The 288,358-nt window shown below is 44.5% G+C and overlaps 8 protein-coding genes across 11 annotated transcripts; 4 read left to right on the top strand and 4 right to left on the bottom strand.

Annotated features, from left to right (window-relative positions):
• The first annotated feature begins 72,478 nt into the window (after positions 1-72,478).
• On the top strand, positions 72,479-78,358 carry GJB5 (gap junction protein beta 5). Its single transcript, XM_072610100.1, has 2 exons — positions 72,479-72,665; positions 76,515-78,358. The coding sequence occupies exon 2, from the start codon at positions 76,539-76,541 to the stop codon at positions 77,325-77,327; it is 789 nt and encodes a 262-aa protein (XP_072466201.1). The 5' UTR covers positions 72,479-72,665; positions 76,515-76,538; the 3' UTR covers positions 77,328-78,358.
• A 1,360-nt stretch (positions 78,359-79,718) lies between these two features.
• On the top strand, positions 79,719-85,290 carry GJB4 (gap junction protein beta 4). Its single transcript, XM_072610099.1, has 2 exons — positions 79,719-79,951; positions 81,718-85,290. The coding sequence occupies exon 2, from the start codon at positions 81,770-81,772 to the stop codon at positions 82,565-82,567; it is 798 nt and encodes a 265-aa protein (XP_072466200.1). The 5' UTR covers positions 79,719-79,951; positions 81,718-81,769; the 3' UTR covers positions 82,568-85,290.
• A 22,044-nt stretch (positions 85,291-107,334) lies between these two features.
• Positions 107,335-112,171, top strand: GJB3 (gap junction protein beta 3). The gene is made up of 2 exons (XM_072610098.1): positions 107,335-107,412; positions 110,308-112,171. Exon 2 carries the CDS (start codon positions 110,339-110,341, stop codon positions 111,158-111,160), a length of 822 nt encoding a protein of 273 aa, XP_072466199.1. The 5' UTR covers positions 107,335-107,412; positions 110,308-110,338; the 3' UTR covers positions 111,161-112,171.
• Positions 112,172-121,655: 9,484 nt separating this feature from the next.
• Positions 121,656-125,163, top strand: GJA4 (gap junction protein alpha 4). Of its 2 annotated transcripts, none has more exons than XM_072610096.1 (2): positions 121,656-121,968; positions 123,152-125,163. In XM_072610096.1, exon 2 carries the CDS (start codon positions 123,167-123,169, stop codon positions 124,229-124,231), a length of 1,065 nt encoding a protein of 354 aa, XP_072466197.1. In that variant the 5' UTR covers positions 121,656-121,968; positions 123,152-123,166; the 3' UTR covers positions 124,232-125,163. The 2 variants fall into 2 exon arrangements, with proteins under 2 accessions (XP_072466197.1, XP_072466198.1); XM_072610097.1 differs by having other exon boundaries at positions 121,657-121,787.
• A 41,605-nt stretch (positions 125,164-166,768) lies between these two features.
• On the bottom strand, positions 166,769-171,980 carry SMIM12 (small integral membrane protein 12). 2 transcript variants are annotated; one of them, XM_072610095.1, is made up of 2 exons: positions 171,870-171,980; positions 166,769-167,893 (listed from the first exon to the last, which is right to left on the bottom strand). In XM_072610095.1, exon 2 carries the CDS (start codon positions 167,886-167,888, stop codon positions 167,610-167,612), a length of 279 nt encoding a protein of 92 aa, XP_072466196.1. In that variant the 5' UTR covers positions 167,889-167,893; positions 171,870-171,980; the 3' UTR covers positions 166,769-167,609. The 2 variants fall into 2 exon arrangements, with proteins under 2 accessions (XP_072466196.1, XP_072466195.1); XM_072610094.1 differs by having other exon boundaries at positions 171,754-171,875.
• A 1,567-nt stretch (positions 171,981-173,547) lies between these two features.
• DLGAP3 (DLG associated protein 3) lies at positions 173,548-252,148 on the bottom strand. Its single transcript, XM_072610093.1, has 12 exons — positions 251,859-252,148; positions 225,091-225,177; positions 217,584-218,780; positions 194,544-194,749; positions 194,267-194,339; positions 191,954-192,179; positions 190,889-191,220; positions 187,775-187,860; positions 184,283-184,773; positions 179,826-179,917; positions 179,344-179,487; positions 173,548-174,571 (listed from the first exon to the last, which is right to left on the bottom strand). Exons 3-12 carry the CDS (start codon positions 218,718-218,720, stop codon positions 174,353-174,355), a joined length of 3,006 nt encoding a protein of 1,001 aa, XP_072466194.1. The 5' UTR covers positions 218,721-218,780; positions 225,091-225,177; positions 251,859-252,148; the 3' UTR covers positions 173,548-174,352.
• Positions 252,149-256,258: 4,110 nt separating this feature from the next.
• On the bottom strand, positions 256,259-260,410 carry LOC140508625 (platelet-activating factor receptor-like). The gene is made up of 2 exons (XM_072616521.1): positions 260,200-260,410; positions 256,259-257,552 (listed from the first exon to the last, which is right to left on the bottom strand). Exon 2 carries the CDS (start codon positions 257,525-257,527, stop codon positions 256,505-256,507), a length of 1,023 nt encoding a protein of 340 aa, XP_072472622.1. The 5' UTR covers positions 257,528-257,552; positions 260,200-260,410; the 3' UTR covers positions 256,259-256,504.
• A 2,297-nt stretch (positions 260,411-262,707) lies between these two features.
• On the bottom strand, positions 262,708-282,838 carry TMEM35B (transmembrane protein 35B). 2 transcript variants are annotated; one of them, XM_072610092.1, is made up of 3 exons: positions 282,665-282,838; positions 266,828-267,005; positions 262,708-263,036 (listed from the first exon to the last, which is right to left on the bottom strand). In XM_072610092.1, exons 1-3 carry the CDS (start codon positions 282,773-282,775, stop codon positions 262,924-262,926), a joined length of 402 nt encoding a protein of 133 aa, XP_072466193.1. In that variant the 5' UTR covers positions 282,776-282,838; the 3' UTR covers positions 262,708-262,923. The 2 variants fall into 2 exon arrangements, with proteins under 2 accessions (XP_072466193.1, XP_072466192.1); XM_072610091.1 differs by having other exon boundaries at positions 266,828-267,008; positions 282,665-282,837.
• Positions 282,839-288,358: the final 5,520 nt, after the last annotated feature.

Here is a 288,358-nt window from a genome sequence, read left to right as displayed (position 1 = left end):
AAGTGTGAGGTTCTGCATTTAGGTTCAGAAAAATCAATGACTAGATGGGAAAGGTATAGAGGGGAAAAAAAACCGGAGGACTTTGGTGGACTGCAAACTCAATACGTGCCAACAGTGTGACTATGGCTGCCAAAAAGGCTCACGTAATTTTAGACTGAATTAATCAAGAAATAGTTCCCAGAATTAGAAAAGTGAGTCCTTTTGTCCTCCTCTGCCCTGATCAGGCCATATCTTATGCTCAGTTCTGGGAGCCTCATTTTAAGGAGTAAATCAACTTATCTAGAGCTTGTCCAGAGGAGAGGACAAATGTGATGGGGAGGCATTTGACCCTGAGGATCAGTGGAAGGAATTGGCAGGAAGAACATTGGCTTGAGAGTCAGAGAACTGTGTTTGAATTTTACCTCTACTATTTACTACCTGTGCAATCTTGGACAAATCACTTAGCCTCCTCATTCCTCAGTTTCCTCTTCTGTAAAATGGAAGGGGCTGAACTAAGGGTCATCTGAGCCACCTCTAGATCTAAGATCCTATGATTCTGGAGAAAAGAAAAGATGGTTATTATGATGGCTATCTTTGCACATCTAGCTGTACATACCTTAACTGAGGATATGTTCCACTGCTCTGTCCCTGACCTTCTCTCTTTCTGTTCTTATCTCTCTGTCTCTGTCTCTCCCTATCTCCATCTGCCTCTTCCTCTGTCTCTCTCTCTTTCTGTCTGTCTGTTTCTCTCTTTCTGTCCTCTATCTCTGTCTCTCTGTTTCTTTGTCTCTGTCTCTGTCTCTCTTCTTCCCTTTCTCCCTCCTTCCCTCCCTCCCTCTCCTCCTCAGTTGGATTCAATTACCATCCTATCCCCATCATTTCACTGAAAATGACTACCAGATTATAACCTGACCTTTCCTTCCTACCCTACTTCAGGGCCCCATCAGTCCTCACCTGGACTATTTCAATGGCCTCTTGTTTAGACTTCCTGCCTTTTTAGGTTTCTCCTCATTTCAGTATATCCATCATACAATTACTAAAGCAGTCGTCCTAAAAGTCCAGGTCTGACCACGTTACTCTCTCATTCAGTAAACTCCAGTAGTTCCCAATGACCTATAGACTTAAGTACAAATTCCTCTCTTTGTCATCTACAGATTTTCTCAATCTGGCTGTCATCCTTTCCAGATTTATTCCATTGTATTCTCCTTCACATGCTCTAATATGCAACCAAACTGAACTTTTTGCTGTCTCTCATGCACAATGACCCACACTGATCCCATGCCTGGAATACATTCTCTCTTTACCTCTTCACCTCGCCTCTTAGAAGCCTCAGATTTCCTCAGAGATCAACTCAAATGTCTCCTCTACATGAGGCCTTCTCTGATCACTCACTTACAAATGTTTCCCTTCTCCCAAAGTACTTTGCATTTATTTTTGTACATATTCCCTACATATATGATCACTCTAAGCCAGTCATTAATTGTAGCTTGGGCAGGGACCTATTGTTGTCCAACTTATGGCCTTCAGAGTGCACTGGGTTAAAAGTTTTGAGAATGACAAGGAAGGAAGGAAAAAAGGAAGGAAAGAGGAAAGGCCATCTAACCAATAAACCCCAAAGTAAGGGGAGACGGAGAGAGAAGGGAAAGGATGAGCTGGGTTACCCTTAGAAAAGGCCAAGATCTCCCATTGCATCCTAGGCCATCTCCAATCATTCTGATGAATATCTGGTCACTGGACCCAGATGGCTCAGGAGGAGAAAGTGACACTGGTGACCTGCACAGCCCTCCCTCACTCAAAACAAAGTCAAGTGTAAGTCATGTCATTATTTCTCTGATGTCAGGGTCTTCTTATAAAATGAAGGACAAACACAGCAACAGCAACAGCAGCAGCAACAGCATTGTCTCCCATGGACTATAAGCTCTTTAAGGGCAGGAATTAATTCATTTTGATCTGTGAATGGTCATCTCCTTATACAATGCCTGATATATGATAGGAATCAAATAATCAATTCAACAAGCATTTATTAACACTTACTGTGTTCCTAACCCTATTCCAGGACCACAACGAGAATATAAAGAAAAGTCAAGACATGGTTCCTGCCCTCCGAAAGAATTTATTAAGCACCTATTGTTTACTTAGTATTGTGTTGACCTCTAGAAACTCTCCCCCACAAATGGGTTCTTTACCCCTACATTCCTATAACTTAACATAAATGTTAGTTAACTGATTATATTCTAGATAAGGAAGATATCTAATAATTAGAATTACATGAAGACAGAACAGGCTGCCTGATAAGGTAATAACTTCACTATGACTAGAATAGTTCAAGAGGAGGATAAATGAGCCTCTGTTAAAATATGGTAGTGAAGATTCTTGGACTATGTGAGAGATCTAAATAAATGACCTCTAAGGTCCCTTCCAACTCTTAAATAACAGGTTTCTAGTGCTCCCTTTTCTAATTGAAAGGGAGTCACTCCTTCCTCTTGAAGAAGGGAACTTCTCCATGCTCAGTTGAGATCACCCACTATCTTTTACTGATCATTTTAAAGATAATGGTCCCCTTAGTAACCATCAGTCTCAGAATAAAATACCTCTGCCCTATGATATAGACTGGATTATCTGCCAGCCTGAAGTTATACAATTCCAACCTAATTTAGTAAACACATTAGTCAAAATATTCAGAAATTTATCTGCATTCCTATGGATAGTCCAGAGGAAGTGTAGACTCTTGTTTTTCCATATCAGGGTTGAATGAATTAATGAGTGAGTGAAAAAGCATTTTATTAAGCCTGACTATGTGCCAGGTACTATGCTAAGCACTGAGGATTCAAGAATTTTAAAAAGAGACAGTTCCTACTCTCAAGGATATTCCATTTTAATAGTGGAACACAATACAGGAGTGTTATGACTGGGAAGAGTAGTTTTGGGGGGAAATAAAAAATTGAAGGCCACCAGCTATGGTAGGTCAATAGTGACATGGCCAGGGACAAAATGTGAAATTGAAGTATAGTTTAGTATCTAGGCCCAGACAGTATCTATAGTGGACTAAGAGGGTTAGTGGGCACATAATTACTAATCAGCTGGGTTGGGCCCTAGGAATAGAGCTTTTAAAATGAGTGGATTAACATCTCCAAGGTAGAGAAGCCTTAGGGTTGGGCATATCAGAGCTGAGAAGCTGAAGGACTGGTTGACTCATATTATATATTGTATTTTATTATATAAGGCCATAGGATTTTGAGCTGTAATAACCTTCAAGGTCACATAAAAATAAAGATAATAACAGTAGTATTCCCTTCCTGCTGAAATTGTTCTGAGTAAAGTGTTACAGACGCAGTTAAAGTGCTTTAGAAATTGGGGTAAATGTCAGTCCCAAGTCTTCTTTTTACAGTTTGTAGAATCATAGAATTAGAACTGGGAGGGACTTCTGAGGACATCTAATCCAACCCTATCATTTTATAGATGAGGAAACTGAGGCCCAGAGAAGCTAAGTCCTGTGCCCAAGATCACATGGGTAAAGCATCAGAGGCAGGGACCATCTCCAGATCCCCACTGACTCTAAGCCCCAAGCTCTTTCCATTTTCCCCCCACTACTTCTCCTACAAGCACATAACCACGGCATTCTAAAATGGAAGAAAACGAAAGCTTTATCCAGTCTAACACCTTCATTTCACATGTGGGTGAATGTAGACTGGGAGAGGTAAGGTCCCCTGCCCAAGATCAAACAGTATATCAGCTTCAACATGTCTGATCTTGCTTGCAACAGAAGGGTTGGTTTGGTCTTCAGGCAGTTTGGCATAATGGACAGAATCTTGAAATTGGGTTCGAAACCTACTCCAATACTATTTGGGAGATTTTGTCAAAAGTTAAGCAAGTCATTTAACTTCTTTGAGTCTTACTATCCTCATAGATAAAATAGGAATACTAATATCCATGGTCTACCTCACAAAGTATCTGGGAGGCTCAAATGTAAAGCACTTGGAAAACTTTGAAGTGCTATATGAATTAAATGTCAATTATCAATATTATCAGTTGAAAGTGAGTTTCCTGGAAACCTTGTCTAAGTATGAGACAAGGAAAAGTAATTAAGGAGATTAACCCCTCCACAAACCTTGTAGGATGCCCATCCTGAGTACCCTTGCCGACCAGGTGCCCTCCATATTTCTGCTCCAATGTGCCCAATAATCCAAGGACCATGGTCAACCAACAGGGCTTGCCCCATCTTACTAATGAAACTCTCCCATCAACTCCATCTTTTTCAGTTCTAGTGTCATTATTGTCCATATCTTCATCACCTTCATTATTTCATTTCTCTACTCAAAATCCTTCTATGGGTGGTGGGGTAGGAAGAGAATAAGTATTTATGAAGCACCAACTATGTCCAGAAATTATGCCAAGTGCTTTTTACAAATATCTCATTTTATCTTCACATCAACTCTAGGAGTTAGATGCTATTATCTATCCTGACTTTACAGTTGGCAAAACTAAGGTAGACAAAGATTAAGTGATTTGCCCAGGGCTGAACTTCCTGAGTCCAGCCCATACCATATCCACTGTAATACCTAATTCCACATGGTGCTGAGAAATATGTATATTCTTTTGCATTCCCATTTAGAAGATACCATAAGCCATTTAGTTCTAATTTCTCCAGCAATTCATTCAGTTCTCTATTTTCTCTTTTATTTGTCTTTGTGTTAGAATTACGCAAAACCGAAAGGACATTGGAATCTCCTGTTACTATTGTGTTACTGTCTATGTATTCTTGTAGTTCAGTTCATATTTCCTTTGTGAATTTAGATGTTCATACATTTGGAGCATATAAGTTTAATATTGAAATGATTCCTTTTACCATAATGTGATTTCTTGTTTATCCCCTTTTGTGTTTTGAATTTTTTTTTGCTTTGTCTGACAGCATAATTACAGTTCTTGCCTCCTTCACATAAAGAACAAAATACAAAGTCTATGACAACCTGGCACTCAAGGCCCCTGACAGTTTAGCCCCCAACTACCTCTCCAGCTTCATCATCTCTTACTATTCCCCTACATGTGCCCTGTACTCCAGCTAAACTAGACATTTTGCCAAGTGATGAGACAACTTGCTGTGCTTGGACTCAATACATGGTTGTGGATGAGGGTCAGTCTGGGGCCATATTTGGTAGGTCAAGCCTGAAGGACTGACTTAAAGGATTGGAACTGTGTATCTTAGTTGCTTCAAACTTAAAAATTTCTTAATTCACAGGCGTTCACAGCACATTAAACCTGGAAGGGACCTTAGAGATCATTTAATAATAGAATCATATATTTAGAACTGGAAAGAACTTTATCAGTGAGCTAGTCCAAGCTTCTCATTTGACAGACAAAGAAACTGAAAGCCAAGATCACATGTGACACAAGATCCAAGTGGCAAAGATGAAATTGAACCCAGTTCCTTTGACTCCAATTCAACCACAGTCATTCCACCACATCTAGTCAACCTCCTCACATTCAGAAAACAAGGAAACTGAGGCCCAGAGAGGAGGTCATGACTTACCCAAGGTCATTAAGCCCTGTGCCCAACTCAGTGCCATATGGAGCTAGATATTCAATCTTATTTTGTTGTTTTGTTTGTTTGCTCTGGCCTTGTGATTCTATCACACAGGAAATTCCTGGTGTAGCAACTCCCTTCAGTGATGCAGGTTAGAATCTCCTCTGTCTTAAAGAGAGTCTAGGGACACACTGAGAGGTTAAGTGATTTGCCCACGATCATACTAACAGTATGTGTCCAAAGTAAGGCTTAAAACCAGGTGGTTCAGTGGGTAGACCACCTGGAGAAAGGAAGACCTGAGTTCAATCCAGGCTCAGATACATACTAGCTCTATGACCCTGGGCAAGTCACTTGACCTGTTTGCCTTATCTTCTTCATTTGTAAGATGGAGATAATAAAAGCAACTACCTCTCAGGGTTGTTGTGAGATAATAACTATAAAGTGCTTAACATAGGGCCTGGCAAATAGTAAGTGCTATAAAAATGTGAGCTATTATTATGACACAACACTCACTCTGACGTTCAATTATGTCATTCTATTGATAGCTCTGACGGTGATAATTGTGCTTCAGTTTGTTCCAGTAACAGAAAGCTGGGAGGACTCCACCTAGGACATCCTTATTTCTCTTCTTGCCCTGATGACTCTTAGGATCCCTCTTAAGATCACAAATTTATAGAGAGAAAGGGCCTTATCAGTCATCTGATACAATCCCCCCATTTTACAAAGGAAAAAACTAAGGCCCAGGGTGGTTAAGTGACTTGGCTAAAGTCACACAGATCCTAAGTTGAACCCAAACTCATATTCAGTATCCAATCCACTACACCAAATTGATAATCTTGAATATGTGTACTCATTATTTTTTGCAAGGACAAAGCATGAGAAGCCACACACACACACACACACACACACACACACACACACACATACACATGCCTTTGTGTGTACCCAGGAAATCATTTTCCCCCTCTTAATGCAGTCATTTTTCTCAGGCCCTGACAAGTGATCCTCCAGCCCTCAGACAGGGAGCACACTCTGTTAGGTTTCTAATTGATAATATCCCACCACTGATGTGCGCCTGTCAGCACCTCGTGCAACTGTATGAGAACAGGTTTCACACTCCTTGTCTGAAACAATTTTTTACAGATAAGCCCAGATTAAGCAGGAACAGCAACAGAATTCAGAATGTACAGGGCCCAGGCAGATCAAAGCCATTGCAAGCTAAGTAGGGTAAAACCTGGTCCAGGACAGGAGTCATAACTAGGAATTTGTATGTCCAAGGCAAATGCAGCTGGACATAGGAAGACCTAGGAAGAGTCCTAGTGACACTGAACCATAATAAGGAAATTAAGGATCCAGAATATTTCCCCACTCACCCACATACACACCCCAGGTATAGAAAAACTAACCTACAGTAGGGGAAGACCTTATGATCCTACTTTTATCAATTTTCCCTGAGACTTCCTGAGGCTGCTTATCCCAAGTATCCCCCATGAAAGGTGTGGCTGGGTTACCTAAGCCAAGTGGCATGATTTGGCAGTACATAAATGTCATCTAGGTAACATAGAGGTACACGACCCAGAGACATCTGCATGGATTCCACTTGAGCCTGCCAAGTGACTTCCAAGAACTATTTCCAAGTCTATTCCTGTTGGGTACAGCATTTCCAGAAGAAAAGGCAGCCTAAGACCTAGTAGCATGACCTTGAATCCCCAAACTCTGGAGAAAGATGTTAAGTGCGTGGGAAGTATAAGGGTAAAGGAAGGAGAGCCTCAGAAGAGGGATACCATAGGAATGGGACCTTGGGGTAAGGAAGGAGAGATGAGCACAATGAACAAGGAAGAACTAGCATAGGAACAATGAGGTTCATGACCATCAAACCAAAGGACCATCCCAGGGAGGAAATGTGTCCATCAGAAATCTATGCCCTCTGGCAAAGCAATGATTGCCTCACCCTTATTACATCTGTGCCTAGGACCAGAAGAAGCCTTGGGCTCTTTAGCAGTGAGTGAAACCTAGCTCTGACCATTTGCGTTGAAGATCCACACACTCTCAATCAGTGAGCATAGCTTCACGTAGAAGGTGAGCCGGGCACTGAAGCACACCATGACCATCCTCAACACAGATTGATGTTAGTGAATGAAGACCATGTTCCTAGTCCAGGGTTTGCTCTGAGAGAGACAACAGAAAAAGGAGAGACAACAGAGTACTGGAAACAAGAGTCAACGTTTATTTTGTATAGTACTTTGAGGTTTACAAAGCAATTTACATACATTATCTCATTAGATCCTCAAAACTCTGTGTTATAATTTTGAGTCTAGACCTATAACGTCACTGGAATAGCAAGCTCCCGGTAAGGAAACTCCTACCAATACAGACAAGCACCTACTCTGTATTTTATGGTCTTTAAGCATCATCTGGGGCATTGAGAAGCTAAGTAGCATGTCCAGGATCATCATGGTCAGGATGCGTCAGAAGCAGGATTTGAACCAAGGTCCCCCTGACTCCCCACCAGGTTCTCTATCCTTTACCTTCACTGTTCTGTTCTGCTTGTTGAGGGCAGTAACACAAGCATTATCATCTATATTTTAATGCTAAAACTGGGTCACTGTGAGAGATGGTCTCATGGTTAGATATCGTCAGAGCAGGGACTTGGAATGGTCCTGCTTTCCCCTCTAGCCCAGTGTACTCTCCATTACACCAGGATGCTGAGATGACTGCCCCTAAAAGAGTTCAGTTTCCACTGGGGCAACAGGATTCATCTTCACGAGTAGGGCACAGTTTGGGGACAGCTAAGGAGTGTGGTGCTGAATGCAATGGAATTTAATCCAACAAATATTATTAAATGCCTGGTAGTGCCTCCTTGGCTCTATGTTGGGGCCAAAGAAAGGAAGAGAAGAAACATTTCTATAGTATCCATTAAGTGCCAGCCACTGTGTCAAGTGCTTAGGGATTCAAAGATAGAGGTATAGAAGACGTTGAGTACCTTCTAATGTCCTGAAATAAATAAATGGATAAGCAATTCTATGTGCAAAGCACTATGCTAAAAGTGAAGGATCCAAGTAGAAAAGTTGTTCTTAAGTCATTTCCAACCCTGCATGACCCCATTTGGGCAAAGATATTGGAGAGGTTTGCCATTTCCTTCCCCAGTTCATTTTACAGATGAGAAAATTGAGGCAAAGCAAGTATGAGTGACTTACCCAGGGTCACACAGCTAGCATCTGAGGCCAGATTTGAACTTGGTGAGACAAGTCTTCCTGACTCCAGGCCTGGCACTCTAATTCATTGAGCCAACTAACTGTTAGAAAACTAATACAGGCCTTTCTCTCTAGGAACTCACATTCTGATAAGAGGGAGACAATACATACAGGGACATTTTAAGGACAAGGCAGATGAAAAAGTCCAGTGTCCTTAAGGTGCAGAAGCAAAGACATTTGGTAATGGATCTTCTGTCATGTAATTTCCTTTGATAAAACCATACCTATTTCTGATGTGGAACCATTTGACAGAGTCAAGTGCTTGGGTAGTAAGTTTTCTTTTCCAGATCTTCAGTAGCTGCAGCTCCTAAAAAGACAGGAGCACCAGGTTGTATTGCCACAATGATGCTTCTTTTGATGATGGCTGAGGTCACCAGACTGGGAGAAGAGTCAGTGGTTTGAAGGGTGTTGCTGTTCCCAGGTTCTTGGGCTAACCTGTGCCTCAGTGGCAGTAGATGTTGAGGTGGACACAGGGGGTGAATCATCACCTCAGTGATTAGCTATGGGAACCAGGTGGGGAAGCATGGCACCATTATTCTAAGGGCTCTTGAGTTCAAGGTCTTGAGCTATCTTCACCAGAGTTTGAAGGGAACTGATAGCAAAGATTTGATCCAGCTGGGGCCCTTATTGAGGTGCTTACATTGATATATTTTAAATTAAATGTCTACCCAGTCAACAAGCATTCATTTTCTCTCCCTCCCATCTTCTCCCCAACTGAAACAAAACAAGACCCTTATAAGAGATATTCATCAATCTCAAATCCTTCTCTCTGAGTGTGCTAGGGAATCGTTTTCCCCTCAGACCCTGTATAGCTGACTTGCAACAAAACCCCTAGTTTAGGTTAGAAAAGTTAAACTGCTATCACATGTTGCAAGACAAAGTTGAGGGAGAGGAAGGAGGAACCTGGTGATCACTGCGTCTGCTTTTGAGCAAAGACCACAATTTGGTTGTGAAAAAAAAAGAATACTTGGGATCCTAGGAATGTAGATATAGAGATTCAAAGATAGACATGGAAAAGGATCTTGGAAGTCAACTAGTACAAACCCCTCATTTTAAAAAAGAAGATGAGACCAAGATAGAGGAAGACACAGGCCCACAGTCAAGTGGGTAATTTAAGAGTATGCCCAAGACTAGACAACCAACTGACATTTAGAGTTTGGAAAACAATTTCTATTATCTCGTTTGAGCCTTGCAGCAGCCCTATAAGATAGGGACAAACAGTACCCTTATGCCTCTTCTACAGATGAGGAAACTGAGGCTCAGATAGGTCAAGTGACTTACCCATGGTCAGTATCAGCAGGGAGATATGAACCCAGATCTTCAGGATTCGAAGGCGAAGACTCCATACCCTTTATCACATTGCCACTCGTAAGTCTCAGAAGACTCCGAGATTACTAAGCTGGAATGACTCAAAGATTCATGAGGTCACAGGCCACCTGAGCCAAACGCCACCTCTTACAGGTAAGCAAACTTAGAGCTGAAAGAGTATTAGAGATCACTGAGCCTTATCTCCACATTACAGATAAGACAACAAAAGCCCCAGAAGGTTGTCAGAGGGCAAATGGCCCATCTTATAACTATACAGAAGATCCTTCTATACTATCCCTAACAAGCGGCCCCCCCAGTTCAACTTGTATGTTATTTTTTGGCCCTGCTTTCTTCAGTCTTCATGTACATTTTCCCAAATGTCTTTAAACTCTGTATATTTTTTGTTCCTTTATGCACAACAATATTCTGTTGCATTCATATATCACAATTTGTTCAGCTATCCCCTAGTTGTTGAGCGAATAGCTTGCTTCCAATTTTTTCGCTATTACAAGTGGTGCTGCTATGCATATTTTCCTACAGATAGGTCTTTTCTTCCTGTCAATCACCTCCTCTGAGCATAAAACTCAAATCTGCCTCAATGCATAATTTTTATTTTGTAATTACAGATTGTTTTCAAAGATGGACCAATCCACAGCTCTCCCAGCAGTGAGTTGGCACTCCTGTTTTCACATAGCCCATGATGGGCATTTTCAGACACAAGTCTGGCCATGCCTAGCGCTGTCTACTCTCACCAGACTCCACCTGCTCCACCTAATTCTGCTAGCCAACCTTGCCTGATTCACCTTGTTCGTATTACAGAAGGTCTGGGAAAAACTGTGACCAGCTATGCACTGGCCTCTCTCTGGGGCTTCCTGACTCACAGGGTTTCAGTGGAGTCTCCTGGAATCTTCTGAGATTCCCTGGTAGTATTTCATCATATCCTAACAAATACTTGGGCTTTTTCTTCTGTCCAGATACCAAGAAGAAGGGATCTGGGAAAGCACCAAGATGTACCACTACCTCTTCAATGAAAACCAAGGTCTCTCTATTCAAGTTTTTTTTCCCCACTTTCCAATTCCATTTTCCAATCCCTGGGAAGCAATTTGATCTCCCCACCCCCTAGCAGTCCCAGTCTCTGCACCCCCACCTCTTCATTCATAAAGGGTCCTTTTTACCCAGGACTCTCTCCCAGTGGTTGGCTAGGCTGAGACTGAGGACTTTGAGAAAATGCTAAGTTGGGGCATAGTAGGGCCTTTCTATCATCAGGACATCCTCACACAGATTGGATTCCTATCCCTTCTGTTTAATTGTATCAAAGATCTCAAGCTAGAAGGAACTTCAAAGATCAACTAGGCCAGCCCCCTAATTTTACAGATGAGGAAACTGAGGCCTAGAAAGCTCAGATGACTGACTCTAGGTCACATGGGTAGCACCAGAGGTAGATTTGACTCTGACTTCAGAGGCAGTGCTCTTTCCACTGGCCTTTCTTCTACTCACCAGTAAGTTCTGTTCTCTAGGGAAGCTGCCAAGGTGCAATGAGAACAGCACTGGATTTGGAGTCAGAGGACCTAGGTTTGAGCGTAGCCCTACTCCATGCTATCTAGGTAACCCTGGGCAAGTCCCTCTCCCTCTCTGGGCCTCAGTTTCCTCATCTTTAAAAAGAGGTTATAAGAAATGATGAAGGGAAATAGTTTCAGAGAAACATGGGAAGACTTGTATGAACTGATGCAGAATGATGTAAGCAGAACTAGGAGAACGGTTCATACAATTACAATAATATTGTAAAGATACAACTTTGAAAGTCTTAGAAACTCTGATTAACACCAAGACCAACCATGATTCCAGAAGACTCGTGATTAAATAGGGTGCCCACCTCCTGATAGAAAGCTGATAAACTTAGTGCATGCAGATGGTAGCATACCTTTGGGACAGAAATTGATTTTGCTCAATTATAGGAGTTTGGAATAGGAGTTTTCTTGTTCATGCTTTCTCAGTGGAAGGGGGGAGGTTGGGAGAAAAAGATCTCCATGAAAATAACTTTTCATTAAAAAATAAAACAAAAGTTGGACTAGAATTCAGGAATTATTTATTATAGCTATATGTCAATAGAAATTAGTTCCCTTCTTATCTTTTGTATTTTGTGCATCTAAAAACATGATTCCAAGAAGGGATCCATAGGCTTCACCAGGCTACCAAAGGTGTACATGACCCAAAAGAGGTGAAGAACCCCTAGACCGGACAACCACTAAGGTCCCTTCCAGTTGTAAATCCTATGATCTTGGAACATCTCTCCCCATAGGCTTCACCAGGCTACCAAAGGTGTACATGACCCAAAAGAGGTAAAGAACCCCTAGACTGGACAACCACTAAGGTCCCTTCCAGCTATAAATCCTATGATCTTGGAACATCTCTGCCCAGAGCAGTGTTTGGAGTCTGACCTCTGTTCAGTTGGCAGTTTGGACTTTCAACTGCTTCTCGCTTCAGTTGGGTTCAAGCAGATGTTAAAGTGGATTATTATTTCCAGAGGCTATGCTGGCTGCTCAGAAGGCAGCTGGGAATCATCATGTAATTGACTACTGGCCAAGGATTAATCCACAAAATGGACCCTCTCCTTATCCAGATAATCAAGAGCTTTCTCCCTATATAAGCCTAAAAGAGACAGATGCTAACATGCACAATTCCAAAAGTTCCAAGAACACCCTTCCCCTCAAGCTAACTGTGGGATCAGGAATTCTTGGTGGGATGAGGAGGGAAGGGGATCATAGGGTTTATACCTAAAGACCCTAGGGTCAGCTAGTCCAACCCTTTCTTTGTATGAATGATTAATCTGAGACCCAAAGGGGGAAAGTAATTTGTCACACAAGTAGTAGGTGGCAGAACCAGGATCTGAACCTGGGTTCAAATCTGACCCCAAATTCGGCATTCTTGAATCTACACTACATTGTTTCCTCTCCTTTTCTCCTCCCCATATGAGGCTCCCCATGCCTCCTGTGAAGTAGGTTAGTAGTATGAACCCAACCCCATAGCCTTACTCTGGGAACACAGTCATATGGGTCAGAAGCTTGGAATCTCTAGGAAGGAGAGATGGGATATAAGCAAAGGAGATACTGGTCATCTATGATCCATCCCCACCCCAGTCTCTATTTCCTTCTTCAGCCTCCTCCTAAGTCTCAGTCCCTGGAAGGCAGGGGGTCTCCAGTGTGGGAGATTCTTTAATCTAAAGGTTTCCTCCATCTCCCCACTGGGCATCCATATGTTTTTTCCTGCCTTGTGCATTTCCTGAATATGCAGAAATGGAGAAGAGTAGATGGATAAGAATGGATAAGAACTGAAAACTGGGACTTCATGCCTTAGTTCCCTCCATCCCACCACCTCAGTACCAAGCCCTGCCTCTTTGGAGCCTATAAAAGCTGGCACTGCCAGCCCAGGGCCTCTGCCTCCCAGAAAAGTTAGAAGAGAGATGGGGAAGAGGAACATCAGTCTGTGATCTATCTAAAGAAAGGGGCATGAGATTTAACTCCAGGTCTCCTGACCTGACAGGGCCAGAAGGAAAATAAGTTTTCCCTTTTACTTAAAGTCTCTGAAAGCCCTAACACAATCCATCAATCGCAAGTCCCGCACCCTTCCTCGACCTTTTGTTCAAAGAGAATGAAGTTTCTCGCTCCAGTTTTCTTGGATTTGGCCGTGGCTAGAATACAGAAACAGAGAGAACCAGAGCCCGCCCCTGCAGGGTCCTCAGGCAGACTCCACACCTGGTGGAGCGAAGGAGTTAATGCAGCCTTTTCTGGAGCTTACACAGGTGAGAGATCAGAGAAAACTAAAGAGAGGGAGGAGGCAGTGAATGGGATTTGGTCCAAAGAGCACTGGATTGTGGAGTCCAGATGGATGAAGAGAGATAAAAATCTCACTATACTCTGCCCTGATCAAAACACATCTGGGTTCTTCCATCCAGTTGTGAACACCACATTTTAGGAAGGACGTTGACACTGACTTTGGCAATTAATGTTGATAATGACTCTGAGTGAAAGATTCTGGGTTCAAATCTCTCCCCAGTCACTGACTACTTGTATGACCTTGGACAAGTCAATTAACCTTAAGGGCAGGGACTGTCTTGTGCCTGTTTTTGTATCCCCAACACTTAACCCAGTACCTGGCACATAGTAGGCACTTAATAAATATTGATCAATTGATTAATAGACTTAACCACCCTGGGCATGTTTCCTGCTCTGTAAAATGAGCCAGGTGACCACTGAGATCCCTTCCAACTCTGGATCCATGATCCTATTACCAGCGGAAGCACATCCCAAAGAGGGTGACGTAGGACAATAAGAAGGCAAGAGAGCAATGTCCTGTAAGGCTTGGATGGGCAATCGTAATAGCAAACATTTACAGAGCATTTGAAAATTTGCAAAGCACTCTGAACATCTCATTCGATCCTCATGACAACCCAGGGAGGTAGTTGCTATTATTATCCCCATTTTACAGATGGGGAAGCTGAGGCAGCCAGAGGTAAAAATGATTTGCCCAGTGTCACACAGCTAGTAAGTGTCTGAAGCTGGATTTGAACTCATCTTTCTGACTCTGGTCTCAGCACTCTATCATACACTTGCACTCACCTATGCATGTTTAGCTCAGCGAAGAGTTAACAAGGAAGGAATAAGATATCACTCTGTGGCATAGTAGAAAGAGTGCTGGATTGAAAGGACCTGACTTCAAATCCTGCTTCTGCCACTTACTACTTGTGTGATTTGGGTAATTTACTTTCCCTCTCTCCTGCTCCATCAAGAGAAGGCATTTGCCTAAGGTCCCTTGTGGTTCTACATCCATGATGCTATGATCTATTTTCAGACAGAGGCAGCATCAAGAAACCTCATTGTTACCAGCCCCCTGAGACACAAGTCGTTACCTTACTTCAACAGAGCTTTTGATCAGGACACTTCCTTTGCAACAGCAGATGAGGGAGACTTCCCAGGACTCCAGGGTTCCAGAGCAATGCTTTTGGTGTTCTCCAGTGGACTGATAGAGCACCTTTGGAGGATCTCAGAAGCTATTAACCTATTTACCATCCACGCCAAGGGAGTTGCATCATGTCCAAAGGCATCTACTCAGTAGGATACAGGAAGAAAGAGATTAAACGAAGACAGTTTATGGTATTTTGTAGTCAATTCTGAAAAATCCTTTGGTTTTAATTTGTGAAGGATTGTCACAAAGAAGAAAGATTAAACTTATTCTGCTTGGCCCCAGAGGGCAGAACTGGAATCAGGAGGTTGATGTGTTGATGTTCAGGGAACCAGATTATGACTTTATTAAAATAAATATTTCCTAACAGTCAAGAGACATCAATAGAATAAGCTGCCTCCAAATGTAAGGGCTCTCTGCCATTTCCAGTGTGCCAGACCAGCTTACCTGCTGGCCCACCCTGTAAACATCTTATCCTCCTCCTCCATGCCTTTGTCCAGACCCCATAGTGGGACAGAGAGTGCTACCCAAAGCCCTCCCCAGATGCTGCCCCCACTAGCCATTCAGGCTCTCCCCACCCCCCAAAAAAGATAGCTCTTTATTTATCCTGGATTCATTTTGTATCAACTTAGCTGTGTCTCTATTGGTTCAATAGAATATAAGTTCTCTGAGGACAGGGACTGGATTTTCTTTTTTTGTCTTTATAGGTCCCAGTACATCACAAAGAGAACACTTCACAACTGCCACTTGAATAAATGAAGCTGAAAGAATGATCACTTGCCTCGGATATTTTAGGGAGGATTCATGTTTCCAGGAGGGCTTGGATTCCATGTCCCCTGAAGCCCTTTGCCACCTGGCCCCCTCCTGCCTTTCTGATGTTCTTACCTTTGACTTCCCTCCACATACTGAATGACCCAGCAACAGCACTGGTCTCCTTGCTATTTCTCCATCCTCAGACTCTGGGACTTTTCTTTTTTTTATTAAATCACTTTTAAATAATGTTTTCTGTCTTTTATAAAAATCATTGTTTTCCCTGATATCCCTCCCCCTTTCCCAGAAAGCCATTCCATCTAACAAATGAAGACATCCTTTTTTTTAACAAAGACATTCTATATAACAAATGAAGACATCCTATATAATAAAAAAGATGTTCTATTTAATAAAGACAAATAAGAAAAAGAATTTAAAAATCAGCAGAATTGATCAATACATTGAAAAAGTCCAGAAATATGTGCGATGTGCAAAACCTATGCACCTCCCACCTCCACAAAGGAGGTGGAACCTTGGAGTCCTGCAAAGTCTCCCTCATTTGCTGTTGCAAAGGAAGTATCCTGATCAAAAGCTCTGTCGAAGTAAGGTAATGACTCGTGTCTCAGGGGGCTGGTAACAATGAGGCTTCTTGATGCTGCCTCTGCGTTCAAGTCAAGCTTGATCTTTATAATTTTGCAACTTGCCCTTTTGGTTTGTTTTTGCATGTGCGGTTGTTCTCTCCACTTACATTGTTCAAGTCATTTGTATATATTCTTTTCTAGGCTCTGCTTACTTCACTCTGCATCAGTTCATGTAGATCTTTCCATGTTTCCCTGCATTTATCACACATTTCATTTCTGACAGCACAGTAATATTCCATTACATTCACATGGCACAATGAAGGCTCATCTTCCTGAGTTCAAATCCAACCTCAGACACTTACTAGCTATGTGATTCCGGGCAAGTCATTTAATCTTGTTTGCCTCAGTTTCCTCATCTGTCAAATGAGCTGAAGAATGAAACAGCAAACCATTCTAGTATCTTTGCCAAGAAAATTCCAAATGGAGTCACAAAGAGTTAAACATGACCAAAAACGACTGAATAGCAAAATCCATGTGTATTTACTTTGTTTCCAGTTCTTTGCCATCACAAAAAGTGTCATTATAAACATTTTGGTGTATATGTGGGCTTATCAATGGCTTTCTCAGGGTATAAACACAGTAATGACATTCTACGCCTTTCCACTGGTTGCCTACCCCCTCTTCCCCCTTCCCCCACATCTTCCTCCTCCCCTCCCACCCTGTGCCTGGAATGCTCTCCTTCCTTGTCTCTGCTTCCTGCCATCCTTATCATGTTTCAGATCTCAATTCAGATCCCAGCTTCTGCAAGAGGCCTTTCCCAGGCCACCTCAGTCCTAGTGCCCTCCATCTGAGATCATCTCCACTTCATCCCGTATGTATCTTTTCTATACGCAGGTGCTTGCTTGTTCTCTCTCTCGCATTAAAATGTGAGCTGCTCAGAGTTGATTTTTGCTGTTGATTTTTTTTCCCTTTCTTTGTATCCCCAGTACATAGCATATAGTAGGTGCTTAATAAATGCTTGTTGACTGACTGACCCTGAGGTCCCTTCCAGCTCTAGGGATGATCAAATACTTGTCTACATGACATGACACAATTATTTTGATTCCATTTTTTATGAAATCCACTGAATTGGTCAAATGTTTGGGTGTTATCCAGATAATAAGCACTGAGAGGTCAACAGAAATATGGATCCTGAGAGAACAAAACAAATAAAGACAGAGAGAGAAAGACAGAGACACAGAGGCAAAAGCAAAGAAGAGACATTGAGCCAGCGGGAGACAGAGAAGATCCATGGAGGCTGACATGAATCAAGACATTGAGATAAAAAGAGAAGAAGATAGAGATAGAGGGAGAAACTAAGAAAGACCGCTATGGAAAGAGACACCCACACACAGAAATTCTGGGGAAGGTCAAGTTGGGGGATAAGGCCTGGAGAACAGAACTGGGAAGGAGGGTAAGTGAATGGAGGGAGGTAGAGGGAAGGACAAACTGGGCTGAAAGCAAGGTCTGATTAGCCAGGGTCCTGCTCCCAGCCAGTGCCCAACACAACATGCAAAAATCCCTGTTTCCTTGGAAACCAGTTCTGGGGCCTGCCCGGCAGGCCAAGGAGAGCTAGTGTAATCAGACCCCCAAGGCGAGGGGAATAAGCTGTCCTGGGGTTCGCAGCCAAATTGCCTGCCTGCCTGCCTTCTTGTTTAAATTGGTAATTTCCCACCTCCTCCTTCCCTTCCTGAAATTTGCTGCCCAGAAGAATCCTTGCCCAAATGCTCTCCTATTTGGAAGCATCAGACACCAAGTCCAAGTCTGATCTGTCCTCTCCACCCCCACCCCAGGCCTGAGAGTGTCCAGTGGCTTGGGGCACTGTGGGAAAGAAAGGTCTTTTTGCTCTTTTTTCCTTCCCTCCCCCCTTTTCTCCCTGCAGTTGGGGGAACATTGCAGGTGGCTTCTGACTAACTAAGGACAGAGACCAGGATCATACAAAAAGTGTCAGCCTATGCAGAGGATTTGGGTGAGCAAAGGCTTCAGGCTCACACCGGCTTCATGCATTTTCACTGGCAGTCCCCATGCCTAGACTATTCTCCCTCTTCACCTCCACCTCCTGGCTCCCTTCTATTGAAGCTAAAACCCCACCTGGTGCAAGAAGCCTTACCTAATCCCCGTTCATGCTGGTGTCCTCTGAGAGTCTCCCCTTGTGTACCTCTTGTTTGTACATAGCTGTTTCCCCTTTGGATTGTGAGTTCCTTGAGTTCAAGGGCCTACCTTCTTAGCATCCTTACTGCTTAGTCTAGTGCCTGACATATAGTAGGTGCTTAATAAATGCTTATGACTTGGAAGAGAATAAGCATTTATTAAGGGTCTACTAGTCCCAGGCACTGTGTGAGGCACCTCACAATAGAGAATTGTCAAGGTCTGAACTCTTGTAGATGATAGGAAGAAGCCTCAGTCATAGGTTCTTATACCTGGAAGGGGTCTTAGAGGTCATTTTACCCAACTCTCTCTTTTTATAGATGAGGAAACTGAGACCCAGAGAGGTGAAGGGACTTACCCTCTGTCCTATTCTGTGTCAAAGATGGAATTTGAACCTCTAACCCCAGAGCCTTGGTTCTTCCCACTCTACTACACAGTGGTGGATAATCTATTGAATAGATAGATAAGTTTGCTGACTCTGCTGGCTAGGAAGAGTCTCTCTGGGCAGGCTGGGCCAGGAGGGAGGCCACTGTTACAGAAGAGAATGATGCCCTCCTCCAGCTGACTCTGACGTTTTCTCAGTCTCCTGATTCCACCACCCCCTCATTTCACAATCAGTCCTTGCCTCTGATCTTCTGTGAAAAACAACCCTTGCCCCAGTGTGACTGCTTCATGCCCAGTCAGGACCAAGTTCTTTCTTAGGGAAACATACATACATCCACAAGTATATAAGCAGCAGGACCCTCACACCAACAGACTTAAATGTATGCCTACACAGCCAGTGACAGACATTTAGTAGGGAGAGTGATTTCCCTTGGCATCAAATTCCAGGTTTTGTGACTTTTTATGAGTCCCTTCCCTACTCTTGGCCTCAGTTTCCCCATCTGTTTAATAAGGATGTTAGTCTCCAACGTCCTAAAGTGTAACAGAAAGATTTGGAGCCAGTGGCTCCAGCTCTGAACCCCAGCTCTGCTTATTTACCAGCTAGTAACCCTGAGCAAGCTTCTTTTTCTCTCTCAGGACTTCAATTTCCCCACAGACAAAATAACAGAAACGGTTTGAGCTTCTTGAGGGCAGGGACCACATCTGACCACTGCTACAATCTCTCCTGTATTGCCATCAGCCTATGTTAACCCTAAATACTCTCCTTGTTTTTGCTTAGCTCACCCAAAACAGGTAGTGGGGGGGAATGGTATTGTTTGCAACTAAGGAAAAAGGAAACAAACATTTATTAAGCATCTACTTATGTGCCCAGCAGTGTGCTAAGTACTTTTTACAAATATAGCATTTGATCCTCACAATAACCCTGAGAACAAGCTATAATCACCCCTGTTTTAAAGCTAAGGAAACTAAGGTTGGTAGAGGTTAAGTAACTTGCCCAAGGTCACACAGCTAGTAGGGGTCTGAGGCCAGATTTTAATTCAGGTCTGATGTCCTAGTGCTCTATCCACTGAGTCACCTAACCACCAAGGGAAAGAAGATAAAATAAATAGAATACAGATGTAATGCAACATAGGGTAGTAAAGGGAGTATTGGATTTATAGTTATAAGACTTAAAACTCAGTTTCCTCCTCTGTAAAATGACTCAGTTTGAAACTCATCTCTGCTACTTCATAGCTGTGTGATGCTGGAAAAGTCCCTTGACCTCTCTGTAAAATGTGGGAGGTAGACTAAATGATCTAGCTAATCCCTTTAAGTTCTAAGTCTATGATACTAAGATACCTTGAATTAATAAGATTCCAGGGCCTACAGTGCTTGAGAAAAAATACTTCAGAGTCTATGGGGAATTGAGGCAAAAATCTGACCTTGGGGCAAGTCGTTCTGAGTCTCATTTTCCTCATCTGTAAAATTAGGTATTTAACTAAATGATCTCTAAGGTCCCTTCCAGCTCTAAACCCTGTGTTGCTAATCCAGATATAAACAAGAAAGGAATGGATCAAAACCAGCAACAGCTTTGGGCTCATTAATGCGGCACCATGAAGCAGAGAAAAAGATGAAGGGTCAACTAAGCCCAGCAAAGGTTTGAAGGCAGGCGACTCCCCACTGGACTCAGGGCCAAGAACAATGAACTTGCCTTATGTTTTGGCAGGCTCTCTTCATGAGATCTCCAGTCCCCCATCCTTCCAAGACTTTGTCTTTGCAGGTTCATAGAGCATCCAGAAGATGCCAGTTTCTCACTGTTGTGTCAGCTAGGCCAACACACCCCAAGGACAATTCTCTTTTTGAGGGGGCACTAAAGCCAGTGGAACCCAGCTGGTGGCCAGAAGTGGCAGAGGAAGGCTTTTCACAGCTTCTCCTGGAGATATTTCCACAGGCTTTAGTGTGCTCCCTCATATATAAAACCACCCAAGAAAGCTGAATAGTTCAGATAACAACTCTATGGGACAACCATACACAAGGAGCATCAAGAGAGGAAGAGTCACTCTGTCCCCTTACTCAATTCCCCCTTCCTATTTTGAGAGTCTGAGCAGGTAGGTGCTAACATCAACTCTCCCTCCTGAAAGAGACATAACCATTCATTCCTATTTGCTGGTTGAATGGAAGCTGAATCATCTTCTGCCATATCAGGACCCTGGACAGCAGGTCAACATCATTCGCCATGTGTTACTCCATTTTAAAAGAGCTCACCATAATGGAAACAAAGTCCAGGACTCGTAGATCCCTAGTTCTGTCTCTTTGGAGTTTGTGGGTTGAGGAAAAGATGAACTATGAACTCTTGACACATGATCTGTCCTGAAAAAAGGGGGATGCTTAATAAAAATTTCTTACGGAGGTAGTGGCAGAGCTAGGGTTAGAATCCATATATCTTGTCAATCAATTCTCTGTGTTGTTGAATCTGCCCCATGCAGAATACAAACCTAATGGGTAATGTTGACTCTGTTCTAATTCTCTCCCACCTCATCCTAACCCCAGTTCCAATCCTAGGCAAGCAGCAAGGGAGATAAAATATCAAAAGCGCTAAAAGTTTAGGGGTGGGATTAAAGGGAGGGTCATATTCTAGAGGGGCTTGGAAGGGACTCTCCTAGTCTAGGAGAGTCATTCATTCAATCTACTACTAAATAAGTACCTACTCTGGTATAAGTCCCAGGTACTAGAGGAGATAGAGGGATCAATATGACAGGATTCTTTGGTTCCTCTTGGGTCTCACATTCTAGCAGAAGGTATGATATAGATACAAATATGCCATACTATACAATAACCACAATGCATAAAATAAGAGCATGAGACAAGAAAAGAGCTCTGTGAACATAACACCTGGCTGTGGCAGCCCTTAGCTGTTACCTGTTGTTTTTCCCTTTCATTTTCTTTCTGTTAGGTGCCAAGGAAGAACACAATTGAGAAAAAGGAAAGTGATCTGATAATGCAAAAACAAAACACAAATTGGAAGGTCACAGAAAGTCACAAACTCCAGGAATTTAAAAGGGAAGGGCCAATTTTGTGTATGTGTGTGTGTGTGTGTGTCTTGCTCTACCAGTGGGCATGATTGGGAGCTGGCAGAGTACAAGCTGCTGCTGTGGCCCTGGCAGCCCAGTAGATAGGGATGCCAGAGAAATATGTAGAGATGAGTAGGAGAAGATGCCAACACAGCACCTGACCAAGAGCCCCTCTAACAACCAGGCTATGGGATATCCAACAGGGTGTGGTACAGCTGCCAAATAGAAGAGTATTGGTGAACCCACAAAGAAGTTCAAGTGTTAGTCACTACAGATCCAATTCCATGGTAGGGGATGATAGTGACTCAACTCCCACCATTACAGTTGAGACCAAAATGCCTGAGGGGTGATCTCCTACTGATATGGTCTTGAGGACATCTTCCCAAATGCAGACAGGGTGGGATGGGGACAGGGAAATAGGATTTTAGACTCCTCAGGGGAGGTTTAGGGTTGACCTTATTTGCTTTGTTTTCCTTGCATTAAAGAGTCCAGAAAGGAGGAAAGAGGAGGAAAAGGAGGAGGAGGAGGAGTGCATCTGGAGAAGATAATGAATTCTATTTTGGACATGTTTGGACATTTCAGATGCTGATGGGACATGTGAAAATATTCTGTGGCAGTTGGTGATACAAGTACTGGTGTTCAGGAGAAAGACTAGAACTGGATTTGGAATTCATCTGCATAGAAACAATCATTGAAGTCATGGGAGAAGAGATTCCTCAGAAGTGAAAGTATAAAGAGAAAAAAGGGCCCAGGACAGATCTTTGCAGGATGCCCACAATTAGATAACAATTGTTATTGTCGTTGTTCAGTCATTTCAAATGTGTCCAATTCTTCATGACCCCATTTGGGCTTTTCTTGGCAGAGATACTGGAATGGTTTGCCCATTTCCTTCTCCAGCTCACTTTACAGATGAAGAAACTGAGGCAAACATGGTTAAGTGACTTGTCCAGGGTCATACAGCTAGTCAGTATCTAAAGCTGGATTGAAATTCAGAAAGATGAGTCTTTCTGACTCCAGGCCCAGAATTCTATCCACTGTACCACATAGTTAGCATTTAAATAGCACTTTAAGATTTGAAAAGCATTTTATAAATATTATCTCATTTTATCCTCACTACAACTCCTGGATATTGGTGCTATTATTATCCCCATTTTACAAACAAGGAAACTGAGACAAATAGTGGTTCAGTGACTTGCCTGTGGTCACACAGCTATTAAGTGTCTGAGACTGAACTCATGTTCAGGTCTCTCTAACTCCAAGTCCAGCACCATACACTGTACACTTGCTGCTTCTAGATGTCAAGAAAGGAATGATGATTCAGCAAAGCATGTAGAAAGAAAGGCAGAAAAGGAAAAGAGAGAGAAGAGAGATGAAAAGAGAGAGAAAGAGAGAGAGAGAGAAGGGAAGACAGAGTTTCCAATAAGAGGGGGTGGTTGACAGTGTCAGAAGGTGTAGAGAGGCCAAAGTAATATGAGAACTAAGGAGAGGACTTCAAATTTAGGATTTAAAAGACAGCTGGTAGTCTCAGAGAGAACAGCTTCAGGTAAGTGATGGAATCAGAAGCCAGGTTTCAAGAAGTGAGAAAGCAAAAGGCCTTTTGTAGGAAACTGGCCATGAAAGAAAAGGAGGGGAAATAGACTATGATAGCTTGAGGGGACAATAGGCAAAGTGAAGATAGTGATTAGGTTTTTTTAAGAATGGGGGGAGTCTTGGGCATGTTTGAAGGCACCAAGGAAGAAGTCAGTGGATTAGGAGAGGTTTAAAATTTGGAAGCACAAGTAGAATGGTTGGCATTGGCAAGGAGAAGGGCCAACTCTGCAATGGAGCAAAAGAAGAAAAGATGGGGGATGAGGTTGAGGTGATTTTAAATGTAGAATTGAGGAAGAGAGGGAGATGGCAACCAAGGGCCTCAATGTTTTCAAGAAGAAGTGATGACCTCTTCTGACAGGGAGCAGAAAGGAGGTGGTATAGTAAGCTAGAGGAGAAGAGAGAAGAAGGGAAGGGAGAAGAGGGAAAGGGAAGGGAAGGGAAGGGAAGGGAAGGGAAGGGAAGGGAAGGGAAGGGAAGGGAAGGGAAGGGAAGGGAAGGGAAGGGAAGGGAAGGGAAGGGAAGGGAAGGGAAGGGAAGGGAAGGGAAGGGAAGGGAAAGGAGGGCAGTTTTCTCATTGGTAAAAGGGGATAATAATAGCACCTACCTCCCAAGACTGTGATGAAGATAAAATGAGATATGTGTAAAGTGCTTTGCAAACCTTAAAAACACTATATAAATGCTAGCTGTTGTCATTTAAAATGTTAAATTTTGAAAGTAGAAAAATCAGCCAGAATTGGAATGGTGACCTGGAAGAACAGAAGTGGAGTGACTAGAGATTGTGGGGTGAGGCACAGGGTGAAATGGAAGAACTGGTGGTTATGATTAAATAGAGGAATTTCAGTTATGAATTGCGAAGTTGGAACATGATTATATTAAAAATATAGCATCCCCTTGGGGGGCACTGCCCCAACTTGTACACACAACCAAGGGTTGAATCCCCAGAGAAGAAGTTGCTACGTAGGTTCTAAGGTAACCCTTTGGGTCTGCACAATGTAGCTCATAAGCCCCCACCAGTGCACTTCCCACAAACAATTATCCAGTATATTCCATCCACTCATAACAGAAGCAAGAATGGCAAGAATAGTGGGTACAAAACATCCCTCCCCATAAACCTGAGGCACACTTTTCCTGTAAACACATACAGAGGGAGAGTGGGCTCAAACTCGAGTACAATAGTAATGAAATCCATGTGTATCCCACACATATGACAAACACAACCTACAATTCCTTGTACCACAGATCCCAGAAGCACTACAAATTGTAGAATCCTCATACAGTTCCCCTTGGATAAAGCATCTTTGCTGGTTGGATTGTTCAGGTAGGTTTCAGGGTCCTCTTCTCTCCATAGCATACTCTTCTCTGCTTCCAGCAGTCATGCTGTTTGAGCTGTTTCTTCCCTCAGGTGACTGTATCTCTGTATTTGCTTCTGTTTGGAGTGTGTGTCTCTTCTTTCCATTGAATTCAGCTATCAAGTGGATAGGTAGGTGGTGCAGTAGATAGAGTGCCAAGCCTAGAGTCAGGAAGACTCATCTCTCTGAATTTAAATCTGGCCTCAGACACTTCCTAGCTGTGTGACCCTGAGCAAGTCACTTAACCTTGTTTGCCTCAGTTTCCTCAAATGAGATGGAGAAGGAAATAGCAAACCACTCCAATATCTCTGCTAATAAAACCCCAAATGGGATCACAAAAAGTTGGAAACAACTGAACAACCACCACAACAGCAACGCTGACCAAGTAGGACTGGTGAAGGGAACTGATCAAGTGCCTTTCAATGATAAATGGCCAAGGAAAGAAAAAAGAAAAAAAATCCCTCCCTCTTCTCCCCCCTCAGGTATCTTATTGCACTTGGAGACAGGAAGGCTTGGGTTCAGACACTTACTAGCTATGTGACCCTGATTAATCCCCATCTGCCTCAGTTTCCTCATCTGTAAAATGGAGATAATAATGACTCCTACTTCTGAGGGTTGTTGTAAGGAGGAAGTGAGATATTTGTAAAGCACTGTGCAAAACTTACGGTACTATATCAAGGCTAACTATTGTGATTATTACTATAACTACTGCTGCTATTACTGTTACTATTACTACTACTACTACTAGTACCACCATCACTCCCACTCCCACTCCACCTTTGCTGCTGCTGCTACTAGAACCAGGGATGCAGTACCATCTGAGGAAAGCCAGATTTCTATGATTTCAAGGAGATGGAAGGAGTCTGTTAAACACACACACACACACACACACACACACACAGGCACACATGGGCACACAATGAAAGAAGAAGTTAGAGTCACAGTCCTGGAAGGGATAGAGCTGACATGAATGGGTATGAGGGAGTAGGGAATGGTCAACAGGACAGAAGGGAGCTTTGACCCAAGCAGCCTATGACTCAGAATCCCAAGAATTCTATGTGGAGCCACAGGGCAGTAAGATGTCACACTCATCCTAGTAGAATCCTTAATATTGATTTGATCATTATTCCCTGAACAAGAGGGGGTTACATAAAAAAAAAGTAAATATGCAGAAAGGAAAAAATGCAAAAAGCTAGTGTATACAGAGTGACGCACAAAAACATACATAAAAAAACAGTAAAGTGAACATACATACCCATGAACTCTGGAGCATGGCTATCTGTGGCTCTGTGTTTTCAGTTGTACATGTCTTAATGAATATATGGTTTTTTCCATGTCTGTGACATGTTTCTGTACATCTATGTCTGTACATCTATGTGTTTTTCTGTATCATATTTACCAAATGAAACATAAAATCATATAAAAATATATCTACAAATGCCACAAATACATAGTCATGCACATACAAGAACACATAGTCTTGTTCCAGAGTCAAAGGCTTATTCCCTTTTCATACTAAATGGTTCAATATCTTCATGGTTACTCACTGTCAAAAATCTCCAGTCTGTTATTTAAGGCCCTGAATCATCTGGCCCTACTTTTATTTCCCATTTTTCCTATTGTGTTCTAGGCAAACAAGTTTTTGCATGGCTCCCTGAACATATTCACATGTTCCTACCTCCATATCTTTGCTTATGCTGTATTACCGCCCTCCCCTTCTCTGCTAATCTAAATCCTTCCTATGTCTTACTTCCTCTAGGAAGTTCCCCCATCATCTCATTACATAACAACCCCTCCAAATAGCACCTATATTCTGTGCCCCCCAGTTGGGCCTTGATACTATTAGTCATATTTTCACATATTCCTATCTCATCTGCCCAAATAGACCATGAGCACCCATATGGGCACAGTTAGTTCTTATCATTATCTTTCAGACAGAGTCAAGCACAATTGTGTTCATCCTTCATTGCTGAAGAAGACCATGCCATCAGAGAAATGATGATATAACTTCACGTGACTTTGTTTTGAGTGAGGGAGGGCTGTGCAGATCCCCAGCCTCATTTCTCCTCCAGTCATCTGAATCCAGTGACCAGATATTCATCAGGATGACTGGAGGTGACCCAGGATGCACTGGGAGACCTTGGGCCCTTTAGGCCAAGGTCTTTGCAGGTACTCACCTAGGGTGAGGCAACTCCCATTCATTGAATAGGCTTGTTGAAGAAGTAGCCAGGGCATGGCCCCTTTAATGAGGCAAAGAAAAGAAAGACATCAGGCTGGGTGGGAAACAGCAACAGTTACTATTGATAATCAGTCTAAAGCTAGGAGTGGAGGGGCGGAGCCAAGATGGCGAAGTAGAAAGACACACATACACTAGCTCCGAACCCACAGCCCATAAAATATCTGTAAAAAAGAACTACCAACAAATTCTGGAGAAGCAGAAGCCACAGAACAACAGAGTGGACGAGATTTCTGTTCCAGAGAGCCTGAAAACCTCTCGCAAATGTCCTTCACGCTGCCGACCCGGAGCCCAGCCCAGCCCTGTGTTGGCCGCGTGGCACCGAGAGGAGCAGATCCGAGCAGGCTTCAGGGATGGAATCTCCAGCAGCCACGCAGGTCCCTCCACCCACAGGTGACAAGGGTCGGTGAGAGGGTCTCTTTGGCAGGTCGAGAGGGGAGTGGGGTGCCCCCATAACTCAGGCCCCCTTGGGAGGCAGCAGCAGAGGTGGGAGCAGACAAGGGCTCCCCAAGTAGGCAGGAGCCCGGATCCATTGTTGAAGGTCTCTGCATAAACCCCTTGAGGGAACTGAGCCTGTGAGGTGGCCCTGCCCCCACCTGAGCACCTGAACTTAATCTCACACTGAATAGCAGCCCTGCCCCTGCCCAAAGCCCTGAGGCTGGGAAGCAGCATCTGAATCTCAGACCCCAAGCACTGGCTGGGAGGATGTGGAGGCGAAGTGGGTGTGAAGAGAATACTCAGAAGTCAAGTCACTGGCTGGGAAAATGCCCAGAAAAGGGAAAAAAATAAGACTATAGAAGGTTACTTTCTTGGTGAACAGGTATTTCCTCCCTTCCTTTCTGATGAGGAAGAACAATGCTTACCATCAGGGAAAGACACAGAAGTCAAGGCTTCTGTATCCCAGCCCACCCAATGGGCTCAGGCCATGGAAGAGCTCAAAAAGGATTTTGAAAATCAAGTTACAGAGGTGGAGGAAAAACTGGGAAGAGAAATGAGAGAGATGAAAGAAAAGCATGAAAAGCAGGTCAACACCTTGCTAAAGGAGACCCAAAAACATGCTGAAGAAAATAACACCTTGAAAAATAGGCTAACTCAATTGGCAAAAGAGGTTCAAAAAGCCAATGAGGAGAAGAATGCTTTCAAAAGCAAAATTAGCAAATGGAAAAGGAGGTTCAAAAGCTCACTGAAGAAAATAGTTCTTTCAAAATTAGAATGGAACAGATGGAGGTTAATGACTTTGTGAGAAACCAAGAAATCACAAAACAAAACCAAAAGAATGAAAAAATGGAAGATAATGTGAAATATCTAATTGGAAAAACAACTGACCTGGAAAATAGATTCAGGAGAGACAATTTAAAAATGATGGGACTACCTGAAAGCCATGATCAAAAAGAGCCTAGACATCATCTTTCATGAAATTATCAAGGAAAACTGCCCTGAGATTCTAGAACCAGATGGCAAAATAAATATTCAAGGAATCCACAGAACACTGCCTGAAAGAGATCCAAAAAGAGAAACTCCTAGGAACATTGTGGCCAAATTCCAGAGTTCCCAGGTCAAGGAGAAAATATTGCAAGCAGCTAGAAAGAAACAATTCAAGTACTGTGGAAATACAATCAGGATAACACAAGATCTAGCAGCTTCCACATTAAGGGATCGAAGGGCATGGAATAGGATATTCCAGAAGTCAAAGGAACTAGGACTAAAACCAAGAATCACCTACCCAGCAAAACTGAGTATAATACTTCAGGGGAAAAATTGGTCTTTCAAAGAAATAGAGGACTTTCAAGCATTCTTGATGAAAAGACCAGAGCTGAGAAGAAAATTTGACTTTCAAACACAAGAATCAAGAGAAGCATGAAAATGTGAACAGCAAAGAGAAGTCATAAGGGACTTACTAAAGTTGAACTGTTTACATTCCTACATGGAAAGACAATATTTGTAACTCTTGAAACTTTTCAGTATCTGGGTACTGGGTGGGATTACACACACACACATGCACACACGCACACACACATAGAGACAGAGTGCACAGAGTGAATTGAAGAGGATGGGCTCATATCTTAAAAAAATGAAATTAAGCAGTGAAAGAGAAATATATTGGGAGGAGAAAGGGAGAAATGGAATGGGGCAAATTATCTCTCATAAAAAAGGCAAGCAAAAGACTTTTTTAAAAAGACTTTTTTAGTTTGGGGAAAAAGAGGGGAGGTGAGAGAAAAACATGAAGTTTACTCTCATCACATTCAACTAAAGGAAGGAATAAAATACACACTCATTTTGGTATGAAAACCTATCTTACAATACAGGAAAGTGGGGGAGAAGGGGATAAGCAGGGTGCGGGGGATGATGGAAGGGAGGGCATGTGGAGGAGGGAGCAATTTGAGGTCAACACTCATGGGGAGGGACAGGATCAAAAGAGAGAATAGAAGTAATGGGGGGCAGGATAGGATGGAGGGAAATATAGTTAGTCTTATACAACACGACCATTATGGAAGTCATTTGCAAAACTACACAGATTTGGCCTATATTGAATTGCTTGCCTTCCAAAGGGAAGGGGTGGGGAGGGAGGGAGGAAAAGAAGTTGGAACTCAAAGTTTTAGGAACAACTGTCGAGTATTGTTCTTACCACTAGGAAATAAGAAATACAGGTAAAGGGGTATAGATAGTTATTTGGCCCTACAAGACAAAAGAGAAGATGGAGACAAAGGCAGAGAGAGATGATAGAAGAGAGAGCAGATTGGTGATAGGGGCAATTAGAATGCTTGGTGTTTTGGGGTGGGGGGAGGGGACAAAAGTGGAGAAAATTTGGAACCCAAAATTTTGTAAAAATGAATGTTAAAAGTTAAATAAATAAATAAAGCTAGGAGTGTTCCTTAGGCAGGGGTCACACACACACACTCACATGCATGCACACTGTTCAGGACAAATTGACGTAGGCCTCTTAAAAAAAAAGATATTAAAACTCGGATGATAAAAAGTAGATTTGAATAATCAAAAAAGCTTTGTTATCCTAGTCTAGTTCTTTCCCCTCTTCGGGGCATCAGTTTCACCATCTTTAAAATGAGTGGAGTTAGATACCCTATCTAACTATCTAATCCTTCTAGCTCTAAATCTATTAACCTATTGCCATATGACTTTAGGAAGGTCCCATCTTTGGGTCTCAGTTTTCTCATCTCTAAAATTAGAGGATGGAACTCAATGACATCTAACTACACACTTACCACTCAACTTTAGATTCACAAGGAGGACTAGATTCAACATGGGATATTTGGATGATAAGCACAACTCGTATGGAACAAATCCCCACCCCAGCTCAGTTGAGGTCATCTAAATTCACATTGCGCTCTGCTAGCACACCAGCTCAGGAAAACATATTTTTAAATAAAATATTTAATTTGTATTAAAACAATTAGTAAAGGAACAGCAAAACAGTCTAAGCACAGACACTGTGAGTAGGTGGATGTAGGAAAAACTCTCTCTTCCATGGCTCATGCTCTAGTGTGGGAAGGGTATGGCAAATGTCTCTTGCGTGACTAAGCCAATGGTTCAGAAGATCAATTCATGACTGTCTGGATCTCTGCTCACAATGTCTGGCACTTTCCACCATCTTAGTTATCACAAGAGGTCCTTTCTCTTAGTCTCAGCATCATGCAGCTGGTGTCAGAGGTTGCTTCCCAAGATGCTCTGCTCTTGTCACTTTCTCTATACCAGGCATTACTATGACCACCAGGTACATGCCCTTTCTTCTTCATCAAAGTCTTCATTGTCCTCCTAATATGATCATCCTTTAATGAGCTCCTGGGCACTTCAGTTAGGCCCATCCTTGAGGCCTGGAGTTTAATAGGAAATATAATCCTTTAAGGCATGCACCTCTTCCATTTTAATATGTAAGTTTTTGTTTAGTGCAAAGTTGATTATGTGTGTATGTATTAGGGGTTTAATTTCACTTTTTCCATTTGTCAGGAGTGAAGAGGGAGATAAAGACACACTGGACAGGGCACATATCTGTTCCCCATCAGGCCTAGGGCAAGAGTAAAGTACTAATGACACCCAAGTTCAAAGGCTGCCATGATTTTATCACTGAGAGAAGAAATACCAGAGAAGAAATACTGAACCCAATCTCACTCACCTATCTGGCTAGCTTCTGTCCCTGCCAACAGAGTAAGGACAGCTCTGCGAGGTCTTTCCCCAATGCGAAAGCCACAGTTCTATGTAAGGGAGACATTAAATACCTATAAATTCCTTGTTGAGTGAGGGCCCTATCTAGAGGCAGGGGGATGGACTGTATGACTTCTACAGCACCCCACAATGATAAAAATGTGTGATTCTATAAGGTTTTGCTTCTTCTTCTCTTCACTCCTTCAGTCAAGCAAAGCCATTACTCTTCTGGGGGTGCCCTGACCTCCAAGTAAGTCTTCAATCTCATTAAAGTTCACATTTTTCCCCTTTGTCTAATTATTGCTAATTGGAGGAAAAATTGTTCAGCAAAGCAGATGTCAGCTCCTTAGCTCTGGTGTCCTAGCAACCCAGCCATGGGACCAAGGGGAGCCACCCCAGCAGTCTCAGCATAGCAGTGAATTCCAGTGAAAGGGTGGGAAATAGTAGATTCATCTACCAAGGAGTCCTTATGCCCTGGCATTCCCCCCTTCCCTTTCACCCCTGCACCGCTCTACAATCTCCCCTCTCCCAGCCAGTCCAGTCAAAATGGTCCCCACCACCACAGGCTCTGTCTGAAAAATAAGCCCAGCCTTTCTGGGAATCGCAAGGTATCTCAGAAATAGATTTCCAATTTTCCAGCCACCTGCTTGGCTGAAAGATATTCCTCAGTTTGTAATTACTTTTCAGACACTTAACTAGAGTCGAGTTTCTAGGGCAACTTGATGCATCTTGTAATGGGCTTATTGGTAAATCTCTCCTTCCTGCTCAGGTCTCCAGTCTGGAGCAGGCCAAATGAGTGTGTCTTCAGGGGCAGCCTGGCCCAAGATTACCTAGGCCAAAACATCTCCCTAGTGGGGTTAGCCATGGGAAGGATGCCAGTAGAATCAGGGTGGAGTCCCTCAGAGCAGTCTTACTGTCAATTATGCAATCCGAGGCTTGAATCACTCAATTCTTTGCTTCTCTGTTTCCCTATTGTTAAAAAAAAATGAGAATCATAGAAGTCAAAAATTATAAGAATCAGCCATTCTGGAGAGTATTTTAGAACTATGCCCAAAGGGCAGTCAAACTGTGCATACCCTTTGATCCAGCAATACCACTGCTAGGTCTGTATCCCAAAGAGATCATACAAAAGAGTGGGGGAAGGACCTACATGTACAAAAATATTTATAGCAGCTCTTTTTTTGTGGTGGTAAAGAATTGGAAATTGAGGGTATGCAACGGCTGAACAAGTTAGGACATAGGATTGGAATACTATTGTGCTATAAGAAATGATGAGCAGGTGGACTTCAGAAAAACCTGGAAATACTTACATGAATTGATACTGAGTGAAGTGAGCAGAACCAGGAGAACTCTGTACACAGTGACAGCCACATTGTGTGATGATCAACTATGACAGACGTCGCTCCTTTTAGCGATACAATGCTCCAAGACAATTCCAAAAGATTCAGGATGGAAAATGTTATCCATATCCAGAGAAAGAACGATGGAGTCTGAATGCAGACTAAAGCAGACAATTTTCACTTTTTTGTTTCTTTTTTTGTGGTTTTTCCCTTTTGTTCTGATTTTTCTTTCACAACATGACTAATGTTTAACAGGATTGCACATGTGTAACCTTTATCAGATTGGTAGCTGTCTTGGAGAGGAGGAAGGGGAGGTAAAGAGGGAGAAAAATCTGGAACTCAAAATCTTATGAAAAATGAATGTTGATGACTAATATGAAATACGTTTAATATGATTATAAATGTATAGCCAATATCAGATTGCATGCCATCTTGGGGAGGGAGGGGCAGAAAATTTAGAATTCAAAATTTTATGTAATGAATGCTGAAAATGAAAAACAAATAAAAAGCAAAAAAAGCAGTAAGCACCAAAAGATGAATATTGAAAACTTTCTTTATATATAATTTAAAAAAAATAAAATGTCATCAAAAAAGGAATTATGAGGATCTTCAAAGATTATTTCATCTAACTCCCTACTAATGACATCAAGTAGTGGCCATCCAGTCACGCTTCTAAAAACAGGGAACACACTATCTTTTAAGGTGTGTGTGTTTGTCTTTCGTTGCCAAAGAAGACCATGCCATCAGAGAAATGATGACATGACTTGCACCTGACTTTATTTAGAGTGAGGGAGGGCCGTGCAGGTCATCAGCCTCACTTCTCCTCCAGAGCCATCTGAATCCAGTGACCAGATATTTATCAGGATGACTGGAGATGACCCAGGATGAGGCAGTTGGCGTTAAGTGACTTGCCCAAGGTCACACAGCTAGTGAGTGTCAAATGTCTGAGGTGAGATTTGAACTCAGGTCCTCCTGAGTCCTGCACTGGTGCTCTATCCACTGCACCACCTAGCTTCCCCATTTTTTAAGGTAACCCTGCAATCTAAGATATAATTAGCTTTTGTGACTGCCATATCATATGGTCAGCTCACACTGAGTGTGCACCACTCAGACCTCTGGGATTTTAATCACATGAACTGTTGTCTAGCCAGGTCTGCCCTACTTATAATTCAACTCAAGAAATATTTATTGAGGGCATTTTACGTGACCAGCCCCAAGAGAAAATACAAACAAGAACAAACTACAGTTTCTTTCTTCAAAGGTGTGATCTCCATGAAACATGACATATTCTTTGGATTGTCGAATGTCAGAAATGGAAGTCAACGTAGAAACCATCCAGTCCAAATCCTCATTGGAAGGACTGGAAAACTAGAGTCCAGACAGGAGATGAAACTCGTCCAAGGTCACATAGGAAACAATTAGAGAATGATCAAAAACAAGGCAAGATCAAGTAGAAGTAGCAATAAATGCTGTAGAAGGTCAGAGGACAGAGAGAGACAGACAGACAGAGACAGAGACAGAAGGAGACAGAGACAGAGACACAGAGAGACACAGAGACAGAGAGAGAGACAGAGAGAGAGGGAGGGGAGAATTTTCTTGTCATCCTCTTCAGAAATGGCCTCTTTCTCTCCCACTCCCAACAGAATGAGGAGAAGGAATTGATATAGTCCTCACCCCTTACTTCTTCTTCTGGATGTTTCCTCTTCCACCATCATTCAGCTACTTCTCCCCTCTGAAGTTCATACAATTCAAATATATCGCCATACCCAATACACATACTACAATAGCCAACCTCCCTCTTTCCTTAATGAGTTCAGCTCTTGACACACAACCTTCCAACACAACACAATAACCCATCCTTGGTAACTTCAGTATTCATGTTGATGACCCTCTTGATGTCTTCCCAGTTCATCAGCCTCAATTTCCCTTGATTTTCATCTCTACCATGCCTCAGCCACCCACAGGAGTGGTCACATCCTTGGATTTTATTACCACCCAAAATTGTTCCATTTCCATGATCCAAAACCCTAACATGACCCCTGTCTCAAGAAATGTTATCACATCAAATAATGTCTCCTCATAATCTCCTGTCCTTGTATTGCCTCTCCTACTGCCTCATTCCTCCTAAATTTTCTCTTTATTTTTCACTGTGGCCTCCAAGCCCTCCATTCCTCTATTGTCTCAATTCATCATTTCTTTCTAGCCTCATTTTCTTCCCAGACTTCATGAAAAAATGTGCTTTCTTTGCAGAGATGGGAGACTATGGGTGTAGAATATTTCATACACCATCAAACTCAGTTTACGTTAGTTTGGCTGAGCTGCTTTTTTTTGCTGAGTTGGTTCATTGAATACCAGAGAAGGACATATATGTGCATATGTATTATATATATATATATGTATATATATATATAAAGATGATGTAAAAACAAAAGATGTCAATAAAAATTTTAAAAACAAATAATCTCTGAAAATAGTTCAAATGCCACTTCCTTTTCGAAGCTTTCCCTGATTTCTCCAACTAGGAGTATTCTTTCCCTCTTCAGAACTCCCTAAATCATTTTGCCTTGCTCTTTCCTTTGCTCCTATCACTCCATACTTTGTATTATATTATTTTTATAAGAACTCCTTAGGGATAGAGATCATTTCATTTTTTATTAATCTCTCCCCAAAGCTTTGTATGTGGGAGGTACCCAATACATGGTCATTGAATTGAATTCATTGAGTTGAATTGAATCTTCAAGAAAGTATGGATGACCATTTGTCAGCTATATTTTAGTTGGAATCCTTTTTCAGACACAGATTGAACTAAATGACCGTTGAGGTCCCTTTCAACTCCAAAATTATCCAGTTCTGTGAATCTATGTGAGCTGAGATGGTCAGAGAAGGCTTTAGGTAAGTGGGGCTAGAGCAACAAAGGAATGATAGAATAGTCCTGTGGTTGACTAGGCAGGCAGGTCTTCAGGTCCCAGCTGGGAGGGAAGAGGTGATCACTCTAGTGAAACATCCCACAAAAGGCCATTCTTTTGGCTGTCTGTTCTCTTTCTTCCCAAAGGGCTAGAGAAGGGCCCTGGGCAGATGGTGCTACCTAATGCTGAACAATCAATTCTCATCTTATGGAGGAGGATCCTGTCTGGTACTCCTTGGAAGGTGGGCTGTGGAGATCGGGGGCTGCATCCATGAGCAATGCTTGATCAGCAGAGAACACACGATGGGAGCCTCCAGTGCAAGGGGACCTTGATAGTGGCCCTGCTCAACCTCTGCAGAGGGAGTAGAGACCATCTCTGGTCTGGCCTCTTCATTTACCACCTGGAGTTCCTCCTTCTCTCTACCAGCTGTACAAGGAGCATTCTGGCTACCACCAGACAGCCCCTGCCTCTTCCTTACAGAAACTGGAATGTATTAACTTTAGTCAGACTACTGTGATCCAGGAATCACTCTGTCATATCCATGAAGGACACACCACTAACCTTTCCTCAGTGCCCCAGACTCAACCATCACTTTGGCTTGAATTTCTCCTTTTGTCTCCCTAACTGTCCTTTTCTGTCTCTGTCTCCAACTGAATCTTCTTCCTTATCCTTGAGTCTGTCTCCTTTCCTCTTTGGGTGTCTTCCTTACTACTCACCTCTACCATCCTATTTCTTGGAACTCTCTTTTTTCTTTCTGTCCCATCATTCTGAAAGACAGAAACTGAGACCCACCTAACTATGGAAAGAAGGAAAGGAAGGAAGGGAGGGAGGGTGGAAGGAAGGAAGGGGAAGGAGGAATGAAGGAAAGGGAGGGATAAAGGAAGGGAGGAAGGAAGGAAGGAAGGAAGGAAGGAAGGAAGGAAGGAAGGAAGGAAGGAAGGAAGGAAGGGGATGGAGGAATGAGGGAAGAAAGAAAAGGGAAGGATAAAGGAAGGAAGGGAGGGAGGGAGGAAGAGAGAAAGGGAGGAAAGAAGGAAGGAAGAGAAGGAGGAAGGGAGGAGAGAAGTATTTATTAATTTTCTCCTATGAACCAGGCACTGTGCTAAGAACTTTATAAATATTATCTCATTTAACATTCACAACAACCACAGGATGTAGGTGATAGTATTATCCCTATTTTATAGTTGAGGAAAGTCAGGCACAGATGTTAAATGACTTGCCCAGAATCCCACAGCTAGTAAGTCTCTGAGGACAGATTTGAAGCCAGGTTTTCCTGAGGGAAGGACCCCAACACACCAAGGGACTATCTCTGTCTTTCATTTCTTCTCCTCCAAAGCTGCTTGAACAACCAAGCTCAAAGTGCCAGTTCAATGGATCTAGGTCAGAATCAATCTGGAGGCAGGTCTCTAGTGACAAGGATCAGTCCTTACCTATGACCTGCTCAGCATTCCTATCAATGACTTGATTGGATATCTCCAACTAGAAAGATATCCAACAGGTACCTCAAATCCAATATGTCCAAACTACAGTACATTATCATCTCCCCAAATCCTCCTGTCCTCTACACTCTTCTATTTCTGTTAAGGGCACCACAATCCTTCCTGTCTCCAAGTTCACAACCTTAGAGTCAGCCTCAACTCTCCCCTCTCCCCTACCCTCCATTGCCAATCAGTTACCAAGTCATCACCTCTATGTCTGGAACACCTCTTCCAACCAGCACCTTCTCCCCTGCCACATGTCCTCTACCCTGATTTAGGCTCTTGTCCCTCTCTTTTCTGGACTATTGCAACAGCAACCTAATGGGGGCCTTACTTTCCATTCTGTCTGTTCTCCAGACAGTCCATCCCCCTGCACAGCTGCCAAAATAATCTTCCTAAACCAAAGGCTGACACATCACTCTCCCGGTCTAGAAATTCCAGTGGTTCTCAATTGCTTCTAGGCTGAAATGCATCTCCTGATCCTGACATTTCAAGCCCTTCATTATTTGTACCAGCCTACTTTCCCAGGCTTATTGTACATGACTCCCCTTCACGTACTCTGCCTTTCAGCCAAATTGACTTACTGGTTGCTCCTCACACTAGGCATCCCATTTGCCACCTAAGTGTCTTTGCAAAGTTTGTCCCCCCATTTCTGGAGAGCTCTCCTTCTTCGCTTCATCCTCTTAAAATAGCTTCATTTAAAACCTAGTGTATTGTCCCCATCCCATAGGAAACCTTTCTTGATTACCCCCCAGTAGTCAGTGCTCCTTCTCTACTCAAACTATCTGTATATCTGCCTGGCACACAGTAAGTACTTAATAAACGCTTGCTCAGTGACTGACTTGCCAACTGACAATCAATTGTTAAGTGCCTGACTCTTCATATGTTGTATATTCCCAGTAGAAAATAAATTTTTGAAGGCAGTGATTCTTTTTGTTTTGTCTCTGTATCCCCAGCCCCTCGGACAGCACCCTGCCTGTACAGGGCCTGTGCATGATGCTTTAAAAGTGGATTGGATTGGATTGGATGAAGGCAGACTTATCAGGATTGATGAGCCCAGTACAAGACTGCAGTGTGATGAGGCAGCCAAAAAAAAGTCTCACTCAATATTAAACTGTTCAAAGAGGAACAGTGCCCAGAACTAGGAAAGTGCTCATCTCATTGTCCTCTGCTCTGGTCACACTACACCTAGAGCATTGTGTTTAGTTCTAGGCACTAGACTTTAAGGAAGGACAGTGATGAGACAGAAGAGTACTTGGAGGAGGGCCACCAAGATGCTGAGAAACCATGAGACAGGAGAAAATCTAGGCTGGAATTCCAGCACTTCCCATTGATTAGCTCTGTGGCCCTGGGCAGGTCACTGAAACACTTGATGCCTCAGTTTACTGATCTGAAAAATGGAGGTAATAACACTTGTACTACTTCACAAGGTTGTTTCTAGGATAGAAACCTTAAAGCACTATCTAAGTGAGTTGTTGGTATTATTATTGAAGAAACAGGGGTGGAAATGGAGTTTTTCACCAGGAGTCTTAAAAGACACCCAGAAGGCTGCCAAGTGGAAGAGGCCTTAGGCTCTAGAGGCCAGAATCAGGACCACTGCAGGGGCTGTAAGAGGGAGGCAGATTTCAGCACAAGATAAGGAAAAGCTTCTGGGCCATCAGGGCTGTCCAAAAGCAACATGGGGTCATCACAGAAAGTCTTCAAAAGGGGGTTGAATGGATGACCATCTGTCAGGAAAGCCAGAGAGGGCCTTCCTCATCATCATTACTATCATCACAAGACTTGAAAATGAAAGGGATAAGAGAGATTCCTTTGCTGGGAGGAAAGTTGTGCTTCTTGGTGACTAACACCTCTTCCAGCCCTGAGGGGCTGTGCTCAGTGAATTCCCCAGTGCATACAAAAGTCTTTCTCACTCCAGTCTACTTCAGCAACATCCACGCTTACTGACATTCGCATCCTGAAGTGGAGGCAGCCACTTTTAAGGAGATGAAAAGGAAAGGGCTTAGAGGAGCTGACTTAGAAGGGCTCACAATCTCCATGTGGACAGACCATGTCAATAGGACTTGAGACTGCAGCAGAGTATTGGAAAGAGCCTGAGTTCAAACCCCAACTGCCATGCTAACTTTTTGAATGACCTTGGGCAAGTCACAACTTCTCTGGGCCTCAATAAAAGGGGGAGATTCAACAAGATGATTTCTAAGGTCCCTTCCCAGCTCTGATCTGCAGGAATTCCACAGGGAGAATAGAGCCATAGAGGGAGTGAAGAGGATATTCATCTTTTCCTTAAAAAAAAAATAATGATCTGAAAAGACTAACTGTCAAACTCCCCTGTAGTAAATAGAGTGGGGTGGGGGTCAGCCTCCTAGTAACTTGCCATAGGGCTCTGTCCTTAACTATGTCCTGCTCAGCATTCCTTGCAATGACTTATTCAGTCATTTTTCAGTCATATCCAACTCTTCATGACCGCATTTGGGATATTTTTGGCAAAGATACTGGAGTGGTTTGCTATTTCCTTCTCCAGCTTCTTTTACAGATGAGGAAACTGAGGCAAACAGGGTTAAGTGACTTGCCATGAGTCATACAGCTAGTAAATGTCTGAGGCCAAATTTGAACTGAGGTCTTCCTGACTCTAGGGCCTGGCTCTATCCATTGTGCCACCTTAGTTTTCCATCTTGCTTCCTGTCCATAACAGCATTCCTACCAGTGACTAGATGAGCACTGTTTTGGGCACTAAAAAGGGAGAACTCACACATATATACACACAGAGAGACTCACACAGAGAGACACAGACATGGGTACATGGTGAACTTCACATTCACATGCAGCCTTACACACACACACACACGCACACAGAGTGAATCACATACAGACAGTGAGCCTCATGTACACAGTGAAATGAACAATGATATATAATCACATATAGTGAGCCCCAGACACACACTGGCAGATGGTGAGAAATATACAGATACATACATATATGCACACACACACACACACACACAGTTAGATGTGTGCACACAGAGACACATAGGCAATAAGCCCCAGACACCCAGAAGGCACAGAGAAGGAGCCCATGCAGGCCCACAGTGAGCCATGCACAGAGGTACACAGTCATAGCTCCCGGTATTACCTGACCAGAAAAAGGAAGGACCAGGGGATGGGACACTCTGAAACCTGTGGCATCCCTGCACCAACCATCTTCTCTGCTGGCCCTCAGTTAGTCCAAAGTGCTCCAGTGTGGGCGAAAGTCCATAAAGGCAAAATAAATCAACCACTATACTTGGAGTCAGAAAAGCTGGGTTCCAATCCTGGCTCACACACTTAGACTCTACCCAGGAGCATGATGGAGTCTGGTCTAAAGGAGATAAGGTGGTGGGAATTGAAGAACGTCTGGAATTCCTCTTAAAATAGAGGCTTTGGAAAGAGTTCTTTGCCCCCCCTCCCACAAGTCCTTCTATCAGAGGGGCCATCAGAGAGTCCAGAGGCGACTGATGAAGCGTGAGTGCTGAGGAGTGACCAACAGGATGTCATTTAACCTGTCTAAACCTCAGGTTCCTTCATCCATCAAAAAAGGATAAAAATAGAAGCATCCTTAGGGGGTTGTCATAAGGATTTAGAAAGTGCTTTGCAAAGCTTTAAGCCCTATATTAGAGGTATCCATTATTATTGCTGTTGCTGCTGTTGCTGCTGCTGCTGCTACTACTACTACTACTACTACTACTACTACTACTACTACTACTACTACTACTACTATTACTTCTACTGTTTCAAGAGGGACCATGGCATATTATACAGAGAAGTGGCCGCAAAGCCATGAAGACTTCAGTTCAAGTCGCTATATCTTGACTGTAACACTTGATAAGACTTAACCTCCAACTGCTCTGGACAGCTCCCTATCTATGAGCTACAGAGAAGGTGCTGGCCTGCATTGGTAAAGGAAGATTCTTCACCTGGGAGTTCCCTATGCCAATGAAGTCAGAGGTCCTTTCCTTCTCCCTATCCTGATGCCTTACTCTTCCCCCTCCCTCACTGTGCCCTATCCATCCCTAAATCATCCCTTTGCCCCAGTTCTTCCTAGCAGAATCTGTTCCAGCAGAATTGCTTCATTTCGGACTGGGATCCTTCACATCCTGAGGAACGTCCTCACCAAACTCATCATTCTGAGAGCCTGCATCAGTCTCAGCACCCACACTTCATCAGTAGCCTCTGGACCCTCTGGTGGCCCCTCTGATGGAAGGACTGGGCAGGGAAGACAAAGAATTCTTCTCAAAGCCTTCATTTAAAGAGGGCTCCCAGGCACTCTCCATTTCCCACCACCTTATCTCTGTTAGATAGGACTCCATCACTCTCCTAGTAAGGGCTCCTTCCCCCGCCCCCACCACCCCATCTTTTCAGCTCCCTATTGTATATTTTCTAGCCTCATTAAATTGTAAACTTCTCCTCAAGGGGAAGGGCTATCCTTTTTCCCATTTGTATCCCCAGCACTGGAAAGGGATGACAGAGCGCTGAGTTTGGAATCAGGACAACTCATCTTCCTGAGTTCAAAGCTGGCCTCAGATACTTATTAGGTGGGTGACCCTGGGTAAGTCACTTTACCCTGTTTGCCTCAGACAAACCACTCCACTCCAGCCAAGGGAGGAAGCAGTTTAGGTCTTGGAGTTGGAAATCAGTCCAGCTCCCTGCATAGCTATCCCTTCAGCCTCTGTGGTGATGTAAGCCTTGGAATTTCATTTACTTAGAAACAAAGGACAAAACTGAGATGTGAACCTAAGTATTTCAGACTTCCAGACCTCCCACCTACCCCCTCCTCCTCTGCACTTGGATTTAATGATTGATTTTTGGAAAAAGACCAACATTTTCCAATCATCTTCTTCTGGGGGTTGGGAGAGAAAAGGGCCAGGCGTTGTTCACTTCCCCAGCAACCTGGGATTTGCACCCAAGAGTCTGACTGGAGCTGAGTGCCCAAGGCATGTGGGCAGGTCCCCTACAGTCATGCATCAGAACAAGTGGTCACTGTCCTGGGGAAAATTCCAAGCAATTTCCTTGTTCCACCAGCCTCTCCTCATCATCCAGTCCCCAACCTCAAAGACCCTGCTGAGTTCTTTGCAAGGACCCACTGAATCATTTCCATTCTGCCTTTTCAGAATCAATTAGAAGTCCAGTAGATGGGGAGTATAGGAGAAGAAAGGTATCCCAGTCAGGCATTCATTTGTGAACTAATGGAGATAGACACAGATCTCATCACAGGGAGTTTTCCCTCTGCCTTCCCCCCACCCCCCCCCCCCCCCACACACACAGAGCCTCTTCATCTCTCCTTCCCCTCCCACCCCAGGCCTTGGACTGGGTTTCCCGTTAGTCCTGCAGTGGAAATTGCTTCAATCCTCTCATCTCGGTCCGGCTCTCTCTCAGGCTTCCCTAATGGAGCCCATTTGTAGAAATGCCTTTAGCTCTCCACAGGACCAAGCTGAGAAAGAGCTCACTACGGGTGATTGATTCCCTCTTCCCTTTCCTTACCACCACCCCCTCCCAGGCTGAAATGAAGAACCACCATCCCCCTACACACACTTTGTCACAATAATTACAGTTCAATTTTCTATAGCAGTTTAAGATTTACAAAGCACTTATCTCAAAAAACAGCATGGGAGTGAAGTCAGTCAAATACTATTACTCCCATTTTACAGATGAGGAAACTGAGGCTTAGAAAAGGAAAGCAACTTTCTTAAAGTCACATAGCTAGTAAGTGTCCAGGTGAGTCAACAAGGTAGTCTTCAAGTCCTAGTTTACTAACTCTTAAATCCAAGAGGTTTTTTTTAGAGAGACCTAACATAGGTGGAGGTGGACTGGGACATAGGTGCTCAAACCCAAGTTTACTAATTCTTAAATTCAAGAGTCTTTTTTTAGAGAGACCTAACATAAGTGGAGGTGGGCTGAGACATGAGGTCCCTGAAATTTCCAAATCAGAGGTCAAAACTAGAAGAGTATCCAGAACCAGGGAGCAGAAGGTCATACAGAAAGGAAAAGATCAGAACTAGGAAAAAAAATGCATGTTTCTTACTTCCCAGCCTCTCTTACTCTTAGAGGAACAACCACAAGGGTTTTACATATGAGAAACATCTGGGAACTTGCTGAGATCCAGAATCACAAGGAGGAAAAGTGACCAGAGCTTTGTCCCAAAGAATCAACCTCCAAGGGACAAAGAGGGAAGCCCTCCTCCCTTCCCTGACAGTGCTTTTCCTCAACAGGCTTTGCTCCCTTTACACACTATGAAGTTCCTGCCTTCCTCAGACTCCACCCTCTCTCTGCCCTGGGAAGTGGAGGAGTTGCCCTGTGGGACTGCACTGCCACAGGATAAACTCTTCTACAACCTACCATTCTCCTATCCTTTTCCTCCTGGTGATTGCCTAGTGCAACTACAGGAGCAATTCATCAATCAGCTAGCAGGTAGAAAGCTCCTACTCTGTGCCAGGCACTGTCCTAGGTACTAAGGAGATACAAAGACATTTTGGAAGTCCTTAGAGGAGCCTATTACTTATTACTATTAAGGAAACCACATGAGCATAAATGTGTGTGTGTGTGTGTGTGTATGTGTGTGTGAAAAATGCTCAGAGAATTGCTGAAGATTTGAGGGACGGGACATGGAAAAGTCTTCTCTTGAGCCCCACTTCCTAATCACCACCCTTGCCTTTTGAGCATCTCAAACCGGAAATTCTGTAGGCATCTCAAATTCAACATGACCAAAACAACTCATTACCTTTCTCTAACAAACCCTCTGCTCTTCCTAACTTCCCTATTACAATCCAGAGCACCATCATTCCTCCAGTCACCTCCAAACTTCCTTGATCTCACTCATCCCATATCACCAACCTGTAGCCAAGTAGTGCTGTTTCTCCCTTCACAGTCTATCTTCTGTTGGGCAAATCAATTAATCTTAAAGTGCTCTAGGCAAATCAGTAATTTACATAAAAGGTGTCAACCTGAATAGGCAGTGAATGAAATGAAATGAAATCAAAGATTCAGTCCCTATCCCTATTCTCCACTCCATCACTGCCCTAGTTCATACCCTCATTACCTTTTACCTGGACCATTGGAATAGCCTCCTAGCTGGTCTCACTGCCTCAAATTTCTCTCCACTCCAATCCATCTTCCACTCAACTGCCAAAGTGATTTTCCCTAAAACAGTTCTAATCATGGTATTCTCCTACTCAAAATCCTCCTGTGGCTCCCTCTTACCTCCAAGATCAAATTGAAAGCATTAGGCATTTAAAGCTCTTTACCACTTACCCCCTTCTCACCTATCCAGTCCTTTTACAATTTACTCCCCTCATAAGAAATGATGAGCATGCAGATTTCAGAAAAACCTGGAAAGACTTCCATGAACTGATGCTGAGTGAAGTGAGCAGAACCAGGAGAACAGTGTACACAGTAACAGTAACATTGTGCAATGACCAACTCTGACAGACTTAGCTCCTCTCAGCAATAGAATGATCTAAGACAATTTCAAAAGACTTGTGATAGAAAATATTATTCAGAGGGTGGAGCCAAGATGGCAGAGTAGAAAGACACACATATGCCGGCTCTCCCCACATAGCCCATAAAATGCCTGTAGAGAGGGACTCTCAACAAATTTTGGAGCAGCAGAAGTGGAGAACAACAGAGTGGAGGAGCTTTCCAGCCCAGGGTGACCTGAAAGGCCCACAGGAAACGTCTGTTGCACTGGACATGGAGCGGAATCCAGCCAAGCCTTAGCAGTGCAGCACTCAGCTCAAGAACAGCCCTCAGGGGTAGAATCTCCAGTCACAGCAGCAGCAGTTGGCAGATCCCTCAACCCACAGGCACCAAAGGTCAGTGACAGGGTTTTCTCAGCTTGCTGGGAAGGGAGAAGGGCCTTCCATAGCTCTAGCCTTAGGCAGAGGCCACAGAGGCCACATCAGGCAGGAGTTCCCACAGCAGCCCCTACAGCAGCCCCCATCTATTGTTGGATCGTAAAACCCCTGGGGGCACTGAGGAGCTGATTATTACCTCAGCCCTGTGTAGATACCCTGAGGGAGCTGATCTTTATCTCACATTGAATGGTGGCAGAACTGGAGGCCAGGTGGCTGTGGAAAGGAAACTCTGCTAAGATTCTGGGAACAAAAATCTCTCCATGCTCCCAGACCAGTGTACACGCTTGATTGTGCCACCTTGGAGGAACTGAGATCTTACAGATTCCCAGAGTATACTCTACTCCTGACAAAGGAACCAAAAGTCAAGTAACTGGTTGGGAAAATGTCCAAAAAAGGGAAAAAATAAGACTATAGAAGGTTACTTTCTTGGTGAACAGATATCTTCTCCCATCCTTTCAGATGAGGAAGAACAATGCTTACCATCAGGGAAAGATACAAAAGGCAAGGCTTTTGTATCCCAAACATCCAAAATAAATATTCAGTGGGCTCAGGTCATGGAAGAGCTCAAAAAGGATTTTGAAAATCAGGTTGGAGAGGTGGAGGAAAAATTGGGAAGAGAAATGAGAGAGATGCAAGAAAAGTATGAAAATGCTAAAGGAGACCCAAAAATATGCTGAAGAAAATAACACCTTGAAAAATAGGCTAAATCAATTGGCAAAAGAGGTTCAAAAAGTCAATGAGGAGAAGAATGCTTTAAAAAACACAATTAGCCAAATGAAAAAGGAGGTTCAAAAGCTCACTGAAGAAAAGTTTTTTTAAAAATTAGAATGGAACAGATGGAGGCTAGTGACTTTATGAGAAACCAAGAAATCGTAAAACAAAACCAAAAGAATGAAAAATGGAAGATAATGTGAAATATCTCATTGGAAAAACAGCTGACCTGGAAAATAGATCCAGGAGAGATAATTTTAAAATTATGGGATTACCTGAAAGCCATGATCAAAAAAAGTGCCTAGACATCATCTTTCATAAAATTATCAAGGAAAACTGCCCTGAGATTCTAGAACCAGGGGGCAAAATAAATATTGAAAGAATCCACCAATCACCTCCTGAAAGAGATCCAAAAAGAGAAACTCCTAGGAACATTGTGGCAAAATTCCAGAGTTCCCAGGTCAAGGAGAAAATATTGCAAGCAGCTAGAAAGAAATAATTCAAGTATTGTGGAAATACAATCAAGATAACACAAGATCTAGCAGCTTATACATTAAGGAATCGAAAGGCATGGAATAAGATATTCCAGAAGTCAAAGGAACTAGGAGTAAAACCAAGAATCACCTACCCAGCAAAACTGAGTATAATACTTCAGGGGAAAAAATGGTCTTTCAATGAAAGAGGACTTTCAAGCATTCTTGATGAAAAGACCAGTGCTGAAAAGAAAATTTGACTTTCAAACACAAGAATCAAGAGAAGCATGAAAAGGTAAACAGCAAAGAGAAATCATAAGAGACTTACCAAAGTTGAACTGTTTATATTCCTACATGGAAAGACAATATTTGTAACTCTTGACAAAAGAGAAGATGGAGATAAGGGAAGGGAGGGATGTTAGAAGGGAGGGCAGATTGGTGATAGGGGTAATTAGAATCTTTGGCGTTTTGAGGTGGGGGGAGGGGAGAAATGAGGAGAAAATTTGGAATCCAAAATTTTGTGGAAATGAATGTTGAAACTTTAATTAATTGATTAAATTTAAATACAAAAAAAAAAAGAAAATATTATTCACATCCAGAGAAAGAACTATGGAGTCTGAATGCAGAACAAAACATACTATTTTCACTTTTTTTGTTTTTTCTTTTTGTTCTGATTCCTCTTTCACAACATGACTAACGTGGAAATATGTTTAACATGATTATATTTATATAGCCTATATCAGATTACCTGATATCTTGGAGAGGGTGAGGGAAGGATGGGAGGAAGAAAATTTTGGAACTCAAAATCTTACACAAAAGAATGTTGAAAACTATCTTTACATGTAATTTGGGGGAAAAATACTATCAAGTTAAAAAAATTTATTCCCCTTCCCATACTGAGCTGAGAACTGAAGCTCTCATCCTTCACACAGGGCAGAGCCTTCTTCTCCACCAATAAGGAAAGAGTCCCCCACCAAGTAATAACATCAGTGCTCAGCTTAGGAACTAACATATAGTGAATGTTTAATACCTGCTTGTTCCCTGACTGACCAACAGCAGACAGGATCAGGACTAGGACTAGGAAAGGCTTCATATGAAAGGAAGAGCTTGAAAGTTACAAGGTAGAGATCAGGAGGACATATATGCCAAGCAAGATGGAATGTGTTGTTCAAGGAACAGCAAAGTGGCCACTTTGGCTGAGCTGTGAGGTGGAGGAGGGATAGTAATGTATAAGAATTTGGGAGGTGAGGGTGGTGGGGTTTGAGTCATGTCCAACATCTTGAGCTCATTTGGGGTTTTCTTGACAAAAATACTGTAGTGCATTGCCATTTTCCAGATCCTTTTACAGATGAGAAAACTGAGGCAAACAGAGTTAAGTGACTTGCCCAGGATCACACAGCAAGTAAACATCTGAGGCTAGATTTGAACACATGAAGATGAGTCTCCTGATTCCAATGCCAGTGCTCTATCCACTTCACCAAGAAGATTAGATAGGGGGAACTTGGCTTTGTGTCCCTCTTTTTCTCTTTTGACTTCTTCCAGGGGCTGCCCATTACAGCAGGACTGCTCCCAACTGGGTGGGTCATCTTCTGAGGACCCAAGAACTCTCATCTCCCGCTGAGATCTCATCTCCCATCACACTGCCACCCTGTTGCCCAAAGTACCAGAAATCTAACTACAGTTCTGTAACTACTTAAAGCAGCACCAGCTAGAGGATTCAATCCCTGTTGTTCCCGGGCCTCTCTGCCCCCATCTCCAAGGGCATCTTCATCCCCCTCAAAGGCCCATCCTTCAAACCCCTATGCAGAATTCACTATCTCTTCTGCAGAATTCTCTGGCTTGAGGGACAAAAGAGGAGCAAGGGGAGAAAGGGGAGCCCTGAGCTGTTGGCAGAACCTCTGCCCTGAGAGATGCCCCTTCTCAGGTCTAGACTGCTATGACTCTCTAGTCCTCCCCAAATGCACCTTCTTGCAGAGCTCCACCTTCCATGAGTGCCCTGGCCTCCAGCCTTCCTCCCCTCCAGTTGTATGAGCCACTGTAGCTCCTGGCCTATTTGGAACAAAATTTCAGATCTGTCTAGGCCCTTGGTGAACTCTGTTTACTGCACAGTGTTCACAATTTACATTTTTCTCCTTTTACTTTCTCTAGGGAGCCCTTGGGCTCTGCTCTGGCCTTTATATTTCCAGCCTGCTCAGTAGGGTTTACATTAATCTGCACCGGATAACTTGTAATTGCTCTTCAGCCTTTCCCTTTGGCAAGAATGCTTCCAATAAACCAGCGACTCCCTGAGGGCAGGGCTATGTCTCTCTCACCCCAGAGAAGGACCTTCCCAGTCTTCATGCACCTTGGGGATGGAGGGAGGTGGAGTAGAATTTGACTCTGACCAGATCCTAGATCTTGACTCCTGAAGACCATGACGAGCAAGGAGAGAGAAGGCAAGAAGCAGAGAGGATGCACCACTGGGCTGAGGGGGAAGGAGCTGGATTAACTCTGGAACAAATTCATTTGCCATTTTAGAAAAAGTCATAAAATCAATACTGTCTGGCAGGTACTTTTCCTTTGGAAATTTCATCAGCATCTTAGGCTTCCTTCCTGCCATCTCCCTCCGTTCCACTCTCCCTCCGGCTTCTCCCCCAATCCCATAGCCCCCATCCTCCAACTCCCTACCACCATATCTGCAGAGGAGACCCTGAGCCTTTCATTACCAATGAGAGAGGAGTTTAGAGGATGGGGGAAGGGGGAAAAGGAGCTTGAATGAGTAGAGGGGCGGAAAGCTTCAGGGTAGAGTTTGGAGATTGGAGCTATGGGGTGTTGAAGGGAAGGGGGATTAGAAAAGTGCTAAATATGGGGGATTAGGAGGTAGGGAGCAGGTGAAATACTCAGATGCCTAGCCCTGGGAAGCATCTGGTCTAGAAGATTGTAGAAGGAAGGGAGTGACTGCCTGCTCTAGACTGGGATGAGAGTCACCTGGCACTAAGTGATGGGGGAGGAGGGGTTGTTTGGTTTTTTACCAACACTCCCCCATGCATGCATACACATGTAAACCAGCAATAAACAAGCATTTATTAAGCACTTACTATGTGCTAGGCACTGGGGATATAAACACAAAGAATGAAACAATCATTATCACGTGTATGCAACATCACAATAGTGTGTGCAGACACACATATAGTCACGCCCCAGGGGAGACACATATTCAACTCAGTCCCATGGTCTCTGTCCACCTCCCTTACCAAAGTCTGATTTTCTCAGCCTGATATTCAAGGCCCTCTATAACCTGGTTCTACCCAGCCCTCTCCCATCTTATCTCCCATTCTGCTCCTTGTTTCTATGCTCTCAACAAATCCCTCTTCCCTCCCCTACCCCAGTTTTCTCCTCTACACCCCCACCTCACTCCTCAGACTCTCCTCTATGCCCCTGTGAGCAGGAAGGGGATTGGCTAGCCTGAAGGGCTCAGGACTGGGAGCAGAAACCACAGCTATTGATCTACACAATTGATTAGGCCATGATCTGGGCAGCAAACAGCAGTGATGATAAGGCCACTGAAGGCCTCCCTTCCAGGGCAGCCTCTGGGGAATCGATGTTGTTCTTGGCACCTCCCTCTGCTGCAAACACCCTGCCCTTTCCACTACCATGGAGATCCTAAAGCATCCTGCAATCATTTCCTGAGGTCTGGCCTGAGGTCTGGAGCCCTAAGTCATGATGAGACCTCCAGTCTCTAGTCCAAGACTGAACTGACCAAGGCAGGCCCTCTTATTTCCAAGGCTCATCTATCCTGGACCCCCAGCTTCACTGAATGAATTTCTCCAACTAATGTTCTATTGCCTTCCTCCCACACTTTAAGATTTATAAAGCACTTTCTTAAGCCTAGATTCTGGCCTTATTCATTTATTCATTCAATAAACATTTATTGAGTGACCTCTGCCCACAGAATATAATGCTAGGTACTGAAAAAGATAGGAAATTTAGTTAACACACAGTCCCTGACCTCATGAATAAATGAAAAAGCATTTATTAAGGGCTTACTATGTGCCAAGCACCGTGCTAAGCCCTGGGGGATGCAAATAGAAAAGGTTAAGTAGTCTGTGCTCTAAGAAGCCATCCTCTAAATGGAAGAGATAACACTTCTAAGAAACCTCAGCTTCAAGGAGGCTGGAAAAGTGGGGAAGGTTTAAAGACATAGCAGAGGGGTAGATGGGAAAACTCAGAGGCCAATGGGCCTAATGACAATACCAAGTCTACAAGAAATGAGGGCAGATGCCAAAGCCTGGGGGATGCTAGGAGCAATTCCAGGGGAGATGATAACTGGAAAGAACAGAAACTCCCCTTTGATGACTCCCATCTCATCCAAACCTTAATTCAATACAACTCAATAAACATTTGTTAAGTGCCTAGCATGTGCAGGGCATTAAGTTAAGCCTTAAAAACAAAAAAGAAAAAAGAAAAAGATAATCACTGCCCTCCTGGAGTTTATAATCTAATGGGGGAAGCAATATACAAATATATACAAAGAAAGTTATATACAGGATAAATTTTATTGTCCAGTTGTGTCCAACTCTTCATGACGCAGGGATCATAGCAAACCATGCCCTTCTATCCTTCACTATCTCCCAAAGTCTCTCCAATTTCATGTTTGTTGTTTCCTTGACACTATCTATCCATCTGATTCTCTGACATCCCCTTTTCTTTTTGCCTTCAAAAATTCCCAATATCAAGCCCTTTTCCAATGAGCCCTGTCTTCTCATTATGTGACCAAAGCATTTAAGTGTCAGCTTCAGTATTAGATCTCCCAGTGAATAGCCTGAATTAATTTCTTTAACTATTGACTGATTTGACCTCCTTGCTGTCCAAAAAGGAAATAATTAACAGAGGTAAGGCATTGGTATTAAGAGGGATTGGGGAAAGCTTCCTATAGAAAGGTAGGATTTTAGTTGGGACTTAAAGGAAGCCAGAGAAGTCAGTAGTGGGAATAGAGGAGAGAGAAAGCATTCTAGACATGAAGGAGAGGTAGAGAGAATGTCTGGAGCCAAGAGATGGAGTATCTTGTTCAAGGAACATCCAGGAGAACAGTGTCACTGGATCAGAGTCCTATATGTCATGGAATGAGGTGGAAGATGACTGGAAAGGTAGGAGGGGTCTAGATTATGAAGAACTTTGAATGTCAAAGGGAGCATTTTATATTTGGTTTCGGAGGCAAGAGGAAGCCACTGGAGTTTATTAAGTGATGATGGGGGAAGGGGTGGAAGTGATATGGTCAGACCTGTGCTTTAGGAGAATCACTTTAGTGGCTAATGGAAGACAGATTGGATCAGGGAGAGACTTGAGGCAGGCAGACTCACCAGCAGGTTATTGCAGTAGTCCAGGTGTAAGGGGATGAGGACCTACCTTAGAACAGTAGCAGTGTGAGAGGAGAGAAAGGGACATATTTGAGAGATGCTGCAAAGGTAAAATTGACAGACCTTGTTAACAGCTTGGATATGGGGGAGAGGGGTGAGAGAGAATGAGGAATCCAGGGTGACACCTGAGTTGTCAGCCTGAGGGATTGGGAGGATAGTGTACTCTTCAGTAATGGGAAAGGTAGGAGGAAGGCAGGGTTTGGGGAAAAGATAATGAGTTATGTTTTGGATTTGTTGAGCTTTAAGATGTCACTTGGATATCCAGTTCAAGATGTCTGAAATGCAGTTGGAAATGTGAGATTGGAGGTCAGCAGAGCCTATGGGGCAGGAAAGGTAGAGTTGAGAATCATCAGCATAGTGGTGATGATAATTCAGTCCATGGGAGCTCATGAGATCACCAAGTGAAATAATTTAGAGGGAGAAGAAAAGAGGACCCAGAACAGAACCCTGGGACACCCATGGTTAGAGGGTGTGTCCCAGAGGAAGATCCAGCAAAGGAGACAGAGAAGGAGCGGTCAGATATGTTGGAGAACCAGGAGAGAGGGTGTCCTGAAAACCTAGAGAGAAGAGAAAATCAAGGAGGAAAGAGAGATCAACAGTCTCAAAGGCTGCAGAAGGGTCAAGGAGAATGAAGATTGAGATCATTTCTTTTCTGTCTCCTTTGCTGGATTCTCCCCTGGATCATATCTTCTAACCCTGGATTTCCTTCAGGTTCTCTTATTGGGAGATAAAGTGCTGGCCCAGGACAACCTGAGTTCAAATCCAGCTTAAGATGCTTGCTGAGATAAGAAGACCTCAGACGGACATGCCAGCACCTCATGCATTCCATCTCCTGCTAAGCACCCTCAGAAAAGGCAGCTAAGGGATGGGACCAGGAGTCTTCCATCTGCCCCAAAGCAACCACTTCCATATGTACCTGCACTTCTTGCTGCCGGCCCAATCTCCCAACTGGGATGTGGAAAGCCTCGGGTGAAAATAAGAGCCACCCTCCCCCTTTGACTTCAGGTCTCCCATCTCCTGCTACACCTGTCCTTTGAGGACTGAGGAATGGCACCCTTCCACTCATCAATGAACATTCTCACACCTTATCATCCTTCACATCCCAGTGACTCTCAACTCCTGTAGATCATATCCAAACCCCAGTCCACATCCCTTACCACCTGATTCTTCATTCCCATCCTCCTCAACCCTCCTACCCCAAAGCTTCAGCTTAATCCCACCCAGCACTAGCACTGTGACCTCTAGAATCCCTGTTCTATAGGCAATAAGCTTCCCTTCATCTTAAATCTTTTCCTCTCCCCCTCCTTCCATCTACTAACTCTTACTGAAACTTGGCTTCCCTCTGGAAGCCCCCCTGACTATCCTTTGCAATACTGGCAACACCTTTACTGATTCTCCTTAGGTCACTGGTAGAAAGGGGGGCATTGGAATACTCCTTGCTTCCTATTGCCACTTCCAAGCCCTCCCCTTCTTCTATCACTCAAAAACCTCTCCTTCTTTGACATGTTATTCATACCTACCACACAATCAAAATCCTGGTAGCTGTTGTCTACAGGCCCCCAGGTCACTCCCCTTCTTTCCTCAATGAGTTCAGGACTTGGCTCACAATTTTTCTCATTTCTCCAACCCCTGCCCTCATACTAGAGGACTCCAACATATATATTGATTCTCCCTCAAATACCTTAAACACTTAGCTTCTCAATCCATTCACCTTCCCTGAGCTATTCTTCCACTCTATCTCAGTCACACACAAGAGAGTCTACCCTTACTGTTGCCATCACCCACAAATGTACCATCTCTATGTTCAATAATTCTGAAATCTCCTAATCCAATCGTCATCTATTGGCTTTTTCCCTTGTCCTCTGCCTTCACTTACAAAACCCTACTCTTTGTTGCACTGTTAACTCCAATCCCTTGAGCACTCAAACCTCTCTCAAGTCATCTCCCCTGTACTAACCTCTCTTCCTTCTTCTCCCTATCTTGACTTCTTGGTGAACCAATTCAACTCTGCACTATCCTTCTCTCTTGAATCCCCATGTCCCTTATCATTGATTATGCCCAACGAAGTCTCAGCCTTGTATCACTTCCATCATTCATTGGCACTATACAATCCTATATACATTCTGCTGAATGAAGGTAGAGAAAAATCACACAACCATTCTGACTGGGTCTGCTACAGATTTATGTCCACAACTTCATCTGGGCCCTCACTGCAATCCTACTCTACCTCCCTTAGCAGCTCAATTCACAGAGGCTCTTCCAAACCTTTTCATCCTTCCTCAAACCTCTCATGGCTTCCTCTCCCTCCATTCCATCAGCTGAGAGCCATGCCTCATATTTTAGAGGGGGAAAAAATTGAGGTCATTCACCGTGAGTTCCCTCTTTTCCCCTCTTCCGCTTCTCCTATCACTCAGATAACTTCTGCCATTTCTACCATTCTCTTTTCCTTCACCCCTGTCTCACACAATAAAGTGACCCTACTCCTTACTAAGACTAAGCCAGCTTTACTTGTTCAAGCAATCCCATCCCAACCTATCTTCGCCAACAGATTGCTCACTCTGTCACTCTTTCACCAATTTTCAGTCTCTTCCTGTTTACTGGCTCATTTTCTATTGCCTATAAGAATATCCATGTCTCCCGTGCTGAGGGAAAATCCCTCCCTTGAGCCCTCCATCCCCACTATCATCCTATATCTTTCCTGCCATCTTCAATAGGTGCCTCCACTTTCTCTCCTCTCACTCTCTTCTTAACCCCTTATGATCGGGCTTCTGACCTCATCATTCCAACAAAACTGTTCTCTCCAAAGTTACTAATGATCTTTTAGTAGTCAAATCCATTAGCCTTTTCTCAAACTGTTTTCTCCTTGACCTCTCTACAGCCTTTGAAACTGTTGATCACTCGTTCTTGATACTCTCTTTTCTCTAGGTCTCCAGGACATCATTCTCTCCTACATATCCGATCATTTCTTCTCTGTCACCTTTGCTGGATCCTCCCCTGGATCACACCCTCTAACCATGTGTTTCCTTCAGGGTTCTTTCTGTTCTGAGTTCTCTTTTTTCTCCCTCTATATTACATTATTTGGTGATCTCGTAAGCTCCTATGGATTTAATTATCATCATAATGATGATTCTCAACTCTACCTTACCTGCCCCAAACTCTGCTGCCCTCCAATCTTGCTTCTCCAACTGCCTTTCCGACACCTTGAATCGGATGTCCAGTAGACATATTATGATCAATATGTGAAGCCAAGGAGCTCAAAATTCATTATCTTTTCCCTTAAACTCTCCCCTTCTCCTAACCTCCCTATTACTATAGAGGCAACACCATCTGTCCCTCAGGCTTCCAAACTATAAGTCATCCTGGATTCCTCATTATCTCTCAACCCCTCCCCCATATCTAAGCTGTTGCCAAAGCCTGTCAACTTCACCTTTGCAACATCTCTCAAATACACCCCCTTCTTTCCTCACTCTAGTGCAGATCCTGATCACCTCACAGCTATCCTAATAGACTGCTGGTGGGTCTGCCCGTCTCAAGTCTTTCTCTACTCCAATTCAGTCTCTATTCAGCCACTAATGTGACTCTTCCTAAAGTTTGGGTCTGATAATGTCACCCCCCTCCACTCAGTTAACTCCAATGACTTCCTCTTACTCCAAGGACTAATTAGAAAATTCTGTCTGTCATTCAAAGCCCTTCCTAATCCAGCCCCTTTCTACCTTTCCAGGCATCTTACTTACATTCCCCAACCCATACTCTTCTGTCCAGTGACACTGGTCTCCTGGTTCTTCCATGAACAAGACACTTCTTCTCTTAGCTCCAGCTTCCCCCCCACCCCTGCCTGAAATGCTCTCCCTCCTCTCCTCCCACTACTGACTTTAATAAAATCTCACCTTCTACAGGAAGCCTTCCACAACTCCTCTTAATTTCATGCCTTTCTTTTGTTAATTATCTACAGTTTATCCTGTGTATAATTTACTTTGAATATTTTGTTTGTATATGGTCTCTGTATTAGATTATAAGCTCCTTGAGGGCAAGGACTGTCTTTGATCTCTTTTTGTATTTTCCGAGATTAGCATAGTGCCTTGCACATAGTAGGTGCTTAATAAATTTTTATTGATTAATTGTTTACTGGCTGTATAACACTGAGCAAGTACTTACCCTCTGTCTACTTCAATTTATCCAACTATAAAATGAGGATCATAGCACCTCACACCCAGGGTTATTGTAAAGATCAAATGCAATAATATTTATAAAGTGATCAACACAAAGTCTGACACATAGTATACACTTAATAAATGCTCATTCCCTTCCTTTCTTCCATTCCACTGTGAGCAATCAAGTGGCTAGGATGAGTTCTGTTATGGACCATGATCAGGAGGGAAAGATAAAGAGGAAAGAGTGTCTGTCACAGGTAGAGGGGAAATGGAGGAGGGGAAAAGGATGGAAGAAAGAAGAGTCTACTGTCTAGTAAATACAAATAATTATAATATATCTTACAGCAGGGGTTCATTAGTGGGGGCTCTAACTACATGCTGTTGCTTAAGGTTTCAAGTCATAGAACATGACAGTCTCAAAGTATTGAAAAATAAAGATAGAGAGACACAAAGAGTTGTTTAGGAGAGTTCGCTGGAGTCAGCGATGGCATCAAAGAAATGTACGAGTAAGGAAGACGCATGATCACATGGCAAAAACAAAGGGTAACCATTGGACAGCCCACATATTGCAGTGGATGTCAAGAGAGAGCAAGAAGGAGTCCAGCACATTGAGTGGAATACCTAAGGGAGTCAAAAATAAGAATCACACAGGATGGATGGACATGAATGGGTTGCCAACCCAATTACAGGGGAAATACAGGGAAAATCTTTGAGATCGAAGGCCCATTTGAATAACCAACTAAAGATAACCATATGAGGTCCAAGGAGAAAATCAGTATCAACTAGAGGGTCAAGGAAGGCTTCCCTGAAGAGAGTAGCATTTGAGCAGGATTTTAAAGGATGGGCAATAATTCAATAGTAAAAAAAGGGGAGAGGAGGCATCTTAGGGAACATTGTGAGCAAAAGCATAGAGACAGTAGACTTCATGGTACATTAGGCAACAGAGAAGGGGCATGAGATAGAAGCCTTGAACAATAGGACAGTGGTGAACAATCTGGGCCTTGAATAACAGGCAAAGCAACCAAGGATAGGTCAAAGGAGAGCAAAGCCCCCTATACTTTTTGGTCTGTATTTCCCAGGACTTTGCTAATTCTGTGTCTCTGAAGTACTTGGGACCATGAGTTTATCCAATGGCAGAGCTCTGAAGAATGTCACTGAAATGAAAAACAGGGCACCTTAATTTTCTCATCTGTAGAATGAGAGCAGAAAAACAGGGCAACCAGGAAAATTTCAAGACCAATACCATCCAGCAGGGCGTTCCCATAGAACTAGAGGAGGAGGGTACCTGACAAAGCTGTATCTACTTCAGCTCATCACTTCATCTCTACAGGAGGAAATGGAGATGCCCCAGGCTGATTGAGGAAAGGAGACATAAGGACCCATGAAGATCAGGAAATCATAACAAAGTCTTAACTGAGTATAGGCAAATATTAAACTACATATTCAGACACAGGAGTCATGGAAGGAGTTAGCTAGAAGGAGACAAAGAAAAATAATAGGACAGATAATAATGACTCCAACTAGTATAGCAAAAAACATTTGATTCAGCAAAGCTAAGTATAAGGACAGCTTTGAAGGATGTCCTCCAATGAGGTATCTCTCATTTGCACATTAAGATCACATAAGAATCTTTTACAGTGGTAGCTATTTTGTTCAATGATCCTTCTACCTTACATTAGAATGTAAGTTCATTGTAAGGGGAGTTCATTTCATTCTTTGTATTTATATCCCTACTATATAGCATTGTACCTGGCACATGGTAGGTGCTTAGTAAATATTAGATTGTTTGATTGTTTTGATATTTGTCACAAAGTCTATCCCACAAAATCCAAATGAAAGAAAAATTCCAAGTAGATCATGAGGCTCTCCAGAGGGTCCTCTTTGTGGATAACATGGTCTTAGCATTGCATTCTGAAACAAAAGGAATCAGCCTAACAATCCACACAAGAGAAACAAAGTGGATGAAAAATGTTTATTGTCCAGGCTGGAGAATTAGGCAGCTCATTGAATTGGACCGTCAGTACCTATATCTTGGACAGACATTGCAGATGACCCACATGTAGGTTCAGCTCAGAACAAGATGAGAAGAATAGGCGAGATTCCATTTGAGCAATAAGATAGTTCCACCAAAGCCCAGGGTTTTTTTTTTAACAACAATCTTCTCCCAATAATGTTCTTTCTCTGTGAAGGATAGAATTCCAAGAGCTCTGGAGAATAAGTATCAGAGGTGACTCAAAGGACAGCAACAACAACAAAGAATGTGATGAGTGCAAAAGTGCCACCATTCTATAATTCTAATGATTTGCATGATGAGTGGCATAAAAGACATCCCCAGAGATCTATGTGACTGGAAAACAGTCTTGGGTCATAGATTTGAGATAGAAAGGACCTCAGGGTTCATCCAGTCCAACCTCCAACCATCAAGTTTCCTCAAGGAAAATGAGACACAGACAAGTTAGGTAACTTGTTCAAGGTCACACAAATAGGAGATGGGCTGATTCTGGTTTGAATTCTAGGAATAACACTACTCAGAATACTACTACACTGGTATTCACTAAATATTTTAAAGTCTAGCAAAAGGTCATCAGAATTTTCAGTGATCTTTTGTGGAGGATTTATGGAAAGTAATAGATGAGAATCACACAGAAGAGAAAGGTGATGATCTACCAGTCTAGGCTATGCCTGTAGAGAAGGACCCAGGGTGGTCTTCCTTCTGCTCCTGGCCTTGTTCCTGGTTCCTGGACTTCCAAACCATGCTATCTCATCCTAAAACTTCCCTCAATGTCTGGAGTCTTCAAGCCCTAGAACATCCAACTACTCTTAGGACCTTCTCAATCTGGAACCTCCCTCTTTGAGGCCCACCTCCTTCTCCCACTGGAGCTTCCATTGTGTAGAACACCCCAGACCCATCTTCATTCCCCTCCCAGCTGGACTTACAAACCATGCTTCCCACCAGGTACCTTCTGTCCATCCCCCAGCACACGCACACACACACACACCCCACACACGCACACGCACACTGTTTTCAATTCCCTTTTGTGTGTTATCTTCCCCATTAGAATGTAAGCTCCTTGTGGATAAGAATTATATTGCTTTTTCTTTCATTTACAACCTTAGCAATTAGCACAGGGCCTAGGACACAGGAAATACTATTAATAAATGCTCTTTTCCTTCCTTCCTTGCACACAGGAGGGCACCAATCTGTGAAACTAGAGAAGTTTACAGCTTTCAGAGGCCCTCCCATCTATTTCCTCTAATTGATCCATCCAATAACTTTACAAGGGAAGAGTTATTATCACCATCGCCCCCACTTCACAGATTCAAAAACTGAGGTACAGGAGAGGGAAGCTACTTAATCAAAGCCACCCCATTAGTAAGTAGCAAAGCCAGGTTTGGAGTGAGAGTCTTTCAGTTCCCCAAATCTTCAGTCCTAGAAACACTCCTCGGCAGCCAGCAGGTGGCCAAGCCCAGCCACTCCCCCTAATCCCCTCCCACTTCTTCCTACCAATTTGGGGGACTCTCAGATATTCTAGGCCGGAGGACTTACCTGCAGAGACCTCACTTGCTCTTCTGATTCTTGCCTCACTGCCACATCTTTCACTGCCTCCTCACCCTTCGCATCCAGATCCAGTTTCTCACAAAATCTAGCTAAATACAGAATAGAAAGATAGCTTGGGGACAACTCAAGGCGGGCCCCCAGAGGACAAAGGGCCCTAGGGGAAGCTGGATGTGGACAGAGCTGGGCCCAGGCTAAGACTGGAGAGGGATGCTTGCCACAGGTTCTGTTGCCATTAGGGATGGGGGAGAGTCAAAATCCACCATGGCCTGAGCCTCCAAGGTCTCCAGCTTTGGGGTACGGGGCTGGCCAATTTGGGGATGTTGGGTATCGCCTTACAGACAGGCCTCTGCATTTCCTCCCTAAAGAGAGAACCAAGGGGTTGCCAGCATCCCCAAACTCCCATTTCTGCCTAGTTTTAGCTATTTTCCAAGCCCTGCCCAGTGAGGTGCCCACCTCCCCGCACACCTCTGATGCCACCTAGTGTCTCCTTTTCAGCCAACTTTCCTCTATGAACTTCCAATTACTGTGTCTTTGAATAAGAAATCACCTTTGTTGATGGGGCTATGGTGATTGGGACAATGATTAAGGTAAGGGGACCTGGGTTTGAGTCCCCATCTCTGCCAATGACAAATATGTTCTTTTTCCTCTCTGGGATTGGTTTGCCTCATCTGTAAAATGAGAGGGCTAAGCGATATAAATGGCCTCTAAGAACTCTTCCATCTATAATCTAATCAGATGCTCCTGCTGAAGAGATGGTGCCCTGACTGTTGTTTGGGACTTGTCTTAGAAAGGATGGAAATGTCATTTAGCAGACAGAGAAGGTCCCATGGCTTGCTGATGGCAGTCACACCCTCTGACCTAAGTATTCCTGGGGACAGAGCCCTGGTTGTAGTGGGGGGATATAAGGAAAAGAAAAAGCTAAACAGGGCAGATAAGACTGAGTCTTCATCTCAGGAAGCCCCCATCGTGGGGGATAGACCAGGCCATATTGCTTGGACAGAAACAGATGGAAAAATAAGAATAAACAATAATATTAGTTCTAATTTGTAAAGCAATTTATGTACATTATCTCATTGGATCAACTGAATTCTGTGCCCTAAGGAAATGAGGGTGGGGAGCGCATGAGCCAGACCAGATGGTAAAATCTTAGCCCATCTCTCTCTGAGGCTGTCTTTGTGTCTGTCGCTTCCCTAGACCTTACATCTTTCTCCGTCTCCAAGTGCGTCTCTCTTGTTTCTGTCCTTGAATGTCTCTCTGCCATGTCTCTCAGTGTATCTCTGCTTCTGTCCTTTAATGTCTCTCAGTGTATCTGTTTCTCTCCTTTAATGTCTCTTTGTCATGTTTCTCTGTATGTCTCCCTGTATTTGTCCCTCAGTGTGATTCTGTCCCCTCAGTATGTGTTTCTGTCTCCACCACGTAATATTTGCCCCTTCTCTGTCCTTCAGTGTAGGTCTCTCTGTCTCTGACTTTCCACTCTTGCGTTAGTCTCTCTCTGATACAATTCATTAAATTACCTGCCCTAGTGACCTATCAGAAAGGGGGCTCAGGAGTTAATGACTAAGATGAGTGGCTTTAACGAGAAATCCTCCCAGGAGCAACCCGGCAGTTTCAGCCTCTACAGGCCATTGACCTGTGGCACCTCCCCTGCCTTCACAGGGAGGAAGGAGACCAGCTCCTCCAGAAGTCACCTAATCTATCCTGCCGCTTCCAAACAAGCACTGTCTTGGACTGTTCGGTGCCTCTGGTGAACAGAATAGAGCCCTGCACTTGGAATCCCAAAGTTCTGTGTTCCAAGTCTACCTCTAACACCTGCTATTTCAGGCAAGTCACATACCTCCCTAAACCTTAATTTTCTCATCTGTAGAATGAGAGGCTTGGGCTAGATGGTCTCTGAGGGACTTTCCAGGCCTAATTCTATGATCCTATGAAGCTACTTACATCCCTTGAGCTTGTTATCTCATCTGTAAAATGGTACCTGTAATACCCTTGGTGGGGTTATGAGGTTCAAAGTGCTTTGTTAATCTTGAAATATTATATTAATATAAATCATTATTATTATCAAAGGTCACTTGGAAAAACTATTCCATAGTTCCTCTGGCTCCCTCTGATGACCTCGGCATCTAGGATCTAATCTAAGTCTTACTTAAAGCTAAACGGCCCAGTGGATAGAGCACTAGGCCTGCAGTCAAGAAGACCACGTTCAAGTCTGGCCTTAGATACAGATCTAGCTGTGTGCCTCTGAGCAAGTCTCTTAAGTTAGGTTTGCCTCAGTTTCATCAACTGTAAAATGGGGATGATAATAGTACCTACCTGCCAGGGTTGTTGTGAGGATCAAATGAAATAATATATGTAAAAAGCAATTAGTACAGTGGTAGACAGGTGGTAAACACTATGGAAATGCTGTTTTTTAGTCATGTCCAACTCTTCGTGACTCTATCTGGAGTTTTCTTGGCAAAGATGCTGCAGTGGTTTGTCATTTCCTTCTCCAGCTAGTTTTACAGATGAGGAAACTGAGGCAAAAAATGTTAAGTGAGAGTTAGCAAGTGTCTGAGGTCACATCTGAACACAGGGAAATGAGTCTTCTTGATTCCAGGTCTGGCACCCCATCCATTCTGCCACCTAGCTGCCTTATATAAATGTTAGCTATTATTAATATGTCAGCTTCTTACTCCTACCCATATATTGACCCTGCCTAGTCTGGCATGTCATTTTGTAATGAAACAGAGACAAATAATAATTGCCTAAATGGCCTCTTAGACCCCAGTCTCCCGTCTATGTCTTGATCCATCTGGCACAGACTACCAGAGCTATATTCTAAAAGCATAGGTCTAACTATGGTACCTCTCCTGGTCAAAGACCTCCAGTGGCTCCCTATTTCCTAGATGATAAAATACAAACTCCTTATCCAGGCATTCATGGTCCTCCACAATATATCACAGTCTCACATTTCTAGCCTTCCCAGTCTTTCCTACACTCCAGCCATACTAGGTTTTTCTTTCTCTGATTTATTGGGAAGTAATGTGATTTAGCAAAGATCCTGCTGGCCTTGGAGCCAAAAGAACCTATTTTTAGTTCTAAGTGGCAATAATTACTGGTGTAAGTTTAAGCAGGTCATTTTCCTCTGCGTCAGCCTCAGTTTCCCCATCTACAAAGAGGGAATAATTATACTTATACCACCTGTCTCATCAGTAAGGAAACAGATTGCTGTGTAGAATAAAATGGAAATGTTAGCCTGATACTTAAGGACCTCCACAATCCGGCTTCAGCCTACCTTTTTGGTTTTATTTCACATTAGACCTTTCCACATACAACTTCCTAGATGATCTGTTGCCTGGACTCAACATTCCAGGCTCATTTTCTTCCTTCAAGGCTCAACTCAAGTGCCACTACTTGGCAAGTACAAAGACTTCCCATATCTTCCTCAACCTAAGTAGTTATAAAGTAGGCTTCCTTGGAAAGTGACTGAGGCTGGAGATCCAAGTTATCATTTGGGTGAGGGCAGTAAGTAGAGAAGTGGGAAACCTCCAAAGGGGACCCCAGCCTGTCTTTCAAGAGGCACTATCCAACATAAGGACTACATCTATGTACAAGTTAAAGCTACTCCCCTGGCCCCTCGGTAGAAAATAACCTGTTTGAAAGTAGTTGTATATCATTTCTCTTTCATTTTTCCATCCCCAGTGCCTAGCACAGTGCCTTGTACCTCATAGTCACTTAACAAACAGTTGTTGCATTAAATTGAGAAGGCTGTTATTGCTATCCCCATAAGGTGGTCTGGGATGTCCTTTCTTTCCCCTGAAATCCTCCCCATCAGTGGAGGGGAAAGGTAGTTTTCCTGGTACCCCCAGAAAGACTTCCCTTTCAAAAGGGGTGGGGAAAGAAAGGACAATACCCCAACCTGAGAGGGCTGAGGTATTATCTAACAGTCAATAGATAGAGCTATGCCTTCCTGAAAAGGGACATGAAGAATTATTCTTGGAGTCATAGATATGGGAAATAAAAGGGGAGAGAGAGAATAAGCATTTCTATAGTGCCTACTATGTGCCAGGCTCTTTTTACAAATGTTATCTCATTCGATTCTCACAACAATCCAGGGATTCCCATTTTATAGCTGAGAAAACTGAGGTAAGCAAAGGTTAAATGGCTTCACCTAAGAGTCTGAGGCCAGATTTGAACCAAGATCTTCAAGACTCCTCTGTGCTCCCTGGCTGCCTCATACAAAGGAACTCAGAAAGCATCTAGTTAAATCCCCTTATGAGGAAGCAGATCCAAAAAAGGAAAGGGACTTATCTAAGATCACACAACTAGAAAGCATCAGAGCTAGATCTTCTGAGCCCAAGTCCAGGGTTCTTTCTACTATGCAAGCCTAACATTATGAACCAAGGATCTGAGGCATTCTGCCTGCTCCCTTCTCCACTAAGGGCCCCAAGGAACTCAGTGCCCAGGCCCATGGTCTAATCCAAGTTCATTCTCAGGATACCCCAGCCTCTAATAAATGGGGCACTTGGCTCTCTTTTCTCAGACTCTTTGGTTCATTAGATTCCTACATGGATATCCCACCAGGCTCAGATTATTTAAGGCTTAGGTTTGGACTCATATCTGGGGTCTCCCCAAAGGTCTGACATTTGAGTATTTTGTATTTTATCTTGGTTCTGAACTGAACAAACCCTCCTGGTCCAAGTCTTCTGGTTAAAAAAAAAAAATTGGCGCTCTTTTTGGTGGCCATCTTCTCCAAGACAACTGGAGCTGGGGTCTCCTGTGCTTTCTGCTAGTCGACTCTGACTTGTTGGGACTCAAGATTCTCAGATCCAAAAGGTTTCCTCCGAGTCTGAACACATCTACTTTAAAAACAATGCTACATTACCTACCCAGGAAAGGAAATACAATATGGAAAAGGTAGCCTGGGCCCCTGAGTTGAGTTGATGTTCTACATGGGAACAGAGTGGGGTGGAAAGAAAGAACACAGTCCCTCCCTCCAGCTCCTGCACAAGGGGAGGGGGGAGGGAGAAGGGAACAAGCTTTTATTAAGGGCTTACCATGTTCCAAGCGCTGTGCAACACACTTTGCCAATATTATTCCATTTGCTCCTCACAACAATCCCAGGAGGTAGGTGCTATTATTATACCCTCTCAATCTAATGTAACAGCTGTTTGTTAAATGACTATGAGGTACAAGGCACTGTGCTAGTATATAATATATATATATTCTATATATATATGTATATATATTATTCTCTAGATGAAGAAACTGAAACATACAGAGCTTAAGTGACTTCTCACAGCTAGCAAATGTCAGAGGCTGAATTTGAACTTGGGTCTTCCTGACTCCAATGCTCTGTCCGCTACTAGCTGCCCCCAAGAGATCTTCAAACAGAATATACTACTTGCCACAGCAGAGAGAAGAAAAATAAATAAATAAATTCAGAAGTTGTCTCCCTTTCTAAAAGGCCTACTGAGTCAGCAGCCCATACCCTTTAGCACTGAACCACCAAAAGGCTGGAAGCAGCCAGGGCATTTGTTCTCTCCAGCTCATCCTAATGCAGTCATCCAGGCCCTGGAGTCCTGGAGAGTTTCCAAAGGAGCTAGGGCTATGCACCCTGGGATGTCCTCTATAGGCCAATTCAATCTCTTCTACATTTGCAAGGGTCAACTCATACCCACCCCATCCCCAGCCTAGCTCTCCAATTGTCAAATTTTCAATATGAGCATCAACCTCAGAAATTGGCAAATATTACAAATCAGGGCTTGATTTATTGTTTTGTTAATTGCCTAGATTTAAGATAGTGATGGAGAAAAAATGTTACTCAAAAGTAAACTTAAAAATGTGTCCTGCTTTTCAGGGAGTTGGTTGTTGAACATTTACCAGCATACCCTTGCTTGCCTCCCTCTGTGGCCAGGAAATCTGTAGCCTCCTTCTATTGATGTGGGTTCAGTGAACCAAAATTCAATTCCAAGAGTTATCAGAAGTGCAAAGGTCCCTAGACACACCTTATCAAAGTGTTCATGGAGTGAATGACTCTAACCATTCTGCCAGCTGAACAGAGAAAGGCAAAGGGGGAAGCCTGTCATGTTGATGGACCAGGCACCAAAGCCCCTGTTATAGACCTGGCTGAACTAAGGTCACTTAATCTATCTGGACCTATGGGTCCAGATGAGAAGAGTCAGGCTGCCATCTACTGTCCATGAGGATAGAGACTGTCTCCCAACTCCCTGCATGTAGGCTCTGATTCCTGCTTTGAATCCTTGATCCTAGTTCTTAACACCCTATTACCAACTCCCAGGTCACTTTCTCTGCTTCCAACTCCATGCTCCCAATTCCCAGCCTCCTGATCCCATCATCCCATTCTCACATCCATTCTCCCTATTCCTAGATCCATGCTCCCTGTTCTCTGCTCCCAACAGCCCCTAGTGTTGGGGAAGGTGTGGCCATGATTTGGTATGAGTAAAGGAAGAACCAACGTACGTTGGGCATGAAGCCAGTCTTTTCCTTGCCCAATTCTTGGGCATGAAGCCAATACTGTCCTCTAGAATTTTGCCAGAGATCAAAGTCAGGCACATTAGCTTGAGGTTTGGAGACTCCACATTCTTCATTTAAAAAAAGGAAAAAAAAAATTCCAGCAATGGGCCTCACCCAGTCCAGTCACACCTTTCTCATTCTCTGCAATCCTTCAAGGATGAATGACAATCCACCAGTCTTTCAGCCAAATGCAGTTCTCTGAGACTGATGACTTGAACTCATTGAAGGCAGCCAGCAACTCTTATTTTTTCAGTAATTTCAGATTTCAGCTCCCTGGTCATCATTCTGTCCAATCCATCCCAAACCCCAAAATCATGATCATAGAAGGTAAAATGGAAGGAAAATAAGACCTAAGTCTTATGGAAAGAATACTCTCTCTAGATTTATAGAAAATGGGCCCCAATCTTGCCTCTGGTGATTACTGCCTACTTTTCCTCATCTGTAAAATCAGAGACTTGGATCATTTGTCCTCTGAGGTTCCTTCCAGCTCAGAATCCATGATTCTATGACAACTGTCATCCTTCCAGTCACTCTGGGAGTGGTCCTAGCTCCCTTCTCTCATCCTTCTCTCTCCCAACAGAGATAGAAGGGGGAAAATGTCTTTTCAGTAGTCCTAGCATCCCCTACAAGCACCAGTCGGTTCTGAGCTTGAGCGCTGGACACTATTCTTACAGGACCATACCATGCTTTTTTGTGCATCTTTTTTTTTTACTTTTCCTTATTCCATCTGCTGCACAAGTTTGTTTTAAGAGCCCCAGTTTAACAAAGACACCTCTGTCCTTCAACACAGCCATATGGTCACATTGTCACTTTTGGAACTGGAATCAGAAAGATCTGAGTTCAAATCCTGCTGCAGACACTTCTTTGTGCGACCCTGGGTAAATCTCCTAAACTCTCTTAGAATCAGTTTTCTCATCTGTAAAGCAGGAATAATAAGAGCACCTGACAGGATTGTTGTGAAAATCAAATGAGATGTAAATGTAAAGCACTTTTTGTTGTTATCAGATTGTGAGCTCCTTGAGGGTAGAGAGACTGTCTTTTGTCTCTGTCTCCAGAGCTTAGCATAGTGCCTTGCACCTAGTAGGAGTTTAATAAATGCTTATTCATTGACTTTACAGATTGGCTTTGCAAACCTTAACCTGCTATAAAAATTGTATATATTACTATTATCAGGATCTACCACTTTAAATCGGGCAGCTAGGTAGTATAGTAAATAAAACACTCAAGCCCAGAGTCAAGAAGATGGGAGTTCAAATCCAGCCTCCAACACTTCCTTGCTATGTAACTGCAGGTGAGTCACTTAACCTTGTTTGCCTCCACTTCCTCAAATGTAAAATGAGTTGGAGAAGGAAACTGCAAAACACTAGTGCCTTTGCCAAGAAAACTCAAAAAATGGGGTCACAAAGAGTCAGACACAACTGAATAACAACAAACCATTTTGAATGCAATATAAGTCAAAAAAGATTTATTGAATAAAAAGATGATTTTTTTGAAAGTCACATGATGTGATAGGGAGATAGTTGACCTAGCATTTAGAAAGATCAGTTTTCAGATCATACTTCTCATACAGACTAACCATATGACCATGGGCAAGTAATGTTCCCATGTCCTGGGCAATTGTCCAAGGTGAAAAATTAGAGAAGCTTCTGATCTTCACTGAAAGCTAAAGTTCCTCACCAAGAGTTACCTACAAAGAAGAAATCACAGGTTCCTTCAATAAATAAATAAAGCCATGTGTTAAGTACCTGCTACATACAAGGGTAGGGGAGATACAAAGAGAAAAACAATTCCCATCCTCAGGGATCCTATGTTCTGCTTGGGGGATACCACAGGGACATAGACACAGGAGAATAAGTAGGCTATAAGCTAGGAAGATGTCGACCTGAAAGTTTGGTTAAAGAGGCAAACAGGCTAGGTGATATGTATTTATATTCCTGATTCCCTTGAAGCTAGCAGACACATGATCATGGAGCCAAAACTTAGATTTGGACTGTCTGATAAAAGAAGAAGCCTTAAATACATTTTTAGAACAATCCCAACACAAGGTGTCTGTGTCACTCAAATTTACAATCTCCATATATATTTAACCATAGTATGAGAAAGGAATTCTCTTAATTAAATAGATGGTAAATACAATAAGAGAAGAGAGTTGACAAAGTGTCAATTGAAATTTCAATCCAGGATATCTGTGTTTTCTTTACCATTAACATGCCATAACATAGTATGTTTATGAACATATATTCATAAAATATTAAGATAAGAGAAATCCCACTATTCAAGATGATGTCTCAGGTTAAGGAAGCTTGTCCTTGGTAGTCATTAATAGAAGAATGCCCTGGTCATCTCCCTCTGGCCTTGTTGACACAGGAAGAGGCATATTTTGAGTTTACTCAGAGAGCGAAGAAGAAATCTCTGTTAGACTGACAGGGGCTTCTTGTGGTTGATTAGTTCAGGCTCCAAATGATATTAAATGATTATCAAAGAGAAGGGGGCAAAGGAGGGGTCAGACACAATGCTCTAGGAATGTTTAGGGGGGTAGAAAGTACAAACAGGTGTGTGAGAGGATGAGAATCAGGAAAGGCTTCATGGAAGAGGTGGTACCTGAACTAAGTAAACTTTAAAAAAAAAAAAAAGGAATTTGAAAGGCTGATATAAGAAGGGTCCATATTCCAGGCATGAGAGACTGCTTTGCAAGTGCAGGTCAGCAAGTCAAATCTGGGACCAACTAGAGTAAAGCGAACTGGAGCCTAGAATGGGTAAAGCAATGTAATATGAAATAAAATGAAATATAATACGCTAAAGAAGCAGATTGGAGCCAGACTGTAGAGGGCCTTCCAAAATCCAGGGCAAGGAATTTACATTATATCCTAGAGACAATAGGTACTGAAGATTTCTAAGTAGGGGAGCATTATGATCCAATGTGTATCTTAGAAAAATAATTTTGGTGATTGTGTGGAGGATGGATTAGAGAAGAGAGAAACTGAAGACAAGAGAGGAAATCAAGAGACAATTACAATAGTACAGTGAGTGAGGACAAGGACCTGAACTAGAGAGGGTGACTGTATGAATATAGAAAAGGGGATTAATGGGAGAGATATGGAGCTAGAATGAACAGGACTGAGCAACTGATTGGATATGGGAGGGATGAGAGAAAGGGAAAAGTCAAGGATGACTCCAAATGTGTAGACTTGAGCAGCTGGAAGGATGCTCATGCCCTCCCCAGAAATAAGTTTGTAGGAGAAGGAGGTTTAGGAGGGAAGCTGAGTAAGGCTAGATATGTACATCTGAGGGTCATTCCTCTCTTTTCTCAGAAACTGGCATTCATGATGGGAGGAGTTGGTACCATTCGCCTCCCCTTCCTGGTTTTGGGGGGAAGCAGCCCCAGGTAATTTGGATTATGTGGCCTAGCTGTCCCTGAGATAAAGAGATAATCAGAGAGGGAGGGTATTCCCTCAAATCCCAAGACCTAGTTGGGAGAGGGGATGTCCACACAAGCAGCACCAAAAAGCTGAAGCAGAGAAGCATGCACAATGATTCAGCATAAATATCATTGGATTGAAGACCTCTTGCACTGTGCCAAAGCCCCATAAGAGGGGCTGCAGGGACCAGGTACAAAAAAAGACTTAAAATAATGTGCGATTAGCATTTCTGAAGTGATCTAAAACATTCTCAGAGAGTTGTGACCCTAGAGAGGTGACTACTACCTCAAGTTCTAGAAGTAACCCTATGAGGCTGGAATTCAGACACCATCACTCACAAGCCCTCTCCGGTGTATTTATCATTAACAGTTGGCCTGTAGACCTAGCTACCTATTAGAAAAGGCATTTACTAAGATGTTTTAACAAGAACAGTTGGCAGAAAACGTTGTCCCAAAAAGCCTAAGGTACATTCTCCCACAAGTATCGATAGTACCCATGGAAAGATGGGGTTCAAACTGATCAAGTGAGTCAAATGCCAGCACTTCTCTCTACCATGATGGTTCATAATCCCTGAAACCACCTTCCTCAGGTGGTTGTCTTTCCACATCTGTGTCTGTCCTTGTGTATCTCTACTCCCAGCAAGATACATTGTCTCCTACTGCTCCAATGTCCCCAAAAATATAATCAATGGAAGGGGAGGAAGGGGAAGCCCAGAAAAATCACTCTCTCTCAAGGACCTGGTTCTTCCTCCACTCCTGTCTCCAGTTCTCCCACCGAACTCTAAGTTTTCCAACTTCTAAAATGACTTACTCTTTTTATACATAGGCCTAAGATAGCATCCTCTCAGCCAATTACAAGATATTTCCTTCTGTAGCATTATTTCCCTTTATCCAATGGCCAAAGTCAACAATGAGTGAATAAACAGTTATTATGCACCTACTATGTTCCAGGCATGTACCAACCCTGTGGATATAAAGAAAGGTAAAATTTATCCACACATTGTGGTAGAGTTGTAAGAGAATTTCTCAATACCTGTTTTACACTTTGTGATTATATTAATTGAGGTAGGGAGTGAACCCTTTTTATGACACTGGGTACTAAAAGAAGTGAAGGATGTGGCTATGATTGTCAAGAGATAGATAGCAGGTTTCATCAGGAGTCCCCTGGTAAAGTGGTGGCCCATGGCATCGATGAAAACGCTTAAGTCTTACAAAGTCGCTTGTCTTAACAATGTTGTTGTTCTAGGGCAAATTCTTCTCCTGATTCTGTTCAGATCACTCTGTATCAGTTCATACAAGTCTTCCTGAATTTCTCTGAAACTTTCTTTCACTGTTTCCTACTGTGCAATTCCGTTAAGTTCATAATTAGTCATTCCCTGTAACTTTTCCAGTCTTCCTATATCTTAAACTCATCCCCCCATGAATTCTTCAGTCCCAGGACACTGGCCCCATTGTTGCTCCTCAAACTAGACCCTCCATCTCTGGGCTCTGGGTATCTTCACTGGCTGTCCCCCAGGGACTGGTACACTCTCCCTCCTCAGCTCAGTTTCCTGGCTTGCCTGGATTCCTTCAAGTCTCAGCTCAAATCCTTCCTTCTACAAAGGCTTTTTCCCACCTCACTCTCTTTATTTAGACTGCCTTCTCTCTATTGATTCTTTTCAACTTATCCTGCATTTAGTTTGTTTGTACATAATTATTTGTATGTTGTCTCCCCTTAGACTGTTAACTCCTTGAAAGTCAAAGCCTTCTTGTAACATTTCTTTATATCCCTAGTGCTTAGTGCAAAGCCTGGCAAATAGTAGAAGCTTAAGAAATATTCATGGACTGACTGACAACGCATAGACACCTCCTTAGTTTCCGGTTCTTTTTGCCACTACAAAAACAAGGTACAAAAAATATGACTCTTTAATCACTCTGACTTAGTAATGGCATCACTGGATCAAAGAGCATGCCCATGTTAGTAACTTTGGGAGAATATTTCCAAATACAAAGACTATACCAATTCACAGCTCCACCAACAGAGCATTAGCTGGACTGTTGTCCTACAGCACCTCCACCGTAAGTCACTTTCCCTTTTTGTCAACTTTACCAATCAGATGATATAAGATAGAATCTCAGAATCATTGTCAATGCTCTTTGAAGGACCATTGACAATGAAAGACGCACCTCAGGTCTAGAGAAGGGCAAATATTGTCCTTTTTTTGTGAGACAATTGCGGTTATATGACTTGCCCAGGGTCACATAGCTAGTAAGCGGCAAGCGTCTGAGGCTGGGTTTGAACTCAGATCCTTCTGACTCCAGGGCTGGTGCTCCGTGCACTGCACCACCTAGCTGCCCTCTGTCCCATTTAAAAAAAAAAAAGGAAAGAGAGTGGTATCTGTAAACTATAGACCCGTAAACTAGATTTCTGCTCCCAGAAAAATTCTAAAATTCTATTATTATTAAAGGGAGGGTTAGTGAGCACCTGGGGGGGAGGGGAAGCAATGATCAGAAAGCATATCAGAAATGTAGAATTGTCAAAAATAGGTCACACCCACTAGCTTCATTTCCTTTTTCCTTTCTTTTTTTTTTTTTTTTTTGGATTGGACCTATGGTTTCACTGGGGAGGAGAAGACAGGGAGGGGAGGAGCAGTAGAAAATTCCCATCATCTATTTCTACCATAATTCTAGTCCAGGCCTCACTCCTCTTGGAGCCTGGAGAAAAGAGTACTCAGCCTCACAGTATTTCAGAGCCTGTTTGCCCTTCTCCCCAGTTCTAACTAGTACTCCCAAGCTCTCCTCCTGTCTCCAGAAGTAGTCCAGGCTTCAGACTATCCATGATGTCTGTAAGTCAAATTTAGGCAACCCACATAGACACGTATACCTTACATGGGCCTACTTACTCATCTTACACTGAAATGTGGCCCTGGAATTCGGCACAATCTTCCAGGTATGATCTGACCCTGGCACTGTCATCTCCCTCATTCCCGACACTATCCCTCCATATTACTATAGAATTAAATTTTTTTTTTTACTGCTGATTCTCATATTATGTTTGTCATCCACTAAGACCCTCAGATCTTTTTCCCTTGAGCTACCATTTATCTGAGTATTCCCTAGAATAGTGGGGAAAAGAACATCTGGTTGTCCCACTTCCAGCTCTAGGCTGCTAACCCAACTACCACCTTCCATCCCCTAGTTTTGAAATCTGACAGGCAACAGAGACCTGACTCTATGGCCCAGGCCTCTATTTGTCCTCAGTGGTATTCTCCTCTGGCTGCCTAGGCACCATAGGTCCTAGTCCCAAAGCAAGAGAGCAGACTCAGCTAAGGTTAAGGCTAAGACAAAAGCCAGCAGCCAATGAAAAGCACAGCAATCTGAAGGGCCCCACCTCTGACACAGGCACACCTAAGCAGTCTTCTCTTTCCTAGGGAAAATGATTTCTCCTTAACCGGAGATGAGTTTTAGCTACACTTTCTTTGGCCAGCTGTGGGGAAATCAGCCCCTTGGGGATCCCTGGTGAAGGAGGAGTCCAGCAGACCAGCCCACCAGGTAAGTCAGTCCCTCTCCCCTAGCTCCCAGGTCCCCAGCTCTCCAGATCCAGATGTAAGATTCTCTGGACACCTAGCAAATAGATAATTTCAGGGACTGGTATAAAGGACAGAGAAAAGAAAGGGATCATCTAATTCAAGACCAACCCGATCACTGGAGAAATAGGTCCAGAGGCTCTTGATCAGATTTACCGGCGCTGGAGTCACAAGCCCTGTGAGGGGGTAGCTGGCAGATGATACCACCTACATGGAGTATCTCTGAGACCAAAACAGCTCAAAAAGAGCCCCTGCTGAAATATACACTCCACCACCCCCTCCCCAAAAGCTGCGGAGTCAGCCCCTTCTCTGTCCCCATGGAGAGGATGAGTGGAGACGTGAGTGACCTGCTATGTGGCAACTGGAATCCAGATGCCAGAGTTGGGTGGGACCTGCTCTGCTGGCTCAGTCTGGGCCTGCCCGGTGGAGCCTCTCGCCTAGTAGAGGCTGTAGACTGTTCTACTCTAGGAAGCTTGGCTTCACTGACCTGGGAACCCTTCAGGCATGAGAGGGAATGGAGAGCCAAAGGTAGAGCAGGGCCTCCCAGGGTGTCCCTTAAGGAACCGCAGAAGGAGTGTTTCCTCTCTCTTGTTTTCCCCCCAAAACCCTTTAAACAACCAAACTAACAGAACTTGGGGTAGAAAACACTCTCCTCTTAATTCATAATAATGGCTGATTTATATAACATTTTAAGGGTTGCAAAAAAAAACTTTACCTCTGTTCTTTCATTTGATTGTCACAACACTCCTAGGAAGTAGGTAGATGCTACTGTTATCCCATTTTACAGATGAGGAAACTGAGATTCATCAAGGTTTTAAGGGACTCATCCAGGGTTCAGGCAGGTCTGAGGCAGGATTCAAACTCAGGTCTGCTTAACAAAGTGCCACATTCATTCCTCAAATCAAAGATTGGCCCCCAACCCAGCTCTTAACTGAGCTGTTGCTCCCTCCTGGGAGACAAGACAATTCAGAATGCTCAGCTTCACCTTTTACCTCTGTTCCTTTGGTTCCAGGGGTGGGGAACCTGTGGCCTCAAGGCTGATTGGATTCAAAGGACTACACTTGAGGACCTGGAGGGCCTTGAGATCTAGAGGCCTTGAGGTTCCCCACCCATGGACCATCCAAGAAGACTTCTTGGCAGAAAGGACCTTCAGACACAATTCAACTCAGCAAACATCTATTTAGTAACCCAAGACCCTGCTCGGGAGAAAGTATAAAGTTTAGAAAAGACTTGATCACCATCCCCCTCCCTTTCCCACCCAAGGATATTTTATTTTAGGGTGGGTATGGGTAATAATAATTGATACCTACATAGTTCATTAAAGTTTACACTTTATTTTCACCCTGGAACCTCCCAAGAGGCAGTTAATTAAACCCTTGTCACAATAGCTGAAGAAACAGTCTCAGAAAGGCTGAGATTAGCTTAGGGACTCATGGCTAATAAGTGACAGAGTCAATATTTGGACCCCTATCTTCCTGTCTCTGGGATGAGAGCTCTAGCCTCCACATCACGCGACCCAATAGTAAATGGGAACATCCCGATGCTGGGACAAAATTTCAAGCTGGAAAAAATTGAAGTTTAGTCAAGACCCCCTCATTCTACAGCTGAGGAAACTGTGCCCCAGAAAAGCAACATATGAGAGTGGAAAAAATCATGGCATTTCAATTCTTCAGTGAACACGTGTGAAGCACCTACAATGTACAAAGCCCTATATTGAGATATCAAGAGGTGGTTCAATGGATAGAATACCCTTGGATTGAGGAAGACCTGAGTTCAAATTTGACCTTAGACAATTAGTAGCTGTGTCACCTTAGGCAAATCACTTAACCCCTGTCTACCTCAGTCTCCTCATCTATAAAATGAGCTGGAGAAGCCAAGAAATTCCCAAATGGGGTCATGAAGTGTCAGAATACCCTCTCAAGGCTGACTCAAGGATCAAATGAAATGATATTTTTAAAGCCTCTTACATGCCTAAAAGTGCTATATAAATTGCAGCCATTATCATTACAAAGATAAAAAAAATAGTCCCTGCCTTTAGGAAGCTTACAATGTAGTGGGAAGAGATATGACTCTCACACAGTTACGTAATATACAAAGTAATTTCAAGATAAAGTCAGTCATCACTAGTAACAGGAGAACCAAAAAGGGTTTCATGTAGGAGACAGCACCTGAGTGTTTTGAAGGAAGCTAGGGATTCCACAAGACAATAAGGAGGAAATGAATTCCAAGCCAAATGTCTGTGTTGGATCTGACCTTCCCTTCTGTAGAATGGGGATGATAATAATACCTTCAGTGCCTACTTCTCCACTTCTCCCATGGGTTGTTATGTGGGAAGTACTCTGTAAGTCATAAAGGGCTGCATAAATGGTCATTATTATTTAATGATCTGCCCTAGGTGACTCAAGTCCTCTAGAAGAGAGTGGGAGTCTAATTGGAGCCCTCTAATTGGAAACTCTTTTCACTAATATATCTTGGGTGCCCTGCTGGCACCCAAGACGGTCGTTGTTATTTAGTGATTTCAGTCCTGTTCAACTCTTCGTGACCCCATTTGGGGTTTTCTTGGCAAAAAAACTGGAGTGGTTTGCCATTTGCTTCTCCAGCTCATTTTATAGATGAGGAAACTGAGGCAAATCAGGTGAAGTGATTTGCCCAAAGTTACATGACTAGTATGTATCTGAGGCCAGATTTGAACTCAGGAAGATTAGTCTTTTGGACTCCAAACCTAGTGCTCTATCCACTTCACCACCTAGCTCTCTTGTGGGTAATAATAATAACTCTCATCTCCATAGCAATTTAGAATTTATAAAGATTTGTGATTTGCCTCACTATGAGGTAGGTAGTGCAACTTTCCACTTTTCAGATGAGGAAACAGAGGCTGAGACAGAGGAAAGAGAAATCTGGTGAGTTTTCCATGCCTATTGAAAAGAATCCTCATTTGAGGATTATAGACCTTAGAAGGCACCTAGTCCAACCCCTTCATTTTACAGAGGAGGAAACCGAGGTCCAGAAAGGAAAATCAGCCAAGAAGTAAATGACAGAGTCAGAATTTGAACCCAGGTCCCCTTAATGTTAAATTCCAGGCTCTTTCTACTATGTAACATTTCCATCAATAGGCTTTGTTAAGCCCTTGACCACACCTAGTACCTGACTCTAGACTGGACTATGTAATGAGTAGAGCAGTCTGAGCCAGAGTAAGCTTCTGTATGTGAACTGCAAATATACTTCAACTTTACACAACAGTTAAGTTCCTTAATCATACTTTGAATTTCTATAAACAGTCATTGTAAAAGTAATAAAATTAATTACTTGAAGAAACCACATAGTAATTATTTTGAAGTGAACAATCATATTTTCCCCCATTTCTCTTTATCAGAATTTTCATTATTTGGGTTTGCTTTATTTAAGTAAGATCTACCTGTATGGGGTATCCCCTCCCTTTCCTGGGGTCTTGCCCAGGGAAGATTCCTCTCCTAGAATTGACTACACTCTGTCAGGTATCTAATTAAAGGACTAACAGCTCCCATTAATTTGGGGATTCAAGATTGCAAAGCATTTTCACCACAACTACCCGATGAAGTAAGCAATAGGAATATTATTATACCCATTTTACAGATAAGGAAGCAAGGCTCAAAGAGAGCAAATAAATGTTAGAGCCGACTCCTAGTCCCATGCCTTACCCCGTCACCGAGCTGCCACTCTTGCCCCCTTCCAAAAAGAACAGACAATTCCCTCCAAGTACCTGACCTGGACACCCAACCCCTGCTTGACCCAACCCATGCCCTCCCTGGTCAACTCCCATCTTGTTCCCCTGCAGCGGCAGCCGAGTTACTGAGGCACAATGAACTGGGGAATCTTTGAGGGGCTGCTGAGCGGGGTCAACAAGTATTCTACAGCTTTTGGCCGCATCTGGCTGTCCCTGGTCTTCATCTTCCGTGTGCTGGTCTACCTGGTGACTGCTGAGAAGGTGTGGAGTGATGACCACAAGGACTTCGATTGCAACACGCGCCAGCCGGGCTGCTCCAACGTGTGCTACGACCAATTCTTCCCCGTCTCCCACGTCCGCCTGTGGGCCCTGCAGCTCATCCTGGTCACTTGCCCCTCGCTGCTGGTCATCATGCATGTGGCCTACCGGGAGGTCCGGGAGCGGAAACACCTGGAGAAGGTGGGTGAAGGCGGCGGGCGCCTCTACCCAAACCCAGGCAAGAAGCGCGGAGGCCTCTGGTGGACCTACGTCTGCAGCTTGGTCTTCAAGGCCAGCGTGGACTCGGCATTCCTGTACGTGTTCTACTGCTTCTATCGAAACTACATGCTCCCGCATGTGGTCCTCTGCAGTGAGGACCCCTGCCCCCATACCGTGGACTGCTTCATCTCTAAGCCCACGGAGAAGAACATTTTCACACTCTTCATGGTGTCCACCTCCATCATCTGTATCTTACTCAGCTTGGTAGAACTGGGTTACTTGATCAGCAAGAGGTGCTGGGAGTGCCGGAGGAAAGGGAGAAGGGACAGCAAGAAGGACCTGCTGTCTGGGGGTGACCTCATCTTCCTGGGCACAGACCCCAAGCCACCCCTTCTGCCCTTTTCTCCTGATTCCCTCCGAGACCAGGTGAAGAAGACCATGGTATAAAAAGCTGCCTGGACAAGAAAGTCACACGCCCTGGTGGAGCATCATGCAGCTCTGGGCACTGAGTGAAGACCATGGACCAGTCTGGTGTGGACCCAATGTTCCCTGCGTGGGTGCCATAAATTCCTTTGGGTCGGGACACTCTCATTAGTTCATCTAGAAAGGCTACATTTAGTCCCTTCAGTAAAGGAGGCATCTCAGATGGGGGAAGGATGAGCGACCTGGGCAATGATGATATTCTGCTAGCCTTTCCATCATGAAGTCCTTTGGGTGGGGCGGGGAATGAGTCAAACCCCCATCCCACTGCAGCGTTAGCCTACGGTGTTACATCCAAAGGAAAATAGAGTAATTGGCCTCACCTTTTCTTGCCATTATGGGACAAGACACAGGCACCATCAACTGCTCCCACAGCTTTCACAGTCACACATCTCTTCACCCTATATCCCCGTGAAACAAAGCCGCACCAAAGCTTCCTCAATTGTAACCAGAAAGGAGGAAGTCGGACTCGAGTCTGGCCACAATCCAGCTAGAGTCATTCCCTTCCGTCTCCCAAAATTCCTTTTCTCCAGCGGTGTGGAGCAGATGCCTCAGTGCTCTGCCCTTCCCACTCCCACTCCACCACCCCCACCCCCCCAAGCTTCACCTGCCCTGGGGACAATTAGTGCCCTATCCTACCCTGCAGGTACTGACTGTTCTAGTGAATCATTGAATATCAGAGCAGTAAGGGACCTGAAAGGTAATGGAGCCCAACCCTAGTCTATAACGTTTCTCGAATCCTCCAATTCCTCCACCCCCACATGTACCCCACTGACCTCCAGAAGCCTGGTTACTGTCAGGGTGGGAAGATGAACCTCCTCAGACTGCGGTGCTCCAGGGTTCCCCAGTCATGGTGTTAGTTTCCTAGTGATGAACTCTCTGCTTTTCCTCCTTCCTAATAAATAAACCGTTTGAATTTGGAACTCAATTTTTTTAAAGTTAATTTTTGTTTACATGTATCTGAGAAAAACAAAATAAAAATTAAATTTTAAAAAATAAAATAAAATACTGGTTGGTAGCTGGATGCACTGATTCACTGAGATGTGTTTGAAGGGAAAGAATGAGGCGTTGGGTTGACTTGGAGGAATGAGGCAGTAGAAACATATAAGCAAGCCCTATCTCAAGCTCCCTCCCAGGAAGGAAAGGAGGACTGAGTTGGAATATGGAGGTCCCAATTGGATTCTACTAACACAATTCCAGAATTAAAGAGTCAGAAGGCTCTTTTGAGACCACCTGATCTAAACCCCTCATTTTAGGAATGAGCAAAATGACACTCAGATCTGAGAAGAGACTTGACCAAGGGAACTCAGCATGATAGCTTCAGAGTCAAGACCAGAATCCAGGTCTTTTGACTCCATATCACTACGTAACTGTAACCTTTCCTCATACACCCTCCAACTCTTCCCTGAGCCTTCCAGCATTCTGACTGAGAGGATAGTCTTCTTCAGTCTCTCCCTACTACAACAAGAGTTCACTCCTCTCATCTTGCTCAGCCCCTAATCCCCTTTCAAAACATCAAGACCGAAGTGGGTCCGAAAATATAGTTTAGGAACCAGTCAAAAAAGGGTAAAAGTATTCTTGTCACCGTGTTATGAAGGATGCCAAGTTGTGAGACCCTGGGGACTCTGGTCTCCTCACAGGATACACTAGATTAAATCTAGACTAATTTTCATGTGAAACACCTCCAGAACCACCATCTTGGCTGCAAGAGAGAGCAGTGCTCTATATTATGTCTGGTGACTTGCTCAAGGTCACCCAGATCACAAATAACACATGGAAGATTTAAACCCAGGTCCCTAGAATCCAGAGCAGTGCTCTTTCTACTCTACCATAATGCCTCCCACTTCTAAATGCATGCTCCCTGTAGCTAAAATGCAGTCCCAATATCCAGGTTCCATCCCAGCCCCAGTTCCCAGATTTCCCCTCTGCAAGGAAAATCTGTGAACTTCAATGACAATGACAATATAATCACAAAGTACTTTCCACTAGGCAGTCTGGTAAGGAAAGTGTTAATATCTCTATAAGATTGATGAGGAGGAAACTGAGGTTCTGAGATTTGCCCAAGGTCACACAACTTAATGCACATTCTAACTGCTGAACAATGGGAGAAGACGTGGGCTCTTGGAATACAGACACATGGCAGAGATCTTGTTGGAGTGACTTGAATTCCCCTCTACTGGTAGAAGCACTTCCCTACCCTGAGGGCTAAGGCAGAATCTAAAGTTAACCGAAACTGATAGAAAACCCCTGCACCCCTGGAGGCCCATTGCATTGGAAAGTCCCCGCCCCTACCTGCCTACCTGACAGCCTTGGGAGCAGGAGCGGAGCACAGTAAAGCCCCAGTGTTTGCTCTGTCTCTGTGCCCATACTACCTGCCCATCCACCCACTTGCCCGACAAGGTGTCTTGGCTCATTGGTCCTGGCTGCTCCGCCCAGTGGGTGATGTGCCTGAGTGGGACAAAAGCTTGAGGGAGGCCCTTGGGCAGAGACAGGAGACCTCAAGGGTGGTTCTCACTCCAGCTACAGCTCCGGGTTTGGGCTCCGACTCTTCCGGAAATGGGCCAGAGGACAGTCTGCTGGGCCCAGGAGAGGTGAGACAGCCCAATGTGGGGAGGACAGACACAGAAGCCAAGGCCAGGGGTGGGGGAAGGATTGGGACTAAGGACTGGCAATAAGGAAGAGGGAGTCATCTAGGAGGAGTGACAATATGAGGATGGGGATGGAACTAGAGAAGGAGGATATAGTCCAGGATAAACGGAGTAAAAGAGTCTCAGAGCTTGGGTTTGGACCACCAGAGGTCCGGAAGGTGCCTGACAAACACAGGAGATTAGCCCATTTAGAGAGAGAGCAAAGGAACTGGGTCTCAGGCCTTCCTCAAACATGCTTTCCATCTTTTGGGCAGAGGTCACCTTGGCACCCACCTTCAGCTCCTGTGGTTCACTCCTTCCCCATCGTCTGACAATTCTGGAGATGGGATGAGGAGAAAAGAGAGCCTTGATTTCAGAACAAGGACCTATATGTGGATCTAGGCCCTGAGCATAATTCTTGCCAAGACAATGAGGAAAACTAGCCAGATTCATCACAAATTCATAGTATTTAGAGTTGGAGGGGATCTTTAAAATAATCTAGTTTAATCCCTTCATTTTGTACCTGAGATAACTAACATCTAAAGGGGGTGAGGTGATTTGCCCCAAGGCAAATCACACCAGAAGGAAATACTAGGCACAAGGGAGGATCTTGAGAAAAAATAAAGTCATAGGAAGAGAAATGGAGGAGAGCTGCTTATCTCAAGGATGGCCCCACCTCAGCAGCAATTCCAGAGTCTAGTTCCCCCACCCAGGATCATTGCTGTCATTCAATCATATGACTCTTTGTGACCCCATTTAGGATTTTCTTGGCAAAGATACTGCCATTTCCTTCTCCAACTCATTTTATAGATAAGGAAACTGAGACAAAGTGACTTAGACGCAGCTGGTCACACAGCTAGTAAGTTTTGATTTGAACTCCAGGCCCTGCATTCTATCTACTGTGCTACTTAGCTGCCTAGAAAATGAAAAGGAGAAGAGTCATGGAAAATCCAGAAGTCCCTTCCTTTTGGCCTGGGATGCACTAGGGGATTGTTGGGAGTGGAAGAGAAAGCAGTTTATTCTCTTTGTTCATGTTCTTTGGGTCATACGGATGTTCTTAATTGTTCTATAAGAATAACCCTTGGCCAGTGTGCTGAAGCCTATAGATCCCTTCTCAGAATCATCAGTTATTATTGTTGTTGTTTCAAATTCAGAATTCAAAGAAATATTAAATGTTATTTAGAGGTTAGTGGAAAATTAGGATGTCATTTTTTTCCATCCAAGTTCTTAAGTACCAGGATATGTATCCAGGGACCCCAAGTTAAGAACTCTTAGACCAATGTGAGTCTGCGTGCCTAGAGTCCTTAAAAGAAAGGCAGTGGTATGGGAGTTAATCACTGGGGATGGAGGGGAGGGAGGAGATGTTAGGGGAGCAAGAACTGATTGTAAAAATTTATTAAATTTCTTAAACATCTATGAAAAAGAAAGACCTTGCCCTCGAGGAACTTATAATCTAATAGAGGAGACAATACACAAAAAGGAAGCTGAATGAGGAAAGGGGAAGAGGGGGAAGGAATTGTCATACAAAGGGTGTAAAGGTGACTGGAATTTCCCTGCCTTTGTTCAGCCCCAAAACAGGGAACATATATTCTTACTGTCTTTCTTTGTCAGTTGAGTGGGCTAAGAGGTTGAGATATAAGATATGTTTATTATCCCTGCATTTAAATCATCCAGGATATCCCAATGATTTAGGAGTAGATGGGACTAAAGTATGGCTACTTCCACGTTAGGTGATTCAAGGGACAAACATCTCCTGCAGCCTGTGTCGGTGACTTGGACAGCATGAACTGGGCATTCCTCCAGGGGCTCCTGAGTGGGGTTAACAAGTATTCAACCATTCTTGGCCGAGTCTGGCTGTCAGTGGTATTGATATTTCGAGTACTGGTGTATGTAGTAGCAGCAGAGGAAGTGTGGGACGATGACCACAAAGATTTCGACTGCAATACTCGACAGCCAGGTTGTGCCAATGTCTGCTATGACCACACCTTCCCCGTCTCTCATGTCCGCTTGTGGGCCCTGCAGCTGATCCTGGTCACATGCCCCTCGCTGCTTGTGGTCATGCATGTGGCCTATCGAGAGGAGCGGGAGCGAAGGCACCGCCTGAAGCACGGTCCCCAGGCCACACCCCTCTATGGCAACCCAGGAAAGAAGCGAGGAGGCCTCTGGTGGACCTACCTCCTGAGCTTGATTTTCAAGGCTGGTGTGGATGCTGGATTCCTGTACATCTTCCATCGCATCTATAAGAATTATGACATGCCCCGTGTGGTGCACTGCTCTGTGGACCCCTGCCCCAATGTGGTAGATTGCTTCATTTCCCGGCCCACGGAGAAGAAGGTCTTTTCCTACTTCATGGTGACCACGGCTGTTATCTGCATCCTGCTCAATCTGGGGGAGGTAATCTACCTGCTCTGTAAGAGATGCCAGGAACTCCTAGGTCCACAGAACTCTAAACATCAGCAGCATAGGAGGCGTGGCCACCATGGCCCCTTGAGGTCTTTGCAGGATGCCTGTCCCCCTTATGCTCCCTCCCAGGCTTTGCAACAAGGTGACTCCTCCAGGGAGGTCACATTGCCTTGCTGAAGTCTCTCATTTCAAGAAAGAACAGAAAAAAAAAAAGACAGTCATAGAAAAGTTCTGGTTCTGGAATTAGAAAAACTGAGTTCCATGCCTTAGTGACTTTGGGCAAGTCCCTTCCCTAGTCCTAAATTTTATCATCTGTATGATGAGAAGGTTGGACTAGATTATATCTAAGGTTCCTTCCATCTCCAGATCTATGATCCTAAGATGTGATATTGACAGCATTACAAGTATCATGTCAGGCAGGGATGGATGGGTGGATGAGACACAGTCATTACCCCTTCCTCTCCAGTCAGCTTGGTTAGAATTCCCTCACCTGAGGAAATGTGATTGTAAGTGAGCAGCAGACCCTTAGGAGGAGTAGGTAGGGTAAAGACAAATCTGCCACCATCAACGGAGCTCATCCAGTAACCAAAAAATTCAGCTTCTATGTCCCCTTCCCCTTGGAAACTCTTCCTTCCATGTGTCCCATGGGAGAAGCTAATGGGGGATGGGGGGTCACCATGAGGAAGTGAAGACTTATTCAGGGGCAGCAACCTCATGTGTATGCACACCTACAAAAGGAGAAAATTCTGAATAAAAGCATTTTATAAAGAACTTGGCGAACAGTCCTGGCCTTGGAAACAAAATCAATAATACTCAAAGTAATTCACTCCTACACTCTAAGCCTGCAACTTTGAGACTACATATGGCCCTCTAAGTCTTCAAGTGTGGCCCTTTGACTGAACCCAAACTTTACAAAACAAATCCTTCTATTAAGGGGGCAAACTCTAGGGATGCTCTAGGGGGTAAAGTCCTGGGAATGTGGGATAGAGGGAAGGAGGCAAGACAAGGTGAAAATAACTTCCTACAATTAAAGTTGTCCACTTCTGGAAAGGGCTGCCTTGGGAAGCAATGGGGTTCCCCCACAATCATACACTGGGTATCTTCAAGCAGAAACTCGATTGACAACTGCTTGCTGAGAAAGGGGCCCCTATACAGGGTCATTTTGGACAAGATTGCCTCTGAGGTCCTTCCAGCTCTGAGCTGTGATGAGAGAAATGTTGTCCCTTTTCTACTTGAGTTTTGAAGAGAGTCTGGATGAAGTCATGGCCTTGAGATGGCCAAGTCAAGACTCCTCTTTGGACCAAGATGTGCCTCTCTCAGGCCAGCAAAGGACAGCGAAGGTTGAGGATATCCCATCAGTTAGGGGACTGGTCCCAAATGGCTCTCTGGGCTTTGGCCAGAGAGAGTTTGAAGAGGAGAAAATCTGAGAAGGAAAGACAGACAGACAGACGGACACCCACAACTACCGCCCATTCCCTCTGCTAATCTCACTATCCATCACAGGTTGGGACTTGCCTCACTGCAGATGACTTAGCTTTGAGTATGGAAAGGGGCACTTGGGGAGAGACAGAGATGGAAGGAGAGGGAAGGGGAGGGAGAGAAGCAGATCACACCCTGAGAACAGAGAACCATGGCTCCCCTGTAGTTGGTTATTTGTTAGTTTTCTTCAGTGGGAATTGGGTGTAAAAGGAAATGGCAAGGAAAGAGGAATAAGGATAGAGTTCTCAAAAGAAAAAATGAAAACGGAAGGAATCTTGACCAAATAGGACAACATGGAAAGTTACATAGTGGATTTACTATATAATTTAAAAGAACAGCAAGCTCTACATAATAGAAATGAGCTGCTTATGTATAGTCTCTCCTTCCATTCTACAATATGTGAAAATACTCATTTTATTTGGTTGTTAAATTCAGAATTATTTAAAAATAAAATGGAGATTTTAAAGATCTTTTTGTCCAAAAACAGTTGTACTGGGGTGAGATGAAGGGGAGAGAGGAGTGAAAGGGGCCTAGGGAAAGGCAGTTTGTGGGATACATCAGTGTCATCAGACATCTAATGACTTGTCCACATACCTCAAACAGTTAGCACCGCTGGGCCCTGGCCCAAGAAACCCCTTCTGGACAAAATCTCACAATTGGAATGGACTTCAGAGGACATCTAGTTCAATTTATACCTAAAAAAGAATCCCCACCCCACACAATCCCCAATAAATGGTCAGTCATTAAAGATCTCATGTGACAGAGAACTCACTACTTCATTCCACTTATAAAAAGCTCTACAATTTGGAACTGTGCCCAAAGGGCTACAAAAATGTGCATACCCTTTGACCCAGTAATACCACTTCTAGGGCTATATCCCAAACAGATCATAAAAATGGGAAGAGATTCCACATGTACAAACATATTTATAGTAGCCCAAGAACTGGAAATCAAGGGAATGCCCATCAATTGGGGAATGGCTGAACAAGTTGTGGTATATGAATGTAATGGAATGCTATTGCGCTATAAGAAATGATGAACAGGCAGATTTCAGAAAATCCTAGAAAGACTTATATGAACTGATGCTGAATGAAATGAGCAGAACCGGGAGAACATTATACATAGTAACAGTCACAGTGTGTGAGGACTGTTTCTGATAGACTTAGCCCTTCACAGCATTGCAAGGACCTAAAACATTCCCAAAGGACTCTTGATGCAAAATGCCATCCACATACAGAGAAAGAACTATGGAATTGGAAAGTGGAATGAAGCAGAATATTTTCTCTTGTGTTATGTTTTGTTTTGTAGTTTTTTCTCATGGTTTCTCCCATTCGTGTTAATTCTTCTATGCAATAGGACTAATGTGAAAATGTATTTAATAGGAATGTATGTGTAGAACCTATATAAAATTATATGTTGTCTCAGGGAGGGGGGGGGGAGGGAGGGGGAGGAAAGGAGGAAGGAGGGAGGGGAAAAAAATCTAAATTATATGGAAGTGATTGTAGAACATTGAAAACAAATAAAATAATAATAAAAAATGAAGATATTAAGACTTCTACAACCATTTACTGAGGTTATTAAACAAGTGCTTTGCATCCCTCAAAAAAAAAAAGATTGCATGCTATCTCGGAGAGGGAGGGGAAAGGAAGGAAGTGGAGAGGGAAGGGGAGAAAATTTAAGACTTATGGAAGTGATTGTTGGAAACTGAAAAGAAATAAATTAATTAAATTTAAAAAAAAAGAAAAAGGGAAAAAAAGCTTTAATACTTGTCCCTTAAAATTTCTTTGAATCTTTACCACCACCACCATACCCTTCTCCCGTAATTATAACAATATCAGCAACTCACATTTATAATGTTTTACAATTTATAAAGGGCCATCCTTGAAAACAACTGGCAAGGCAGGTAGTACAAGTAAGTAGTAGTATCCCCGTTTTACATATGATGAAACTGAGGCACTGAGAATCCAAGTGACTTGCCCATGGACATTCCTGGGGTGAGAGTCATTGGGCCTCTCATTAAAGAAGGGAGTGACAGTCCCTATCCTATACCTTTTCACCCCACTTAAGAAGCTGGGGGTTGCCTCCACTGGAATACTGGACTCATCTCCTCCTGGCCTTATAGACAGTAAGGAGTCATTTGGACCAATTCCCATAAACACACACACACACACACGCACACACACACGTACACTTAGAGATACAGGGAAGATGCTTTCTTTTATTTAAAAAGAAAACAATTTTATTGATGTATTTTGTCTTTAGGTCAGTTAAATTTTCCCCAGCATCCTTCCCTTTTCCCTTCTTAAAGAGCCATCTTTTATAACAAATAATTTTTTAAAAAAGGAAGAAAAGGTAGGGAGAGGGAAAATCAGCATCCCACCTCTGCAAAGGAATGGCAGAAGCATCTTCTCCGATCTCATCAGGGGCCACCCTTGTGGTTTGTAACCTGCAAACTTCTTTCATTGTGGTACAATAGTTGTTCTGTCCATTTGCAATGCTGTCATCATCTTCTGTAGTTTTCTGGGCTCCATTTATTTTCCTGCAGCAATTCACATAAATCTTTCCCTGCTTTTCTGTGTCCACATATCATTACATGTTTCCTTTAAGCTTAAGGGCACTTTTCAAAGGTTATCTGCCCCTCCTGAGTGAGGCACCAGGCTTAGCTACTCCCTTTTTGACCCAAACTTCCCACTTTGACCCAAGAGGGCCCTGAGGCACAGAGGAAAGACTTTAGCTCTGCCTAGCATCTTCTTTCTGTCTGAAAATATCCCCAGGAATCCCAAGCATCCAGGATGATTAGAGGGGGGCCAGGCTCTCTGTCCCGGCCAAGGAGACGGAGCCTCAGAGCTCAAAACACATGTTCAACCTTCCTCCCCCATACAGCTGCAGATGGCTGGCTCAGGCAGCTGCCTCAATTTCACACCCACTGATTACAAGCACACCTACCCCTAGATGACTTCTTGAATCAGGCCTCCGGTATAAGACACACCTGAGCCCCTGCAGAGGGTGTGGCCAGGGCTGACATCCCCAGTTATGCTGGGACCAAGGCTGAGAAATGATTACTATCTTACTGAGAGACAGACAAACACCAGTCCCTGTCATTCAAACACATGGGACCACAGAAAAAGAAGTCCCTAAATGAACCATTAGGACTGATTGATCTTTATAGGCTTCCTGGAGGAGAAGAAACATTCCTCTATAGATTCTGAGACTACAGACCCAAAATGACAGGACTCAGCCATGGATTCTCCCCCAAGAGTGGATCCTTTGTGGGTTATCTGTAGTGGCTCCACCTCCTTTAAGATGATGTAAAAGCGGGGTGAAGTCAGGGACATGAAGCTTGACCTAAGCCAAACTTTTGGGGTGGATCGATCCTCTGCCCCTGACCCACCTGGTTTCCTTTCTAAACCAAACACAAATGACTTTGGACCATCCACTCCTCGGTCTTGTCCATATACTGGCCCCCTATGCCTCCACCAATAACTGAGGGCTGCCCACATTTGTGGGCAGGGGGAGGGAACCTTTCTGACCACTACCTAAGCTCTTCCTGCCCTGCACATGTTCACCATCACCCCTTAATTTTACTGTCCTTCATTTTCAAAGAGGATCAATTACCAGGGAGGGGGAAGACAGGGAGGATAGATGAGGGGGTAAACCAGGCATGGTGGATAGTAGGGGGATAGAATCAGAGGGTCTTCCTGCCAAGGCATGTTCTTTCAATTAACCCCTACATAGAGGAACGTCCCCTCTCTGGGCCTCAGTTTCTTATTTCAATTTCATTTGATTCAAAAAGCACTTCCTAAACACTTTCTACATTTAAGACACTGCTTGGCATTGGAAATACAAAGCCAGAAACAAACAAAATAGACCATTGCTTATTCTATTGGGCTGATACAAATGGAAAGATAAGTAACTTCAAGATGAGGGGGCTGAATACTCACTAAGGGGATTAGATTATCAGTCTGTAGGAAGTGGACCATCAACTGAACCTAGAAGGATGGTGTGAATTCTAAAAAGGAGAGGTGAAGGGGAGGTGTGGTCCAGAGAGGACCCATTGGCCTGTGCAAAGATGCCAATGCAGCAGATGGGATGCCCAGGTCCATGAGTGGCCAGAAGATCAGCCTGGCTAAAATACACAGTGTATCAATAAATGGCAGAGAGGAGCAGTAAGTCTGGAGAGGTATTATGAAGGGCCTTAATTACCAGGTTGAGGGATTTCTGTTTGAGCCTATTTAGGCAGCTATGGATTAGGTAAGGGAGAAATCAGAAGCAGAGAGACCAATTAGAAAGCTGTTGCAAAAGTCCAAACAAGAGATGATAGAGGACTTGATGGTCCTGGAAGAAATAAGATTACAGGATCATCCATTTAGGTCTACAAGGGACTTCCCAGGATTATCTAGGCCAACCTCTTCACTTTACAAAAGAAGAAACTGAGGCCACAAGAGGCTAAGTGACTTGCCTGAGGTCATATGGATAGTAATCAATAATCCATAAATGATTATTAAGTGTCTTCATGCTAAGTGCTGGTGATACAAGAAGAAGCAAAAGATAGTCCCTGACCTGAAGGAACTTATATGTAAGACAGAGCCAGGGTTTGGACTTGACTGCACCATGCTGCTTCTCATCAGAAATACAGGAGGTATTGGAGGTACCTCTACAACATGATCTTGCAGTTGAATGGATGGGGTATGGAACTTGAAGGAGAGTGAAGTGTTGAGGATACTCTCACATCTCAAATTCAGGTCACTGAAAGGATGTGTGGAAACAAGGCAGATGGGAGGACTGCCAGGTTTCAGGAAGATAATGAGTTCCATTTTGAACACATTGAAAAATATAAAATGAGATGTTAGACTGAATGGTCTCTAAGTTCACTAGCTCCAAATCTCTCCTACCACCTCTCTACCCCTAAGGCACAGCTGGGTTCACCAGCGCCCACAGTTTCACACATGGGATCAAGGAACTGAGAAATCAGTTATCCCCACCCACCTGCCTACCCAATACTAGAGGTCCACATCTGAACATTCCTTTCCAGGGGACTGAAGGGAGTTCAGACAGGTAGGAGGAAGACCAAGAGAGGAAGTGGGAGTCACTGAGGAAGAGAATATGCTGGTGGTAAATGTTAAGAAAGGTCAAGGAAGATGGAGACTGAAAAAAAACCATTCCAATTTAGTGATTAAGAGGTGACCTTTGAGTGAGCAGTTTCAGGAGAGTGGCAGAAGCAGCAGTCAAAATGCAAGGGGTGGAAGGGATGACCAAGTACCAAGAAAATGAAGGCAGTGAAGGGTAGAATGGTCTCGAAACAGGAGCTAGGAGAGAACTGAGACCCTTCATATACATCAGAGAAGGAGCCAGTAGGTAGAGATTGAAGGGGTGTGTGTGTGTGTGTGTGTGTGTGTGTGTGTGTGTGTGTGTGTGTGTGTGTGTGTGTGTGTGTGTGTGTGTGTGTGTGTGACAGACAGAGACAGAGAGGGACAGAGACAGACAGAGAGAAAGAACGCTGGGGTAGAGAGACAAAGAGAGAAAGATACAAACAGACAGACAGAAGTAGATTATAAATTCCAGGAGACTGGAGGGCACAGGATCAAAGGCAGCAGTAGAGGAACAAGGGAAGGGGCACCCTTACTCACCTAGACTGGAGTAAAGAGGAGAGGATGGGTGAAATGCAGACTTTTTGAAGACTAGAAATGGGTAAATAAGAGAGTTCACAATGTGTAACCCAAATCTTCCTAGTAAAAGAGAAAAGGTTACCTACTAAAAGCAGACCAGGGCTGGAGAGGGAGAAGAAACCAGGTGTGGTCGTATAAGCCTTTAATCCCTGCCTTGGGGAAACTAGGGCTGGTGGATGGCTTGAGTCTGAGCGCTCTGAGTAGCAATGAGCTAAAGCAGTCAATCCAGTGTTCACACTAACTCTGGCCCTGATATTGTGAGCCCCCAAAAACGGGGGCACCAGGCTACCTAAAGAAAGACAAACCAGCTCTGACTGGAAAGAGCTCAAAGCTCCCATGCTGATCAAAAGTGAGATCAGCCTGTGAGTGGCCACAGTACTTATGGACCGGACAAGATGGGAAGACCCAGTCACAATTACTTTTTTATTTGAAAAATAAAAGATGGGACAGGAGAGGGGTTGGAGACTTGGGGAGGAGAGAAGAAAATCCACAACAGTCACTAATAGAAGTAGGGTTGGGAGTCCATCAGAGACAAATAAAAGAATTGCCCTCCATAGGCGATGGCACAGTTGTAATGGACCCAGTCAGCATGCTTTTGTGACTTCCAGCAGAGGACAATGACTTCCTTGGGCATCAGAGAAGGTGAATGTAGAAAATAACCCAAGGCTTCTGAACAGCAGATGATCAGACCAAGAGGTCTGAGGGTGGAAAGCAATGATGCCGTTGAACTGCTTGACCATGGGTCAAAATGATGAAGGGGAGGAAATGAGACAAATCCCAGGAAGAGGAGTAGGGAAACATAGAATAAACAAGAAGTGGAGGTCATTTTGACAATGAAAAGCAGGTTTAGGAGGAGTGAGGCAGTGTGAGAGGCAATGGTAGAAAGGCAGGAGATTGTGATCAGAGAGAAAAATATCAGAGTTCTGGATCATAAAGGTGGAACAGTTTTGGGTGATAATGAGGTCCAAGGTGTGTCCACCCCTGTAGGTGGCTGAGGTAGATTGGAGATAGATCTCACTGGAGTTTAGGAACATGATGAACTGAGATGCCATTGCATTAGAAGGACCTTCCTGATGATTCCAGATGATTCTGAATATGGGTTGTTTCACTGTTTTTCTTTGTATCCCCACTGTCTAGCACTGTGAATGGCACATAGAGAATGTGCTCAAGAAATGCATGTTGACTGGTTAATGGGTTGATTGACTGGAAGGGTCATCTACATGAATTTTAAAGTCATTCAGGATTAATTGGGTTCTGACAGCAGAAGGACAAGTGTACAAGGGATTCAAGGATGAAAGACAAAGACTTGTTGACCTACTTAACTATTGGCTCAAGTATGAAGGGGGAAAAGTGAATCCAGAAGAGGGCTGATGAGCTGGGAAAACAGGAAAGAATGAAGAATCAAGGGTCTTTATTGACAACATGGCCTTTGAAATAAGCAAAGATGTGGGCAGGGATTGGGGAGGGGTGGAAGATGGCAATCCTGGCACTGAATTCATTGAGAATAATAGTGATCTGAATACCAATAGATGACAGAATCTGGCCACAGGGATATAGTTGGGATGATGGTCAGAGAGCATGAATTGTAAAGGAGAAGAGGCTCTGCCTTAACATCAGAAGACCTAAGTTAAAAACCTCGCTCTGCCACATACTACCTCTATGACCTTAGGCAAGTCCTTAACCTTAAAATTCCTGGGCCTCAGTTTCCTCAATTGTAAAAAAAAAAATGAGGGGGTTGGGCTAAATGACTTCTAAGGCTGCCTCCAGCTTCAGACCTACAACTCTCTGATAGTGGCTGAGGAAGAACCAGGTAGTGGTGATGGAGAACAAAATTAGGAGTAAGCCAACACCCCAGGACAGACAAAAGGAAAAGGAAGAGCAAATGGCCAGCACAGAGACAGTGACAAGGAACGAAGGTCCTTCAAGTAGAGAAAGTCAGATTTCCCTGAGAACTAGAAGGTAGAAGGAGTGTCAGAAAAAGAAATGTAAGATGGAGGAGGGCTACCATATGTTCCTAAGACAAGCCAAAGATCAAGACTAGAGCTGAGTTGATGGCATTTAGGAGGTGGGGTAGGGTGTAGTTTTCCTTCTTCAAAGACAGATTTTCTGAATCACAGGAATTAGATGAACAGGAGGGAGAGATTTACTTTTCCCAGAGTAAAGGATGAGGAGGGGAGAACCACAATGTAAGAAGGTAAACCAGCCCAGGGTTCCTATTAGAATGCTGGTGTGAAGGGGCCTCTGAAAATCATGGGATCATGCATTTAGAGCTGGAAGGGGCTTCAGAAGGGGATCCAATCTTTGTTTCTACATTTTTCCTGCTATCTTTTGTTTTCCCATCATCTCTGTTTCCAAATGCATCATTCCCCCTCTCCTACCCAGCAAGTCATCACTTGTAACAAAGAAGGAAGAAAAGTGGGGAGGGTGCAGTTCAACAAAACTAAATAATACATCTAACAGATCCAGTAGAATATGAAATGTTCAACACCCATAGACCCTGACTGATGAAAAAAAAGGATGGGAGGTGCATGTTCTCATCTTTTCTTCAGAGATATGTTTTCAACCCTCTTGTTTTATAGAAAAAAGAAACTGAGTCCAGATAGAGGAAGTAATTGTCCAAGGGCACACAGTAGTAAGTAGCCCAGCCAAGATTCAAATACAGATTCTGCTATTCCAAATCAGTCAGTCAGTCAATAAGCATTTATTAAATTCTTCCTCTGCTTAGGAACTGTGTGAAGCACCAAGGAGGCAAATATAATGGGGATTGGCACATGCTCAGAATACTTCTGACAGCATCTACCCTTTTGGAAGGGACTAGGCACCCCAGGTCAGCCATTATGATGATTAAAGAAAGTGCTTTGAAGAGACATTAGAGCACTTGTAGACATTCTGTAACTGATTTTGGTTGTCTGACAACATGGAGAATGGCAGTCCCTTTGTTTGGTTGCAAAACTAGAATTGATCTTGTCTTCAAAAGTCAGACAATGCTTGGCTCCTCTCAATTGGTAGATCTCTGATCTTGGGTCCACTCTTTTGCTGATGGCAACCAATTAGAGATGATGTTGTAAGCGGCCCTCCCTTGAGGTGAACATTAGCCCAATGGATATGGGCCATGGCATTTCTGTTTTTGTTTTAGATGAAAAAATTGGATACTCCATCTTTGTGAGTTTCAAAATGTCAGGAGAGTGAGCTATCTGGTCACCTGGGACTCCTGGAGTTTAAATCTATGCCAGGTTTTGCCTGGCCAACATCAATTTGGATACAAACTTGGTGGAACCAGTGCTATGTAGGGACTAAGCTAAGTTTCAGCCCCCTCTCTTCAAAGACCAAGATGGTATAAGGGGTGAATGTGTCTGAGATACTCAGGAGAAATACTTGTACTTTTGATATTGCTATATCGAGGAAGTAAATATCCTTTGTTAAAAGCTTAACTCCAACAACAGTAATGATAATCTAACATTTATATAATTATGTGCTAGGCACCGTGCTAAGCATTTCACAATTATAATCAGTGCTAAATGGTTAAATGGAAGAAGGACGCTAGTTGTTGTTGGCTAACAGAAGGGAGAACATAATCAGTGGGGACTCAAGCATTAGAAGAAATTTACTCCAAACTTTCAGTGTCACCCTGATACCCTGAGGGGGCAATGTATGACCTGATTTTCATGGGAATGAGGAGTGAACCCTTATAGTCCAAGAGACTTTCAGGTTAAAGAGATGGTTTTTTAAATAGGAAAGAAGAGGGGTGCTAGCAGTATTAGACTTCAGATTATAATACAAAATAGTAACCATTGAAACAAGTTGGTTAACAGAAAAGTAGGTCAATAGAACGGATTATGTATACTACATAGAGAAGAAATGGAACACTGTAGCCCAGGATCTTATAGACAAAAAGACCCCAGCTACCAGACGAAGGACTCACTATTTGGGGGGGGGGGGGAGGGAAGTGCTGAGAAAACCGGAAAACAGGCTAACAGAAATTAAGTAATACAGAGACCAAAACATCTTACACTATATATCAAGATAGGATCCAAATGGATGCATAACATAGACATAAAGGGTGACATTATAAGCAAACTGGAGGAACAAGAAAGAAATTATCTTTAAGGTACTATAATTAAGGAAAGAGTTCATGACAGAACAGAATAGAAATCATAGAAGATAAAATGAATCATTTTAATTATGTAAATTTCTAAAATTTTTGCACAAACAAAACCAATGCAACTATGATTAGAAAGGAAACAGTTAACTGGAAAAAAATCTTTGCAGCAAGTTTCTCTAACAAAGTTTTCATTTCCAAGACATATTAAAGAACTGACACAAATTTATAAGAACAAAAGCTGTCCCCCATTAAATAGATAAATGATCAAAACATGTGCACAGAAAATTTTCAAAGAAAGAAAGCTAAGCTATCAACAAACATATTAAAAATGCTAATCACTAATAATAATGCAAATTACTAGTAATTAGAGAAATGCATATTAAAGCATTTCTGACATTCCATCTCAGGACCATCAGATTAGCAAAGATGATAAAAAGGGATAATAACAAATGTTTGAAGGGCTGAGGGAAAACAAATGCATTAATGTACTGCTGGTGGAACTGAGAATTGATATGGCCATTCTAGAAAGCAATCTGGAACTATGCCCCAAAATTCACTCACCTGTGTGACCCAGGGATACCACCATGAGGCCTATATTCCTTGAAGATCAAAGAAAAAAGCAAATGACTCACTTGTACAACATTATTAAATGAAGTTCTTTCTTCAGTATCAAAGCCCTGGAAACTAAGGGGTGTCCATCTATTGGGAAATGGCTAAACAAATTAAAGTATAAGAACATCACAGAATATTATTATACCTTAAGAAAGGATGAAATGGATGATTTCACAGAAATCATGAATGAACTGATGCAGAACGAAGTAAGCAGAAACAGGGAAACAATTTACCGTATACAATAACAAAAGCATTGTGAAGCAAATATTGAAAGACTTGAGGACTCTGATGAATGCAACGGTCAACTCTATACAGTTCTAGAGGACCAGTGATGAAACATACTACCCACCTCTTGACTCAAGATGCAGAAGGAAGGAAGGAAGGAAGGAAGAAGGAAGGAAGGAAGGAAGGAAGGAAGGAAGGAAGGAAGGAAGGAAGGAAGGAAGGAAGGAAGGAAGGAAGGAAGGAAGGGAGGGAGGGAGGGAGGGAGGAAGAAAGGAAGGAAGGGAGGGAGGGAGGAAGAAAGGAAGGAAGGGAGGGAGGGAGGGAAGGAGGAAGGAAGGAAGGAAAGAGGGTCAAATTATTTAATGCACAGAAGAAATTGATGGAAGGCCAGAAAGAATCACAGATGAGCAGGATGGCTTTGAAAGCTACAGATTATATGTTTACATTTAAAAAGAAAAGAGGTTACACAAAATACAATAGAGAGCATGTGGTTTCACATACAATTTTTTTTATCTGTTCTACTGCATATACGGAAATATCCATCTTATTTGGTGTTTCTTAAGTTCAGAATGAATTTTTTTAAGTAATAAAGAAATAGACCACAAAAGGAAGCAATTTTTTAAGTTAACTAACGGGAGACAGAAGCTTAGGTGTTTATGTGGGCAAAAGCTTTTATTTATAAAGCAGTGAGGGACTGCTCTTAATTCATTCACTCTGATTTAACACACTGCACCATCCCCATCCCAATGACCAGAGGATGACTTCTTGAACTTTGAAAGTTCGAAAGACCTAATGCTGTCTCCTTTTGCCTCAAGTGCATATACTTCATGTTATAGCCAGACAGCCATACCCCATGACAATGCAAATTCTACATGCACGAAGAGATTTACATGTGGGAACCTTAACATGTAACCAAAATAAACTTACATGAGGACCCTTCAGTGTTACCCCTAGAATCCCATGGGAAGCAGTAGTAGCCATCATCTGAGGCTCTGGCCCACCCATGGAAGGGAGACTTGAAGAAGTAGCTTGGTTAAGTCAGAGTCCCCCCTACTTTCCCTCAGGGTCAAAGGATCTGTCTCTCCTCTTCACCCCTAGATACTGTGAGTAACTGGAAGTGGGGTTGGGAAAACTTAGCTGAAAGTTGTAGTACTGAGTCATAGCTTCCAAACATTGGCCCCTGTCCCAGGCCAGGGTCAGCCTAGCCCCAAGTTCTACCTTTAGGTCAGGAATTGCACCCTTAGCTTGAGGCCAAGTCTTTCCTCATGCTTTACTTCTGTTTTTCCTTTAAAGACAAGCTTTCCCTGGCTATGGTCAAGTAAGCCTGAGCCGGAGGGGGCCCTGAGTCATGATAGACTCATGGCTTAGTCTATGTCTGGCTCTTCTTCTATCCCTGTTCCACCCAAGGGAAACACACTCCCTTGTTGGAGACACACAAGGAGATGTGATCTCACACAAAAGGAATTTCCTCAACCTGAATAAGGAAATGTGGTCCCATACTCAAGGACTCCCCCAGGCTAAAGGGGGGGGCTTGGCCCCAGACTTGGGGATCCCCTAGTCTGAAGGAATTTGGGGCATGTATATGAAATTATTTAAGACCTTTGAACTACAGTATTTCAGGTTTAGGGTCATATACCCACCTCTCACTCATAAAACTCTAATCCCTGTATCCCACATTTATATCTAGTCTCTAAAGTGACTCAGAAGCTCTAGGAAAGGGACTTGCTTCTAAAGCCACAGCTTTAACTAATATAGCTTGGGTTTTGTGCCAGGTATCGTGCATGGGGCCACAATGCCTCCTTTTAGCTAGTCTTCCATCTTGGAGAAGAGAGAGAAAGAAATCCCCAGCACTTGGGTCTATAGCAGGAAAATGAGCAGGCAGGGATGGGTCGCTAAAACAGACTACTTCTCTAGACAAAGTTCAGTACAGGTAAATGGGTAGATTAGCCTTTAACCAACCCGAAGGCGAGGAGTAGGTGAAGGTTTGATCCCCTGGGCTGTTTTCCATCCTTTCTGGGACTTTTCCTCTCTAGGGAATCAATCAACAAATATTGAAGAAACACCTGTTCCGGGCATTGAGATAAGCCCTGAGGAGACTGAGACAAAGCCAAGCAGTTCCTGATGTCTAGGAGTCTTTATTCTATCAGGGAAGAAAGCTTGAATGTACAAGTAGATACAAACTGAATATAAATGCAAAATCATTTGGGGAAGCAGGGCACTGGCAGGCCACTGAGGGGATCAAGAAGGGTGCCAGGCAAGCAGTTGATAGAGCTTGAAATGAAGGCATCTTAAAGGAAGTAAGAGATTGTATGAGGCAGAGGGGGGAAAGGAGGGCATTCCAGGCATCAGGGACTGCCATTGCAAAGGCACAGAGATGGGAGAGGTGCATGAGTTACTGCAAGGTCAGTTGGGCTATACAATTGTGTGCTTGAATGGGCCTAGGAAGGTAAATTGGGAAGGGGAATACTTCTCTGGATCTCTCTTTGAAGAAAGAGCATCCTAGGGCCCCCACAGCCTCCCCAAATGAATTTGCCTCAGCTTCCAGAAGTCCTGGTTATGGCTCTGTCTACAGCAGAGTACATTATGTGGGTGAAGTCATTCTTTCCATATGGACATGCAGGTGGGAGGTAAGGAAGACAAGTATGTGCACATCTGCCGCAAGACAGATCTGTCTGTACATTTGTAGGTAAACATGCAGGTGTCTGTCTTTATCTCACACCTGGATTTCACCTACATATGATTGTATTTTCCAGGGAATGTCTGTGTTCAAGAATATTTGCATGTAGTAATTGGCATCTAGGTGACCTAGTGAATAGAGCACTGGACTTGAGTTCAAATCTGGTCTCAGGCATTAGATATCTGTGCAGTTCTGAGGAAATCATCTCTTCCTCATCTATAAAATGGGGATAATCAAAATGCTTACCTTACAGGGGTCATTAGGAGGATTAAATTGAGATAATAAAGTCCTTTGCAAGCTTTTAAACACTATATAAACTCTACCTATTATCCTTATTGGAAAAGGATAGGGCCAAACCATGGGATCCCTGGGGGTTCAGGCAGTCTCCCCTTGAGTAACTGAAACTACACTAATTAAGAAGCATTTGCTTGATGCACAGTGGCCTGGGAATATAAATGTTTCATTTCCAAAAATTCTCCTTCCTCTCTCCCTGACTCATCTGGGTCTCAGGCACTTGCACCTGTCTGCTTCATCCTTACTTTCCTCACCCTGGTCTCCTAAGTCTAAAGAGAAGAAATTCTATGAAGGCTGAGAAGATGAGCTCAGCTTGTTGATGGAGAGTCACAAAGCCCAATACTGTGTCCGGGTGGGGTTGTAGGACGCTTCTGCAGTAGAGTCAGGCTCCAGGACTCTGTTCTGAGAAGGAAGGAGTCATGAGTAATCCCCAGGGCCACACAATTCACCCTTTTCAGGCCAGGGTCCCCACAAGCTCTCAGAGGATGTCCCCATTCTACAACCAGAGATGCCCCAGCCTCACCATCATTCTGCCAGCTGTTTCCTACTATCTCTGAGCTCCTCCAAAAACAGATGAGAGTTTTCAAAAGACTTTCACTAGCAACAAGCTTACAGAGAATTCTACCCTCTCTCGAGCAGTGCTAGGGACACAGGGGGTCATTTAGAATGTTGAGTAGCTGTAGATATCCTGTGCCTACATTTTTTTTTTTGCTATTGTCACATCCGTTAGAATGTAAGTTCCTTGAAGGCAGAGGCTGTGTTTGCCTTTCTTTGTATCCCATAGTGCCTACCTCCAAGTATGCACTTAATTTTAAAAAGCTTGTTGACTAACATTTGGATAGGACAACCATGTAGCAATGGGTGCCAAGATGCCTCATATTTCATTGGAATCAAAAAAATACTGCTTTATTATGGTGTTGAGGGGACATAGGTTGGAGCATTTGTGGGAATGGGTCTATGCCCTTTCCCTTCCAGGGAGCTACATAGGCTCTGACCCCTTGCTAAAGGACATGTTATATTTACTCTTCTGTATATGTACATACTGTATCCCCCAAGTAGATTTTCCTCCTTGAGGGAAAGGACAATTTTGTTACTGTCTTTCTATCTCTAGAACCTGGTACCTTTCGCTTAATAATATGTGAATTGACTTGTGTTGAATATTATTGAATACAACAGGCCTGGACAGCTTCTTTAAACCTCATGTCTTGGCAGAGCCAGGATCTGGGCCCAGTGGTGCCAAGAGACAGTTCTCTACTGTGCTGGAAACTACCCTGAAGACACCGCTCCCTCCTGGGAAAGAACCACACCCAGCGCTTGCCCATACTCCAAAAACAGAATTTGTTTGATAAGAAAAGCAAAACAACTTTTCAAATTCTAGGGAGTACTCTTCCTCCAGGTCCTGAAACCTGGGGGGCAGAGGCTGACTCAACCCACCCCCTCAGCCTGCCCCTGGTTCTGTGTCTCCTGGGGCATGTCTGGGATTTTCCTTTGACTTCCTCACCTTTCTGCCCATCCGTCCCTGGTTCTGTTGCTGCTCAGTCATGTCCAACTCTCTGTGACCCCATTTGGAATTCTCCACAGTCTCTGATTTACGCATTTGTAACCTCAAACACAGAACCCTATGCTGGGTAGGAGTGGACTGCTGAGAAGAAGGGGAAAGACAATTCTGGGCTCACTGAGGTTCTCAAGGCTTCCAGAACTTCCAGATTTCTAGGCACAAGGTATGTTTCCCTCAAGAAAAGAGAGGATAGAAATAACTTTGTGTAGACCTTCCTCCTTCTCCCCTCTCTGGTTGAGGGACTTGGACTTGGCCTCAGAGGATCCCTCATACATCCCAGCCCCCCAGAGAGTCCTCAGGCTAAAGATAACAGTCCCTGACTTCTGGGAGCCCCCAATGTGAGGGGGAGACCCTGCTCCACCCTTGGGGAGTCTTTGTCTTAGGGGATCGGATCCCAGGTCACAAGATAATGTTTGTGTGGGTGTTGAGATACTCCTCAAAGGTGTGTGATAATGGGAGGATGCCCTTGCAGCCAAGGGTGGGACCCTGCAAAGTGAGGTCAGGATGTGGGGGTGGGCCTTCCTTCTTAGAACAGATCCACACCCAGAAGAAGGCTGTGGGGAATGGGAGGGAGAGAGAAGAAGGAGATGACCTCTAGGTGCTCCCTGCTTCTAGGTCTATCTTGGGTCTAGGCTCTAGTCTTCCCAAGGCCTCCTCAGTGCTCTCCTACCCTAAGAGCCACTCAGCTCCCTCCTGCCCCATTCTGGATCTGTGGGGGATGGGGGGAGGTGTGAAGATCGGGGTACTTCTTCCTGAGGAGTCCTGAGGGCTACTAAGATTATGGGACAGGTGGACTTCCACATCCCCTGAGGGGCTGTGCCTCAGTCCTTCCCCAGGGAAGTTCCATTCTTGACTTGGGAATGAGATAAGAAAGGAATGGGGCCCTGGGCTGGGAAAAAATTCTAGGATCCCCCAGGTTCTCAGACCTCCCAGAGGGTTTCAACTCCCAAACACAAATATTTTTGCTCAGCTTGAGCCTTCTGCATTCTGTCCACCTCCGGAAGCCCTTGTCAAGTCAGGTGGTGGTTGTTTGTTGTCTGTCCTTCCATTCTCAAAGAGGATCATGAGAATGCCTGGACCCCCAGGGATCCCATAATCTGGCCCTATCCTTTTCCAATAAAGGTAATAGCTAGAGTTTATATAGTGTTTAAAAGTTTGCAAGGGATCTTATTATCAGGAAAGTGATGCCATGACTTCCTTGCAAGTGAATTGGATTTGAATGAGGATGGGCTGTGAAAAGTCAAGTCAAATCAAGAAGCACTTTTTTAAGGGCTTAACACTATATGGCATTATGCTAAGCATTAGGGATACAAAGAGAGGGGGAAAAAATAGTCCCTACCCTAAGGGAGCTAACATTTGAATGTTAGGTCAGACTCACACTTCAAATTCCTGGAGTCGGAAGGGGTCTCTCCCTCCTTCCATCTAAGTTCCAGCTACATTGGTCTACTTGCTACTGTGCGCGCGCACACACACACACACACACACACACACACACACCACCGCATCTCCAGACTCCATGCTTTTGCACCACTGTGCCCCAAAACTGGACATTCTCCCTCTTAATCTCTGCCTCCTGGCATTCCCAGTCTCCTTCAAGACTCAACTCAAATCCTACTTTTCCCAAACCCTCCCACTACTAATACCTTCCCTCTGAAAATGCCTTCCCCTTACTCTCTATGTATTTAGCATATACCTAATTAAAATGTGAGTTCCTTAAAGACAGGAACTGTTTCTGCCTTTCTTAGCACAGCACCTCATTCTTAGAGTCTAATAAATATTGGTTGGCTGACAAAGGACCTTCTTTCATGCTGACTCCTGGAGATGCTGAGCTGATGTCTCCATGCCTCATTGGGGGGCATTTAGCCTGGACAACAACTTCTCCAACTTTGACATTTTGGGGAGCCCCTGATTTTGCTGCCATAGGTACTCCCTGCACCCCCTGAATGTCTTTGTAGCTAGTTTTACTGTGGTTGAAAAATCCATCTTGCTGCGGCCGCTTTGAATTTGGCTCAGCTGGTCCTGTAGAACAGGTGTGGAGTCTCAACAGACAGTCCATCCTTTTCCAAGACTTTCCAGTTTGCCTGGAACTTTACCTGCCAATACTTGCCTTGGAAAGTCAGGGTCACCACCCTGAGATGCCAAGGCTCCAGAAAAGGAATTCAGGGGATGCTGGGAGATGAGATCGACACCACACTTCTTTTGTAGTGTTTATTATGCACAGAAATACAAAGTTGAGATAAGGAACAGCCTTTGCCTTCATGAAGCTCCAGAGATAACATGCAAATAAACACAACTACAAAAGACATTGTATTTTCAAGAAGCACTTTGTAAATACTTAGTTCATATCAGGCATGGTGCTGTGTACTTGGAAGACAAAAGAAAAAATAATCCCTGACCTCAAGAAGTCTACATTCTACTGTGGAGAGTGGGAGGGGTGGGGTAGAGAAGAGTCTAGGTAGGAGGAAGGGAACAGCATTCCATTGATAAATACATTTTTATAAGCATTTATTAAGTACCTACTATGTGTCAGGCACTGATAAGCACTTTAGACATATTTGATCTTCATAACAACCCTATATACTATTATATTATTATATATTATATATTATATAATATATATGTATAAAATTAACCCCATTTTACAGTTAAGGAACTAAACAATAATAGTTGAGAAAACTGAAGTAAGCAGAGGTTAAGTGACTTACCCAAGGTCACACAGATTTGTTGCTTTTGGTCAGTCGTTTCAGTCCTGTTTTACTCTTCGTGATCCCATTTGGAGCTTTCTTGGCAAAGATTCTGGAGTGGTTTGCCATTTCCTTCTCCAGCTTATTTTCTAAATAAGGAAACTGAGGCAAACAGTTTAAGTGATACACAACTGGGAAGTGTCTGAAGTTGGATTTGAACTCAGGTCTTCCTGACTCTAGGCCTAGGACTCTAGTCACTGTACCACCTAGTTGCCTCACTATTTTTTATTTTTCTCTTATTATTATTTGAATCTGTGATTCCATTGATGTGGGAATTCCAAGTGAGAAAACTCTATCAGTCAGAGGGGCAAATATATATATCACTACATATATAGTGCAATATATATCTATCTATATATATATATATCACTATATATATAGTGCAATATATAGGGGCAATATATATCTCTATTTTGGATGGTGGAAACTAGCGCCTTTAGGAATCAGGAACAGACTCTTGTAGGACGCCTTTAAGGGATCAAAGGATTCCTGCAGGAGGAGGTGATAAGAGAAAGTATTCCAGGTTTTGCTGGAGTAGGAAGAGGGGTAGATGTCTTGTTAGCCCCTTTGTTTTCTAAGAGGACCAATAACATCACTGGATGATGTCTTGACTTGCACATGAATTGGATTTCACTGAGGTACAAGCTGCACTAAGTCATCAGCCTCTATCTCCCAGAGTCATCGAAGTCCAATGACAAAAGTCAGGATGCCTAGCAATGACCCAGGATGCATCTTCCATGTCTGACCAAGCTGTAACAGCTCCACAGACCCTGTTTCAGCAGACTTCCTAGCTGCTGGAACAAATTGTTCTCGTCTGCCTATTTCACCAGGGGAACCCCACCCCCAACTCACTGATAGGTTTGAGGCCCATCTGTTACCCTCAACCTGGCTTCAGTAAAGGCACAGAGATGGGAGGTTGAAAAGTGGGTTAGACTGAAACAAAACTAAGTACAATGTGAGGTCTGAGGGAGAAGGCTGCCACAGCCCAGAGGGATCACCGCTAAAAGTTTCCTGGAGGAGTTGCCTTTGAAAAATGGCTAGGATGTCCCCCAAGTTGCTGTATTTTTGCCTACCCTCCTGAACCCCCTGAAGATCCTCAAGCCACAGAGAACAAGGGACACTTCAATTTACAATCAGCAGAATGGTGTTTTGGGGGATGAGATTTCCTGAGGATCCCAACCAGGTCCCATCCCACTGCTATTAGGCATAAGCCTAGTGCAAAGGGGTAGGGGAACCTCTGAGAAGAAAAAATCCTTCCCTCCCACACTCCTGCCCTTCAGCATTACACCAAATATGGGAGATGCAGGTGGTTCCCACCCTGCCAGACAGGATGTAGTCCAGGATTTCAGGACCTGAATCTTCCCAGCCCACAGGCAGCCCACACAGCTTTTCCATTTGTTGGCATTTCATCTGTTTAACGGCTCCAGATTATTGGGGGGGAGGGGGGGAATCCTGGCCTTTGTTATACTACATTTAATTACTACCCTTCTCCCTCCCAAAATCTCTAATTCACTGCCAAAAGAATAGAAAAATATATTCTAGAAAGGAAAATAAACACATTGGAGGAACATGGTCAAATAGTTGGAGAGCTGCCATGCGGAAGAATGATTTGATTTGTTCTGTTTAACCCCAGAGGGGCTGTGTTCAAATTCTGCTTCTGACACTTACTTGTATAACCTTGGGCAAACCATTCTGGAAAATGATTTGGAATATGTCCCAATAGTCACTAACCTGTGCATAAGCTTTGACCCAATGACAGCACTACTAGGTCTATACCTCCAAAGAAAAGAAAAGAATATCTATGTACAAAAATATTTATATTAGCTCTTTTTGCAGTAGCAGAAACCTGGAAACTACAGGGATGCCCATCCATTAGGGAATGGCTGAACAAATTAAGGAATGCTATTTTCCTATAAGCAATGACAAATGAGGTGGTTTCAGAGAAACCTGGGAAGACTTGTACAAACAGATGCAGAGTAAAGTGAGAAGAACCAGATGAACAATTCATATACTAGTAACCCTATTGTAAAACCTACTTTGAAATGTTAAAGAATGCTGACCAGCATATCGAGCAGCCAAGATTTCAGAAAACTCATGAGAAAGAGGATTCTCTAAACGGAGAAGCAACTGACTCAACACGCACAATGAAATATATTTTTGAATACTGACAATGTGGGAATTTATTTGCTTGTCTATTTTGTAGATCTGTCTTTTGTTTACTTATATATTTGTTACAAGGGATCTTGTTCGTGTTCTTTTTCTTTATTTCAGTAGGAGGAGGAAGAGATTAAATCTTGGATAAGTCATTTCTCTCCAGGTCTCAGTTTCCTCATCCAGAAAATGAAGGAGTTAGACTAAGGGGTCCCTTCCAGTTTATGGAAGTCTATGACTGATGCTATCAACCAGAAACAATGGATAAAAATCAAAGAGAGGCAGATTTTGGCTCAATTTGAGGAAAAACTTCTCAATAAGGAGAGCTGTTAGAAACTGGAAAAGACTTATATGAACTGGTACAGAGTAAGGTCAGCAGAACGATGATGATACATGAAAAGGAAAAAACATTAAAGGCCTTCAAAACTCTTCTCAATGCAGTGATGGTTCATGATTTCAAGACACAGAATGCAGCATGCCTCCCAGCCCTCAGCAGAGTTGGTGAGAGAAAGACAGAAGGAGACATATATATCCAGGCATGACCAACGTGCTGATGTGTTTTGTTCCAGCATTTTTATTTGTTATAAGAAGAGGGTAACAAAGACATAGGTGAGACAGGAATCAATCAATCAATCAATTAATTAAGCTAGTATTTATATAGAACTTCAAGGAATGCACAGTACTTAACATATCATCTCATTTGATACCCACAATAACCCTGTGAGCTAGGGGTTATCATTGTCCCAACATGCCAAACTGAGGCATAAAAGGTTAAGTGACTTGCCCAGAACTATCTAGCAAACAAGTATCTGAGGCAAGATAGAAAAAGGAAAGAAAGAGAAAAGGAGAGAGAGAAAGGAAGGAAGGAAGGAAGGAAGGAAGGAAGGAAGGAAGGAAGGAAGGAAGGAAGGAAGGAAGGAAGGAAGGGAGGGAGGGAGGGAGGGAGGGAGGGAGGGAGGTAAAGAAGGAAGGAAGGAAGGAAAATCAATAAAGCATTTTTCATAATAAAAAAATTAAAATGTCCTCCAGTGAAATGGGCTGCCTCTGGAGGGTAGGTTATAAATTCTTAGACACTTGGTGGTCTTCAGAGAAAAGCTGAATGGCTGTGTATTAGGGCTACTAAAAAAAATTCTTGTCCAAAAGAGAACAAACTTGGGCTAGATGCTTTGTGAGGCCCCCTCTCACTCTGAGATTTGGGGGCTTGAGAGCCTTGTGGAGCTAGTCCGCAGTCAGGATTGATGAGAAGGAAAGGCCAGATGGGGTAAACAGTGTAGGCTGGAGGTCCGGGCTTCTGGGTTATACTCTCAATTCTGCCCACCTCAGCCCCACGCCTTCCCTCCGTGGCTGTGGAGCTCAGCATCTCCCCAGGCAGAGGAGTGAAATCCTCCATGGAATGGGAGCGGCTGGGGCCTCTAAGCAGTGCCAAGTAGTAAGTTTGGGTGAGGCATTTTTCCAAGATAACAGGGAAAGCAGAGGGAGGGGAGCATAGATAAGCTGTTCCGAGTACTTACCTCCCTCTCCCTCCCAGGTCCCAGCTTGATAAGAGAGGGTCTAAGACCACCACAAAGTCCTCTCTCCCAAGCATCTATGGTAAGAGACCTCAGGCTGGCCTGTGCCTGGGATAGGGAGAAAGGCCTTCCCCAGGAACCAACAAGCCTTACTGGGGGATGGGGTGGGAATGTCAGAAGTGGGGGTCTATTGTCCCAGAGATGGAAGCAGCAAGAGTGCCAGGCCCTGACATTGGGCCCAGGATAGAGATGCTTTGGGATAGAGAGAAGTTACCCAGGTGTAATTATTAGCTATAATCCTCTGTAATTACTTTAATTCTGGCTCATAACTGACCTGGAGCCAGAACAATGACCTCTAGAGAAGAAAAGCCTGTTCAGTGTCCAAGACTCAGACACCCCTAACTGCCTCTCCCAGGAAAGGACCTAACTTGGGCACAGGTAATCCTCCGTGACCACGAGAATGCCTTTCCCAAGCCAGGTCAAGCATCATCTTTCCCATTCACTCCCTCTGAGCCTTGGGACCCTGAAGGGGGCCAACCACAACTCCTTAGAGGAAAAAGGTAGGGCTGGAGCCCTGCCCTACCCCACCCTCCATTAAGCCAACTGAACTGTGACTAAACTCAAGTCCAGGCAGGGGGCTCCTTCTAGAAAAATGCCTCAGCTTGCAACCTTTGAACCTCACAATCTCAAGTAGGTGGAGAATTGGATGGGTTATGAACTACTTCTATAAGGCTGAGATCTCTGAGAGGGAAACAGTAGTGATATTGCCCAGGGAGGTCATTGGAGAACCAGGGAGGCCAGATTGCCAGACAAGGTGCAGACATAGACAGGAGGAAAGATGCAGAAAGCAAGCTTTATCATACCAGATATCAGGCCACCTGGAAAGACCGGGTTGGACCCTGAAAGAGGGAGTGGAAAACCCAAGAGAAGACCTCTCGGATCTGATCCCTGAGAGGCTGACTGGAGACCCCTGAGAGAGGACGTAGGGAACTACTGAGGGAGGGTCTGGAATAAAGTGCCTGAAGCCCCTGGGATGGGTTGGCTCAGGTGGAGGGGAAGAGACAGTAAGTACCAAAACTAGCACCTGAAAAAGTGATCAGTTCAAGTCAGGGACCTTGGCTTCCCATCCAGCCTCAAAAGCTTCCGAGTTATATGATGGTGGACATCATTTTAATTGAGTCCTCATCTGGAAAATGGGGATGATCATGTTGCACTAGTGGTCTCAAAGCGCTGTGGTGAAGAAAGCCTTTGCAAACCAGGAAATGCTTTATGAATGTGCATAACTAAGGCAAGCAGGGTAAAAGGAATGCAAGGGCCATCTCCCTCCTGGCAGTAGAAAAGTGAAGGACTGAGGTTGTAGAATGCTGCATCCATTGTCAGACATCACTTGAGTGTCTGCTGGGTTTGATCTTGTTTATTATAGGGGTGGGGAACCTTCGTCCTCGAGTGACCTCTAGGTCCTCAAGTGTGACCCTTTGACTCAAAGGGACCTAGAGGGCCACATGTGACCCTCAAGGATACAGGTTCCTCACGCCTGGTTTATTTCAGGGGACAGCTCGTTGGTTTGGGGGGAATTAGATCACGTGACTGTGACCTAAATCCAAAAAGTATCAGGAATTTCTTTTTTCCTTTTTAGGGGCTAGAGGTCTAAGCTGGGTATGTCTCAATGTCCTGGGGAGGGAGAAAGAGGACTCAAACATTCATTCCTAGACAGTAGAGAGATGACCCCAGGTGGGGCTTCCTTACTTGGAAACTCCCTCCCCATTATCTGTATCCCCAAGTTGTGAGGGTCCCAGCCTGGGTTACCCCTCATGCCCATTGGCTTGTTGCTACCTTGGGCTGGCCCATTACATGCCTCCCAACTGGGCAGGGAAGATCAACTCCGCCTGGAGGAGGAGGGTTCAAGCATGCTGAAAGAGAGAGGAAGGTGGGCGGGGAGTGAGTGCTTGCCTAAGTCAATCTCTCACTTGCCTCCCTGCAGGGTTTGGAAGACGAGGAGCCAGTGGGTAAGTGCTTCCTTTGGGATCAAGGGGGTTAGAGGCATTGGTTGGGGAGCAGCCACCAGATGAGACCGATGGGGCAAGAACACTGTCCCTGACCCTTCTTTTCCCCCTCTAAAAACAAGTGGCCTAATTAGAAGATGGTTTCTGGGCTAAGGAGATCCTAGTCTCCCAGTCCCTTGGGCAAGTGTGAGCAGAAACCTTAGAGGACTCAGAGAGTCAAGGGTCTGGGGCCAGTTCTCCTTTGCTTTTCAGTCCTTTTGGGAACCAGCAGGTCTCCATGTTTCAGACTGCAGGGGAAAGGGATGGGATTAGGGATGGGGATGAGAATGAGGTTGAGAATGAGGTTGGAAATGGGGTTGGGGATGTGGACAGGGAGTGGGTTGGGGGGATGGGAGGGGGATGGGAATAGAGATGGGAATGGGGATGCGCGTGAGCATGGGGATGGGCACGGGGCCGCGAGTGGGAAGAAAGGGGGAAGTGGTGTGAGCAAGGAAGATGGGAGGAAAGACAGGAAGAAAGCAAGAAGAAGGAAAAGTGCCCCTCCAAAAAACCCAGAGAAGTGCTATAGGATTCAGGCTCCTTGAAGAAAGGGGAGTACTAATCCCCAAACTCTCAAGTAGATGGTAGGGCATGTGCTGTGAGTCAGAGGTGCCATGCTTGGGGCTGGGGCTGAACTGGAGCCCCTTCACAGAGCTCGGTGCCCTGTCCCATACCTAATTAGGATCCTGGTAAGTAAGTCCAGGACTTGGTCTGTCGGACAATCCCGTCCCTTAGATGTTAGCCAAAGCTCCGCGATCTCCGTACCACCCACCACTCCTGTTCACAACAGCTCAGCCAAAGGAGTCAGGAGCCCAGAACCTGCTCCTCCAGTCCTCCGCAGGGGTTGTACGTAACCTTACTCTGCACCTCCTCTCCCCAACCTCCCGCCTTCAACTTGAGAGAAGGTAAACCCCGCCTGCTCCCCGCCCACTCCCCCGCCCTCAGTCCCGCCAAAAAATTCCTTCCCGATGAATGTGGCCTCGCAGTGATTCAGTGCTGCGGCTTTTCAAAGGTGGATAGGGGTGGTAGTAAGGGCAGTCTGCAGAAGTCAGGAAGGTGGCAGGGGCTACTGAGGAGACCCCATTTTCAGGGACAGCCCCGTGGGGCCAAACCAGACCAGCAAGGAATGAGGGACCATGAAATAAGTGTATGATCATAATAGATGCAGAACCAGCCCCATTCACTTTAGCTCTCAATGACTTACTCAAGTTCACACGGGAAGTGATAAGCAGAATTGGGGATCATGTAGTGACTCTCCCTCTGACCCACCCTTCTCCTAACAGATCTCCTTTCAAGGTGTGCTGCTGGTAGGGTGATGGGAAGTGCTAATGAATATCATAGATGTAGAGGGAAAAGGGATCTCAGAGGCATTTTACAAAAGAGGAAACTGAGTCCCAAAGAGGTGAAGTCCAACCCAGGGCATGTGTCAGAGCCAGTTTTTGATCAGGTTATTTGCTGCCAAAGCCAATGTTCTTTCCATTGTGCCATGTTCTGACGGAGTCACATCTCACAATTAAATCTCAAGAAGGGCTAAGAGCCTCTGACCAATGGGACCACGTGCAGGAAATGAAACTTGAGTGCCATGTGGTCAAAGAGCACATACCTGGGGCCAGGGAGGAAGTAGCGGGGATGTGAAGGAAGAGTGCAGAGCTGCCTAAAGGAGAGGAGGGACTGGGAAAAGAGTAGGGTCTGAAGAAACCTTGACATGCTTCAGGGCAAAAGAAGAGGGTGGCTCTCCCACCTCACCATCTCAGTCCCTCAGGCTCCTAGGAGGAAGGGTTTTAAAAAACAAATCCTCAAAGGGGATTTGTTCTGTTGGAAGTCTTTCTCAAGTTGCTATTACCAAAGGATCCCAGGATCATAGATCTAAAGCTGGGAGTGATCTTAGAAGCCATCGTGTCCAACCCCTTCATTTTACAGATGAGGAGACTGAGGCCTGTTGTGGTTAAGTGTCTTGCTCAAAGTTGGGCAGAGCCAGGCACAGCCAGGATTCAAACCCTAGGCCTCTAATCCCAAAGCCAGTATTCTTTCCCCTGTCCCATAATGCCTGCCAGTTTCCCCTGCTGGTGCCACCTCACATACCCCCACACAGTCCACATCCTACATCCCATGTGACACATTTCACCACACACACCTCAGCCCCACCCACACAACACTACACACTGCACCTCATACATGACAAACCACACAGTGCTCAACTGAACCCAGTCACACATGAAACAACACACTACACTCTCTAGGCACATACCACCCACCCACACATACATATGCATCTTTTCAGGAAAAGCAGTTTCAGGATGTCCCACAGGTGAACCCTCACAAGCATGCATACACAGGTGCATGCAGATTCACAAGCATACACCCAGATATATAAACGCACTGGTTCTTGGACACATGATAGGGGTAACACAAGGACATCCATTCACCCAGACACAAACATCCTTGGATACTCAACCATTAGGATGGTGACTTTGCACAGCCCTCCCTCCCTTTAATCCAATTCATTGGCAAGTCATGGCATCATCTTCTTGAGATCTTGGTCCCCTTCCATAAGGGAGGACAACCCACACAACTCTCAGTGCATTGGGTGAGTGCCTTGTCACATGGAACCCTATAGTCCTGGATCATTTTCTGTCCCTATCAACCCCACAGCTTCCAGCCAGAGAAAATGAGTAAAGGCTTTCCTAGGTGGGAGCCTATGGTGAGGCTTCAGAAATCCAGAACCCTCCAAGCTCATGCCCTGAGGCCATACCAAGTCCTTCCCCACCCACCCACCCAATCCCTGAAGGAAAAGCGGGCACTTAGGTTTCCCTGCACAGTCCCACCTTGAACCTCTCTTGTCCTTGACCCTCCTCACAGGTGGGCCCAGCGCCCCCACAGCCCATGAGCCATGGACTGGAAGACTCTGCAGGCGCTCCTAAGTGGGGTCAACAAGTACTCCACAGCTTTCGGCCGTATCTGGCTCTCCGTGGTCTTCGTCTTCCGAGTGTTGGTGTACGTGGTAGCGGCGGAGCGCGTGTGGGGAGATGAGCAGAAGGACTTCGACTGCAACACGCGCCAGCCGGGCTGCACCAACGTCTGCTACGACCATTTCTTTCCCATTTCCAACATCCGCCTGTGGGCCCTGCAGCTCATATTCGTCACTTGCCCCTCGCTGCTGGTCATCATGCACGTAGCCTACCGGGAGGAGCGAGAGCGGCGACATCGAGAGAAACACGGGGACAAATGTGCTCGGCTCTACGACAACGCCGGCAAGAAGCATGGCGGTCTCTGGTGGACCTACCTGCTAAGCCTCTTCTTCAAGTTCATCGTGGAGATCGTCTTCCTCTACATTCTGCATACACTGTGGTATGGCTTCTCCTTCCCCCGCCTGGTGCAGTGTGCTGGGGTGAGCCCCTGCCCCAACACAGTGGACTGCTACATCGCCAGGCCCACGGAGAAGATGGTCTTCACCTACTTCATGGTGGGCGCCTCGGCCATATGCATCATCCTGACCATCTGTGAGATTTGTTACCTTATCTGTCAGAGGATATCGAGAAGCATCCGCAGAGTCAAGCGTAAGGGAGCCACTCTGCACTCCCCCTCCTCCAGCAGGGCATCCACCTGCCGCTGCCACCACCTGCTCCCAACCCATGGGGGTGAGGAGGGCATGAGCCCAAGCAAGGGGGCAGAGGCACTTCGGGCATCCGCCCCCAACCTGACTCTCATCTGACCTGAGGATGGAGTGAGGCAAGGAGCCTGGGACAGCTTGGGATGGCTGGAAAATGCTGAGCAGGTTAAAGTCAACCCATCTTCATGATTCCCATAGCTCTTATTCCTCTGGCCCCAGGGGCTGGAAGAGTCAACATGAGAGAATGAGGGTGGAGGCCAGGGCTTGGGGAACATTCACCGAGCTGAAGGTGAAGTGGATCCTCTTTGGGAAATAGTCCTACTCTGGAGGCCTCAAGGAAGATCAATGGGAGGAGAGTGGGCTGGTGGCTAGAGCAGGGAGGATGGTTATTGTATCTAGTAGTTTTACCCAGTTCCACCTCTAACCCCATACCCTACAGCTGGGGACTGGGGCAGGACAGATTAAGAAAGGCTATAGAACCAGATCAGAGTAATCATCTAGTCTCCATAAGTAGAGCTAAATTCTATTGGTGGTGTTCAGGGGGCCTGGTTGCCAGTCCTGTGGCTCCCCCAAGGAGGCGACAGGAAGAAGTTTGCAAAGATGGGCCATTCTCCCAAACCAAAGATCACAGGACCATCATCAAAGAGCTCAGATCAGCCCACAGGTTTGCAGGTAATGTCAGCAGGCTTCAAGGACAGAAGTGACATTAGGCAAACCATACCAAAGAGGATCCAGTAAGAATACTTTGCCAGTATCCAGGGGCTCAGGCTATAGACGCTCCCTCCAAGTCCAGTCTGGTTCACTTCCACCCTTGCCCTCCAGAGAAATTCATGTTGAAGAGACATGCTTCCTTTCTTCTGCCCCCAACCTGTGGAAGAAACTTCTAAGTTCTGGGCCATTGAGGATTTTGTTCTCAGGTCCAACAAAGGAATTCCCATTCTGAAGCCTGGGGCCAGACTTACTAGGAATGCAGGTTTAAGAAACTGATTCACCCTTCCATCCTCCCTGAACCAAGGTTGAATGCCTGAAGCCCACTGGATATCCATAGGTGAGAATGGAAAGAAGGAGTTGATCCCCTCCTGGAATCCAATAAAGTCCTGTTTTTTTCTATGATCATGAGGACACTGGGTTTCTCCAATCCTCCCGGGCAGGAAGACCTTGGAAATTTTGAGAAGGAGGGATAAGGATGTAAGAATGGGGTACAGGGATAGGGGATGAGGGGTTGGGAATGTGGGATGAGCAGATAGGACTGAGGGGGAAAGAGACAGTGGGAATGAAGGATGTGGGGATGGGAGCTTTGGGAAAAGGGGACATAAAGATGAGTACATATTATTATGAGAACAACAGACTTATAAGGATGGGGAACATGGAAATGTGAGAATGGGAGAATGAAAGAAAAGAGGGAATGTTGATTGTGAGAATGAGGCTATATTAACAATAGCTGACATTTAAATAATACCTTAAGGTTTTCAAAGATATTGTAGTACATTATCTCATTTGCTATAAATTCTAGCACTTATACAGTGTTTTAAACTCTTTATAAATATCATCTCATTTTATCCTCGCAACAACCCTGGGAGGCAAGTGGTATCATTATCCCTATTTTATAGATCAGAGAACTGAGGCAGAAGTGAAGTGGCTTTCCCCTTGGGTTATACTTGAACTCAAGTCTTCCTAACTCCAAGTCCAAGATTGTATCCAGCGTACCACCTATAAGTTACTTCCATGGGAGGATCCAAGAAGATATGGGAATAAAGTCTGAGGGGCAGTGGGAATGAGGGCTGTGAGGATAGGGAATGTGGAACAAGCCAATTACCAATTCTGATTCTCTTAGTTGTCCAGGAGAGGGCACCATGATCAAAGTTCTATGTCTATAAGCTTCCAAATAAATCCACAGTATACAACTGGGAGAATATGGGGAAACCATTATGCAAAAGTAGACACATTCAGCCTGACAACTTTATGCCCACAGACTCACCCAGAGACACAATCCAGTAAACACCAACAACCTCACCACCACATACACACTCACAGGCAAAGACACTCAATCACATACATAGTTCATTTAATTAAATAACTGCCACTCTGAATCCCAGGCCTAGGAGGAAAAATATTAGAGCTAAGGAGATCTCTTAAAAATCTTCCAGTCCCTCATTAAACTGATAAGGAAACTGAGACCCAGAGCTGCCCATCAAATGTTGACGGATGGATAGATGGATAGATAGTTGGATAGATAGTTGAATAGATAGGTGATGGATGGATGGATGGATGGATGGATGGATGGATGGATGGATGGACGGACAGATAGATATGGATGTGAATTAGATGTTGAAAGAGCACAGGATATAGAACAGAAGACATTGCTTCATCATGGCCTTACTCTCTGTGTGTTACTGGGGAAACCCCTGACCTCTCTGGTTCCCAGTTTCATAGAATCACAGCATCCTAGCATTGGGAGGACTTCATGTCCATTAGTCCAACTGACATCTGAAAAGGGCCACCCTTTCTGACTGCCCAACAAGTGTCTATCCAGCCCTTTCATTAAAAGGTCCAAAGAGGGAGAACTGACTATTTAACAAAGCAGCCTGCTGCACCCTCAGGTCAAGACTCCATTTGCCTCTTTGCCACTTTTGCTCATTGACCTGGAATCTGTCCTCTGAGAACAATCAATCAAATCTGATCCCTCCTCCACCTTACCATCCTACGGATACTTGGCAGACAGTTCTCACCTCCTTCCTGAGCCTTCTCTTCTCCAGGCTAAACATTCCCATTTCCTTCAGTGGATCATCCCATATCCACCAGGCTTGTTGCCATTCTCTGGGTCTCTCCACTTCATAGTTATAAATTGTAAAATGTGGCGATCAGAATTGATCTCTGCTCCAGGTGTGGCCTGACCTAGGTGGTATATAACAGGATTATTCTTTACTCCTTACTGAGAGGCTTCTCAATACCCTTAGTTATCTAAAAAAAAGGGCCTTTGAAGTCCTTTCAGCTCCGGATCCTACAAGCCTTGATCCAATGGAGAGATTTCTTTATAATGAGGCAAACAGGATAGGGACTGAAGCTGTATAGTCACTGACATAAAGATCTCCCAGATAATGGTACTCCCTGTACCAATGTAGATCACCCCCTTCTCTGCAGCTTTCAGAGAGTCACCCAGAGCTCTGAGAGGATAAGGGATTTGGCCAGGGCCCCATAGCTTGTGTCTATCAGAGGATGGACTTCAACCCAGGTCTTCCTGGCTCTAAGGTCAGTTCTCTAACCATTACACCACACTGTCTCTCATCACAGGGAGTCCAACCAGCACAAAAATCCTTACATAAAAACCCAAAGTCCCCTACCACCCTCCTCCCTCTGCACTGCCCCTTGCTGTCAGGTACACAACCAGGCATGCACAGGGAAGCCCAATGACAGTGTCTCTTTCCAGCACATCTTCAATCACACCCTTTTCTTACATAGGGTGACACCCCAGGCATCTCACAGACGCATGGAGTCTCTCTCTTCATATTCATATCCCCTCTGTCATGCTGACTCACATGCTCTGTCACACCAGACCTCTCCCTCGCTTTGACTCATGCAGTATCCATTCATCCCCTCTCTCAGGAAAGCTAATCCTCTCTGCTCCCTTAACCGTGGGAATTCAGCCCAAGCCTCTGGCTTTTCCCTTTAGAACCCTGAAGCCTAAAGTACAGGGGGCTCTAGAAGAGAGAGGGTGAGACCTGTATGCAAATTCTTCTGCAATCAAGGAATCCCAGGATCCCTCTATAGGATCAGATGTGCTGCCATATCTTGAGGAAGAATCAAAAGGGGGACAGCCTCCATGAGACGCAGCTCAGGGACCAAACCTGCAACCAAAACAGCTCAGATGCCAGTCATTCAAGAAACATTTATTAAGCACCTACTATGTACCTGATTTGTACACCTCAATACACAATCATTTTTTCATGTTAGATATTGTTCTAAGCACAGAGGATATAAAGAAAAACAAAATATAGACCCCAGTCTCAAGGAGTTCACAATCTAACAGGGGAGATGACATGCAAACAACTATGTGCAAACAAGTTAAATAGGAAATTGTTTGCTGTTCATCTTTTGTTCTTGAAGAGGAGGGTGATGTCTTGACTTGGGAGTGAACTGGATTGAGGTGACTCAGGGCTGTGCAAAGTCATCAGCCCCACTCTCTCCTCCAGAGTCATCCAGTGGCAAGATATAGGTCAGGATGACTGGAGATGGCCCCTGACGCAGTGGGGAAACCTTGGTCTTTTTAAGCTAAGGTCTTTCCCAGGTCTCTGTTTATCTAAGGCAACACCCATTCAGTGATTAAAGCTTGGATAAGAATTGAGTTAAAAGATGGTCTATTTTGCTTTCACAAAAGAAATATTCAACAAAGGGATAGTATTAGAATTCATGGAGTTTGGGAAAGGGTTCCCATAGAAGGTGAGATTTTAACTGGGACTTGAAAGCATCCAGGAGGCAGAGAAGGGTATAAAGTCTCCTTGAGCGTAAAGGCCATTTTTCTATTTCTGTCTTTGTCCCACAGCACCTAGTACACAGTCTGACACCCTCCTTCATTAGTATAGTAAACTTGTACTATGGAAACTCCCTCTACTAATCAGAGAAATACCTTCTTAGCAACTTAGATTTAAAGGGTCCCTTGGAACTCAGGGAAGTTAGGTTACTTGTTCAGATCAGTATATGTCACAGGTGAGATTTGAATCCAGGTCTTCCTGTCTCAGAGAACAACAGAATGTCTCCACTAAGCCAGGCTGTCTAGCACTTAGTAGGTGGTTAATAGAGTTTGTTAATTTTGTTGAATTAAATATCCAAAAAGGCTGAGATTTTAGAAAACTGCTATAAAAGTTCCACTTAGCTATCATCATCAGTAACATTTACATAACACCTTAAAGCTTGCAAAGTACCTTGTATTCATTATTTCATTGGAGCCTGTAAGGTAAGGCCAGGTTCACACAATTAGTGTCTGAAACATGATTTGAACTCAGGTTTTCTTGACTTCTAAATCTATTCTGTTATAATAGGTGCTTAATAAATGTTTGGAGGCACTAGGGGTAATTCCAGTGAGTAGTGTTCTTAGGCCCTTGGTTCAACTTCTGCCTCCAACAATTGCTAGATACATGATCATGAATAAGCCACTAATTGCCTCTGTTCCTCAGGTGTCCCATCTGTAAAATGGAAACATCAGTAGCATCTACCTCACACGATGGGTGTTAGGCTCAAACAAGATTGTATATGTAGAGCACCTTGCAAACTTTAAAGCCTATATCAGCATCAGCTGTTATTATTTATTAAAAAGATACTTTGCTCTACAACGGATTCATAGACTAGGAAAACCAAGAAGGGAATTTAGGCCCCTCATTGTACACAGCAAGAACCTTGAGACCCAGAAAGATGAAGGGAATTGCCTGAGGGTTAAACAGGGAGTCAGCCAGGACAAAAACCCAGGTGTCCCGACTCCTGGCACTGAGGTCCTTCAGATATAGACACAGCTAGGATGCTTCTGCCCTTACCTTGTCCCTCCCCAAACTCTCCCCTCTTCCTGTCTTCGCCAAGGGCACCACCATCCTTCTAATCTACCAACTCAGCACCAAGTTGTAACCTCATCATTGTCCTGGACTTCTCTGCTCACTCCACAAACCCACACAAGCACCAGGTCTTGCTGTTTCTGCCTTTAGAGAGTTCCTTGCATCGCCACATCACCTTCACTCCACTCACTTAGAAACCCTCACCTCTTCTAACTTGATTACAAAGGCTCCATCCCATTGGAGCTCCCTGCCTCAAGTCTTTTGCCACTTCAGTCCACTCTATGTGCTGATGTCAAATTCATTTTCTTCAAATACATACCTAACCACATGACTCTCCTATTCAATCAACTCCAGCTACTCCTTTTGTGCCTTTAGAATCAAAAACAAACCCTCTACCCTCCTGACCCCGACCTATCTTTTCCAGTCTCATTGGACATTGCTCCCCCTCCCATACTCTTCAATCGAACCAAAGTGGTCTAGTCTCTATTCCTCATACTCAACACTCCATCATCTCCCATCTCCACACCTTTGTATTGGCCCCATGCCTGGAAGGTGCTACCTCTTTACCTCAACCTCAGAGTGCCTATCTTTCTTTAATATTCCCATTAGATTGTTAATTCCTTGAGAATTGTCTTTTCCCTCCTTTTGTATCCCCCAACACTTAACACACGGTGCCTGGCACATAGTAGGTGTTTAATAAATGTTCATTGATTGATTAATTGATAAGAAACAGCTCAGACACCATCTTCTGCCTAAAGTTTTTTTTTATTCCCCCTGAAACTATTCCCCACAAACTACCTTTTATTTAACTACTTTGTATATGTTTATGTTTATTTGCATTATACTTATGCTGTATATATAAATATGTGTGTGTGAATTTTATAAGCACTTTTCTCCCCCACTAGAATGTTAGCTCCTTACAAGGATGAATTGTTTCCTTCTTTATTTCCCCAGTACCTAGTACAGTGTTTGGCCCCTGGCAGGCACTTAATAAATTATTATTGATTGATTGATACAGTCTATAAACATTTGACTTATGTATAATTTTTCAGAAACCATGAACTGCATAATGGGAAGGGGTCACAGATGAGCAGTACTGAAGGGATTAGGGTCATAGACCCAAAACTGGAAAGAATGATGGTGAGAAACTGTCTCAACCCACCTCTTCATTTTATGTTTTTATTTTATTTTTAATTAAATTTTATTTTATTTTCAGATCTGTCTTCTCCCCCTTCCATGGTCTCCACCCACTCCTGAACAAAGCAAGAAAAACAAAACCTCTGTTACAAATTTGTACATTCAAGAAAACAAATAACCACCTTGGCCTCATGAAAAGATAGAGAGATAGATAGATAGATAGATAGATAGATAGATAGATAGATAGATAGATAGATAGATAGATGGATGGATGGATGGATGGATGGATGGATGGATGGATGGATGGATGGATGGATGGATGGATGGAGAGAGAGAAAGAAAGAGAAAGAAAGAAGGGAAGGAAGGAGGAAGAAAGGAGGGAACGAAGGAAGGAAGGAAGAGGAAAGAATAGAATAGAATACTGGCAGATCAACAGACAGACAGATAGAAAGAACAGACGTTTAGGCAGACAGACAGACAGATAATACGTCTCAGTCTGTACTCTGAGTCCATCATCCCCCTCTCAGGACAACCTCCTCCTTTCACAAATGAGAAAACTGAAGCTTAGTTAAAAATGACAAAAAGCCAGGATCTAAATCCAGGTCCTCTGACTCCCAAGCCAGTGTATTTTCCATTGATAAAATGAGATTTTTGTAAAACATTTTGCTAACTTTAAAGCCCTATATAAGTGCTAGTTACCATCGTTATTATTACCACTTTGCCTCCCCTTAGTTCACTGCCTGCAGTGGCATTTAGGGTTAGGGTTCCTTCCAAGTCCTTTTACCTCACTTTTACCTCAGTTTCCCTATGGTTAAAATGAGGGAGTTGCCCCAGATGAGGAGGATGCTTTAAACTGCACGTAGCGACTGCCTTGTTCAAGGCCTGCATCTTTCTTCAGTTCCTTGCCATAATAAATGGTAATTAGCAGATACTGAACTACCCTGCAGAAGATGTTGAGAAGGCCTGAGGATATTGAGGTCTATGGAGTAGGTCCCATGGTCCCCTGGGTTGGTGTGTTTATGTGTCTGTGTAGCCCCAAGGAGCCCTAACAATCCCCACTTGACCCCCAACTTACAGTTCACTCATTTTTCAGCTGTGTCCAACTCTGCATGACCCCCTCTGGGGGTTTTCCTGGCAAAGATACTGGAATGCGCTGTCGTTTTCTTTTCCAGATCACTTTACAGATGAGGAATATGAAGCAAACAGGGTTAAATGACATGCCCAGGGTCACACAACTAGTCCATGTCTGAGGCCAGCTTTGAACTCCAGGCCCAGCACTCTATCCACTGTGCTACCTAGCTGCCCTTCCCAACTTTCAGAATGGGTCCTAAAGATAAGATTCCCACAGATTTGCTCTGCTCAGTCCCAGGGGCCAGTTACAGAGAGGAGGGTGGAAGTAACAGAGAGGCAGATTTGTGAGGAAAGTCTTCCTAATGGTTAGAGATATCTAAAAGCTGTATGGACTACCTCCAGAGGGGAGTGGGGGGAATCCTCTTCACTGGAGGTCTTCAAGCAGTGGCTAGATGGACAGTGGTGATACAGCAGGGTTCAAATCACACCTCTGATACTTTGGGCAAATCCCTTATCTTCCCTGGGCCTCAGTTTCCTCGCCTAGAAAATGAAGGGGTTAGACCAGATGGCCTCTGAGGCGGCTTTTTTATTTAATATATTTTCTTTTTCCCTCAATTACATGTTAAAACAATTTTTTAAACATTTTTTAAAGTTTTGAGTTCCAAACTCTAAGGAGTCTTCTAGCTCTATACCAAAAGCCCTGAAGTAAAATTCCATTCTGGATTCCAAGCATTTGTTGAGCATGCTCAAGTGGGGCTTCATTTTGGTCAGGAGTTGAACTAGATGTCTACATGTCCTAGGGTACTTCTGAAATTCTGTGATTCTCAGGCATTCACAGCTCACCTCCTAAACTGGTTTCCCACCCTTTTCCCAACCCTGCTCTCCCACCAGCATCCCCAGGGAGAGCAGCTGTGTGGGGACAAACGTCATCCCCTCTTCGACCCCGAGTAAGGAGCAGATGGGATCTTTGAGAGTCCCCCAGGGAGGGACAAGGAGGAAGGGGTTATAGGGGAGGAGGGAAGGCTGTGAAGCTGAGGAACTGCCTGCCACATTCTCAGGCCCCTAGGGGTCACTGAAGTAGGTGCCTCCACTTAGTCCTACACCAAGGTCGGGGGGGAAAGTCCTGAAGGCTCTTTTTGTAGAGAGGTTTCCCACCATCCCTGCTCCCCACCCTACCTCCAGGCTCCCTCTTGCTTCTGGGTTAAAAATAGAAACTCCTAGACTGGCATTTAAAGCCCTCCACAATCTGGATCCAACTTCTATTTCCTGTCTTACTTTCCCATTTCACCTCTCTGGGCCCAAATTTGCCTAGCTGCTTAATCCACCAGAATTGGCCTTCTATTTTCCATCTCTGAGTCTTTGCATGGGCTGTCTCCTCACCCAGAATGCACTCCTTCCTCACCCTGTCTCTGAAGTTTTTGCTTCCTTCAAGTCTCAATTCAGGAGCCATCTCCTACAAGAAACCCTTCTTGATCCTGCCAATTTTTAATGCTCTCTCCTCCTAAAATTGCTTTGTATTTACTCCTCTGGGTATGTGCTATGCCTTCACAACCCGACAAGATAGCACTGTCTTCATTTTTGTCTTATACATAGTACGAGGCTTAATTGATGCTTGTTGAACTAAATTGAGTGAACCAGAAAGTTATGAAAGAGATCTTAGAGATCACTTACACCAGTCCCCTTATTTTACAGATGAGGAAACTGAGGCACAGACAGGGAAACTAACTTTTCCAAATTGACATAGCCAGTTAGTGGCTGAACCAGGACTAGACTATGCTCCTTGAGAGGAGGGACTGTCACTTTTCTTTGAATCTCCAGAACTTCACACAATGCTTGGCACATAGTAGGTACTTAATAAATGCTTGCTGACTGAGTGACTGACTCCAGGTCTCCTGACTGTCATCTACAACTATACCACCAGTTTATCAAGGGCATCCTTGTGGAGGGCAGGGTTTGGCGTCATTACTCCCAGTTTCCATAGATTCTCAGGGCTTTTTTAAGTACTCAACAGGAGACAACAACCCTCAGCTTCTGCTGCTTTGGAGGAGGGAAAGAGAGGGAGCAATGGAGGGAGAGAGAGAGAGAGAGAGAGAGAGAGAGAGAGAGAGAGAGAGAGAGAGAGAGAGAGAAAGGGAGGCCAGGCCAGGCCAGGCGGAGAAGGGAGGGAAGGAAGAAAGGCTCCATGTTTACAGGTTCTCTATTTAGAAAATGAATACATGGTCACATCCACGGAAAGAACCTCTCTATGGAACCAGGAGTTACCTGGATCTATCTATGCTCTCCCCTCTAGGTATCCCAAAACTTACCAACCCAGTTCCCTTTTAAAACCATCAGGGGGATTCACCTGCAAACTAGGGGAGGATCCAGGACTAAGAAAGCTGCCTGAGGGTGTTTCCTCCCAGGGACATCTGGAAGTCTAACAGGAGAGAAGCAAGCTTGTTTGACTTTAGCAATAGGAATGAAGCTCTAAAAGTGGGATTTTAGACTGAACCAGAGGAACCTGCCCTGATTCAGCAGTGTCACTGGAACCTCTATCCTCCATATCTCCTAAAGTTTCTATCCCCTTCCTTCCCACTACTCTCACCCCATCACCATGGATCCTCTCCATCACCATCTTCTTATAAACACAGTCACACACACACACACACACACACACACACACACACACACACACACACACACACACACACACACACACACACACACACACACACACACACACACACACACACACACACACACACACACACACACCCCTATCTCTTTAAAGAGCTCAGCCTATTGGGCCCCTGGCCCCCCCCTCCATTTCCTTCTCCCCGCCTTCCCCGCTATTATTAAGCTCAGGACGGTTGCCAGCTCCGTCCTGCAGGACTCGGGCTCAACTCCCTTGGAGGGGCCATTGGGGCCACCTCTCCCAGACGCCTTGCTTCCTTCTCCACGTGTCACGCCCTTTCCCACAGCCTCTAGCACGGCTGAGTCAGGTGAGGGGCTGGACAGCACCACCGCTGGGGGCCGATACAGCCTGAGGCAGGCTTCCGGGACGGAGGAAGACAGTTCTGTGCTAAGCCTGGGGAGGAGAAGGCTGGGGAGTAGAATTGTTCCCTAAGTACAGGCAGGGTCCTTGGCCTTCAATTCCTGTTCACCTGCCCCTCAACCCTCAAGGTAGGACCTGCTACCATTTCTTCCCCAACTCCCTGGCCCTCTGCTGCCCTTGCTCTCTTCTGCACCTGGGTAATGAAAGGGATGGAGTGGGTAGGTGCCACCTGAGATGACAGCCTGGGGCTCCTAGCCCACCCCTAAGGAGAACAACAGCCCAAGAGTTAGGAGTGATCCTTACAACTTCCTTCCCTTTTGGGGCTGGGTTCCCCAGCTCCTCCTAGGGGTGCCCTTTTCTCTCAGATGAAGATCTGAAAAACAGCTCCCTTTGTACAGAAAGAGGTTTCAGTTCTGGGGGATCAGCTCTGATGAGAGTTCTAGCAACCTAGGTGTCCCAATCTGAGTTATTTCGTTGCTCAGAAGTGGTACCACTTTCTCCATATTTAGCACAGAATACCCTCCCTTCACACTGATCCCAAGATGATGTGAGGGAAGAGTCAGCTTTCAACCAAACTGGGCTAGGTGCTGTTACCCCACCCTGTGTACCCTGAAGTAGAGGAGAGCAAAGCCAGTGTCATTACAGAGGATGGAAATTCTGATTAGGAAACTCCCTTTGTTTTCCCCAGTCTACTAGAGCTGAGCTGACACAGATTCTAGAGAAGTGGGCCCAGTCAACATGGGGCCCTTCTCTGGGGAAGTACAGGGACCTGAGCCCCTGGACCCTCTGTTCAGGAGTGAACTTACTGAGGATGGCTCCCCTTGGTTGAATAGTTAAGGGGAGCCCCTGGGTGAAGGAACTGAGAAACAGCTTCTTGAAGAATTGTGGGAAAGAAAAGGAACCAGTTAATTTCAGCTCTGCTTATTCCTTCCCTGCTTTGAGCTGGCCGACAGCTGTGTGCCCCCTAGGTGCCCCCTAGCTGGTGTGCCCCCAGGTGACTTCCCTATCTCTCTCCCCTATACACACAAAACTGCTCTGACCTTAGGAAAGTTAAGAACCGGGAATCAGCTTGGCATAAAAGAGACTTACCCTCCAGTTCACCGATAGTTAAAAAGGCAGGAGTGAGGAGCCCTAGAATCTCTAAAAAGGGTGATTTCATCCTGTGACCCCCATCCCAGATCCAGCTGAGTCCTGGTTACACAGTTTCTTCCCCTGATCTCCTGGCCCTGGTGGGTAGGAAAGGCCTTGGAGGGGGCTCTTTCCCCTGTGCCCCTGTCCCTTCTCCAACTCTCTCTCTTTCTTCTCATGCAGAAAGTCCGTGGAGCAATGGGTGACTGGGGCTTCCTGGAAAAGCTGCTAGACCAAGTCCAGGAGCATTCCACCGTGGTAGGCAAGATCTGGCTGACAGTGTTGTTCATCTTCCGGATCCTCATTTTGGGACTGGCGGGTGAGTCTGTCTGGGGAGATGAGCAGTCAGACTTTGAGTGTAACACAGCTCAACCAGGCTGCACCAATGTGTGCTATGATCAGGCCTTCCCCATCTCCCACATCCGCTACTGGGTCCTGCAGTTTCTCTTTGTCAGCACACCCACACTGGTTTACCTGGGTCATGTCATCTACTTATCCCGGAGAGAAGAGCGGCTACGGCAGAAAGAGAGTGAGCTGCGGGCACTACAGACCAAGGACCCTCGGGTAGAGCAGGCACTAGCCACTGTGGAGCGGCAGATGGCAAAGATCTCTGTAGCAGAAGATGGGCACCTGCGCATCCGGGGAGCGCTGATGGGCACCTATGTAGCCAGTGTGCTCTGTAAGAGCCTGCTGGAGGCAGGCTTCCTCTATGGGCAATGGCGCTTATATGGCTGGATGATGCAGCCCGTGTATGTATGCCGACGCCCCCCCTGCCCACACTTTGTGGATTGCTTTGTGTCCCGCCCCACAGAAAAGACCATCTTCATCATCTTCATGCTGGTCGTGGGGCTGATCTCCCTAGTGCTCAACCTGCTGGAGTTGGCACATCTCTGCTTCCGGTGTATGGGGCACAAGCTGAGGGCAGGGCAGGCCAGGGCCCGGCCAAGGGCCTTCTCTGCTGCGCTGGGGGATGGGGCTGGTAGTTCTGGAGACCCCTATTCAGATCGGATGTTCTTCTACCTCCCCATGAACGAGACCCCCACATCGCCTTCATGCCCTTCCTACAACAAGTTGTCCAGTGAACAGAACTGGACTAACTTGAATACAGAAGAGAGCCTAGCCCCTCAGAAGCGGAGCATATTGCCTGGGCCAGGGCCCTTGCTGACTCACTCTGAGGGCCCCTACCTGGCCCAGCCTCCCCAGACTGGGGACAACCCCTCGAGTCGCCCTAGTAGCTCAGCTTCCAAGAAACAGTATGTGTAGGGGCCCCAAGTCTTAACCCCCACCACCATAAACTCTAAGTAGAACTCTACTTTTCAGGGAGGGATGGTGGGGAGATGTTTCTTAGTCTCTTGTTTTGAAGCTGCCTCCCTCCCAAATGGCATGTGAGTGAATCCTCCCACTGTAGAGGGAGTGATCTAGTCCTGAATGTGGAGGCTGACATTTCTTCAGGCTGCAGAGCCTGTCTGCTCTTGGACCTCTGGCCTCCCTAGGCAGCAAAGAGACCCCTAGCTGAGTAGTAGGTGATCTCAGATCATGGCTCATTGACTGTTCCTGGGACCAACAGAACTTTATCCTATCCTGGAAAGGCCAACAGTGTTGACAGTACTGAGCCTATATAGACCCAGTTGTGGAAGCCCAATGGGTCAGATTTCCCAGATCATGTCTTTCTCTCCACTTTACCCCCATCTTGTTTCATTTTGTCCATCCTGGAGGTATTGGGTGGAGGAAGGGGCGGCTGCACAGAAAATAGTACTCATATATCCCATGCTATCATGGGGGCAAGGGGGTGAGGGAAGAGTATTGTATCCCTTCAGGACTGAGGGTTCTTGATGTAAAAGTCCAAGGGAACAGGACTCCCAAGTCACATTCCTCTCTGAGTCCCCTAAGCCTTGGTGGATAAGCTCCCAGGTCTCCACCCTGGACTCAGGTTTTAAAATACCCTTGGAAGAAGAGGGGTTGGTTTATGCTGTGCTATATTGGCCTCACCCACATACACATATTGGAGCCACTGGGCCCTCGTCAAAAGCTGTGACTCCCTTGTCTGTATCCTCATTTAGGATTGAGTTAGTTATCTCCTCACTCCACCCTGGAGAGAAGGAACTAACCCAGGGCTGGGAAAAGCGGGGTTGGAACCTTTTCCCCACTAATGTTCAGTTTTTTGTTCTTCTAAAATAAATGGGACTTGAACATGAGTTGCAGCCTGTGTGACTTCATCTTAATAGTGTAGACAGAAGGGGGGAGGGGAGAGGGGATGGGGAGAGGGAGGGAGAACATCCTTCACTGCCTCCTTCCTCTTTCTACCTGGTAACCCCAGGGGTTGGTTACCTCCCTCAAGGCTTTGTCCTAATAACTCTTCCTTCTTCTTTGAGCATCTCATCCATTCCTACAGCCTCAACCCTTTCTTTCAGATGACTCCTAAATCTATTTTGATCACACACACACACACACACACACACACACACACACACACACCCAGGAAGGGAGTTCCCTCATGGCTGTGACTTTCTGAAACCTTCTGGCTTTTGAATGGGCCACACTACAGGATCATAAGAATGGGGAGAGAAGGAGGAGACCAGGACCATTGCTGCCCTTATAAGCTAAGCCTGGACATCTTCCTTCCCTTTATCTCATCTGAAATAGTGGTTTTTTTAAAAGAAACTTTAAAAGTTTGGGATTAAAGACTGAATCTGTGACTTGATACAGGGAATTCTGGTGAGAAAACTCCCTCTACCAATGTGTGTCAGCACATTCTCATCAATTTAGTCTTAGTTACCTAGAGCACTAACCCACTGCCCAGGTAGGTGACTTGCCCAGGATCATATAGCCAGCATGTAGGAAAAGGAGATTTTGAGCCCAGGTCTTCCTGCAAATAAGGAATGAGCCCAAAAGAAATGAATTGCTTCCTGGGTTCTAACTTTAAAATGACCCTCATCTCACTATAGAGAATAACACAGTTTTCCAGTAAGCAGCCCTTCTCCCTGACCCCAACTGCAAAGCCGTTACTATGATTCCTTGGGACAACCTTGGGTGGGATTTCCACTATTGCCTTCAACACCCACTCAGTGGTTTTCCCAAAGCTGGTGCCCTTCCCTGAACCAAATCATTAAGTTCTGTCATCAGAGGCTTCTCAAAACAGCATTAGTACTGAGTTCCTGGGTGATGAGTTAGCCCCCAGATGTATCCATCTTGCACTCATACGTCCCAGTGATGGGACAATGAATGATCTCCAGCAACACTGAGCAAATAGACTTTCCCCACACACTCCCTTACTACCAGAATTATTATCGTAATGCACACCTCTATGACCCCCCACCTTGCTAAAAACAAACAAAAACAAAAACCTTTCAGAAGCTCCCAAGTGACTACGATAGAGCTGAACGAACCTTTTTACATCATGGACTTAACCTTAAGCAGTTTGGTGAAGTCCCTGATCCCCTTCTCAGAATAATATTTTTAAATACATAAATAAAATATATAGGATTACAAAGGAAACCAATTGTGTTAAAATATAATTACCAAAAATATTTTTTTAAAACAGGTTCACAGATCCCAGGTTAAAAAACCCCTCAAATGATCTCTTAAGTCCCTTAAAAGTCTGAAGAAGACCTGTCAGTCTACAGATAGGTAAAAAAAGGAAACAGTAAATAGTAATACTAAATAATAAAAAGTACTTATATAATGCTTTAAGGCTTGCAAAGTATTTTAAAAATATCTCATTTTATCAGCAAATAATATTCATTTCATCTTTCGTGGTAGAGTTCAGATAGAAACAGTACCAAGAAAAGTCTATCCTGATGCTGTTCAGATTTAATGCTCTTTAGACTTAATGGTAATGGATAAAATAAAATAACTGCTTTTTATTTTTATTATCAATAATAATAGCTAGTTTTTGTATGATACTTCAAGGTTTGCAAAACAGTTTTATATATGTTACTTCTTTTAATGCTCACAACAGTCCTCCAAGGTAGAGGTATTATTATTTCCATTTTATGGATGAGGAAACTGAGGCTGAGGGAGTTAAGTGACTTGCCCAGCGTCACACAACTGGTAAGTGTCAGAGGGAGAATTAGAACTCAGGTAGGCTCACTAAAAACTTCTTCAGAACAATTCTAGTAACAAACTGCTAGCATAGCAGAGATGACACACATCTCATCCTATTCCCACACTGGTTTTACTTCTTTTACTAAATCTCCATTTTTAGAAAGCTTTTCACTACACATAACTTGGAGATTAGGAGTATTGGGTATGGTGACATCTATTAAAAATATTCTTCTTAAAGTTTTCTAGGATCAACGTCAGTCATATCAAGCCATTTGTGGGTAACACTTTTTTTCTGTGAAAGTGCTCTGGCTTTAGTAAAATTTATTCATTGACTTTTCGAGGATATTTTGAGGGGTTTTTTTGTATTTACAATTCATAGTTATAATTTGCATTTTTATAGTTATATTAATTTATTATATATAATTTATAATAAAATTTATTATTCATATTTATAATTCAAATATATAATATATATTTATAAATATAATTTATAAATCATGTTTATAATTTATAATTCAAGGATTTGTTGCTTGTTAATTTCTGAAAGACAGCAAACTTCTGACGTATAACTCTAGCCACCAGGTTGTGTGTTGCTAAGTATCTAGTGGGCAGTAAATGTTTTCAACCTGGGGTGATACACTGCACCATTTCTACCATTTCCTTGTATAATCATCCTCACATTGTTCACTAAATCCACGCTCTTCAAGGATAATCCTTCTGTAACTTCTGATATTAAAGAGCTGATCCTGAATTACTATCATAAACTCTTCCACTTCGAGGAGCAGATCTGTGTAACTCAGTTATTTGAGACTTGTTTATTAACACATCATTGACTGAGTTCATTTGAATTTTGCACATGGAAGGCCTTTTAAATTCCACTATCATCATCATCATCATGCTTATTAAAAATAATGATAATCTTATTATAATTTTCATCTTATTCAATGGTATTCACATAGAAACAGTCTTGGGATATCACTATCCTTTTTATATTTTAACGTTCTGCAGGTTATTGTGGTAAACGAGTGCCTTTTGTAGTTAAATAGAAGTATGAGAATAGAGGTGGCACAGTGGGTAGAGAATCAGGCCTGAAGTGAGGAAGGCTCATCTTTCTGAATTCAAATCTGACCTCAGACACTTACTAAAATAACTATGTGACTCTGAACAAGTCACTTCACTCTGTTGGTCTCAGTTCCTCATCTTTAAAATGAGCTAGAGAAGGAAATGGCAAATCATTCTAGTATCTTTACCAAGTTAATCCCAAATGGTGTCACAAAGAGGTGGACATGACTGAAAAATAACTGAACATAATGATAGACCCTAATACTCATCTTCTGTAGGTGGGCTCACTGAAAGCATCCTTGTTATAACCCTAATAGTAAACACATAATAGGGATGACATAGTTGTCATCCTTTCTACATGATTTCAATTTCTTCTGCTAAATCTCTATATTTTCAAAGCTTTAAATTCTCTGTAGCTTAGAAATTGTGAGTATTTGTATGGCAGCATCTATTAAAAACCATTGTTCTTAAGTGTGTATGGCTTAATGTTATACCCAGGCAATCAAGGGCAATAGTCCACATTAATAGACTAGTTCTAGTTCAATTTATTGATTGAGTTCTCTAAGATACTTTTGAGTTTGGTATATTTAGTATGGGAATATTTTAGTTGCCATTCCATGAAAGATAGAAATGCTTCATATAAAGTATTTAAATGCACAACTGATCTTCATTTGGAGGGATGACTTGTTCTCATCTTTTTGGTGTAAATATGAGATATCTAAGGGTCAGAATATGTCTGAGGGGAAGTTAGTAAAATGTTCTACTAGTAATTCAGTGAACCAGTTTACCCAATAATTAGGGATCTTATCTGGCCACCCAGCTTCCCAATCTTGCAGAGAAACAGGAGTTCCACTCACTTCCCTTGACATAATTGTTCTGGCACTCATGTTAATGATATACATGCTTTCTGTTTGTTGGTTTTTTTTTTTTATTTGATCCAACTGGTGTTTTCATTGTATTGGACTTTCAACTGTAGAGATCACCACATCCTCTAAAGGTATCTGGATGCTGGAACGCTTGCTTCTTGTATCCCAGAGACTCATGATGACATGGAAGCTGAGTGACTTGTAGAGACTGGAGCGTGTGTCAATATCCTGTAACCTGTCTCATTCATGTAACCACATGGTGGGGAGAATGGTCTTGGGCTGGGGACTCAAAAAAGACATGTCAGCATCACTACCCTCTTCTAAGGCACAGTGTTCCTGGGGGAGCTCAGTGATCAGTGAAGGGAGTGGAGCCTATGAATATTATGAGCTTGAAAGGTCCAGAGGGTCCCTCAGTATCCCATCATTCCAGAGTGTGGGTTTCACAACCAGCTCAGCATCAGTTCCTGAGGAGTAAGGATCAGCTTTTGGGACTGACCTTTGGGGCCTCAGTCCCATGATAGCTGAGATGTAGGCTCCCAGTAGTTGTGCTGCATCTGAAAATGAACTTGGTGGGATCGATGCTTTGTAGGAACTGAGCTAAGTTTCAAGCTTACTCCACCAAAGACAGAGGGAGAGTAAGGGACCATATGCCCTTGAGGTGGCAGAGAGGGAAAATGTTTGTATGTTTAATCTTGCTATATCTTTGAAGTAAATATTCCTTTGTAAAAACCATTACAATGTTTAGTGGTTAAATGGAATTTCTGGTGGGGGCTCAATCTGAAGGTATTAGAAAAAAAGAGGTGCCCAAACTCCGAAGGACTCAGGGTACACTAGAATCCTAAAGAGAAGATTTAACATCCTAGCCCTAAGAAAGTGGGGCCAGATAATACATAAAACATAAGGCAACTAGGTGGTCTCACAGTAGATGAAGTACTGAACCAGGAGTCTCTAAGACCACCATTGGAATCCTATCTCAGATACTTACTAGCTATGTAACCCTGGGCAAATCATTCATCTCCTGACTCAGTTTCTTCAACTGTAAGACAGGAATAATAATAGCTATGTCACTTGCTTCAAACACAGGTGGCAGGCGGAGCTAGGTGGCTCAGTGGATAGTCAAGTCTGGGGTCAGGAAGATCTGAGTTAAAAAGCCAACTTCAGACACTTTCTAGCTGCATGACCCTGAGCAAGTCACTTAACCCTGTTTGCCTCAGTTTCCTCACCTGTAAAATGAGCTGGAGAAAGAAATGGAAAACCACTCTAGTACCTTTGCCAAGAAAACTCCTTACAGGGTCACAAAGAACTGGACATGAACAACTCTTGCTTCACAAGCAGTCTCTGCCTTGGAAAATAATGAGAAAACTCTGGCCTATTCTCACTCTCCAGATCATTTTGCTCCAAGCTCCATGAAAACCCCACCTCTTTCCGTCTGCAACTGTACTCATTGAATTCCATTCAATACAACAAATGTGTATTATGTACACCTATTATGTACTAGGCACTATGCTAGTAACTTGGGATAAAAATGGAGATGTACAACAAGGAGTACCCAGATAAGTAGGTACAATGCAGTTTGGGTTGGAAGAGAACCCTTTCCACTGGGGAATGAAGGGAGACTTCCTCGAGGAGCCCATAACTGATCTGAGCCTTGAAAGGACAAGGAATCTGAGGGGCAGAGATTAGAAGCAATTGTATTCTAGGCAAGGGAGGAGGCATGTTGAGTTCCCAGAACAGCAGTAGTCCAGTTTGGCTAGAAAGTTGGTTGAGGGGGAGGAGGGGAATTTCCAGAAATAACTGTGATATAAAAACAAAAAGCAGCAAACTTATTTTTTAAAGAAACAGAAAAAGAATAATGTGAAATAGTGCATGAAAGGTATAGCATGTTGGAACCAGATGATGGGGAGTTTTACATGCCAAGCTTAGGAGATCATATTTTATCCTCAAAGCAATAGGGAGCCACTGAAGGATTTTGTATGGGAGAATAAAATGGTCAGACTGTGTCTTAAGAAAATCATTTTGGCAGCTGTGTAAAGCATAGCTTGGAGATGGGAGAGACAAGACAGGGACACCAACTAAGAAGTTAATATGGCCATTTCTACTGGAGAGATAATGAGGGAATGAGCTTGGATAGTGGCTGTATAAGTTAAAAGTAGGGGACAGACTTGAGAGAAGCTGAGAAAGTAGAATCACAAAGCCGTGGACATCTTAGAAACAGATAATGAAAGTGAGAAAGAAGGGAGAGTCGAGGATGACTCCATGGTCATGAACTGGATGACTGGGATGATTGTGGTACCCTGATCAGAAATAGGGATGATCAGAGAAGGGAAGAATTTGCCCATTCAAAGAGTGCCTAATTAAGGAAGCTGGGTTCTGCTATTTCTTATGGTCATGACTTGAGCAAGTCACTTAACCTCCCATGGCCTCAGTTTCCCTATCTAGAAAATAAGAAAGTTGGACTAGAAGACATCTAAACCTGAAGGAAAGATGATCAGTTCCATGTTGAGTTGGAGGTGCCAATGAGAAATCATGAAGTGCAGTAGTGATAACTACTGTTATCACTGTTATGTGTTCAAAGAGGGATGAGTGCTGGATAGAGATCTGAGAGTTAACTGAATCGATACATCCTCATAGGATCATACATTCAGAGCTGAAAAGCTCAGCTCCTTCAATTTACAAAGGCCCAAGGAGGTTAAGTCACTTGCCCAGGGTCACACAACTAGTAAATGGCAGAATTCAAATGCAGGTCTTCCTGATATAGAGAAAAAAACAACCTTGCTTTCAGAATGTACTGTTCAATTAAACCATCCCCATTCTTCTGTTCACTAAATAACAAAACCTGTCTGAATTGCCTCCCTTTCTGCTGACAGCTAAATAACAAAATCTGACTCAACTACGCCTTGGCTGAATACACAAACCCTTGCTGTACACGAAGGCTGAACCCAACCTGCACTTGAGGACATTCCAGACCAACTTTCCTGTAGGAGCAGATTGTATTCCACTGGCATATTTAAATGCTTTAGAAAGCTACTGATTGGTTGTATTCTCTGAGTGGTCTGAGAAAACTTCATAAGCCAAATATGTACAATAGGAAGTTGAAGCTGCTGCTAGCCAACAGTCTTCCTTAGTATGTTTATACATTTCTCTTCCTTTCAGTTTGGCTACTGACTTTATTTGACCTTTAGAACTTTGGAATCAATTGCATGACATGAGAGATGCTGGCACAGAACTGCCCAGAATGGAGCACCCATATCACAAAAGGTGCTGTACTATATGAACAAAGCAGAATTGTTTCCAAAGAAAGATGAGATGTGCAAATTTAGAGACATCTCCATTCCAAATGTTCACATGGACATGTGCCCAGTCCATGGTGGAGCCTTCTGAGCTCCTCCTATTGGTCTGATTAACCATAGTCAGACACACTGTACCTTGAATCCAAACTCGTGATGTCAAAGAATGACCAGCCATTTGGACCTGCTGTTGGGTGAGATTCTCCCTGGGTTCTCAAGGAACCCACATTGACAAATTCGCTAAACATTGACTCCCAAGTCCATACATCAACTGCCTCTAAGGTGAATATTATTCAATTGATAATTGAACCACTGGAAATTGGTGAGCTCACCAAGAAGAGATAATGTAAAGAAATAAGAGTAGAGGGTCCAGGATAGAGTCTTGAGGGACACTCATGCTTCAGTATGGAAGAGGATGGATAACCCAAGAAAGGAGATTGAGAAGAAGTGAGGCAGTGAGAACAAGGACCAAGAGAGACTAGAGTCACTGAAACAAAGGCATGGAATGTCCAGTAGAAGAGGGTGGTCAACAGTGTCAGGTGCTACAAAGAAGTTAAGGAAGATGAGGGCTAAGAACAGATTATGGGATTTAGCAGTAAAGAGGTCACTGGTGACCTGTGAGTGCAGATCAGAAGGATAATGGGCATCTAAGTGGTGCAGTGAGTGCAGATCAGAAGGATGATGGGCATCTAGGTAATGCAGTGGATAGAGTATTGGATTCATCTTCTAGAGTTTAAACCTGGCCTCAGACATTTACTGGCTGTGTGACCCTGGATAAGTCATTTAACCCTCTTTGTCTCAGTTTCCTCATATATAAAATGAGCTAGAGAAGGAAATGGCAAACTGCTCCAGTATCTTTCCCATGAAAACTACAAACAGGGTTCCATAGAGACAGACATAATTGAACAACACCAGAAAAATAGTAGAGTTGAAAGCTAGACAGTGAGTGGAGGTAGTGAGGCAGCAGAGGCAAAGAGTGAAGACTTTCTAGGAGTTTTCAGTAAAAAAGGAGTCAAGATATAAGACCAATTCAGCTCAACAAGCATTAATTAAGTGCCTACTATATGCCAGATACTGAGTTAGGAACTGGAGACACAAAAGGAAAAAAAAAAGGAAAAAAAAATATCAAAAGACATGGATTCTCCTGGGAGATCAGAATTGTACTTAAGAAATTTTTCACCTGTGGCCAAAGCAGTTTGGGGCTGTTTTGCTTTGTTTCTTGAGGGAAAAAGGAACAATGGGACCTCAGGTGCACTTGGGCTAAGAGTATAGAGGTCTCGACCTTCACTTCTCAGGGTTAGAGGAGAAGGTAAGACCCAAGAGAAAGATGCCTTAGGTGACAGAATTGAGGGCATGGTACCCCATTCCAGGACTCCCTTCTCCCCGCAACTCCTGTGGTAATGAAGAACAGGCCTCATCTTCCATAATCAGCCCAGTAGGAAGGACAGGTGTGGGACTGTCATTCACCACAAGGACTAAAGAACCCCTCCGAGGGAAAAAGCAAACCCCCTCCCTTCCATCACATTAGAATCCAGGCAAAGCTCCATTTGTCCTGACTATAGAAGAAAATAGCTTTAGGAGGTATCAGGGTCAAGTAAAGGTTACATATGTGTTTTAAGGATAGGTAATGTAAAATAAAAATAAAATGAAAAATAATATCATGTATATTTGTAGACAGCAGAGGAGGAGACTGAAGGTCCCGGTCTCTCTAGAGAGACTCTAAGTATAGTATCTTCATCCCCTTCAGCCTGGCAGGGGATGAATTAGAGATTTCAGGCTCAGGTAGTTCATCTAGCTCACAGGTCATCTGACTCAACATGCTCATTTAACAGAAAATAATAAATAAAGCTCAGAGAAGTCAAATAGCTTGCCCACAGTCACCCAGGTGGTAATTGGCAGAGCTAGGATCTGACAGAGGTCCTTTGTTGTAACCCCTGCCTCTTTCCACAGCACCAAACTGATGTCAGGAATCTTATCAGTCAAGAAGATAAACCATCCCTTAGAACAGGTGTTCCAACCTGGGGTCTGTCACCTTGTTCAATTCTTTGATAACTGTATTTCCATAATTTTTTCCCTTATAACCCTATGAGGACTTTTTTCTTCATTTAACATTATGCCAAAAAAGGATCCATAACCTTCTTTAGAGATGTCTATGATACACAAAAAAAGTTTAAGAGCCCCTGCCTCAAAAGGAACAATTTTAAGAGTGACACCCTCTTCTCCACATTATGTTGATTTCAAACAGTGTTCTGCCATCAACCGTGATGTTTGATAACCCTTCCCTTAAATTATAGGAGTGCTTCCTAAGCCCTGGCTGCAGGAGGAGTCTCTGACTCCTTCAGTTTCCCTCTCTATGTCCTGTTGAATCAAATGAGATCATATTTTAAAATATGACTATAAAAATAAATATTCCTGGCATCCAACAGGTGCTTAATAAATGGTTTTTCCCCTTCCATTGTTCTCTATTCATTAGCTCTTCCAAACTCTTCTCTTTCCCACAGCTATCCATCCTGGTCCTATTCCTGATTTAACCTGGACTTTAAAACCCTGTCTCCCACAAGAGGTATCTTCATTCCACTCCCCTTTTCCATTTCCCATTTGTATGTTGTCTTTGCCCATTAAAATGTAAGCTCCTTGAAGGCAGGAGACTGTCTTTCTTTTTACCAGTATGCCAGCCCTTGGCATGGTGCCTGGTACCTAATAAGTGCTTAGCAAATAAATGACTGTTTCCTTCCTGCTGCCCTCGTCTGGGGTGCCCCAGATCACAGATGTACAACTGAAAGGGACCTTAGATCAGAGGACCCAAATCAGAGACCACAGATGTAGAGCTGAAAGGGACATTAGAGGTTCTCTAATTCAACCCTCTCTTTTTACATATGAAGAAACAGAAACCTAGAAGGGTTAAGAGACTTGACCAAGGCCATACAAGTGGTAAGTGTCAGAAACAGAATTTGAACTTGGGTCCTGGCCCTCCAAACCAGCACTTTTTCCTGTCTGCCCATCTGCCTTCTCCAGAAGGCCCTTTCCCAGGAGGAAACTTGGTACAATGGAAGAAGGAATAGGCTCCAGTTTGGCCTCTGGTACAGCCTTGAACCAGTGTAGAGAAATCTAAGCTTTTGGAAGGCAGAGTCTGGTTTTTTACTTTCTTTGTATTCCCATCACACAGTAATCACTTAATAAAATGCTCATTGACTATCTTGTTCAGAATCACTGTTCTGCTACTTATTAGTTATGTGACCTTAGAGAATGTCTTTAGGACTCAGTTTCTTCATCTATAAAATGAAAGGGTTGACTGAGATAAACCTTGAAGGTCCTGTCCAGCTACAAATCTATGCTCTTATGATCTATCCCAATCCAGGCCTCAATGTGTTCCTCTGTTAAAATAAAGGGGTGGAGATTTCCAGCTCTAAATGCTGTGACCTATTTAAAGAGTAGACAGATACCCCCAAACCAAGAAAATGTATCATTTATCTCAAACATCTAAATGTTCCTAATTTTTTTTGTGTCCTGGACCCCTGATGAAGCTTGTGGACCCTTTCTCAGAATCTCAGTTTTAAATACATACAATAAAATACACAGGATTAAAAGAAAACCAAAGGGTAGTAAAAATAAAGATGTAATTTTTTCCCACCCAATTTAACGATTGTCTTATCCACAATCTCCTTGTGTTAGTCTGTAGACCCCAGGTTAAGAATCCCTGCTCTAAAGCTTGCTGTGAGAAAGAATCAACTAGTGCCTCAACCAGGGAGCCAGGGAGAAGCTTCTATTCCCTTTCCCCAAGAGTCTCCATCCGTCCTCCAAAGCCCCTGATCACCTCCCTGAGTTCTGCTGGCTCAGCCTGCCCTGGCTGCCGGCATGTCCAGGGCCATATCCTGCTTGTGCTATTTTCCTTGGCACAGATGGGGGGCAGGGGAGCCCAGTAAGGTGGAAAACAAGGGATGGGGGGGCAACGTTGCACCCCTCCAGCAAATAGCCTGTGTTATTAGGGCCAGACCCAGACTCACCAACCTCCCTTCCCCACCCCCAGCAACATTGTTCTCTTGTTATGACAGGGGGGTGGGCCTCAACTGTGGCCCGCCATCCCCAGAGATTTCCTCCCTGTACCCTGCTTAGACAGCTGGAGGAAACAGGCCGGCTCCGGCTCCTGCTCCAACAACAACAGTCATGTCAGCCTGGCTTGAGCACCACAGGACCTGCCAGAGAATCTAGAGAGTCCCAGGCCCATCTAACCCTCAGCAAAACATGTTTGCTGTTTTCCTAGGAGGAGGGGGACCCCTCTACCAATCCTGAGTAAACACCCAGAGCTGCTGATAAGAACAGACCAGAACAAGCAACCTGTCTGCTCTGAGGCACCCCAGATCCAACCCTGGCCACAAAGGCAGGGCAAGGGGTGAGACAGACCTCAGTGCTCACCCAAGCCAGTCTGTCAATGTTCTACTTCTAAAGCCTGGCTACTGATCTGCTCCCCTCATTCTCCACTTCCCCTCCCTGCTTTGGAATCATATTAGAATCTGCTGAAGGAACATAGTCTACCTGGAGAAGGCTGGGAGCGGGGAGGGGGAGAGAAAGGGAAGAGCAAAGATATGGTAGCTATCTTATTAGGAGGGCTAGCCATTGGCAGAAGGAGCAAAATTGTTCTGTTTGACCCCAGAAGGCAGATCTTAACAATTCAAACCATCCAAAATTGGAATGGGCTGCCTTAGGAGGTAGCAAGAACCTCATCACCAGAGAGCTTCAAGTGAAGATTAAAAAACCATTTTGTGGGGATATTATAGAGTAGTGGTTCACAAAGTTTTACCCCAGGACCCCCAGGATCCCCGAGACCCTTTCTGGGGGTCTTAAAAATCAAAGCTATCTAAGTCATAATACTAAGACATGTTAATTTATAATACAGCAAATATCACTAGATCACTCACATAAACAAAAGCTCTTTGGGAGAAGGGGTGAAGGGAGAAGGGCCTCAATAATTTTTATGAGTATGAAGGGGTCCCAAGACCAAACAGTTTGAGAACCATTTTTGTATAAGATTATTATAATAATAATAAGCATTGATATGGCATTTTAAGGGTTGCAGAGTACTTGATACATTATTTCATTCTTGAACAAGAAAGGAAATCGTTCTAGATGTTCTCTGAGGTACCTTCTTACTCTGAGATTTTATGACATCCTGTTGAAACAAAGGCCCCAAGAATAAAGATTTCTGCCATTAACTCTCTAATCTGTCCTTTCTTCCCCTACACATAGCATAGGCCATACCACATTTATGGATCAGGCATCTCAACGTTCCAAAATTACATTTGTTAGTGAGGAGAGCTCAGGCCAGATGGAGCCTGGCCACCAATGAGAGAGTCACGGAGTCCAGACTTGTTCATCTCCAGAGACAATCATTCAACACTCCAGCCTTGGGTCCCTCAGTACAGTCCCTTTCCAGCTCTGGGCCTTTTCTTCCTGATTCCTCCAGCAGGATGCTCAGGCCCACCGAGTCTTCGTTGCTCTTCAGGCTTAACTCCTGACTCTCTGGACTTTCCCCTTTCCGATTTCCTTCTGTGTGTTGTTTTCCACCATCTAAATATAAACTCCTTGAGGGTAAGTACTGTCTTTCTGCTTGTATTTGATTCCAACATCTGCCCCTGACTGAAGCCCTCATTCTAAGCTCTACAGGTCCTCAGGATGATGCATTTAAAAGAGTATTTAGCTTCATAAAGAAATTGTTTCGCCAAAAGAATACAGATGGGGAGAAGAGGTGAACCTAAGTTGCCTGACCCATTGGGGAATTTGTGCCAGAAAGAGAATGTGGAGAAAAGCAAACCCAGGAGAGGGCCTAATCTTCCTAACTCTAGCCTTCCCACAAATACCTTTGGTTACTGTGTTCTGTAGCTGCCTTTATCGCAGTTGTAGACAGCACTGTCTCCATTCCAGATTCCCCTAAAAGTTCTCTCTGTCCTAAAATTCTCCCTGCATAGAGTTGGCTCCATGCCCAACTTCCAGCCACCATGGTTTCCATTTGAATAGGATCAGGCTGGTGGTTACTAGTTCCACCTATGGCTCTACCCCATACCCCAAAATCTGTCCTATGATTTCCTACCTCTAAGTTGTTCCCTGTGCCTGTAATGTCCTCCCTCCCTTTCTTCATCTACTTAAATTCCTATCCATCTTTTTGTGGTACCTGGGGGCACTCCCACAACTCAGAGAGTAAGTCCCCCAAGGAATGGCTATCCCAAACTCAAGAGGAAAAGAGAGACAAAAGGACCACCATCCTACAGGCTCAGGTTATCAAGGATTAAGTATAAATACCCCCAAAGAAGAATACTCACCTCATCAAGAATGCTCCCCAAACCTCTCTATACCCATCACACCACTGGGAACCCCATGGGTAATTTAATTCAACAAGTACTTATAAGCCAGTATTCTAGGTGCTGCTGGGGACATTTTTTCCAGTTATACAATTCTTACATGTAGAAAGTGCTTAATAAATATTGGCTGAAAAGCCATCAACACTCATTGCCTCCACTGCTCTCCTCGCTCACCTTTTGACTCCTTGAAAATGGCATCAGATTGCTTCATCATTGAATAAATGGTCTGCTCTCATTGTGGCATCTAACACTACGGATCACCCTCTTCTCTGAGATTTTGTGACCCCACTCTCTCGGTTCTCCTTCTCCTTATGAGCTTCATTTGCTGAATCATCACAAGGATCTCTTGTAGGGAGGGAGAAGGAAACAAGCATTTATTGAGCACTTAATATATGCCAGGCATTGTGCTGAGCACTTTATCTCATTTGATCCTCACAACAGTCCTGGGAGGGAAGTACTCTTATTATCCCCATTTTACAGCTGAGGAAATGGAGTCAGACACAGGATAAGTGACCTGCCCAGGAATACAAGCTAGTAAGCATCCAAGAGGCTGGATTTGAACTCAGGTCTCCCTGACTCCAGGCTCATTGCTCTATCTGATGCTTCAAATCACTGCCTCCCTTTCTAGGTATTTGCCAACCACTTTTTTAATAATCTGTTCCAGAATTTACCCTGGAAATCAAAATCAAGCTCAAGTCATAGTTTCAGGTCCACAGTTTCTCTTTCCTTTTTTTTTGAAAATCAGTACATTTGCCTTCGCTCAATTTTGTGGTACCTCTCCCATTCTTCAGCCCCTCCCATCCTTCCTGGACTAACCTCCCCTGAATTCTCTTCTTCCACAGACTCCAACTCTCTTTCCAATCAACTCTTGGATATGGGCTTTACCAAAATTTAGAGTGCCTTTCAGAATAGGCCCAGATTTCCTCTCCTCTATCACAAATTCTAGGAAGGAGTGGTCACTTCTAGCCCAAAGTTCCCATCATTTCCACCAAGAATCAGATTCAGAATAAAAAATCCATTTCATGGTTCCTCCAACTTTTAAAGTGTGAAGTTATCTCTAAGGTAAATCAAAAAAAAGTTATGAGCTGCTCTGTTTTTGGCAGAGAGATATCTCTAACAGATGTTTGGATAATTGATGACCTCAGTCATACCTCTGTGCCAGATGTGATGTTTTCCAACCTCTTCCTCATTCTGCCCAGGTGGTTTGTTGTATACTCCAATGACAAAACTACTCCTTTGACCTTCACCCACATACCCTCCACCTCACTTCCCCTTCTAGTTCCTGGATTTACTCATATGAGTGTACCTTCTTAATATACAATGCTACCATCCTTTTAACTAATCTGTTTCATTTTAATAAAGCATCCAGAGTCATGGTCCAGATTTCATCCCACAAAGTACCAATAATATCTATAAGGTCAAATTTGCCTCCTTGAATTAGGACCTACAGTATAGAAACAGCGTGCTAGACCAGGCGTCAGGAAGGCCCAAGTTCAAATGTGGCCTCGGATATTTCGTAGATCTGTAATCCTGAGCAAATCACTTAGCCTCAGTTTCCTCAACTGTAAAATTGGGGAATAGGGGAGATCATAATAACACCTACCTCCCATAGTTGTTGAGAGGATCAAATGTGATAATATTTATAAAGCACTCAGCAAAATTTAAAATGCCATAGAAATGATAGTCATTTTTATTACAGAAGTTTTGGAAAAGTGAAAGGTTTGGGGAGAAAGATAAGAAACTGTTTTATTGAGTTTGAGACACCTACTAAAGAACCAGCGTGAAATCTCCAGAAGGCAATAGGTGATCTAGGGCAGAATTATCCTCTTTCTAACATGGGTGCCAACATTCTTCCAGTCAACCAAGTTTAAAACCTTGAAGGAGTCTTAAATCCTTTGCCCTCCTTTACCCTACACAGCCAATCATTTGACAAGTCCTGCTGACTCATCACTTATAGCCTAAACAATTGCAATAACCTGGTTGGCCTCACACCTTTTCCCTAATTCATTCCACCAGAGCTACCAATTAGGAAAGCTCCAATGGCTCCCTATTGCATCTAGAACAAATACAGACTCCTTTGTTTGGCACTTAAAGGGGGAAAAGGGACTGCAAGAAACATTTATTAAGCACCTACTACATTTTTTTACACACAGCGGAAATCACGCTAAGCATGTTAAAAACATTGTTTCATTTGCTTCTCACTTCTACCGTGGGAAGAAGTACCTGATCTCCATTTTACAGTTAAGGAAAACTGAAGCAGATGGAGGTGAAGCAACTTGCCCAGAGTTACAAAGCTAGTGTCTAAGGGCAGATCTGAACCCAGGTCCTGTTGACTCACAGATGATGCTTTATCCACTGGGCCGCCTAGCTGCCTCTTAAATCACTTCAGCATCTGACCAGCCTATCTCTCCAAATATATCACTCCTTTTCACATACTCTGTTATTCTTAACCTGTCCTATGGGTTGTTCCTCTGGCAGTACATTACTGGGGACTGGATCTTCCTCTCTCACTCAGGCTGGAAGTGCAGTAGTCTATTCATGGGCCTGGATTCCACTGCCTATCAACTTGGATGCTTTGAGAGACTCCATATACATGCTAGGATGGTTTGCCCTTCCTAAGGCAGCCTGATGAGCAGGGGATTTCCATGAGTGCCAGACTCATTGAGGACACACCACTTTAGTTTGGCTTTAGCTCCATTGCAGCTCAGAATTTCCAAGGTCAAGCAATCCACCGGTCAGTCTCCCCAGAAGCAGGGATTACATACAGGCACATGACACTACATATAGCAGAATCCCCAGTTCCTTCAAATTTCAGCTTATGGTACCTCCTATGTGAGGTCTCTTCAGATCTCAGCCCCATCTAAAAAATAACATATAGTGACCTCCATTACTTTGTATATATTTTCTATTTGTTTATATGTATATGCGTTGCTTCCCTCAATGGACTATAAGCTCCTAGGGGGCAGGGGTAGTTTCCTTTTTTAATCTCTGTACCCCCAGAGTGTGGCATATCTTGGTGCTTAATAAATGATTTTTGACTGATTACTTTGTTGAATGGAATTGGATTTATAGCCTTAGATACTTCTCTTGGGTACCAAAAGGTTAAATGATTTTTCAAAGGTTACAAAACTAAAATATGTCAGAAACAGGACTTACATCTTCCTGGCCCACTTTCCGATAGACCAGGGTGTCTCTCAGACACTGAGGTTAAAGCCAAACACACACACACACACACACACACACACACACACACACACACACACACACACACACACACACACACACACACCAGCCTTCAGGAACTTCTTTGGGACAGTTCCAGCTTCCTCAAGGCCTAGATTCATGCCCTGACCACCTCGCCTCCAGACAAGCTGGCCTTGGAGTGAGAAGTTGGGCAAAGTCCCAAGTGAAATTCAAGGAAGAGAAGGTACAAGGCCAGAGTAGAGTTTAATTTTTCTATTCTGGACAATCTTCTCTGTCCATTTTCTGAAATGATCTCACTCCTCAGGTGCAAGTGAACAATTCTCTTCCCCTCTCCCATCCCCCTATCCTGCTAGCTTCCCCAGGAAACTCTTTCCCAATAAGAAATCAGAAAGGTAGCTTCCAGTCAAGGGCCAATGGCTAACTCCATCCATTCCTGAAGACCAGGCTCTTTATTCAAGCACAGGCCTACTGGCAAGAGTGATATTAGTTAACCCATCCCCAGGGGTGATGAATTTCAGCCCTACACAGATATGCTGTCCTCCACCAGTTCAAGCCTTTAAGAAAATGAAGAAGCAGGGCATATTCCAGAGGGTGCTATGATGTGTTAGCATCTTCTGCTTCAATCCCTCCCCCAGTTTAAGACATAACTAGTGCAAAAAAACTGGAGCTTTGTCCTAGGGTACCACATTGAGAGGTACCCTAAGCATTTGTTGTCCTTCAGCACCTTAAATACAACAGCTCTCAGCACCTAATTAGGAAGAAAACTTAACTAAAATAGCAAGCTACTACATGACCAGTTTCTTCTTCTCCAACCTGCTCTGGCATACTGATTCTACCCTATTTGACCCTATGGTGGTCACCTTAGCAGCCATTATCCCAGTTTTTAAAACTGATTTAAGTTTGAGTTTCAAGTTGCTTGTTCTTAACAAGGTTTATGTTGCCCAGAAATGACTATTACTCTGCCCCCTTGTCACTCTTACTTGAGGATGCCAGGACAAAAGAGAGAGCAAAACCCAGCTGATTTCAAGCCATTGCAGATGGTACTTAAAATGAAAACTTATTCCCTGTCATTTAGAAATGTGTAACTGAGGAGGAAAAAGCAAAGGTGGGAAGAGGGGAGGTAGCAGAACTAGAAAGAAAGGTGAGCAGGAAAGCGGAAAGACACTGAGAGACAGATACAGACATGGACACATGCAGAGAGGAAGAAAAACAGAAAACAAGAGGGAACCAAAGAACTGTGCCAAGAAGAGCTTGGAAGTGGAAAGTAGAGCACTCCTACTGCTACTTTTAGGTGGGGACATTGGGGAGACATCCTTCCCATGGGCATTCTCACAAGTCTACCAAGACCCTAGGTCTGCCTACCCAGGCCCAGAACCATCCTATGACTGCAGACACAGAGCAGACTCCTGGTCTCCATGCTCTAGGTCAGGGTCAGGAGGAGAAGAGGAGGCCCAGAAAGAGCTGCAAGGAATCATGGGAGCCACATCCTCCCTTCATTCTGCACATAAGTCCCTGGAACGGACTAAGGTCCACTTGGGGGTTGTCCCAGGTCTCCAGTCCAAGTCAATCTGACTTGTCTTCCTTCCTCTATACCCCAAATTTATGATTCTTAAAGAATACGGTGAAAGAGAATAAGGAAAGAGAGGGAAATAGATGGTGATAATGACACATAGAGAGAAAAACAAATTCAAAAAAAAGAAATCTAGAGGGGGAGGAGGGAAGGAGAGAAAGAAGAAGAGACAGAGACAGACAGAGACAGGAAGGCAAAAAGAGAAACCTAAAGACAGAGCAACAAGGTAACATTTGTAAAGTGCCATAGTATCTGGCACATAGTGGGTGTCTTACTAATGTTTATTCCCTTCTAACAATGCAGAGACAGAGACTAGGATGGAGAGGCAGAAACAGTGAGACAGAGTGACAGAGACAGGAGACAGAGATGGCAGTGGCAGAGACATACAGATAAAGGAACCAAGAAAAAGAGAAATTAAGAGGCAGAGAAAACAAAAGAAGAAAAAGACAGCAGATAAGGTTTTATTTACTATGGGTCACAATCGCTCTTTTGTGCTGTTTTCCTTTCATTGTTTTTGGAGATTTGCACAATGTGAGGAATTATGTCAGACTTACACTGGGATGGGGAGGGGGGGAAGCAGGTTGTGCATAATGTATTGAAACAAAATGTATCAATAAGGACTTTTTAAAGCAAAGGCAAATAGAAGAATGGAGAGACAGAGGGAAAGGAGAGATAGAAACACAGAGAGGGAGACAGAGGGAGAGAGGAGAGATAGAGACAGAGATAGAGAGAGGAGAGAAAGACAGAGGCAGAGGGAAAAGAAAGATAGAAACACAAAGAGGGAGACAGAGGGAGAGAGGAGAGATAGAGACAGAGATAGAGAGAGGAGAGAAAGACAGAGGCAGAGGGAAAAGAAAGATAGAAACACAGAGAGGGAGACAGAGGGAGACAGGAGAGATAGAGACAGAGATAGAGAGGAGGGAAAGACAGAGACAGAGGAAAGAGGGAAAAAAACAGAGACAGGGAGAGAGAAGAAGGAGAGACAGAGACAGAGACACTGACAGTCAGAAACAGTGAGATCAGAGACAAGAGACAGAAAAGAAGCAGAGAGCAGCAGAGGGCAAAAATGCCTGTGACGGACAGGGTTGACCTCCCTCAGGCCCTGGGACAGAAAATAGCCTGCCTTGTGCTGCAAAGCATTTCCTGTGGGGCTCTGGGGACCCCGAGAGCTGTACTTTCTCAGGGGTGGGGCCAGGCCATGGGAGTGGCCCTCTTGCTGGGGCCTCTTCTCCAGTAAGGTTCAGGAGAGTGAAGGGGCTGAAGCAGCTCCCTCTGTGCCCCCAACCCTCTACTTAAGCCTTCCCTCTCCTACCCGAAGCCCAGGGAGTTCTGTGGCTCAGTGCATGCCCATGTAACCTGGGCAGCTCCATTTACAAAGCAGAAACCTCAGCTGGAGGAGCCTAAGCTTATCTTAGTCATGCCCCTGACTCACAGCAGATTCATACCCCACAAAACAATGGCTCTAAATCCCACCTTCTCTGGCCCCCCAGCCCTCATTGAGAAGACAGGGTCAAAGGGAAAAGAATCAAAGTGTTGAAATGACTGCTAGACTTGGAGTCAGAGGTTCTGGGTTCAAATTCTATCTCTGCTGCTTGCTCCCTGTATAACCTTGTGCAAGTCATTTCATCTCTTTGGGCCTCACTCCCCCCTCTATAAAATGAGGGGATTAGACTTGATTATCTCATGGGTACCATCCAGCACCAAATTTATGATCTTAAGACCATTGCACTTGGAGATCAATATTCAAGTCCTGACTCCTCTTTGAATCAAAATTACTAGTTAGATTACCTGTCCAAGCCTCAGTTTCCCCATCTGTAAAATAAAGGGGTTAGACTAAAATCTAGTAACTTATACCAGGAGTTCTTAACCTGGGGTCCCTGAACTTTTAAAAATATTTTGATAACTGTATTTGAATGTAATTGGTTTCCTTTGTAATCCTAGGTATTTTGTGTTATACATTTAAAAACATGATTCTGAGAAGGGGTTCATAGGATTCACCAGACTGCCAAGGGGTTACTGGACCCAATAAATCTGTAAACATAGCCTGGAGTCAGATTGAAAAGCACTTTACACATCAACCTGAGAAGTTCAATTTTATCTTCAGGCACTAGGGAGCCTGTGAAGGTTGATGAGCAAAAGAATGATATGATCCCATGTAGTCTCGGAAGATTATTTTGTCAGCTGTGCAGAGGATGGACTGGAAAAGGGAGAGACTAGAAGTCAAGAGGTCAGTCAGGAGGCTATTGTCCAGGCAAAAGAAGATGAGGGCCAGAAATACTCCCATAGGAAAATAAATCGAAGGAGCTATGTATATTTCACCTAAAGAGGAAAAAACTTGAGGTGGAGGAACAGATGGAGATGGGATTCACTGTCTTCAATCTGAACTATTAAACCTTTACTTAATCCCCAGAAGTCAGAATTTGAAGCAAAGGATAAATTACAAGGAGCTTGATTTCAACCTAACAAAAAATCCAATAACCAAAACTATTCATCAATGAAATGGGATACCTCGTGAGGTAATGAGTTCCCCATTTCATGGAAGCATGCAGACAAAGAGTGCTCAGTCACTTGTCAGGGGAGTAGTAGGTGAGACTGCTGCCACAAGCAGGAGAATGGACCAGATGGACTTTACTGTCCCTCTGGCTTTGGAACTGCCAGACATTCATCATCATTGGCTCATAGGATCATAAAAAATAAAGCTGGAAAAGATCTCAAAGATATTTTAGTCTCTCACCTTTATTTTAGAAATGAAGAAACCGAGGCCCAGAAAAGTAAAATGGTTTTCCCAATGAATTAGCAGAACCAGGATTTCAACGTCCTGACCAGGATCTCCTTACTCCAAATCCAATATTCTTTCTCCACACTGCCCTTGCATCCCCATTCCTTTTCCTCTAGGGAAAATCATTTCCATTGAACTTCAGTGGTTCCCCATGATTGCTAACAGAAAATACAAACTCTTCTGTTGAACATTCAAAGCCCTTCACCATATGGATCTAGCCAACAATACTAGGCTTACTACACATCATTCTCCTCTTCATGCTCTCTTGGCTACAGGCAAACTGGCCTATTTGCTGTTTGTTTCTTATATGCAACATTCCATCTCCCATCTCTGCACCTTTGCACAAGCTGTGCTCCATGCCCAGAATGCTCTCCATCCTCATCTCTGTCTCTGAGAAAGCCCAGCTGTCTTCAAAGCCCAGCTCAAGTGCCACTTCCTACTTGAGGCCTTCTCTGATTCTCCTCCCCCAGCCCCTAACTGCTCTTGCCCCCTTCCAAAATGATTTTGTATGTGTTTGGTATTCATTTTTCTTTCTCTGTGTTTCCCTGATAGAGTGTTATTGTTTCCCTGAGGTCAGAGGCTATTTGTCTTTTGGTCTCTAGATTTCCAGCATCTAGCATAGTACACAGCACACAGTAGGTGCATAATAAATGCTTGTTGATTGCATGCTTGATCCCCACCAATCCAGTCCACCTTTCCTTCCCAAGCTACTTTCTCTGCTTTAGACAAGAATCTCCCTGTGTTTCTCTATCTTATCTGGGTTCCTTCTCTTGCCTGAGACTACACAAAGGACTTGAGTCAGTACCATGGAGAGGATGGGGGGAGGGTAATGATGCGGGGATGGCACTGTCCAGGCACCAATTAATCAGTCTCTTCTTTATATTAGAGACCTTCTTGAAGCCAGGAAAAGTAAGGTCCAATTCTGCACCCCTGAATCTCCTTACTTACCCCTGGCGGTCACAGAAACAAAGGGCATCAGAGATTAGCCCAGAGAAGGGCTCCTTAGGGCCAGCTCAGCATGTCCCTTGGACGTGGCAGAAACACTGTTTATTTCCTGACTCTGAGACAACTCCCCGGAAAAGCTTTCCCCGGGCCAGGCCCAGAGAGAATACCACTCTCTTTAGAACCATTCCCAATAGAGTTCTGTTGACCACAACTCTGGTCCTGACCCCAGCCATTCAAGGGGAGGAAAGAGGACCAGGGGACCAGGAGAAAGTTGAAAAACAGTTTGTTCTGTGCTGAGAAGGAAGGGAGTATCTCAGGGCTCAGTTTGGTGAAAGTGCCAGAAGAGAATCTGCTTTTGTCCAAAGAGGGGTGGGCGCCCAATCCCTACTGCCCCCCACCCTAGAGCAAACAGGACTTGCAAAACGCATGTATATGATACAGCATCTCAGGTTTGCTGTGTGACCTTAGACAGGTCACTTCCTTATTCCATCATTCATAAAAGAGAAAAACCCTTCCTACTCCTTTCTGCCTAAAGATGGGGAGAAGCCCAATGAGCCTGTCTTGCCAGAATAGTCTGGGATAACCTCTAACCAACAATAATTACAATGACAACAACCTTTCCTTTCTTTTCAGCATGTAACAGTCTAGACAAGTCCTTCTGATATATTTGCTCATTGATGTGTCCATCAGTTCCATCTCAGTGACCATAAAGTCAAATCAACAAGCATTAAATTCCTACTGTGTACCAGGCCCTGTGAGACGTGCTGGGGATATAAAGAAAGGCAAAAAGAATGGTCTCTGCTCTTAAGAAGGTCACAGTCTGATGGGAGAGACGACATGCAAACAGCTTTGTACAAACAAGATACAGAAAGGATAAAAGAGAGAAACTCAAAGAGAAGACACTAAGATTGAGAAGGATGGGGAAGGACTTCTTATGGAAGGTGAGACGTTAGCTGAGACTTGAAAGAAGACAGAAGACAGAGATGAGCAAGGACAAAGTTCCAGGGGTGAGGGTTCCCCCACTCCCACTGTGAAAGTACCTGAAGTCAGGCAGACAGAGTATATTGTGAAAGGAATAGCCAGTGCCATTGGACGGAAGAGTTAATGGAGGGGATTAAGATATAAGAAGACAGAAATGTAGAAGGGAGCCAAGTGATGAAGGGTTTTGAAAGCCAAACAGGGTTTTATATTTGATCCTAGAGATAATAGGAAGGCACTGAAATTTATTGAATGAGAAGTTGATGTGGTCAGATCCGTGTTTTGTAATTTGACAACTGAATGCAGGGTTGTCTGGAGTGGAGACCCGAGGCAGAGAGGCCCATCAGCAGTTATTGCAATTGTCCAGGTGTCCAGGTGTGAGGAGGTGTGGGTCCACAGCAGTGTCAAGGAAGAAAAGGGGGAGAGTAATGTTGGGAGATATGACAAAGGTAAAAATCAGAAGGGCATGACATCCAATTAGATACGGAGGGTGAGAGAGAGAGAGGGGCTGAAGATGAGATCTACGTCTATGAGCCTAGGTGACTAGGAAGACGCTGGCACTCTCCACATTACAAAAACACCAAACACCCAAACTACCTGTCCCTAGACTCTGCTCCCTTCTGTGTATTGTCCCTCCCTAGCAGAATTCAAGATGCTCGAAGACAGGAATCATATTTATATTTGTATCCCCAGTGCCTAGAACAGTATCTGATACATGGTAAGTGCTTAATTTTTTATTAATAATAAGATTAATAATAATCCTACTTCTGACACTAGCTAGCTACATCACAACCAGCACATCAGCTAAATTCTCTAAGCCTCTGTTTCCTCTTCTGTAAAACAAGGATAATGGTCTATAGCAAGAGACAACAATAATATACAAGATAAAAGAGCCGGGCTCCAGGTCAGGATGACCCAGGCTCAAGTATCCCCCCCAGGCCTCCTGGCTACAAGTCACTTAACCTCTCGGGGGGACCCACACAACTCCCTAGTGACCAAAAGTCACAAAACAAGTAAGATATAGCTGTACATTGGTAGAGGGAGATCCTCTCCAGGAGCATCCCTCCTACCCTGACAAAGTAACTCACAGGGTTGATTCAAGGATGTCATGAGACAATACACAAAACTCGAAAAGTCATCATTTCTTCTAAAAACATCAACCTGTGGGTTGACTTGCTTGCACTCCTTGGAGTCTGCATCCTGGATAGAGCTAACACTTTGCCAAGTCAAGATGGAGAAGAAATGAAATAAGCAATACAAAAATCTACCTGTTTAAGGAACATACTGTAATTAGTTGTGATCAAACAAGATGAACAGGTAAACCACTTTGAAAACCACAAAGTGTTTTATAAATGCTAGTTATTAGGTTTTATCGGCACCACTCACACCCTCTTTGCTGTGCGCTTTCCAGGTTACTGAAGCAAGCAGCAGATACCACCTACCTGCTTCTGCCTTGCTGCTGGGCATGTCCCTGCTACTGATGCTGCTTCTATCAATTCTTCTTCTACACAATTTCCTCTGATTTCTGAGCAAGAATTGGACATTTTCCTTGCCATGGCTAATCATTTTATCAGTGTTCTCCATCCCATCCTCTCATAACTTTTCTATGAACTTGCCCCACAAATCACCCCCTCTTTCTCATCTTCAGCATCTCTTATTCAGGTGCACAAGTCTACCCCATTCATAAAAAAAAAACTAAACCTCCTATGACCCTGCCAGATGCTTGATACATCCTCCTCTTATTCACAGCCAAACTTCCAGAAAGAATTGTCCACCCTGCTGCCTCCATTACTTCGCCATATATTCACTCCTCACCTCTGCATCCACTCCATCCTAGCAATCTGGCTTCTGACCCTACCATTTCAAAGAAACTGCTCTCTCCAACATTACCAAGGATCACTTAGGTGTTCAATTTTCATATATACATATATACACACACATATATACATATATGTATACAAATACATACACAAACATCTATGTATATCTGTGTTTATATGTATGCATGCATGTATATATGTTATTGTTCAGTTACTCTCAGCCATGCCTGACTCTCTGTGACCCCATTTGGCAAAGATACCACAGTAGTTTTCCATTTCCTTCTTCAGCTCATTTTACAGATGAGGAAACTGAGACAAACACGGTTAATTGACTTGCCCAGGGTCAAACAGCTAGGAAGTGCCTAAGGCCAAATTTGATGTATCTTCCTGACTCCAGGAACAGCACTCTATCTACTGCAGCGCCTAGCTGCCTCACATGTGTATATATGTCTGTGTATGCGTATGAATAATACCAAGGATCACTTAAGTTTTCAATTCCACATCTTCACAATCAATGGCCAAGTCCTATTGGCTCTATTTCCACAATCTCTCTTGTACCTCCTCCAAGCTCTCCCTTCAAACAGTCACTGCCTAAGTTCAGGTCCCCTCCCTCTCTTGACTTTTGTCATAAATAACTTCCTAACTAATCTCTATGCTTCCTGTCTCTGTTATCACTAATCCATCTTCCCCACAACTGCCAAAATTAACTTCTGAAGGCACAAGTCTGTGTTTCTCTCCTGCTTGAAAATCTTCAGTGGACACAACAGGGTAAAATATAAGCCATCTTCTCCTTGCCACTCTATTCTCTTGAGGATATTACCCTGCTAATCATTCTTTCTCAGTCTCTTTTGCTGGATCTTCATCCATGTCATGCCTGCTCATTGTGGTTGTCCCCCAGGATTCTTTCCTCAATCTTCTTTCACTCCCTCATTGTTGTCCCTTGTTGTCCCCCAGGATTCTTTCCTCAATCTTTCACTCCCAGAGATGTAATTATCATCTCCATGCTGATGGTTCTCAGATCTCCTTAGCCAGCACCAGACCTCTATCCTAACCTTCACACTTGCTTCTCCAGTTGCTTGATGGACATCTTGAGTTGGGTGTCCCATAGATATATTAAATTCAAAGTGACCAAAGCTGAACTCATTCTCTTTCTCACAAACTATCCCTTATTCTGAATTTTCCTATTGCTGCTGAGGGTATCAGTAATATCTCACTTGTTCAAAATGAAAACTGCCTCCTCAGTATCTCTCACCCACCCCACCCCCATATCTAATCTGTTGCCAAGTCCTTTCAATTTTACCTTCCCTAAATTCAGTCCCCCAGAATTGGATACAGATGACCAGGACAGAAAAAAGCAGGAACTATTTTTGTACCCTACATGCCTTTATTAATGCGACCTAAGATCCAAAGAGTATTTTTGGCTGCCACTTCATAATGCTGACTCATATTTGCCATAAGAGAGGGAAGCCCTTTCTAACTAAAACACTTAACCAGGTTGTTATTTTGGGGAAGACTGCAGAACAAGCTTTGCTTAGGCTTGTACCAATAGCTAGAAAAGAAAGAGCAAACCAGCATGGAGATGATCAGATGGGGCATCTGGGGAGGAAGCATGGGAACAAGTCCTGGACACAGATATTGCACCCAGTGAATGAACTCCCCGACCATAGTTCATGGAGGAGGTGATCCTTTCATTTACATTTGGAAATGTGACTAAAACTTCAATATCTCCTTACCCTCCCCCTTTGAGAAATCCAGGGTCCTAGGGGAAGGGGCCCCTCCAAGGAACCAAGGTCCATTGTGTAGCCAGAAATAACAACCAAGCACAACCACTGGGAGCCTGTCCCTCTCTCAGAGCTGCCAGTCCAGCACAATGGCACACTAGGTCCAGTAGCCATCACCCAACCCCAGAGCCCCTCCTCCCCAGCTGGTCAGTCAGTTCCCAGCCCCCTCTAGACAATGGCCAGGCCCCTAAGCCCTGATAGCAGCCATGGACAAAACTGTGTGAGTGTCCATTCACAGGAAGTAGCCTTCAATAGCCTGATAACTTCCTGTATCCTGACATTGTGAAGGCCTACTTCCTGCCCATAGTCTCCTAAAATACAGCAAGGCAGAGTTGGGGCAACATGACAAATAGGGCTTTTCCCCACTACTCCAACTCCAGCTTTTAGGCACTCAGTTTCCTTGATGACCTGGATTCCCGCTCCACTCTACCCCCATTCTTAACTAGAAGCCTTCTCGTCAAGTATCATACCTGCCAAATGATTATCCTAGGATCAGAAGTCATCTGGTCCATCTCTCTGTTTCCTGGCCAAGTGTCCCACCCCTGCCTCCAACACAACCGGACCCAAATTGGTTCTGCTTCTAAAGCTCATCCAAGAAAGCAACTCCATAGCAGTCACCCCATTCCAATTATCTCATGTGTCTCAGTGTTAGGGACATCTCCTTCAGGTCTAACTTAAATCTCTCCTGTTGCACTTTAAAAAGAGGGGAAATGATCACATTCTTCCATGTAATATCCTATCACAGACCAAAAAAAGAATTGTTGTTGTCACTCTCCAACCTTCTCTCCAGACCCCTCAGCTTCCCTTGGTCCTACAAATATCAGAGAGGGGGTCAGCCTAGGAACAAAGTAAGCAAGGTCTCCAGGAGCCCTGGTCACCCCTCTTTGTACTCCTGCACAACTCACTTTCTTCCAGTCTCATCTACTTTGATACCCCTTCCCACCTCTCCAGTGTGATGGAACAAACATAGCCTCAAAGAAAAGAAGTTTCCCAAAAGTCATCCAATTAGTCAGTGGGGAATAGGGCCATAACTAGGAATTTTTGTACTTAGGACATCAGGGAGCATGGGGACATGCCATCTGATAATTTCTTGTTTCCTAATTATTTTTGCTAAGTAAATTAAGCTCAGTTATTTCTACAATGTTGAGAGAATGCCAAATGTAGTCATCATCATCTAAATTTTAATACCCCAGGGCAAAGCTCTAGTCATCCTACCCTAGTCATAGTTCTGGAGGGAAACTGGCCATATGAACTCAGGACCCTGGATTTCTAGAATGGGATCTCTACCACTTTCCCTACCCCCAGGCTTTCCATTCAAAGCCAAAGCCAGCTGCCACCATTCTAGCTCAGGCTCTCGTTAACTTTCTCCTGGATTATTACAATAGCCAAGTGTCTTCCCTGCCTCCAATCTCTCCCCACTCTACTTTCTTTGATCAAGCTGCCAAAGTGAGCAGATCTGAGCATGTCACCATCAGTCCCAACTCAAAAAATTTCATTGACTTCTTTAGATCAAGTAGAAAATCTTCCATTTGGCATTTAAAGCTTTTGATAACCTGGCTCCTTCCTACCTTTCCTGTGTTCTTATATCACACATTCTATAATTCGGCTCCACTGGTCTCCTTACCATTCCTCAAACACAAAAGACTCTATCTCCAGCATCCTTGCTTTTGCACAGCTGCCCCTCATGCTCTGTAGGTTCTCCATTACCTCCTTGCCTCCCAATGCTAGTACCTGTGCCCCTGAGATTATGCTCCGTCTACTCTGAAAATATCTTGGATGTATCTAGTGGTCTCCTCCATTCCAATGTGAGCTCCCTGAGACTGGGCTTTTGCCTTTTTTGGTAACCCAGGTGCTTAGCACAGTAACTGGCATATAGCAGGCCCTTAGTAAATTCTAGCTGACTGACTTACTGCTAACCTCAGACCAGGAAATAGGGTTATTTGAAGCTATTGGAAGGGAAGAAAGAAAAGAGGGAGGGAGCCCTGATCACCTTCATCCTCCTGTCCTCTTCCTCTCCCATCTCAGGCAAAGCTCGGGGCCTCCCCTCTCCTTTTGCAGAGCCACTGGCCACATCTAACATATTGGACTTCCTGCTCCCCCTTGCTTCCCATCATCTCTCCATCTCAGATGGAATAAACTTTATTGTAATGATGGATTGGAAAGAATAAGAGAGGAAGGGGAGAAAGAGAGAAAAGGAAAGTGATGAGAGGGGAGAGAGAGAGAGAGAGAGAAAGAGAGAGAGAGAGAATGCAAAAGAAAAGGTATGATGAGAGAAAGAGAAGAGGTTGAAAGGGAGAAGATAAAGAAGAAAAGGAGCATGAGAGACAAAAAGAGAGAGAAGGGGAAACAGGGAAATGATAAGGGAGAAAATGGAGAGAGAGAGGAAAGAAGAAGAAGAAAAAGAAAAAGAAGGAGAGCGGAAAGGCAGAGGGAAAGGAGCCAGGAAGCCCACTCTCTGCCAGATATTGTTCTCTACTTTCTATGCCCCTGGCACAGAGCCACAGGTGATCCATTGTACCGGCTAAGGAGGGAAGCCCCCAGTGGGCAGGGGCCCATTCATCCCCCTCCCTGCCAAGTGAGGACTCTGAGCCTACTCCTTGGTCAGACTGGAGCCTGAGGAGGAGAATGTCTGGAAACTACGGAAGAAAAGCAGAGGAAGTCTCAGGGGAGGGAGAGCCTACTTACTTTCCCACCCTCCACCCACAGCCGAGAAAAAAGCTAGAGGGGGCATGCAGAGTCTGTAGTGTAACTGAGGGCAGGGACCTTGGGACTGTTCTGCTTTGAAGAGGTAACATAGTGTTTGTAAAAAGAGCAGTGGACTTGAAGTCAAACTTGACTGAGGTTCCCTCACTACTCACCATTGTGAGAGAGAAACTAGATAAACTGCGTGATCTGGAAGCGTTCTTAGACCAAGGCTCAGTTTCCATATCTCTAAAATAGGTGCAACACTTTTTTTGCAGTACTATCTTCACAGGGATGTTAGGAGTATCAAATGAACACATAGAAGGCTTTGAACACCTTTAAGCCTTATATAAATGCCAATTGTTATTTCAGCTGTCATTCTACTGATTGACTTTGGGGTCTTTGATTTTAACCTAATCCAAGGTATCTGTGAGGGGTGGAGCTGACACCTCCAAAAATGTTCTATCAGTCCTTCCTCAGGAGTAAAGAGTAACAAAAGGCTGAGCCCTTGGGTATAGGACCTCCTCTCTGGGCTTGCCACTCTAAGCCTCAGTTTCCCCATCTGTAAGACAAAGGGATTGAATGAAATGGTCTCCAAAGTCTTTTCCAGCTCTGGCATGGATTCTACAGGCACCGTTGGCTGGGTGCTGATTGTGGAGGAAAGACATCCCAGCCTGGAAAGTATCTCTTCTTCCTGCTTCTCAGACAGCCTGAAATCAGAGGGCCCTGAGAAGATAGAGAAACCAGTCAGGACCCATTCTGCCACAAAGTGTTGCATCTAGAGCAGGATTCTTAATGTGTTTTGTTTTGTTTTGTTTTTTGAGGCAGCTAGGTGACAGAATAAACACAGTTGTGGATCTAAAGTCAAGACAGACCTAAATTCACATCCTACCTCAAGCTTAGCTGTGTGAGCCTGAGCAGGTCAGGTAACCTCTCTCATCCCCAAGTTCCTCATCCCTAAAATGGAGATAATCATAGCACCAACCTCCCAGAGTCATGAGAATCAAATGAGATTATATATTTAAAGTGCTCCGTAAACCTTAAAGGATTGTAGAAATACTAGTTGTTATAGTGTCATGGACCCCTTAGGGAAGCCTATGGATCCCTTCTCTGAATTGTGTTTTTAAATGAATAAAATAAAATGTATAGGATTACAAAGGAAATCAATTATACTGAAAGTTGTCTATTTTTTAAGTGACAGACCCTAGGATTAAAAATTCCTGTTACAAGATCTCCTTTCTTAAAAACGGATCACAGAGCAGGATCCCAGGTCCCTCACTGCTAGGGGAGTTGGTCCCTGAAACAGGTGATACAGACCAAAAGACCTGTAGTACAATGGGGAATAGAGAGTCACTTTCCCAGAGGGTCCATTCTCCCACCAAGCACTCCCATGTTAAATAGGGCAAAAGCCCCAGGCTCCTAGGTGAAAGATTCCCCAAGTAAGATGGGGCTAGCAATATGTCTCCCCCAAGAACCAGTCAGGGTCTGGTGCTGCAGTGAGAGTCTCTAGCAGCTCTGCAGACAGCCTCAGGAACATCCAGTGAGGCTGAGAGAACACTGGAGCCATTCACCAGGGAGACAGCTTAGCTATGGTAGTCCCCTCTATTACCCAGGTGTGGGCTGTGTGGTGGGTGCTACATCCCAGTCACTTTGCCAGACCAAACCCACTGCTGCTCAATCGCTTCCCCACCCCCACTACTATCAAGTGGTTTGAGCCCAGGGAAAAGAGACTGAGCCAAGTATAATTAGGAAGGTAAATTTGATGGCATCCGCTGCTTCCCCCCTCAACCGTAGGGATCCTCAAGAGGCTAAAACATAACAGTACATGTACTGTTACCAACTCTTTCAAAGCCAGCTGGGGAAAAAAAAGGGAAAAAAATATTTTTTTTAAAATTAAAAAAAAAAAAGGACAGCTGGAGGGAAGGAAGAAGCCTGGCCCTGATAAAGAAGGAGGGAAAAGAGGGAAGGACAGAGGTAGTGACTGGGCCCTCTGACTCTTCCTTCACCCTAGAAACCATAGCCTTAATCAACATACACTGACTTTCCTCCCAGGGCCTGGCCGCTCTCTGTCACCCTGAGAGCTCTTCCTAGCTGGGCAGAGGTAGAGATAGAGAACCTCTCGAGGTTAACTTCACCAAGACCAAGAAGGCAGGTAGCCAGAGAGACTCTCTTTCCAGGATTTCCCAGGGAAGGGCCCAAAGGCATCCCTTTTCCCCTACCCTACCCCCCATTACACTCTGCAAAAGTTCTAAGGGTCCCCCCCCTTTTCCAGATGTTACACACTAGATATACAGCTAAGAGATGTACAGTAAAACCTTCCTCTCCTGACCTGGGGATGCCAGGAATTCCCAGAATTGCTCCTAAGTGTGAGCCAAATGTGACTTCCTTCAAATGTCCCCCTCCTCAAGTCAGGCCAGAGACACAATGGGCCAGTATCTCAATGGTGGTGATAAGGCTGGGAGGAGTCCACTTCAACCCTTCTGGCCTGATAAGGCTCTGGAGGATTCTGACACTGCTCCCAGACTTCTGTGGAAGGGGTCAGGCTCAGAAGGGAGAGGAACTCAGGGGCCTACCTCAAAGAGGACCCAGGCAGAAGCTAATCAGGTACATTGTACCCAAAGAAGAGCAGAGGGGACAAGGAAAGGAATGGATGGAAAGCAGCAGAGCACAGTGTAATGGAGTTAGAGGTAAAAGAGATTTTAGAAGTCACCTATTTCAGCCACCTCATTCTACAGACAGGGTAGCTAAGGCCAATGCAGTGAAGCGACTAGCACAAAGGTATAAACATTGTAAATTGCAAAAGTGGGATTCAAACACAGATTCTCTAGAGGCAGGTGGCATAGAACCCAAGGGATTCTAAGGGTTTGGGTCACATCACAGTCCTCCTCTCATCCACAACCCACCTCCATGCCCCTGGTCATGAACTTTCTTTGTAAATCTGCCCTTCATCGACACTTCTATTTCCCCTCTATACCAAGAGAATGGTTACTTCAGATATCCTCCTATACTTAGGAGGATTCCCAACTGTCTCCTGCCTCAGCCTTACAGCTTTTCCATCTCCCACATTCCCCACTGGTTCAATATTGTTCTTTTTTGTTTCTGAGATCAGGAAGAATAAGTCCTTTGCAACTGTGTGACCATGAGTAAGTAATTTCCACCCCCAGCCCTCCCATCCCCTTAATTTCCCTATCTGTAAAATGAAGGTCCCTTTCAGCCTCATATCTTTGATTCTATAAACCTATATTCACCTCCTGAGCTCCTGAGCACAGGCAGAACCCCCAAAAAGGTGTCATTACAAGGAAGGCTGGCCAAGGTCAGGCACCATAGGGGACAACATCAGGGGCAAAACAATCCAACTTGTCGTCACTGAGCTGAAATCAAAACACACCACTCATGCTTGTGGGAAACACAGTGACCTCCCGCCCTCTGACACTCAGGGAAACCAGCCCAGAGGAACAAAGACAAGAGTTGCCAGGAGAGCTCATCTGTCTGGCCTGAAACAATAAAGCTTCTGCCTTTTGGGGTGGGGTGGACAGGAGTTGTGGGGTGTCCTGGGGATGCCCCTCACGGAGGACAAGGACAGATGAGTAGAACCCATCTAAGCAGTCAGACTAGCCAGGGCTCTAGTGCAACTGTAGGCACTCGTATATTTGGGTATATACTCATATATACTGGGCATAGCACAGGCTCTTTCTAATGGTTGCTAGATCAGTCAAGGAAAGTTAGGAAAGAGGAATTTTAGTCTGGCCTCTAGCTCTACCTCAGAACCAAAAACTAGGAATTTCTGCACCTGATGCAATCAGGTAGAGAAGGAAGTGCTCAGGGATGGGGTGGGGGTGCCACAGATTCAGATAAAGTAAGCCCTGGGACAGAAATAAAGCATTCTATAATGTTAAAGGATGGTTACTTGGTTGTTGCTGGAGAGAAGATGAAAGCAAGAGACAAGCGGTCCCACCAATAGGGAGAAAGTATGTATTCTAGGATGGTGCTTGGTAACATCCCCAAAGCCCAAATCAGCCCACCCTTGCCACAGTCCTGCACTAACTGGCTGTGTGTTCTTAGGCAAGTTGTTCCTTCTTAGTTCAAGAGGACCAATGAGGTCTTGACTTGTTTCTCTTTGGAAGACCTGAATTTCCCCACCCATAACCTGAAAAGAATCAGCATTGTTCTCTTGGGAAGATTAGTAGAAATTTTTGAGCTCTTTGAGAGTGATAGGAAGGCATTATGTAAATATAAGAGTGCTAATCCCAGATTTCCTGAGGAAATGGGGAAACTGGAGGAAACAAGGGGGTCTGTCCCACAGACAAGGGTCCCAAATCTTTTTAAGATTCCTATTCCTATAGAAACTGGAGGGTGGGAGTGATGGGGTACAGGCCCAAGCCAAGACCTTTTCCCCTTGGATCAGGAGTGCTTTTGTCACATTTGTATGCAGGGCCCTGGAAAGTCTGGCCTTGTGGGGGGGAGAGCCTCCTCAGACTCCCCTTCCATTTCTCCCAGCCCAGATACTCCCTATCTGATCACCAGTTAGCATTCTCTTCCTTTGACCCCAGCATCCTTTTGATATTCCTGACTAGTTAGCATTCTCTTGAAGTCCAAGTTGCCCAGCCTGGATTGTGGATTGTCTGGACTACTAGCCACTCTCATCAGGATCCTCCCTGGGTTTGATTTAGCAAGACCATCCCTGGGACCTGAGACTAACTGGAGACACCTGGATGCTTCCCTCAGTCTTTTTCTGTATTTAAGGTCCATCTTGCCTCCATGAAGGTGCTTAGATTCAATCCAGCTCAGACTCTGTCTAGCTGAGATTTTATCTGGCACGCTTGTGAATACAAGTGTTACAAATGCTTAGGTTCCTTAAGAGTCAACCCAGTATGGTGAATCTTTAATAAACTTTGTTTTTCTCTGGTTTAAGAAGGCTTGCATCAAATTCATTCAAGCAGGAACCAGCATGTTGGTATTTTGGGGTCCCCAGCACCCCTAAACCTCATCACGGGGGTAGGAATCAGATGGAGAGGCAGCCTCTCCCATACCAAATCATCATATCTCTCTCACCAGGGAAAAGTAGGTAAGACAACTGAGGCAACAGGGTTACAGTAGAAACTGTGGACCTGTAATTTTCCACCCACTCCACCTCCTACGTCCCAGAACCAAAAGCTATGGACCCAGTAAATTCAAAAAAATCAGCATCTCAGAATTAGAAGAGACCAAAAGGACATCTAGTCCAAACCAACCCTGTCAGAAGCATGAATTCCCCTTTAATATACCCAGAAAGTGCCTAGCCTTTACCTGAATACCTCCAGTATTGGAGAACTCACTACCTACTGAGGCAGCAAATTGCATTCTTGGACATTTTTCATTTTTAGGAAGTTTTCCTGACTTTAAACTATAATATGACTCCCTATAAGTTCCACCATTGGCCTTACTGCTGACCCCCGGGGCCAAACAGAATGACTCATACAGTTACCACCTGTTAAATGCATTACGAGTCTCCTTGGGCTCAGGCCCAGCTCCTTGCTGGACTCCTCGGAGTTTCCCATAGCCCAGACCCCACTGAGCTGCCACAGAGTTTTGATCACTGCTACATGAAGGGTTTCCTGAATGCTTTCCTGAGGACATTGTTCCCCTCTGCAGAGTCATCAAGGTCAAATTCATCATGGGCTTCATTGGCCCTAGTCTTACCAGGGCCCTGGATCAGTGGGCCCCCACACCCAGCCCAATTCCTCATTTACAGGTTCCCTCCTGTAACAATGGCATAACAGACCTGGCTCACAGCACTAACACCCCTAGAGGGCCAGGCCAAGAGCAAACCAGGCAATCAAGTCTGAGCAGACCCTCAGGATGCAGTCCAGAGTAAGACCCTGTCAAAGGGCAATCAGAACCCTCCAAGGTTTTTCTCCACAATCTATATAACCTGTCAGACAAATGCTGCCCTTTATCCCCACTATGCCCCAGAACCAATTGATTCAATTCAACAAGCATTTATCTGGCATCTGCCTTTGGGCATACACTACGCCAAGCCAGAGTCATGGGCCATTCTCAGCCAACGCAGCCAGCACTGGGACCCTTCTGCCTAGAAAAAGGCAATAATAGAAATAGTTTTTAAAACAAAAAATAAAAACCTCATTATGTGGGACATTCTCAGTTGTGATTACTTGAAGGAAATTTAGCCTTTGCCATTATCTTCAGAAAAAGAAAAATATTGTGTTAAGCAGACTGAAAATGTAAACTAAAACAAAGCCCCCAGGACAAAGTTAACCTAAAGCTCATTGTTTTCAAGCATGTCAAAGTACTACTTCCATTACATTAAAGATAAATCATATTATCTAGTCATTAAAGTAGGTTCCTGAAGGACTTGGCAACATTTTATAAGTAAAAGTAACCAAATTTCATTTCTCTAAAGCTGTTTGATACTTCAACCTGGTCTTTATTCTGATCAGTCAAAATCAGTGAGGTTTTAATTAGTTGTAATAATGTCTGGTGTTTGTACAGATGGTGCCTTTAATAGTAGGGGCAGTTAGGTGGTGCAGTGAATAGAGCACCAGTGCAGGAGTCAGGAGGACCTGAGTTCAAATCTCACCTCAGACACTTGACACTCACTAGCTGTGTGACCTTGGGCAAGTCACTTAACCCCAATTGCCTCATCCTGGGTCATCTCCAGTCATCCTGATGAATCACTGATGGTCACTGGATTCAGATAGCTCTGGAGGAGAAGTGTCAAGTGCAAGTCATGTCATTATTTCTCCGATGCCATGGTCTTTTTCAGCAACAAAGGACGAACACACACACCTTTAATAGCTTCAAAATTATTACCTCATTTTTCCCAGACTATTCTTCTGACGTTGCCAAGGTAAGCAGCATTACCCCCATTTTACAGAGAAGGAAATTGAGGCTCAGAAAAATTGTGGATTGCCCAAAGTCACCCAGGTGATAGAGATGGGTACTAACTCCAACTTTCTACCTCCTCCAAGCCCCTGCCTCTTTCCAATTGCTCCCATTCTCCCTCTCTCTCTCTCTCATACACACAGACACACACACACACACACAGAGACACACACACACAATTTATTCCTTGAAGTTTATGGAAATCTGTCCTCCCCAGGGTCCTTTCCCAACCTTTTAGGTTGCACCTTCAGATCACATGCCACTGTCTTTACAGGAATATATTCTCCAAGTCCTCCTGGCTGGTTGAAGTTCTTGAGCAAGGAGGAGGTTTTTGTACAACAATATGGTATTCAGTCTTCCAAACATTCTCCAGAAGTCTTCAGCTACAAACACCATACCTGGAAACACTGAGCTCCAGACTCTGACTGTAACCTAGGGCCACCTTCTCCCATTCCTTCCCATTCTGTCCCCTACTCTTCTGTTCACCAGGCTCAGACTGCTACTCCAGAAAAGTTTCTCAACTTTCAACCCCTTTCCGTAAGACTAGTTAAGAATACCACATATTTACATATCATACCCATGTCAATTGTGCTTTTTTTCCCCCCTCTCAAAAAAAAATAAAAAACTATTTGTCATATAGGATGGCTCTCCAGCAGGGAGAGGGGAAGGTACATGAGATACTACGTTTATGTAAGAAAAATCATCTATCAGACTTTAATGGAGAAAATAAGGAAGGAAGGAAGGAAGGAAGGAAGGAAGGAAGGAAGGAAGGAAGGAAGGAAGGAAGGAAGGAAGGAAGGAAGGAAAGGAGGAAAGGAGGGAGGGAGGGAGGGAGGGAGGAAAGAAAGGGGAAGGTACATGAGATACTATGTTTATGTAAGAAACAGAAAATATCAATAAGTTTTTTTAAAAGAATACCACATATTAGTAGCACTTTTCAAAGTGCTTTCATATCCATTACTTCATTTGATACAAAAAAATGTAATCTATTTGAGAGCAAGGACTTTCCATTTTGCTTCCGTATCCCTAGCACACAGCACAATAATCATAAGAACATTAAATCTTATTTGATTCTCACAACAACCCTATGAAATCCCTGCAATTATTATCCCCATTTTAAAGATGAGGAAACTGAGGTTGAGAAGATAAATGAACTATTTGGAGTCACATAGCTACGTATCTGAAGCATCATTTGAACTCAGGACTATGTTTTGCCACTTTTTGTATCCCCAGCACTTAGCACAGTCCCTAGCACGTAATAGGCACTTAATAAATGTTTATTAACGAAGTCCAACACATATGCACAGTGCTACCTAGCTGCTGAATCTCTGGCATCTGACAAATGTTTTGCTGGGCTAGATGGGTTTGAACTGAATTAGAAGAACCTGAGATTACCTTCACAGTAGGAAAAAAAAAAAAACAATCGAACTTTGGTGGAGAAAGGAGGGAGGGAAGGAAGGGAGGAAGGAAGGGAGGGAGGGAGGGAAGGAGCGGGGTAAGAAGGGAGGGAGGGAGGGAAGGAGGGGGGTAAGAAGGGAGGGAGGGAGGGAAGGAGGGGGGTAAGAAGGGAGGGAGGGAGGGAAGGAGGGGGGTAAGAAGGGAGGGAGGGAGGGAGGGGGGTAAGAAAGGAGGGAGGGAGGGAGGGGGGTAAGGAGGGAGGAAGAGAGGGAAGGAAGGAAAAGAAAAAGAGAAAAAGAAGAGAAAGAGAAAGGAGAAAAAGAGAAAAAAAGGAAGGAAGGAAGACCAGGAAGAATCTGATGCTGAAAGGGAGATTATAGGTTCACTGGAGGTCATCATGCAAATATATGTCACTTGAACATGGTAGAGAGGATGCGTATTCAGGTATATATTAAACCAAATGGCTCTTAGATTCTGTGAGTAATTCTGTAAGTTATCCAAGACAAACTCATTTCACAGCAGAAAACGCTATGTCAGAAGCCAAGGATCTCCAGGATTGAAACCCAATCTTCTGACTGTAAGTTTGAGGAAAAGCAAAGGAGAGGCCTATTCTTTCAGGAATCCAGCTGTCGGCACATGGCTGGCCCAGGGAGCCAAGGCAGAACCCAGAATCCAGTTCAGGAGAGGCCACACCAAAAGGCCAGGGGATCCCACCGCCTGCAGGCAGCCTCGGGTCTCCAAGAGCAGGGCTAGGCTGGCCAGTATCCAGTTCACACTCCCTCTTGCTAACGCAGCAGCAGGCACAGGAAAGGGACCAGAGACAGTGGAAAAGCACCAGACACAAAGCCGCTGGGAGTGTGGAGAAGTGATTCCTGCAAACTTCAACAGGATAACCCCATCTGTAGCACTGGCTGAGGGACCAGGGCAGTCAGGGGGAAAGTGGGAGGAGGGAAAAAAATACCAACAAACCAAGGTTCATGTGTTTTCAGTGAATTGTAACCAGATTGGTGAGCAAAGGAACGAGAGTACCCCAAAGGAAATCAACAGGCTAGAGAAAGCACATTCAAATGCTCACACAAACTTGGCACAGTGGTAAACACAATGCATTTAGAGTCAGGGGACCAGAATTCAGATCTCCCTGGGAGACTGGCCAAGGCACTCAAGCCTCTGGGCCTCAATTTCCTCATCTGTAAAATGAAGGGGCTGGGGTAGATGGCCTTCTGGTTTAGATTAATGACCCGCTCTCATCTTGCTTCTCACAGAAATGCATCAGAACTTTTGGGCCAAAGTCAAGGATATGACAGCAGCATGGGATCCTAGTCAGTTCTTGGGGTAGGACACCTTAGTAAACAATGCTATTCGTGTGGGAGATATTTATGACAATTCAGATTTTTAATTTCTCTGGGACTCACGTAACCCTTAAGAGGGGAAAGAACCTAAGACTTGAGCAACAAGGCCCTAAATTTGAATCCTTAACTTTTGTAATCCTACGTTTGCCACTAATTAGATGTATAACTTTAGGCAAGCGCATTTTCCTCACCTGCGAAGTCCAGACTTTCTGTCATCGTTGCACAACCCCTCAGAACTGTTTTGAGGGAGTAGCTTGATAAATGGGTGCTTTAGTTACAAAAAGAAAGAGAGCAGACCAGTACTTTCACTGTATAGCGAAGTCCCTGGTAAGGAAATTCCCTCTCCTAGTACAAATTGACACCTTCACAGAGAAAGGTTAGAGATTTGCCTAGGGGCACACCAACAATATACTTGAGAGGTCCTGGTTCCATGGTCAGCTCTCTCACCACCAAACTGATATGCTTTATATTTATTATCTCACGTGATCCTATAGTACCCTGTACCCAATATAAGCATCACCATTTTATAGATCAGGGAAACTGAGACTCTGATAGGATTAAGTGACTCAGTCAAAATTATACTGTGAGCAGTTGAGCTGGGACAACTGGAAAGCTGTTAAGATGTTAACAGTTTCTAAGAAATAAGATTCCAAAAAGCATCAGAAATAATCTCGGGAGGAGAAAGGGAGATTCTAGTCCCAAAGGTCAGCCTGGCACAGAGTCATCTTTCATTGAGAGCTGCAATTGGCAGTTAATCCAAAGATTAAATCCTAGGTCATCACTCACTGTCTACCATTCATTACCTGGTGTTTTTGCAGGTTCTCCCTCCTTCAACCAGTGCTTCACTAAAGGTGATACTCCAATGAAGTCTCCTGTCCCTGAGCTCATACTCTGGGGAGAGAGGCTGCCCAGAAGTAGACTCCAAGGCAGGGAAATCATCTCAACTTATTCCAAACACATCTACTAAAGACCTGGTAATTAAGGCTTCTTTTAAGAACTTTGTGTCTCAGTTGACAGAGAGCTGACCTCAGAACCCACCTCTGACAGGAATGGCTGTGTGACCTCAAGCAAGTCACTGACTCCTCAGTGCTCTAGGCCAGTGGGATCAAACTCACATACAACAGTGGCCACCATATCATACAGAAGGATTCTTTCAGCCCCGGCAGCCGCATATTAACTTAGAAAACCACATGTTGACATTATCTATGTTTTATTGTATTTTTTTGGTTAAATATTTCCCATTTACATTTTCACTTGGCTTGGCAGGCACTTGGGAGTACAGTGGGCCACATGCAGCCATCACATTAAACACCTATTGTAGGCACAAACTGCAAAGAAGGTAAAAACCTGCCTTGTTCAGGAGTTTCCCATATCAACTAAATCACAGGTCTAGTCCCTAAACCCAGATGAGACAGGGACAGGCCATACATAATGTGGCCCTTAGAGATTTTACTCTACATCTAGCTCTGCTGCCTGATGAAGCATCGTGTGGCTATTATTAAAAGAGCACTGGATTTTGAGTCAGAGGACATGGTTTCAAAGCTCAGCTCAGGTACTATGTTAATCTATGTGAACTTAGTCATGTCTCATCACCTCTGGGTGTCAGTTTTCCTCTAAGGGGCATTCCTGATATACCGGATATACCTCAGGGAAGAATGGTAAATCTCCTGGTGCTCACCACCACCACAAGAGGGCAGCACTGACCCACTACAGAAGCAGCAAGGGGTGGGTGATGGGGAGGACTAGTACAAAATAAATCTTCCTTCTGCCCCCCAAACTAGTTCCCAGCCTCCAGGGCCTAAAAAAGCCACTTCAGCTCCTGGCAGATTCCCTACAGACTCTTCCAACAATAAGACGCTCTATGAGCCCTGAGCCAGAGGATGTAATGAGGTGGAAGGCTCTCCTAGGTCCAAGATGACCCCAGGAACAGGAGCAGTAACTCCCCAAGATGTTGGTACAAGGGCTTCAACAAGTCTGGCCTGAGACTATGTGCAACCCACCCTGCATACATCCTATTTAAACAGCTGTCTGCCCCCTGACAAGGTGAGCTTCCGGAGGGTGGAGGGGGGCCAGGCATGGTTTTCAGATTGCCAGCACTTAAACAGAGCCTGGCATAGGGTGCACGCTTAATAAATGCCTGTCATCTGAATGGCAGCCCACCTTGTGCCCTCCCAGCCTCTGCCTCCCTCCCAGAATATAGCCCCAGCCATTTCAAGCTTTCACCCAAGTGGGAACAGCATCTTCCCTCCCAAAGCCCAAATCTCTAGGCAGATGCTAATGCAGGGATAAAAGGCATCACTTTGATGGCCATGACGAGCATGGTTGCCTTCGCCTTAGATTTCAACCCCACACCTGAGTGTCTTTCCAAATCCTTGCCAGATGTATGAAAAGTGGCATCACTTGTTAAGGGACCCCTCCTCCCAGATGACTCTGGGATGGTGCTGACTGAAGGGCTAACATTATCCAGAACAGTGTTTAGCTTATAAGGACTGATATCAAGTACAGCAACTTTTCAGCGTGAGAAACAATTTCCTCTACTTTCCCCAAACCTCCCTGACCCCTTTTGATCCCTCCAGGACCTTGCAGTGACTAGAACTGATCATAAGCACCAAAGTATAGTGTGGTTAAAGGAGTCTAGGAAAATCTGCCCGAGAGACCTGCTAAGAGATCCCTGGGAAAACAGCTGCTGCTCATTCAGCAAATGACAACAACTCAGGCTGCAGGCCCTTCTCAGTCACTAACAAGTCTTCTACCCTGTGCATACCCCACCACCACACCAGCAGGGAGAATGGAGGCAGCATGGTTCTCAGGCTCCAGTTTAATTGGGTTTGTACTCTACAGGAAAGAGGGTGTTTTCAAGCAAATTCAGTGGATAGATGTTCCCCCTCCTCCCAGAGGGAACAGCCCAGCCTCCCTCTAACAGCCAACAGCTCTCCATCCCATGAGAATCCAATCCCCTTCCAGGGCACAAAGGGAGAGCTTCCAGGAAGAACAAGAACAAGGAAACTGGATGGATGGAAATAAAAGACACAAACTGATTTTAAAATTCTCCCCAATGCATTCTGTGCCCAAGAATGCCAGCAACGTCCCACTGGCCTAAACAACCTCTGGAAGGAGACAAAGGCTGATCTCAAATTCTGGCTGTGCTCTCATGAAGACAAAGTCAACACTCCCCCCAGAGACCGACAGTTGATGTTTCACCAGTCATCAAAAGACAGTCATAGGGCCACCAACAACCTCATGCCGAGGGCCTGGTAACTCCCTTGAAAGCTGCTTCCCCCATCAGCAGAGCTCCAAACTCAGGAAACCTAAGCAGTCGTAGCCACCATGAGATAAAGGGCATCCTCCCTTGCCAGGAACATGAGTGTTCTTTGATAGTGTCTCTCCCCAGGCTGGACAGCAGTGTAATCATCGGGCCGTAGCAGCAAAGTACCCACGGAGACTGATGGAACCAACCTGTCAATCAAGGGGAGGAAGAGTACAGAGGAAGAGTGGAGGCCATTGGGGAGGAGGAGAAGGAGCCAGAACAAGAAGCAAAGTAAACCAGATGTAGTTTCTAGGAAGGACAGGGCAGAGATGGTGGCCATGGACTGCCACTTACACATGCCCTTAGAAGGGACCATGGGGCCCAAGGCCCTCCACTAACTCTTCTCAGGACGGTTTCTGTTCAATACAGCTTTGGGAGCAAATTCAAGCTTGTCCTTCAGGCTCACCACCTGTGTGAGGTCCTTGCCTAACAGCTCCTCCAACTTTCGGTCTTCCCGACGCTCTGAGATGCTCTTCTCCTCCTCCACGGGCTGGGGTGACTTCCCCCTGATGAACCATTCCAGGTGGTAGCCCACAGCCCCCACCACAAAGGCCACAGGGAACGTGACATAGGGGGCGTAGGCACGAAACGCTGTCCAAAAGAAAGGCCACATGGCATCTGCAAGATGGTATGAGACAACATTAGGGACAAACCATCACCTGCTGAAGGTAAAATCATGGCTGTTGAGTACCTGGTGAACCTTAAAGGGCTACATGTCACTTCTGATAACTATTAATGTTAGAGTTCCTAAATCACTGACTGGAACGGCTCACTAAAGGAAGTATTTTAGAAAGAAAACCATACCCTCTAATTTATCTGTCCTCTAACTTCACATTTTCTAGCTGTTCAACAAATATTTATTGGTGACAGATAAATTCCCATTTATCAGAAAAATTCAAATCATCAAAACTTATGGTACCCTTTTACACAGTATATGAGAGGTAAGCAGCTAAGGTTTATTGCAAAAATGCAATTTCCAGGGTTTATCATATTGCCAGAAGAGTAAACCTGACCCCAATTCCTATCTTCATGATCCTATCAATAAGGCCTGAGTGGAGCAGGGCTGGGGACCTTCAACTGCTCTTACACATTTTACCATCCCTCTTTCCCCTTTTCTCCCAAAGGACTTCTCAGTCAATACACCATCTTCACTACTCCCTCCCCTGTGAAGTTCAAAACTATACGGAACAAAGAGTAGTTACTCTCAAATATATCCCCTAGTATGGATGACTACTTTTTATTAACTAAAAGATACAACTGGCCAGGACCCTAACCCATCACTTAACCACTGTGAATAGTTATGATTTTGCTGAATTTTTAAAAAGCAGAACAAAACTGTACTCAGATTCTGTATCTCATTTAAGTAATCATTATCCAACACTTACTAGACACTAAAAGGGCTTGCGGCCCATTGTCTTATTCAGTACTAGAAGAGGAAAAGGAGAGAGGTCTCAGGCTCTCCTAAGAGACAGAACTGAACCTAAGTAACCTAATGGCACAATACTAAAATAAGTCATACCATTAGTCCATCCAGTCCACTGCTTGTTTTCTGATAGGAAGGCCATGAGACGATTTGTTCACCATGATAATTACATCAAAAAATAAAAGCCAGTTTCCAAATAACCTCAAAGTCAATTTTGGAACCACCAATTCATTTACCTAAATCCTTTCTAAACCTCCATTTTTTGGTCTGTCAATTGCTAAGACAAAGATATCTCTAAGTTCACTATCCAATGTTCAGACGAGTACTTCCTTCTGCCCTACCTGCCTAACCCAATGCTCCCTACTTCTACTTTCCAGAACTTGGTGAACAATTCCCGTTTTATCCCATCTGTTCTCTTCATGACTGAATAGCCTTCAATCACACCCCTTTCTCAGCCTTCCTCTCTTAAGAAGGACTTTCCTTTATCCCTTACAGATGCTCCTCTACTAAAATAATCATTTTAGCTGCTTCTTCCATATCTTTTGCAAACTATGTTATAGCTTTATTTAGGTGCAGCAATCAAAACTTGAGCCCAATATTAACACAAGATTCAATCTCTAACACAAGATAATGTTATTCTGTTTAAAAACCCTTTCCTAGGGAGGCACAGGATTTTGTTAGCCTTCCTGACTCCACTGGACTATAGTCACAGAGAAAAAAATCAATGATGACTGGAAGATTCCCTCTCCAGATAATAACAGCAATAGGGTTCGAGGTGCTCTCCTCCCCACCCCACAAAGCTCAGCCACCATTTCTCACAGCCCTGGGAGATTTCCCTGTACTTTATCCCAATCACTTTCTGTAATGGATCTTGCCGTAAGGACAGAACACACTGAGGTCAGATTCAAGGACTCTCAGAAACATCCCAAAGGATTCCTACCTTGGCTTCAAGGTTTTCTCCTTTAACTCTTTTCCACATTTTTCCGATCTCTAACTCTGGGTTAAGACACCAAATCCTTGACCTCAGTCCCTGCCCTGTCTTTGCCTTTCTTTGCATTCCTAGTACTCAGCAGTGCCTGGCACAAAGCAAGTGCCTAATAAATGCCTGCTAACTGGCTCCTTGACCTGAGATCTGCTACACAATATCTGTGCTCTTTCTGCCAGTGTCCCCATCTTAAACATCTTGGAAACAGGAGATTTTTTCATTTTTTTCCCTTGTACTCATAGCACCCAGCACATAGCAGGTGTTTAATTAATACTTGCTGAACTGAGTTGACTTGGTGCTGGATTCTAGCACTCCTCTCCTTTCTTAACTCTTAGCCATAGCATATGTCAGATCACAAGAACGATCACAGCACTGGAGAACAATATTTTGCCATGGGGCACAGATTAACAGGTCTTTTTTCTAGGTGAAGAAGTGTAGATGGTGGGGTTGCCCAGGTACCCCTTAGTCAATATTTCTACAAATGGCCTCGAAGGAGGACAAGTGAAATCTCCAAAAGTGTTAAATACTATCAAAGCATCTGGATCCAACAATGATCCTTTTCACACAAGCAGAAGATCACACCTTCCTCCTGACTTCCTTTCTTCTATGGGAAAGGGAGAAGTATTTATATGGTGCCTACGATGTGCCAGACACTAGGCATCCCTATGCCCCAAATGGTCAGGTTTACCAAGTGTTCTAAAGGAATGTGAAGGCCCACTGGAATAGAAAATGTGGACCCCAGGAGGCTGTCTTCTGTCCTCTCCCACCCCATAACCCTAGCACAGCCCGCTCCTAGCCCCAGGCAAGATCAAAACCCAAGGACACCAATCCAGAGCCAGGAGGGCCTGACCAGCCCAGGGGAAGAAGCATCACCAGCAGAAAGGCTGATCCCAAAAGCCTCTCTTCTCCTCTAAAGTCCAAGACTCTTAGAATCTAAGTTGGATGCAGTGTCACTACTCATCAGGCCCAGGGGTGGGGGACCTGCAACCTGGAGGCCACATGTGACCCTCTAGGTCCTTGAGAGTGGTCTTTTGACGGAATTCAAGTTTTACAGAACAGATTCTCAAGGACGGCTCTTTGATTGACTGCAAACTTCCCCTTAAAGGGGTTTGTTCTGTAAAACGTGAATTCAGTCAAGGCCGCCCTCGAGGCCCTAGAGGGCCACATGTGGCCTCGAGGCCGCAGGGTTCCCATCCCTGATCTAGTCCAATCCTAGCCTAAGCACAAATCTCTTCTACAAAGTTCTCAACAAGGGGTGGTCCAATTTCCAGTTGATTACTTCCGGCAATGGGGAGCTCACCACCGCACGAGGCATCCCATCCACTTGGACGGAGCTCTCTCCCCTCAAGAGAGTTAAGGACGATCCCCCCGGAGTCTGGCTTAAATGGGCCCCTTTGCCAATTGCTCCCCCACCCCCCGCCCAGCCCCCCCACAGCTCCTGACTCCAGTCTAGTCAATAAGCATTTATTAAGCGCCTACAGTATAGCTCCGGGGGGTTGTGCGGAGGAGATGATCTGGCCTCACCAGAGAGCCACAAGGGCAGCCCCTGTCTCCGGCCCTCAGCCTCCTCTTCTCCAGGACCAACAACCCACTACCTCCGAGGGCCCTTAGAGGGCGTGGCCTCTGGGGTCACCAGCGGGGCGGGGCCTGGAACTCTACGGGTCACGGGGCTGGCCCCAGCAAGTCCCGGATAAACTGAGGCGAGAGGCTGGAGGGCCGTCCGGCTTTGCCCCGCCCCCCGGTGGTTGCCATGTAACCGGGGCAGGCCGAGCAAAGGCGACAGAGTTGGGGGAGGGGAGGAGCAGCGCGGCAGCCCGGGATCCCTCATTTCACACCACACATGCACGCATACACATACACATGCACACACACACACATACATACACATACACACACTCCCGAAACTTCCCGTGGTCGTCATGGTAACAAGCCAGGCAAAGGGGCAAAGGTCATGAAGCGGGATGAGGGGAGGAGAGGCAGTGAGGCCGCCACTGGAGCTGGGGCTCCCTCATTCCCCGGCACTTACACGCACACACACACTCCCTGCGCCCCGGGAAGCCCCGCGCTCACCTGTGACTCTAGGCCCCACTCCGGCCCCGCTCCGCACCCCCTCCACCCGCCAGCAGGCCTTGCGCAGGTTTCCCCACCCCCACCCCGCTCCCAGCGGCCCGCGGGGCCGGACCCACCCGCAGATAACCGATTGGTCGGGTTCCGGGAAGCTGCTGGGAGAGAGAGAGGGGCGCCTGCGCCTGCGCCTGCGTCGGCCCCGCCCGCTCCGCTCCGAGGCAGGGCGACAGCGCCACCTAACGGCGTGGCGTGGGGGGAGCTTCGCAGCCCCGGGGATTTATGAATGGATGGGCACGTGATACAGCCCTCCAGGCAACTGGGTAGCTGGAGCCTGAGAGCCCTGGGCTGAGCGGGATTCCCCCGGGGGAGGAGGATGCCGGGCGCCTCCTTCCTAAGTGCTTAATAAGCGTTTGCTGCTGGCCTGCCTACTAGCTGGGCTTAGAGTCCCCTCCGACCTCCTCACGTCGTGAATCAGGGTTCCCTGGGGCTGCTGGGACGGTTGCCCACGGTCATCAGCGCCAGCCCCCGGCTGCCAGTCCGCGGCTGCCAGTCCGCAGCTGAGGGAGGCCTGGTGTCTCTGAGATCCCCTGCCCCGTAAGAAAAGCTCCAAGCCCAGACCCAGCTGCCGTAGATTCGACCACCGCAGACCTTAACTGGCCAGGTGGGGAGCCCGGAATGCGAAGAAGGGGGCATCTGTCACCCGACTAGAGCCCCAGGCACAAAGGGCAGGGCTCTGGCAGCCTGTGCCCCCACCCACCCCCGACAGTCAGCCGCCCCGGCTGCTCAGAACGCCCCCACATACCCCATATACACGGGGTCTCCCTGCTCTCTCCCCTTATTTAGCTAAGTACACAGAACCCAACAGATCGCGAGTTTCCCAAGGGCAGAACCCTCAAGGGCAAGGACCTCAATCTTTTCCATCCCCCAAAGGTTTCTGTGCTCTGCCGAGGCTTGGGAGAGGGTTTAAGAGGAATATGAGAAATATCTTTGTTCTCTTTAAACTCCTCCTAGGACTGAAAGCAAGACTCTTAGAGGATAAGAGACTTTCCCAAGGTCACACAAGAAGGGAATGTTAGCCAAGACTCACACCCAGGTCTCTGGACTCCTGGGTGGGAGCTCTCTCCACCACACAAGGTGCCCCTGCCTTTGCCTGAGCAAGCACAGGCAGATAAAAGGTTTCACTCTTCCTGATGGAGGGAATTGAGCGGTGGGTAGTGACGGCAAGTTGGCAAGGCCAGAGTCTCAAGCAGAGAGAGAGAAGTGGATTGTCAGCCTGACTGAGGATGTGAACCCCTTCCTAGGAGTTCTGGGCTCACGGAAATAGCAGAAAGCAGCCTCTTTGTGGAAGTGTGGAAACTTAAGGCCTTGGAGGGGCAGGGGTGATTTTTTTTTTTTTTTTTGGCAAATGGACTTCTTGGCTAGGGATTTCAGGGACCATCCTGGGGCTTAAAATGAAGGAACAGTGATAGCCCTGTCTAAAGATCACTAAACTGGAAGAGGAAGGGGCGAAGGGACATAGGTGGGTTCCCATCAGGAGAAATATCTGGTACTGAAGCCCTTGCTACATCTCCTATAAACGCGCGCGCGCGCGCACACACACACACACACACACACACACACACACACACACACACACACACACACACACACACACACACACACAAACATACACATCCCCAGAGGAGATGCCGTCTTCCCAGATGTCCCAGGGCTCTGGGAGGTGGGTGTAGGTTCCTCACTGAGGGAGGGAGAGAGGGCAAGGGGTCCCTGCTGAAAGAGAGAGCATAAGAGCATGGCTCCTGTGCTGGGCGATGCTTCCACCGCCGCTTTATTCCTCCTGGTATAGTCAAGGTGGGTCCAGGGAATGGGAGTTGGGGGGAGAGGAAGCCTCCCACCTCTCCCAGCACCCTCCCCTCCCTGCAGCAGGTGGAGAATGGGACATGGCATCTCCTGGGTTGGTCCAGCCACTGTGGTCCCCAGCAGGCCTGGCAAGGGAGGGTGGGGATCACTATCCCCAGCCCGTTAGGGTGGATGGCTGGGTTTGAGGATTCCCCTCTGCTGGGGGGAGGTTCAGAAATCTTCATAAAAAGGGGGTGTTAAAAGCCACAAAGCTCGGTCCCCACGAAGCCCAGCCCCGCGGGGAGGGAGGGGGACATGGAGCTTGAAGGGCGGGGGGCCTGGCCCGGCCCGGCCCAGCAGGGAAGGGGACAGGATGGCAGAGATAGTGCCTGAGGCAGCCAGTGGAGGAGAAAGCAGAGAAGGGGACCCTGGCCCAGAGGGGAAAGGAAGCAAGGGGATAGTTCTAGGTGAGGAGGTGTGTGTTTGGGGGAGAGGACTCCCCTCCTCCTCCAAAGGAGTCTTAGCTTGGGACCCAGAACGTAAAAAAACCAAACCCAGAAACTGTGATAGGGCCAGACCAGGCCAGGGTCTGGGAAGGCAAGGGGCCATGGGGCTTCCTGGGGTGACACAGAGGGCTGGGCCCACCTCTGCCCTGGGGGGGCCCCGATATCACAGTGACCTCTACGCTGTGTATGTACAGTACAGATAGAAAACGAGGGCCGCAGGTGGCAGGCGGGCAGGGCCTTGGGCAGGGTCTGGCAGGTCACAGTCTGGTCTGGGCCTCCGGGATATAGATCTCTATGCTGTCCGCACTTTCTGTGGCTGAGCTGTGGCGGAAAGAGGCTGCCCGCTTGGCTGCTAGGAGCCTCTTCCGAGCTTCCTGCCGCTGCCGGTCCACAGAGTCCAGGGAGCGATCCTTCACTGGGACCCCCCGCCCCCGAGAGGGCTTCTTTGGTATCGGGGGAGGGACCTTCTTCTCCTCCTGTGAAGGGAAAGGGAGCAACATGACTTAAGAGGCAGGAACTGGGTTTGGGGGGGAGGTTCCTGAGGGATACCAATGAAGGAAACTTAAGAGTTAGGGATATAGAAAGAGCAGGGAGACTTGAAAGACAGGGATGGTGGAGATCTGAGAAACAGGGATGGCAGAGATTAAGAGGATAAAGAGAGAGGAAGAAGGAGAGCAAGACCCAAGGGAAAAGAATGGAAAGAAAGCAAGAAGACCCAAGGGACCAAGATGAAGAAAGAGCTTAAAGACCCAAGGGAAAACAGAAAGTGAGTAGGAAAACATGAGAGCAAGGATGGAAGGGGAGAGAGAGCAGAAAGCAGAGATAAAGATTAGGGAGACCTAAGATATAAGGATAGTGCAGAACTAAGATGGCATAAACTAGAAGCAGGGATGGGGAAAGAGCATACACATGTAGAGCAGTGAAGAGAGAGAGAGAGAAAGATCAAGAGACAGAGAAAGGGATGGAGAGAGACAGAGAGAAAGAAACAGCAAGAGAGAAAGGAAGGGAAAAGCTGAGAGGAAAAATTGGAAGACCTGAGGGGAAGGAATGGGTGTAGAGAGCAGGAAAGCTTAATGGGAAGGGATGAGAAGCCTGCAAGACTGGAAAGCAGAAACTGGAAAGGTAGGGATAGGACATATCTGAGAAGAGGACAGCAAAAATTCAGGCAACAAGGGTGCATAAAAAAGACTATATAGATGAATGTTAAATTTATACATGTGTGTGTATGTGTATGTAAATAACTGGGGGAAAATAAAATATTGAAGATAAAAGCAAAGAGAGAGACCCTATAAACACCTGGATGGCAGATAAAATGAGAGTAGGGAGACCTAAGAGTCAAGGATGGGAGAACAGGAACAGCTGAGGAACACAGATCAGAGGGAGAGACCCGAGATATAAGGAAATGGTGCGTTTGTGTGATGGGAGCAAACAAGAAGGGTAGAAATGGTAGAATTCAAGGGGTATGGATACTACAGAGACAAAGAAAGAAAGGTAGCAAAAAAGACAAAACTCAGCACAGAAAAATATAACAGATGGATAAAAATAAGGGCTATAATGACAGAAACATTACCAAGATCCTCTCAAAACCATTAACAATCCCAAGAATGAGGCAAGCCTTGGATGGGGGTGGGGAATCACCTACCCCTTCACTACCAAAGAAATCTCTTCCTCTCTCATGTCGAGTGTGACCCAGGGTGAAGACTTGGCCCTAGAGAAATGACCTTGAGACACCCCAAAGTGAGTGACTGTCAGTGGGAATGATTGATCCTAAGACATGAAGAGGCCCCCTAAAACCTCCCAGACAAGACAGTCATTGTTACATAGCTCTGATTTGTAAGAAGTGGGAACCTGCTTTTGCATAACTTCTACTAACTTCCCTTTGGAGCTGTGTAAATAAATCTTATCCCTTCATCCCTCCTTCTCTACTCCCACCCCAGTGCCTTTCCTCTATGATTACCATGTATAAACATATGTGTGTGTTTATATGTTTTATGCACACACACACATATATGCAAATAGCTGAACCAGGTATTCAAATGCAGGCCTTCTTGGCTTCAAATCTAATAGTCTTCAAATAACACCATGGATAGATGCCAAGCTGATCAAAATCAGGATGACAGGCTCAGGATGGGTGGAAGAAATCACTTTAGGCTGAAATCTTGGGTCAAACTCTAATAAGGGGACATTTGTGCCTTCACTTCAATAGTTTAAAGACCCAGCATTTCTTCACCTACAAACACAGATCTTTAACATTCTATATCTTGATAGACAGTTTTGTGGGTTAGTCCTTCCTGGACCTATACCCTAAACCTTTTTGTCTTGGTAGGACCTACCAGAACCTTGAAGACCATAGGATCACCTTATCCACCAAAATAGGGCATAGGAGGGCTTAGAATTTAACAGGGACACACGTAAACTCCTGCACTTAGCTTTGAAAAAACATCTATGCCAGCAGAGAGTGGAGCTGATGTGACTGGAAAACAGTTTATGTGAAAAAGATTTCAAGCTCTTGCTGGATCTCAAGCTAAATATGACTCTACTGAGTGAGGTAGGAGTCAAAGGAGCTCCACTGCCAAGAATAATGTCCAAGAGGAAGGAAATGTTTAACTTAAAGATAAAATGACAGGAGGAGGGATTTGGGGGAGGAGTTACAAGAAAAGCAGAGGCCATGTCTTTATTATCTTGTCCTATACCTCTGGGTTATTTCAGGGTCAGGACCTGCAGGACAGAAAACTCAACCACCTTTTATATGATAGTCAGCCTCTAGGTGTGTGAGAAAAGAGGCAGGAGCCTTCCAGATAGTATCTGGAACTATGGCTAAAAACACCCAGAGATGAACCAGTATGCTGAGGGGACATAGAAAGGGAGCCTGCCTATAGGAGAGAAACTAATCAGAAGGAAGCAAAATAAAAAAAGGCCTTGGACTAAACTGGGTCCAGATGGGATACATTAGGGTCAAGAACAATGAGTGGATCCAAAGGCATAGGTTACTGCATTCTAAGCAAAGAGCACTGGTCTTCGAGCCAAAAGAATTGGTTTTAGGTCCTGGATCCAACATTTACTTAGCAGTGTGACAGTGGACAAGTCACCTCTCTGAATTTTGCTTCCTTCATCTATAAAATGGGGGTGGGGTGGTATAATGCCAGGATGACACACCTCAAAGGGTGATGTTGATTAGAAATTTTCTGTAATTACCATCACCTGCATGAGCCCAGCTGAACATGCCCTTTCAAACTGGGTACCACAACCTTTCCGTTGCGTTCCATGAACAACAGCTCCTACTGCAGAGGGCCAGAGTTATCTTTTCTATCTCCTCAAAAACTAGCACAGTACTTGGTATATAGCTAGTAAAATGGTTATTGAATGAATGAATTATGTGACCATTGTCCTCAAATATCTGCAAGCTGTCATAGAAAATGATTAGGTTTGTTCTACTTGGCTCCAGAGTTGAGAAATTATCCCTTGTTCAAATTCCATCTTTGCCACTTACTAAACATGTAATACTGGGTAAGTGACTTATTCTCTCCAGGTCTCAATTTCCCTGTCTGTAAAATGAAGGAGGATTGTGACTAGATCTTTAAGGTCCCTTCCAGCTCTAAATCTATGCATGTCAGTTACAGATGGATTTGAACTCAAGAAGGAATTTCCTTACCATGAAAGTTATAATAATTGTTGTTATTGTTTAGTCTTTTTCAATCATGTCCAACTCTTCATAACCCCATTTGAAGTTTATTTGCCAAAGATATTGCAGTGGTTTGCCATTTCCTTCTCCAGCTCATTTTACAGATGAGGAAACTAAGAAAAACAGGGTTAAGTGACTTGCCCAGAGTCATACAATTAGTAAGTGTCTGCAGCCAGATTTGAACTCACAAAACTGAGTCTTCTGTCTCCAAACCTGACACTCCAGGCAGCACCACATAGCTGCCCATATAATAATATCTAGCATCTCTATAATACTTTAAGATTTACAAAAAGTGTGATCTTAATCGGTCCTCAAAACAACACTACAAAGTAGATGTTATTATCATCATCACCATTTTACAGGTGAATAAACTGATCTTGAGAGAGGTTATATGACTTGTCCAGAGACATGCAGTTAGTAAGTATCTGGGGCAGGACAGATATATCTATCTGTCTACTCTATCTACTGTGCCCCTTAGCTGCCCTTTGTTGTTATTCAACAAAGAAATAGGCTGGCTCAAGGAAAGATCTTTGAAATTAGGGACCTCTGTATTTAAGTCTTTGCATCCCTAGCACCTTGTATAGTGCTTGACACACTTAAATGGACTTAAATGCGTGATGATAAAATGATCACCAGAAGTATTAGGACACAAAAATGGCATCTAGGAGCTGTCAGTGGTCCTGAACAGCACTACTGTTGTGAATAGCTCCCAAAAGGCAGATATTGGGCTAATGTATAATAGCCACAGCACTGTGTGCCCCAAGGAATACATGTTGAGCTTGTAAACAAATTGCCTTTGCCGGTCACCTTTCTGATTATCTTGACTAGCTGCTCCTGAGCTTAACGGAGAAATTTCATCAGAAAAGACTTTCAAAAAAGCTCTAATGACAAAACCACCTTCTTGGAGTGTCCTGTCCTTGTAAAGCACAGAAGCCAGTTTTCACTGAGTACATTTTGCTCCCAGGCAGAGTTCCGGGCACCGGTTTAGGGGAGGCATGATTTTGTCTCTTTTATCTCTGGGAAGAGATAAAAGATACTTCTGCAGAGATTTATTCATCTCTGTGTATAAATGTAGAGCTGGAAAGATTCAGAGGCTAGCCTTTAGATGGTCAGGATGCCAGGACTCAGACACTAGTGGTAAGAACTGATCTCAGGCCTCATGATTCTGAGGCCCTAGCTCTTAATTACTATGGGAAGCAATCGGGGAGAAAGGAAACTAGCTGAAGTTACTAGATGACTCCTATAAGGGAGCTTGTATAGAGGATTTCTGCCCTGTTAGGAAAGCTGCACCAGTCTCTTTCCCACCATCTTCCCAGATTCTATATAGCTCTGGAAAGCTTCTTTATAAAAGCTCCCTACCATGTGTATGTGTATGTATGTGACAGGAGAAGTGATGCTTTCTTCAGTCCCACAGGAGATGAGAGAAAAAAAGTCTCCCAAAGAAGTCCCTCATAGTAGAAGCTCAGCAGGGGAGTCAGTAGCCTTTCCAGGGCATCTGAGACAGAAGAACCAGGGCCTAGTGCCCCAGGATACCCCAGGAAGCTTAGTTTATCTGAGATCACCCACCTCAGGCTCCAGGGGTTTCCAGTTGTTGGCCTTAAGCTGCTGCAGCTCCAAAAATTTGAGGCTCACATCCTCAATGGCAAGTTGCAGGAGGTCCCAGAAGCCAGCCAGGTCCTGGGAGGTGGGCACAGGAAATGAGGCTGGGTCCTGCAAAGGTAAGAGAAGAGAGGGATGTCCCAGACCCAGGCATAGGGCAAGGTTGGAGAAGCTTTCCTCAACCCCCATCCATTAGAAAAGCCCAAAAAATGCAAGTGGAACCCGACCACTCATTCTGCAAGCTGAGCCAGCCAACCTGAGGGTGGTCAGAGGGGAATCTACTCTAATTCCAACAAGAATTATACTTCTACAGGCTCTTCTGTCACATGGGCCCCCTCCCCAAACCCCAGCTCCACAGTTAGAGCTCACACATTTCCTTTGGCAAGACACAAGCCTCCTCTTATTAGAGACACCAGGTTCTGACCCTAGAGGAGAAGAAGGGTACTCACCATGCTTTGCTGGCACAGCCGGAAAAACTGCTGCACCTTCTGTGACATAAGAAGCTGGGCACTGCCTACTGCACTCCGGATCTTCTCCAGGACTGAGAACGACAAAAACATCATCAATTTTTCTTGAAAAAGGTACCTCTAGTCTCAGTCTCAGGCATCCTCTCCCACCTACGATCTTCACCATCTTTAGATCGAGCTTAATTAACTAATATCTGCTGTTTGTCTCTATTGCCTTGGTAGACATGGTTCACCACAAACCCTTGATTCCCCACACACACCCATTTTTTTCAGTTAAAAGACTTTGTCTAGTTCATTAAGAAAATCAAAGCCATTGAGATGAGCTCCACTGTCTACCCTGATCCTCATTTTTACCTCTCTGCCTCTGCCTGTCTTCTCCTTTCTCCCTTCTAGTCTAAGAAGATGAGATGATTTTCCTCTTTGCTAAGGCTAACCCTCTGCCTGCAGTTATAGTCCCATCCCCTGCTGCTTTCTATAAGATCTTAATCCATTCATCATCTCCTGTCTCCTGCACCCCCAATCTCTCCCTCTTTATTGGCTCCTCTTGTTCTACAAGCATTCACATGTTCTGCTTGTCTTGAAGAAGGGGAAAAAAAGATCACTTTTCTCAGCTGCTACTATACAGTTCTTTTTCCATTTATAATCACACTTTTAAAAGTAGAATTCTAATACCCCCATACCTCAATTTCTGCTTCCACCTCTTTCCCACCAATCCTTCTTAACTACCTCAATCTGGCTTCCATACCCACCACTTTCTCTCCAAAGTCACTAATGACCTCCTAACCACCAAAAGCAATTATCTTTCTTAGTTCTCATCCTCTCTGACCTCTCTGCTACATCTGACACTAATAAACACTCCCTCCTAAATGTACTTTCTTCCCTTGGCTTTGGTGACACTGCTGTTTCCTATTCCTCCTTCTCTCTCTTTAACGATGATTTTTCTGTTACTTTCACTAGATTCTCTTTTCCCTCTTGGTCTCCCTGGCTTCTTTTAAGACTCAGTTTAAGTCCCACTTTCTGCAGGAAGACTTTACCAGTTCCCCACACAGTAGCGCTTGCCCTCTCAGATTACCCTACATCTACTCTGTATATATGTTATTTCTAACCTACTTACTTATATGTTGCTTTCCCCATTGGAATGTAAGCTCCTTGAGGACAGGGATAATGTTTGCCTTTCCTTGTATTCTTGGTACTTAGCACTGTGTCTGAAACACAGTAAGTGCTTAACAATGCTTTGTGAGTGAATGACTCCTCTTATCCCTTAAATGGCATCATTCCTCACAGTTCAGTCCTCAATCACAATCTGCTCATCTTTCAGAGAGAAAGTAGAACCCCCTCAGAGAGAAGGAACACTTTCTGTACCTGTATCCACAGTGACAGAAGAGATTTTGGAGAAAAATCCTGGATTGAAGTCAGGAGACACAGGATTCTAGGACCAGCCCTGCCACTAACTTAATGTGTGATTACATATTAATCTGGGCCTCAGCTTTCTCTTCAGTAAAATGAGGAGGTGGGAGTGGATGGACTCTAAGGACACTCCCAGTACTAATATGGTATGGTTTTTAAAAAATAGCATTTCATGTCTGAAAATTTCATCTCCCAGATTGTAAGAGCCTTGAAGGCAGAGACCAAATGATCTTCCTTTGTGTCCACAAGAGAACTTGCCAAAGACTAAGCAGAGGGAATTATATAAGCATTGATCCTCTGCTTTATGCTTAGCTTGACTCTGTGAGGGTGGTTGCATTATTTCATGTGCCCATGATGCCTAGAATAGGGAAAAAAGGTCTTAAGAACAGGAGCCTGTAAAGAAAGGAGCTTCTTTGGGGATCAAGTAGGTGTTGGGCTGATTTAGCCTTTCTCAGTGATGGAAAACACTAATAAGATTATGAACAAGGTTTCCTTTCTTTCCTCCTTTTTTTCCAAGAGAAAGATAGTAATCAGATAGCCAGTGATTCTATTGGAACATTTGGAAGCGACACTCAAAGGTTGCCATTCTTGATTGGCTAAGAATAATGCTGGGATTATGAAGCTGATAAATGCGTTTGGTCCAAAATAACTGGTTAAAGTCTAGCATTCAATAAGCCACAAAATCCAAACTACTGGAAAAAGGACTTGGTATTCATAAGAATATAGGTGTGGGGCTATAAAGGACATCAGAGGTCTAGTCCTACTCATTTTACAGAGGAAGGAATTGAAGCCCAGAGAGATTAAGTGACTTGCCAAAGGTCACACAGGTAACAAAGCATCCCAGGTGGGATTTGAATCTAGATCCTCTGACTCCAGAACCAATGTTCGTTAAGAATTGATGGTAGAACTAGAAAATTGTTTAGCATAAATTACATTTAGACAAGAATTTTTAACCATATACTATAATGATCTCCAGATAGATATTGACCCAAATATACAAAGCAACATCATAAAAAAAAATTAGAGGAGAATAGGAGGAGGCAATTTTTAGATCTAGAAAAAGTTGGAGATTATCATAAAAGATAAAATAGACAACTTTGCATAAAATTTTAAAGATTACATATAAGCAGAATCAATGCAGCTAGGATAAGAAGAGAAGCTGTCATCAAATAAAAAGCTTTGCATGAAATAGCTCTGATAATCTGATATTCAAGATACCTAGGTAATTTACATAAATATATGGCTAAACTGACTGGCTTACTCACCAATCAATCAATAAATATCTATTAAGCACCTAATATGTGCAACACTAAGTGCTAAGCTCTAGTCATGCCAAACCACTAGGAATATCCTATGGAAAGAAAGTATTTTCATTTGAGTGCATATTGAAGGAAATACAAAGTCCTGAGCTCCAAGTCTTGGAAAATAGAGCAGGACAATTTGGCAGAAGGAGTATAACTAAATAAAGTGGGAGCTACTGAGTCATAGGTAGTCTTTTATATGTATTTCTGATTACCTTACCTTTCTGAATTTATGTTCTCTTTTCTTTTTTTTTTTAAATAAGCCCTTAACAAAGGCGCATTTGTTCTGGACTATGTGATAGCCAGGAGGAAAGAGGAGAGGTAGAGGAGAACCCTTGATCCAGAACACCAAGAGGGAAGATGGCAGTGAAAGAGAAGAGGGAAATATCATCAGAGGCTAGGCATAGCAAGAACTCAGGAATCAACAAGGTCAGGGGCTTGGTGCCTCTGTTGCCACAGGAAGTAAACCAGAATAGTTGTCGTGAGGGTGGGAGGGCAGCAGTCATGGGCCAGACTGCATCACCCTCTCTTTTATGCTAGTATTACCAGTGAAACAAATAAAGTAGGAAAAAGCAAAACTTCTGAGTTGATGTTATCAGTTGGACTATTTCAGAGGTAATTATTTTCACAATAAGGGAAAAGGAAAAGAGCCAGGTAATAACCCTGTGGCAGAACAAGGTGGCTCCAGGGCTTCCCTTAAGTCTCTTGTCCTTTGTATGATATATGTACCTAAGGAAGCCATGTGTGTCAGACTGTGATGTGAATTGCCTGGGATTTTTGGGGGCCCAGAGAGCATGAAAAGGTGTAGCAATGATGACTATATAATAAATACGATGAGAGTCACATATGGGTTGCCATTTCTAAGCCCGTCCTCCATTCTCTTGAGTGGAATTACCTCTGAGACAGTGGGACTGGAACAGCCAGAAATCGTAGGATCCTGCTACCCTTAGAAAGCTTAGTTTACCAAATGGTAAACTTCTTAAGGGCAAAGGATGTGATTTGCTTCCTCATTATCATCCCCCATGCCAAGCACTGCTCCTATGCTTAATAAATGTTTGTGGAATGCAGTGGAATTTGTTGAATTAAAAGCATTGTAACATAAAGGAATTTAGGAGCAGAAGGTACAGTCCCTCTGGGTCAGGTCACAGGTGTGATTTTTCTCAAAGTTGAAGCCTCAGCTGGAAAATTCTTTACACCCCACCTCAGACCAAGGGTTCCCAAAAGGAGTGGCTATTTAAAATAGCCAAAGGAATACAAAATGATGTTACTAAGAGCCAAATATAGGAAGAAGGAAAACTCTCTTGTCAGAGATGGAGTGATCTCTCCCCAAACTCAGTTAATGGAACTGTGGCTAATCCATGGAGTCATATGTCCTCATTCAAAGGTTAACTGAAAGCTGGTTCTAATATCATTAAAATAATAATAGTTAGCATTCATATAATGCTGTACAAATATTACCTCTTGATCCTTACAACAACCCTAGGAGGTAGGTGCTATTATTATTGTTATTTTACACATGATGAAACTGAGGCAGAAAGGGGTTAAGTGGCTTGTTCAGGGTCACAGTTATTAAGTGTCTGAGGTTGAATTTGAACTCAGGTCTTCCTGACTCCAAGTCCATCACTCTATCTGCAGAGCTCCCTCGATGCTTAGCAAGATGCACATGAGACCCCCAACCCCCACCCCCTAGCAGAAAGCCTATTTACTGAGATATCCCCTCAGCCCACTTACTCTCCTCAGGCAGGTCATAGTCTTCTGCCTCCCGCTCCATCTGCTGGCACCAGTGCTCCATCTTTTCCACCTCTGCCTGCAACATCTTGATGAACCACTCACCATCCCTGGGGCAGGGGGAGGCACGGCCAGAGTCAGGGAGGCTGCGGGAGCCACGCTCCATCCACGAGTCTCGGCGGCCATGAGTCGGGGCCGGAGTTGGGGCAGGGGCTGGGCCAGAGCCAGGAGGCCCATCTGGGGCAGGTGGCTCATAGGACAATGGGTAGCCCTCACGGTAAGCCCACTGGCCCTGCGTGTGGACGGTGCGGAAGACAGAGTAGGCAGGACCTCGAGGCCCTGGCTGGGGTTCAGAAGCATGCCGCTGGAAGGAGCGGCCGAACTGCAGAGCCTTGTCCTCTGTGGCGACAGTTGCCAAGCCAGCCAGGCCTTCCAGCTCTAGGTCCGCCTGTACTCCAGCAGTCACGCTGTTGGAACGCTTGAACCGGGCTCGCCTGGCCAAGGAGATGCATGTCAGTCGCCTCTCAGCTCCCTATCAGCAGAGCTCTCCTCCCCCAAAGACCCTGCAAATTTGCCACTCTCTCCCCAGCCTCCTAGACTAAGCTCCCCAGGCTCTGCCTCTTTCTTCCCTCCCACAGCTGCCTCTCAGTCTTATCTCATCCTATGGCCCTTTGGGCCCTGCCAGGTCCTTTCCTCTTTATCCCCTTATGTTTACCTAGGCATGCCCTCTTCCCATATCGCCCCAAAGCCCTCCCCCCTTATCTCCTCTCCTTTCTCATCCTCCCCCTCCCAGGGTCTTTCAGGTCCTGCCATCTCCCTCTTCAGGCCTTGCCCTTTGCCCTTCTCTAGCCTCAAGTCACTCCCATAGATCCTGGAGACATTTCTCCCTCTTTCCAGGACTCCCTCCAGTCAAAAGAAACAAGAAGATTGGAAGGAAATGTGGACCTCCCATGGAGAGAAAGCCAGGTAGGCTCTGCCTGAAAAAGGTCTCACTAGTCTTATTATTTTAAAAATAAGGATACTGAAGCCCAGAGAGTTTCAGTGACTTGCCCAGTCACATAAGCTGTAAATAGTAGAGTGGACATTCAAACCCAGGTCTTCTGACTCCCAGTCTAGGGCTCTTTCCACTACAACTCATGAATCTTAATTTCCCCACTCAAGCTTTCTTCTTATAGCACAGTGGAAAGATCCCCAGACTGGGAGGCTTGAGATCTGGGTTCAAGTCTAGGCTCTGCTACCAACTCTCCATAAGCATGAGCAAGTCACTGAAACTCTCTGGGCATCAACTTTCTTCTGAGTGGGGGAAGGGGAAAGGCCTCTTCCAGCTGTGATATTCTGTGGCTCACATTTGCCCCACAGCACCTAGCACTGGGCTGGGTACACACTAAATGATTGTCATATCGAATTCAGCTACTGGAAGGACTGACAGAGGTCCTGGGAAGGACTTTCCCTAACTAAAAGTTCCTCCTGGGAGGATGCAAAGAACCTAAATTTGAATTGCATTTCTGCTACTTCCTAATGATGTGACTTTGGACAAGTCACAGCTTTTCTGGGCCTCAGTTTCTGCATCTGTAAGATGAAGGCTTTGAGTCAGGTTCTCTCTAAGGGCCTTTCCAGTTTCAGATCCTAGGATCTTCTGAGCTAGGCCCAAAGCCAAGGACCCAGGCAAGCGGGGCCAGGGACAGGCAGGGACTGAAGGGGATGTCTGACTCCTTAGCCCCATCTGGACTGCCTTGTAGAAAAGAATGGTTTGGGAGCCAGACTCTGGGGCTCCCTTCTGCTCTCCACCCAGTTGTTCCCTCCCTCTCTCCTCTCCTCCCTTTCTCCCTTGCAGCTGCCTGGGAGCCTGTCGCCATGGCGACCAGCCCTGGATAGAGGCCACAGAACCTAAGGAGAGATGTGCTGCCGGCATTCAGTCTCCAATCTCTGCCTCATGGCATCCCAACTCTCCCCCACACCCCAAAGCCAAGAAGGGATGAGGGGAATCAGCCCCTGGATCCTGAAATGGAAATGGAGTTGAGGGAGGGGGAAGGGGATGACGCAGGTTGAGAGTCCAGAGGGGAGGTCAGGGTCTAGGAGTCAGCCTGTGACTGGGACAGTGGCCCACCTTGTGCCATCCTCCCAAGTGCCTCCAGATCATTGCTGACCCCTCCCTCTCCCTCACCCTGCGCGCCCAAGCTGTTGCCAAGATGCTTCTTCTAAAAAAACTCTCCTGTTCATCTGATCTACCCCCACCTCTCCACTCACACAGCTACCATTCCAGTATACGGCTTCATCACTTCCTGCATGGACTAGGGTAACAGCTAGGTCCTAACTGGTCTCCCTGATTCAGTCTCTCTCCCTCTCCATTCCATCCTTCATGCAGCTGCCCAAATCATCTTGCTAAAGTACATGTGTGACTGGGTCCCTCCTCCACTCAAAGTAGCTCTTCATTCCCTACAGGATAGAAATTCAAATTTCTTAGCCTGGCATTCAAGGCTGATCTGAGGCCAAACTTCAAAGAACAATTTGGATTCGATCAAAGGGCCACACCTGAGGACCTAAAGGGCCACATCTGGCCTTGAGGTCGCAAGTTCCCCACCCTTGCCCTAGGGATACAAACTGTCCCCATCTTTATAGTTCTACCCTCTTCAACCCCCCAAATCCAGGCTAAGTAGTCCCCATACTGTTCTCATAATGTGCCAATGTCCTTCCATGGCAATGTGATGTAGTAGAAAGAACCCTGGAATGAGAGTCAGAAGACCTAGCTTGAAAGGATGCTTACTTAGATGTGTGATAGTGGACAAGTCACTTGCTTATCCCACCCCCAGGAATCTCCATTTCCTGATCTGCAAAATGGAGATAACATTTGAATTCATACTGTTTCACCCACTCCTCTACACACATACACATCCTTCAAAGCCCAATTCAAATATCAGTCCCTCCTGGAAACCTTTCTTGACTACTCTAGCTCCCAGTCATCTCTCCTTTCTCAGGAACTGAATGGCACTTGGGATGGGAAGGATCACTTATCACTTAGCTGTACTCTAACACCTGTCTAGGTTTCAACTTATTTCCTGCCAGTAGATTATGAGCTCTGGACAGTTACCATATCTGAATTTTCTTTGTCTCCCAGCACACAACTGAGCACACAAGAGACATTAATAAAAAATGCATTGATTGGAGCTGTAAATAATGGAGTTGGTGGTATCATATATAATCATCTGGTTTTGTTGGTGGTTACTGAGTTAAGAATAAATAAATAAAAACAAAATCTGCTGATTTATTAAATGACATGCCCACTGATGCCCTTGGCCATCACTGACTTCATACTACCATATAGGGCCTAATCTCCTTTATAACAAGAGAGGAAGTGAAACTGAGTTATGTGTCAAAAGGAGGCCGGCCTTTCTCCACATTCAGGGGTCAACAATCTTTGTCCACCTGACATCTCTCCCAGGGACAGAAAATGAAGAACGAGGAGGCAAAAGGACATTCCCACATTCACCTACTTACCTCTTATCCTCCTCTACCTGGACCCCAATGGAGTGGAATTCTCTCCGGCTTCTTGTTTCTGTGTCAGAGTCTGAGATGGTCTCCACCTGAGAGGGAAAATAGACGTACAATAACAACTCTGCCCAGTATCCAACAGGCCCTTTCCTTGACATAAGCAATAAAAGCTTCCCAGGGAACTTTCAACTAGCTGGGTGCTGGTCCCCCAAATCTCTCTGACTAAACCGAATATCAGTTGAAGAGAAGAAGTTTGTGACAAATCTCTCATGATGGCCTGGTGGATGGGGTGGAGGGATGTAAGCTAAAGGAGCATACAGTGTGGCAGATTTGGAATGGATGGAATGACTGAATCCATTAAACAGTCATGTCTACCTGGAGGGAGGTTTCTAGTGGCATGCCCTAGGTCTCTGATCTTGGTCTCATTCTCCTTGTTTTTATAAATTACTTGGCTAAAGACACAGATGATATACTAAATGATGTATTAAATCTGAAGAGAAAAACTGGTAGGGGCAGCTAACAGGATCGGGACCCAAAAGGTCTAAGGTTAGAATATTAGGGCAAATCTAAAAAAAAGAAAGAAAGAAATTTAATAGAGACGAATGTAAACAAAGTTTCACAGAGATTCAAAAAGTCAACTTCACAGGCATAGGATGGGAAAGGTGTAACCAGATAGCAAATCATTTTTAAAAGATTCAAGGATTTAATGGAATGTGAGCTAAAAGTGAATCAACAGCAAAATGTGTCAGCCAAAAAAGCAAAGAAAGCATTAAAAGAGGCACAGTGTCAAAAGCAAGGATGGTGATAATCCCACTATACTTTGCCTTAGTCAGACCATATCTAGAATACTATGTTGAATTATAAGCACTCTACTTTGTGTGGTGGAGGGTTATATCCAAAGGTGTGCTGGGACCAAGCTCTAAACGAGTTGGGAGAGCCAATTGTTAAAAGACCAATGTGAGCATTTATGCCTCAAAAATTGACAACTGATAGAAATTAGGGCTTGACTTATTATTTTACTACATTTATTTATATTTTATTTATGTATATTATTTTCTGTTTTAATTTTTAATTTAATTTAATATTTCTTACTTCTATTTATTATCATCTAGACTAAGAAAGTATTAATAATGCAGATTAAACTTAAACGTGTGGGTTGTCTAGAGATATTGGCGGTTAAACATTTACCTGCACACTCCTATAATGCTCTATAAATATTGCTTGAGCCCAACAGGAGGGCAGTAGAAGGCCCAGGGAATGAAGTCATCGCCTAAGAATAATAAGGTTTGCATAGGGCTTGATATCCATTATCTCATTTGAACCTTGCTACATGACTGCTTGGTTTTAGCTATGCTCCACTTGACTGGCTATCAACCACAAATAGCCAACTCTCTGCAATTATCTGAACAACTGTCACAAGGGAAAGGGAGCCAAACTTGAAGCAATAGCTGGAAGTTTCCAAGAGGTAGATTTTGACTAGATGTATAGAAAAATTTCCCAACAGCCAGAGCTATCCCAATGTGAAATTTGTTGTGGCTATTGTTGTTCGGTCATTTTCAGTCACGTCCAACTCTTCATGATCTCATTTGGGGTTTTTTTGGCAGAAATATTGGAGTGGTTTGTCATTTCCTTCTCCAGTTCATGCTGTAGATAAGAAAACTGAGGCAAAGAGGGTTAAATGACTTGCCCAGGGTCACACGACTTGTAAGTGTCTGAGGCTGAATTTGAACTCAGGAAGAAGTCTTCCTGGCTTCATGCCTGGTGTTCTATCTGCTGTTACCCTTGAGGTCAAAGTGAAATGGGCTACTTCAAAATATACCCTCCACTCTCTATCATGGCTCACCTTCAGTCAGAAGGTAGAAAAACACTCACCAGCTATGGTATAGAGGAAATTCCTGCTCAGGGAAGGATGAGACTACACACCTCCCAAAGACCTTCCTGGTTCTGATAACCTGTAAGTCATGAGAACCAAAAGTCCTGGTCATAGAATCCAGTGAGAGGAGAGAAGGCCAAGGTCCTGGCTTTGGAACCTATCTCAAGATGAACAGTATAAGAAAGATACTTTCAAGTTGGAATAGGATCAGTCTGCTCCCAAGGCAAGATGGCAGAGTCATAGGTACACAAGTCAGGCTGAGATCATAGCCAGTACCATTTTTATAGCATTTTAAATTCAGGTCATATAATAACCCCATTTAACATGTGAGGAAACTGTGGCTCACAGAGGTGAAGTGACTTGTCCAAGGTCACACATCTAAGCCATTATAAAGTCAGAATTTGAATATAAATTATCTGATTACCTAACTAATCTAATATGCTTTCTATTACACCAGGTGAGATCTAAACTGGGTAATAGGGATATTTACACTGGAAGTAGTGTGGGGCATTAATGATCCAATTAGGGATATCCCAACATGCAATTCCTAGACTCTATGAATTTAACTAATTCAATTCAATGGGAATTTATTAAGGGCCTACTACATACAAGGAACTGAGCTAGGAGATGAGGTTACAAAACTGAAAAACAGCTCTCACATTCTGCTGGGAGTTAGAATATGTAAATAGATAAGAAAATATAAAAAATATGACACTATTTTTGAAGGCTATGAAAAATCACTTCAGTCTGAGAATTATGTAACCAAGAAACGATCTTTCAAGTTGCTACATTTAAGGACTTATTAACAAGACACAAAGTGTTGGTGGCAGAATTCTTAGAACAAAATTAAGAAAATGCAAGACAAATTGTTGAGAAGGAAATTTCTAACTAAGGAGATCAAGGAAGGTTTCCCATGGATGTAATAGCTAAACTGAACCTTAAAGGAAGCAAAGGATTCTGAGAAGCAGAGATGAAGAGGGAATGAATTCCAGATATGAGGAACAGACTACATAGACCCAGAGACAGGAGATGGAATGCCAACTTCAAGGAAAAGAAAGGTGGCTCATTTGGCTAAAACGCAGAAAGCATGAAGAAAAATAATGTCAAGTCATGAAAAAGCAGGCCAAAGCCAGGTTGGAGAGGGCTTTAAATATCAGAGAACTCTTTGTATTCTATCCTGAAAGACAGAGAACCCAAAATAAAACTATTTCAGTTGGTAGTCCCATCTTATATTCATTCCCCCATACCTGTACCCCAATGGAAGGCCTCCATTTGCGCTGCCTGGCCAAGCTACGAAGCTCTTCCCTCCCAGGGATGGTCTTGATGATGAGGGTGGGGGGTTTGGGACTAGCCCGAGCTGGGACTGGTGCCAGCTCAAGGGTCCGGGTCCCTGTGGGGGGGCCGTCCAAGCCATCAGCTGAGCTGCAGCGCCGGGTGGATTCAGGAGCCCAGGCAGGGCCCTCAGGGGGTGGGTAGCTCTCATGGGCAGAATCAGTACTGCTCTGGGCTGTGATGGAAATGCGTGGTGGAGTCTGTCGTCCTGCAGGGATGGGCGGTGGGGCTTTTCTGAAGTTAAAGGCTGTGGCAAGAAAATTGGAAGAAATGTGAGATTATGGACACACTGTTACTTGACCCAAGGCACATGTGGCCTATGGGGAAACGTACAGGTAGATATTCAGCAACATGCAGACCTCAGGTAGCTTAATAATAAATGTAGTTGCCATTTATGAAGAGCCATCCTGTTGAGATATGTTTTCCCACCCATTCTCTCATCCAATCTTCACAACAGCCTTGTGGGATAGGGAGAAAAGGGGAGGGGTGGAGATTGACAGGACAGGTATATATTGTCCCCATTTGAAAGATGGGAAAATAAGGTCTCAGGGAAGGGAAGTACATTGCCCAAGGTCACATAACTAGTAAGTAAAAGACATGGGACTGGATTCCAGTTTTGAGTCCAGCAGGTAGGGGTGACAGATGTGTTACATTCCAAGAGAAGTCCAAGGTTGAGTTTCTCCTATGACCTCCATAACCAGAGAACAAGACCCAGCCCTGCAGATAAGTAATAAGCTATCCTCATTAAATAACTTGTCCAAGACACAGATACATGCACATACATAGCATTCTTCCCTTGTGTCCCCTTGGGATGATATTTTCCACTTTGCACATGGAGAAATCAAGGCTTACTCATGACAACCGAGCAGATGAGGAATAGGGCTAAGTCTAGATCCAAGCTCTCCTGGCTCCCAGTCCAGGGTTTCTTACTCATCCCCAAGGTCAGTTGAGTGGAGGAGGCAGGGAAAGGTAGTACTCACAGGTGCTGGTCTTCAGGACACTGCTTGGCCCTGCTCCCATGGGGGCAGTGAGGAGGGGCAGACAGTCGTCATCCTGTGAGCAGCCGGCCTGGATGGCCCGGAGGTAGCTGTGGCTCCTCATACGGAAGCAGCCGGGTAGGTCCAGGGCGTCCACTGCCTGGGACTCAGGCTCCCCAAACACCGACCCACACACGGCTTCAAACTGTTGGCTTAGCTCCTCACTGAGCTGGTAGAGATACAGGAGAGGGGGATGGGTCAGGGAGGAGCATCCTGAGTAGGGCGGCCCATACCCCAACACTCTTAAGGACTGCAGTTGGAGGTTGCTAACATATTCATGTTCACAGTCTGCATAAATTATATATCTAACTGTACTCTTCTCCTCCATTTAGGTTAAATGAAATCTTTGGGTTTTTTTCCATGAAGAGAACAAGTTTCTGCTCATCCCTGTACCTAAGGCTGGTCCCTCTGCAGCCAAGTCTCCAATCACTCAGCGTTCCCCTGGAGAGTGCCCCCACCTCACCCTGGCATTCAGAACCACCGTGCCTCCCTTCACACACACCTCCCAGGGCCTCCCAGGATCCCCACGTCCCATCTAAACTCCTGCCTTCTCAGAGCCCTGTTCTCAACTTACTGACCAGCAGAACATAAATTCACACTGAATTTTGAATGGCTGATGTCCTTTCCTTAATATAATATCCCTCCAAGAGGGCCTTGCCTTTTAAAAGGCACATCTTATTTTTAAACCCAAAGAAATGAATTTCAGATAGTAAAAAACCAAGCCTAATTTGGCAGGGAGAAATGATAAGGGTGGGTCTTAGCACTCGCTTCACAGTGATAATTCTGGCACGATTTGACAGACGACCAGAAGGTGTACCCAGAAAGGGGTTTCATTACCCATTATTCAGACTATCTCAACAGCCTCCTAAGGAGTCCTCTCATCTCTACCGATCTTTCCTCCCAATCCATCCTTCACACTGATACCAAGACAGTCTTTCTTTTTTCTTTTTTTATTAGTTAATTTATTTATTTTTTCGTTTTCAACATTCACTTCCATAAGTTTTAAATTTTCCCCCCCTCCCTCCCCAAGATTGCATGCAATCTGATATGGCTCTACACATACTAAGACTATCTTTCTTATGCACTGATGAGGTGATTGAAAAAGCTTTGGCTCACTTTCATCTACTGAGTACAGCATTAACCACTTAGTGACATCCAGGGCCCTCCAAAATCTGGCTCTGCCCTTCCTGTACAGGCTTCCCTTCCACATACTGTATACCCCAGCCAAAGTGGACTACTCTCTACCCCCCTAATATACAATGGGGTCTCTCACCTCCATGACCTTAAGCCTGTTCCTTAAGCCTGGAGTGCCCTCCCTTCCACTCCTCACCTATTGAATTCCTGCTAATTCTTGAAAATCCAAGTCAAATGCCATTTCCTTCATGAAGCCTTCCTGATTTCCTCTCAGTGAGGACGTTCCCATCCATCCCTTCCCCCTACAGATCTTACAGAGCATTTTGTTTGTACTTCCCTAATTATATAGCAATGTTATGTACTGGAGTGAAGTCTGCATGTTTTTTCCTCTTATCAGACTTGAAGTTGCCTGAGTGCAGGGTCCATATCCTACTTAAACCACTAAATCTCCCCCAGCCACCCAGCACTATGACCTGCAAAAATAGATGCTTCATAATAGATGCTTGCTGTTTTCCGCATCTAATCCTGTAATATCTGGGGAGGGAGGGGGAGGAAGGAGCAGAAGCACCGTAGTGAGTCGATGCCAGAAACAAGGGGGTAGCAGGTGGAACTGGGCAAATGTGACTGAATCCTGGCCTGGGGAGCTCAGCCTCAGATGGTGATGAGCCCAAAGCTTTTTCGGAGCAAAAAGAAGCATTTGTCATTTGGCCTGGGCACAGCTCCCAGATCGGAGATACCAGGTGTCATTTGTACACTGGGGCCAGTCTGGCGGTCAGATGGGAGCAGGTCCTACTATTCAGTGGCAGTCACTTAGGGGCTGAGCTCATGTTCTCAAGACCCTTACAGCAAAGGAAATCTGTATCCCTCAAGACTTCCATGGTCCTCCATAGATGGTGCCATTTGCCTTAATAGCCAGGGAATAATCTTAAAGTTTTGTTTCTGGCAGAAAGGGATGAAACCAAAAAGACTTGGTTGGATGGGGTGGAGGGAGTGGAACCCCAGCAGCAGCTCAAAGGCCTGGTTTTCCCAGTTCCAACCTGACTCCTGCTGCTCATCAAGATGGAAGCTGCTTCTCCCTCCCACTCTTCAGGCTTCTATTGGGAGAGAGTCCCAATAACTTACCTGTCCTGTAGTAAGGGAGCGGCCATAGCCAGGGGCCCCAGTCCGGGGGTGAATCCGAGGTGGAACACAGCAGCTGTAATAGGCATAAACTTGAAATGAGAAAAATGTTGGATGGAGGGTCCCCAAAAAAGACTCTATAGAGGGAACTCCAGGGAAAGATACCCAGAGAGAGCCCAGAGAGAACCACTGCATACATAGCCCTGGACTGAGAGAACCCACAGAGGGGACTGGGTTGCCTCCTTGCCAACCTCCAATCCCCTTATGACCACCTCCTTACTTGATCCGAGCTTGGTCCACGCTGGATGAACGGCGATAAGCGTAGCGCCGGGCAGCTCCCTTTGGAGACATCTTAGGGCTACCATCTGAGTCACCACTCTCCTCATCCCCCATGGCCTTGATGTAGCTACCACTTCGCATCCTTCGACATGGGATCTCCCCATCCTTGCCCCCAGTTGGATAACCCCCCCATTCATCGTGGGGCACCTGCAAAGATCAAGGTAGTAGGTCTCAGCTCCTTTAGGACAAAAGGAGCTACCCTTGCTCCCCCCAATAAAACTCCAGGGGAATATGATCATCTCTCTGTCTATACCTAAGCCCCACTTACACCCTTCTGAGCTCCCTCTAACTCTCCTCACTATCTCACTTTCCTTGACTATTCTCCTGGACTACTCTTATCCAACCAGCCCCTTATCCTGGCTACCACCTTTTTAAAACTCTCTTATCATTCCCAAATACTCCTCAGTGTCCCGTCATGCTGCTGATCCTCTCCTTACCCTGCCTTCACTCTTCCCTCCTAACCCTAACTACCCACTCAGTGTCTCCTCACCCTGACTTCTTTAGCACCCATTTACTCTGCCCAATCAGATACCAAGGTTGGGATCCATTCTTCATTCTTCCTTCTTCATCACCTCCATTATATTCATATGACAAATCCTGTTAATTCATCCTTTTAATTTTCCTAAGGCATAAATCTGACCATGTCACTCCTCTGTTCCAAAACCATCTCTGGATCCCTACTGCCTCTAAGATAAAATTTTTTTATTGTTCAGTCATTTCCCACTCTTTGTGACTCCACTTGGGGTTTTCTTGGCAAAGATACTGGAGTGGTTTGCCATTTTCCTTCTTCGGCTCATTTTAAAGATGAGAAAAATGAGACAAACAGGGTTAAGTGACTTGCCTAGGGTCAGACAGCTACTAAGTGTAGGAGGGCAGATTTGAACTCAAGAAGATGAGTCTTCATGACTCCAGGTCCAGTGCTTTATTTACTTTGCATTTAGCTGCTCCTTTAAGATAAGACACAAACCCCTTATCCTAGGCCTTCTTTGATAAGGTTCCAACCTTATTTCACCCTGTGCTCTGTGTTCTAGACAAACTGAGTGACTCATCAACCCCTGGACACATCTGTTGTTTTTCTGCCTTAAATATTGCTCATTATGTGTCTCCCTCTATCCATTCACCCTCTGGAATTTCCAACATACTTCTCTACAACTATCCATAGCCTACCCATCCTTCCATTCTCAGCTCAAGGCTTTCCTAATCACATTAGCCTTCTGCTATGTCTCTGTCCACAAACTCCTAGTGTCTATATTGTCTGTGTCTCACAATCAGGGACTTCACTTTTATTGGTCTCTGTTTATCTCTTTCTGGTTCCCTGCTGTGACTCTTATCATTCCATCTGGCTTGGAACTCCCTAAAGGCAGGACCTGAATTTTATCTTTCTCTGTCTCACATAGCAGAGCCCAGCATAGGATTAAGGACATGATAGGCCTCAGTAAAGATTTCTTAAAAGGATGGATGGATGGATGGATGGATGGATGGATGGATGGATGGATGGATGGGAGGATGAAGGGAGGGAGAGAGGGAGGGAATATGTCAATAACAGTAAAGTCTCCATAGCTGATGATTGCTATTCATTCTTGGCCCAGAGAAGTTCCAACAGCTCCAAAGTGAAAACTCAGTCAGCCATAAACAATCACCCATAGGACCCAGCTGTAGCCATGGTTGGAGTTAGTTGTCCCCCTCACCCAAGATCAGTAAGCCTGGCATCATAACCCAGCACCAGGAACGGTGCTGGTGAGTGGATTGGCTGTTCCCCCAGCCTTGTTGGGAGAGTTAATGCAAAGTGGTAACTCTGAGTTTGCATAGATTAAAGACCTTTATATAGGACCCACACCACAAAACATCCTGGCTCTGCAGTATTTCATGGTTGGTCCTGTTTTCCTCCTTTTTTATAAGTATGTGTTTCTTTTTGGGTCAGTGCCTCAGGCCTTTTTAGTCAAAGGAAGACAGAACTTGGATTCCCTGACCCTGGGAGAATGGTGAATACTGTTGATTTATCTGTGTCTATGGATAGCAGGAGGGAATTAGGCTTGGTTTGGGTCAATTAAAGGCAGCATGATGTAGCTGATAAGAGCTGTCTTTGCAATCAGGAAGGTGAGTACAAATCCCCATATGACCAAGGGTAAGACTCTGAGCTTTGTTTGCCCATTTGCAAAATGAGGGTAATGGTGCCTATATTACCTACCTCACAGGGTTGTGTAAGGCTCAAATAAACTAATGTGTGTAATCTGCTTTGCAAACTTTAAAACCCTATTTAAGCGTCAGTCATTATTTGCATTATCATGTTTTCAAGGGTCCTGGTTCTGATGAGAACCAGCCCAGACTGGTCTGGTCGGACTTACATGTTTTAATGTTTGGTTCTAAGGCCTCAGTTGTTCCTAATTGTGAGTGAGGGCTTTGAAGGAAGAGAAAGCTGCTTCATAGAATGAATAAATAAGGATCTTAGGGGAATTAAGTTGGGGGGATATCCCTAGGGACCCTCTCCTACTTCCCAGGTCTTGTAAAGGGATGGACTGATCCAAACCAACAGAGAACAAGCAACTGGGAGAAGGGGGATGATATAACCCTTAATTATCCGAGGAGGTTGAAGCCAAAAATAACTAGTAGAAAGAAGGGATGATAACTTCATAGAGTTGGGGTTCTCCCGGAAGTATCCAGAGCAGAAGGAACATCCTAAGTCCCCTTGAGCCCCACCTCTACCTACAACTGTTTGGTTCCCTGCATCCTCTAAGAGGGACTTTGCCCAAGAAAGTCACTAAGGAAATTGAGCACGTAAGCAGTGGGACTCAGCCCAGAGATGGTATCTCCAGCTCCCCTACTGCTCCCCACCAACTCACACCCATCTGGACTATGGCTTAATATACAGGAATGATGGGCTCTTGGCCACAGATGGAGTACAGCTAATGAGGGTTGGGAGGGATATATTTGCCTGGTGATTTGCTGATCTAGTCAAGAAAGCTTTAAACTGAAAATTGAGGAGGTGGAGGAAAAAAAAACTGCCCACATTAAACTGCTAAGCCAGACATCATAGAGAAAGGAGGTATAATGCCGGAAGAGCCACAGTAGAGGTGCTCTTTAATTCAAATGTAAATTATTCTTATGGCCTCAGATAGCCATACACCAATAACTACTGAATTAGAGCTCTTCATGAAAAAAGGAAAATACAACCTAACAGGTATCCATGAGATTTGATAAAATGCAACTCATGACTAGATGTGGTAATGGAAGAGTAAACCATGTTCAAAAAGAAAAAAAATGGGAGAATTAGTGTAAAATAGCATGATATTTCAAATTAATTCCTCCTGCGTGAAAATCTACAAACTACAATCAAGAGACAGTCAGGTCAGGCTCAAAGGACGGAAAACAGAAGTGTTGTGGGAGGATTATGTTATAGTTCACCCAGCCAGATAGAGAAAATGGATGATATACAAATATATAGCAGACACATAGGGACAGGCTATAATGATGATGGGAGGCTTCAACTACTGGAGGTCTCCACCATTATTAAAAGCAGAGTGGCCATTGCTCTTTTTGGCTACTCTTCTCTCTGTGTCTAGAAGATGAAGATCACAGTTCACTTAGAGTGTGGACACTATGAACTGAACTGGTGAGAGGAGAAGGATATCCTTCCCCAGTTTTTCCTCTTTTACCCCAGTTCAAAGAAATGAACCTGGAGGTACTTATTTCTGTTCCTAGTTTCAGATACCAGAGGTGATCACCACCAGAACTGGAAGTTGGAGCCATAGTGACCTTAGAAACAGGACTCCAGAAGGGATGGTACAATCAACCAGTCCAGGATGGAAGCCCTGAGAAGCCAGGGTGCTTGGGGCTCAAACCCTAGGTGGGTTTTGGACTAAGAACTGGGTATGTGTACTTTAGGAAATGAGCTAAGCTATGAACCTAATCCCCTTCCCTTTCCCAGAGACTAAGGTGGTGCAAAGAGGGGGTGAGGGAGATTATGCCTCCCACATGTTGGAAGGGGGCAAGTAAGTTGATATGTTAGTTATTATACCTTCTAAAGTAAATATATATGTGTAAAAGCTAGAAAAAAGGCAGAAGAGTGATAAATTGTTTTATTAGTGTGATGATAACTTCATCCTTCAAAAGACAGAGAAAATGATGAGGGGAATGGCTGGGATGGTTATTGTATGTGTGCTTGTCCTTTCTTGCTGAAGACCATGCCATCGGAGAAATAATGACATGACTTGCACTTGACTTTGTTTTTGAGTGAGTGAGGGCTGTGTAGGTCACCTGCCTCACTTCTCCTCCAGAGCCATCTGAATCCAGTGACCAGATATTCATCAGGATGACTGGAGATGACCCAGGATGAGGCAAGTGGGGTTAAGTGACTTGCCCAAGGTCATACAGCTAGTGAGTGTCAAGTGTGTGAGGTGAGATTTGAACTCAGGTCCTCCTGACTCCTGCACTGGTGGTCTATCCACTGCACCACCTAGCTGCCCCTGGGATGGTTATTATGACCAAAGAGGACAAACTAGTTACTGAAGAGAAAACAAACCAATCTTGGGATGATGTAACCATCCCATCTTAGAGATCACAGTAGACAAGGAGGACAAAGTCTGATGGCCTCACTAGACTTAAGATGAATAGATTTCTTAGAGTTCAATCTCATCCTGAACCTGAGACTCTAAAAGAGAAGATGGATCACAAGGGAAAGGAGAATTTCAAGAACAACATTCTGATGATGAACACACAAGCCAGCCCAGACTAAGCTTTTTTGATAGGACTAGACTGTATATTAGGGAAATGACATTTAACATAGTACACCTGGATTTTACTGACACATTTGACAATATCTTTATAGGTGAATTAAAGAAATGTGGGCCAGGTGATTGTAGAGTTGGATGAATTCAAAACTCATTGAATGACTAGGTCTAAAGCAGAGGTGGGCAACCTGCAGCTCTCTAGGTCCTCAAGTGTGACCCTTTGACTGAATCCAGACTTCACAGAACAAATCTTTTTATTAATCCTCTTATGGTTTAGACTCTAAAGAATATTGATTAGCTTATTTTAACAACTAATAGGAGTGTCACAAGGCTTTGTACTTGGACTTACTAGATATGAAGGATGTATTACACTTGCTCTGTTTAGCTCTAGAATGCACAACTAGAACCAGAGCTAAGAGAAAGTCTGCAGCTTAACATAAGGAGTAACCTGCATATATTCCATTGTTCAGCAATGGAATAGACTACCTTGGTAGGTAATGAGTTCCCCCAGCTGCTCGAGGTCTTCATACAGAAGTTGGATGACCATTTTCCAAAGACTGAATCTTTACATGTAACAGGTTGGACTAGATGACCTCTCAGATCTCTTCTCTCTCTGGGACTCTATGATTCTCTTTCTATCAATAATGAATTGAAAATTAACAATATCATATATAAAAATGTCATAAACATATACCTGTCATAGAGTCTTGTATGATAAATAATAATAACAATACATTCATACAGCACTTTTAAGATTTGAAAAACACTTTATATACAATATTTCACTTGATACTGACAACAACCCTTTGAGATAAGTGCTATTACTATCACTATTTTACAGATGGGGATACTGAAGCTTAGAGAAAGTAAATAACTTTCCCAGGGTCACACACTTCTAAAGCAAGATTCAAACTCAGGGGTTCCTGACTCCAAGTCTAATTCTATCCATTGCACCACCTAACTGCCAATTTTAATGTACCCAAGGGATACATTTTATTCACTTAGTCAAATTCCTTTTTAAATCCACTAAGTAAAGATCTATTTTCTACATCTTTCCTTTAGTTGTATAATCATAAAGATATATTCTGTCTGAGAAAATAATTGATGAAAATATGCCTTTCATATTCCCATGTTTTAATCAAGGGCTACATTTTCATATAGGCATAGATTAATCACGTAAAAACTGTGTAGACTTATGGGATCCATAAGATCACATCTGTAAGCTTCTCATGAAAATAAGGAAAGCACAATGTGGGTCAATAGTGTCTGTCATCTCAGTTGTCTTTTTAAAAAAGGGTACCATCAGTGACTTATTCTATTCTTTTGGAATCTTCCCTTCATTGAGAAATCTTAAGAGTAGCTCTCCAAGTGCTTTTTAAATAATGTTCCCTGAAGCATGGGTTTCTCCTAAGTACTTGTTCAGATCCACTCTTCTTGTCTTTAGAGAATTATACACTTTCAGAGTCTGAAAGTACCTTCAGGTCATCTTGTCCAACTCATCCCTTAACAGGAATATTAGTTACAGTATTCCAAACAAATGATCATCCAGGTTCTACTTGATGCCCTTCCAGTGATAGGTAACTTACTACATCCCAAGGTCCCTCAGATTGTTAGAAAGTTCTTCCCTTTATTGAACCAAAATCTATCTTCCATCAATTGGTCCTCCTCCTTATGCCCTTTGAAAGAAAATAAGTCTATTTCCTCTTCCATGTAGCAACTCTTAAATGTTGGACAATACAAACATCCCTTCAAAATGATGTTGATCTTTCATACAATGATCAAAGATAATTCCATAAGAATCATGATGAAAAAAATGCTATCTCCAGAGAAGGAAGTGATGAAAACTAAAGTATAATTTTGTCCCTTTTTTCTTGCTTTTTTTTGCAATATGGCTAATATGGAAATTTGTTTTGCATGATTTCACATGTATAGTTGATATCACATTGCTTGCCTTCCCAGTTGGGGGAGGGGAGGGAAAGAATTTGGAACTCAAAGTTTAAAAAGAAAAGAATGTTTAAAATAAATAAATACCATTTTTAAAAATAGCATTGATCTTTCTTTTATTCTAGTGATATTGCCAGTCACTCACATCCTTTACTGAAGAGGGAGAGTCTAAAGGTAGTAGTTCCACTATGAAAATAGATGTCCATAAACATACCAACAGATCTGTCATACTTTGTGTTTTTCTGTTGTCCTCCTTCCAGTATCATCTATAAATGTACTCTAGATAATCTAGCTCAGCTCCTTCAATTGCTTTTCACTGTCTTATAAGGAATATTATTCATAACTTTACATCTTTCTCCTCTGTAAAGATTTGAAAATGACTTTAAATTCTAACCTAGTACTTTTCTTGGCTATCATGTCACTCTTCCTAGAAAGGAAACCAGGTACTTTTTGGCAGAAGCAGTTACTGAATTCTTCCAGCCTCTTCATTGGTGACTGTTCTGTATCAATTAAACTTTTACCTAAAATGGTGACAGAGTCAATGTCTTTTCTTTTATCCATTTTCCATTTTTGGAATCAATAACAACTTGTTTAAATTGATCTTTCAGAAGTCAAGCTCTTAAAATCACTTTCAATGTCCTTTTATCTTTATTTTTTTTTCTAATTTGGTGTTCACTTTAACCTTAGCGCTAACAGGCTTTTCACCTGCAGGTAAGCATTTCTTATCTATTAAGATTTAGGCATTTTTACTTTTCATATCATCTAGTGTTCAACAAATACTCTTCAATTCTCCTCTTAAAAAAGTCTGATGTGACTGCTATTCCTCCTCAAAGTACAGGCTGATTTCCCTCCTGGAAGATAAGATAAAGGGGTTGGAGGAATTATTCTCCTGTCTCCATGTTATTAAAGAGAAAATGAGACAGAGAGCACAGGGTGAGTTGAATGGGAAGGAATGATATCTAAAAAAATAAAATTAAGGGGTGAGAGAGGAATATATTGGGAGGAGAAAGGGAGAAATGGAATGGGGCAAATTATCTCTCATAAAAGAGGCAAGAAAGCTTTTTCAATGGAGGAGAAAAGTGGGGAGGTGAGGGGGGAAAAACGAAGCTTACTCTCTTCACATTTGGCTTAAGGAAGGAATAGCATGCTCACTCAATTTGGTACGAAAATCTATCTTACGCTACAGGAAAGTAGGGGAGAAGGGGACAAGTGAGGGGGGGATGATAGAAGGGAAGGCAAATGGGAGGAGGGAGTAATTAGAAGCAAACACTTTTGGGGAGGGACAAGGTCAAAAGAGAGAATAGACTAAATAGGGGGCAGGATAGGATGGAGGGAAATATAGTTAGTCTTACACAACAAGACTATTATGGAAGTCTTTTTTTCAAAACTACACATATATAGCCTATATTGAATTGCTTGCCTTCCCAGTGGGAATGAGTGAGGAGGGAGGAAGGGAGAGAAGTTGGAACTCAAAAGTTTTAGTAACGAATGTTGAGAATTGTTTATGCATACAACTGGGAAATAAGAAATACAGGCAATGGAGTATAGAAATCTATCTTGCCCTACAAGAAAAGAGAGAAGATAGAGATAAGGGAAGGAAGGGGTGTGATAGAAGGGAGGGAAGATTTGGGGAAGGGGTAATCAGAATGTACAGCATATGGGGATGGAGGTAGAGGAGAAATGGGGAGAAAATTTGGAACTCAAAATTTTGTGGAAATGGATGTTGAAATGTTGAAAACATTAAATAAACATAAAAAAATTAAAAAAGGAAAAATTAAAAAAGGAAGAGAAAATTAATATCCTTTTTAAAAAGTAAAAGTAGGAATTCAAGGCAAAAAGTAAAAAAGAAAAGATGTTGAAAAGAGCAGAGGGAAATCATTGTATCAAGTGGTTGGAGAATGAAAGAATATGACACAGGAAAACAGGGAAGGGGTAAAGATCACTGGATGCAGGGAGTTAATTAATAAATAGATACTTCTTAGTGTGTGTGTGTGTGTGTGTGTGTGTGTCTGTGTCTGTGTGTCTGTGTGTGTCTGTGTGTGTGTGTATGCAATGTATAGGAGGGATGTGGACCTTAAGATAAAGTAGCAACTGCTTATACTCCAAAGGATAATGATGTATATCCATAAGTACAATCAAGAAAGAACTCACCCAGTAAGAGTTAGGGGGGAAACAGACAAATAATGGTGAGTAGTGATTCCCAGATGAAGAAAACATTGAACTTGACATTATCATTGAATGACATTGACAATAGTAATGTCTGTTGTCCTCTGGGGGCATGTACTCAAGACACAACAAAGAATTTCCCTACATCAGTGAAGCCAAATGACTACTACTCACTTCTGGTGATTGATACTTACTCCCAGAAGGAACCTAGAAAGAATTTCTCAGGATTATGAAGTCCTGGGCAAAAAAAAAAAAACTGGAAACCTTGGAGGCACAGGTGTGGCATTCTCATTGCTGCTGCTGATCAAAGGCAAGGACTTCAGAAGAAAAAGACAGATTTGGAAAATGAACAGTTGGTTAAGAAGACAGTGTCTGGAAAAGGGATTTGGATTTCTGGACTACAGCTTAAAATACAGGCTCTAGGCCAGGGATTTGGATTTCTGGATCCCAACTTAAATTACAGGCTTTTGGCACCTAACAATGACTGGTAAAAATGCATTTCCTTGGAGTCTTGCAAATATGATCAAAAGGGAAAGAGTGATGGGGGAGAAGGGAAAGTGATAGTGATGCCAAAAAAAGAGGGAAGAAAGAAAAGAGCATCAATGAATCATTTTTAAAATACACTGAAGAGAACAGAAGGAAGTTCAGAAGGGGACGCAGACAAGCAGGGCAGTGTTGCAACTACCACGATAAATGAAACGTATACTTTTAAAAAACAAACTACGTGACAAAGATTTATGGTTTCATATATAATCCTTTCTTGTTCTTCTTTGAATATGGAAATATTCATATCTGTTGAGGCTTGTTAAGCTCATAATAAAAATGAAAATTTTAAAATAAAATCTCAGCAAAAGGCTTTAAATTTTCTTCCTGAAAAAGGAAAAAAACTGTCTATAAATATCTACCAAGCTAGATGCTATGGAGATAAGCTACAATGCAGGAGAAAACTAACAACAAGGATGTTCCAACATTCCCAAGAGACAAAATTCAAGAAAAGAACAAGTTATGAAACCCATAATCTCATATGGACAGATGGATAAAATATGGGTAACAAATAAGATGTACTCAAAATTCTGATGCAAGTGGGCAACTTTGACCTCACAGTTACTATCAATCTCCTTACAGAGAGGTGATGGATTAAGAGGACAGATTGATTCACATTTTTTTTTGACATATTCAATGAGGGAAACTGTTTTCCTTGACTATACATATAATAGGGGTTTGATTTTTCTTGATTTCTCACTTGGGGCAGAGGAGAGAGTGGGAAGAAGAAGGACTTGATGGGATGGGACCCATAACTACGATATGGTTCTGGAAGACAACCTCACTGTGGAGAGAGCAGAGTAGTGTTATATATTAAAAAGAAATATTCATGTGAGAAAATTGAGGAATCAGAGAGAACTGGCATGAAAAATAGCATTAGAAGAAAAACAAGTGATATTTTCATTAGAGACCACCTGGACGGAAAAAGAAAATAGATGATAGAGGACCTGTGTTAAAAACTGATATCCATTAGAGATCCCAAATCTCAAGAAACCAGAGATACTTGAGGACCTACCATAAGACATACCCAGTCTTGGAGTACCAAAGACACTGGAGGGTCTCTGCTTCCAGGGACTTAGAGTATTTTTTCTATATCTCCTGGGTACCTTGTATATAGGTCTCCTCCCTCCACCATTTTGAGATGAGACTGCTTCCACCACCTACTTTCTCCACTCCATCTTGTGTTACTGAGTGATGCTAGAAAAAGTCATACAACTGTGCTAACTGGACCCACTACAGATACATCTTACAGAATCTCAACTGGGCCCTCATGGATGCCTACCCAGGTCATCCTGGTCTTTGAAAAAATCCTTCCTTTCACTCTTAAGCCATCATCCAATGTCTCTTCTCCCTTTCAGAACCAAACTCCTAAAAAAATCTACACCCCATCTCCTCTCTATTTGCTCACCCCTTGAATTTTTGTTCTAGCTTCTGACTCCAGCATTCAACCAAAACTGCTCTCTCCAAAGATACCATTATCCTTTTAAACTGCTAAGTCTAGAGGCACTTTTCAATCCTTGTCCTACTTGACCTCTCATCCACTTCCTCCTCCTGGATACTCTTTTCTCCCTTTGCTTCTGTGACATTTCTCCCTCCTAATTCTCCTCCTATCTAACTGATTGGTCCTTTACTGTATCATCATGGATATCCTTCCTTCTAATGACAAGTGTCCCCCAATATTCTGTACTCTCTCTACATTCTCCATGCTAACATGGGATGATGATCATTTCTATATCCATGAGTCTTAATTCTATATGTGCAACACTAATCATTCTCCTGAGTTCCAGTTCTGCTGAAAATCCCTACCTATCTGTCCCATTAGCATCTCAGATTCAATATTTCTAAAATAAAGCTCATTACCTTCCCCTGAAATGCTTCCTTCCCCCAAACTTGCTTCTTTCTGCCAAAGGTATCACCATTCTTCCTTATCACCTGGATTGGAATTTTCAGACATCCGGGACTCCTCCTTCTATTTCAACTTCTGTATCTAGGCAGTTGCCAGGTCTCATCTATCCTGCCTGTACAGTATTTCTCAAATCTACCTTCTTCTCCCCACTCAAATGGCTGTTACCTAATTCATGTCCTCATCACCTCTTACCTAGACTCAGATTGCAATATCCTCTTGATTGGTCCTTCTCTCCCTTCAAATCCATATTCAGAGAACAAAGGTCTAGCCATTTCACTCCCCTGCTCAAAACCCTAATACCTCTAAACCAAAACACAAAGGCCTCAGCCTAACACCCAAAGCCCTTCATGATCTGACTCCTATCTACCTTTGCAAATGTATTTCATATTACTCTTTTTCCCATATTCCATGTTTCAAACAAACTGGCCTACTAAGTAGAATCATAACTGGGAATGTTTGTCCTCAAGGCAAGTACCATAAACTATGCCCAGGGCAAGAAGCATGGAGCACATGTCCAGTTGAGATTAGATTGGTTATGTGGTAGTACAGGATAAGATACTGCACTACAGAAGGCAGAGAGAAGATAGGGAAAATAAAAAAGAACTCACCCTAGTCTACCCATTTGGCTGATTCCCAGTTTAACTATTATTACTAATTCTAAGTTCCGTTGTTTCTATGCTGCTGAAGCATAGAATGCACATGCTGTCAGTGCCCTTTAATTTCAGCACCTTGGGGCAAAAACCTCATCACTCTACCTTAGTTGTGCTTCTGCAACTAGCTGTTTTCTAAACTCAGCATTCCATTTCCCTTATCTGTGACTTCCAACAGTTCGTCCTGGATTCCCAGGTGTTCTCCCCTCACTTCCACATCTTAGAATAATCCTTGGATTCCTTTAAGACTCATTTGTACCTTCCGTACAAAGCCTGTCTCAATCTCCGCAGTACTTTGTGTTCTTTCCCTTCTCAAACTATCTTATATTTCCTTTCCATGAACACGGTATATCCCTCTAGAAGAATATAAGTTCTCTGAGGGCAGGGACTATGTTTTCATCGTTGCCTCCACAGAATCCAGAAACATACTTTGCATATGGAAGGCATTTAATAAATGTCTATTGCATTGAATTCTGAGTTTGGGAAACATATTCCAAGCCCGACCCAAGGACTAGTAGTGATAAAGAACTTCAATTATTCAGAGTGCTGCCAGAGCTCTCTATCTTTGCCCAAATCAGAGCAGCTAATAATAATTCTTTGACTTGCCTAATGATAATTTCATCTTACAGAAAGAAGAACCACAAGGATAATTGTGATTCTGAACCTAATTCTGGCCAAGAAGGAGGAATCAGATACTGAAGTAGAAATGATAGAGACTTGGGGAGAAAGGAAAAATTCCAACTTAGAATTCTTAATGGATAAGAAGAAAATTCAGCATAGTCTGACCCTCACGCTATAATTGGAGATAGCAGAGCTTTCAAAGGGGTCAGGGATATGATAGGTAGGATCCCCATAGTCAGCCTGAAAGGCATAGAAAGCTCTCAAGAATGAAATTCTGAGAATGCAATAAGAAATAATTCTGATTAAGGAGGAAAAATGGGGAGTTGTCTAAAGTGGCCAATGTGAAAGCATAGACGTGAATTTTAAGGATATGTACAATGAATGTAATGAATACTGATTCACTAAACAATATGGAATATGGGGGATTCAGAAAAGTATGGGCAGGCTTGTATGAATGAATATAGAGTGAAACAAGCAGGACTACACTATAAACAGGAAAATGATATAAACAATCATATAAATGCTAAGAACAAAAAAAATAAGAAACTGAAGATTATGTAATTATAATGAGTAAGCTTGGCTTCAAAAAAGAGATAAGAAAATGCACCTCCCTCCCTTATCTGAAGAGGTAGAAAACCCTAGGTATAGAATACTAAAAATACTGTTAGACTTTACTGGCGTGTTGGCTAATTTAATTGAACTACTTTTTTTCTCTTTGTTGCTATTTATTCCAAGGAATGGACCACTAGGTATGGAAAAAGAAAAGAACATATTTAGGAATGAAGATAATATAAAAATTAAAGCATCAATAACAATCTGAAATGCAAGATAAAAGCATAAACACATATTGTACAATCTTAAATAAGACAGGAACAAAAAATATGGAAGCAAGGGCAGGAAACAGAATAAATGACAAAGCATGATGAAGTCTTACAAAAAAAATAGTGTCAGGAATAATTAAAAAAAATCAGAGGAGCAAGGAATAAATTACCGGTCAGATCTATGGGTAGGGGAAAAATTTATGGCCAAAAAAAGGAGAGAAAGAAGATCAGAGAAGGTTAAATGGGCAATTTGATTTCATAAAATACAAAAAAGTTTTTGAACAGACAAAAGTAATGCAGCTAAAACCAGGAGAGAAGCAAGTAAACAAGGGAATCCCATAGCAAGTTTTTTCTGATAAAAGTCTCATTTCTAAAATCTATTCAAATTTATTATAAGAGTCACTCCCAATTGATAGTCAAAGGCTATGAATAGGTAGTCTTCAGAGGAAAAAAAGTCTAAGCTTTCAATAGCCATGTAAAAAATTGGTCTGAATCACTCACTAGTAATTTAGAGAAATGAAAATTAAAATGATTCAAGTTCCACCTAACACCCATCATTTTGGCAGAGGTGACCTAAAAGAAAATGATAAATGTAAGTAGGGCCAAGGGGAAACAGGTATGCTAATAATGGTGGAGTTGTGAACCTGTCTGGCTATTCTGGAAAAATAATTTGGAACTATTCCCAAAGAGCCATTAAACCTATGCATACCCTTTGACCTGATGATATCACTATCAGATATATATATCCCAAAGAAATCAAAGAGAGGAAAAAAGAACCCATCTGAACAAACATTTATAGCAGCTCTTTTTTTGTGGTAACAAAGAATTAGAAACTGTGGGGATGCCTTTCAATTGGAGAATGGCCAAGCAAATTATTGTATATATACACGATGGAAATTCTATTGTGCTATAAGAAATGCTGATGGGGATGGTTTCAGAGAAACACGGGAAGAATTGCATAAGCTGATGCAAAGTGAAGTGAGCGGAATCAGCAGACCAATTTGGACAATAAATTTATACCATTTCTACAATAACAGCAACATTGTACAGACAACAACTCTGAAGGCCATGAAGTCTGATCAACACAATGACCAATCACAATCCCAGAGGACGGACGCTGAAGAAGGCTCCTCACCTCCTTATAGAAGACAGATGAGTACACATTTTTTGGACAGGGTCAACGATGGAATCTAATTTTCCTTGATTACACATTGTGTTAACAGGGGTTTAGTTTTTCTTGATTTTTTAAACTGGGAAATGGTGGGAAAGAGAGAATGTAAATCTGAACATTTTTTAAAAATTAATTTTAAAAAAGGATAGCATTACATATTTGAGCACTAAAGCTCAAAATGAAATGAGACTGTCAAAGACTAAAGATGCCAAAAAAATGTTTTAAGCTTTACTGGGGTAAAGAAGAGAATGAAGGAAGGGATAGGGCTACTTCTGGGAGTGGACAGGATGATCATAATGGATGATGGAGAGAAGATAGACTCTTATTTTCTTTCTATTTTCTCTGCAAAAGACATTAATCTTTTGAACGGAAAAGACAGAATAAAAATGAATAATGAAGCATTAAAAACCCAAGTAGGGAAAGAGTAAGAGAATACCTAAACGGCTGTGAACTGAAGTCAACTTGGCCCAGATGAAGTACATTTCAGGGTTCTAAAAGAACTGACCTAGGCAACTGCACAGACTCTGCTAGTGACCTATGCAAAGCAGTAGAGAACAAGAAATGTGCTACATGATAAAAGAAATGAAAATATGCCAACAAAAAAAGGGAAGGAAATGAAGTCTGCAGACTATAGCCCAATGAACTTGACTTTGGCTCATGGCAAAATTCCAGGATATATTATTAAAGGAATGATTAATGAACACTGAGAAAAGGAAGCAGTGATTACAAAGAGACAGTGTGGCTTCATCACAAAGCCATGGGCAGCTAGGTAGCATAATTACTAGTGCATCAGAACTGGAGTCAGGAAGACCTAAGTTTAAATCTGACCTCAAATATTTACTAGTTGTGTGACCCTGTCTGCCTCAGTTTCTTCAATTATAAAATATATACTTGTCTCCTAGGGTTGCTGTGATAATCAAATGAGATGATAACTATAAAGTGCTTAATATGGTATCTAGCACATAGTAGGCAATATATTAATATTAGCTATTATTATTATCAAGAGCAGGTCAGGTCAGATTAACTTCATTCCCTTTTATTTGCAGGGTCACTAGACTGGCAGACCAGAGAAATACTATTGTTTACTGAGATTTTAAGAAGAGAGAAGGAAGGGAGGAAGGGAGGAAGGAAGCAAGGAAGGAAGGAAGGAAAAGAAGGAAAGAAAGAGACAGAGGGAAGAAAGAAAATAAGTAGGAAAGGAAAAAAATGAGGGAGGGAGGGAAGAGAGGAGGAAAAGGAGAAAGGAAAGAAAAGAGGAAAAGATGGAGGGAAGAAAATTATCTCATTTGATCCTGAGAGGAAGGCATTATTATCCCCATTACATAGTCAAGGAAACTAAGGCAAACGGAGGTTAAGTGGTTTTATCTACTGTACCACCTACCTAACTGAACAAAAGGAAAAAACATGAACTCAATAAAAGAAAAAACTTCCAAACATTTAAAGATTTTACATACATACATACATATAAACATATATAGATATATAGATATATAGATATATGAATATGACCTGGGCCACCTGAGGAACAATTGATTCTTACTAGATGTCTTCAAGCAAAGACTGGATGACCACTCATCAGGGATATCATAAAGAAGTGTTATTGTCTGGCTAAAGGTTGGATTGGATGGCTTCTGAGGTCTCTTGCAGCTCCGATATTCTGCACTAAGCCAGTGACTTCCTTCATTCCTTGATGCTGACATGTACTTTTCCATGTATTTTTCACCATACATCCTCCCCCTCCCCTGCCCACGACTAGACTGACATCACCAAATAGAAGGGTATATGCTGGAGGTGTTGGGAGCATTCGATCAAGTTCTTCACAGAACTTGTCCACCTTGTCTTCATCCTCTGCAACAGATGTCAGCATATAAGTCGCAATTATCTGCAGGGAACTTATTTGCTTCCCTTCTTCAAGAGTACTGTCGATCAAAATGACCCACTGTCCCATGAAGTAACATTGCCATGAGGGCAAAGGATGAAGGCAACTTTGCCGGTTCCTTCAACAGACCCTCCAGAGAGAACCTGTACTCCACCCTTCCTTTGAGCTGTAACTCATTCTCCTAGTTTTGTTTGTAGAGATAATGCCAATAGGGGTGGGTATGAGTCAGTCTCTCAAGCCAGTTGGTCACTGTAGAAAAATTACACATTAAGAATACCAACAGTTAAATTGATGCATGTAGGTAGTCTGGAGGACTTAACCTTTCATGTCTAGAGCCCTGCTGTCCAATGTGAGAAGTGTCTCACATTGACTCACCATATCTGAATGTAGGCTTCAGCCACAGTTTATTCCCCAGGCAGCTTCTCCCTGCCACAAAAAGCACATGTGGCCCTCCAGCCCCCCTTTTCTAATTCTGGAACGCTAATCGAATCAATAGTGTCATTGCCTTTCCAAAGGATGTGTTAATTCCCTAAGGCTCTTCCACTCACCATTCCTGTAACTTTCCAAACCACCAACTTGTTTGTATTTCCAGCTCTCCGCAGAGCTTGGTATAAAGTAAGTGCTTAATAAATGACTTTTTATTAATTCATCTCACCACTATCACTGTAGAAGCAGAAGGGGGACACACAGGACTAGGGGGCAATTTAAATTTGTATCTGCTTCTTAGGTGACAGTGACCAAAGAATTCATTCCCAGGTGAACAAATTTCCAATAATAACCCCCTCTGTACTTGTCCTCAAGTGGCAGACCCACAGTCCATCACTGGAACTGTACTTAAAACCTTTCCACCAACGTTGGGAACCCAGAATCATCTCCGCTCTATGATAAGGCATCAATGGACCTTCATTTTCTGACTGTGTGCTTCTATTCTTTTATGACACCCCAGAGAGGTTACCCTAGAATCTCTCCTTGCTGCTCTTTTGGACATTGGACCTTTTGGGTTATATTATCCAGGAGGCTGGTAACTTGACCTTGCCATTCTTTGAAAAACAGATAATGGGCAGGCCTGAGACTGGGCAGTTGGGCACAGAGCTGGGAAAGAACACTTTCCAGTCTTTGGATTCCTACACAATCACCTCCTCAATTACCTGCTAATCCAATGAGGAAGAAGAGAAAACAGGAGAAGAGGAAGAAAAGGATGGGCAGGAAGGTAGAAATGGAATGGGAATGGAAGAGAAAAAAAGGATGAAGAGAAAAGAAGGCAAGAAAAGAGGAAGATAAGAATGGGAAAGGAGAGAGGAAAAGGAAAGGAAAAGAGGATGATGAGGAAGAGGATTGGGAGAAAGGAGGGAAAGAAAAAAGGAGAGAAGGAAGAAGAAAATGGAAAGAGAGAGAAGGAGAATGTGGGAAAGGATGGGGAGTAAGGTAGGAGAGGATAAGGAGGAAGAAGAGGGAGAAGGCAATCAGAAAAAGAGAGAAGACAGAATAGAATAGAAGAGAGAAGACATAAAAGGGGGAGGAAGAAGAGAGTGGAAACAGGAGGATGAGAAAAAGGTCAAAAGGGAGGAAGAAAGAGGAAAGAACACAGATGAGGAGAGAAGAGTCATTTCCTGCTCTCTCCCTATTCACGTAGTCCAAGCATTTGCCTTCATCCTTATCCCTCCCCCTACACGCATGTCCTTCTCTCTTCCTTCCTTTATACTCAGTATCTCCATTCCTGTGACTTTCTTCCCACTATCCAGCGCTATCCTCCATCAAACACAGAACAATGGTAAATGCAGTTGGATGGCAAGAAGGATTAAGGTTAGAAATGAGTAAGAGCATGAAAGGAGCCCAAAGAGACCTGGTAACATCTCTTCCCCAGAGATCTTTGGCAGCAAGAGCCAGTCTGGGAGGAGGGGGGATGGAGGAAGGCAAAGATGACTTCAAAGGTCTTTCTCTGCCTGGGGACTGGGCATGTGTATCAGACCCAGGCCAAGGAGCAGGAGGAAGGCTGACAAGGTCATTAGGTAGGCTGAACATTTGCATATTTCCAATTTGTGTGAACTGGTTTGAGACAAATAGGGGATGGGGGATGGGGATAATTCACAGCCCTAGTAAGGCAAGGGGCCAAGACAGCTCAGTGAAGGAATGGGCACTGAGCAAGGAGATGTGGGCTGAGTAATGAGATAAAGGTTGGTGGCTCAGCAAGGGGATAGAGGTATCAGTAAGGGGCTGATTCTCAAGATTCTAAGGGGGGGAATCAGCAAGCAGATGAGGACTTAGGGAAGGGGATGGAAGAGAATGTGAAGGACAAGGACTCAGTAAGGGGACAAGGGCTACAGCAAGCAGATGGGGCTTTAGTGAGAGAAATGGGAACTTAACCAAAGGGATTGGGGGCTCAGGAAAGGGAAAAGGGTATCAGTAAAGGAGAGGGGTGCTCAGTACAGGGATGGAGGCTCAGTGAGTGGGAAGAGGCTTGGAATTCCAGTTGGACTATAGGTTGAGGGTTGCCTTCCCCTTGTTGGGGTGGGGAGGTTGGGAATACCTGAGGAGTGGAGGACAGTCTAGAACCCCCAAGGAATACAGAAAGCCCCACCCTAGTGACCCTGCAATACAACCCAAAGAAAATGTGGGTGTCTGGATCAAAAGAAGCCCCGCTCCATAAAGGCCCTACCTCCTGCCCCATCCTTTTCCAAATAGGAAAACCGTATGGCGAAGGTGGGAGGGAGGGGGAAGAAAAGAGGGGGAGCAGAGACAGGCCAGACTGAGAGAGAGGGAGTGAAATCCAGGAAGAGAGCCTGAGCAGCAAATCTGTCCCCACTCCTCCCCACTGCTCGGATCGCTGGCAGCTGCATGCCTCACAACCCTCTGCAGCATCCTGGGAGGTACATGTTAAGGAGGAGGACCCAGGGGAGGCCAGGAGGCCATTCCCCCTCCAACTGCCAAAGGCTCTAGAGAGAACCAGGAAGAGACCCCTCTCCCCTTCCCATCTCCCTTCCTTCTTCCCCATTCCTGGTTCTAGGGAATTTCCCTCGCAGCTAGATTTTGTTTCTAGCTGAAAGATATGGAATTAATTGGGGTGGGGGGTAGGGACACTGAGGAGGAGGAGAAGAAAAGGGAAGGAGGATTGACGAAGGAGGCAGCCCCAAAACATACCCAGAAGTCCTGAATCCCAGCCCATAATAGGGTCTCTGGCTTCCTATCTAGTATCTCCCCACCCCACCCATCCCACCTGCCCTCCCCATTCCCAGAGACCACCAAAGTTCTCACTAATCCAAGCACAAGTGTAGCACAACTCAAAATACTTACACACCCATCCTTCCATTCACATGTGCCTTTCGTCAAATGCTCAACATTGGCCCTACCCTTTACTGGGGGAGGTGGGGAGGGTGTCCCCTGCCCTATGTTCCTCATCCAACACCCCTCTCTCTATGGCCCTCTCTTATCTTCTTGGGCACCTCTTCTCAAGGAGCACCCTCCCTCTGACTTTTCTGATGATGTATCAGCATCAAGGTGTGAAGTAGGATTTGTTCTGTGAAGTCTGGATTCAGTCAAAGGGCATCACTTGAGGACCTAGAGGGCCACATGTAGCCTCGAAGCTACAGGTTCCCCACCACCCTGCACTAAACCCAAGTTCACTAGGTGTTTAGTCTGCTAATCCCTCAGCAAGGCTTCCAGGTCAGGCTTTAAAAGGCAATATAGGTGACCCAAGGCAGAGAAAAACAGCAAAAGAGGCCTCAGAAGGTCCTCTGACCTGGTACCAACTGCTTAAACGATAGAAATTGTTGATGAGAGAAGTCCTCATCATGGAAAGCACCAGTCCCATACTGTCAGTGGACTTCCGTCTTTGCTCCAGCTGGGTTGCTGCCACATTTGTGAATTTGAAGAGGAGAAAGAGGACCAGGTCTGAGAATCAAAAGACCTGATTTCAAATCCTGGCTGTGCTATTCCCTCTCCATGTGACCTCAGGCCAGTCCCTCTATCTGGCTAACAAGTAAAATGAGAAGGGGTCCACAGGCTTCACCAGTCTTCCAGAATGGTCCATGATAGCAAAGAAGGTTGAGAACCCTCAGGCTAGATGTGCTCTGAGGTCCTTTCCAGTCCTAAACAAGTATACTGAAGCCAACTCAAACCAGAGAGAGAAATCAGCAAATGGTACAAATCGGGGTTGAGAGGTAAGTGGTAGAGGGCAAGACATTGCGCCACGGAGCGGAGACAGAGGACAGGGCAAAGAAGAGCTCACCCTAGTCTACCCATCTGGCTGATTCCAAGTTTAACTCTTATTACTAACCAGGATCTAAGTTCTATTATTTCTATGCTGCTGAAGCACTGCATATGCTACCAGTGCCCTTTAAACTCAACACCGTGGGACAAAACCCTAGTCACCCTACCCTATTTGTGCTTCTGCTACTTGCTATTTCCTGAACTCAGCATTCCATTTCCCTCATCTGTGGCTTCAACAGCCCATTTTGGATTCTTGGGTGTTCCTTCAACTCCACAAAATCCTACAGTGTTTCCCTAAAACCTCTAAATTAAAATACAAAAGTCTCAGCCTGACATGTAAAGCCCACCATAATCTGACTCACAACTCCCTTTCCAGATATACTTCATATTATTCTTTTTCCATACTCTATGTTTCAAGCAAACTGGCCTACTAGGTAGAATCATAACTGGGAATGTTGGTACCCAAGACAAGTGCCATAAACTGTGCCCAGGGCAAGGAACATAGAACACACCTTCAGTTGAGGTTAGGTTGAATTGAGAGCTGGTTGTTAAACTGCGGGTTCTAGATCATATGAAATCATGATCCTTTAATTCTAAGGTTTCCACCACTCACCTACAGAAAAACTGAGCTCATTCTGGCCAGTTGTCAAATAGGACCATGGATATGGGTGTACATGTGTATGTGAGCACATTGAGCCCAATCCTGAAACTAGGGACAGACAGGGTGGGAGATGGGTGTCCTCTCCAAAGCAAGAAAGAGCAGGGAATGAAGTCAGAGATTGAATCAAGACAAGGGCATGCTACATTGTCTGGCCAAAGGTGTCTGTTAGTGGTGGACCTGTGGGAGGGCAAGATCCATACTGGTTCAAGGGAAGAAGGGCTGATGGAACAGGGAATCTATGTTGAGCTACAGAATGAAACCAAGCCCAGCTCAGAACAGGAGACCAGGCTGGGTAACTTGAGCCTTCTGGGGTCTCTGGGTTTTTCTAGTTCAATTCCTTGCTTCCATAAGGAAGGCCAAGTAGTAGATCAAAAAGTGTTGGATTGGAAACCAAAGGGCCTGAGTTCAAATGCTGGCACTGCCCCTTATAGGTCTATGACCTTCAACAAATCCCTTCTCTCTGGGCCTCTCTTTCCTTATCTAGGGCTAGACTAGGGAACCTGTAATGTCACTTCTAGCTCTGATTACTCTGCTCTTTTAGAAACCAGTAAAAACTCCATCTGTGTGTGCTCTGGGTGGTTAAGAGGAAAGAAAGGAACTTCCCAGCGAGGGATAGAGGAGTCAGGCTCCCTGGTGGCCTAGGACTGATTGGGCTGAAGCCAGAATTGGAGTGGGAAAGTTGACTCCAAAAGATATGGTAAAGAGGAAAGAGTTCTGGATTTGGAACAGAACCTGGGGTCAAATCCCAGCCCTGTCTCCTACTACCTGTAGTGATCTTGGTGGGCCTCAGTTTCCACATCTGTAAAACTTGGAAGTTAGACTAAGTGACATCTGAGACTCCTTCCAGTTCTGAGTCTGTGATCTTATGCTCCTTTCTGCCTTAGATTGATTTAGGGTGGAGTATAGCCTGTGATATCTGAATTTGGGATGACAGACTCCAGTTTAGCTTAGTCCTAGGCTTGTCTCAGCATCCCAGACAGGGATGAACAGAATGGAGACGCAAAATCAGGCTCTTCCCTAGTTCCCAATGGAGCTAAATTGGCCTTCCCCTCAGGAAAGGAAAGGCAGACTGGCCACAGGCTAATCCAGATTACCCCCCCCCCCCCCCCCCCGCCCTTTGTGGTTTGGAGCCCCAATAGCAACAGGCAGCAAGTGAGGCTGGAGGTAGGTATAGACTGCAGGGAAAGAGGGGAAGTGATGTCACATCTGTCTAAGGACTCCCTTGCTCCCAGCTCCTCCACAATGAGGTGCCAGAAGACCAAAGAAGCCACATCTGGAAACAGCTGGACTGTAATCCAGCCTAGACGTCCCTGTACTCTTTTTCCCACCCTTGCCCTACCCCCTCCCAAATTCCTCAGTCAAAAAGGCCTTTCATCCTTCTGTGTGCACACACATATGCACACACACAAACACACACACACACTCCTTCCATATTATACATAGTTCAGAAAATGCTGAGCTGTTATTTTCATGGGAGGGGTAAATGAACCCAGATCAGTAGATATTTAAACTTTGCCACATGGATAATGGAGAGATGGCTGTATTGAAAGCAGGCTCAATACCCCCTTTCCAAGGGCAGGAAGGGTGAGACAGAGTGGGGTGAGGGGAGAGGGAAAAGAGGAAAGTATGTCCAGCAGCAGCATACTTCCCCAATACAGGCCACCCTCCGTCCCACTAGAACCTCACCTGAAGGTAGTGGTAACTCCTATCCTTGGCCTTGGTCTCAGGCCCCAGGAGCCCCTTGCCTGATCCGGACCCCTGGAACCCATCCCGGCCCTGGCTGACCATCATGGTGTGCCAGGCACTGCGCTTCACCGTCTGCCCATCCAGTGACATGGACATGCCAGTACAGGCCAGGCAGCGGCCCTCGGGCCCGCCTGGGAGCCCCTTGAAGCTCAGGTCCCGGAAGGTCCCGTCAGGTGCCTCTAGGCAGAAGGGGGCACCAGCCTCTCCTGGGGGCCTCCCACCTGCCAAGAAGCCGCTGTCACTATCCAGGTTGTCATCTGAGCTCCACCAGCCCATGGACTTGGGTGTGTGCCGCCCATTGGCCTTGCGGTCCTTGCTCTTGCTCCTCTTGCCATGGCGGGACTGGTGATGGTGGTGGTGGTGATGGTGGTGGTGGTGGTGGTGGTGTGGGGGCCCATGTGGGGAATGGTGACCAGCATAGCCCTCACTTCCCGATCCGGTTCCAGACCGGCTCTCTGCCTTGGGCCCATTGTAGTCCCGCTTCCCAGGAGCTTCCAGAGAATGGGACTTGGCAAAGAGCTTTTGGACAGAGTGGACCAGGTGACGGATGCGACTGGGGCTCTCGCTTCGTGGCTCAGGGGCACCCCCGCCAGTGCCAGAGCCAGCCCCAGTGCCACCACTGCCACCCGCCACCCCTCGTGGGTATGGCAGGGTGTGGAAACCGTCCTGCTGCAGAGGCAGCTGCTTCTCAAACTGGTCCAGGAGTGTCGGGGGCAGGCGGGCAGCGACCTTCCCTGGGGGGTGACCCACGCAGTCTTCACAGCCATCAAAGGGGGCCTGCCCAGGGAACATCCTGGGGAAGGTGCTGCTGCCTGCCCCGCCTGGCCCTGGCCCAGGGCCCAGCCCCCCGTCAGGACCTGCAGAAGGCGGCTCGCTCAGACTCAGGGGGCCGTCAGGGGAGAGGTGGCCTGGACCAGCCCGTGAAGGGCAGTATCGGGGGTCCGTGGGGTAAGGTTCACCAGGGCCCAGGAGGTATGGGGGTCGGGAGCCCGGGGCCGTGGGGCCGTAGTCCATGGGCGAGTCAGGCAGGCGGGCAGGGCGGGGCTGGCTGCCTCGGTCGCCATGATAGCCCCTCATGGCCTCAGCAAAGATGATTCAGACTCTCCATGGTGTTGCAGGCCAGGCCCTGGGGGCCACCTGAGCAGGTGGGAAGAGAACAGAGGTTAGTGGAGCCTGAAAGTCAATCTCCTCACTAACCCTCCTGTATCTAGCACCATTCCCAGCCTCCCCCCACCACACACATACTCAGCTTCCATTTATCCATCCAGGGCCAAGGACAGAAGCCATAATGATACGAATTAGAATAGCTCACAGTAATGGAACCCAGTTGCACACCTGGAGCATAAAAGATCCTCACTGGTGGAGAGAATTTTGACTCCATGCTTATATACCACCTAGGCTATGCAAATTATTTAGGTTTGAACCTGGGTTACATTCCTAGACTGCTTCAAGGTTCACAAAGTGATTTCTTACAGCAAACCTATGACAAAAACTGAGAATATTTTTACTTGAACCTCACAAATTCTGAAGCTCAGGCCTCCTAACTCTATTGTGTCTGATTCTTCATGACTCCAAATGCAGTTTTTTGGCAAAGATGCTGGAGTGGTTTGCCATTTTCTTCTCCAGCTCATTTTACAGATGAGGACACTAAGGCTAACAGGGTTAAGAGTGTTGCCCAGGATCACACAGTTATTGAGTATCTAAGGTCACATTTAACCTACTGCTTCCTATGCTCTAGCCACCGCACCACCTACCTGCCATATCAAGTCATAGTACACAGTGCCCAGAAAAAAATCAAGTGACATTGCTGTTCCTCCTCAAGAACGAAGCAGAAACCACAAGGGAAACCACATGTAAAGCTTCAGCCTCATAACAAACCTTCCCAAGAGCAACACAATAACGAATTGGTGCAAATAGTCCTACTTGGGTCCTCACTCTGCCATGACTGACAAGACATTCATGGAGGAGCCCATGCCCACAAGCTAATGCTAAGACCAGCTGCTCCTTTTCATCCCATTGGGTCCCCTCTGTTCCCTTCCCCAGGACTGTTACTAAAGGAATAATCAGTGAGCTTGCCATGCCTTCTCACTACACTACCCTCTATACCCAAAGTCACAAAGTCTGAGTCTAGATTTGAACTCTAGTCTTCCTAACCCTAGGCTCAGCACTCTATCCATCACACCATCTAACAATCCAGGTGGTATTCATCTTTTCCACTTCACTGTGCCCCTAAGACAGCTCAGAACCAGGCTCTCCAACTCCTCACAGTCTACGGGTCTCATGAAAGGTCTATAGGTGCCTGAGGTCTGTACAGATGAGTGTAAGGACATGCTGGAGCCAGTTCTAACTAGCTTGGGAGAGCTGTTTGTTAAATTTCATCTCAGAAATCAGCAATCACTACAAACCAGGGCTTGAGTTATTGTTTTGCTGTTTGTCTAAACTTAAAAAAAGTTACTAATGCTGAATAAGCTTAAAAGTATATGTGCATGCTTTAAAAGAAAAAATCCAGTTGTTAAACATTTACCAGCACACCCCGGCACTGCTCTATAAACATTGCTTGAATTTTAGCAAGAGTACAGAGGAAGTCTCAGGGAATGAAATCACCATTAGGCCTGGTGATTAGAGACTCATGACATTAACAATAACTGGCATGTATGCAGTGCTCTATGTTTGCAAAGCATTTACTATTCATAATTCTTCTGAGGCTCACAGCACCCCTGGGTCAGCGGATTTCCCTCTCAGGACTACACCCTCTCATACACTGATGTGCACAAATTGTGAAAAGAAGAATTGCTAATGGGGTATAATGGCACGCATAGGCCTCTGCTGTCACCGTGTGTGTGAGATTCTTCACCAAAAACTCCCTTTGCCCCCTATCAGAATGTCAGCTCTCTGAGAGCAGATACTGCTTTGGTTTCAGATTTCCATTGGTTCCCAGAACCAAACATAGAGCCTGCAGCATAGAAGGCATTGAATATAAAGGTTTATTCATTCATTCATCTTCCCCAGACAACCTTCAATCTCACTCCCTCTTACTCCCAGGATGGAGATGAATATCCTAGACTCCCAAATCAAAAAGACCTGGGTTCAAATCCTGCTTCCAGCTCTTACTAGCTGTGATCCATTAAAAGTCACTTCAACTATGAGTTTCATCATTCATAAAATGGGGATAACAATACCTATAGAAGCCATTTCACAGTTCTTGTGGGACTCTAAGGAGACCATAAAACAGCTTGCAGACTTTAAAGCACTTTAAAAGTTTTAAAGGCTATGCAAATGTCAGTTATCCTTGTTATCTTCAAGATCATGGGGCCTTTAAACCCTCCATATGACTCTTCCCCTCTCCTCCCACTATCCCTGGGAGACGTGATTCCCCACTTTACGGAGGAGTGTACAGATTCCCAAGGAGCAGGTGAGCAGCTGAGCACGTTTCCAGGAAGCCCCAGAGCAGCTCGGCAGGGAAACTGGAATGGGAGCCAGGCACCCTAGCCCCCGGGCTGTCACTCAGAGGATCCTACAGTTCCAGGACCAGAAGAAAGAATCAAGCCTAACCCATGACTTTAAGGTTGGAAAAAAGGAGTCTTAAAGAAGAGAAATGACTTGTCCAAGGTCACACAGAAAGTTAGTAACAGTCAGCACATGAACTCAGATCTCTCGACTTCCAGGTCAGTCCTTTTTTCCAAAATGCTAGAAATCTTTAATCTCATCCCCTTACCATTGTCTACTTTTCAACATGGTCAGGTCTCCTCTATCTTGAAAAAAAAATCCCCAAAGTAAAAAAACTTTTACTCTGTTACATAGTTCCCCCTTCCTTTCATAGCTAAACTCTTCATCAACTGCCCACACATCTACTTCCTGCCTGCTTGTTTCCTCCTTTGTCATTGTTGTTTTTCAGTCATTTCAGTCCTGTCTGACTCTCTGTTACCCCATTTGGGATTTTTCTTGGCAAAGGTACTAGAGTGGTTTATCGTTTCCTTCTTTCAGTTCATTTTACAGATGAGGAGACTGAGGCAAATAGGGTTAAGTGACTTGTCCAGGGTCATACAGCTAGTGAGTGTTTGAATTGAGATTTGAACTCAGGTTTTCCTGAGGTCAAGCACTCTATTCAATACACCATCTAGCTTTTTATAATATACATTATCTTGGTTAAACTTCCAAACCCAGTGAAATCAGTACAAAAGTCTCCATTTTACAGATGAGGAAAGTGAGAATTGTAAATGACCTTCCCATAGTCATATAGCTACTAATTATAGGACCCCATGACTCCTTGACTCCAAGGCCAGCACTCTATAGACCATGCCATGCTAATTCAATGACATCAGTCTCTTGATGCTCTCTCAAAATCCTTTCCAGCTTTAAATTCCATGATCCTATGAAGTGACTTGCCCAAGGTCACTATGGTCAAAAGTATGAACATAGGATCAGAGATTTAGACTTTAAAATTCGATTTATCCAACTTTCTCGTTTTGCAGATCAGGAAACTGAGGTCCAAAGTTTCAGTGATTTCCCCAAAGTCACCTAGATAATCAGTAACAGAGTCAGTATTCAAAATTATACCCCATATCACCACTACACTGCCTCCAAAAAATGGATCTGTGACTCCATCCCAAACCTTCTGACTCTAAGTCTAGAGCTCATCCCACATCATACTGTCTTCCTCATGCTAACCTAGTATGTGACCTTGGGCAGGTCAATGCCTCTCTTTGGCCTGAGTTTCCCCATCTGTAAAATAAAAGGGAAGGACTAAATTCTCTAACGTCCCTTCTGGTTTTAAAATCCTAGGATTCTAGCCATCAGCTTCCCTCTGATCCCAGCTTCCCTTTTGGAGTGATGGTGTCATGTTCTCAATCTTTCGTATTCAATACCTCTGAGTTTTCTTTGGTTCTGCTAAGTCTTGTTAATTCTGCCCCTCTGTGGCATCTCTCAAAATGGTCTCTCCATTAGCAAGATGACTCTCTTAGTATAAATGAGCTCTCAGCCTTTTCTCCTAGAATATGGAAGTACTTTTCCAACCGATTTATCTCTAGCCTCCTAAATGGTCTGTCTCCTAAGTCTCACCCCTCCCTGAACTCAAAATCCAAATAACCACCCTAAAATACTGTTTTCATTGAGTTACCCCTCCCTCTACATCAAGTTTCAACTCTCCAGCCTAGCCTCCAAGGCCCTACCTGACCTGACCCTGCCAATCACAGGATCATGGGATAATAGATTTAGATCTGGTTTTTAGGGGTCATTTAGTTTGAGTAAGGCCCAGAGAGGATGGCCAAAGTCACACAGGGAGTGAATAGTAGAACAGATATTCAAACACAGGTCTTTCTACTGCAAATTCGACATTCTTTTCACTGTTCCATGATACCTGATCTCCCATTCTTTCTCCCACCCTACCTCTGACTCAGTTTCTATCTTCCAGAACCAAATAGTATGGACTGAGGCTAGCCATTTGGGTGCAGGAGGAAGAGGGGTAACCAAGACCTTCTCTGGGCCCATGATGTCCCTATTGTTTTTGGGGGAGATGGGAAAGGCAATCAGGGTTAAATGACTTGCCCAGGGTCACAAAGCAAGTAAGTGTCTGGGGTAGGATTTGAACTCAGTTCCTTTTGACCCCAGGGCTGGTGCTTTCTCCACTGTGCCACCTAGATGACCCCCCATGATGTCCCTATTCTGCCCAAGACCTGAAGGGTAAAAGGGGGCATCTGGTACCAAGTTTCCATAGGAAAGAATCACAGTAACAGGGTTGTAGGCCCAGGAGATTTGTCAGGGATGGGGAGAGTGCCCTTTGGGGTGCAGGGGGGAGGGGTGAGGAAATGGCATAATTGTTTCCCCTCATTAAGATGAGTATGAGGCCTGGTTTAGAAGCAATTTCATTATTCTCTCATGAAGCTCGGTTAATTAACAGACTCATTAGCATACCCAAAGAGGGCCCAGGACAGCTTAGCTAGAGCTATTCCCCAGTGGGGTGAGTCTCTGTGATCATCACAGATGAGGAAAGAGTTTTCAGACTCTCCCTGCCCCCACAGCCCAGTAAGAGTTGCCTCTCCTATGTCCAGCCCTGGCCCCCATACCAGCACAGGGGCAGCTCACTTATCGTCTCCCATGAGCTCTGCCACATCCTTTACCCTTTCCCCATGCTCATCTCCTTCAGGAAGTCTTTTCTGATTAATCCTTCACACTTCACCTCTGTGTTCCCTTGTCTCCCGTGATATATAAGAAAGGACACTTTAGAACTGCCTCCTCCCATACTCCACCCAACCCCAGCCTCACCTGCTGTCCAGCTGACTGGCTATCTCCAGCTGCTTAACCAGTCACAGGCAGGGGAACCCAGGTTACACGGCTAGGAAGGAACAGAGCTGGGATTCAAACCCAGATCCCTCTAAATCCAACTAGAGGTCTTTCCACTACACCACACTTCCACCCAAATTCAGACTCAGTAAGGACTGATGATAAGGTGACTGACTCCATGTTTGCCAGTCACATCACTTTCTCTTCACAACTCATCCATTTACACACATACACACACACACACACACACACACACACATACTGCACCAAGACAGAACATTTTCACCTGCAGCATCCCAATGTCATTCTATCCCAAAAAGAATTCGTCATTTCCACCCACCTACCCCAAAACTGATCCCCCCTCCTGACTTCCCCATCTGGCCATGGCAACACTACCTCCCAGTCAACCAGCCAGGAACCTTCGCAGTTCTCCACTCCCCATCTCATAAACGCATCATCCACATTCCCATCTTGTGCCTTTTGCTCAGGCAATTCACTCCCCACTTCCAAATCCTCCCTTTCCATCTGAGCACAGATCTACCCTTTCCTCCAGAGAGACCCATCCTCTCCTCTGAGATTGTACCGCCCTGACTAGACCATGCATTTGGACCCTAAAACACCTACCCTCTACTGTTCCTCTTCCATGGATGAGGCAGGTCTCTGCAATTGTCTAAGCTCAGACAGCATGTTTTCTCTTTTTCCCATCTACCCCTCCGCAGACATCACACAGGGCTGGGCAATCAGTCAGGACTTGTGGAATTACCTATTATCCTGTTTCTCCCTTCCCCCTTCTCTCCCATGAGACCCCTCTCCTTTCTTCCTGCCAACCTCTAGACCTCCGAAGATCAAAGAATTAGACCTGGAAGACCCCTTAGGGGTCTTCTACTCCAGCATCTCATCTTACAAATCATAGATTGTAGAGCTGAAAGTGACCTCAGAAGCCACTTAATCCAACACCCCCAAATTACAGATGAGGAAGCCTGGGTCTCAGAGAATTAAGTGACTTCCCCAAGGTCACACAGGTAGAAAGTATCTAAGAGTTGAACCCAGGCACCCTGACTCCAGAGACAGGTGTTCTTTCCATTGTAACATACTGTCCCTTTACTTCTGCCTTAGCCCCCTTAAACCTACTCTATTCCTTCCTCCTGTACCATCCACAGTCCCTTACCATTCGGGGTGTCCCATCCTTGGCCACAGAGTCCCCACAGCTTGATCACGAAGAAGCCTTCCTCTGTAGCCCCTGGATCCTGAGGAGCTGGATACATAGGGGTGGGAGAGACAAGGGGTAAAAGGTTAGATGTGATATTCTCAGTCAGCACTCTCTAGACCTCACAGGCCCTGCCTCCTGGCAAGAGCAAAATTACCCAAACAACTCTGCTCTGTGCCCCAAACCAGACTGTCCAGGACCCAGAACACCCAGTACAAAATTGGAACAGACAGTATACCTGCCTTCAGCTCAGTCATTTACCCATCCTACCTACCTGTACTCCTGACACTCAGCATCTCTGGCCTCAAACATCTGGTTTACGGCTACCAAAAGCTTCTATCTCAGCACTCCCACAGTTGTTCTCCAATTTGAGCCTCATAATCACATCCCCTCCCATGGAGGTCTAAAGGATCTACCCTGAGCTCTAGGCCCAGTTAACTACTAGGGTTCAGGGGACCCCAAACCCAAGCCTCCCAATGCTAAATTCAGCATTCTTTCCCCTGTATCATGTAAGTCAAACTTCAGGAAGAATTTTCTGGCCCTATGAAGGGAAGGCAAAACTCTCAACTCTTACTGTATTTCTCGTTTTCTCTCTCAAGGGTAATGACATTCCTCCTGGAAGTACAGAAGAGAAATGGCTAACAAGTGAGTTGAAACGCAAGATATGAAATGAAGAAACAGTTCAGGGTTGGTGTGTTAAGTATCTGGGTGCCCTCAATGAGTTCAGGTCACTGGGTTCAAATAAACTGTATCCTGGAGTACTGAAAAATCTGCAGACATGATGACTGAGCAGCCGTGTGCTACAAGGAAGGAAACTGTGGCATCTACTTGAAGACAGTCCATGAGAAAGACTCCCCAAACCCAACTGCCTGGATTAAGGAAAGAAGTTAGAAACTATCTTGCCTGGAGGCAAAAAGTAGAACCTAAAAGTAGATAATCCTAGTAGTCTAACATCAGATTGTGAGCTCCTTAAGAGAAGGGACTATCTCATCATTTCTTTTTGTATCCCTAGCACTTAGCACAATAGTAGTTCATAATACATAGTAGGTTTACAATAAATGTTTATTGAATGATTAACTGACTGACTCTGAGCTCTCAAGGTTATATTCTCCAATTGCCTCCCCAAATTCTGCCAAGGACTGGGACTTCCTATCTCACCCACACTGGAAGTGTGGCTGCCATTCACATGCCTGATTCCACTTCTGACCCCACAGAAGCTTTGACCCACTAATCCATTTCCAATCTGGGCCAATTCACCAGTTCCTTAGGCAGCCTGGTCCCTACTCTCCCCACCCTCTCTCCCATTTCCAGGGGCTTACCATATTGGTTCTGAACCTAGTGTGTACATCTGATCAACTTTAGCCCTAGTGCAGCTCAGAACTCCCAAGCTCAAACAATCCATCAACCTCGGTCTTCCCTAGTAAGAGGGTTTAGAGAAATGTACCACCATATCTGGACACAGTAGCTTTTTTAAGCTGCTGTGGCTCACCATGGATTCATGTTGAACTTGTAGTCCATTGACAATTCAGATCTTTTTCACATGAACTAAATTAATAGATTGACTTCTTGAATCCAAGTTGAACTTTACATTTATTCCTATTAAATATCACTGTATTGGATTTGACTAGATTAAATTATTATGATCTTTTAGGATCCTGATTCTCTTATCTAAAATATTAACTAGCCCTCCCAATTTCATGCAATTTGCAAGTCTACTAAGCATACTATGCATTCCATCATTCAAGTCATTGATAAGAATATTGAACAGAACAGGGCCAAAAGCATGGAGTAAAACTGACCTCCCTCCATAATAACAGTATATCCACTCTTTGGTCTGATCCATCCCAAAAGGATGTCCTGAGGGACTTGGACAAATCCCATGCTGAAAATCAACCAGGCACACTATGTTTATAGCATTTCCCTGATCTACTAGTCTACTAATCTATCAGAAAAAGACATGACCTTAATCTTGAATGATATGTTCTTGACCAACTGATTCCTTTCTAAATGCTCACAAACCATCCCTTTAATAATATGTTCTAGAATTTTGCCAAGAATTCAACGTAAGCTCATTATCCTATAGTTCACAGAATCTACCTTCTCCCACCCTTTCTTAATCCCTTTGAAAATCTGTATGACTATCTGTTTCCTTTTCTGTACTACTTCTTTCATTCTCTATGACTTTTCAGAAATCTCCACCAACAGCTCAGCAATTATATCAGCAAATCTTTCAATACCCTGAGATCTGAACAAGATGGCTTAAGCACAGTGAATGCAACCAGTTGCTCTCTTACCTTCTCCTCACATAAAATTGTTTTCAACTCTTGGCTAATCATTTGTTATTCTCTATTTCCTAAATAAAATATAATTATCTTTGAGAGAAAACAAGAAACATAGTGGAGCTGAGTAGTTTTGCCTTCATTCCATCGTTCAATATCATCATAGGTTCTGTTCATTGCAAGCAGTAGACTAATCTCTTCTTTGATCTCCTTGCCCCAACATAAGTTTGTTTGTTTATTTAAGTTATGGAATCCTTCCTGAGGAAGCAAACGTTATTTTAACCTGAATTTTGAAGGGGGGAGGAAGCTGAGGGAAACAGAAGGAGGCTGGAGGAAGGGGATGCTTAAGGAAAACAAGAGGCTTGGGGAAAAGAGGATTCAGAGGGACAGAGAGTTTGGAGGAAAGGAGGATCCTGAGGACAGGACAGCAGGCCATCAGGATAGACTCTTCTGACTGGAACCATAACCAGTACAGACTAAAAGGACAAAGAAGGGAAGTGAAAAGGGAGCCAGTCTGAAGAGTGTGAATCAAGCACAACAGACTATAGAAAACTTGCACAGGAGATGATGTGATGAAAAAAGATATTTGAGGATGATTTCTCAGGCCAGGGCAAGGCCATGAGCCCAGCAGGGCTGCCATTCTCTAGTCTCAACAGCTAGGCCAAGTAGCTCAAAATAGAACAGCTTTGATATGGCAACCACTGCGAGGAGAATCAGCTGAAGAAGCACAGGGACTAAGCAACCATCTTCTCCCTTCCCTCCCTGCCTCCTTCCAGGAAGGCCCAGGCTGATGAAAACCTCCTTTCTGCCAGGGGATGGGATTCCCTCCCATACCCCACCCTATATCCCTTTCTGTTGATTTGCTGAAGACTGACCTCCATCATATCAGAGGCAGTCTCTCTACTTATCTTACCCAGATTCCTTGTATCTATAGATTCAGACCACAATACCAGAGGACTGAAGGCATAGCACCTCCTTGACAGAGAAGGATGGTCTTAAAATGCTGAATGAGACACACGTGGTTGGATATGGCCAATCAAGAAATTCATTTTTCTCAATTATGCATATTTGTAATGAGGGTCTTATTTTTACTTTTTTTTTCACTTGTTCAGATATAGGAAAAGGGGATTTATTTATTTTTTATAAATACATAGATTTATAATCATAAATCTGGAAAAGCCCTTAGGGACCAGCTACTCCAATTCCCTCATTTTGCAGATGAAGAAAATGAGGCCCACATATGTGAAGGAATTTGCCCAGGGGTGGAGTCAGGCCCTAAAGTCCCTTTCCTACTGAACTACAATGTCAATTTCCCCAAGCTCCAGCCCTAGGATATTTGGAAAGTAATCTCTGATTCCTATACTGGAAATACAAAGGAAGCCCTCAACCTTCTCTTCTGCAGGTGTCCCCATCACCACCACTACCACCACCCACCTTCTGCATCTAGAAAGTTTTCCTGTGAATCCTCAGTCAAGCCAGAACATAATATCCTTAACCAGGGGTGGGGAACCTGTAGCCTTGAGGCTAACACATGTACCCTTCAATTATCCACCTGTTAATCATTCCACCTTTAAGGAAGGGATTATCTATGTGTGTGTTGTCCTTCATTGCTGAAGAAGACCATGGCATCAGAGAAATAATGACATGACTTGCACTTGACTTTGTTTTGAGTGAGGGAGGGCTGTGCAGGTCACCAACCTCACCTTTCCTCCAGAGCCATCTGAATCCAGTGACCAGATATTCATCAGGATGACTGGAGATGACCCAGGATGAGGCAATTGGGGTTAAGTGACTTGCCCAAGGTCACACAGCTAGTGAGTGTCAAGTGTGTGAGGTGAGATTTGAACTCAGGTCCTCCTGACTCCTGCACTGGTGCTCTATCCACTGCATCACCCTGCTGCCCCAGATTATCTATAGAGAATCACTGATTGTCAGAGATGCTAAGAACCACAGAAGGCATGGACTTCATCCTTTACCTCAGCAGGAAGAGTGCTGGATATGGAGAGGAAAGACCTAGGTTCGAATCCCAGCTCTGTCATTTGCTATCTGTATGACCTTGGGAGGCACCTGTCTGTGTCTCAGTTTCCTCACCTGTAAAATGTTGGATTGGCTAACCTCTAAGGTTCCTTACAAGTAGGATTCTGTGATTTTGATACATTAGCAACACCCTCAGTAAGGAGACATCCATCCTCTGCCCAAAGATCTCTAGTGACTCACTACCTTGCAAAGTAGACCTTACTACTTCTACACAGCTCTGACTGTTTTTTTCTTTTTATTGAGCCAAAATCTCCCAAAATGCCCCACTTTGAACCTTCACTGCTCCTAGTTCTGTCTTTGGGCCAAGTAACACAGGTCTAATATTTCTTTCAGGAGAACGTTTTTCAGCTACTTAAAAACAGTTAGATGGTCAATGGAGCAAGCTCTGGACCTGAAATCAGGAAGATTTGAATTCAAATCTAGCTTCTGACACTGTAACTATGTGACTCCGGACAAATCACATAGCCTCTCTATGCCTCAGTTTCACTACATGTAAAAATAGGGACAGTAATGGGACCTACCTCATAGAATAAAAGGAGGCATTTGCAAGGCACTTTGCAGACCTTAATGCACTACACAGATGCTATCAGGGATGGGAAACCTACAGCCTCGAGACCTTCTAGGTCCTTGGGTGCAGCCTTTTGACTGAGTCCAAGTTTTACAGACAAAATCCTTTTATTAAGGGGATTTGTTCTGTGAAGTTTGAATTGAGTCAAAGAGCCACACTTGAGGACCTTGAGGCCCATATGTAGTCTCTAGACCAGAGCTTACCCACAGCTGTAGCTAGTTTTAACAGCTACTATTTTCCCTCTAAGACCTTTCTCCAGGCTTAATACCCTGGGTTCTTTCACCTTCTCCCTATATGATGTAGTCTTCAAACCACTCACCTTCCCAGCTACCCTCCTCTGGTTCAACTTTCTCGTCCCTAGAATGTGGCACCTAGAACTGGACACAATATTCCAAATGTGTTCTGACCAAGACAGATGTGAGGTGGGACCATCACATCCCTCTTTAGACACTAGGCCTCAACTGTTGTCAAACTAATGTCAACTAATGATGCCCAAAACCACACCTTTCATAGCTGCATCATACACTCCTGATTCTAACAGAATCAGATCTTCTTCACTTGAGCTGATATCTAGCCCTATGTCTTACACTCAATGAGTTGATTTTCCTTAACCCAAGTACAAAACTTTACATTTATTTTAAAACTTCAACATTTCCAAAGATCCATGATTTCATTCATGTGAGCCTTTTCTAATTCCACCATCACAGATCATTGCCTTAATAGATGATCTCATGAATTGTTATGGCCAAAAGTCTTTGATATTTATCCCTGACAATCTGGGGCCAAGTCCCATCTCTAACACATTCCAGCTGTATAAACCTAGATAAATCACCTAACTTCTCAGTGCCCCAATATCAGTAGAAGTCTTGCCACTGGAAGTTTTCGGTACGAATGAAAAACCACAGATATGGTACAATTTTTTTTCATCTTATTAGATTCACTCTCTCTGTCTCTCTAGCTCAAGGGTTCTTAACCAGGGGCAATGTAGGGAAGAGTCCACAAATGCTCAAAGGATCTGCTGATAAATTTCAAGGAATCATAAACTCAGATGGGAAAAAATTACATCTTTTATTTCAACATAATTGGTTTCCTTTGGAATCCTGTGTATTTTGTTTTATGCGTTTAAAAACAGTATACTAGACAGAAAGGAGTCTAGAGGCTACACCAGACTACCCAAGGGGTCCATGACACATAAAAGGTTAAAGATCTCTTGTTCTTGCCTGTCAAGATCTTTTTGTATCATGACTCAATTTTCTGATATATTAGCAATTCCCCCCAGCTTTGTCACCCACAAACTGGGTAAGCATGTCATCACCTATGCCTTCAGCCAAGTCATTGAGAAAAATGATGACCATCATACAGGCAAGGAAGGAAGGAAGGAAAGAAGGAGGGAAGAGGGAAGGAGGAGGGACGAAGGAAAGAAGTATTTTTAAAGGCATACTATGTATCAGACATGGTACTAAGAATTTTAGAAATACTATCTCATGTAATAAGTCCATGGTCCTCATTTAAAGAAGTTCATGACATGAAAAAGGCTAAGAACTTCAATCTATTTTATATAATTACTTAACACCATCCTGCCCCCAGGCCCTACATTCATTCTCCAGGACCACACCCCCACCCTCTCACAGGTGCTTGAAAATAGAAATTCTTGGTGAAAAACAGTCTGAGACAAGCATTAAGTATGGAGCCAGAGATGTGGAGCTGAAAAGGGCATCAGAGGCCATCTGACTAATTCCCCTCACTATACCAATAAAGAAGCTAGGGGGATATCCAAGGTTACAGAATAAATGACAGAGGCTGAATTTGAACCCAAGTCCCTTGACTCAAAATACTAAGGTCTTTTCCCACTGTACTATACTACCTTTCTAATAGGAAGGGAGCTCTCCCTTGCTGAAAATCTTTACATAAAAACTGACTCTCTCAGTTCAGGGGTTAACCTGAGGTCTGTGACCTTATTTTTCTTAATATCTTAATAACTATATTTTATTAGAATTGGTTCCCTTTGTCATCATATGTATTTTATTTATACATTCCATAACATGATTCTAAGGAGTTCAAGACACACAAAAAAGGTTAAGAACATCTGCTTTTGTTGTTATCGATCCATCCTTCCACAAATTATTTTATATTTCCTTATGTGTTTATGTTTTATTTCCCACCCCACTCCCCAGAGAATGTCAGCTTAACTAGATGGATCAGGGGGAAGAGCACCAGACCTGGAGTCAGAAAGACCTAAATTCAAATCAGTCTTCAGGCCTTACTAGCAGTGTGACTCTGGACAAGTCACTCGACCTCTGCCTCAGTTTCCTCATCTCTAAAATGGTGGTTATAACATAAATTCCCTTCCAGGGCTGTTAGAGCATAAAATAAGATAATATCGGTAAAGCACTTTACAAATCTTAAAGTGCTAAGTAAATGCTAGTTGTTAATGTTAATATTATTATTATAAAGTTCACTTAGTCTTAAGATCCCCGGCAACCAGCTTCATGCCTTGTACCCAGTATGCTCTTAATGAAAGTTTGTTGGATTGCATTGGATAGGATATTGACTATGGAGGGGTGTTACAGACTGGATTCACACTTCAGAGCGGGTTAGATGAGATACCCTCTGTATACCCTCTAATTTTGAGATTCTTTGACTTTTGACACAAAAGAAGGCTCATGTGGTGCAAAGAATATCCACTGTATGCATTCCAAAGGCAGATCAGCATTGCCTGGATTATCTCCTGTTTAAGGTTCCTTGTCCCATGCAGGGCTCTATTTTCATGAATAATTGAAAGGTGACCAGGTTATTACTACCCAGGCCTGAAGGTAGCAGAAGAAGGAAGGTGACAGGGCTTGAGACAATCTGGGTGTGAACAGTCTGTGCCCAATTACTAGGTATTTTGTTCTGATATATTAATCAAATCGACTGAGGAATGGGTGGGGAGGAAGGGGAGAGAAATGCTTACTCAGGAATTACCTGATTTAGGACACACTGCAGGATCCAGCCATGGTTTTCTCATAGCTCCAGCTTGCTTAAAGCCTGGCCAGCCGCCCTTTCTGCTAATTGCACTGGGCAAAATGGCTGCATCGTTAGCCAGGAATCTGTCATCACCCTGAGCAATAACTCTCATTGGAAAGAAAGAAAAAGGCTCAGGGTACAGATAGAGAGGTGAGGGGTTCAGGAAGGAGAAATCTGGGCAATTTCCCTGGCTCCTCCTGAAATCTTAGGCCTTCCTTCCCACCCCCACTATCCACCCCCACTCAGTGTCCTGAGTCTTCCTCCCTTAGTCCTAAGTGACTAAGAAACTTCCCAGATTCTGATTCTAATTCTTCTTCAAGCACGACTCTGATGAGGTAACTTAGACTCTCTTGACCTATGTGTCCCCACAACTGTTAACTGGAAAACATTCAGCATCCTCAGCCACTGGGCTGAGGACAAAAAAAAAAACCAATACATAGATCTCACCTGAGATGGTCTAGCCTTAACACCTGCCACATCCACATCTGAACCCAAGGTCCCTGCTGTACCCAGCTGTGTTTGGCCGGATAAGTCATCCTCAGCTAAGTAGCTTATGAGACAAGGACCTGGATTGCTTGTAGTAGATCACCCCTCCCCCATGAAGCAGCCTGAGCTTGCTTGAGCAAGGGGGTACTGACAGCGGCAAGTTTATCCTGTACTGTTGCCAAGGAAACCCATCCTGCAGGATACTTGATTCCCAATCCAAGGATCTTTCCCTTATACCATGGCTCATATAACCTCACAACTGGAAGAGACCTTCCAGGTCATCAAGTTGTGGGGGATGGGGGAGAAGAGAGAGGGGTGGGGCATAGAAGGGATAATAATACCTAGCATTTACGTAGTGTTTTAAAGTTTGCAAAAACATTTACACATGTTGACCTATTTGATCTTCACAGCAATCTGTTGGGATAGGTGTTGTTATCAATCCTAATTTTTTAACAGATGAGGAAATTGAGACTGACACAGGTTAAGTGACTTGGCCAGGGTCAATAGCTATAGCAATTATCTGCAGCAGGATTTGAGTATAAGTCTTCCTGACTCCAAGTAGAGCGCTTTATCCAGTTTATCACCTAGCTCCCATTTGTCTAACTGAGAAAGCGAAGCAACAAAAGGGTAGAAACAATATGCTTAAATCCAGAAGACACTTTAGAAGCAGGAGCCCCGAGCCCCAGCCCAACATCCTATCTCTACCCCTAACTTCCCCTACGTCCTCCCTGGAGAGATCCTAGCCCTAGAAGACCAGGTAAGAAGCACTTACTCCTGACCCTTCACTAGAGAGGGAAAGCCAGATGGTTATTCCATGTCTCATGGTGGCTGTGAGAAATTTTCTAAGAGTAAACAGAATTATCCTATCCCCCTGACTGAACCCTAAGACCAAAGGCCCAACCAGTCCCATCTCCTTGGGGAAGACATAAAAAAAAAAAAAAAAACACACTGAAGCTGGTTTCAGAAGACCTGAGTTCAAATTCTAGTCCTGCTTAGTACCTGTGTGACCTTGGACAAGTCACTTTTCCTTTAGGGGACTGAGTTATCTCATCCGCAGAATGAGATTGGACTAGATGATGGCCTCTGATAATGCTTCAGGAGCTAGATCTACAATCTTGCAAGGGAAAGGATTACAATTCAAGAACTGAGAAAGAGGGTTTTTAAGTTCAATTAACCTACCTGTTTCTATATTTGTGTGGGCTTTTGTTTGTACTTATAGAAAGAAAGAAAAACTTCCTAACAATCACAGCTGTCTGAAAATTGAATCTCATAAAGAAGTGAGCTTCCTATCATGGGAGGTGTTCAAGCAGAGGCTGGATACTACTTGCCAAGGATGTTACAGAAAGGATCCTGGCTTAAAGCAGCTCTTTTTATGGTGGCAAAGAATTGGAGATTGAGGGAATGCCCATCAACTGGGGAATGGCTGAACAGGTTGCGGTATATGATTATGATGGAATGCTACTGTGCTATAAGAATGATGAACAGGATGGTTTCAGAAAAACATGGGAAGACATGTGAACTGATGCAATGTGAAGTAAGCAGAACCAGAACATCGTACACAGTAACAAGAATATTGTAACAACGATCAAGTGTCAAAGACTTAGATGCTCTCATCAAGACAATGATCCAAGACAATTCCAACGACCCATGATGAAAAATGCTATGCACCTCCAGAGAGAGAACTGAAAAACTCTGAGTGCAAACTAAAACATATGCATTCACTTACTTTATTTTTCTTGCTTTTGGCGGGGGGAGATTTGCCACATGGCTAATATGAAATGTTATGCATTACTTCACATGCATAATTAATATTGCTTGCTTTCTCAAGGGGTAAGAGAGGGGTGAGAGAGAGGGAGAGAATTTGGAACTCAAATTTTTTTTAATTAATACTAAAAATTTTTAAATACAATTGGGAAATGTTTAATAAAACAAAAATATAATTTAAAATTAGAAAAGATTCCTGCTCAAGCAGTCATTGGACTTGATGACCTATGACACTCCGTTCTAGGTTCAGAATAAAGCTCCCTAGCTTGAGAATCAGGCAAGAAATCCTAACTCTGATACTATTATCATGTGATCTTGAGCAAGTCTCCTCTTCTGGGCTACAGTCTCTTCCTCAGTAAAGTGAGGGGGATGGATTTCATAGTATCCCTCCCAGCTGTGGCATTCAATATTCTGTGCTCTAATATTCCATATTTCCTTCATTTTTTAATAAATATTCCTTTGACAAAACTCTATCCTGATCTCGGATGACATTAAGAGGAATAGGTATTTTTTCATTCTTGGATCAGAATGGGGTGGAGGGAGAGGGAGATGCCCCTCTCACTCACCCAGTTAGTGGCAGGAAAGAAAGCCTGTATTCAGGTCACAGAGGGTCAGGTTGAGTAGAAATGGAGACATGGGGACCTCACACCACCAACCACGGGCCCCAGCACCTAGCTTCCTGCAAAGGAGAACCAGAAAAGATTACTTGTGGGTGCAGTAGAGGTTGCCTTCCCACACCAATCCTAATTTGCCCTGCTCCCAACCCCCATCTTCTCAACTTTTTCTCCTTCCTCTTTCCCACCACAGACTTTCTTGAATCTGTGCAGCCTCACCGGGGCCTTGGGAGAGCAAGGGACACAGATCTCCTGAAAGAAGCATTGACATGGGACCCTGCTGGGCAGCTATAGGACCTACCAGTGAAGGGCCTTATGGTTCTGTAAGAAAGGGAGAAGAGAAGGCTAGGGAGGGGGAGAGAGGCTAAAGTGCTAGAAATGGGGAAACTAACCACTCAAGCACCTAGTTGACTCGGAGACCAGGAATATTTCTCAGGAGAGGTTGGCACAAATGGGGTAGATGAGTGAAGAGTGAACAGCTGCCTTCATCCCATTCCTTGAATGAAGAAAGCTTCCCGCAACTTCCTATACCCAAACCTCTGAGTCTGTTTAAGAGAGAAGAGGTAATGGAGGAGAGTAACTTCTGGAATGGAGGCTCAAAGGAAAGCCCTCCCTTTCAGAGATATGCTCCTGTCCCCACTAACATCAATAAAAGGGGAGCCCAGTCGTTTTTCTACATCGGGCTCACCCTGACCCAGCAGAACCTAGAAGAGGGGAGAGGGTTTAACACAAGCAAAAGCTGAAAGGTGCGGGGGAGGGGGTGGGGGAGTCTGTGTATTTTTACATCAAATGAGATGCAAATGAGATGCAAATAACATTCAGATCACCTTTTTAAAATGTCAACAGCTCAGGCACTTTTGTAATGGGGCAGCCACACTGGGAAATGACTCTTTCCAAGCCCCAACTTGATGTCACTGGCCTTGACAGCCTCCTTCCCTCAACTCAGAAACTAGGGGGCCAACTGCCCCTTTTGACCTGACCCCCCCTTATAGGTATATAAAGAACCAGGGAGGCCTTTGACCCTAGTGATGGAGGGGTCTGGTGATAGAGAAATTTGAGGATGAAATTATCTAATTTTGGTATAATTTTCCAGCCTTGCTTCCCCCCACATTCTTCCCTCCACAGTGGAGGGACAGGAGAGTAGACCAAGGAACAAAACACCAAAATCCCACAGAAGTTAATAGCTTCCTTCCATACTAGCTTGGAGGTAGGGGAGAGAGGAGATAGTGTTCACAAACTATCAACTGTCAGGGAGAAAAACCCAGGAAAATGGGAGTCCAAGAGAACAAACCACAAGCCATAAGGCTGTTGGGAAGGGGACTGTCCATCCCAAGGACTCATAGGATCGAAGAACATGGAAACCAGAAGAGAATTCCCAGAGAAGGGAAGGAACCTGCCCAAGGCAACCTGTGTTAAGTAGTAGTGCCAGAATTAAATCCAAGTCATCCAACCCCAAATCCAGTATTCTTTCCACTATAAGATTATTTGATTGGCTCCTGGATTTTCTCTTTATACTCCGTAAATAAAAAGGCAGTTTGGCAAAAGGGAAGAGACCCAGTCTCAGAGTCAGGAAGACCTGGGTTCCAATGAGGCCTCTTCACATACTAGTAAATAAATTCTTAAATAACAACGATAGCTTGTCCATATCAGTAAGTGCTGTCTGTTCACAACCTCCTTGCCAACCCACAGAGCCAGCCCCACAGCACTCATCTTACCATCCCTTCCCCTTTGGGTTTCCTCCAAACTTCTGTAAGAGCCTCCTAACTGGACTCCCTACTTCTTGCCTCTTCCTGCTCCTATACAGATCATTCAATTCCCCTTTCTAATGCACAGATCGGATCACACCATTACACTTCTCAAAAACTCTCAGTGGGTTCTTATTACATACATAACCTCCTCTGCCTGTCACTCAAGGCTTTCTACAGTCTGGTACCCACATCTCCAACATTCTTTTCTATAAACCAACCTTCCAGGCCAGTAAATCCTCTCTTCAGGGTTCCTTGCTTATTCATAGGACTATAGATGTAGAGTTAGGAAGGCCCTTAGTGACCATTTGGTCTATCTGTCTATTTTTAGGATAAGGAAACTGAGGCCCCAGAGAATAATTAATTTGCCTTAGATCTCATCAGAGGTAGGATTTGAACCCATGTCCTCTGACTCCAGAGGCAGCCCTCTCTCCACTATACTACAGTGCTTCAAACCACCGTCATAGTTGTGCATATCCTACCCATCCTTCAAGGTCTAGGTCATGTACCTCCAAGGGAGGTTTCACCAACTACTCCAGCCCACACTGATTTCTCCCTTCTCTGAAATTCTACAGTGTTTACTTAGAATTTGTAATACACACACACACACACACACACACACACACACATCCATCTAGCAATTAGATTCTGTCCTGTTTTCTCCTTAATTGTTTTCTCCTTAATTGTTTCCTGTGTGTGAATCTCATCTCCCCAACCAGAGTGGGAACTCCCAGAGGGCAGAAGGGGGTGAGAGAAAAAAGGAAAAGGAGAGAATGGGGAAGAAAAGAAGGGAAAAGGAAAAGGAGAGAGACAGAGAGAGAGAGAGAGAGCAGGAAGAGTGGGGGAAAGGGAAAGGGAGATAGGAAAGAGTAAAGAAGAGAGGGAAAGAAAGGAAAGATGGGAAAGAGAAGAAAGGGCTAGGGCCAGGTCATGTTTTGGCTGGTCTCCCTCATGGCACCTAGCATAAGGCTGGACACCAGGTTGAGAGGAAGGTGACTTGCTGGTTGCCAGATTAACTTCTTCCTCATCATCCTTATTCGTGATCCCAGCTGGGAAAATAGCAATATCTTCCATCTCTGAAGCCAAAGTCAGAGTCAGCCCCATGTCTCGTCCCTTCCCCTCCCCTCCCCACCCCTAGCTTCTGCTCCCACCTGCTGAGGCTTTAGCAACCACTGTACAGGGAGCAGTAATTGGTGAGATAGAGGAGGAAACCACTCAGCAGGGCCAGAGTCAGATTGAGCTCTGGGGAACAGAGCCCAGCAAAGCAGCCAACAACAGAGAGCTCTCTGATCAGAGGCAAAGAGAAGAGGCAGTCCAGGCTAAACCACAGAAGAGGGGGAGAGTGGAGAGGAGAGGGGAAAGGAGAAGAGGAAGAGAAGAGAGAAGGGAGGAAAGGACTGGAAGGGAGAAGAGAGAAGGGGGTGGAAAGGGACATGAGAAGGGGGAGAGAAAAGGGGGAAAGAAGAACAGAAAAGAAAAGGGAATGAAGGGAAGAAAGGAGAAAGGGCTAAGAAGAGAGGGGGAAAGGAGAAATAAGGGGAAGAGAGGAGAGAGGGGAAGAGAGGAGAGAAGGGAAGAGGGGAGAAGGGGAAAGGGACAAGGGGGGGAAATTAGGAAAGGTAAAGGACAGTGGGAGAAGGAGAAGAGGAGGATGAAGAAAGCAGAAGACAAGGAGGTGGCATTACAGGGGCATTGGCAAGTAGCACTCTTCAGAAACAGGCAGAGGTTAGAGGAGGACAAAGGGTGGGGAGAAATGGGGGAATACAAGAAGAGGCAGGGAAATATATTCAGAAAGAAGGGAGAAGAGTAGAGAGGAAGCAATAAAGGATACAGAGAGAATAAGGAAAGCATTCAGATGAGATGAAAGAAGTGGAAAGGGGCAAAAAGAAGATGGGGAAAGTGGGACTGGGAAGGAAGAGGAGGACTCCTGAGTTCCCTTTGATTCCCTCAGTCCTGTCCAACTGTGCTCTCCACAGAAGGACTGAGAATCTGAGCTCTAGTCAGGGGTCAAGGTGATATGATAGAGACAGAACCCTCCAGAGGTCCTCATGTCCATCCCTCTATTTCTGAGCAGGCCTGAACTCAGCTCTGCTTTATGTCCCACATCTCCACCCCCACCCACCATACCCTACACCTGCACCAGAGCAGGAAAGGAGTTGATGGAACTAGGGAGACATCCCCACCTTCCAGGAGATGGAAGACCTCCCCATGCCTGGCCTCCGCGAGCCAGCAGAACCTAAAGCTTGATAAGATGCTAGAGCCCTCCCCATGGGGAGATGGGTAAGAGAGGCTGGGGGTTCTGTTCAGAGAAGCTAGAAATCAATTCCAGCAGCAGAAACATCTGAGAGCCCACAGACCTCTCCCAAGGGGATGGAGTAGAGAGAGGATAGAAACTCACCTTCTTAACCACTTAGCTTCAACAGCTATCCCTAAATTAAGAGTATTTAAATGATATGTAGAAAGGAATGTGTGCATCTGCAGTTACAGTTTCCATCCTGGGAGAGCCAGGAGACAGGCCAAAACCAAACTGCAGTCTCCCGGTTACAGCAGTTTCCCATGGAAAAGTCACAAAGAGGGTCACAGGAAAGACACACATCCCTCTTCTCGCCCCATCCTCCCTCTTCCCTTTGTCTCCTCTACCCTCACATCTTTCTCACATTCACCTACTGACTTGCCCCAAGGTCAGTAGGGTCAGGCCACACCTCCCCAGTCCAGTCCCTAGCCCATCCCCTCACACAACAGGCTGATCAGAGTCAGCTGGAGATTCTGACCACTAGAGGCAGGTCCAGAGGAAGAGAGGACTATGCTCCCCAGGGCTTCCCTCACCATAAGTGCTAGGCAGAGACAGGCAGAAATGCTGCATGCATACATGTATATGCTTAATCACAAACAGAGCAAGACACCATGAGGCCTAAAGCAAAAAGACAGCTGGCGGTTCCTACATGGAATCATTCAAGTACACTCATATATACAGACAGACATATCCAGGTGCACATGGTCATGGTCACCCACACGTATGCATAGCTCACACACACAACAAAACCAGGACTGACGCCTGAATCCTGCCTCCTTTCTTCCCCTCCCCTGCACCCCCACCTTTCCTGTAGCCCAGAATGAGGCCCAGGTGAGGGTATTCGGGTCCCTGAGGCTATCCCAAGAAGGCTCTGCCTGTCACTGGTCTGTGATAGATGGAATTAATCTGGAGCTGAGAAGAGAAATAATTAAATCCTGCCAGGCCCACGCTAATGAGGGGGGGGAAGGTGGGAGAAAGGGAGCCCTGAGGCTCAGACCAATATCCAAGAGACAAATAGGGAGAGTCCAGAACCCTAGCCCTCCTGAGAGGGAGGGAGTGAGAAAGGAAAGGAGGAAGCAAAGAAAGGGTGCAAAGGTTTTGCCTGGGGAGAAAGGATTGAGGGGTTGAGGAACATGGGTCTTTTATCTCCCCCAAAATCTTCAAATATCGACTTCAATGGGCAGGGAAGGGGTGGGGCCCCAGTTCCTCTGGGCTCTACATCCCAGGGATGAAGGGCTGAGGAGGCAGGGTCGGGGGAGTCAGTGGGGACCAGGCCGTTACCAGATTGGCTGGAAAGTGGGTCGCTTTCCTTTTGGAAAAAGAAAGAAAAGGAAGAAGTAGGTCACTCTTGGTCCCCCTCAGCCCTGGCACCACCCAAAAGCTTAGCTTCTCTCTCTCTCTCTCTCTCTCTCTCTCTCTCTCTCTCTCTCTCTCTCTCTCTCTCTCTCTCATACAGGGTGGAGCAGGGTGGAGTGGACAGCTACTAGAGCCCCCTGCCTCTGCTTCCAATGTCCTCCAGGGGTGTCTGTGAACCCCAAGGGAGGAGACAGGAGACAGAGGACTGCACGATTCCCTGAGCACAGGTTGAGAAGGGAGGGGTACCCCTCCCCCCCACAGGTGTCCCCAAGAAGCCAGCCTCAACCAGTGTCACAACTCAGGGACCCAATGATCCCTAGGTGAGAACACTTCCCTCTCTAACCCCAGGCCAGACAAATTAGGGCACAAAAGAAGCAGGACCACACATACACAGAGATACCTCCTCCCCTCACCCCTGAGAAGGCCTGATATGCTACTCTTTAGTCACCGCCTCCACACTACTTACTGCCCAGCCCCCTCACCCACTCTTCTGCCACCCAGGCCCCTCGCCCACACTACCCACCCACCCACAGTGCTGACTCCTCTCTCTTCCCCATCTCTGCTGGCAGAGGCGTTGTTGCTATGTTACCGTGGATAGGACGGACAGACAGCAGCTCCAGCTGCTTCTTCCCCTGAGCTTCTCATGCTCCGAGTCCAGGGGGTATAAGAAGCAAAAAAAAAAAAAAAAAGAAGGAGGCACCCCCCTCCCAAAAAAGTCACTGGGTAAGGGAAAGGAGGATGAATTCTCTTGGTCATTACACAAAGAAGACATTAGAGAATCCCCAGGAGCACTTTCCTAGGGAGATAGAAAGGAGACAGCCTTGGGGTGAGTCCCCGGATGCTAGGTGCCATAGTTCAGCTGCCTAGGGACAGCCCAGTGGATGTGGAGATGTCCAGTATGACCCAGTAAAGGAGGAATGATGTCTAGTGACTCTTCCATGATGATCCGCTCCGACCTCATGCCAAGAACAAGATGTCTAATCTCTCCCAGGATTGAGCAGGATGGTCTAGGAATACAGGCTAAGTCCTGGCTCTCTTCTCCCAGTCCTTTTTATCTCTCTCACCCTTACTAAAGAGCCTGCTTTTCCAGTGCTATGAGTTGAGGGGCAGGTTGGGGGTAGGGTAGGGAAACAGAAAAACTGATAGAGAGAAAGAGAGAGAACACTAGGCTTAGTGAGATTATTTGAGCCAGGTAGGAAGGAGCATGTATGGGCAAGTCTTTTTTTATGAGTGGACACAGATGGATATGAATTGGCATGCAGGCTTATTTGAATGTACATTGTTGTAACACTCAACTGTTTGTTGTGTTACAATGTGCACATGCCTATAACATGTACGTGTGTTACCATATGCATGAATGTTGGTGTGTATACATATGTATTACAGTATATGCAAACTAACATATCTGAAATAGCATTACATGGGTATTCCCACATGGCATCAATGGGCATCTTCATGTTAGATATGTAGTACTAGTGTGTATGTACAAGTTGTATATGTGAAGGAACATTGGCAAGTCTAACACCTCCGCCCCCTCCAAGAGGCTTTGGAACACTTGGTGTCCATAATATGTTAAAATCCCAACCTCATTCACCCTTCTCAGTCACCTCTACTCAAACCACAGGAGAGATTTGAGCCTCCAAAGGCATTGAAAGGCTAATGGAAATAGAAAGGAGCCAGGAATCCAGCCTCCTATAGCTAATGAAGACAGCAAGTATTCCAGATAAACATGCATATGTCACAAATGCACATATAGAATAGTGAGGTCACATGTATGCAAGCACATATTTACATTCCCTTACACATGGATATGCCTACTGGAATCATGAGACCTTTCAGGAGTCATTTAATCCAGTTTCTGATTGGAGTACCACTTGGATATTTGGGGGTCTCTTCTGTCCTCAGAAAAGAAGCTGAGACTGCCTCTGTTCCTACTCCTACTTCTCCCCCACCTCTCTTCAGGAAGTGCTTTCTAACCTTAACTAATCCTGCCTGAGCACACACCCAACAGTCTCCTTTAGTACTACCCAACTCCCAGGAAAGGGGAATGGCCAAAGTTAAGGCCTGGTTGGGAAGCCTCAACACTTGAGAAGACTCTGCCCCAATGATGACACTGGCTCTGCCCCCATACCTTTTTTTAATTAGTTAATAAAGGGGAAACTGAAATTTAGGAGGAAAGTCTAAGGTTAGGCTCTCCTATTAGCCTCTTTGTTACTCAGGAACCATGACAGGTATGAAGGGTAATGATTTGGCTTTCCTCCCATCTCCTGCCCATTTTAAGTTCCCCTTGACCACCTCCCTGACAACTCTTGTAGGCTGTTGAGAAAGAAATTGAGACCTTTCCCACTTTCCACAAAACTGTGCAAAGAGATCAAGCCAGATTTCAGGGATTCTAGGCTCAAAGGTCAGAAATAAGAGAGCAGAATGATTAGGGCCTGGGTCCTGCACAGACAGGGAATCAGATACAGGCAAAGGCCATTATACAGCCTTAGAGGACCCAGTCAGGGCTCAAGCAGAGGCCAGCAGAGCAGGAGGAGTAGTCAATGAGGACCAGTTCAGTTTGAAGGTGGGGACAGTTGAGGACAAGAGTAATAGGGGGACAGGGGAGAATGGAGAAGATCAAAGATCAACAAAGAAAAGACCTGAATATCACAAGGAAGAGAAGGGAGGGAAAGGGAGAAGGAAGCAGGACCCTTGAGCTGGGTTTGTGAAGGTCTTTTCCAAGCAGAGGTGGTACCAACTTGAAGGCTCATCAAAGTCATTATATAACGAAAAGATGGAGAAGCAAAGCTGAGCTGTGCACACATTTCCTGCTCCATACCAACACACACACACACACACACACACACACACACACACACACACACACACACAGAGTTACAAATATGCACATGCACACACCACCTCCCTGATACTCACAGGATTGCCAGCACTCAGTCCCTTGAAAAAGCACATTGTAAAGAGGGTCATTTTGATGGAACATACCAAAATAGGGTGGGCAAAGAAGGGACCCATTGGCTGGAAGCCCAGGGCCTTAGCCCTCAAATTCAGATATTCTGTCCGGAGAAGGAAGGAACATGGATAGTAGTATAGGGCTGGGAAAGTCTAGAAACCATATACTCATCAGAGGAGTGGGGAACATAGGGATTAAGTGCATCATTTGCCCTCCTTGACAGGCATGGGCACCTACCCATCCAAAGGTAAGCCCCTACCCTCTCCCTAAGATTACCCCCTACCTCATTCAACAAACCAGAGCTCAGAACTCAACCCAGCCCAGAATTAATAATCCAGAAACTAGGACCCAGAGTCCAGCCTAGCCCAAAGTCTCAGAGCCTTCCAGCCCTACTGAAAGAAGGATTCATTTGAATATTTGATTGCTCTCTTGGGGAAGGGGGCTGAGCTTGCAATCACTGCTCCTACCAACTGTTCCCCCACAGACTATTTTACATGTCCTGAACTCATATCACCCAAGGACAAAAACAAGACACCAAGAAAGCCCCAGAGACAACGGGGATCCAGATACCAGAGGGGGCTCCTCCTAGGTGTCTGTTTCCTAGGCCAGTAGGAGAGGCTAGAGAGGAATATGCAAAGGAGCTAAGGATTTAAGAGATGGGCCCAGGCATCCCCCCTTCCCCTGCCCCCAGCATACTCCCTAGGGGCCCTTTATACAGCTCTAATCCCCATCCTCTACATATCTCCAACCCTCCCCTTATTCCCCATCCATGACTCTGAACCTCCCCAATCCATTCTAATCGCCCCTCCTTGCCTCCAGTTGCCCCCAACTCCCTCCTCCATGACTGAACAACTTCCCGCCCTCAAACTCTCTGCCTGGAAATCCTACCTCACTCCCCCTACATAAGCCCACCTCCCTTTAGGAAGCCACCCCCCCCCCCCAAGTACACAGACTTGGTTGAACTCTCCTGGATACCTGGGACTCAAATCAACCCAAACCTAACTTCTGAATTACTACCTCAGAGCTCTAAATATAAACTGATCTGCCCACCACCACCAGGAGTAACTGCATGGGAACATCTTGGGCTCAGTGGTACCTGTCACTGCCCTCCCCAACATCCTCAGTGCATGAAGCAAGAGTATGGAGCTGGGAGGAGTAGTTCTCACCCCATCCATGATCCCAAAGATTTTCCCTGGAATATATGTGAAAACTAAGAAAACCTGCTAAGGCTGCTTCCCTAAGGTCCTTCAGGGTATGGTGGAGCCCTGAGTCAGAGAAGGGACCTCCCTCTCTCTTCCTCCCCTCCCCACCCAGGGTCAGAGAAGGGTCCCTGACTTGCCGTCACAGCAAGTGGGTCAGACAGCAGCAAGATCTCCCAGACCCTGCTCCAACTTTCAATTAGTACAGGGGACAGCGGCCCTTTCAGCACCGTGGACAGCTTCCAGTCTGAACCAAGGGGCTCCTTTCAGAGCTGCTCAGGCCTGGGGAACTACCTAGAGGAAAGAAGGCACTGTTCCCTCCACCATTCAGCGCAGGAATCCGTCTTTGTCAGGGTCCTTCCCACAATCACCGGCCTCTTCCTGCCCTATCCCCTCCCAGTTAACCACATTCCTTCAACAGTCCAGCCTAGCCCGGCAATTAATCCACATGAGGTCAAAAGATATAAACCGAGGGGATGGAAACCCGGATGCCTGAGGGCCCCTGCACGCACTCCCCTTTGCCTTCAGGAACAACTCACCCCCCGCTCTTCACTCCTCAGTCCCAAGAGAAGGGCAGAAATACTCACCCAGTGACAGGTGTCGGCCTGGGGTATCCTGCTTCTGCTGCCCACACCCAGCTCGGTGGCCCCCTTCGGGAGGGAGCCTTCTCCAGTCTGGGGTGGGGCGGGCCGGGGCGGGGCAGGGCGGGGCGGGGCGGGGTAGGGGGGCGAGCCATGTGGCAGAGCCGAGAGAGCTCCTGAAGCCTACTAAGCCTAGAGGAGCAGCGGCAGGCGGGCAGGCGGGAGGGAGAGAGAGGGAGGAGAGAAACTGGGAGCCTGACTGGGAGGTGGGGGTGACAAGCAGGGGTGAGGGAATCCTCTCTCCATTTCACTCCACCCTACAGCCCAGGTTTCTTCATGTTTGAGTACTGGAGAGAGTTAGAAGGAGACATCAAGACCCCCAGCCAGAGGCTCCCCCATAAGGTCCTTCAGAGCAAAAGAGTAGCCTAGGATCATGTCCCACTACCACTACTAATATTTTTGCCCCTATGTTAACCAAGCAGTCTAACAGTGATTCCAAAAAGAAACTCATGTAAGGCATTCTCTGATACAAACACATGCATAGTTTTGCACATAGTTGTGGCACATGAGGCACGTTCTCTGACATACATGTGCCACGCTAGTATATGCACATTGATAGATATGCATTCATTATAGGTATGCATACTCACAGACACATGCTCACTCTCTGGCATATATATTAATGTGAGCCCTCACGTATACGCTGGGACACACATATGAACACCTCCACAAACCCAGATTTTCTGGGTGCCCCAATTGCAGAGGGTGTGGGCATCTGCAAACATGTTCTGAGGCATACGAAATATGGTCTGATATGGACCAGCATGTGAGAACCTATGTACATGTGTACCACACACATGCATGTTCTGGCCAATAACATTATATATGTGTAGCAACCTGTCCACACAGAGCCTTCTCCACCAGCTTTCCAGCTGAATCCCCAAGGGTAAGCTCTCCACATAAGAATGGAAAGAAGTCAAGCACCTCAGCCAGGATACCCCTCCACATGCTTTACAGTGCCTTCCTGAAACTCAGACTAGGGTGAGGGGCCCCACTAGGTTATCACAACAGATGAGCAAGTGTCTATGCCCACCCAGAATCTAGCAGCCTGTTACCATAACGATGGAGCGGCTGCCTCGCCTGCTCAGAATCACCAGCCACAGCCCAGGCTCTCCAGGAAGCAAAGCTGCCTCCCTCCTAACAGGGAAGGGGGAGGGGGAGAGGGAGGGAGAAGAAAAGGCAGGGTGGGGACAGCCAAAGGCTGATCAGCTGTTTTCCAATCCCTTAGAGACAGTTAGCCCTTCCAGCTACAGCATGAGGGATTGAGGTTAGACTTCAGAGTGGATCATAGGATTCAGAGCTGGGGGAGACTTTAGACATCATCTAGCCCCTTTTATGGAGGAAAACCCTGAAGCATCAAAAGGAAAAAGGTTGTGCCCAAGGTCATAAAGGAAGTCAGTGGCAGATACAAGACTAGAACCCAGCCCCATCTGAGTCAAGTCCAGGACCCCTCTCCCTACAAATAAAACTGACTGACTTTTAATCCTGTACGGAATAGTAAGACTCAGCAGAGATGCCCAAGGTAGCTAAATCTGTTCATGAGGGGGAGATTCCTCTTCCAGTGAACCCCGGGGGGGCCATGGAGCACTGGAATACTTGACCCAGCCAGGTTTGAAGACAGACTTGACCACTTCTGAGTACAGTTCTTCCACAACCCTCTACACTATACACACACACATACACACACACATACACACACACACACCAGCCACACCCAAGGCTGAAGATTGTTACCTAAATCCCTAGAAGGCAAAGCAATGATGGACATGATGCTTCTGGCTGGGCAATTGTAATTTACCCACTTCTGGAAACCAGGATGGAGATTAGAGACAGGTTGGATTCCTGACTTCTAATCTGCTCTGAAGTCTTGCCCTTCTTCCCACCATCTATCTTTCCTTCCCTGGGCTCCTGACCTTGCCCTTCCCCCCCAGCCCCAGCTCTTTCCAGTGCTCCTCCCTGGGGGTACTTGATGTTATAAGGGCCTGGGCTGGTTTAGCTCCTTTATCCTTGATCCAATCCCATTTCGATTGGATTTTGCCAGAAGCTGGGCTGCCCATTTAGTGTCTCATTAGGCTTAGGCTGAAGGGAGAGGCTGCTGCTCTGCTTGGGCCTGGGCCAGGCTGGACTTGGAGAAAGGGTGGTACAGGGAAAGAGGGATTATTGGTACCATTGTGATCATAATCACAAAGATCTTGTGCTTACTCCAAGCCCATTCTAACAGATCCTCCCCATAGCCACAGATGCCAAGGTGATATCCCTGAAGCACAGGTCTGACGATATTGCTACCCTCCTCAATAAACTCAATCAGCTCCCTATCACCTCTAGGATCAAATACAAACTCATCTGTTTGACATTTAAAGCCTATAACAACTTGGATCTAGTCTTTCCACCCTTATTATAGCTTACTCTCCTTCAAGAACTCTATAGTACAGACAACCTGTCCTCACTGTTCTTCACATAAATCATTCCATCTTCCATAAACTGTACCCTAATGACTGAAATGTACTCCCTCATGACCATCACATCTTAGGGTCTCTAGTTCCCTTCAAAGCTCAGTTAAATCGCTACCTCCTATGGGAAACTTTCCCTATTCCTGCCCCCATTGTTAGTTCCTCCACTCTAAAATAACTTGTATTCATTTTTATATATTCATATTGCACATATTCATCTGTGTACACATAGTCTTTCCCTACAGAATGTAAGCTCCTTGAAAGCAAGAACCGTTTCATTTTTTGTCTATATATTCCCAGGGCTGGCACATAGTAAGCACTTCATAGAAATGTTTGCCAATCAGTTGATTTGATAGCCTGGGAAGGGCCAAAAACATTGTACAGAGTGTTAAGGACTGAGAAAAGGGACTCTCAGTTGATCAGTTACACTCTCAATCTCAGATTTGATTTTACCATTTGCTCCACCAAGTACGGGGAGGTTAGTTTATAGGAGACAATATGGTACCATGCAAAGGAAGCTGTTTTCAGAGAACATAGATCTGATTCCTCCCTCTGCCACTAACTAGCTGTATGACCTTGGACAAGTCATTTACCTTCTCTGGTGCTCATTTTGCTCATCTGTAAAATGAGAAGCTTGGACTTGATAATCTTTCAGGTCCCTTCTGGTCCTAAATCTAAGATCCCATAAGACAGAAAGGGCCCCTAGCATGTGGGTTTGTTCAAGAGGACCCCAAAATCACCCCTTTCAGTGTCCACAATCACCCTTGTGATTAGGAAGTTTTTCTTAAAGAAGCAGTTCCTTCCACTGGAAAAAATATGGGATTTGGAGTCAAACAACCTGAGTTCAAATTCTTACTCCATTATTATTGTGAGCAAATCTGTTGTTCCCTCTCCAGGCTTCATCTCATGCCTAGTGGTTGGATAAAATGACCTCTAAAGCCCCTCCCAGCTCTACATTCTATGGGCTGCTATGATGTCTAACTTTGCTCCCTCATGCTGCAGGCAGCATCTCAATGTGAGTGGAGAACAGTTGTTCAGCTTTTGGCTATCTCTATCTTCCCTTCCTTCCCTTCCCCTCCCTGTTTGAAGGCATCCTTGGCTGCTAAGGTCCCTTCCTAACATTCTCTGACTGAATGTGCCAGCCCCAAAGGAGGTATAGCTGATTCTGAGCATCAGTAAGCATGTAAGAGCACATACGTGTGTGTCTGTGTGTCTGTGTGTCTAGGGAAGAGGGAGTACAAGTATGCATGTGAAAATGTGAGAAAAAAAGATAAAAGGTCTCTTTCTGGGAATGTGAAAAACCTGTGCATGTGTGCTACGTTCATGTGTATACAAGAATGCTTGTATATGTGCATGTGTAGTGCATGTGTGTGAACTAGGGAGGAAGCTTTGTCTGTGTCTCCCCAACCTGTGCCGATGTTCCTTTTAGAAACACCTGCCTAACCAGCCCCTCCCTGTTCCCATTTTTAACATTGATTCACAGCCAACTCATGAGCCTTTCCCCTCTCCTCTCCCTTCTTCTCTCTCCCCTTTTCCCTCTCCACTGTCGTAGGGCTCACTATGGACCCTTTCTTAGGATCTCCTGACCTTAACTAAGCATGGGAGAATAGGAAGAACCCCCCACCACCACCATCACCAGCCATGAGGATTTATTTGTCAGAACAGAGGATAGAACCCAGATGCTTCCTTCCATTCCCAGAGCCTCAGGTCCTGACCTTCTAAGAGTATCAGAATACAGTACCATACCCCCTGCCTTTTTATTGCCTGCCCTAGTCCCAATTATGGTCAAGAAATCACAGACTGCCAAAGCTAGAAAGGATAATCTAGTGGCTAGTCCAATCCTCTCATTTTACAAAGAAGGAAACTGAAGACCATAGAGAGGAAAGGACTTGCCTACCATCACACAGTGAGTCAGTGGACAGAACCAGAGTCCCATCTGAGGTACCTTCTTGAGACTCTCTATATTGGGTATAGGAAAGACCCTGCAGCGTTGAGAAAGAATAATCTGACTCCTTTTGGTTATTCAGAGGGTGTAGACCTGTCTATTGGAGACAGGGGACTGTACAAAATGACTACCCATGCCTGAAGAGGGGAAATTGAGGAGGTTAGGTAAGAAACCTCGGGTATGCCAGACTAAACTGGGCAGAATAATCTCAGTGAAACCACTGATATCAAAGAGACTCTGACCCACTGGGCCCAAGATCCCATCACCATTCACCCAAGGCTGGTGCCCTCTGCTCCCATATAACCCCTTCAGTCCTGTCCTGCCAACCTGCTTGGCCCCCACAACAACATTATCAGTGCTCTGAAGATGGCCAGGGCCCCCAGACCCCCAGTTTCTGATCTTGCACTCTTCGCTGAAGGCCAGAAAACCAGGGAGTAGAGACAAAATTCGATGCCTCATCCTGGCCCCCATCTTCCCTGTCCAGGGAGGAAACCCAGGCCTAGAACCTAATAGGGGAAGGGCCAAAGTGAGCTTTCACCAACCTCTTGACAAGTAGGAGAGACCCTGAAGTGACAAGGTTCCCAGGGAGCAAAGGTCCCACCTCTAAATGGCTCGGAGGGTGCAGAAGAGACTGCAGGAATGACCTGAAAAGTCTAAGGCTCCCTCCCCCTCCCCCTCCTTCGGCCCCTCTCCTTAGGAAATCCCCCCGGGAAAACATTTCAGAGTGTATCTCGTTCACATTCACCAGCACACAGAGCCACATTCACACGGACCCAGCCTCACAGATACACTCACACGATCACACACGGATCGAGGAAACTTCTCTCCGGGGGCCCTTCCCCCGCGGCCCCTTCGTCCTCTCCGCAGGGGAGGGGGATCCCCCAGACTGGCCCCTGCAGCCAGGGCTCCCTCCGCCCCCGAAGCGCTGAGATCCAAGTCCCCCTCCTTTCCTCCCTCCCTCTCTTGTGCGGAGGCGGGAGGAGGCGGGAGCTCAGTCTCCCCTGGAAACCGGGTCTCCGCCTGGCCCCTGGCGCCGCCGCCACGGCCACTGCCACCACGCCGCCCGCTGCCCTCCCGGGGCTTCGGAACAAGTGGTGATTTCGGAACCCAGAGCTGGGACCGCCAGCATCCTCCTCCCGGCCTGGGCCTGGGGTCCTTCCCTCACCCCCAGCCCCAGCCGAGGTTGCAGGGATGCAACCCCGGGTGAAGGCAGAGAACGAAAACACAGGACCCTTCCCTTACCCCCTCCCCAGGCCAGGGAGGCCGCTGGGGGAGGGGAGCCGGGGAGGGGACGGGGGCTGCAGCCGCAGCTGTCCAAGCCGGACGGGGGAGGGCACTGCGGAGGGGGTGGCAGGCGCGGCTCTGGGACCCCCCTCCCCCAGCGCCGCCTTACCTGGCCCCGGCCGCGCTGAGGCTGCAGTCCGTCAGTCTGTCCGGTCACTCGGCGGCCCGGAGGCTGCCCGGAGGCGGAGGGCTGGAAGGGATGGGGGGGCAGGGCAGGCAGAGCCAGGGGGTTCAGTTCGGTGACACTGAGGCCCAGAGGCTGCCCGAAGGCAGCAAGCTGGGATGGCTTAGGGGGCCGCCAGGCCGGGGACGCGGGGAGAAAGGGTGGGGGGGTTCCGGGCACTGCGGAGCCCCCAGCAAAGGGGCCGCGCCGGCTGCGGAGCCGGAGCCTCCGAGACTGGGAGGGAGCCCGGCAAGCTGCGGAGGGTGGATTTCCCGGGAACCCGGACGGGAGGCGGGGGGGATCCCGCCCGCTCCGCCCCCGCGCAGGACGAGCCGGGGAAGGGGGGGGAGGGCGGGGCCGGAGCAGCCAGGCTAGGGGCGGGAGCTGGAACCCAGGAGGGCTCGGGCCCCTGCTACCGCTCCGACCGCTTGTCTGGCGGGGGCGAGTGGAGATCTCTCTCTGCTCGATCGGAGGGAGCTATCCAATGTCCAAGGTTCGGGGGAGGGGTGCTGAGACCACCCTGGGGAGCGCCCTCCAGTGCCCGGGGCTGAGCTAGGCGGAGGCGGGGGATTTCCCTGGGTAGCCTTCAGGGATGCGAATGAGACTTCGCTCCACCTCCTAGCAGCGGGGAGGGGGAAATAGGTGGGGAAGAGGGACCTCATCCTTGCATCCAGATACATAGAGAGACAGTCACAACCACACACAGGGTTGGTATGAGTTCCTAGTGTGTTGTACAAGCTCCTGTTGTGTAGACATACACACCAGTCTCCCAAGCAGCAGTGAGTGACACAGTCCAGTCTCATGGTCAGAGTCCTTAACACATATAGTTTCTGTCTCTGTCTGTCTCCCTCTCTCTCTCTCTTGCTCTCTCTCTCTCTCTCTCTCTCTCTCTCTCTCTCTCTCTCTCTCTCTCTCTCTCTCACACACACACACACACACACACACACACACACACACACACACACACACACACACACACACACCCCACAACCTGAATAGTTTCAGAGATATAGTTTCTCACAATCCCACTTCATCAGTCACTCACACATATATGCCAAACAGCTGCAGAGACACAGGATATAAGCAGCCTGGGAGATACAGTTTCTCACAAAAGGTCATACACCAAAACCCTACATTAAGCCTAACACATGTGGGGACACATAGAGACTGGGACACAGGCACAAACATTCCCCTACTGTCACACATCTTCACATCCATAACAGATTTGCAGACATACACTCTGTTTTCCGAACCTGTCCAGACTTTCCCCTAACTTCCTTGGCTGCCCCCCCCAAAACTCTAAATATCCATCTGCTGGAAGCTCTGATCCTTCTCTACCTCTCCTTTGTCCCCAAAGTTATGACTAGAGCCCCAGTACAGTGAGCCCTCCCACCATCACCTCAGCTCTCTGCAGAGAAAGAAATTAAAGCTATATCTAATTGGAGTCCTGATCAGCCTGCCAAGAGAGAAACCTCACCCATCTCTTTTCAGACCTAAGTCATACATTCAGGGGCAGGGTATGAGGAAAGGGCATGCTAGTCCCATGATAGCTAGGGAAGCTGCAGAGCTCAGACTGAGGAATGGATGGGAAGGGTAGGAGGCAGGCAGGCTGCAGGAGAGCCAACTGCAATAGCCCCTTAGAACTGCTCTTTGCTGACCCAGAGTGATCTTGAAAGCCAAGAGAGAGCAAGTGCGGAGATGCACATAGGCCCAACAGGCTGAGGGAAGTAGGGGAGAGGAGCCACACAAGTCTGCTACCCAGCAGCCTTCCCACCCTGCTGAGAATGGGCGTGGGGTAGATCTAAAGCAACCTTCCCACAACTAAAGCCCTTTTCTCCACTGCTCAGTTGGGATGAAGAAAATTTGGGATCCCACAGCCTGAGACCTAACCTTTTCCCAACACACACGTACACACATACATACACACACACACACACACACATATACACACACCCTATCTCTCTGAGTCAGAGAAAAGTTGCTCATTTCCCTTTTTTGAAGGAAGAAGCTAAGGCCTAGAGAGATGAAATAATGGGCCCAGGCAGCCCTCAACACCTCCCCTTTTTCTCTTCCTATACACCACCCACCCTAGGTGGGTTCCAGAGCAGTACAGTGGGAAAAGCATCAGATTTTGGAGTTACAGGACCAGGATTCTTGTCCCAGTTCTAGTTACTGTTTGTGTGACCTTAGGCAAGTCACTCAAATTTGGGGGGCCTCAGTTTCTTCATCTATAAAATAAGGAACTTGAAAAAGAGGATCTCATTGCTCCAAATCAATCCTGTGCTCTCTATGGAACAATCCCTTGCTAAAGAAATATCCTGGCCAGGTAAGTCTCGGGCTTCTAAATAGGACCTGCTGTGTGTAGGAGGGTTATTCTCCTCTTTGGGTCATTTGCATCTTCATCATTAAAATGAAGGGAAATGACAAGCTCCCCCAGGCAGAGAACACCTAGACAAGAAATGGACCTTGGAAGTGAACTGAGAGGGCTGGGAAGGAGAGAGGCTGGAAGAGTTCCTGAACCCAAGGATGCTCAGGACACAGAGCCTCATTATTGATCTAGAGCAAGAGATAAAAAAGCCCAGCTTCAAAAAGAAGTGAAACCCAGATGTAAGAACTGCCCAGTGAGCATGAATCAGGAAGACACTTGCCCTCTTCCAGGGCAGGATTACAGTGAGGCAGGAGAGAGGGTCCTGGGCTTGTGCTCAGGCCAGGAAGGATTCCCAGTGAGTCCAGATGGTGTTTCTGGAGACACCAGGAACCTGAGAACATGCCAACAATGACAAAAGGAGGTGGCTCAAAGGTCAGGATGGGATTTGGGACAAGGATATGGAATCATCTTTTTCTTCCACGATCCAGGAATCAGGATAGATAGCCATGTGGGAGGGTAAATAAGATTAGAATACAGGTCCTTTAACTCTTAGAGTTAAAAGTTAAAGTGTTGTGATCTTTCCATCATAGCTCAGCCTAAAAGCTATGATGGGCAGGGGATGAGGACAAGTCAGTTCAGGTCAAAGGAAAGGCCATGGGGCAGGGACTGGACCAAGTTGAAAACCCAACTTAGACACATTGGAAAAAGCACTAGACTTGTAGTCAGATGACCTGGGTTTGACTTTTAGCCCTGCATTCATTAGCCCTTGCACTCTTCATCTCTTGATCTTAGTTCCCCCATCTATAAAATGAAAGAGCTAGGGGATGCAATGGGTAGAGTGATAGAACTGGTCAAAATGATCCTAGTTCAAATCCTGCCTCAGACACCTGATAGGTGTGTGGGCAAGTTACAAAACCTCCCTAAACCTCAGTTTCCTCATCTGTAAAATGAATATAATAGTAGCACTTACCTCACAGGATTGTTGAAAGGACCAAATGAGATTATTATATGTAAATCACTTTGCAAATCTTAAAAATGCTACATAAATGTTAGCTAATGTTATTATTAAGATGGAGATAATAATACATTACTAACTTCATAGGGCTGTTATGAGGAAGGTGCTTTGTAAACCTTAAAATGCTACAGAGAGGGGAACAATTATTAATGAAATATAAATTATCAAGACTCCTAGGGGTGCTGGAGGTGAACAGTAGGGTCAGGTTCCCACTCACACAAACAACAGACCTGGTTCTGCACTGGTCTCCACTCACCTTGATGAAATTGCTCAACAGCACAACAGTTTGAGGGTGGGACACTGTTTGGGGATGAAATCAGTACAGCAGGTCACTTTGACAACTGGTGCCAGCTCCTTTTGGTCTCCCATATTGCCATCACCATCACTGTTGCCCCATCTTACCCCACTCCCACCATTTTACATCCTATACATTGTAACTTATGTCACCTATACAAAAACGTTGAGAGGTTTGGGTGGAAGTTGTAGGTCTAGGCATGTGATGGTGGCACAGTGGGTACAGTGCCAAACCTGGACCCAGACAACCTGAGTTCAAATCTAACCTTAAACACTTTCTAGCCATGTGATCCTGGGCAAGTCACTTAACCTCTATTTACCTCTGTTTCCTCAGCTATAACAAGGAGATAATAATAGCACCTACCTCTCAGACCTTTTATGAGGATCCAATAAGATATTTGTAAAAAGAGGGAAAAAAGACACTTAGCATAGTGCCTAGAACACAGTGGGCACTATAAAAGTGCTTATTTCCTTCCCTACCACCCCTCTACCCCCAGACACCTGATGGGTATGGCCTACTGTATCCCTAGAAGTGGTCCTGACCTACATGACAAACCTACATAATACAAATACCTACATAATACTTACTAAACACTCCAAAATCTCCATTAATCCCAGCCACGGTCCTTCCTTCCCCCATCCCCACCCATGAAATAAAGACATCCACACTTTGGGCTACAATTTTTACTTCTCAGAACCCCAAATCACAGGCACTGTTGTCTTGGACTCTCTCTTGCACAGGTACCCAAGTCAGGGATCCTCAGATTGGAGTGAGAAATAACAAAATGCTGCTAAATTCCTCTTCCCTGTGAACCCTGGGTACAGCCCTGTTCACATCTCATCACCCCCATCTTCACCCTTTTCACCAGCCCTAGAAAAGAAGAGCTGGCCTGAGTGGGGCTGGGCATCCATCCTCTAGGAGGAGGAACAAGAGGCTGCTGGGACCCTGGTTCCTCCAGATCCCGGGCAGCAGCTTAGCCCCCGGCAATCCTGGCGGAAACGACGTAATGAAAAGCAGTAGACAAGAGGGTCCAGGCAACTGTTGAGACTGAGCAGGGCCAGACTGAGAGTATGCAGGACATCCAGGGTAGAAGGCACTGGACACTCACCATCTCCATTGTCAACATCATCTCCCTCTTGCCTGGCTACCCAAGGTGCTAGGATGAGGTGGTAGGGTGCCAGGCAGACAGCAAACACCAACAACAGTCCCAGTACCATGGTCCGTGCCATGCGTCGATGGGAACCAATAGCTAAAGGGCCCAGGGATGCCCCTCTCGATGTAGGGGGCACCACCAGCACCCGAGCCAAGGATACGTAGGCCCCAAGGACCAACAGGAAGGCAGCAATAAAGAAGCCCACAGTGATATAGGCCATGTCTTGCCGGGCCCAGCCATGCTCGAAGCAGCGGGTAGTGCCTCCTGGGCCAGGGCGAAGAGCCCGGGCAGAGACCAGGGACGGAGCAGCACAAGCCAAGCAGAGCATCCAGGTAGCAGTACAAGCAGCTTGGGCCACTCGAAGCTGGTTGAGGGGCAGGCGGGTGCCAACCCCAGGTTTGGGCCCCTGCACGGTGCAGTAACGACTGACACTGATGAGGACCATGAAGGAGATGGCAGCGTATGTGGCAGCATAGTATGTGGCCCCAGTGATGTGGCAGATGGAGGCAGGAAAGGGCCAGTGGGCCCGGCCCAAGTAGTAGGTGAGCCAGAAGGGCAGCGTGAGGGTGAAGAGGATATCCGCCACAGCCAGATTGAGCAGGTAGAGACGCAAAGCTTGGCCTAGCCTTCCTTCACCCCTCCCAAAGACGGCCAAGGCAGCCAGGTTGGCAGGCAGGCCCAGACTCAGGGCCACTGCATAGGCTGCTGGCACCACAATGAAGCGGGCAGGATCATCCCAAGGGCCACATCCTCGAATGCCTGCACCTGGTTCTGTGTTATTCATTGGATCCCAGGAAGAGGTGGGTGGACTGTGAGAAGAAGAGAGGACCGTGAAAGGTGGAGCCAGGAAAAGCAAACAAAGGCAAAGGAAGGGGTTATCTCCTTTGTCCCCTCCTCCCATCCCCTCCCAAGGAAATTAGTCTTCCTAAACTACTCAGCTACCTCTTTTGCTTCCCCAATTTTTGTTCCCAGGTTTTTCTCTGTCCTTCCCCCCCAACACCCCTTCTCTCACCTCCACAGGTAGCTCTTCACTCCAAGCTCTCCCTGAAGAAAACCTGTGAGTCTGAGGCCAAAAAGGATATATATATGGGGAGAATCTGCCCTGAGTCCCACTCTAATTCCCAGTCAGTACCCACAGGACAGGGAAAGTAGAGATTGGAAAACTGAGGGGGATGGGCAGTGAATCGGTCCCTCCCATCTCTCTTGGCCAAGGGAATTCATTCCTCAGATACAAATTGTTGTGGCTTCTTAAGTCTCAAATTTGCCAGGGGTAATGTCCATTGTCCCTCACCCCAAGGGAGAGCTTACTCCCAACTCTAGTCTGTATGTTCCCTCCACATTGTATACCCGTACAGTACACATATGTACATACACTGAGATGTGTTCACAATTTAGGAACCTAAATACACATTGACACACACAGATATACATAGATATACATGTAAATGCATATTTCTACACACAAAGAGATCTAGAAGGATGTTATCCATATGCACGGACACAACTAGGAGGCAATACAGAAGTATATGGACATCTGTTCTGAAGTACACAGACACAGGATATTGCCCACATGAATACATGCACATAAGTGTGTACACATATAGGCTATAGTAAATTAAGTAAGCTGTATGAAAAAGAGTTAGCAAGTATGGAAATAAAGTACTCTTCAGAGAGAAGTCCCATAAATGTAACTTTCTGGTCTCAGAAAAGCGGGTGGTGTCTAAGAGGGTGCTAAGGTCAGAATGGTGGCCCTTTTGTCTCTTTGAAGGATCTCAGATTCTACTGATACATTCAATTCAACTCAATTCAATTCAACAAGCGTATATGAATCACCTACTATGTGCTAAGTACTGGGGATACAAAGGTGAACAGTCCCTGCCCTGAGCTTCAGCTTATAGACTTAAACTAGATCTCTACTATGTGCCAAACACTTTACAATTAATAATAATAACTTATTATTTATATAGTATTTATATAGTTCCTACCATGTGCCAAGCACTTTACAATTAATAAAGCTAACATTTACATAGCACCTACTATATGCTAAGCACTTTACAGCTATTATCTCATTTAATTCTCATGATCCCCTGGGAGGCAGATGTTATTATTATTCCCATTTTATAGAGGAGGAAACTGAGGTAAACAATGATTACATGACTTGCCCAGGATTACACAGCTAGTAAGTGTCTGAAGCATGATCCCAACCCCAAGCTATCCACTGCACCACCTGTTTATTGGGGATACAAAGAAAGGCAAAAACACGGTCCCTACCCTTAGGAAGCTCACATTCTTATGGGGGAAACATGTAAATAAACATGTACGACATGCCATATACAAAGTAGATGTACCATGATCTCAAAATGGAAGACACTAGCATGGTGGAGGGGAGCGAGAAAGGCCTACAGAATCTAAGAACTGATCTGAGTGTTAAAGCAAGCCAGAGGAGCTCAAACGCAGAAGTGAGGAGGCAGAGCATTCCAGGAATTGGAGCCAGAAAAAGTCAGGAGACAGGGAGTATCAATGGGGAGGCACAGGAAGCCAGGCGGGGTGGTCCGATCATAGGGTGTGGGGTGGAGAGAGACATATAAAATAAACTGGAAAGGTAGGAGGCTGCCAAGAAGCAGGATACACACTGTGTGTATTTGTGAATGTGCTGCCCCTTTGACTGAAATGTGGGTGCACATTTGTGAACAGGGCTTAACTCTCTCCCCTATCAGTTTCTGGCAAAAAAAAAAAATTGTTACTATTTTTTAATCATGTGCACATGTGAGTGAAACTCATGGGTTTTATGTAGGTGTACGTGAAGGCATCAATTCATATAAATCTACTTGGGAATGCACACGTGAAAGTCACAGAGATATTTTCTGATATGTCCACAAACACAATCATAAAAGATGGCATGGGACACATCTTTGTTCAGAGACCTTAATGGAAAGACCTTTCTAACTATCTCTGGCCCTTGGTCCAGAGTTGAGGGGCTGGGGAAGGGCAGGAAGAAGGGAGAGGGGAAGTTCTCAACCCTGCCCCTGCCCTTCTGGACAAGGGAAGAAATGAATATTCAAGATACCAGGGCCTCTCCCACTCCACCGCTCATGCCACTCAATACCCACTCAAGGCCCTATCTGGGTCACAATTTAAGGATTGGGATACACAGCTAGAGGACCATAGCCTTAATTCCAGGTTACAGCTTGGGGGGGAGGGACCTAGGCTATGGGGTTACAGCAAGAAGTGAGAGTACTGCTATCTGAGGGGAAAAGAAGTCTGCTCTTTTCCCCTATAACTTTGTCCAGAGGTCCAGCGGACAGAAGCCAAAGCCAGACTACTTGGATTAAGGCGGTGAAACGTTACCAAACCATAAGTCAGGAGAAGGTTATTTTAGGGGACTGCCAAGACGGCAATGGCCCTCCCCACCACCACGACCTCCTCTTTCCCTTGCCATTCAATTCCCTCCCTTACCTGCCGCTGGATCTGTTGCTCCAAGAGTTATCGTGTGTGGCCCTAGGAGGTTTTAAGCGGCCTGAGTCCGAGGCCGGGTAGGACGGCCCACTTTCTCTACTTCGAACAAGGACTAATCTGTCGGCGTAGTCCAGAAATGGGTACAACAGCTGGAGGGGGGAAGGTGTACACCTGTGGCCCTGGGGAGAAGGGGCTAGGGAGGTACGTCCAATCGTTCAATCCAGGGAAGGGATCTGGAGGAGGGGAGTGGGGGTGGGGTGTCATAAATAGGGGGAGAAAGAAAGAGACGAAAAGGGGAGAGTAGTAGGATAAGGAGAGTGAGCTGCCACACTAGTGAGGGAGGGGACTAGTGGAAAACACCTCGGGGGGAAGAGAATGTAAGGTAGGAGTTCTCCTACTCGGGTGGAGGGAGACAAGAAGGCTGGTAGGAAACTCCCAGATTATCAGTCCCCCTTCCACTCCCCCATGAAACTTGGGAAGACTATGCCCCTCCCCGCTCTGCAAGAGCCCCCTGACCCACTCCGCCCGTCTGGCGCCCCCACATATGACAATCCCAGACAACTGCTCCCCCGGCACCAGCTGGCCCTGACGCCCCCTCCTCCTTTTCGGTTTTCCGCACTCCTCCCCACCGCCCACCGCCCACTGGCATCTCCCACAGCCTCCGCAGCAGCTGAGACAGCTCTGACCACCAGACTGGGGAGGTGGAAACAGCCAACCCCCTCCTTTACACACACACACACACACACACACACACACACACACACACACACACACACACACACACAGCTCTAATCCACACACACACACACACACACACACACACACACACACACACACACATAAAGCTCTAATCCCTGGCAGGCCCAGAGGTTTTATTTTAAGGTTTGGGGAAGGAGACAGACTGGCTGCAGCCTCCTCTGATCCTGGGGGGCCCTAGAAGTTGCCCCTCAAGAGCTCCTAGGACTACTCCCTTCTGCATCTGTAACCAGCCTCATCACCTTCCTCCCACCCACCCACCCATGGAGGGAAAGACAGAAAACTAACATTGTAAGAACAAACAAGATTTTTATTGAACACTGAACAGGTCCTTATAAACGAGCACTTCACCTGCAATGCCCCACACCCCCCCCCAAAAACTGAGGAATCTGTCCAGTAATGCCATACCCAAACCAGTGTGCAGGAAGTAAAGGGTTAAAAAATAATTGACCTATCCTTAAGGAAGACCCCATCCTTCCCCCTCAAAGAGTAAAGACAAGATAGAGATTGGCACTGATCCATTTCATCAATGAATTCTACACCTCTTCAAGGCACTTATCAAGGTTATGGTTAATCTGTGTGTGGTCACTGACATCCCACATCCAGGGCAGAACTAAACCTGAGATTCCGAAGGTCCAGCCAACTTCTGAGTCTCTCATCTCCGAAGGGCTCGCGCATACCAAAGCTTAAATACATTTGGAGTACTATACTCAGTTCTAGAGGGGAGTGGAGAAAGTGTTACATTTTAGTAAAATCTAGTTACATTTAGTAAAATCTGCAGAGCATCTGAAAGAGGGTCACCAAAATGCTGAGGGACCTTCAAGTTCAGACCATTTGAGGATGGGCTGAAGAAAATGGAGATGTTTGACATGGACAGGAAACGTTTCAAGGAGAACATGACCACTGTCTTCAGGATTTGAAAAGCATGGAAGAGGGAACAATGGGTAAGTTATAGAGGGTCAAATTTAACCTGAACTACTTCCCAAAGATGAGGCCTGTCCCAAAGTGGAAGGAGCTATGTCTGTCAGCAGGTAGTAGGTTTCCCTTCACTTGTGCGTGTCTTTCCTTCAAGCAGAGATTCAATGACCACCTGTCAGGGATACTGCAGATTCCTTTTCAAGAATGGGTTGGGCAAGATGGCCACTTGAAGTGCCTTTTCACTCTAAAATTCAGTGAAGGTTAAGACCACCTAAGGATTGGTAGAGGAAAGATCCCACTATGCACATGTGCTAAGGCTGGGTCTATAACTCCCACTTAATTATTCATCTTTCCAACTTGAGAATCTCCCTGCTTCTATCTTGCACCCGCTCCTTCTTTCTCTTTGAATGCCCAATGATGATTTCCATTCTCCATCTCTAGGCTCCCTGATTTTCTCCTTTCTGATTGAAAACTTAAAGAGTTTTCAGGGTTTTGCCATAATATGATACTTTGCCATTAAATGCCCATCTTGTCATATGGGAAGGAAGCCTGAGAATTCCTTAAGTGGGAGGTTTTCAGTTCTTCAAAGTGAGTCAGTGCCCTGCTTTGCCAATGCTGAATTTCTTCATATTGAGTAGACTCAGAATAAGGGAAACTAATATGTACATGCAAACTACCCTTAAAAACGGTGAGGGGTGTGGGGGGGAAGAAGTAGAAGGCAACCCAAGAAGCATGAGCTAGAGAAGGCAAAGAAGCCTCTCCCACACACAGATGAGAGAATGCATCGGGGACTGGTCCCCAGGGCAGTGAAAGAATAAAGCAAACCCAGAATCAGCTAGTTCAGTGTCCAAGGCTGGACTCTTATGTAGTTGCATGTTCCAAATATGTCCTTGCCATCAAATCTACATGAGACGGAGGTCAGACCTCCAGTCCAGAGGTGCTTCTATCCCCACCTCTCTATGATCATCCAGCTCCCAATGATGACCCTGTACCTCTCTCTCCCCATTCTCCTGCTACCTCTCCAACCCTTCCCTCAGCCTTGGCCTTGACTCATAACACCTGACAGCCACGGGTATCCAGCAGAAGCAGGAGTCCCAGGCAAAGAAATGGGGGTGCACATGTAGTCACAGACTCCTTCAGCAGCACCAAGTTGTAAACTGTACCTGGAGAAGGAAGAAATAATAACACAGAACTCAATAAGCCAGCATTTGAAAAATTGGAAAATGTAAATTACTTAGGAAAAAACTGCTGAGAGACTGGAAAGCAGCCTGGAAGAAATTAGGCTTAGATCAACACTCTATGCCCTATTCCACCATATATTCTAAATGTATATGTGACCTGAATACTTAAAATCACACTATAAAATAATTAGAAGAGAAGCAGGTCATATACCTCTCACAGTTGTGGGTAGATGCATTCTTTTTTCATTTATGTTTTTAGTTATTTCATTAAATATTTCCCAATTATCTTTTTAAAAAAAATTTTAACATTCATTTTTTAAAATTCTGAGTTCCAAATTCTCTCTCTCCTATCTACCCTTCCCTCACTCATGGAGCAATATGATATCAATTATACATATGAGGTAATGCAAAACATAATTCCTTATTAGCCATGTTGCCAAAAAAACACAAAAAAGCAAGGAAAATAAAGTAAGTGGGAAAAAATATGCTTTAGTCTGCACTCAGTTCATCAGTTCTCTTTCTAGAGGTGCATAGCATTTTTCATCATGGGTCCTTTGGAACTGTCTTGGATCATTGTCTTGATCAGAGCAGCTAAGTTTTTCACATTGATCATCATTAAAATGTAGCTGTTATTGCTCACTTCATTTTGCATCAGTTCATGTAAGTCTTTCCAAGTTTTTCTGAAACCATCCTGCTCATCATTCTTATAGCACAATAGCATTCCATCACAATCACATACCACAATCTGTTCAGTCATTCCCGAATTGATGTACAATCCTTCAATTTCCAATTCTTTGCTACCACAAAAAGAGCTGCTGTAAATATTTTTTGTACAACTAGGTCCTATTCCCTTTTCTCCAACATCTTTGGGATACAGACCTAGTAGTGGTGTTGCTGGGTCAAAGGGTATACACGGTTTTATAGCCCTCTGTACATAGTTCCAAATTGTTCTCCAGAGTACTTATACCAGTTGACAGCTAGGAGATGTATTCTTAACCAAAGAAGAGATAAAGGCAATCATAGAAGAAAAAATAGATGACTTTGATTACTTGAAACTGAAAAGCTTCTGCACAGATAGCATTAATATATTTAGGATAAGAAAAGAAGTGGTAGAATGGGGAAAAAATCTTTGTATCAAATTTCTGTGATAACGTTTGGTATCCAAGACATATAAACACTTATTAGATATATACTGTATGCAAGACCAAAAGCCATTCTCAAATAGATAAATGGTCAAAGGTTAAGAACAAATGGTTCTCAAAAGAATTATGAACTATTAATAATAATATGAAAAAATTCTCCAAATTACCAATAATAGGAGAATTGAAAATCAAAACAATCCTGAGATTTCACCTCACGTCTTACAAATTGGCAAAGTTGACAGAAGATGGAAATAATGGATGTTGGATGGACTGTATAATGTTGATGGAGCTATGAAGAAATATACCTACTTTGTAATCTAACTTGAAATAAGGCAAATTAATTAATTAAAATGTCCTGACCCTTTGACCCAGAAATTCCACTATCAGGTTTTGCCCAAGGGGGCCACTGACAAGAAGAAAGTCCTTACATTTCATTGTATCTCTATATAAGCCCAAAATCTCTTAAAAGAATCATTGTTTTTTTGTGATAGCAAAGCATTGTGTAAATAAAGTAGATGTCTATTGATTGGGGAATAGTTAAGCAAACTCTGGCACATAATTGTAATGGAATGTTACTGAACCATAAGAAATGACAAATATGATGAATACACAGGTGCATGGGAAGAGCTATGTGAACAGACGCATAAAGAAGTAAACAGAATCACCAAAAAAAAAAAAACCCAACCAAAAGAGAATGATGCAAATTCGCTTTTTTGCATCAGTGATGCAAAATTATAAAGAACAAACATGGCTTCAAAGATACAGGAGAAGACATTCCCATTCCACCCCTTTGCAGAAGTACCAATGTACCACAGTGGTACACTGGCGAATATTTCCAGATTTGTTTAATGTATTGATCAGTTTTGCTGAATTTTTTTCTCTTCTTTTTCTTATCCTTCTTTTGTCTTTAAAAATAGTGTTATATATGGGGTGGCTCTCTGGGAGGGAAAAAAGGAGAAATGCTGGGGGAAATTTTGGTGAGTAAAAGTCAAGTCAACACGACCTGTGCCAAGCATTCTTAATAAGCAATGGGAAGGGGCAAAGTACCAAAATAGTAGTCTCTGGTCTCAGGTGCAGAAACAATAGCTCACACTGACAAGTCATATTCACAATCTACCCAGAGTCTCATAAGAGCTCAGGAAAGAAAGTAGTGAGACTATTGTCCTCATTTTATAGATAATGAACCTGAGGAGAGTGGGAGAGACTTGCCCAAGGTCACATAGCCACTCAATGACAGAGTGGCTATGACAGGTCTTTCTGACCCCCTGTCCAGTGATCTAATTTACCCCCTACCAGATCTGTCTCTCAAGAACAGCACTAAGGAGGACCACAGTTAGAGGTCTGGGGAGGAAAAAGAGTCACAAAAAGTCCCTGGTCCTTCTCCCTCCTCAGCCAGGAGACAATCAGAGGAGTAAAGTTGGAGGGACAGAGGAGGAACTAGGAGTTCCCAGAGACCTGGTCTGTGTCAGAGGGGCTGACACTAAAAAATAAATATAAGCTTTATAATTGATATAATATTACTACTTTCCTTCTCAATAGGTGAATGAGAGGCAGGAGGGAGTGTGAGAATTCGAAACTCAAAACAAAATTGCAAATGAATGTTAAAAATAAATAAATAAATAAATGGGGGAGACACAAAAATAAAAGAATGTAGCCATAGCTGTAAATTACATGAAGCTCAGGAACCTCAGCTTAGATCTGGGCTTCTTAACCATTTTTGTGTCCTTGACCCCTTGGACAGTCCGATGAAGCTTATGGAACCCTTCCCAGAATATTTTTCAATGCATAAAATACATAGGATTACAGAGGAAATTATTGTAATAATATAATATTACATTATATCAATACAATATTATAATATAATTATAACATAATCAATACAATAATTATATCGAACTAAAATTATCAGAATATTTAAACAACATGCCATCTTGGGGAGGGGGGAGGAGGGGAAGAAAATTTTAAATTTATGGAAGTGAATGTTGAAAACTGAAAATAAAAAAATTAGGAAAAAAAAGAATATTTAAACAAACAAATTCATAAACTTCAAGTTAAGAACTCCTGACCTAAACCCTAGAGGGTTTAGAGTGGGGGAGACAGGAAAGGTCACTCCAAAGGCTAAGGGAAAACACATACACACACACATACACACACACACACACACACACACACACACATCCCTTTCCCAGGTTCTCAAAAAGGACAGGTTCCTCAAATGTTGAATATTGTTCCTGCATACAACTGAGCAATAAGAAATACAGGTAATGGAGTACAGAAATTTATCTGGCCCTACAGGACAAAAGAGAAGATAGGGATAAAGGAAGGGAGGGATGTTAGAAGGGAGGACAGATTGGAGATAGGGGTAATCAGAATGCTTGGTGTTTTGGGGTGGGGGGAGGGGAGAGATGGAGAGAAAATTCAGAACTCACTTTTGTGGAAATGAATGTTGACAACTTAAAATAAATTAATTAATTAATAATTAAAAAATAAAATAATATAAATGTGAATTAAAAAAAGGACAGGTTCCTGACCCTGGGGAGTGGGAAAGAGGAAGAGGAGCCCAGTGCCCATCACCCAGCCTCAAGCTTGGGTCACAGTCCCAACCAAACTTCAGCCCTAGCCCCAGCTTACCTATCATAAGCAAGGTGAGCAAAATGCCGCTGAGCTCCTGTAGCAAGGGGGGTCCTATGGCCAATAGGAGACCAGACACAAGTTCGACCCAGCCCACTATAATCAGAAGGTCCATAGGATCTGGATTGTAGCCCATGGCCTTCAAATGTAACACTTCAGCAAACTGCACCATTTGAGCCTTCTAGAAGAGACAAGGAATGACCATCAATAGTCAATGAAGATGCACTGAGAGCCCTGGCTGCTAATACAATCCTGGGAGTCCATTGGGGCAGCTTGCCATGGATGGGAAAATGAGAGAGGAAGAGAGGAAAAAGCCCTCCATATTTCTGTGATCTGAGTGTCTTTCCCATCTGTGGAAATGGGTACTACAAGGATGAATAAATGAATAAAAAAGCACTGTGCTAAGCATTGGGGATATAAATAGAAAGACAAGATAGTTCCTGTCCTCAAGAAACTCACATTCTAACTGGTGAAACAAGAGGGACAACACATAGGTTTCAGTTACATATCAGATGGCTTTAAAAGTCTCATAGATCTTAGGGTGCAGCAGCAAAGCACATACTAATTCACCCTCTTCAAAATCATTTCCATTGATTAAGCCATACCCACTTCTGACACTGAGACATTTGACAGTGCCAACAACTACTATTATTGCCTTTTCTCATATTTACTCTGCACTTTAAGGTTTATAATATGTATTCCTATCAGGTTCTGAATTGGTCATCTGCTTCTATCTTGAATCAGAGTTGGAGGGGACCTCAGAGGACCTGCAGTTTTAACTCATACCTGAGTAGGAATCCCTTTTACTGTGTCTCTAACACAATGCTGGAGCATCTGCTCAAACAAGTTTAAGGACGCTGGAGAAAAGTGCTACTCCAGAGGCAGGCTGTTCCACTGTTGGACATTTCTGGTGGTTTAAAAGTGCCACCTTATTTGAAACTGAAATCTCCCTTCCTCTCAAACTTTCCCCCTTTCTTCTAGTTTTGCCCTGTGGAGTCAAGTATAGCAATCTATCAATCAACAAATACTTACTAGATACCAGGAACTGTCCTAAGTAAGCCAAAAAAAAAAGTCTCTGCCTTCAAAGGTCTTCATTGTATCAGGGAAGACAAGTCAAATCTCACTCCCACCACAGTCCTCCTAATACCTGAAGATAGCTATCATGTCCCCTTCCCTGAGCCAGAACCCATAATTTTTTCCTTATCCCCCTATTGTTCTCTTCTCCAGAATAAACATCCCAGTTCATTCAATTGATTCTCATGGGACACACTCATCAGGCCTCTCCAGGGCTCCCTCCTCTACATAAACTCCAATTTGTTGAAAGTTCCTCCTAAAATGGAAAATGAAAATGCTAACTATCATTATTATTAACCAAAGTTTCAGTAAGTCTGTAGAATTGTCCTTGAAGTTAGTGTTCAAATCCCACCTCTGATTTATAATGGCTGTGTGACTGACTATGAACAAGCCACTCAACCATCTAGTGTCCCCAAGCAACTCTCTCTAATACAGTGGAACAGACTGTAGACAGACTGTAGAATTATTACTGATTTAAATTGGCTAAGGAATTTCCTCTTTGGGAATTTTCTACATCAAAGAAAACATGTATAGGCCAAAAAAATTTTAATAGAGTTATTTCTTTTTGCCTGCCATGTCACCTTGTTGACTTATATTGAGCTTACACTTCTAAAAGTCTCAGGTCTGCTTCATATTCATTACCTAATTAAGCTAGATCTCCCCTACCCTAAATTTGCACTTGTTCAATTCACTTTTGAAAAAAAAAATGTGCCACATTTTATAATCCTATTAAATTTTATCTCATGGATTCAAGTCTTTCACAGTCTTTCTGGATCACAATTCTACAATTCAATACATTAGTTCTCCCATCAAACTTCATGACATCTGTAGATACAATTGACTATGTCATCGCTGTCCTTATCTACCATGGCTAGCACAGGGCTGATGATAGAGCCCTTCTGTTACCCTGTTATTAAGGAATTCTTTCTAGTTGGGTCTGCATTGAGCCTATAAAATTACGAAGTCAGGGAGCAGTTTGGTATAGTATGTAGTTCTCACTGGATACTGGCCAACATAGCATCAATGGATAAAGTTTCATGATGATTATAGCTAATAATAAGGGCAATCTTGGGATTACAACTAACATAATAGGATAAAGGCTAAGGTTTGCAAAGCTCATTATATAACATCATCTCATTTGGTCCTCACAAAAATCCTGGGAGATAGCTATGATTAACCCCATTTTATGATGAGGAAAACTGAGGCAAGATGAGGAAGATGAGGAAACTCAGCAAGATAGAGGTTAAGTGACTAGCTTAGAAGCACACAGTTAATAAGTGTCTGACACTGAATATGAACCCAGATCTTCCTGACTCCAAGTCCAGCACTTTATCCACCCTACCACCTAACTGCCTATCATGATGATCACAATGATCATGAAGAAGAAGATGATGATGATGAAGAGGAAGAAGAAGAGGAAGAGGAAAGAGTAGAAGGAAAAGAAGGAGGAGGAGTATGAGAAGAAGAAGAAGAGCTAACTTTATATAGTGTTTACTATGTGCCAAGCACTGTGCTAAGTGATTTGCAATTGTTTATCTCATTTGATCCTCACCACAAAGCTGGGAGGTAAGGACTATTATTATCTCCATTTCATAGATAAGGAAACTGGGAAATAGAGGTCAAGTGATTTGCCCTTGACTATACAACTAATGAATATCTGAATCTGAATTTGAACTCAGGTCTTCCTAATTCTAGACCCATGTTCTAACCATTACACCTAGTTGACACTAAGTAAAAAAAAAACACGTTGGTCAGCCAAAGGACCACATCATGCACACTGCAGGTGTATAGAATGAAAGAGTCAAAGGGAATCTTAAGAGATCATCTAGCTTAACCTCCCCATTCAATTCGATAAACCACAATTAAGCAACTACTAAGTACAAGGGGATATGATGATAAAAATGACATTCCCTGACATCAAGGAATTGACATTCTCGGGGGGGGGGGGAAGGGAGTACAACATGTTCACAATTTTCAGAGAATATATATAAATAAAAATATGTGCAATGAATGCGAAGTATTGGGGGAGGGGAATATAACAACTGGGAGAAAACAGGAAAGGTCTCTTTAAGGAGCTGATGCCTGAGTTAAGCCTTAAAAATGTTAGGGAGTTCTTTTTTATTTTTCATCATCCCATCTACTTCCCTTACTTCCAAGTTGAAGGGAAAAGGAAAACTCTTTTTAACAAATGCATATAGACAAAAAAAATTCCCACAGTAACTATGTCCAAAAACATATCTCATTCTGCACCCTGACTCTGAGTCCATCTCTGTCAGGAGGTGGGAAACATTATTGATCCTCTGGAATCATGGTCGATCACTATGTTCACCAGAGTTATTGAGTCTTTCAAAATCATTCAATTTTATAATGCTGAATTTACTATGTAAATCATTCTCCTAGTTCTGCTCACTTTACTCTTCATCAGTTCATACAAGTCTTCTCAAACTTCTCTGAAACCATTTCCTTCTTCATTTCTTACAACATAATCTATTACATTCATAATCAGTTCAGACAGTTCTGAATTGATGTTCTTTGCCACCACAAAAGGGGTGCTATAAATATTTTTTACATGTAGACCTTTTTCCTCTTTTTTTGATCTCTTTGGGTTATGGGCTTTATAGCAGTGTTACAGATAGCTAGGTGGCTCAGTAAGTAAGAGAGCTAGATTTAGAATCAGGAAAATCTGAGCTCAAATGTCAGCCTCAAATACTTACTAGCTTTATAGCCCTAGGCCAATCACTTAACCATTCAGCTTCAGTTTCCTCATCTGTAAAAAGGGGTAATAGTACCTATCTCCCAAGTCTGTTGTGAGAATCAAGTGCTTTGCAAATTTTAAAGCATCATATAAGAGCTAACATTATCAAAGAATATGCAAAATTTAGTATCTTTGAAGGAATAGTTCCTAATTACTTCCCAGAATGGCTAGACCAATTCATTGCTTCACAATAGTGTATTAATGTGCCTGTTTTCTTAATGTTCCTCAAACATTTGTCATCTTCCATTTTTTTTTGTCAACACTGCCAATCTGATGATGGGTTCTACCTCACAGGAAAAAACTTTGGGTTTCAAAAATTGGAGGTGAGGAAGAAAAGAATGTGAGGCATCGGGTATATAGCCAGAAGTGTGCTGGAGGTAGCTTGGTCCGGCAAATTATTAAATTTATAGTATGAGCATTTACGCCTTGGAAATCAGAATATGCTACAAATCAGGGCTTGATTTATTGTTTTGTTGATTTTCTAGACTTAAGAAAATAAAGAAAAACCATTAATAATGCAGATTAAACAAAAACAAAGAGTGTCCTGTGTCCTTTTTTGGGGGGATGGAGGTGGATAGTCAGTTGTTAAATATTTACCAGTATACCCCTGGTATAGTCTGTGCAAAGACATGTACAGGGGAAATAGAAAGTTATGTATGGGGAACAGCAAGTAGAACAATCCAGTTGTAGCTTGGAGAAGTAATAGATAATCAGCCAAGAAAGGTAAGATGGAGCCAAATTGTCAAGTCTCGTCAATCTCCCAAAAGGCATTTCTAGTTATCCTCAAAGCAATTGTCCTTCACTCTCCAAGAGGACCAAAATGGTATCGCTATGTTGGGGTCAAAGAGTGTCCAACTACGACTGATCAGGTGAAAAGAGCTCATACCTACCATAGATGGGGAACAAAGGGTGCACATGAACATTTGGAGTGGAGATGTCTCTAAATTTGTGCATCTCACATTTCTTTTGAGTTACTGCAGTCCTACTTCATTCATATAGCATGGTGTCTTCTTTGATGTGGGCACACCATACTACACAGTCCTGTGCCAGTATCTCCCAAGTCTTAAAACTGATTCCAAAGTTCTTGAGAGACACCATGAGAGTGTCCTTGTATCACTTCTTCTGATCACATACTTACATTGTATGAGTTCCCATAAAATAGTCTTTTAGGCATTTGAACATCATGATCAGTCCATTGGAGTACCATATTTCACCACATAATCATCGCTGATTTTATGCCAAATTTTTTGTCCAAAAGTGGAGTACGACCATTATATGAAGCTTACTTCAGTATTACTTAAAAATAATTTATTATTAAACTATCTTTGGTACATGATTAGGATGCATGGAATACTTGTGAATATATGTTAAAGTTGGGAAGATGCAGGTCTTACCATATCACATGACTTACCATATCACATGGCAGCTTCACCTGCCCACAGGCTCCCCTTGTGCCTACAGCTTTTCATTGAGCTGAATGACAATACCATTAGCACTGCAGAACTCTAAACAAACCACACAAGTCTACTTTCAGAAATATACTGACAGGGGGTGGAGACAAGATGGCAGAGTAGAAAGGTGGACCTGCTCTAGCTCTCCCCCCATACCTCATAAAATACCTGTAAAAAAATGGCTCTAAACAAATTCCAGAGCAGCAGAAGTCAAAAAACGACAGAGTGAAAGAGATTTCCAGCCCAACACAACCTGGAAGGCTGACAGGAAAAGTCTATCACACTGGGTTCAGAGTGAAGTGCAGCATAGCCTTGGTTGCACAGCATGGACAGGACTGGAGAAGGCTTCAGGGTACAAAATTGGTAGCAGCTGCAGTTCCCAGATTTCTCAACCCACAAATGCCAAAGACAGCTTCAAAGGTCAGTGAGAAAGCTCTTTCACCTGGGTGAGAGAGAAGCATGGTCCAGCCCCAACCCCTGCCCCAGCGCAGCACCCACCAAGGTGGCAGGTCCAATTTTGGAGCCCTTGGCCTAAGGACCCTGCAGGAATCAAGCAGCCAATCTGGGTCTCAGTCCTGAGTGGTGGTCTGGGGGTGAGAAGGAGCACTGGTGTGGTGGAGCTAGTGGAGGCTCTGGAAAGGGAATCCTACTCACAGATCCTGGGCAGAAAAGAGTGCTTATGGTTGCTCCAAATCAGAGCACAGACCAGCAGAGGAGTAAACTCCTCTCTCTTGATTGTGCCACCTTGGTGGAACTGAGAACTTACAGGCCCCTAGATATACCCTCCACTTGACAAAGAACTCAAAACTCAAGTAACTGACTGAGAAAATGCCCAAAAAGGGGGAAAAAATAAGACTAAAGCAGGTTACTTTCTTGGTGAAAAGGTATTTTCTTCCATCCTTTCAGAGAAGGAAGAACAAAGCATACTATCAGAGGAAGACATAAAAGTCAAGACTTCTACATCCAAAACCTCCAAAAAGATATGCAGTGATCTCAGGCCATGGAAGAGCTCAAAGAGGATTTTGAAAATCAAGAAAGAGAGATGGAGGAAAAATTGGAAAGAGAAATGAGAGTAATGCAAGAAAATCATGAAAAGGAAGTCAACAGCTTGCTAAAGGAGACCTTAAAAAATGCTGAAAAAAAAACCACCTTTAAAAATAGACTAACCCAAATGGCAAAAGAGGTTCAAAAAGCCAACAAGAAGAATGCTTTAAAAAGCAGAATTAACCAAATGGAAAAGGAGATTCAAAAGCTCACTGAAGAAAATAGTTCTTTAAAAATTAGAATGGAGCAGATGGAAGCTAATGACTTTATGAGAAATCAAGAAATTATAAAACACAACCAAAAGAATGAAAAAAATAGAAGACAATATGAAATATCTCACTGAAAAAACAATTGACCTGGAAAATAGATCCAGGAGAGATAATTCAAAAATTATTGGTCTACCTGAAAACCATGATCAGAAAAAGAATCCAGACATCATCTTCCAAGAAATTATCAAGGAAAACTTCCCTGATATTTTAGAACCAGAAGGTAAAATAGAAATGGAAAGAATTCACCAATCACCTCCTGAAAGAGATCTCAAAGGAAAATTTCTAGGAATATTGTAGCCAAATTTCAGAATTCCCAGGTGAAGGAGAAAATATTGCAAGCAGCCAGAAAGAAAAAATTCAAGTATTGTGGAAATACAATCAGAATAACACAGGATTTAGCAGCTTCTACATTAAGGAATCAAAGGGTTTGTAATATAACATTCCTGACGCCAAAGGAGATAGGATTAAAACCAAGAATCACCTATCCAGCAAAACAGTATAATACTTCAGGGGAAAAAATGGAATTTCAATGAAATAAAGGACTTCCAAGCATTTTTGTTGAAAAAACCAGAGCTGAATAGAAAATATGACTTTTAAATACAAGAATCAAGAGAAACATGAAAAGGTAAACAAGAAAGAGAAGCCTTAAGGAACTCATTAAAGTTGAACTGTTCACATTCCTACATGAAAAGATATTACTTGTAACTCATGAGACCTTTTCCAGTATTAGGGTAGTTAGAGGAAATATATATATGTAGGTGTGTATGAGTATGTATGTGTGTGTATGTTATATGTGTATAGGTATGTATATGTACATGTGTGTACATATGTGTGTATATACACATAGAGGACATGGGGTGAGCTGCATATAAAGATAGAATACTTAAAATAATAAAATTTACTGTTGAATGGAATGTACTAGGAATAAGAGAAAGGGAGAGGTAGAATGTAGCAAATCATCTAACATACAAGAGAGAAGAAAGAGCTTCTACAATGGAGGGGAAGAAGCAGGACATGAAAGAAAATAATTGAGCCTTACTCTGATGATATTTGGCTTAAGGAGGGAATAACACACACTCAATTGTACATGGAAATCTATTTTACCCTGCAGGAAGGCAAGGGGAAAGGGGATAGGAGAGGGAAGATAATAGAAGGGACAGCCAATTGGGGAAAGAGATAATCAGAAGCAAACACTATCATGGGAGGACAGGTCAAAGGAGAGAATGGAATAAGTGAAGGGCTGTATAGGACAGAGGGAAATGTGGTTAGTCTTTTACAACATAACTATTACAGAAGTGCTTTGAATTGTTACACATGTATGACCTATACTGAATTGCTTTCTTTCTCAAAGAGGGTGGGTGTGGAGGGAGGGAGAGAATATGGAACTCAAAGCTTTAAGAATGAATGTTAAAAATTGTTTCAGCATGCAACTGGAAATTAAGCTATACAGGCAATGGGGTATAGAAATCTATTTTGTCCTACAAGAAAATGGAAGGGAAGGGGGATGGAAGAAGGGAGGGTAATAGAAGGAAAGACAGACTAGAGGAAGGAGTGGATGGGGTGCATGCTGTCCTGTGGTGGGGGGTGGGAAGAAATGGAGAGAAAATTTTGAATTCAAATTCTTGTGGAAGTGAATGTTAAAAACTGAAAATAAATAAATTATATATTTTTAAAAAATGAAATATACTGACAATGCACATGCACAGAGAATTCTAGGCTCCAGGGTTGCAATGCATGAGAGATAAATGCATATCCATATGCCATATGTATCCTTGTGTCCATATACATTGCTGCGCTGTATCTTTTAAACAGCATGATGAACAGAATTATACCATGTGACAATTAAATGATGAAAGATTATAAACCAATTTTTGGACTGAAAAAACAAGGTGTGATGATTATGTGGTGAAATATGATAGTACTCTCTGCTTGAGTACTTCACCTGAGAAAGTACCTCAGTGTCTAGTACTTTATTATGCCAGGGAGTCTTCAGAATTTTCCTAAGACAATTCAGTTTCCTGGCATGGCACTGGTACACTGTCCAGGTTTCACAGGCATACAACAATGAGGTCAGTACAATGGCTTTGTAGAACTTCAGTTTGGTAGACAACCTAATACCTCTTCTCTCCCATACTTTCCTTCAGAGTCTCCCAAACACTGAGCTAGCTCTGGTAATGTGTGTGTCAACCTCATAATTTATGTGTACATCCTTGGAAAGTATATTGCCAAGTTAAGTGAATATTCATAATTTCTGCATTTGCTATAACTGATGGTTCTACATATGACTGGTGCAATGCTGCCCAGTGAAGAACCTCTATTTTCTTGGTCTTAATTGTTAGGCAAAAATTAGCATAAACAGTAGAGAATCAATTCATATTTTGTGGCATCTCATCCCCAGGGTCTGTATTGAATGCACAATCATCTGAGAACCAAAAAGCCACACATCAACTCTCCCTCCATTTTAGAATTGGCTTGTAGCCTTTTCAAGTTAAATAATTTACCATCAATGTGGTAGTTGACTTAATGCCATTTCAATCCTCATTGAAGGCATCTGACAACATCATGCTTTTGAGAGCAAGCACACAGCCCTGCTTCATTCCATTGGTGGCTAGGATAGCAGAAAAGCATTGTCCATTATCCAGAACCCATGCAAGTATGCCATCTTGAAAATGACATGAAATACTGATGAACTCCTCCAGGCAACCAAATTTTGCCATGATTTTCCACAAGCCACAAGCCTTCATGACTGACAGTACTGCTCCTGACATTTCTCCTGAAATTGTTGGGCAGCAAACACCATGTTAACCATTCCCCAGCCCTTTCTGAAGCCACACTGGCTCTCAGGTAGATGACAATCTTTCAGGAGAAGAATCAGGCCCATTAAGAAGGATTCTAGCCAGAATCTTGTCAGCAATGACTAAGATAAGGGACACACCCCTCTCCCTTCCCCATGATTGTAACAGGACAATCTATTTCTTTTTCTTTCATAGAAATGGATAATTAAGGCACCCTTGAACTCCTGGGGAATAACCTCCTCTTGCCATATAACACAAAAAATTTCAGTCAACTTTTGTATGCACAATAGATCCCCCATCTTGTAAATCTCAGCTGGACAGAATCAGCACTAGGCACCTTACCACATAAGAGGAGCCCAATGGCATTCAAAACCTCTTCTTTAGTTGGTAGTTCAGCTGAAAGAGGGATTGACTTCAATCTGTGGTACATGGCCAATGGTTTCAGCACTGCTTGATGATGTTCTATTCAAAACGTTGTGGAAGTATTCATCTCTCCAGTATCATGTCCTTATCACTAATCAATGTGGCTCCATCAGCACTGAGTAGTTGAAATTCACCAAAAGTCTTTGGCCCATAAATCGCATTCAGGGCATGATAAAAGCACTTTGGATTGCTACTATCAATGTAAAACTGAACTTCATCTGTCTCCTTACTGAACCAGGAATCCTGCATTTCTCTAAGCTTCACTTGCACCTTACTTTTGATGGATGAACTATCCGGCTGATAAACCCTGAGGATTTCTCGATTTTTCATTTAGCAGCTTCTGAATTTCCCCATCATTTTCATCAAACCAGTCTTGATGTTTGCAAGTGTTCTGGCCCAGATGAGTAATTAACAGTGTTGCACACCAAATCTCTGAAAGCTGCTCACTCCTTTTCTGCTCTACTGTTGCCAAATGTGTGTTGGCTCAGCTTTTCCTCCAAGTTAGCAATGAACTGCTGAAGCACCCTAATCTGTTGATATTAAGTTGGTATCTGTTGATATGTTGCCTTGGGGCTGCTGCCAATATTTAGCTTGGAGAGGATAAGTCTAAGCCATCCAGCACTTTGTGCCACACATCACCTTCATCACTCTCATATCCTCTCTGTTGTGTCTCCTTACAGTTACATAGTCTATTAATGTTTGCTGTAAGAGAGCATCCATGAAGTTTATTGTGTTTAGGTAAATGGAAGACAATGTTGATGATGAGAATGTCATGAGATGCACAAGTCTTCAGTAGTAAGTGACCACTGTTGTTGCCATTTCCAACTCTATTTTTCCCAAGGACTCCCTACCATATCTGCTAGTCTATGCCTACTCTTGAATTAAAGTCACCCAGAATTATAAGCTTGTCCTCTTTCAGTACATTGATCATGAGGGTCTCTGGATCTTCATAAAATCTTACGTTGACCTCATCAGGGTTCATTCTGGTGAAAGCATACACACTGATTCATGTAGTCCAAGGAGATCAAAAAAGGAAGAAAGGGGTCTATATTTTAAAATATTTATGGAATTTTTATAGTGACAAAGAAATGGAAATATCCATCAATTTAGGAATAGCAGAACCAGTTACATATTGTGTATGAATTATATATTCGTTACATATCAGTGTAATGAAATATAATGAAATATTATGATACTATAAGAGACATTAAAAGGGATGATTTCAGAGAATGAACTGATGAAATAAAATGAGCAGAATTAGGACAACAATTTATACAATAGTAACAACAGTGCAAAGAAAAACAACTTTGAAAGACTTAAGAACTCTGATGGAGGCAACGACCAAACAAGATTCCAGAGGACCAGTGATAAAGCCAGTTACTCACATCCTGAAGGAGAGATAATGTCAAGGAGCAGAATGAGGCACATATTTTTGGACTTAGCCCGTACAGGAATTTGTTTGGCTTAATTATGCATATTTATTAACAAGATTTTGTTTTTCTTCTTTCTTTTTTAAATAGGGGAAAGGTGGTAGGAGGGAAAAGAGGATGAAAGTTAAGGATTCCAGAAAAGGAAGGAGAAAAAAACGACAAAGAAAAGAAGGTGATCAGAATATCGTTTTAAAATGCACAAAAAAGAACAAAAAGGGCGAGGAGGAAATACAGAAATGCGCTATAAAAACTCCATAAATATTTTAAGATATAGGCCCCTTTTCTTCTTCTTTTTGATCTCCTTGGAGGATTTATTCATAGTTTAGTAGCTTTGGGGGCAGAGTTCCAGACTGTTTTCCAGAATGGCTGGACAAATTCACAGCTCTACCAACAATGCCATAGTGCACCTGTTTTTCAAGTCTCTCTAGTAATCATTTTCCTTTTCTGTCATCTTTATCAATCTGATGGGTAGAATTTCAAAATTTTCATTAATGTTATAGAGCATTTTGTTGATAGCTTGAACTTCTACATTTGAAAACTGCCTATTCATATTCTAGAGAATGGCTCTGCCTTGGAAACTTAAGCAGGAGAATAAAGTGGTCTACCTCGGTTTCCTCATCTGCAAAATGGAGATAATCAGAGCAGCTACCACCCAAGACTTGTTGTGAGATCAAATGAGATAAATTTGTAAAATGCTTTCAAATCTTAAAGTACTACGTGAATGCCAGCGACTACTGTTATCATTATGAATATCAACTAGGCAGCTGTGAGGATGATGGCTTTGGAGAGTACATAGGCTTGATGCAGGAAGAAAAATCAGGAGACTGTTGTAATAGTTCACATAGAGATGAGAAGGGCATGAACCGGGATGACTGTCGTGTTAGTGGAGAGGAAGGAATGGATGAAAAAAATGTGGAGGAGATAGAATCCACAAGATTTCACAGTATATAGACTGTGGGAAGGGGGTGAGGTGGGGCAGCGTTGTTCAAATGAGCATCAAGAATTAAGAATGGTAGCTGGGTTGTGTATTTGGGTAACCAGATTTATGAGAAATGAGAAAGTCAGGAGGAGGGGTAAATTTGGGAGGTACAGAAATTTCATGGTTCTGTTTAGAACATGTTGAGTTTAAGATACCTATGGGACATATCAGAGGAGATGCAGGGCTGGAGCTCAGAAGAGATATGGGCTGGATAGGTAGACTGGGGAGTTATCGGCATAGATCTGAGAGCTAAAACCATGGGAGCTGATGGGATCACCAAGAGAAAACACTCAGAAGAGAAAGCTCAGGAGGGAGCCCTGGAGTATACCCACACAACAGGAGCAGGAAGTCACCAATAATAGTAATTGACATTTATATAAAGTTTGAAAGTTTGCTAATCACTTTATGTACATGATCTCCTTTCAGCCTTCACAACAACCCTGTGAAGTAAGTTCTACAAGGTTCATTGCCTCCATTTTACAGATGGGGAATCTGAAACCGAGAGAGATCACACAGCTATTAAGTGTCAAAGGTGGATTTTGAATTAAGTTCTTCCTTTTCTCAGGTTCACTACACTAGCCACCATGCTTCTCCAGAAAATGAAATACTAAGAAATACAGAGTAATTTCAGAAGGAAAGAATATTAATAGATGGGAAAAATTAAAGGAAAAATTGATTCCCCAGAGAGGGCTTGTATTAAAACAGAGGTTCTCAAACCTTCTGGTCTCAGGACCCCTTCACACTCTTAAAGATTACTGAGGAATTCAAAGATCTTTGGTTTATGTAGGTTACATCTACATATTTACCATATGAGAAATACACCACATGAGATATTTACTACATAAGAAATAAAATATGGACTCTCTGAAAGGATCTGGGGAAGCCTCCTAGGGTCCAGTGTTCATACTTTGAGAACCGCTGTATTAAAGCTATATCTAAGTTTCCTTCCAGCTATGATATTCCGGGATTCTATAACCAAGGTCAAAAATGGAGTTATTGGCAGAGCTAGCAGTTAGAACCCAGTTCTCCTGACTCCTGGTTTCAGGGCTTCCTCCATGCAAATGATCTCAGACAAGTCTGCCATAAATATTGGCTAATATGTCCTAGGTAGAAGTTGAAGATACTTCAACAGAGTTGGGGGTAGGATAGGTTGGAAGGTTGAGGTGACCTAACATGTTCTTACCAACCCTTGGATACCTCACCACCATCCCCCCATCATTAGCCCCCCTTAATTAAGAAATTTAGGTCTTTACTCAAGGGAGCCCATGACACAAAAATATTCAAGACCCCTTGACTTAGGGACATTTAGAGATGGATAATGTTATTTTCAATAATCTTCAGTAAAAACCAATTTAATTTAAAAAAAAAAAAGAAATAAATTTAGGTCTTTTTCCAAACAGAGAAGGTCCTGAGAAGCCCTCCTGAGCTGGTACCAGATACTGACACAGAAGATGCCACGAATATCTGAAGTCTAATGACCACTTCTAACTGCTTCTTCCCCTTTCTCCATCACTCCCTTCCACTAAATACCTCTTTCCTCTGCTAAGGAACAAGCACCAAGGCCACTAATCTGTCTTGGCTAAACTCTGCTGCTAGACCTGACTATTGTGAACTATCCTCAGTCCTGCCAGACCCTTTCCACTCCCTGCACTGCCCGGTTACCACATCCTCCCCTAAACAAAGCCAGGGAAAGAAAGCCAAAGCCCAGGTGATTAGGTGGCAAGGGAGGGAAAGGCAATCTCTACCTCCCCTCCCCAAACTCCCCACCAAGGAACATAGAAGGAATGACCTTCCCAAGAACTTCTGAAGAACAGGAGAGCAAACCCTCTCTTCCTGTGAGGGGTCCCCTGGAAGCAGTGTATTACTAAGCAGGAAGCCAAGCAAACTGGGTTCTAGTCCCAGCTTAACTCACAATGGAACCCAGGAGGCAGTGAGAAATGAAGGATATTGCCCATTACCTCATCTCTCAGATGTGAATTAATAACTCCTATCCTACAGAGGTTTTATGAGGATCATAAATACACCCCGAAAGTTATGTAAAGGGCTAAACAGAAGTCAAGAGTTATTTTCAACATCATTGGAGTAAGACAGGGCCAGGACCTTGAAGAGGGAGAGGGGGCACATCTTCATTTAAAGTGTGGGCTCTTGCATCACTAAAATCAGCAACAGGGCCAAGGTGAACTCTACCCTCAGCCCCCACCCCCATCACCCCTAAGACAAGAGACTTGAGGGAATTCACTCCAGAATTTATTAAAGGTTTATGACAGGTACTGGGATAGATACAAAGATCTTTAAGAAAGCCAGTTCTTGCCCTTACAGTCTTGGGGAGGGAAGGGGGCAGTGCTAACAAGAGGTGGGAAGCAGGGAGGTCTCCTGTAAGAGATGGCATTTGAGCTAAGTCCTAGAGAGAGGTAGGGATGTGAAGTGAGTCCCCAGAGCATTGCAGGAATGGGGGTTGGGGAAGTTGGGGCAGGGAAACAGCCTATGCAAAGACTAGGAGTGATATTATAAGGGGAATACCAAGGAGGTCAGGGGGAAGGGGATGCCACAGAATTCAGCTCCCTAGCTGAGGAGTCTTGAGAAAGAAGGGAAGAGAGTAGAGATTATCACTTTCTCCTTTCTCATCAAACATCCTAACCCCACTCCATCCGCAGCACAGTCTCCCAGGAAGGTAGATAAATCCATTACTGTCATTTGTACAGACCTGACCCAAGATACCTATACCTGTCTTTAATACCCATGGGACCCCTACCTGGTGAGGAGTATGGAGTTGTCACTGAGCAAATCAACTCCTAACTCAATGTCAGTATCCCCAACTGTAAAATGATTAATAATAATAGTTAGCCTTTCTATAGCCATATTTCTATTGGCAAAGGGCTTCACATTATCTCATTTGATCCTTACAACAACCCTGTGCTATTTATTATTTCCATTTTACAAGGTGAAGTGAGAGCACCGAAACCACGAGACTTGTCCGGGGTCACACAGCTAGTATCTGAGACCACATCTGGACTCAAATCCTCCTGACTCCAAGCACACCTCTTTATCCACTGTGCCACCTTGATTGGACTCATTCTAGAATTTCTTCTGCCTCTGACACTCTTGGGCTCTGTAAGCTTGCAAAGGTACAAAACATTCACTCGAAGTAATAGGACCTGAGTTTAAAATCTTGGCTCTATTGTGACCTCAGGTGAGATGTCACTGAGCCTCTGTTCTCTCATCTGTAAAATCAGGTGGGGGGATGCTCTCCGAGGTCCCTTCCAACTCTCAATCTATGGTCCTAGAATTCCTCCTCTCTCTGAGTGTTCACCGGCAGAGATCACCTGTCACCTGGAGGGAGGGACAGTGGCCCTGGCCTCGTCTACCCCATCATTTGACTGACGACCCCTTTCTCTCCCCTCTCGGTCACCCCACTGAAATAGGCAGACCTCTTAGGGGCTAAAGGATCCACGCAGGCGCAGGCTCAGAGGGCTCCCAGGGTGGCCAAGGCTGCTTGTCTGCAATAGAGTACAGTGGGAGCGGAGGAGCCTGGAGACCCCCAACCCTCCCCCGGGCGCAGCGCCGCGCTCCTTGGGCAGGCGTGCGCCCACCGCCCCCGGCCCCCGGCCGCCGCTCACCATCTGCGCCTGCACCTGGGCCGAGATGTGACACTCGGCGAGCTTGACCGCCCCTGTGAGCATAAAGAAGAGCCCGAGCAGCAAACGCAGACCGAAGAACACGATCAGCATGGCCGCGCGCGCCAGCCCGCCCCGGGCCACCCCAGCCCAGCTGGGGGACTGCCCGCCCCCGGCCCTGCCCGGTCCTCCACCCCCTCACGACCCCGCCTCCCCACCGGAGCCACGCCCTCCGCTTCCCTTTCTGCCGCTGGACACTAGGACGCGTCCCAGGCTCTCCTTTCATCTCCCTGGGCCCTAATTGGGGAAGAAGATGGAAGAGGAAGGAAAGAGGCTCTTCCCCTCGTTTCACAGAGGGAGAAACCAGGACCTCGGGGGCCAAGTCTGGGACCAGAGGCCCCCAGCTTCCCAACTGCTGCCCAGCAGTGCCCTCCACGGGGAGAAGAGGAAGAAGCCAGATCTGGTCCCAGCCCCAAGCTGATGGAGCGCAGATGCGTCTGTGGCTCAGACAGAGACCCTAAAGGGTCTAGTGAGGGCGAAAATTTGGTGGGATCAAGGAGACTCAGGATAACCTTCCTGTAGGCTACCTCAGGCCGATCACATCTCCATTCCGAAAAGTTTCCTCTTCTGTGAAGCGCAGGACGTGATTTTCTAAGTGCCCATCAAGCTGTCCTGGGACCTGTCCGACTCACCTCTGACACTCTGTTCCAAGATCTCTTTCATTTGGACATTCTGTGCTCTAAGGCATCTCCCATCTCTACATTCCCTGTTCTAAGATTCCCACCTAACCCTGACATCCTGGGTTCTAAGGGCCCTCCCAGCCCTGACATCCTGGGTTCTAAGGACCTTCCCAGCCCTGACATCCTGGGTTCTAAGGGCCCTCCCAGCCCTGACATCCTGGGTTCTAAGGGCCCTCCCAGCCCTGACATCCTGGGTTCTAAGGGCCCTCCCCAGGTCTGACATCCTGGGTTCTAAGGGCCCTCCCAGCTCTGACATTCTATGCTCTAAGGCATCTCCCATCTCTACATTCCCTGTTCTAAGACTCCCACCCAGTCCTGACATCCTGAGTTCTAAGGGCACTCCCAAGCCTGACATCCTGTGTTCTAAGGACCCTCCCAACTCTGACATCCTGGGTTCTAAGGGCCCACCCAGCTCTGACCTTCTCTGCTCTGAAAGCCCTCCCAATTCTGAAACACTATATTCTAAAATCCCTTAATCTCTAACATTCTGTGTTTCAAGAACACTTCCAGCTCAGACCTTCTATGAGCTAAGATCCCTCCCACCTGTCACATTCTGTGTTCGAAGGTCCCTCCCAGCACTGACATTCTGTGATTAAAAATAGGGATAATAATCCTTGTCCTGCCTCTCAAGGCTGTGGTGCGGAAAGCACTTTGTAAACTGTTAAATGGAAATGTTTATTTTTATTCTTTTGTCTTTGCCTGAAATACCCTGATTTTTTCTTAGTTTCTCCTCTGGGTAATTAGGGAAGGGAGGGTATTTGGGGCCTGAGGTAGCCATTCCCCTTTTATTTTCCTTAGCTCCCTCCTGGCTTTGCCCTTTCTTGGCTGTACTACTTTTGGGGGGCCAACCACCCTCACCCCAGCCTGACCCAGCAGCCTCCTGTGCCCCTAAGTGGGATGCAGACCATGGAGAGGGAGCCACAGCCAAGACCAGGTATCCAAAGGGGAGGCGTCTCTCTTTTCCCTTCCTGGTGTTAGGCAGTCCCTCTGCCAGGGACTGAGGGAGGCTAATTCTGTTTTGGGGGCTTTGGATGCTCAGCAGCAGCTCTGGTTCCAAATGTAAGCCCAGGCGAAGGAAGTCAGGAGACCTGGCTTTGGAAGAGCTACCTGAAGACAGTGCTTTCCTTGGGAGCCATAGAGGGCCAAGCGCTGCAGCCCTAGCCACCTAGTTCTGTGCCCAATTGTTATTTAGCAGTCTCCTTTCCTACTGGGCTTTTCAGTCCTGGCAACCTTGGCTTTTCTCATCTGCAACAAGGAGAGGAAATAATGAGTCACACATTGCCTGTCTCCATGGAAGGCCCCCTCTCCCCCCACCCCCTTCCACCCAAAAACCCCAATCACGTGTAACATCTTGCATCGAGGCAGCTGAGAGAGAGAGAGGGTTTGGAAAATTTATTTTGGGTGATAACTGCTGATTACCAAACCAACTGAGGCAAATGAAACTTTCAGATGTTCTTGCTTTCTCTCTGGGTCTGCCTCCCGAGTGTCTCTGCCTCCTCTTTCTTCACCCCCGCCTCTTAGAATCCTTCGCTTCCTTCAAACCTCTCCTACACAGAAAACCTTTCTGGATCCCCCCTTCGGGTTGTTAATGCTCACTCTCTCCTCAAATGATCATGTGTATACTTATCTGTTTTCATGTTATATCCTCCTGGCCCACTCACCCCCAACCCCAGAAGAAATGCAAGGTTCTCAGAGGGCAGATCCTTTCCTTCATTAGGTCTTTGCATCCCCATCCCCCAGCATGGCATCTTGCATATAGTGAGCAGTTAATAAAGGCTTTCTGGCTGAGGTTGCACTGGATTTGTCTCTCGTTCTCTCTGCCTTTCCATGCCCGTCTTTCTTCTGGGGACTCAGTCTCTTATCTGTGCCTCTGAATCTCCCTCTCATTATCCCCCATTATTGTCTCACCACATCTGTATCTCTGCCTCTCATGGTTTTTGTCTCTCACTGCCTAGGTCTTCCTTTCAGAGTCTCTGTCTCTCAGTCTCCCTTTTGGTCTCTGTCTTTTGTGGTGTTTGTCTTTCACTGCCTAGGTCTCCCTCTCAGGATCTCAGCCTCTCATTATTTGCTTCTCTCAGGTCCTCCGCCCAACTTTCACTCCCCATTGCTCTGAGTCCCAGATTCAAGGACGTAAAATGACTTAGTGCCGGGTAATCATCTGGCCCCACTTTCAAGAGGGTGATTGTGTGTCTCTTTCCGGAGGCACAGCTCACCTCTGAAGCTGTTGCTCTGGCGTTTCCATGGTATTTTACGTTTGCTAAGGGCTTCTTCATCCCTCCCTGCCGGGCTTTGTAGGCAGGCCCTTGGGTCCAGCTGTCTGTCTGGCTGTCTGGCTAAGAAAAATATGATTTCTTAGGGCTTTCAGTGCAGAAAATTTGATGCTACCATCTAAGGGCTGAGAAAGGGGGAACCCTGTGTCTGAGCTGCCTTTACATAGTGGGTAATCACTCCCTCTTCCATTTGCACATAATATCATTTCCCACAAATCCCAATTCTTACCCACTTTTGAGGTGGGGAAACAAGACCCAGGAAGAACATATGTCCAGAAGGAAAAGACTACTAGAGAGGTAGCTACATGGCACAGTGGATATAACACTGGCCCTGGAGGCAGGAGGATCTGAGTTCAAATCCAGTCTCAGACATGTACTGGGCTGTATGACCCTGGGCAAGTCACTTAACCCCAATTGTCTCCAAAAAAATAAGGAAAAGACTACAAGACTTGGAGTCAGACCTGGGTTCCCCTTTGTCTGTAAAACTAAATCAAACACTGATGTTCTGACTTCAAATCCAATACGATATCCACTACTCCATTTCCCTTTCTTTCATGAGGCCTTTCCAGACATTAGAAATTCTCTCCTTATAAACATTTTGTATATGATTCATGTATACCTGTACATGTTGTATCTCCTCAATGGAACAGAGCTCTCTGAGGGAGTCAAGTAGATGGTGAAGTGGAAAGAAAGCCTGGCTTACAACCAGAAAGATGGGAATTCAAGTCCTGCTTCAGGCACTTACTAGCTGTGTGACCCTGAGCAAGTCACTTAATCCATGTCTGCCTCAGTTTCCTCAACTGTAATATGGAGATAATGATAGCACTTACACCCAGGGTTTGCTGTGAGGATAAAATGAGATATTTATGAATATCTTAAGGCACTATATAAAATCGATTATATTAAGAGCAGAGATTATTTGTTGCCTTTTTGCCTTTGTACCCCCAGAGCCTGGCCAAATGTCTCATACTTGGTTGGTTGGTTGGTTGTAGGCCTTGTTCTCGAAGAGGATCAAAATGACATCACCATGATAAAGTGAAGTTTCAGCATGTCTGACTGTGACTGATCAGACCAATACGAGCTCCAAATGCTCTAAGTAGCACTTAACAAGAAAGGAGGGTTGGTGTAGAGAACCTACTGCAGAGTCAGGAACATCTGGAATCCAGAACCTCCATATGACACACACCAGCTGTAATGCTCTGGGTAAGCCACCAAACCTATTAGGATCACCAGGAACTCTCTAAGGCTATAAAATGAAGAACAGTTGCTGGGCTGCATTAAGAGAAGTTATTTCCTCACTGGGTGTCCCCTATACCTTTGAAATCACAGACCTGAACAACCACAGAAATTGAATTGAATCTCCCTTCCCTCCATTGGAGGGAAGTATTTTTATAAATGTTAACAATGCTATAGAAATGTGAATTACTATCACAGGGATAAAATAGAAATGTAACCCAGGAATCTGGGTTCCAAGTCTCCCCATCTCAAAAGTTTGAAAATGTGGACAATCCACCTCCCCAACCCCATCTCCAGTCTCAGCTTTCCAGCTTCAGATCCAAAACTCAAATCAAACACAATTCCCTGAATTCTGTCTGTGTTTGTCCTTTGTTTTTGAAGAAGATCATGACATAAGAGAAATGAATGGGGCTAAAAGGGAGACCCAGAATGTTGTGTCCAAGCACCTCTTTCCGGATCTTTTATCTTCTGGCCAATCCTCAAAGCTCTTGTCCAGGGATTCACTCTCCAAGTCACAGATGGGCTACAAGGATTCTACCTGGGCTTGGAGACTTCCTGCACAGGCTTTTTTGTCTAGATAATTGGGAAGTGGATGATATATAGATACATGGAAAAGTGGAGATATCAGTAGGTACAGCTTTCAGAAATATTTTTCTGAGAGTTGCTTTGGTCTCTTGTTGGGGTATTCAGTTTCAGAAGACAACCAAGAGACAGGTATCTCCCTCTTGCTGAAGAGGTACGAAGGATGCCCATCCTTCCTCTGGGGAGGTCACCTCTGATCAAGGTCACCAGTGCCACAGTACACGATGCATTGGGGTGACAGTTGCCCCTACAAATTCCTGAGCTGGTGATCCAGTCTGAGGGTCAATCCTACCTGACCTAAGTAGTATAAACAGGAAGTTTGGGGCCCATGCCCCATAAAGTAGCCTGGGGCTTTATTAGCATTTTCCCAGGGCTGGGAGGAGGGAGCTTGGACCCTCTTCAGATTCAGCAAGATGAACTCCCTACATGTGACCCATTTTTATGTCCCTTGCTAAGGGAAGAAAAAGAAAGAAGAAGGGTTATAGGAAAAGAGAGAAGAAAAGAAGGGTAGAGAGGAGAGAGCAAAGGGAAGGGAGAAGAGAAGAAAGAAAAGAGACAAATTGGCAATTCTGCAGCTTATACAGGCATGGTAGGGAGGCTCCAAGTAATAGCTTTAGGGATGATCTGTGGATTTCATTTATCTGTTCACAGATATCCAAGACTTGGCTGTGTTCCCATCTCCCAAACTCCTGGACAGTTTCAAGCTGCCCAGACTTCCCAGAAGCTTAAGCAAATCTGGTAGGTCCTAGACAGGGTGACCTGCTGTAAACCCCAGTGTTAACTGAACTCAGGCCATCCCAGGAAACTCCTCCTTTCTGGAATACAATGCCACTGCCCCTTATCAGAGACAGAACATCAGATTTAGAAGG

The sequence above is a fragment of the Notamacropus eugenii genome, chromosome 5 (assembly GCF_028372415.1).
Source record: "Notamacropus eugenii isolate mMacEug1 chromosome 5, mMacEug1.pri_v2, whole genome shotgun sequence".
In the NCBI taxonomy this organism is placed as follows: domain Eukaryota; kingdom Metazoa; phylum Chordata; class Mammalia; order Diprotodontia; family Macropodidae; genus Notamacropus; species Notamacropus eugenii.
Note: the sequence above shows the minus strand (reverse complement) of the source record. Positions and strands in the feature narration are given on the sequence as shown.

What these genes read in the sequence shown, in the direction of transcription:
- TMEM35B (XM_072610091.1), bottom strand. Translation starts at nt 282,775, where the DNA reads ATGCTGATCGTGTTCTTCGGTCTGCGTTTGCTGCTCGGGCTCTTCTTT. An exon ending in CCCAGGTGCAGGCGCAGATG is followed by an intron (nt 267,009 to 282,664) that starts GTGAGCGGCGGC and finishes TGTCTCTTCTAG; the next exon opens with AAGGCTCAAATGGTGCAGTT. An exon ending in GCTCACCTTGCTTATGATAG is followed by an intron (nt 263,037 to 266,827) that starts GTAAGCTGGGGC and finishes TTCCTTCTCCAG; the next exon opens with GTACAGTTTACAACTTGGTG.
- SMIM12 (XM_072610095.1), bottom strand. Translation starts at nt 167,888, where the DNA reads ATGTGGCCTTTCTTTTGGACAGCGTTTCGTGCCTACGCCCCCTATGTC.
- GJA4 (XM_072610096.1), top strand. Translation starts at nt 123,167, where the DNA reads ATGGGTGACTGGGGCTTCCTGGAAAAGCTGCTAGACCAAGTCCAGGAG.
- LOC140508625 (XM_072616521.1), bottom strand. Translation starts at nt 257,527, where the DNA reads ATGAATAACACAGAACCAGGTGCAGGCATTCGAGGATGTGGCCCTTGG.
- DLGAP3 (XM_072610093.1), bottom strand. Translation starts at nt 218,720, where the DNA reads ATGAGGGGCTATCATGGCGACCGAGGCAGCCAGCCCCGCCCTGCCCGC. An exon ending in GTGGACCAAGCTCGGATCAA is followed by an intron (nt 194,340 to 194,543) that starts GTAAGGAGGTGG and finishes TGCCTATTACAG; the next exon opens with CTGCTGTGTTCCACCTCGGA. An exon ending in GGAAACCCCTGGAGCCTGAG is followed by an intron (nt 174,572 to 179,343) that starts GTGGGTGATCTC and finishes TTCCCTTCACAG; the next exon opens with GAGGAGAAGAAGGTCCCTCC.
- GJB3 (XM_072610098.1), top strand. Translation starts at nt 110,339, where the DNA reads ATGGACTGGAAGACTCTGCAGGCGCTCCTAAGTGGGGTCAACAAGTAC.
- GJB5 (XM_072610100.1), top strand. Translation starts at nt 76,539, where the DNA reads ATGAACTGGGGAATCTTTGAGGGGCTGCTGAGCGGGGTCAACAAGTAT.
- GJB4 (XM_072610099.1), top strand. Translation starts at nt 81,770, where the DNA reads ATGAACTGGGCATTCCTCCAGGGGCTCCTGAGTGGGGTTAACAAGTAT.